At 41.0% G+C, this 288,358-nt stretch overlaps 5 protein-coding genes across 22 annotated transcripts in view; 3 read left to right on the top strand and 2 right to left on the bottom strand.

Moving 5' to 3' along the window:
* The first annotated feature begins 48,059 nt into the window (after positions 1-48,059).
* rcor3 (REST corepressor 3) lies at positions 48,060-115,591 on the top strand. Of its 5 annotated transcripts, none has more exons than XM_059648587.1 (12): positions 48,060-48,449; positions 48,612-48,668; positions 53,040-53,117; positions 64,553-64,605; positions 66,210-66,371; positions 80,077-80,201; positions 82,295-82,373; positions 87,664-87,882; positions 94,045-94,122; positions 106,400-106,457; positions 109,306-109,547; positions 113,543-115,591. In XM_059648587.1, exons 1-12 carry the CDS (start codon positions 48,320-48,322, stop codon positions 113,858-113,860), a joined length of 1,599 nt encoding a protein of 532 aa, XP_059504570.1. In that variant the 5' UTR covers positions 48,060-48,319; the 3' UTR covers positions 113,861-115,591. The 5 variants fall into 5 exon arrangements, with proteins under 5 accessions (XP_059504570.1, XP_059504574.1, XP_059504571.1 ...); XM_059648588.1 differs by having other exon boundaries at positions 48,061-48,446; XM_059648589.1 differs by lacking the exon at positions 94,045-94,122 and having other exon boundaries at positions 48,061-48,449.
* Positions 115,592-135,719: 20,128 nt separating this feature from the next.
* LOC125455057 (TNF receptor-associated factor 5-like) lies at positions 135,720-208,188 on the top strand. Of its 5 annotated transcripts, XM_048536578.2 has the most exons (13): positions 135,936-136,481; positions 150,640-150,722; positions 152,213-152,255; positions 169,343-169,593; positions 170,224-170,281; positions 175,786-175,887; positions 180,183-180,344; positions 181,087-181,164; positions 197,171-197,245; positions 197,331-197,423; positions 203,338-203,478; positions 204,669-204,837; positions 207,443-208,188. In XM_048536578.2, the coding sequence occupies exons 4-13, from the start codon at positions 169,364-169,366 to the stop codon at positions 208,021-208,023; spliced, it is 1,689 nt and encodes a 562-aa protein (XP_048392535.1). In that variant the 5' UTR covers positions 135,936-136,481; positions 150,640-150,722; positions 152,213-152,255; positions 169,343-169,363; the 3' UTR covers positions 208,024-208,188. The 5 variants fall into 5 exon arrangements, with proteins under 5 accessions (XP_059504569.1, XP_059504568.1, XP_048392535.1 ...); XM_048536577.2 differs by lacking the exon at positions 152,213-152,255; XM_059648586.1 differs by lacking the exons at positions 135,936-136,481; positions 150,640-150,722; positions 152,213-152,255 and adding an exon at positions 135,720-135,772.
* Positions 208,189-214,545: 6,357 nt separating this feature from the next.
* On the top strand, positions 214,546-243,536 carry LOC125454866 (creatine kinase M-type-like). 4 transcript variants are annotated; one of them, XM_059648583.1, is made up of 9 exons: positions 214,547-214,779; positions 216,537-216,583; positions 221,260-221,458; positions 225,990-226,144; positions 231,478-231,610; positions 238,260-238,431; positions 239,477-239,600; positions 240,565-240,655; positions 242,998-243,536. In XM_059648583.1, exons 1-9 carry the CDS (start codon positions 214,764-214,766, stop codon positions 243,192-243,194), a joined length of 1,134 nt encoding a protein of 377 aa, XP_059504566.1. In that variant the 5' UTR covers positions 214,547-214,763; the 3' UTR covers positions 243,195-243,536. The 4 variants fall into 4 exon arrangements, with proteins under 4 accessions (XP_059504567.1, XP_059504566.1, XP_059504564.1 ...); XM_059648581.1 differs by having other exon boundaries at positions 214,549-214,779; positions 240,565-240,754; XM_059648584.1 differs by lacking the exon at positions 240,565-240,655 and having other exon boundaries at positions 214,546-214,779; positions 242,998-243,189.
* On the bottom strand, positions 243,350-249,255 carry mrpl57 (mitochondrial ribosomal protein L57). Of its 3 annotated transcripts, none has more exons than XM_048536394.1 (2): positions 249,158-249,255; positions 243,350-244,748 (listed from the first exon to the last, which is right to left on the bottom strand). In XM_048536394.1, the coding sequence occupies exon 2, from the start codon at positions 244,730-244,732 to the stop codon at positions 244,421-244,423; it is 312 nt and encodes a 103-aa protein (XP_048392351.1). In that variant the 5' UTR covers positions 244,733-244,748; positions 249,158-249,255; the 3' UTR covers positions 243,350-244,420. The 3 variants fall into 3 exon arrangements, with proteins under 3 accessions (XP_048392351.1, XP_048392352.1, XP_048392353.1); XM_048536395.1 differs by having other exon boundaries at positions 249,147-249,236; XM_048536396.1 differs by lacking the exon at positions 249,158-249,255 and adding an exon at positions 249,020-249,140.
* A 12,326-nt stretch (positions 249,256-261,581) lies between these two features.
* The window catches only part of mark1 (MAP/microtubule affinity-regulating kinase 1), a 206,800-nt gene continuing 180,023 nt past the window's right edge, over positions 261,582-288,358 (bottom strand). For 2 of the 5 annotated variants that reach the window (XM_048535737.2, XM_048535736.2), the window contains 6 exons: positions 286,541-286,734; positions 283,688-283,785; positions 279,301-279,477; positions 277,919-278,179; positions 267,508-267,552; positions 261,582-263,294 (listed from right to left, as the gene is read on the bottom strand). In XM_048535737.2, the coding sequence (XP_048391694.1) occupies positions 262,940-263,294; positions 267,508-267,552; positions 277,919-278,179; positions 279,301-279,477; positions 283,688-283,785; positions 286,541-286,734 (1,130 nt within the window). In that variant the 3' untranslated portion in view covers positions 261,582-262,939. Of the gene's footprint in view, positions 263,295-267,507; positions 267,553-277,918; positions 278,180-279,300; positions 279,478-283,687; positions 283,786-286,540; positions 286,735-288,358 lie in introns of those variants that run through there. The other 3 variants (XM_048535738.2, XM_048535739.2, XR_007248083.2) reach the window with 3 other exon arrangements.

Here is a 288,358-nt window from a genome sequence, read left to right as displayed (position 1 = left end):
AATTGCCTGAAAGATCAGTGGTCTTCCAATTCTGGCTTCTCAAAAATCCCCATTTTAATTACTCCATCATTGATGGCCCTGCCTTCACAAGTGAAGGATCTAAGATCTGGAATTCCCTCTCGAAATATCTCTGTCTCTACATCTCTTTCTTTCAAATGCTCATTAACCCTACCCTTTAGACCAAGCTTTAGGTCATCTTTCCTAACATATCCTTATGTGACTCAGCATCAAATTTTATTGATGCCTCTACTGTGAAGTTTCTTGAGACGTGATACAATGTTAAAGTTGTTATATAAATGCCAGTTGTTGTTTTTGTATATACCCAATATATTTCCTCACTCTGTTCTAGTAGGTTAAGCCTACTTGCAGACAAAAAAAGAAAATCTAAAGCAATCAGGGCATTCGATGATAATAATCAATAAGTAACACAGGATACCCACTGCAAGATCATAAAAAATTTGCAGACTGTAAAGCCATTCCATAATGTGCTGCATATTGTACATTGGTTCAGTTGTTCATACATCAACATAATGAATCGTCATTCACAACTTGAAACAAAATTTATCCTCTCCATCTCTTGCACCTTGTGCACACAGTAGAAATTACTGAATACCCAGACTGCTTTGGGTTTACTCCTTCATTTGGAAGTAACTATTCTCAGTATGATTCAGCAGCCATGCTTCCCTATCATTGTCTTGGAAGGTTAGCGCACTGGTGGAGAAGGATAGACATTTAGCACAATGGCTGGTTCCTAGATAACAGTGAAGGCTAAGCAAAGAAAATCTGATTAAAGAGGCAAGATTAGTTGGAAGTATATGATAGGCATGATTGGATCAGCAGCCTATTACATTCTGTCTCCAGGTTTTCTTATCACTTTTTGTGATTGTCTCTTTGCTTCTGCAGTACTCTATTTTTTTCATCAAAAAAAATTCACAAGGCACAATTAGACAGCTCCAGGGTGCTGCTAATATCATCACTAATGTCATCATTGAACCTGATATGGATACCTAATGGGCTTTATCTAAGTTTGCAATTTTTAGGTTCCTTATGTTCACCTTTCTACTGTGCTTTATGTTTACAGTGGTTTATGTATTATGTTTACATTGGTTCAATACTCCTACTTCAGCATCTTCTTCCACAACACATTAAATCATCTAACTCTATAACTCCATTACATTTCTGTTCTTCCTATAGATCCAAAAGTTTTTAAAACCCAAAATTGGCAGCACATATTCCTATATGATTTATCTTGATTTCTTTCCTACATTGTTGAAACTTTCCTACATTTTGAGTTTGATCATTCACCTTAGTTTATGAATCATGAAATCCTCTTTAAGTTTATCAAATTATATAAATCTGTAGCTAGGGATCACCTTTCGTAGTGTTTATTATAAATTATTACAGATCAATAAAAAGTGTGGAATTTGCTTTTATGCAGTATTTTTCATGACCTGAGACATCCTAAAGTCTTTCACAACTAATGAAATACATTTAAAGGTAGCAGACAATTTACATATCTCAGCATTTCTTAAATAGCAATGAGATAAAAGACTAAATAATCTGTATTCCTAATGGTGTTTCAAGGGTAAATGCTTTTCAGGGACACTTGATACTCATAATTTATCATTAAATTGTAATTTTTGTTTTACTTTCTATTTTCACATTTACTTGTTGTCATTAATTTATTCAGACTTATGCCAAATTGTAACTGATCTCCATTCACAGAAACTACAGTTCGAGATGCAGATTTTCTAATCAACCTGTTCAACAATGCTATTACATACTCCTGGAGCAGGTAGGACTTGAACCGGTGTTCTGTCAAGTTTCTTGTGCTAATGTGCCATCTGCTGGCTGCTTGAAATGATTGAAAAGGGGAGAAATACTTTACATTGCTGTCAGGTACATTAAATATTGCCACCGCGTGTGTCATTAAATATTGCCACCTAGTGTGTGTTAGCTAGATTGCACCTAATACACATAACTGGCCCCAAGAACAAACAAGATGCTTGCATTTTTGATAGACAGTAATTGCCCGTTTAGTGGTGCTCAAAATTTTTGAAGAAGCCAAAGAGTCCAATATTTCAGGCCATATAATTTGGCATTTCTCATATTTCTGCCAATATGTTGGTTTGAGTCAGTACCAAGGTAAGCCACGTTAGCCTGAACAAACTTACCCTTTTCAGATCCTATAACAGTGTCTCTAAGTCTAAATGGTCAGTCCAGGTGTTGCAATAAATTACTAACTCATCCATGTACTCTGCAAATTGCTGAGTCCAGATGTCCAGCTGGATATATCATTTACCGATAGGTTGCGAGAGCCTTTTTAAGACCAAAGGACATGCCCTTACATTTGCATGGGTCATCTGGGATAAGAAAGACTAAGATTTTTCTCACTTTGGTGGTCATGGGGACTTGCCATTTCCTGGTTATGGAGTCGATTTTGCTGAGGTACGCCAAGAGACCCTTTTGTCTTTAAAAACCTCAGCACACAGAATTAGGTTCTGGTCACTGCAATAGGTTTTCGGTAATAAAGGTAGAGCCATCTTAATTCATTTGTTTCAGAATCAATGCAAAGGTGGAGTCCTAGATCTGACTAGGCTCAAATATATTGACACCCATTAGGTACTATGTTTCCTGCCTGACCTGGAGCAGGTTGTCAGGGCTCAGCTGATAGGAATTTAGGCAAGATAATAAAGTGTGAAGCTGGATGAACACAGCAGGCCAAGCAGCATCTCAGGACCACAAAAGCTAACGTTTTGGGCCTAGACCCTTCATCAGAGAGGGGGATGGGGTGAGGGTTCTGGAATAAATAGGGAGAGAGGGGGAGGCGGACCCAAGATGGAGAGAAAAGAAGATAGGTGGAGAGGAGAGTATAGGTGGGGAGGTAGGGAGGGGATAGGTCAGTCCAGGGAAGACAGACAGGTCAAGGAGGTGGGATGAAGTTAGTAGGTAGGAAATAGAGGTGCGGCTTGGGGTGGGAGGAAGGGATGGGTGAGGGGAAGAACAGGTTAGGGAGGCAGAGACAGGCTGGGCTGGTTTTGGGATGCAGTGGGGGGAGGAGACGAACTGGGCTGGTTTTGGGATGCGGTGGGGGAAGGGGAGATTTTGAAACTGGTGAAGTCCACATTGATACCATTGGGCTGCAGGGTTCCCAAGTGGAATATGAGTTGCTGATCATGCAACCTTCGGGTGGCATCATTGTGGCACTGCAGGAGACCCATGATGGACATGTCATCTAAAGAATGGGAGGGGGAGTTGAAATGGTGCGCGACTGGGAGGTGCAGTTGTTTGTTGCGAACCGAGTGGAGGTGTTCTGCAAAGTGGTCCCCAAGCCTCCGCTTGGTTTCCCCAATGTGGAGGAAGCCACACCGGGTACAATGGATACAGTATACCACATTGGCAGATGAGCAGGTGAACCTCTGCTTAATATGGAAGGTCATCTTGGGGCCTGGGATGGGGGTGAGGGAGGAGATGTGGGGGAAAGTGTAGCACTTCCTGCGGTTGCAGGGGAAGGTGCCGGGTGTGGTGGGGTTGGAGGGCAGTGTGGAGAGAACAAGGGAGTCACGGAGAGAGTGGTCTCTCCGGAAAGCAGACAAGGGTGGGGATGGAAAAATGTCTTGGGTGGTGGGGTCGGATTGTAGATGGTGGAAGTGTTGGAGGATGATGCGTTGTATCCGGAGGATGGTGTGGTGGTGTGTGAGAACGAGGGGGATCCTCTTTGGGCGGTAATGACGGGGGTGGGGTGTGAGGGATGTGTTGCGGAAAATGCAGGAGACGCGGTCAAGGGCGTTCTCGACCACTGTGGGGGGAAAGTTGCGGTCCTTGAAGAACTTGGACATCTGGGATGTGCGGGAGTGGAATGCCTCATCGTGGCAGCAGATGCGGCGGAGGCGGAGAAATTGGGAATAAGGGATGGAATTTTTGCAGGAGGGTGGGTGGGAGGAGGTATATTCTAGGTAGCTGTGGGAGTCGGTGGGCTTGAAATGGACATCAGTTACAAGCTGGTTGCCTGAGATGGAGACTGAGAGGTTCAGGAAGGTGAAGGATGTGCTGGAGATGGCCCAGGTGAACTGAAGGTTGGGGTGGAAGGTGTTGGTGAAGTGGATGAATTGTTCGAGCTCCTCTGGGGAGCAAGAGGCGGCGCCGATACAGTCATCAATGTAACGGAGGAAGACGTGGGGTTTGGGGCTTGTGTAGGTGCGGAAGAGGGACTGTTCCACGTAACCTACAAAGAGGCAGGCATAGCTGGGGCCCATGCGGGTGCCCATGGCCACCCCCTTTGTCTATAGGAAGTGGGAGGAATCGAAAGAGAAGTTGTTGAGGGTGTGGACGAGTTTGGCTAGGCGGATAAGGGTGTCAGTGGAGGGGGACTGGTCGGGCCTGTGGGACAGGAAGAAGCGGAGGGCCTTGAGGCCATCTGCATGCGGAATACAGGTGTATAGGGACTGGACGTCCATGGTGAAAATGAGGTGTTGGGGGCCAGGGAATTGGAAGTTCTGGAGGAGGTGGAGGGTGTGGGTGGTGTCACGGATGTAGGTAGGGAATTCCTGGACCAAAGGGGAGAAAATGGAGTCCAGATAAGTGGAGATGAGTTCGGTGGGTCATAAACAGGCTGAGACAATGGGTCGACCAGGGCAGGCAGGTTTGTGGATTTTGGGAAGGAGATAGAAACGGGCCATGTGGGGTTGGAGAATAATAAGGTTGGAGGCTGTGGGTGGGAGGTCCCCTGAGGTGATCAGGCCATGAATGGTGTTGGAGATGATGGTTTGGTGCTCGGGGGTGGGGTCATGATCAAAGGGGCAGTAGGAGGAGGTGTCGGAGAGTTGGCGTTTGGCCTCGGCAATGTAGAGGTCAGTGCGCCATACTACCACTGTGCCTCCCTTGTCTGCGGGTTTGATGGTGAGGTTGGGGTTGGAGCGGAGGGAGCGGAGGGCTGCCCGTTCTGCAGGGGAGAGGTTGGAGTGGGTGAGAAGGGTGGAGATGTTGAGGCGATTAATGTCTCGACGGCAGTTGGAGATGAAGAGGTTGAGGGAGGGTAGGAGGACTGGGGGTGATGTCCAGGAGGAGGACTTGTGTTGGAAGGGGTTGAAGGGGTCAGTGGAGGGAGGGTTAGGTTCCCGGTTAGAGAAGTAAGCGTGAAGGCAAAGGCGGCAGAAAAACTGCTCTATGTCCAAACGTGACTGGTATTTGTTGATGTGTGGTTGTAGGGTGACAAAGGTGAGCCCCTTGCTTAGGACTGACCGTTCGTCCTCAGTCAGTGGGAGGTCTGGGGGGATGACATCAGTGGGGGTTCTCCAGCTTCAAATCATGCATTGTTAGTGGAGTACACCTAGCTGATTTCTGCAGCTTTCTTTAAATTTCTTGAGGAGGATTGCCACAATTTCCCACAGCTCTTTGGTCAGAGGTATTAGCTGGGCATTAAGTCTTTTACAGTTCCAATGCTTGCCAGTGTTGGGTATTCAATTAGGAGATCTTCCAGTCTCACCTTAAAACACAGAACATAGAACAGTACAGCACAGTATAGGCCCTTGGGCCCACAATGTTGTGCTGAACTTTTACCCGAAACCTAAGCTCCATCTAACCTCCACCACCACCTTATAGCATCATCCATACGCCTATCTAGTAGCCACTTACATGCCCCGAATGAGGCCGACTCCACTACCCTCTCAGGCAATGCATTCTACACTCCTACCACTCTCTGAGTAAAGAACCTACCTCTGATGTCTCCCCGATATCCACCTCCTTTCACTTTAAAACTATGTCCTCTCGTAAAAGCTACCTCCACCCTCGGAAAAAGTCTCCAGCTGTTGACTCTATCTGTATCTCTGATCATTTTGTACACCTCTATCAAGTCACCTCTCATCCTTTGTCGTCTTAAAGAGAAAAGTCCTAGCTCTTTCAAACTTTCCTCGTAAGACATTCCCTTCATTCCAGGCAACATCCTGGTAAATCTCCTCTGCATCTTTCCTAACGCTTCCACATCTTTCCTGTAATGAGGTGACCAGAACTGGACACAATACACCAGATGTGGCCGAACCAGGCTTTTGTACAGCTGGATCATAACTTCACAGCTCTCGAAAACAATCCCTCCATTAATGAAAGCTAAGACACCACACACCTTCTTAACAACTCTATCCACCAGGGTGGCAGCTTTCAGGGAACTGTGAACATGAACACCAAGATCCCTCTCTACCTTCAAGTTTGTCTTTCCAAAATGAATCACCTCATACTTTTCAGGGTTAAACTCTATTTGCCACTTCTCAGCCCAGCTCTGCATTCTATCAATGTCCCTTTGTAACCTAGAACAGCCCTCTGCACTGTACACAACGTGACCTACCTTCGTGTCGTCCGCGGACTTGCTAATCCACCCTTCCACTACTTCATCCAAATCATTTACAAAAATCACAAATAGAAGAGGACCCAGAAGAGATCCTTGTGGTACACCACTCATAACTGAGCACCATGTTGAACATTTTCCATCCACTACCACCCTTTGTCTTTTAAGGGTCAGCCAATTCTGAAACCAATCTGCCACATTTCCCCCATCCCGTGCCTCCTTACCTTCTGCATGAGCTACCATGGGAAACCTTATCGAATGCCTTACTTAAATCCATGTATACCACATCCACCGCTCTACATTCATCCACATGTTTGGTTACCTCTTCAAAGAATTCAGTACGGTTTGTGAGGCATGATCAAAACCCCCACAAATCCATGCTGACTATCACTAATCAAACTGTGCCTTTCAAGAGATCATAAAGCCTGTCTCACAGAGCCCTTTACAATAATTTGCCCACCACTGACGTGAGACTAACTGGTCTGTAATTTCCAGAGTTATCCCGGTTCCCTTTTTTGAACAAGGGAATGACGTTTCCCTCTTTCCAATCTTCCGGCATTATAACTGTGGACAGTGAGGATCAAAAGATCATCGCCAAAGGCCCTGCAATCTTGTCCCTTGCTTCCCATAGAGTCCTTGGATAAATCCCATCAGGCCCGGGAGACTTATCTGACTTCAACTTCCTCAGAATTCCAAGCACATCTTCTTTACTAACATCAACCTCCTCGTCTGTTTCACAACATCCTCCTCTACAACTAGATCCGTCTCAGTTGTGAATACGGAAGAAAAGTATTCATTAAGGACCTCTCCTATCTCTTTAGGCTCTGTGTACAACTTCCCTTTACAATCCTTGATTGGCCCTATCCTTTTGTCTGGTCATTCTTTTGTTCTGCACATATGTGTAAAATGCTTTGGAGTTTTCCTTGATCCTATCTGCCAAGGTTTTCTCATGCCCCGTTATAGCTCTCCTAAGCCCTTTCTTCAGTCCTTCCTGGCTAACTTGTATCCCTCTAGAGCCTTTTCCATTCCTCTTTTCCAAAACCTTACATAAGCCTCCTTCTTCCTCTTAACCAGTCATTCAACGTCTCTCAAGAACCATGTCTCCCTCACTCGACCACATCTTATCTGCCTGCTAGGGACAAAGATATCAAGCACATGCAGTATGCATTCCTTAAACAATCTCCACATTTCTGTGGTGCTCTTCCTTGACAGCATCTGTTCCCAATTTGTTACCCAGTTCTTGCCTAACTGAATTGTAATTACCCTTCCCCCAATTATAAATTTTACCCTGCTGTATGTACCTATCCTTATCCATGACTATCGTGAAAGAGGCAGACTGGGCTTTGTGCTTAATTCTATGTCATTTATACTTGAACTCCACTTGTGCCAGTTACAAATGCAATGGAACTTCAGGAATACCGAGTTTCCCTGTTCTGTTACTTCAGGGATTGATATCCAACCTGTCGAGTATCTCTAGGGACACTACTGCCCTCAGGTGGTATTCCAGCTTCTGCTGTATGGCTCTGTTGTTGTTCAACAGGCTGAGAAATTGCGCTCACTATTTGCACATCTGTTTGAGAACTTCCCTGGTCTTTCTTTAAATTCAGAAAAGTGGCACTGGCTACCCAGATCTCTTGCTCATCCAGCAAGGGTGCAAACTGAGAGTCATAGAATATGCAGGAACAAAGCCTTCGGTCTAACTTGTCCATGTTGACCAGATATTCTAAATAAATCTCGTCTTATTTGCCAGCTTTGGCCCATATTCCTCTAAATTGTTCCCGTTCACATACCCATCCAGATGCCTTTTAAATGTTGTCATTGTACCAACCTTCACCACTTCCTTTGGCAGCTCATTCCATATATGTACCACCCTCTGTGAGAAAAAGTTGCCCCCAAGGTCCCTTCAAAATCTTTCCCCTCTCACCTTAAACCTTTGCCCTCTTGTTTTGGGCTCCTCCAACCCAGGGAAAAGACCTTGTCTTTTTAACCTATCCATGCCCTTCATGATTTTATAAACCTTTGTAAGATCACCCCTCAGCCTCTGACATTCCAGGGAAAGTAGCCCCAGTCTATTCAACCTCTCCCTATTGCTCAAACCCTCCAATCCTGGCAATATCCTCATAAATCTTTTCTGAACCCTTTCAAGTTTTACAACATCCTACTTATAGCAGAGAGACCAGAACTGCACCCAGTATTTCAATCGTGGCCCAATTGATATCCTGTGCAGCCGCAATGTGACCTCCCAACTCCTATACTCAATGCCCTGACCAATAAAAGCAAGCATACCATACACCTTCTTCACTGACCTATCTACCTGCAACTCCACTTTCATGGAATTATGAACCTGCACTCCAAGGACTCTTTGTTCAGCAACACTCCCTTTAAATAGTAGCACCATGTTAGCCAACCTTCAGTCTTCTGGCACCTCACCCATGGCTATCAATGATACAAATATGATCAAGTCCTGGGGATTTATCTGTCTTTATATGTTTTAAGATGAACAGCACACCCTCCTCTGTAATATGGACATTTTTCAAGATGTCGCTCCTTATTTCCTCATGTTCTCTATTTTGCATATCCTTCTCCAAGATGCAGGACAGGAAAAAATTGTGGCTGTAAGAGCTGCTCCAAGGTCAACTGTAAATTTTGCTGCTTGTTATTTTTCTTAGACGAACTCCGATGTCCAGAGGGACTTGAAATCAAACAGCAGAGGCAATAGTTATAAAGGTTTATTGCTAGGTCAGACAACAATGTATGTTTCTTTCTCCATTGATTCACTTCCCACCATGTGGTCACTACCTTTGTCTCCCTTCCTCCATTTTTAAGGCGCCGTTGTTTTTAAATTTTTGTCACAAAGTTCCAAAACAACGCAACAGCTTATAAAACAGTAATTACTGCTCCTAGAATTCGAGGAAATCAGCTCCACCATGGAAATTCCTCAAAAAATGGAGCAGCTCTTACTGCCACAAATTCTTCCCCTCCTCTTGAAATATAGTCTCTGAGTTTGGAATTATCAATTTTTTCAAAATAAGTTTCACTAATGCTCTCGCCTCAAGTCCACATATAAGCCCAAAAGGGGAGATGATGGCCTCGTGCTATTACCACTGGACTGTTAATCCAGATGCACAGATAATGTTGTGGGGACCAGATTTGAATCCTGCCAAGGCAGATGGTGGAATTGGAATTCAATAAATATCTAGAAATAAGAGTCTAATGATGACCATGAAAACCCATCTGGTTCTTTAATGTCCTTTAGGGAAGGAAACTGCCATCCTTACCTGGTCTGGCCTACAAGTGACTCCAGACCCACAGAAATGTAGTTGACTTTTAACTGCTATCTGGGGGGGAGTTAGGGATGGGCAATAAATGCTGCCTAGCCAGTGATGCCCCTCATCCTGTGAATGAATAAAGAAAAAAAGGACTGAATATTTTGGGATGATCCCAATTGCAAACAGCAGCAAGGAATTCCTTTACCCCAAACATTAGGCCATTCTTGACAACAAGCTCCAATCATGTTCTTCAAAATCTGAAGCCATCTTTCCAATGCACCTTGAAACTATGGGCATTAGTCCCTCTGTGTTGTTTTTGGTGCATAGGCCTCTGAAACCAGAAGTCAATATTTTGGCACACCAATTATCACATATGGAATATCGGAGTAGTTGTGCAGACATATAGCCACACAGCTTAGAGGTAACATGGATTGTGGGTGATAAATGGAAAATGTTTTATTCCGAAAAAATTCATCATATCTTTGAGTATTTATGACACAAAATTTGAGCCTTGGTCTGATTTTATTTCTTTGGATAAGCCATATCTTGTGAAAAAGAACTAAACTTACTTTTCCACTAAACATTTTGCAGCAATTTTTCCTGCAGATATTGCTTCAAGGAATCTTGTTGAAACAACGGACATTGTTAAAAGATATTGATTCCAATTTCTGGTTTTGGGTGCGATTTGAACACAATCTAAGACTCTAGAACATAGAACATAGAACAGTACAGCACAGAACAGGCCCTTCAGCCCACAATGTTGTGCCGACCATTGATCCTCATGTATGCACCCTCAAATTTCTGTGACCATATACATGTCCAGCAGTCTCTTAAATGACCCCAATGACCTTGCTTCCACAACTGCTGCTGGCAACGCATTCCATGCTCTCACAACTTCTGCGTAAAGAACCTGCCTCTGACATCCCCTCTATACTTTCCTCCAACCAGCTTAAAACTATGACCCCTCGTGCTAGCCATTTCTGCCCTGGGAAATAGTCTCTGGCTATCAACTCTATCTATGCCTCTCATTATCTTGTATACCTCAATTAGGTCACCTCTCCTCCTCCTTTTCTCCAATGAAAAGAGACCGAGCTCAGTCAACCTCTCTTCATAAGATAAGCCCTCCAGTCCAGGCAGCATCCTGGTAAACCTCCTCTGAACCCTCTCCAAAGCATCCACATCTTTCCTATAATAGGGCGCCCAGAACTGGACGCAGTATTCCAAGTGCGGTCTAACCAAAGTTTTATAGAGCTGCAACAAGATCTCACGACTCTTAAACTCAATCCCCCTGTTAATGAAAGCCAAAACACCATATGCTTTCTTAACAACCCTGTCCACTTGGGTGGCCATTTTAAGGGATCTATGTATCTGCACACCAAGATCCCTCTGTTCCTCCACGCTGCCAAGAATCCTATCCTTAATCCTGTACTCAGCTTTCAAATTCGACCTTCCAAAATGCATCACCTCGCATTTATCCAGGTTGAACTCCATCTGCCACCTCTCAGCCCATCTCTGCATCCTGTAAATGTCCCGCTGCAGCCTACAACAGCCCTCTACACTGTCAACGACACCTCCGACCTTTGTGTTGTCTGCAAACTTGCTGACCCATCCTTCAATTCCCTCGTCCAAGTCATTAATAAAAATTACAAACAGTAGAGGCCCAAGGACAGAGCCCTGTGGAACTCCACTCACCACTGACTTCCAGGCAGAATATTTTCCTTCTACTACCACTCGCTGTCTTCTGTTGGCCAGCTGCTAAATAGTTTTTGAAAGCTGGTATCAGAATTAAAGATGCAGGTTTAATTGTTGGTTGGCACTTCTGGCAAAATGTGACTACATCTCTTGGTATCTCTGGCCAATAAAATCTTTAGTATTTTAGTGTAGGTTTTCCTAATACTGAAGCAGCTGCCATTGGAATTTCATTTGCCAATGGAATTTAATGAGCCTATTGTAAATTATTTTTAGGATACTCTGGTGCAACTACCACCTGACAGACCACTCTTCATTTCTCATTGGCTGGTTTTGAGATGGTCTGCATTTCTTCATTTAAACCTTGTCTTTCAAGTAATAGCACCCAGGTATGGGTTCTGATTCAATTTCTGAACACTGTTTAGCGTAACTCTTTCAGAAGGATCCATTTATCACTCCTCTGTTAAAAATGGTATACTTTTGTCAGCCATATTCCCTTTGCCTTCATCCTTTTCTGCATTTTCTTAACAATTGTATCCAATAACTGAATTTTCAAATCAGCTTCCTTCTTCATAGACTCGTCTTCTTGCTTACTAATTTCATGTGTCTCAGTTCTAAGCACAACACAGTCAGGAAACAATCCAGATGTTCTTCTTTTAGCATTTCAGTTCCTCTTAGCTCTATTGATTGTCCTACCACTCTCAGTGAAGCCAATATTTTTGCACTAGCCAGGTCACTTTCCATGATAAAATTAATTCCTTCCAACATGATTTGTTTCACCGCTCAAACTACAAATTATATACAGAATCCCATGTAGTGCAAGTGCAATAGACATTACATTGGATAAATGGGGAGGACTGATGACCAGGATACATGAACACCCACTGACAGTAAAAAGACACACCCAATATTCACTTGTCTCGATTCACACAGACTGGGTCAAGAAAACAACAAATATGCAAGAGAATTTCTGGAAGCCTGGTTCTCAACACAGGACTCCATTAACAAACACACAGAAATAAGGACTCTGCAACAGATCCCCTGCTGAGAAACAGAACAGGAGGTGACAAGATCCAGCATACCAGAGGATTATACAAATTCGGAATGGAACAGAACACCAACTCTTCGTTAAGAGGCTGCACTGATGATATTGCCTAGAATGGCAACAAAACATCTGCATACCACAGCACAACTGGCTCGGAGAGCAAACGAACAACTGTATCCACAACCTAAGTTACGAATTTTCGTTAAGACCTTACAAATTCTCCACTTGCTACTTACGTCAACTCTTTATAATGGGATTGGCTGGTAACCTCCACTAATATTTCCACCTTTATTATACCCTCTGGAAGACAAATGGTATCATCAGTCAACATTAGTGATTAACTTGCTCCAGTGTCAATCAATATCTTAACTGGTCAACTTCCATGATTTGAAATATGAGGAAATACCTTCCCTCTTGAAATGCTCAGAACCTACAGAATGTTTTCAGTCAGAATATTTTTATCAATATTCAAAGAACTTTCATGATTCTCCCTTCTGAGTGCTTTCTGAGAAAATGAGGTTTCTTTGTACTACTGCTACACTTTTAATACCTAATTCTTTTTCTAAGGTCACTTTTCTGATTGTTTGTTAAATGTTCCTACTACTGCAATCGATCTCCCACTCAACTTGTACCAATGGCCTTTGATGTGTCCAGTCTTATTGTAATGAAAGCATGTTATTTACTTTGTATCAGTTTGATTCTAGCTTTATTACTTGAAATCTTTCTGTCTGACCCCTAAAACAAGTTCTTGTTGCACCTACAGATACTTAATCCTTGAATTTCTTTGCTTTACTCATATGATTACCCCCCCACCTCTAATTGTAAATGGATAATATCATAGGTATTTGTCAGAACTGCTGCTTCTCAGATCTATGATACGTGGTGTTAATTTAAAGAAGATCTTAGATTTGTAGGAATGCTGTTCTGAATTCTTCCATGATCGTAGTTCTCAAAATTTTTCTCTAACTTCAGTGATTGAAACCACAGATTTCATCGCATTTCTTTTTCTCTTGCAAATTCCATAAATGTCAGATTATACTTCTTTATGGTCATTCTAAATTTTAATTAATAATCTTCGAGGACACGCTCATAGCACTGAACTTTTTTTAACAGTTTCATGACCTGAAGGTTGTTCTTTGGACAAACTTGTCATAGTTACTCCTGTCAAAAAATTCTGCAACATAAAGATCCAAATGTCTAACTAATTTGGTGGAATTCTTTGAGGACATTACTTGCATGGTGGACAATGGGGAGACTGTGGATGTGGTATATCTGGATTTCCAAAAGGCATTTGACAAGGTGCCATACCAAAGGCTGCTACATAAGATAAAGTTGCACAGTATCAGAGGTAATGTATTGGCATGGAGAGAGGATTGGTTGACTAGTAGGAAACAAAGAGTAGGGGTAAATGGGTGTATTTCTGGTTGGCGGTCAGTGGCTAGTGGTGTGCCTCAAGGATCAGTTTTGGGACATCAATTGTTTACAATTTACATCGATGATTTGGAGTTGGAGGCTAAGTGTGGTGTGTCAAAATTTGCAGATGACATTAAGGTTAGTGGTAGAGCAAAGTGCGTAGAAGACACTGAAAGTCTGCAGAGGGATATAGTCTGGGTGGGCAAAGGTCTGACAGATGGAGTACAATGTTAATAAGTGCAAGGTCATCCATTTTGATAGGAATAACAGCAAAATGGACCATGTTTTAAATGGTAAAAAATTGTAGCACGCTGCTGTGCAGAGGGATTTGGGTGTTCTTGTGCATGAACCGCTAAAAATAGAAATTACAGGTGCAGCAGATAATTAAAAAGAAAAATGGAATTTTTTCTGTCATTGCTAGAGGGATGGAGTTTAAAAGGAGGGAATCTATGCTGCAGCTGTATAGGGCTTGGTGCGGCCACACCTGGAGTACTGTGTGCAGTTTTGGTCTCCTTACTTGAGAAGGGATATACTAGCACTGGAGGGGCTGTAGTGGAGACTTACTCGGTTGATTCCAGAGTTGAGAGGGTTGGATTATGAGGACAGACTGAGTAGACTGGAATTATACTCATTGGAATTCAGAAGAATGAGGGGAGATCTTATAGAAACATATAAGATTATGAAGGGAATAGATAAGGTCGAGGCAGGGATGTTGTTTTCCTAGCAGGTGAAACTAGGGCTAAGGGACATAGCCTCAAAATAAAGGGAAGCAGATGTAGGAGAGGTCAGGAGGAACTTCTTCACCCAAAGGGTATTGAATCTGCGAAATTCCCTGCCCACTGAAGCAGTTGAAGCTACTTCGATAAATGTTTTTAAGGCAAGGCTAGATAAATTTTTGAACAGTAAAGGAATTAAGGGTTATGGTGAGCGAGCGGGCAAGTGGAGCTAAGTCTCAAAAAGATCAGCCATGATCTTATTAAATGGCCGTGCAGGCTTGAGGGGCCAGATTGCCTTTTCCTGCTTCTAGTTCTTACGTATAAATATCTTGTAACAACTGTGTACTCAGCTACCTTTTCAAATGAAATAAAGTATCTTTCAACTCCATCCTCAGAAAATTTAGGCACTAACATAATTTTTTCATTAAATTAAATCCCTCGTTGGAATCAGAAACTTCCTCCAAGCTACTACCATTTCTTTCCTTCTTTACCCACAGCTTTTCTCTGGTGAATTCCCGTTGTCTTATTTCTCTATCTCTTTTGAGTTCAAGCGTCTTCAAATTTATCTCCTTTTCTATTAGTTTCTATTTTTTTCTTCCCGCCCCTTTTCTATTTCAAGCTTTTTCTTAATGTAATTCTCTTGTTTTTCTCTCTTCCTCTTCCATTTGCCCTTTCTTTAAAAATCTTCCTTTTCCAATTCTCTTTTTCTTCCACTTTCATTTCCCTTTCTCTTTATTTATCCTCTAGGCCAAGTTTATTTTTTTTTAATTCTTAACTGTATCTCAGCTAATTCTAATGAGGACATCTCAATTTCATTTTTCCCATTTCTTAATTCTAAATGTTGAGTTATCATTTACAGCACATTTTCCTTATAAGTCCCTGCTTTCTTTTTCTATTTTCAACTTATTTGCTAATGCTCTCAGATTAGACTGAGTCAAAGATTTCTTGTGCTCCTGAGATGCTGCTTGGCCTGCTATGTTCATCCAGCTTCACACTTTGTCATCTTGGATTCTCCAGCATCTGCAGTTCACATTATCTCTGATCACGTAAGTCACTGTTATATTTTCTTGCTTGCAGAAAACTCATCAGTAACATTGAAAGCCGTCTTGAAAACTGCACCGCAATGTTCCTGTGATACGTTCAGCACCTCCCCGTGCCCATTTTTTAAAAAAAAGTCACATATCGCACTTAAGTTCAATTCTGGTTAAAAGACCTCATTTGTTATGCTCCCTGCCGATGGTACAACTGGACAATTAAAATTCCACAACGAAATCTGGTTTGACAGATCACATTTTCGAAATTTTACTTAAAGTGGTCATTCACTGAAATATAGTCACAGAAGACTGAAAGTTTTCTCTAGTAGCTCAACATGGATTTATTTCACCATTAAGACAAAAATGCTATCTAGATATAGAACACGGTTGTAAAAATGTTTTGCAAACCAAAGCCTCAATTTATTCACCAAAACCATCACTTTACAATGTTTCACTCCAGAGAAATTACACCTCTGTATCAAACCTTTAAGCCAATTTATACCCCTCACCCTCATTCAGTTACTGTTTTGTGCAGTTTTCTTACATGAATGCTCACAAAATTGAGAGCTTAGAATTTCTCAGTTATTAATAACATGCAGATTTCCAACTAAATACTCCTGATTTGGATGTTTCACCAACTAAACTTTTACACCAGGTTAAGCGTGATTTTGTTTAACTGTCATGTACTCCTTTCCAGAAGGGAAACTATATTTGTTTCTGATCTCTTTAAGTCTACTCTGAACTGCTTTTAAAACTGTCAGTTTCTGCGTTTCATATGCTAAGATCAATCCTTAATCAACAAATAAGCTAATAGCTTTTGACGTTTACCCCCACCTGTCATTAACTACCACAGTAATATCAAGCTTCCATTAACTCTCCAGTGCGTCACTGCTTTCTGACATATACTGGATTAGGTTACCATTTGGAAAGCTTGTCAGACCTAGCTAAAAATAACATTTGGACATTGGTCAGCTTTGGATTCTTTGGGTACATTACCTGGGATCTCCCTTTCCCAGCAGCATAGGTAATTCCCCTTTCTTTCATGCTGCTCTGATTTTGAGATTTTAATTTAATCTCTTGCATTTCTTGGTGCAAGTTCTTTTTCGTTCTTCCTGGCTTTTATCTTTCACTTTCTTTCTCCTGAAGTTCCAGCCGTATTTTTAAGATTTGTGAACCTTTTGGCAAGTTGATCAGCTTTAGATTCTAAACCTGTATCTACCTGTTTTAGACTCAGGCCCAAGTGCTTAATCAACACCTTCAGTGTTTCCGTTCTTTTTTTTAAACCTCATTGGGTAGTTTTAATTTGAAATCCTTGGTACAGTTTTCAACTGTTCTATGTTTAAGGATGTTAATGTTTTGCTCGTCTCCTTTCACTATATATATCTTACCTCAAAATTTTCCAACTCTATAGTGCTAGATTAAGGAATATGCTGCACTTGTTTATTTGTTCTAAAGCTTGTTTCAGTTGCTTCTTGACTTTTAATTGGTTTCTTTTAGTATCCAATTCAGATCATTTCTTTTATCTTATGCTGTTTCATCAAATTTGTTTCATTTAGATGTATTCAATCACAGGCTTGAGGCCCCAATTTCGGTTACATGTAGGGGAGAAAGAGACAGGCTGAACTAAGTTATTCTCTTTGCCTTTTGTCTATAAGCGGAGTGGATTAATTTCAAATAGGATGTGATATGTTTCAAGCTTCTTTTTCGGTGATGTCAGTTTAACGTGAACATACAGCAAACTCTTACATTTTAAATAAGGAATATTATTCATTCTAACAATTTAACTCAGGTTGGTCTTCACACTTGGCAAACATATACTAAAGAAATGGGAGACAATCCACAAGTGTAGCTATTAAGTCGCATGAATCACAGACCAATGAATGTTTCTTTAGTCGGGAGACTGGATTTTCAGTGCCTAACCTGGGTTTTGAGTGCATAAGGAATTTGTCTAGCCTTGCAATACAAGAAGTTCTCATTTAAAGCTGACTCAGTTGATGTGTTTTGCTTTAATGTCATTAATAAAATATGAGCATGGGACATTCGTTTAACTTTGTTTCTTTCAGTTTAATGCCATTTGCCACAGACTTCCTGTATCTTGGCCTGCGTGTGCACAAGAATTCATCCTACATTACTGTTCCCACACTCAGTTCTGAAGTTCCTTTGGTCTTTCTATGGCTCCTGCCCTGCTCACAGTTCACCTTTACTAATGACCCCAAGTACTGCTTCTGTTCTTTACTTTAAAGTCTCCGATATCTGTTTCTAATCTGATTCCAGTCTTAACTTGCATAGATATCCGAGAGATCTATTAGTGTCCGAAGTTGACCAGTGCTTCCTGCACCACTCAACATCTGCCACTAGATGGGACCTGGTCAATAAAAGTAAAATTTCATCAGAGACAATAAGAACTGCTGATGCTGGAGTTTGAGATAATAGTGTGGAGCTGGAGGAACACAGCAGGCCAGGCAGCATCAGAGGAGCCTTTCCTGATCCTATCATGCTGCCTGGCCTGCAGTGTTCCTCCAGCTCCAAGCTGTAAAATTTCATCAATTAAGTTTAACATGTATTTATAGTTCTTTAAAAGACAGTAAGAACTGCTGATGCTGGAGTCTGAGATAACACAGTATGGAGCTGAAGGAACACAGCAGGCCAGGCAGCATCAGAGAAGCAGGAAAGCTGGCGTTTCAGGCCAGGACTACTCTTCAGAAATGGACGATGGGAAGGTGGCTTTAAAATAAATAGAGGGGGGTTGGGTTGGTAAAGGTAGGTGGGGTGGTGATAGCAGGTAGGTAGTGGTGGGGATTGGTCAGTCAGGTGGTTGGAACGGATAGGGGGGAGAGAAAACAGCTCAAGGACACGGGGATGAGAAGGAGGGTTGGTCTTGGTTGTTCCTTTCCTTACTTTTATATTGTATCCTTGTAAAAGGATATCCCTAGAAAGGGATACTGACACAACACACATATGCCAATAATTGAGTTTAATACTAAGCAAAGACAACAAAAAATTATAAACAATAATTTAATCACTGAAAAGAAGGCCTGGAAAAACACATGGCAACATACAACTTGGTATGAAAGCAAAATTTTTTTTATAGGTGGGACGCTGGAACCATTCAACTGATAAGAATGATAAAGATTTGTATCACATGAATACCATTAGTAACCAGGGTAAGGCAACACTGATAAAAACTGAGAAATTAAACAGCTCTACTGTTAAACTGTAACATAGAAACATGTTAGAATGAAAGAATAAGAGATAGATGAAAGGAATATGCAGAAATGAAAGTGAAATATTTATTATAAACCTTTATTGAAGGATTCTTTTCAGATTGAAAGATTAAAGAAAAGAAAGGAATATGCAGAAATAAGTATAAAACACCATAAATAAATTAACTGATAAATACTCACACCTTCACAAAGGAAACGTCACTGAATAATTAAGGAATAATGTTAAACAATACAGCATCACAAGAACATGGGAGAAACCTATACAGAGGGTTAACATCCACACTTGTAAAGGACAGGTCCAAATAATACAAAAATAAGACCCTTTCCTTGAAATTTCAGAATATTCATGTAATAATTCTCAAAGGATACTTTTTCCAACCAGGAGAGATATTTTATGTGCTCAGTGCATTAAGCTGAAACTTTATTTTAAAATGTTGATAGATATTCTATTGTACGACATTGGTAGCTGTTTTATTCCTAGTTAATAAATTCCTAGATGTTACTGGATATGCTTGAATAATTATAAATAACATGAAATTTTTTTCCATTAGATTTGGTATTACATCTTTTGATAGTTTTTGGCACAGCAGAATACTTATACACTTAACGTGTATTGCTTGTTAAGCTTTGTTAATAAAACTGTAAAATTAGTATATCATTAGAAAAGAATTGTGGATGCTGGAAATCTAAAGAAGGGCTTCGCTCGGTTCGCAATAAACAACTGCACCTCCCAGTCGCGAACCATTTTAACTCCCCCTCCCATTCCTCAGACAACATGTCTATCCTGGGCCTCCTGCAATGCCATAATGATGCCACCCGAAGGTCGCAGGAACAGCAACTCATATTCTGCTTGGGAACCCTGAAGCCCAATGGTATCAATGTGGACTTCACAAGCTTCAAAATCTCACCTTCCCCTACTGCATCCCAAAATCAGCCCAGCTCATCACCTCCCCCCACCTCATCCCAAAACCAGCCCAGCTCATCCCCGCCTCCCTAACCTGTTATTCCTCTCACCCATCCCCTCCTCCCACCTCAAGCCTCATCTCCATTTCCTACCTACTAACCTCATCCCACCTCCTTGACCTGTCCGTCCTCCCTGGACTGACCTATCCCCTCCCTACCTCCCCACCTATACTCTCCTCTCCACCTATCTTCTCCTCTATCCATCTTCGGTCCGCCTCCCCCTCTGTCCCTATTTATTCCAGAACCCTCTCCCCATCCCCCTCTCTGATGAAGGGTTGAGGCCCGAAACGTCAGCTTTTGTGCTCCTAAGATGCTGCTTGGCCTGCTGTGTTCATCCAGCTTCACGTAATTGTGGAATTGAATAGCTTGACTAGAGATTGGGAGAAGGTACCCTAATAAGGATTTGAGTGATGATCTTCCTAGCGATACAGAGTTGGGAACCTCCTCAGTAGTTCCCATAGTCCACCTTATCTCCTTTCTTGAAGATGGTGGTGATACCAGCGTCCCTGAGATGGCCTGGTATTTCCTCTTTGTGTCAGATTTTCAGGAACAGTTGATGGAAACGCTGGGTAAGTCTGCTCCTCCAAGTTTGAAAATTTCCACAGGAATCCCGTATATCCCTGTGGCTTTTCCATGCTCCATGTAGCTAATGGCAACTTCAACTTCTGCCAGATAAGGTGAGAGTTTGAGATCATGTTTGATAGGGGCTTGGGAGATTTCCTCAAACACATCCTCATTGATGATTGGATTAAGGTTTAGGATTTCTTCGAAGTATTCTCTCTATCGAAGGCTGATATTTTTTCTGTCTCCATAAAGGTTTGTACACTCCAGATTCCAAGATTGAGCTTAACTTTGATTTTCAGATCACAGCTGGATGAGTCCGCTGGATGAGGTTTTCCAACCAGGTTAGTTACAGGACAGACTACTTTTCTAACCGTTCCCCCATGTGGGGTGAGCAGAGTGGATGAAGAGGGCTGCTAAATCATGAAGAAATCTACTTAAATGCTCTCCTGCTCCTATTCCAAGAGTGAAATGGCTGCGTCAAACTTCGCCATCTACATGCCAGTCCAAAGCTAAGAGCTTCCTTTCTTACAATTGTATCCCTATCTACTCTTGCCAATCACTGCAGGACTTCTGTTGTATGCGGGGGGATATGAATTCCTCTGGGTAGATGTGTTGTGTGGGATATCTTTTAACGTGCAAAAGCTGTTGCACATCAGCAGACACACAGCCCTTGACAGAAGGTAGATCCAGTTCCAGTGGCAAGACAATGTCATTGATTGCAACGTCTCTACAGCTGCAGCATTCATTCACCATTGCAGCTATTGATATCACACAAATATCTTCCACCATGATCGCTGTTGAGGACTTGTTTTGGATTGTGCTTTGTCTGGTTCTTCCTTTACAATCTTACCATTTTAGGTGGCTCTGCCAGGAGTTGAAAACTCCTGACTGAGTCACTTTCAAGGTTAGCAGAAAACTGAAATCTCTGCACTGCAACCCACAGAAAGGTACTTCAGCGCAGTTCAATATAAAACACACAAAAATATTGTATAAATTAATGTCCTTTCACTATTTTTTAAAAACATACAACAAAAATGGAACTTCACTGTGTCATGCATATGGCCTGAACTTCCTGAGGAAGTGGTGGATGTGGGCACAGTTACAACGTTTAAAAGACACTTAGATAAATACATGAATAGGAAAGGTTTGGAGGGATATGGGCCAGGAGCAGGCAGGTGGGACGTGTTTAATTTGGGATTGTGTCTGGCATGAACTGGTTAGACCAAAGTGTCTGTTTCCATGCTGTGTGACTCCATAACTCTATTACATTGAGCAACAGATCTGATTTATAATCATGACTCTCCATTGCACATTAAGCTAGTACCCAGCAATGCAAAAACTGGGAATGATTTCTCATCCTTCCCTGCTACCTGGAGATGGCCATGCTAAGTTTTCAAACACTGAAAAGAGAGACAACAGCTAGTCAACTAGTTATATTGGTGAATATTCATTGATGTCAATAATTAATTCTGGAACTAAAAACATGACAAGTGGAAGTTACTGACAATATGGAGCACCGTTAATGATGATTCCCAAAGGATTAAAATCAAAACTAATTGTGTTAATTAATAATATCTGCTAAAGAAAAAGCTTTGTTTAAAAAAACATGTTTTTGTTCCAGCTGGCCTTGTTCTCCCTTCCCCAGTTCATCTTCTAAGGCAACTAATTACTTCTTTACCATAGATAAAGCTGTGTGTACAGGCCACAGGGCAAGAATGAGGCTGGTGAAACCTATTTTGTATCTTTCTTAATCTAGTTATCAATTATGCTAAATCCAAGCAAGTTAGACCCCAGTCTCTTGTATTTGGAGGTGTCACGCCCAAACTTCAGAGGTGCAATTTGACAGGAGAATATGACGTTGTCTAACTGCAAAGCTTGAACTTACTCAATTATTCTTTTGCATTCAAATTAGATATCATTCCAAATTTCTCAATTTAAATTGAGGCTCTGGCACATTATATCTGGAATCGTTGGCTTGACTGTTTCAAGGTTTTTCAGAGATATGCTAAAGTTGTGTAGCTAAATTCTGCTGCATTTTTCCAAGTGGTCTAACTTTTTAAAAAATATTTCCTACTAAACGTTACCATAGTCTTACCAAAACATAGGGCTGATCTCTCATTAGAGAGACACAACTGGTGGTGATGGTCTAACCTGAAGGTCACCATGCTTCAGGAGAAAAGAGAAGTTGAGAAGGATCTCCGCAGCCAGTGTAGGAATTGAACATATATTGTTGGCATCACCTTGTATCACAGATCAGCCAGCCAACTGAGATATTACTGAAGAATGCCATTGAAAATAACACTATGTAATACTGATGATGGGAATTCCTTTGATGGTGGTACTAATACTGCATGACTCAGATAAAGAGGTTTCAGTAAGGGAGTAACAAATATAAATACAACTAAAGCTGAAATGTTTGCTTCCCTCTCTTATTTTAATTCATAATGTGTTAGGAGATACATGTCTTCATTTTAGAAGAGACATACCTGCTACTTCAAGATAAGTACTAACACTCAAGCAGAAATGGTGCTTTTCATAGAAGGTGAAAATGAGCAGTTTGGATTTGATAACACTACATCCTTACAGTTCACTGGAAGAGACTTTCACTGTATCAAAAAAAATGCCCTATACGTCTATTTCAAGAAAATGAAAGTGTAATACAATTATCACAGGGAAGGGAGCTATTATGTGTTACAGTGAGGTTGCAGGTGAGGTTCCCCAATTTGTTACAATTCAAAATGGGATACTCCGAAACATTAAACCCCCGACTGAGGACAAATGAACTAGCTCTCCTTCTTCTATCTCCTGCCCTCTTGGTTTGGTGACAACAAGGATAATTCAACACCTGGTCCCTTCCCTTGTGGATACCCTTCTCCTACACTCAAATGAACTTTTGTTTCAAAGGAAGTCAGTTTAATTAGGGTTTTTGAGTTAACGAAGCATTGGTTTATTAATTACTAAATATAATTAGTAACACCACATATAAGGCACAGACTTAAAATAGACAAAAACTTTCTAAAAAACAGATATATAGATCATTCTCTGAGTTGCTTACAAAGAGTGAATGGTTAACCTTTGCACCCATTGCATTAGAGGTCACTGGTAGCTTTGATCCTGGGAGGTGAACAGCCAACTTTAATGTTCTTACTGTTGCAAATTGGTTGAGATTCTATTCTTGTAATTCTTTTTGACTGTAGCTGAATTCTAGTACACAGGACATGAGACAGTCCTTTTGTTACTCTATTTCCTTTTGCCTTGCTCAGCAGCTAGCTAACTTCTATCACTTGGAATAAGAGACTCCATTTACCTGCAATGCAGGGGTGATAAGGGAATAATACTTTTCACTCTTATCTTCATAGTGCACTGATGTTCAAGTCCAGGCTAATACACACTATTATCTTAGTTGCCTACCACACACAAGTGTGTTCAGTTCCACTAGCAAAATCCAGTACAGTTGAAACTGTTTTTTTGAACCCCTGTCCTCAAAGTGAAAAAAAAATGTGATTGCGATTTGGGACATAATCCACTGGGGGACTGTCAGCCTTTTGTTATCCTTGTAGTCACAACAGGTAACAGTCCAGTCTGTTTTGACTTCCTTTTCCCTCCTTTTAAGGTTGTTGTTTAAAGTTCTCTTCACATTTTTAGGTATGACATTCTAGTCATAACTCTCTCCAGACAATCATGTAATATATCCATAGCCAGTTTTACCCTCTTTTAGAAACACATTTTGGAAATACAAACTCAAAATGCTCCTATTACTCTGGAGTTCTGACTCATGATCATGACACATGAAATATAAATATTGCTAGGATACAACAATCTCAAAATTCAGGGTACATTGGATGGCACTCATTAGTGCATCGCATTGTCAAGTGGCAACACTCTAATTTCTGAGTGAAAAAATTGTGTGATTAAGCCTCAGTCTACAAACTAAATCATAGAATCCAATCTGGCACTTTATTACAGTATTGAGGAAATTCTACACCACTGGATTCACTGTCTTTCTGATGAGATGGGAAAGTGAGGCTTCATGTTTCCTGTCAGGCAGACGTTTTAAAAATGCCATGATACTAACTGAAGAATAGCTGGGAAGTCCTTTACAGTATCCTGGCCAGTACTTCAACATTTCCCGAAGATACAAGAAAGACTACATTTCAAAGTACTTCCTTTGCTATGAAACACTTTGGGAAGTCCTGAGGTTAGAAAAGGTACTGAAAAAGTGCAATTAGTTTCTTTCTTTAGCATGAATCCGGTTGTTAAAATGGACAAAAATATATTTAGCATACAATCAATGATTAAAATCAAATTTCTTCGAGGTATATGCACAACTTCATGCATACCCTTTTACAGAAAGTGTGTCTGTACTGGCTGAGAGACTGTGGCATGCATGAGGATGGTTCCGGGATGCAGGAAGCGGCCTCTTGGAATCTTGGATATGGCACTAGAAATCCTGGTGGGAGAGGTACAGAGATTCTGTTCCTGGATGGGGAAAGAAGTCTGTGGTGTGAGATGAGATCGTGAAGAACGTCACAATCAGCAGTCATGTATCCAGTACAGTGCTCCAGTACTGCAAGAAATAATCGATTTAACATGGAAAATCAAAGGAAGATATCAACTTAAAAACACACTTTTCAATAACTCATTACCATCAGCATCACTTCTATGATAGCATCCAGCCTTTAAAAGAGATCATCTTTAATGTGTTTTGTGTACACATTTTTGCGATGTTGCATAGGCCAATTTTAATCATTTGAGAAAAGCTAGTGATCAGTTGATAAGGAAAACTGGTATGGAATTGTTCAGGGCAAATCATGTTTAACCAGCTTGTTTTTTGTCATTAGTAATGTGGCAGAAAGGGTCGATAAGGGTAATATTTAGATGTGGTGTACATAGACTTTAAAGGGTATTAATGAGGCACAGTATAATAGACTTGTGTGCAAAGTTAAAGCCTGTGGAATAAAGGGGAACAAACGAAGCATGGATATGAAATTGGCTGAATGACAGGAAATGTTTTTTCTGACTTATGAAGTACTGTTGTAGTTTTGCTTGTCCTGTTATGTTTGCGGAGAATATTTTCCATAATGCAGTTAAACTGATGGGCCTGTAGTGCTGGGTTGATGGTTACACTCTTTTTCTGCAAAATGTAGAACATTTGCAACTCTCCAGTTCTCTGGCATCATCCCTGAATTTAAGCAAAGGTAGGAAGCCAAGTGGATAGGGGTGGTGCAGCTTGATAGGGTGTGAAGGTGGGCCAAAAATCCCCATCGGTTAACAAAGTGTAGAGCTGGATGGACACAGCAGGCCAAGCAGCATCTTAGGAGCACAAAAGCTGACGTTGCGGGCCTAGACCTTTCATCAGAAAAGGGGGATGGGGAGAGGGTTCTGAAATAAATAGGGAGGGAGGGAGGTGGATCGAAGGTGGATAGAGGAGAAGATAGGTGGAGAGGAGACAGACAGCTTAAAGGATCGGGGATGGAGCCTGTAGAGGTGACTATAGGTGGGGAGGTAGGGAGGGGATAAGTCAGTCCATGGAGGACGGACAGGTCAAGGGGGTGGGATGAGGTTAGGAGGTAGGAAATGGAGGTGCGGCTTGAGGTGGGAGGAGGGGATAGGTGAGAGGAAGAACAGGTTAGGGAGGCGGGGACGAGCTGGGCTGGTTTTGGGATGCAGTGGGGGCAAGGGAGATTTTGAAGCTTGTGAAATCCACATTGATACCATTGGGCTGCAGGAACAGCAACTCATATTCCGCTTGGGACCTTGTCCACTCCACACTCCCCTCCAACCCAACCACACCCGGCACTTTCCCCTGCAACCGCAGGAAGTGCTACACTTGCCCCCACACCTCCTCCCTCACCCACATCCCATGCCCCAAAATAACTTTCCACATCAAGCAGATGTTCATCTGCACAACTGCGAATGTGGTATACTGCATCTACTGTACCCGTTATGGCTTCCTCTATATTGGGGAAACCAAACGGAGGCTTGGGGACCTCTTTGCAGAACACCTACGCTCGGTTCGGAACAAACAACTGCACTTCCCAGTCGCGAACCATTTCAACTCCCCCTCACATTCCTTAGATGACATGTCCATTGTGGGCCTCCTGCAGTGCCACAACAATGTCACCCAAAGGTTGCAGGAACAGTAACTCATATTCCGTTTGGGAGCCCTGCAGCCCAATGGTATCAATGTGGATTTCACAAGCTTCAACATCTCCCCTCCCCCCACTACATCCCAAAACCAGCCCAGCTCATCCCCGCCTCCCTAACCTGTTCTTCCTCTCACCTAACCCCTCCTCCCACCTCAAGCTGCACCTCCATTTCCTACCGAATAACCTCATCCGCCCCTTTGACCTGTCCGTCTTCCCTGGATTGACCTATCCCCTCCCTAACTCCCCACCTATACTCACATCTACAGGCTCCATCCCTTTAACCTGTCTGTCTCCTCTCCACCGATCTTCTCCTCTATCCACCTTCGATCCGCCTCCCCCTCTCTCCCTATTTATTTCAGAACATTCTCCCCATCCCCCTTTTCTGATGATGTGTCTGGCCTGCTGTGTCCATCCAGCTCCACACTTTGTTATCTTATACGTGAATTATAGTATATTGGATTAAAGCCACTAGGACTCCAAGAACCAGGGGATGCAACTGAGCCAGGAAAAGGTTGGCTGGAATAGACTGAAGAATACACAAGCCCAGGGGCAGATGTCTGGGACAGATGCAAGCTAAGTGAAACTAAAAGGAAAACCTCTCATTCATGCCTCAGCTAAAACAATGCAAGCTAGTCTACAGGAAATAAACAACCTCAACAATTCTAGAACCTTTGGGCAATACACATGTATCAACCCATTCACTTCCAAATCAGTGCTCAGGCACAAAGTTACTGAACATTCCACGCCATTGTGTTACATGAAAACCTGTTTCACCTTGGAACCTTCACACCACGATGTGAACTGAACAAAGGAAATGCCGGACATTCCAAACTCATCAAAACCATTCTTTCCAATAGACAAACAATTATCACTCTATCCAGTACTCAGGAAACCTTTTCAGCCCTGAAAAGAGGAACAATAGCTCACAGATTTGGCAGGAGATATGGGGGGACCTGCAGGGGGATAGAACTGGAGAGCCCGAGCCCAGCACAAGAGAGAGAGTGAAGTGGAAGGTAGAAAGAAATGTGAAAGAAAAGGAGAGAGAAGCAAGAAAAGAGAGTGAGAATCTTGCATGGGCCTCCTGCAGTGCCACAATGATGCCACCCGAAGGTTGCAGGAACAGCAACTCATATTCCGCCTGGGAACCCTGCAGCCTAATAGTATCAATGTGGACTTCACCAGTTTCAAAATCTCCCCTTCCCCCACCGCATCCCTAAACCAGCCCAGTTCGTCCCCTCCCCCCACAGCACCACACAACCAGCCCAGCTCTTCCCCTCCACCCGCTGCATCCCAAAACCAGTCCAACCTGTCTCTGCCTCCCTAACCTGTTCTTCCTCTCACCCATCCCTTCCTCCCACCCCAAGCCGCACCCCCATCTACCTACTAACCTCATTCCACCTCCTTGACCTGTCCGTCTTCCCTGGACTGACCTATACCCTCCCTACCTCCCCACCTATACTGTCTCCACCTATCTTCTTTTCTCTCCATCTTCGGTCCGCCTCCCCTTCTCTCCCTATTTATTCCAGAACCCTCACCCCATCCCCCTCTCTGATGAAGGGTCTAGGCCTGAAACGTCAGCTTTTGTGCTCCTGAGATGCTGCTTGGCCTGCTGTGTTCATCCAGCCTCACATTTTATTATCTGAGAATCTTGCACTGTGAGTGGGGCATCGTGAAACCAGTACAACGAGACCAACTACTGAAACCTAACTATGAACCTCCACTCGACTTCTGGACACGACCGGAGGATTCCAAGATACAACATACCAACCGGGTCAACACCAGCAACATTATCCACCAGCCGCAATAACGACCCACTCGCAAACCACCAGGAGAAGGAGAAAAACCAGGGTACTCACCAGACTGGTCCCACCCATCCAACTGCACCAACAGACACCACCCGTATGACTATTATCAGTACCTTCGGCCCTTTGCAGAGTCCCAGCTAGAGCATGCAACTACGGGCAGAGCCAGTTGAAACTGCGGTTTTCACACCAGGGGTGAGTCTAAGGTCATCGAGACCTTTAACTTAGCTAGGCTAGTCATAGACTGGGAAGGGGGAATTTGGGGTCAACGGTGTAAGGCACCTCTGAGGAAGGGAAATGGATTAGAATAGGTAACTCTCTCTGTCTCTCTTTCTCCTATAGTGTTATAATAGTCACCCATTATATTTATTTTACCCACTGTAGTAATGAACTGGGAGACAGTCTGTCAGAGATGGGGGCGGGGTTCAATTTGATATTCACTTTCTTGCTTTGTAAATATATAAACTTTGCTTGTTTGTTTAATAAAATTAGAGTTTTCTTGGCCTCTGAAACATCTGCCTCCCGTGTTTTTCCACCACACCACATCACACACATAAGCCCAGAGTCATAACCAGCAAGCTGGTAAACTGTGAACCAGACTGCACTCCCTACAGGTGCCAGTTGGAAAACGGTGCCAAGTGAGTTGGATTCCAGGTGGTAGATTCCCAGATTGAAGGTGATGAGGAGGTCATGTATGTGACACAATGTTGGGTGGCACTGTATGCTGTGAGGAGGATGATAAGAGACTGCACAGTGACTTGAACAGACTGGCTGAATGGGCAAATACTTAGCAAATGCAATACAATGGGACGTTATCCACTTTGGTCAGAAAAACAGGAAGGCAGATTATTATCTGAATGATGGCAGTTTGGGAAAAAGTGAGTTGCAATGAGACCTGGTTGTCATGGTGGAACAGTTGCTGAAGATTGGCATGCAGGTGCTGTAAGCAGTGAGGAAAGCTAATGGCATACTGGCCTTCATAGCAAGAGGATTTGAGTTTCGGAGTAAGGATGCCTTGCTGCAGTTATACAGGGCCTTGGTGAGGCCACACCTTTGACTACTATGTGATGTTTTGGTCCGAGTAAGGACATTCTTGCTATTGAGGGAGTCCAGCATAGGTTCACCATACTGATTCCCGGGATGGCAGTACTGACATATGAGGAAAGACTGGAACGATGGGCTTGTATTTTCAGAATTTAGAAGAATAAGGGAGGATCTCATAGGAACATATTAAAAATCCTGATGGGACTGGACAGGCTACATCCAGGAAGAATGTTCCCAGTGTTGGAGAAATGCAGAACTAGGAGTCATAGTCTAAGGATAAGGAGTGAGCCATTCAGGATTGAGATAAGGAAGAATTTCTTCACTCATAGAGAGTTGAGAGTCTGTGGAATTCTTTCCCACAGGAAGCTGTTGGGACCAGTCGTTAGATATATTCAAGATAGAGCTGGATGTGGCTCCTGCAGCTAGAGGGATCAAGCGGTATGGAGACAGGGTGGGAATGGGATACTGAAATTGCATGATCAGCCATAATCGTATTGAATGTTGGTGCAGGCTTGAAGGGCCGAATAATCTACTCCTGCACCTATTTTCTATGTGATACAATATATTGGATCGGTCTGAATGGGTGGGAGGATTGGGTTCATCAGGGCAAGGTTAGCCGTGGGTTAGGTTCGTTCTCAAGTGGGTGTTGGGTCCGAGGGAGCAGCAGGGACAGGGGAGATGATCAGGTCCTGAACAGGGACTGGGTTATGACTCAGTGGTGAATGTGAAGATCAGGTCTATATCAGGTGAAGGGAGAAGCTGGAAAGGGGGAGAAGGTCCAGGGCATGGGAAAAGGGAGTAACAGGTCTGGAGCAGTGCAAGGGTGTTGAGTCCCCGGAGGAGCAAAGGGAGTATCATATCACAATCTGGAGAATTACGTAGTCTGAAGGAGGTGTTGTTAGAGGCGTTTGAACTAACTATGGTGTCCTGTATGTATAGAATAGCTCAGGCTATGTATTTAATAGTTCTAACTATTCCTGGATAATCATTTATTTATTTTGACCAGAACACTCAAATTCTCCGATTTAAATGGTTTCTGTGCAGACAAATTGCCCAACAGAATCTTTAATTTTCCAGGGCAATTCTTTCAGAGATAGGGATTCCACAGGGCCCCCAGGCATAATTCCCATCTCCATTAGAATAAAGCTGTCTGGTCATTGGAAAGTCCGGGCCGACACTTGCAACTTTTGTGATGCTTGTGTAGATTTCAGCATCGGTAGGAAGAATGGCGGTGATTCTAGAGTGTAGATATATGAAAGTATCAACAATCTATCAGACCAATTAAAATAAAACTCCAAGGTCCAGGAGCACAGATCTTCAGTTGCATGAGCAAATGACCAAAAAGTTCAGTCACATGGGACAGAATGTCACTGAAATGCTAAATATACTGAAGAATCACAATACCTCCTTTTGGAGTAGAAGTGTATGTATTCATGTAGGTTTCTTCAAGAGAATACAATATTTCAGGATGAAGACTGGAGAAAATTTAAGCAAGATTTTCCAGAAGTTATTCAAAGGTTTATTTCTCATTTTTTGGCAGAAAAAATAAAATGTCACTGAGGCAACACAATTGAAAGCAGGGTCATCTCACTAGTAACACAACTGACAGACTCATGTTCAAGGCTAGTAACTGTTCCCAGGCCAAGTGGAAAAGCAAAATTGTGTGTGGATGTCACTCAGTTAAGCAAACAATTTAGAAATCTGTCCTTTTTCATCTGTGAACAATATTTTGGCAAAATTGGCATCAAGAAAGTTTTCCACAGAAATGGATATAATCATATTTGGCACATATTTGTCAACCAAGAATCAAGACTGCTAATGATATTTATTACAATGTTTTTGTGTTATTGCTTCAACATTTTACCACTTGAGATTTTCTCTGCATCACAGATTTTTCAAAGGACAACGTCTAGAATCCTGGAAGGGAGACAGAAAACCATTTGCCTTATGAATGTTATCCTAGTGCACTGAAAAATAAAGAAGGAAAATGACCAGAACAATAGTGATATGTTAAAGGCAACGCAGAACACAAGTGTTACACTTAGTGAGAAATGCCAGTTCTCCAATTGCCAGGCTGTATTATCCAAAAACAAGATTTCATGCTGGCTTAAAGGAAGATAATCACCATCAGTGAACTTCTGGTGCTGAACTGCTTAAATGATGTATAATGCCTCTTAGGCACGGTGAATCAAGTGATGACATTTATCCCCAACATAGCCACTATTACTCAACCTGTATGTTTGCATTTGCAAAAAGATCCACAATGGTATTATAGAGTTAAGACTGCAGCTTTTGAATGGATTAAAAAGAAGCTACTTTCTTTGTGGTTTTACATATTACAATCCTGCCTCATCCATGAAAGTAGCTAAGAATGTCCACAAGACTAGAAGTAATACTCATACAAGTGCTAACTGACAGGATATGAAAGCTGGTCTACTTTACGTTGTGAGCTTTAACAGAGACTGAACAGGGTTATGCAACCATAGAGAAGGAAGAATTTTCATTTGGAAAGAGTCACAAATTGCCTCACGTAACTGCAATTTCAAGTTGACATGGACTATAAATCTTTGGTAATGTTATTGGGATTGATAAAAATTTCAAAGATGCCTCTATCTATTCAATGATTTTGGCTTAGTCTGATGAGATATGACAGGGAATAGACTATGTTCCAGCCTAGGCACAAGATGACAGATATACTCTTAAGGGCAGCTGTGGATTGAGCAGAAAAATAAGTCTTATTCTACAGTGGTAAACAACACTTTACCAGCAAGTTAGGTCAAATTCAGATAAACCTGTGCATCTCAAAACTCTGACAAGAAGTGCTGAGTTGTTGGACAAATATCAGACAACATTGTAGTAAATATCAGACAACAAGTAGTAAAATAGAGTCCAGCAGATCAACTGCTGAGAGGGTTCCATGAGCAAAAGCAGTGTTTGCCAATGGTGAAGATTTATTCTTTTTTGGGCATTGAAAAGCTCTTTCAAACTCATGAGAAGAGAAATTCCACAGAAACTCTGTGTGGGAGAGTTATGTGTCAGAAAGTACAGGCCAAGAACACAACAATTAGTGTGTTGGTCAGGAATCTCAAAAGACTTCACAAGATTACCATTTTTTCATGTGAAACGAATACCGTACACAGTTGAGTGCCAAAGAAACCAACTATTTCCTCAAGATTTTCAGAAAGACCATGGGAAAAACTAATATCAGATTTGTTTGATTTTTTTAAAAAAGTATTTGGTCCTAATTGATTATTAATCAAGATGGATTGAAAAAAATGTCAAACTTTATTCAACCACAGCAGACTCAGTAACCAAAACTCTGAAATGGATCTTTGCAATATAAGGTTTCCTGGAAGAATTACTGTCAGAAAGTGGCCTTCAATTTGTGACTAAAGGTTTCCAGAAGATCCCACTGGAGACAGCAATCAACGATGCGACAAGTTCTGCAACAAAAACAGAAGTTGCTGGAAATGCTCAGCAGGTCTGGCAGCATCTGTGAAGAAAAAATCAGAGTTAACGTTTTTGGGTCTGGTGACCCCTCCTCAGAACAGTTCTGAGGAAGTATCACCGGACCCGAAATGTTAACTCTGACTTTTGTTCCTGATTACCAGCATCCGCAGTTCTTTCAGTTTTTATTTGACAAATTCTCCACTCCATCCTCAGTGAAAAGAAAGAAGTGAAAAGAGCAGTCAAGACTGTGAAGTCGCTGATGCATAAGAATCCAAATTGGAATTAGCTCTATGCAGTTACAGAGCAACACCACAGAGTAATGGGTACTCGCTTGTGAATTGTTAATGAGGAGGAGGTTAAAAATAGATTTACCAGTGTTAGAAGACAACCTCAGGCCACGCGTAAGCTCTCAAGACCATGAGAAGGTAAAACAACAGGAGAAATGCCATGAAGAAAGAGCAGCAGAAGTGGTACACTTCTAGACACAGAATGAAAACTCTGTTGACATTAAAGCGAAGGCAGAAAAACTGATAACAACAGAAAATCAAGCCGTGATCATCAGACAAACAGATCAACCAAGATCTCATATGGTCCTAACACCTAAGGACATTTACGAGAGACAGGAAGGCATTTACCTTATTCGAACTATAAAAGAAAACTGAGTATTATTATCAGAGGATTTGGAACAGCTATTGTTATACTATATCAGAATAAGGTTTGATATAACTATGCCAGACACAGCACAACACTGTGACTCTAGTGTGGAACTCAAACTAACAGATTGGAATGGCCAGAGTTCCAGATCATCTCAGTCTGTGAGATTCTGACTTTGTAGGGGTGGGAGGAGATGCTGGTAAAGATGAAAATAGTGATAATAAGGTTACTGTTTACAAAGACAAGTAAATAAAAGTATACTATTAGAATAAATAGACTAAGTAGACAGAAACTTGGGGGATGACAATGTAACTGATGACACGTCTCTGCCATCAGTATGAGAGAAGACATCAGTTTGGAATAAGCAGGTGAAAACAGAAGTCTTAAACACTGCACTAGAGAGCTGTATTTGAGAACTTTCTATGTATACATGTAAATAGTACATGAAGAGTTGAAGAGTCTTACTTAGTGATACTGAGCAAGGAGCCTCTGGGAAGTGTATCTGCAGAAATAAGCTCATTGACTGGTATCTCAATATGCAGGTGGAAATATTGGCTTAAAATATGAAGAAAAGCAGCAGCATCTGTCCATTTGTTGCTGAATGTGTTCCTTCTATGCTATTGCAGATAATCAGCATAAAGCAACTCTCTTTTGAGAATTCAGTGTACCTTTGTGAATTCAGTGTACCTTTGTCTCAGATCACAAGTGAAAAAGGCTGAACAGCTATTTGAGATAATGGGAACTGCAGATGCTGGAGAATTCCAAGATAATAAAATGTGAGGCTGGATGAACACAGCAGGCCAAGCAGCATCTCAGGAGCACAAAAGCTGACGTTTCAGGCCTAGACCCTTCATCAGAGGCTCTCAGCTTTTGTGCTCCTGAGATGCTGCTTGGCCTGCTGTGAACAGCTATTTGTCAGTTTGGCGGTACGTGACAGCAGCAAAGAGAAGAATATGGAAAATAGTGCTGGTGTCAGAACAAACCCTGTTTAGATCCACCATGAATCACAACTGGCTCCAATATTGGCCCATCACAACCATCTTTATTCAACTTGTTGTCATGGATAGAGGAGAACACATTGAGTATTTCCAATGGTCAACCATTGAAAATGGACAGCCTCTGGTCTCAAAGTCAAGTGCCTTGATAAAACCAATGAATACAATATATCACAATCTTCTTTGTTGACAGCATTTCTGTTGTAGTTGCTAGGCTGAGAAGGTCATGTTAATTGTCCAGGTCTGGAACCACACTAGAAATTTGTCTACTTACATTCAGTCAGGATCTTTAGTCTGATAAGGACAACATAGGCAAATACGATTCCCAAAATGCTTAGCAGGGATGTGCCTTAATAGTTGTTGCAGTTACTATGGTTGCCCTTGTTCTTGTAAAAGGTCATGATCTTTATATCTGGCATATCATGGGGTATCTCCTTTGCCAGCTTGTTATTTTCCCCTGCTTGAAAAATTCAGCTGGTACAGTTTCAGCACCTGCAGCTTTGTCTATGTTAAGCAAATCAGTAGCTTTTCTAATCTTGACTGTTGTGTGTTGGATATTCAGCTCTTCCATGTCAAACAGGCCTTCTAATGGCACTTGAAGCTTTCTTGGTGACAGTGCTCTCCTAAGTGTACAACTCAAGGTAGTGGTCCACCCATGTCTCCAACTGCTTACTGCAGTTGGTGATAACCTCTTCTGCCCTTGTTTATAATGAAGCCATTTGTAGATGGACCTGTTACCTTTTGGTCCCCTCATACAAATCCCAAGCATTTCCTGTTTTGAATGTCTTCTGGACTTCTGATGAATTAAAGATTAAAATCAAAACAGAATAAATTTTCCTATCAAAAGTTGTGAAGCAATGGAATTATTTTCCTAAGTTAGTGGTGAAGATATAATTTATATTAATTTATTAGTTTGGATTGAAGGAAAAGAAATATGTGAACCAGTGAGTAAATTTAATTAGGACTTAGTATGCCAATGGAGGATATATATGTCACAATATTGATTTTTTTAAAATTATTACTAACTTTGCTCAATTCCCTAATTCTGTTGAGTAAGACTCCACAACTATAAATATTTCAGGACAGAAATGGATACATTAGGGCCTAAAATGTTGTGCAAAACATATCAATTTCACAATGGACAGGCTACAAGAGGACTTTCCAATAGCCCTTCCCGGTGTGCTCCCGTCAACGCTACAGTTTTTTTGTAAAGACTCACACTCACCATTCCAAATCCTGACTTATTGTCTGATCCAGCTTGTTGTTGGAATTAATTTAAAGCATGCTGCTGATATCTTTGGATTCATTTTTCTCCTCAGGCAAGGGGCTATCAAAACCACAAGTGGCATCAGCAGCTCACTTTCAGCAAACAATTGCAGCAGAAGGTCCAATTTCAGGATAGTCTCATGCCTCTTCATCTGGGTATATGTTGTTTATGTTGCAACCCACTTCAGAAGCAAAATAAGCCCAGGCTAATTTCTACCCCGATTATTTACACCTAACTTCAGTGATGAAGAATTGCTTGTTAGAGGATTGGAAGAAAGCTACTCCTGTGGGATTGGTATTGCAACATTATTACTTTCACTGGAGAAAAGATTAGAGGGGTCTATCTGAGGAAAAGCTAAACGCTAAAAACTTTTTAAGTACCAGGTGGCAGGTAAAGGGGCATTCAGATCCCTAGAGTCTAACTTAGGTCTGTTTGCCTGCTTTCTACACTAATCTTTTGGGAAATTTATAGGTCGTTACCTGTCTAGTGTGTCTGCTTTATCCAATGAACCCATAAATAGGAAAAAAGACTGTCTTTGATACATTAATGAGAAAGTTTGCAAATCCCAAATTTGGTGGCGCCTACCGGCAAGGAAGACTTCATTGTCTGTAGCAGGTCTCTAGTGATTTACATTTAGTCTTTCTCTGTTCTCTCCAGATTTATCATTTATTTATTCTTACATGATGTAATGAGACTAAATGAGATTGAATCTTTGGATTTTGTGTCCGTTTTACGTAATATTCAAATTGTTAGCTAGCATACATGGATTTTAAGCAGAGTTACAAATTTTATCATGTCAAATTTCAGATTTTATTGAATTACAAATTCACCAATGGAAGCACATAGTATTATTGGAACAGACAGCATTTAATTTCTATTGTCATCATCCAATAAACCATTTGGTTTACTTTCAACCAATGGAAAATGTTAGGATATGATTTAGGATTGAAACAGGAAAACAAAACAAGTTGAAAAATTGGCAAATATAAGTATTGCAGCAAACTGGTGTTTAGCAGCAAACTGTATTACAACAAAGAATGAGAAGCAATATATCCCTATGAGTTGGGACACAAAATGGATGCTAATGAATCATTTACATTGCGCTGAATCTAATTTATTTCATGTGTCAGTTTTGTTGAATTTCAAGGAGGGTTTCTCTCTGATGTACATATCAAAATCTCTCGTTACATCTTTCCAAACTTACCCCATCGACAACCTAACCCACCCCGATGGCAGTCTTGCCTGATTCTAGCCAAATCCTATCATCCACTGATCCCAGAAGAACTCACCACTCACCTGATATCTGCAGAAAGACCACCATCCTGGTGTCTAAGACATTCCTAAAAGGACCCATACAACCAGACAAGCTGCTCTGCTTGTTGAAGAACAGTCGTTCCTGTCTAAAATGTCTCTGAAGGGGAAAATGGCGTTGCGATTCTCCAAGATGAAACCAGAGGTCCTTATGCAGTCCAGAGGTTGGGTGTCCTCTTTCTGGGAGTTTGGCAGAAGTTGCTGAGCCACCAAATCCTGACAACCTGGTCAGAAGCCGCCAGCACAGAGTCAGTGCTGTATCTACAATCCAAAGAAATGGCTGGAAATATCCCAATAAGATCAATGGCTTTCTCTGTCCCACCAAGGTAAATGCCCACACTCACTCTATCTCCACTATGTCACCCAACTCCCAACATGGCTCATGCTCTACCATGCTCATTATTGTATGTAATAGTTTTGGCAATCAGTAACTTCATCCTACTGCACAAGGAGGAACAGCAGCAGTAGACAGTGGGTAGCAACGGGCCTCATAGTCCAAAGGTTACAGGAGTGACGCTATACTTTGGAGAATTAGCTGCCTGAACATACAGTTGTTTGGCTGCCTCTTGGAGAGACAGGCCAAAACTCTCAGAGTCTCCTGGAGATGTACGTACACCTGCACTCCAAAGCCCCAGCCATTGTTCATCATGACCAAAGGCACAGCAACAGGGGGGATAGGAAACCTGATGCTCAATCCCATTGCCCTTTCCTCACAAAAGAGATACAGTGGTACCAGGAGGCACTCAGCCAATGGAGTCAGAACAAATCCTCAGAAATCTTTTCTCATGCAACACTAGAGGTGGCTAGTTGTTCCACCTCCATCCTACCTGTGCTCCCCTGACCCTCAGTATTTCTGTGTAGACACAAACACCCCAGGGGTGCCAGACAAAACCACTTGGGCCAACAGTCTCTGCTGTTAAGCAGGCTCTTTCACTCCACTGTAGCTGTGGAGGTTGGGAAAATACTGCGATAATCAGTCCAAAGACGGGATCGAAAATGATCATAAGTTAGCACGCAAGTGTCCTTGAAGCAACTTTTCAATGTTTGCAATGCAGCACCATGCATTCTAAGCATCCTGCAAGTTGCTTGGAGAAGTGCGTGACATTCCTGAGGGGTTGTCTGTTATGAGATTTGTTCTCAATGGATTTCTAGATCAGAGTCAATGGATTTGAAGTTCAGATTTCCAGCTTCCAGAGCTCTTTGTTTTCTTAAAATCATATAGTTTGTTAATTTTTAAGGGCAGAAGCTGGCTATAATGATGATGAAAGATCCTAGATTGGTGTCATATTACTTTTGTATGCTACCTCACTGAGCTTGAAAATGATGAAATGGATTGGAGTTGATCTCATTGAAGGTACAAGTAAAAGAAAACTTGATTCCTTCATGTTATTCCAACGAGGTAAAAGTCCTCTTCAACCCTTTTCTTGTCCTTCAGCGTCATGTTGAAGCAAAGACTTTCAGCTACACACCACCGTGCACAGTCACATTCCAAAGCCATTTACTTTTGTGGTATAGTCTCTTATAATTTAGCAAATGCAGGGCCCAGTCTCCGCGTAGTGAGCTCCCATAAACAACAATTTGATAATAACATAATCTGTTTTTTGTGATGTTGATTCACGGTCAAATATTGGCCAGGCCATCAAGGATAACTCCACTTCTCTTCGAAATAATACTTAGGGCTTTTTTATATACACCCGGGAGAGTAGTCAGATCGGCATCTTAGCTGAAAGATGGCACTTTTCAAAGTATGGCACTCCCTCGGTAAGGTACTGGAGTGTCAGTTTTAATTTTTTTGTTTGGGTCCTGGAGACAGAATTGAACTCACGACAATCTAACTCAGACACAAGACGACTTTCAATTGAACCACTGGTGGCATACCACCAGTTTCACTGCTATGCACAAAAGAATTTATTGTATACCTTATGTCAACACCAATTCCACTTTTTCTTTTGTGTATGAACAGGTACATGCTCAACAATATGTGCTAGAATCTGGGACATCACACAAGAACCCTGACCTTTTGCACAAGCTCCCATATGTCTACATCAAGAGATTCTGATCTAAAGAGTGACAGCATTTTGCTTAGTGAAGCAAGTGCAAGTGAGAAAGAGAAGGCAGCAAAGAATTAGCAACGAATGAAAGGAAAGTGACAGTTTTGGATTAACTGCAATACCCTAACAGATTTGTACACAATTTAGCATGCACAACAGAAATTCTTCATCATGAAAATACTTTATTCAATGTTTTAGGAGTCTGATGAGTTTCTAATATGGTATCATAGATATTTTTCAGGAATACAATTTTGACACTTGTGGAAGCTTGCAAAGAGTTTTCACGACCTTGCATCTGACATGACTAGTGCTACTTTATAGCCATCAACAGGAGAGATCCCAAGAAGAGGTCCGAAGCTAGTATGTTATTTTGCTCACCAATATTGTGAGTTGGGGCTACATAGACGTGAAAGCTCCAGTTTACAGGCAGCTCTGACGGCTGGCTTTAGTAATGGATTCCTAATTCTGTAGGTACTAAAATACATGGTGTAAAATATACCCAATGGCATTCTAAAAATGGTATTATGATAAAAGTGATAAGGTCTTAAAAAATTGCACTTTAATGTCAATTGGAACCACTAGTCCTCCAACACAGCACCAACAGGAGAAAAGAAGTTTCATGCCTAACAGCTAATTCCCTTCTGTGATCAGCAGTAGGTTGTCTTGAACAATGATTTAAGAGCAGACAACAGAAAAGAAGCTAGGAGAGATCTAATCCTTTTCAAGGTTGTCTTACCAGAAGAATTTATCTCTGCATATTCAATTTATAATTAATATGCAAATATGGCTTCTCTCAAGCAATTAACAATTTGCTCATTAAAATTGCTTGCTAAGTTTTTGTCAAAGGACAGTCACGAAATAAAGGCTGGCTTGCCACAAGATATATTATTCTGATTGGTCAATAAAAGATTGAAACAGTGCATGTGAGTATTAAAGGTGGGAAAAGTGTGCCCGTAAGCCCCTCATTGTCTTCAGCACTGATGCTACAACAATGTTGTTATTGGGCTAGAAATACTGAGACAATTTATATTTTAATATAATTACACTGTAATTGCATTAAACACAAATTTTCCAAAATTGTTTTAACAATGCAACTCTAATATAACTCAAAACTCCTATGGTTGTACAAAAAATTAATGTTGTAATGAGCTTTTAGGCTTTCTCTGTGCTAAATCATGACTGTAAATAACACTCCCCTACGAACATGAGAGTAGTAGCTTGTGAAGCAAATTCCACTAAAGATAGACCTCCTAAGGCACAGCCAAGTAGATATGCCTAGATTTGAATGTGAGTTTCAAGCCAAACCACTGGGTCCCCAATGTCACAGGTGCCTCTGATATGCTTTTTCTTTGCATGTTCTTTCTCTAAAAGCATAACAGCTCTTAGAAAGTTCAATGCTAGTAATGGTCCCGTGATCACAAGACTGGAAAAAAAATTATGTCATTCAAAAACGTTCAGCAAAAGTAGAAGAAAGCTAATGCAACAAAGCGAAGGCAAGAATGGTAAGAAGTCAAATTGTCAACCAAATTAGTATGAAACACCCTGGCAGCTGCCATTATCATTATTCTGATATTACTGACTGACAGGACATCCATGTTCCAGGGCAAACAATTAGGAAGCCGGAAAGACTTACTTGTTATGAATGAACAATGCAGTGAGTGAACAGGAATAATAAGGCAGAGCACACAGGGGACATGTGTAAATATGAGTTCATAAAATTATAGGGTGTAAAGAAGTTCCAGTAAGCTCTACACATTACCTCTGAAAGGTTGCCCTGTGATTAGGCCTCAGAAGCCCTTAATAGCCCTTAGGCAATAAATCATTTTTGTAGCAGTGAAGAAGACACAAGTTGCATTCATGTCAGCAAAATGTTGAAATTCCTTTGGCTTGTCTGCCCCACGACTTGTTCTTCATGTCATGGGTGATCCACTTTTTGGTGAGTCTTCCTTTTTTCGCTTCGTGTTCAATAATTCCACCAATCGCAGAAAGTCTTTTGCTTGCAATCAATAAATTTGTTAATATTCTGATAACTTTCATCAAATCAACCTGATGTTTCCTTACAGAATATCCAAGTAACTCTTTGAAGGCATTGACAATATTGAACCTAAGGACATCCAAAGCGGTGTGAATACTTCTGTTCTTGATTGAAATTTGTAAGTTCTTCTCTGAGTCATTGTTTCAATTGGTTTCTTTTGATTGGATCCTTCAGGACTCTGTCATTCATCTAATTTGGACATCTCGTCTATGAAGCAATTCTTTGATAGTCAGTTTGATGGATATGATTGAATGAATTATTCCGTGACTGCTACAGCAATCACCAACAGTCACTGTTCTAATGAAACGGACTTCTTCAGGATTCTGGGAATGGATGTAATCAATGAGGTGTCGGTGTTTGAACTTTGGGTGTTACCATGATGTTTTGTGCTGGTTCTTTTGGTGGTGAGGGGTACTGGTGATTATGAGTCATGTTCTGCACATTTGATGAAGAGAACAATGTTGTCAGAGTTCACATTTCCAATTCCTTCCCTGGTAAAAGCTGTGTTCCAGAGTTTGAACTCTCTTCCAACACCGGTGTTAAAATTTCCAAGAATATGAGTGCCCTCCTTTGGACCCTTTGGTTAGGTTTGCAACACCTTCCTTGATTTCATTAGTGGCATCTGCAGTTGGATATATGGACAAATCACAGTGGTGTAAAGGCTTGGCTTTGCCAGTTTAAGTCATAAGGCACTTTTTGCTTCCAAGAGGGAATTCATGAAGCTAGTTGACAAATTCATTCTTAATGACAAATCCAACTTCATCATTTCTGAATTCTCCTCTTGATTTTCCCTTTGAGAAGAATGCATAGACACTGCATGGTCATTGAGCTGCCCCTCTTCAGCTTGCTGGATCTCTCTCAGAGCAGCAAGGCTGATCTCATTATCACTAGTATTTTCAGGTGATAAATGCAGTGTGATGTCCTGGGCGTTCACTCGTGGATGTGTCCATGAGGACTCTGTTGCACCAGGTTGAAACTTTATTACGGGTGTATTTCCTGTAGTCTGTACCGCAGAAGGTGATTCATCTCTGTTTGGCTAACCAGCTGGGATAAGCAACACTATGCCTACAGCAGCTTTTCTAGACCACTCCCCAATAAGAGGTGAGCAGAGTGAATCCTAAAGAGTCATTCAGTTGCAGTTAAATCTGCAAAAAAGCATCTTAAATGATACTTGATCATCTTGTAACGGCCACCTGCACACTTGATTGTAACCCAAAACTTCAAGACCACACAATCCTGCTACCATCACCACTTGCTAGTCATCACAGGGCTTGGGGGAATCTGCTCGGCAAGGAAGGTGTCTAAAGGAATACTGTTGCACTTCCTGTGTGTCTTGCTAAAATATAATCTTGAATTGAACAGCAAGGAAGCAAAGGTGATTTGGAACTGAAATGGGAGGTTGTTCTGCTATAGCCTTGATTGCCCAGAACAGTTGTAGTGATAGTCCAGATGGCTCATGTTCCTCTGCCTATTCTATAACTGAAGACTGTTTGCAAAGCCTTATCTGCTGAGTACTTCAAGTGTCCTTCACAGGGATTCACAGTTAACAAAGCAGCATAGCTATAAAGAGATAACATGGTGTGAAGCTGGATGAACACAGCAGGCCAAGCAGCATCAGAGGAGCAGGAAAGTTGACGTTTTGGGTCGAGACCCTTCTTTGGAACCATTTCTGAAGAAGGGTCTCAACCCAAAACATCAACGTTCCTGCTCCTCTGATACTGCTTGGCCTGCTGTGTTCATCCAGCTTCACACTGTGTTTTGTCAGATTCTCCAGCATCAGCAGTTCCTACTACCTCTATAGCTATAAAATGCCCCTTCCGGGTCTGATGATTTAGCACCCCCCTCTCACTTACCTATGATGGTCTGAATTGACCTTAACGAGCTTTGAATAGAAATGAATAATTTGGAGAACATGGGTGATTTACTGGAGGTTGTTTAAAGGTGAATAAATACTTTGGATGAGTTGGAGGTGGATTAAAAAGGTGGTTGGCTGTAAGAGCACTTCTGCACATAAAAACAGACATACTTCACCTGACTTTGAACAATCATATTTCACTCATTGCTCAGGCCCCAAGGTGCAGATGAGGGGTTGACTTTGGAAGACACAGACAGAACACAAATAATAATATGTACGACCAGGGTAATCTGATAAATTCAGATTTGAAAGAAATCTTTCTGAACCTGACCAAAAAAAATTCTTCAAAAATCTTTCTTTTGTTTATTAATACATAGGGTCCAGTGGTTACTGACAAGATCAGCATTTAATACTCACCCCAAACTGCCCTCAAAATGGAATTGAACTGCTTCTTGAGCTGTTGCAGTCCATTTGGAGAAAAATCTCCCATCTTCCAGGATTTTGATCTAAAGATAATTAATGAATCTGAATATATATTCAAGTTAGGATGTTGTGAAGCTTGGGCATAAGCTGGAGTCGGTGGTGTTCCCATGAATCTGCTGCCCTTGTTCTCCTGAGTATTTTAGTTTGCAGATTTTGGAAACGGTACAGAAACTTTGATTGAGTCGGTGCACTACAGAATGAAATCGGGGAATTGTGTGTAGGAGTAGGTTAAAGAACTACAGAGATTAATGTATTTCTGAGGGTGGATTTGAATCTTGCTTGTTTCACAGTTATAAGAATCCCCTATTTCTGCTATATATAAGTTGTACAGAAATTAGTTCAGTAGTTTCATCTTATTTCCTAGTCCTTAATGTCCACTCTGGGAGAGATAATTGTTGTGTACCATTTTCCAGGCTGGTGTTATCCAATCTCAAGAAACACAGATGTTACTAAAGTAATAATGGAAAAACAATAAGCAAGCTATTTTGATAATCATAATATTTCTGCAATGGATTTGATGATGAGATAGTAATTTTGCCCTCGCATAACCAGCGCAGAAATGTGAATGCAGGGTCTAAGCCCAAAACGTCAGCTTTTGTGCTCCTGAGATGCTGCTTGGCTGCTGTGTTCATCCAGCCTCACATTTTATTATCTTGGAATTCTCCAGCATCTGCAGTTCCCATTATCTCAGAAATGTGAATGCATTAGTTACCTGATATTTGTGGAGAGGAAGCAAGAGCAACATTTTGGGTCCAGTGAATCTTCTTCAGAATTGATTGTATCTAGGAAAGGCAGGGAATGGGACTTGTGGTAAAGGAGTGACTCATATGTGGAGATGAAGCTCAGATAGAGAGAATGGCCATTAGGCAGACAAAGGAGTGCACAATGGTCAGCCATGAGAAAGAAAAGCTGGCAATAGGAACCATTAGTGGGTGAAATGGGTTGGCTGTGATGAAAGGGCCTAGGGTGTGGGGGTGGGTTAAGGACATGGAAGAAGGTGTTCGGCACCTACAATTATTTGATATTTGGTCCTGAAGGTTGCAGGTCCCCAAGAAAAACAATGAGATGCCACCCTTCCGCTGAGTTTTGCTGCAGCACTGCAGCAGGTCCAAGATAGAAATGCTTGCTAGGGAGCACCGTAACACGTGAAGGCGACAGGGAACTTGGACCATTTTCGTGTTAGAATGTTAATGTTCTGCAAAGCAGTCATCCGGCCTGCATTTTGGCTCCTCGGTGTACAGGAGACCTCACTGCAAGGAGAAAATACAGTAGACTAGATTGAGTGGTGCAGCATTCACCCAGGAGGTGCATCTGGAGCCTTGGATAGTGAGAGGAGGGGGGGAGTAAATGCGCAGGTATTACACCTTCTGAGATTGCATTGTAAGGTGCTGTGGGGACGAGGGAGGGGACATCTTGGAAGTGGAAGAGGAGTGGACTAGGATGGTACATAGAGAACAGTTCTGGCAGAGTGTTTAAGTCATACATCTACACAAGGCAATAGCATTTTCCATTGAGGTTAAATCGTTGACAGATTTCCCCCCCAATCAATTGGTACAAATTAGCTGTAATCAACAACAGTGGCATGGTCTCTTGAGTGTTCAGTACTGCTGCCTCATGCACCTCGTGTGAATTTAGCCTTGGGTGTCTGTGTCTGTGAAGGGTTCCTGCTGGACTGTCTGGTTTCCTTCCACACTTCAAAGATTTGCAAGATAATAAAATGTGAGGCTGGATGAACACAGCAGGCCAAGCAGCATCTCAGGAGCACAAAAGCTGACGTTTCGGGCCTAGACCCTTCATCAGAGAGGGGGATGGGGAGAGGGAACTAGAATAAATAGGGAGAGAGGGGGAGGCGGACCGAAGATGGAGAGTAAAGAAGATAGGTGGAGAGAGTATAGGTGGGGAGGTAGGGAGGGGATAGGTCAGTCCAGGGAAGACGGACAGGTCAAGGAGGTGGGATGAGGTTAGTAGGAATATGGGGGTGCGGCTTGGGGTGGGAGGAAGGGATGGGTGAGAGGAAGAACCGGTTAGGGAGGCAGAGACAGGTTGGACTGGTTTTGGGATGCAGTGGGTGGGGGGGAAGAGCTGGGCTGGTTGTGTGGTGCAGTGGGGGGAGGGGACGAACTGGGCTGGTTTAGGGATGCAGTTGGGGAAGGGGAGATTTTGAAACTGGTGAAGTCCACATTGATACCATTAGGCTGCAGGGTTCCCAGGCGGAATATGAGTTGCTGTTCCTGCAACCTTCGGGTGGCATCATTGTGGCAGTGCAGGAGGCCCATGATGGACATGTCATCTAGAGAATGGGAGGGGGAGTGGAAATGGTTTGCGACTGGGAGGTGCAGTTGTTTGTTGCGAACTGAGCGGAGGTGTTCTGCAAAGCGGTCTCCAAGCCTCCGCTTGGTTTCCCCAATGTAGAGGTAGCCGCACCGGGTACAGTGGATGCAGTATACCACATTGGCAGATGTGCAGGTGAACCTCTGCTTAATGTGGAATGTCATCTTGGGGCCTGGGATAGGGGTGAAGGAGGAGGTGTGGGGGCAAGTGTAGCATTTCCTGCGGTTGCAGGGGAAGGTGCCGGGTGTGGTGGGGTTGGAGGGCAGTGTGGAGCGAACAAGGGAGTCACGGAGAGAGTGGTCTCTCCGGAAAGCAGACAGGGGTGGGGATGGAAAAATGTCTCAGGTGGTGGGGTCGGATTGTAAATGGCGAAAGTGTCGGAGGATGATGCGTTGTATCCGGAGGTTGGTAGGGTGGTGTGTGAGAACGAGGGGGATCCTCTTAGGGCGGTTGTGGCGGGGGCGGGGTGTGAGGGATGTGTTGCGGGAAATACGGGAGACGCGGTCAAAGGCGTTCTCGATCACTGTGGGGGGGAAGTTGCGGTCCTTAAAGAACTTGGACATCTGGGATGTGCGGGAGTGGAATGTCTTATCGTGGGAGCAGATGCGGCGGAGGCGGAGGAATTGGGAATAGGGGATGGAATTTTTGCAGGAGGGTGGGTGGGAGGAGGTGTATTCTAGGTAGCTGTGGGAGTCGGTGGGCTTGAAATGGACATCAGTTACAAGCTGGTTGCCTGAGATGGAGACTGAGAGGTCCAGGAAGGTGTGGGATGTGCTGGAGATGGCCCAGGTGAACTGAAGGTTGGGGTGGAAGGTGTTGGTGAAGTGGATGAACTGTTCGAGCTCCTCTGGGGAGCAAGAGGCGGCGCCGATACAGTCATCAATGTACCGGAGGAAGAGGTGGGGTTTGGGGCCTGTGTAGGTGCGGAAGAGGGACTGTTCCACGTAACCTACAAAGAGGCAGGCATAGCTGGGGCCCATGCGGGTGCCCATGGCCACCCCCTTAGTCTGTAGGAAGTGGGAGGAGTCAAAAGAGAAGTTGTTGAGGGTGAGGACGAGTTCAGCTAGCCGGATGAGAGTGTCAGTGGAGGGGGACTGGTCGGGCCTGCGGGACAGGAAGAAGCGGAGGGCCTTGAGGCCATCTGCATGCGGAATGCAGGTGTATAGGGACTGGACGTCCATGGTGAAGATGAGGTGTTGGGGGCCAGGGAATTGGAAGTCCTGGAGGAGGTGGAGGGCGTGGGTGGTGTCACAGACGTAAGTGGGGAGTTCCTGGACCAAAGGGGAGAAAATGGAGTCCAGATAGGTGGAGATGAGTTCGGTGGGGCAGGAGCAGGCTGAGACGATGGGTCGACCAGGGCAGGCAGGTTTGTGGATTTTGGGAAGGAGATAGAAACGGGCCGTGCGGGGTTGGGGAACAATGAGGTTGGAGGCTGTGGGTGGGAGTTCCGGTGATGAGGTCGTGAATGGTGTTGGAGATGATGGTTTGGTGCTCGGGTGTGGGGTCAGGATCGAGGGGGCGGTAGGAGGTGGTGTCGGAGAGTTGGCGTCTGGCCTCAGCAATGTAGAGGTCAGTGCGCCATACTACCACTGCGCCACCCTTGTTCAAAGACTTGCATATTAGGTGAAGTGGCCATGCTAAATTGCACCAGACTATCGAGGATGTGCAGGCTTAGCCGTGGTAAATTTGGAATATTGGGTGGGCGGTCTAGGTGCAATATTTCCTGGAGAACTGAAAAATAACTTTCTGCGCTGTAGGGATTCTACGAAACGTGCACGATGGAAATTTTTTGTTTCGATAAAACAGATCAATATAAACAGTGGTTGTTAAATTCGTGCAGAAGTGTTACTTTACGGATATCCCAATTGTTTCCCAACAACTCGAAACGGACGAATTTACTCGACTCCAACGCCGTTAATGGTCTCGTAAATTATTAGTCTGCAAGTTTTTCCAAGCTGAATTGGTAACAACAGAACGTCAGGTTCGTCAGCAGCGGGCAAAAGAGCATCCCAAGAATAAAACATTTCGTTGAAATACAAACACTCCACCAACTACCTCTTTGTGTACGTGAGCTCTGTTTTTTAAACGGCCTCTTCACCGCTAATGGGGAGCGGCGACAGCTCGACCTTCCGCGGTCTGGGGCGGGGAGCCGGGGAGAGAAAAGAGTGCATGGGGAGGGATTCGTCGGCGCACGCAGCAGTTGTCCGGTGGCGGTTTATTTCTGAGGGTGGGGTGAAGGGAGCAAGAGGGAAAAGGGGCATGAAGGGGGTCTTCGCTGCAGGCGCGCTGTGTTGGGGAGTCAAAGGTCAACCGCGGGGCGGGGCCAGGTGGGCGGGTGCACGAGGAGCGACCTCCCCCGCCGGCGCCCCCCCCCTCCCACAAAGAACACACGCGGCGCTCAGGCCACCCGCTGCCTGTTGTCAGGCGGTGATCTGCCGCTCCGCCTGTCAATCATCCGCGCCAAAGGAGTTTCGCGGCGGTCCTCAGACCCTCCCCTGCTACTCCTCCCACAACTGATTACCCTCCTCACCCTTCCCCCCCCAACCCCACATCGGCCTCCTTCCATTGTTTCCAACTCTCATCGAGTTGCAGTTTTCTGCCTGTGTGTTATAATCGCTGCATTCGGAACGCTTTTGCAATGCCTGGGATGATGGAGAAAGGGTCGGAATACCTGGGGAAAGGCCGATCCAACGGCACCAAGAGTCCGGCTGGAGCCTCTTCCAATGGACACTATTCTGAAGAGAGTGGCAGCGACGACGAGCACGGTGGTAGCCTCGAACGCTATGCGAAAAATTAAAATCAAACTTTATTCGCAGCCGTTGAATTCTGTGAAAACTGAAATCTTTCGGCGTTGATAGTTGGACGGAGTTTTTTCCCCCCTCAATTTGTATTAGCCTAATGTATTTTGTTATTTTTTCTTGTTGATACAGATGTCGGAATGCGAGTGGGCTCTGACTATCAGGCATCCATTCCAGAATTTAACCCCGGTAAATAATCATCCTCAGACTGACAATACTGTTAGTGAAGTGTCTGTTTATTGATGTGACCCTAGATTGTTCTGGAACTGATCGTGAGGGTTGTTAGCCTCGGCTCCGGTTGTACGTGACCCCCCCTCTTCCCTGAGTGACGGACTGGAAGGGGGTGTAGGGAAGGCGTTCGCCGTTTAAACTTTCCAATGGTTATTCCCGAACGAAGGAATTGAACCGAACGGCTGTTTGCGTCAGTGCAAGGGGTTTTTTTTGTTTTGTTTCAAATGGATGGTGTGTTTAATAACTCGCAGCAGCAGAGAACCGAGCCCAGCGAGGGCAGGAAACCAGCTCTTTAAATAGGCTTGGAACTCTTCGAGCGTGCGCACTGCGGTCTGGTCCTTTCGAGCGTGCGCACTGCGATCTGAGTAGAATGAGGCTGTTCAAATTCATGCTGGGACCCTCGAGCTTCTGGTGGTGCTTGCTTATTGGGCATGTACTGTATGGTGTATGTATTCCCATTGATTTTTTTTAGTTAATTAGCGGATTGTTTTTTTTCCCCCAATTATCAACTATTTGTCCGTTGCAATTTTAGCTAAGCTGGTTATTGTTTTTGCAGTGGTATTTGCATTAGAATGCATTTTCCCCCTATTTGCCTCCTGGCCACAATTGCCAAAAATAGTCTCAGTAGACCAACTATTGGTACTTACATTTATGTATTTATATAAAGTATTAAAAAAGAACAATTTAAATAGCTTAGTAAACTTGTATATGTGAGAGTATGTTTCAAAATACAAAATATAATGTAGTGTGAACTTGAAAATAGGCTTTATGATATGGCCTACAGATAAGCTCATTAGGTTTAAATCTTTAAGCAGCTGTAACTGTCACGATTACATCAAATCGCAGAAGATTTTCAGCACAGACAAAGGACATTTGGTGATCTACATCTATCATGGCATCCCTCAAATGCCTTCTTTCAATTTATCTCAAATATTCACCTGCTCCTTGTTGCAGGTTTCACATTTTCACAACTCTTTGGGTAACTTTTTAATACAAAATTACCAATTAATTTCCTTGAGCACCATCTTCCACTGGTGATTTTTCTTCATTCATGGAAGGTGGGCTTTATTGGTTGGGCCACCTTTTATTGCCTGTCTCCAGTTGCCCTTGAGAAGCTGGTGATGAGCTGCCATTTTGAACTGCTGCAGACTATTTGATGTAAGTACACCCATAATGCTGTTAGGGAGAGTCTTCCAAAGATGTTAACCCAGTAAAAGAAAAGGATCAGTGATTGATTCTAAACCAGGATGGCGTCTAGCTTGGAAGGGAATTTACATGTGGTATTTCAATGTATCTGCTGCCTGCATCCTTCTAGATGGTACTGTATGTGATATGGAAGGTGCTGTTACAGGAATCTTAAGTGAATCTTGGGGATGGTACACATAACAGTGACTATATGGCCTTATGTGACATGCGTTAGTGGTGAAGGGAAAGAAGGTTTGTGAATGTGCCCAGTGAGAAGGGCTGTATTGTCATGGATGGTGTCAAGCTTCTTGAATGTTGTTGTTGCAGTCATTCAAGTAAGTGGAAAATGTTCCAACACGCTCCTGACATGTGCCTGCTGGACAGGCAATTAGGAGGTGAGTCAGTCACTGCAAGTTTCCAAGCCTCTGACCGGTAATTATATGGTTAGTCCAATTCTTATGCTCTTTTCCACAAGTAGAAGCAATTTTTATTCACTTAATTAAAATCTTTGATAATTTAAAAACCTACTATCAGATCACCCATCAGTTGCTATCCGTGAAAGTGGAAACTCAGCCAGTTCCCGAAACGTCAGCTTTTGTGCTCCTGAGATGCTCCTTGGCCTGCTGTGTTCATCCAGCTTCACACTTTGTTATCTCAGTTCATGCCTCCTAATGTGTATTCTCACATTTCTGTTATTATTCCTGTAAATCTTCTCTCCAAGTGCCTCAGTATACTTTTATATAATCACTGCACACCTGAATGTAGTCTAATCAAGGTTCAATATACATGTGGCCAAGCTTCCCTACACTTCAGTATTATCCCCCTAAAATGTAAATCTTGGTTCCTTTTTTATGACCTTGTTAACCTGTTGTGCAACATTTTAGTAATTGTTGTATTTGCACTCTTTAGCGTACTTTGTTTCTTTGCCCAACTGAGACTTCCACCTTCCAAGTTATAAATGACCTCCTTCCTCTTCTTCCATAATGTACCACCTCTCATTTGTCTGTGTTGAACTTCAAGTGCCAACTTATTTACCCATTTTGTGTACTTTATTAATTTGCCTGTGAATTATAGCTATGCTAAATTTTGACTGTCTCTCCCAATTTGGTATCATCTGCAAACTCAGAAACTGGTCTGGATTGCAGCTAGGAAAATCTGAAACATAACTTTTCATTTTCTCTCTGTAAAAATTCCCTTCAGTCCCACTCTCCTGTTCTGGTTTGAAGTCAGCTTCAATCCTTTCTATAATGGTTATGGACTCTTCATTTTTAAACATATACTCATTAGGTTATTTTGGGGTGCCTTATCAAAGGCCTTTTGACAATCTGACTAAATTACATATAATGAATTTCATTAGCAGAATTTCACTGCTTTTTTCTTTAAAGGAATATAGTTATAAATTAGTTTGTCCCAGTGCCGTCTTGTATGTATTAATATTTCTCCCAGTTTAGCATGAACACTTGGACGGTCTTCATTCGCTTATTAGTTTATTCTGTCAGCTGACTTCATTCCAGATGGTATTAGTTGTTCACAATTCACCTCTTTGGGCTTGAGTTTGGGCTTTGGATGAAACAGGCACAGTTAAGGATCGAATAAAAGCAAAATGCTTTGAATGTTGGAAATCTGCGATAAAAACAGAAAATGCTGGAGAAACTCAGGGTGTCTGGCACCACCTGTGCAGGAAGAAACAGTTAATGTTTCTGGTCCGAAGAAAACTTCACTGTTCCAGTGAACTCAAAAATTTTGGACTCCATGTTAGCTTAGTATCTCTTCCCAAGAATGCTGCCACACCTGCCGAGTTTCTCCAGCATTTCTGACTTCGTGAATATGGCTCAAATTTGAGGATCTATACCATGTGCATCAAAGATGTTGGAAAAATGCAGATCCATAAAATAATGCATTGCTTTTCAAGTGGCCCTCGGGCGCTTAAGAGCTTTAGGTCCCTTGGTTACGTAAAACATGCTTGGTGCATGTTATAGGTGTCTTTGTTGTGATTGGTGTACGATGGGATGGGCTATCCCTATTAAAGATTAAACAATTGCTGCAGTAAATGAAATGGCTGCCGACAAAAGGTGAGTTTGTTTTTTATTTAACCACTGTCTGGATCTAGGAGCACAAGAAAAGAAGCCCTTTTGCTGTTTTCCTTATTCCTACCTTTTATCATAGAGATAAGAGAGTTGTACGGCATGGAAACAGATCAGTGGGATTCCTGAGGGGATTCCTTTTTTTGGTATTTCCAAAACACGCACTAATACAGAGATAGTGTATTGGAAGAAATTCGGTTTTGTTTGGTCATGAGAAGGGGAACATCGACTTCATAAGAGGTGCATGAATGCTTTGTACCAGGCTCATCCCAGCCTGCCTAAAACACTGCATGAAAATAGTATGGACTCAAGCAGCAAAGGAAAGTTGTTTTCCCTGCAAAAACCCCAGCATTTTGCAACCCAGTTTGCACCTCTATTGTGAGATTGGAGTATTGCGTACAGTTCTGGTCACCGCATTATAAGAAGGATGTGGAAGCTTTGGAAAGGGTGCAGAAGAGATTTACTAGGATGTTGCCTGGTATGGAGGGAAGGTCTTAGGAGGAAAGGCTGAGGGACTTGAGGTTGTTTTCATCAGAGAGAAGAAGGTTGAGAGGTGACTTAATTGAAACACATAAAATAATGATAGGGTGGATAGGGAGAGCCTTTGTCCTAGGATGGTGACGGCGAGCACGAGGGGTGAAAGATATAGGACAGATGTCAGAGGTAGTTTCTTTACTCAGAGTAGTAAGGGAATGGAACGCTTTGCCTGCGACTGTAGTAGATTCGCCAACTTTAGGTACATTTAAGTCGTCATTGGACAAGCATATGGACGTACATGGAATAGTGTAGGTTAGATGGGCTTGAGATCGGTATGACAGGTCGGCACAACATTGAGGGCTGAAGGGCCTGTACTGTGCAATAATGTTCTATATTCTATGAGTATCTGTTCCATTGTATTTATTTGTATGTCAACAAATAGAAGGCCCATCTTGATTGAATGAAGATGTTGTTACTCAATGATGCCAGTAGTCATACGTGCCCTGTGGAAAACATCGTCTTGATGTCTGAAAACAATTTCTTCTAATCTTAATCTCAAAGTAGTTTATCAATTTTCTTTCAGGTGCTACAAAGTATAGTGATAAAGAAATCGGTGGTATGTTGGTATGGTCCCCTTATCATGTCATTCCAGATGTGAAGTGTAAGTAAATTTAATAATCCTTTATTCTCCTTTCTCAGATGTTATTTCTGCAGGTTTTTTTCAATATATTAAATTCCTCTTTAAATGTATAAATTTTTTCAAGAAATTAATATTTATTTGAACTAAAATCTGGGACTTTTGGAAACTGTAGGCCGAATTCTAACGCCACTTGCCCAGTCTCAGGATTTAGTAAACGTTGCAATACTTGGTTTCTGCAATGTTAGTGGAAATTTTAAATAGCAACCTGTAGAACAGTAGGTAGGGAGCACTACAGAAACATGAGTCCAACAGACATGGACTGTCCAGCCATTCCATGCTGTCACCGCTTTGAACTTAGAATAACAAACTGGTAGATTCCATTGCACAAATTATAATAACTTTTTACTTACAATTATTATGTTTACATAAATTGATTTTATATTTCAATATATCCATATTCTGTTGCAGAGTACTTAAAAACTAAGTCTTGACGTTAGACGAATTCAATATTTTTGCATGTTAGTTACTTGCAACTTTGTATATTTGCCAGTGTAGCGCTCAAAGTAAGCTAAATAATTAGCAAGGTGGGTGTATTAATTGATATGATCCACAATTTAGAAGACGGAGGAGAATTATGCATCTTTAAGGCAACAAAATTTAATTGTTGCTAATTATAAATAAGCATGTTAGCGTTCTTCTGGTGCAGTAGTAATGTGCCTACCTTTGGTCAGAAGGTCCAGTTTCAACTCCCACCTCTGTCACAACAAATTTCAACAAGCTAATCTAAAAACATCAAAGTAAACTCAGATTATGTCCACTAATTGTGTATTTATGGCCCTTGGCATATTTGATCACATTTATCACTTGCAAGCTGCAATGCAGAAAGATGCTGCAGTTGAATGCAAAAGTAATCTTGGCACCCAAATATGCATCTGTGTGTATTAGGTTTGAAGAATTTAATATGTTGCAACACTGCCTCATGCCTCTAAAACATGCATCGACCAGGCTAATTCTCTGCAACCATCTACGTCAGACAAATGACAATAATTGCTTACCATTACCTTTGAATTTGGTTGCCTAGGTAAGATTTAATACATGCAATGGACTGTTTTGGTTAGTGCAATAAACTATTTCTTCAAGGAGTTGAGTATCAAGGAGTAGAATCAAAGCTTGACAATACGTTTCTATGCTTAACTCATTGAGATTCCCTGAAATCTGCCATTTCGACTGCCATATTTGCTAAGAGTGCAAGAAGTTGATTGAGACTTGTTGGAAATTTACACATTTTTAAATAAATGATCATTTGCATTGGGATTGATTTTAATATACTGCAGTGGAACCATCAATTTTAACCAGACTAGGCAGTCTAAGATCATAAGCACTACTAAGTGCAATAGACTTAGCCCCCATCTTGTACAGTGTGAGAATTTATCTTGCAATAACATGCTGCGCGTTGTTGTGGAAACTACAGTATATTTTATTGGCAATCTCATGTCCATTTCCTGTTTCTGACTGTTTGAAGTTGCATTGAAATATCTGTTGCTCGTTTTGTTTCGAAAAATGATTGAAGTGAGTTTCTAAAGCACTGTAGTCCAATGGTTTAGTCACGAGCTGCACACAGTTAATTCATTCAGATACGAAAAATTGGCATTTTTAGAAATGAAAAATGCAGTAATAACCACGCTGGACATGTAACTTCATTACTCATTCTCATGGCATATGTATTTTAATTTTGTTTTGTTTGTTGTATATTACTTCAGCCACAACGGTGGTTCAGCGTTCTTTTGGATAACACATCTTTAAAATACCAACATGGAATGCCCCTCAGTTGTTCTCATCGGTTGTGTTTTTTAGGTCCTGCAGTTTGAATAGCAGTTGTACGCTAAACTATATTTTTGTTTATATAACCCGCAGCGAAATAGACATGTTATCTTAACAGCAAAAAAAATTGGATATTGTATGAAACAGCTTTTTGATCTCTATAAACTTGTCAAGTTGATCACACCATTCAGATATAAAGCAGTCTTTAAATGCTGAAGACTTCTTGGCACACTCCAGTTTCAAGGATTTCTTACCAAGCAATAATTAAAATTAAATGAGATAAGACTTAGTTTCTTTATTTTGCCATTAAATATTCTGGCCTGAGAAGATAACCTAATCTGCTAAATTGTGTGTTATCAATCACACCGTTCTGGTAGAATGATTTCATATCCTAAAAATTCAGCTGAGTAGTGTTACAGAAAATTAATTTAAATGTATTAGAGGACAGTGTACATTTGCTGTCACATGAACTTCTTTAATGAGGCACTTTATTGGAGATTCAAATGAAGACAGCAACCACGCTTAACTTGTAGGAAATGTCCAAAGCAAAAAGCAGTAAGATCGGCTGATCGGTAATCCTCAACTCAACTTCCCTGCCTTTTCCCCCACAAACTTTGATTTCCTATTGTTCAAAACTCTGTCTATCTTAGCTTTGAATATACTTAATGATACAGCCTCCACAGTCCTCTCGTAAAGAATTCCAGAGATTCACTACTTTCTGAGAGAGGAAATTCTTCCTCACCTCTGTCCTAATTGTTTGTCCCCTTACTCTGGGATATACCCTCTGAAGCTAGGCTCTCCCATAAGGGGGAGAATCTCTCAGCATTTATGCTGTCAAGCCCCCTAAGAATCTGGAGACTGTAAGGACTGCAGATGCTGGAAACTAGAATCAATAAATGTGGAGCTCAAAGTACAGTCATTTGGACAGCATCCCAGGAGCAGGAAAGTCAGTGTTTCAGGCTGATGTCCTTCGTCAGGACCCTAAGAATCTTATATCTTCCAATAAATTCATCGCTCATTCTTCTAAACTCCACTGATTACAGGCCAAACTTACCCAGCCCCTCATCAGAAAATTCTTCCATACCCAGGATCAACCCTGTAAACTCTCCCTGACCGCCTCCCACAACAGTATATCTTTCCGTTGACCAGGCAACCAAAACTGTTCATTGTTCTAGGTGTGACCTATCCTTGCATAGTTTTAACAAGGCTTCCCTATTTTTATACTCCCATTTCCTTTGCTACCTTTTTGTGGTTTATAACAGAGGACCCCAAACTTGAGTTTTATGCTGTTTTCTCTAATTAAATAATATTAGCTTCGTTCCTACATCATATTCCGTCTGCCAAGTTTTTGCCTACTCACTTAAGGATATTTTCACCACTTGCCTTCGCACTCATCTTTGTGTCATCAGCAAACTCGGCAATAGTGCATTCAGTTCCCTCATCCGACTCATTAATGTACGTTGTAAATAATTGTGGCCCAAAAATGAGACTGTGGCAGGCTCGTTATAGGTTGCAATCCTAAAAATCCTCTCTTTATCCCATTTCTCTGTCTTCAATTATTTAGCCAATCCTCAATCCATGCTAATGTTTTACCCTCAACATCATGGTCTCTTATTAAGGGGCCTCATGGAATACCTTATTAAGTGCCTGGTAACTCAAACACAGTATTATACATGTACTGATATTCCTTTATTTATCCTTCTTTTCAACACCGCAGAGAAAATCTAATGAATCTATCAGGCATAATATCCTTTTATGTATCTATGCTGACTCTGCTTGGTTATATTATGTATTTGTAAAAGGTTGGCTATGTCATCATTAATAATGGACTGAATATTTTCCCAGTGACAGATGGTAAGCCCCTTGGCCTTTTTGTTACCTGTTTTTTTAATATCTGATGATGCAATCTGTCACGTTCAGGGGGTGTTTCTGCTCACAGTCCCATTAGTTTCCTTCGTAGTTTTTCTCTAGTGATAACTAATGTATTTATTTCCTATCCACTTTTGCCTCTTGATTGTTAAGTACTTTTGGAATACTATTAATATCTTGCACTGTGAAAACTGCTATAAAGTTTTTGTTCAACTCCGATATTCTCAGGTTTTGCATTATTATTTCCTCAGCCTCATTCTCTAAGGGGGCTATGTTCACTTTGGCCTCTTGCTCTTTTTGTTTTTTTAAAGAAGCTCATGCTGTCTATTTTGATATTACTTTCTAGTTGACCATCAAAGTTTAGTTTTCAATTTGTTACTGTCTTAACCGTGTTCGGTTTATCTCCCTTCTGGAATTGTTCATTCCCACTGAGAGTTTTTTTTTTCTTGTGCATCATAAGCCATTTTCTTAAGTCTACCATTGTTCTTCAAATGTCTTTTCTGCTGAGCCCCTCTTCCAGTCCATCCAGTTAACTTCCCTCATTCCTTTGTATTTACATTGTTTAAGTTTAGACAATTGTTTCCAAACCAAATTTCTCACTAACAAACAATATTAAGTTCTACCATGTTATGGTTACTGTTTCTTCAGAGACCATTTTCTGTGAAATCATTTATTAGTACTGTCTCATTTCATGTCACCGAATCCAAAATAACTTGATACATTATTGGATTTACAATGTGTTGTTCTAGGAAACTGTCCCAGATACGCTCTGAATTCTTCTTCATGGTTAATTTAATTTTTCAAATCTACATGAAGATTAAAATCACCCATTATTAATGTACGTCTTTTTATTTTGCATGACCTTACTATCTCCAGATTTTTTTTGTCCTACAGTATGGCTAATGCTAGGAGTCTATGTAAACTTCCCCTTGTTAATTCTTACCTTCACCCAAATAGGTTCTGTATCTTCTGATCCAGACCTACCTCTTGCTGTTTTCACATTTCAAACTAATAATGCTACCCCACCACCCTTTCCTCCTTGACTGACCTTTTGAAAAGTCACAAGCCCTTGAATATTCAATGCTCTGCTCTGATCCACTTGTAATTGTACCCCCATAATGGTTATAAGAGCTGCTGTTAATTCATTTATTTTGGGAAAACTAAAAGTTCAGGTTTCCCCACATGCTGTAGAGTTGTGCATCTTTTGACCCTAACAAGTCCCATACCTGGAGGCCACCTTTGTTTCCTGTTTGCCAGGGCACGCAAGCAGGTCGTTGTAAGACACATCAGATCTCATCCATGACCCTGGAGTGGTTGATCCTATATTTGGCTCTGCAAAAGTATGTGAGTTTTATATGGAAGTAGATTGTTATTGCAGGAGAATTTAGGGGCAGGGCAGATGGTGTGGAGCACTTCACAAGAAGTACTGCATAGGTGTCTTCTCCATGATGCTGTCAATTACTGAGGCCAGAAAAGCCTGGTCACCCCTGTAAAACATGGAATACAGGTAAAACCAGAGGCTGCTGGCTTCGATATGTTCAATTTAATTAAAGTCAAATATTACAGGTAGTGTCATACAGCACTATAATAGACCTTTTGGTCCAACTAGTCCATGCCAACCAATTTTTCCAAACTAGACTAATCCCACTTGCCTGTGTTTGGCCCATATCCCTCTAAACTTTCTTGTTCGCATACCTAACGAAGTGTCTTTTAATGTTATAACTGTACCTGCATCCATCACTACTTCTTGCAGTTCATTCCACATACCGAACCACCCTTTGCATGAAAAAGTTGCCCCTGATGTTAATTTTAAATCTGTCTTCTCTCATCTTAAAAAATATGCCTCCTAGTTTTGAACTAACCCTCCCTAGGGAAAAGACCTCTGCTAGTCACCTTGTCAATGGCCCTCCTGCTTTTATAAACCCCCATTAGGTTTTCCCCCTCCCCAACTTACTATGGTCCATTGGGGGGGGAAAAAATGTGCCAGCCAATCCAGCCTATCCTTCTACCTCAAACCCTCCAGACCTGGCAGCATCCTGGTAAATCTTTTCTGAACCCTGTCCAAGTTAATTACTGGAAATCCTGGGGTGAAACAAAATGCCATTGAAGCTTTGACAGCATCTGAAGAGACAATCAAGAGTTAATGTTTTGAACATGAAGTCTGTTCTCCGGAACTCCGAGAAATTCCTAGTTTAACTTTGTTGAAACAGTGTGGGAGTTCCTGCCTTTTTAAAACAGGTGCTGGAATCCCAGGATTATAGCAATGAAAGCCACAGCCGAGTTTGGCTCTGCAAAAGTATGGGAGTTTTATAATGGAAGTAGATTGTTATTGCAGGAGAATTTAGGGGCAGGGCAGATGGTGTGGAGCACTTCACAAGAAGTACTGCATAGGTATCTTCTCCATGATGCTGTCAATTACTGAAGCCAGAAAAGCCTGGTCACCCCTGTAAAACATGGAATACAGGTAAAACCAGAGGCTGCTGTCTTCGATATGTTCAATTTAATTAAAGTCAAATATTACAGGTAGTGTCATACAGCACTATAATAGACCTTTTGGTCCAACTAGTCCATGCCAACCAAGTTTTCCAAACTAGACTAATCCCAATTGCCTGTGTTTGGCCCATATCCCTCTAATATGGGAGTGGATGGAAATTTCACGAGGAGAGGAATAAGTACATCAACCCCAGCAAAGACAAAATGGTGGGTCTCAGGAGGTCTTCCTCGCTCCCTGGTATCCAGGCGGTAAGAAATATTTGATCAAGGGACACCCTACCCTCTGGAGGTGACAGGCTGGTAGCACGGTTTTTGCTGTCATGCAGGCTGCATAATGACAGGCTTGCCTGCAGCTGAGTTTATAACATCAGTTTCTGGATCTACCCTTAAGTTTTTTTTTTTGGCTACTGAAGAGCCTCATTTGGTGGGAAGGTCAACCATAGACTTTCTCCATAGAACTTATTTCTGACTTCTGGTTCAGTATTCCTACCTAGTTAAATGCCCTTCAACCTCTAAGCTTGCTACCAGAGAGAGCAGAGGATTCCATTTTTGGCCTGCATCTGGAAGAGGCTCTATAAGGTGTGTGCCACATTTTGTCTCATTGAGCCAAGAGAAATTGGAATGCTGGCTGAAGGAAAGATTTCTGTGACTTGAGTGGTTCAAAGTCTGATCTGTGTTGTAAAATTACATGGGAAGGACAATGTAAAAGTTGACTCAGCTAGTTGTGTGTCAAAGAACATGACAACAGGAGTTAAAAGGTTTGTAGACAAGTAATAGGAACAAGAGTAGACCATTTGATCCCTCAAAACTGTTGGCTAATCAAGTAAAACATGTCTCATGTTTACCTCAACACCATTTTATTTTACCATGCTATCTCCAAATCCTTCAACATTTTTAAATTACTGAGAAATCTCTTGGTCTCCATCTTGAACATGCTCAATGACTTGAGCCTCTACACCCTACTGGGTGGATAATTCCAATGATTTACTGCCGTCTGAAGAAATTACCTCTTAAACTCAGTTCAATGTCTAGAACAACGCTCAACCCTCATCCGTACCACCACTCCAGCCATCAGCTCAAAACCTTTCTGTTTCAATGAAATCGCCTCTCATTCAACCAGTCTCCTCAACATCTCATTGAAGGACAAACCCATCATTACAGGAATCAGACTGGTGAACTTTAGTATCATTCGTCCAATGGCAAAAGTATACTCCTTTCACAAGGAGGCCTAAACTGTGCACCTTATACCAGGTATGATGATATTCAAGGCTGTACACAATTAGCGGGAGGAATCTTTATTATGATACTCATGTCCTCTTGCAGTAAAGGCCAATATGTCATTTACCTTCCTAATACCTACAGCTACATTTTAGCTTTAATTGATTCCTGAATAAAGGCACTCGAGCTCTTTTGGACATCAGTTTCTAGTTTCTTGCTATTTAAGAAATACTGTTCTTTCTGCTTTTCCTACTAAGGTAGATAACCTCACATTTATTCACATATATTCCATCTGTCATGTTCTTAGGCATCTATTCATCACGTCCTTTATAATAGATTTTTGTGTTTTTGCTACTACTGATGTCAGGTGAAAATTTGAAATTCTCCATTTTCTTTATTCCAGACTCGTGTGAATGTAATCCTGAAAGTGTGGCAAACATGCTCAAAGATGCAACATTTTTATTTGGATACATTTTTAAAAATGGACCTTTAGCATTGCTCTTGGAAAATCGGCATTTGTTGTATGGTTGTTGAGCTGTAAACTAGCCTGTACCTTTAATACCACATCTTGGGTACACCTTGGGCACGGTGGCTCAGTAATGGCCTCATAGCGCCAGGAACTAGGGTTCGATTCCACCCTTGAGTGACTGTCTGGGTGGAGTTTGCACATTCTCCCTGTGCCTGCATGGGTTTCCTCTGGTTGCTCCAGTTTCCTCCCACTGTCCGAAGATGTGCAACCTAGGTGGATTGGCCATGCTAAATTGCCCATAGTGTTCAGGGATGTGTAGATTAGGGGGATGGGTCTGGGTGGATGTTTTAAGGTTCGATGTGAACTCATTGGGCCGAAGGGTCTGTTTTCACACTCTAAGGATTCAATGATTAGCCATTCTCTTGTCCTGTCATTATCTTAGGACATTTGCTATATAAATGTAAATCTTGGTCACAATTTCATATGATCTGTTTGAGGTAAATAAAATTACTACAAGCTCTGGATCAAGATAACGCAGGTGAAAATTTGAGGTTTTCTTATCCTTATTAAGGTTGTTTTATAGAAATAACACCTTAGGCCTGGATTTGCTAATGGCCAGACAGTTGTTATTCCAGCAGAAATGGGGATCGCACATGGGACTCTGTGGAATCTCCATCATAACAGACTGCGAAAGGGGCACAGAATCAGGTAACCAGCTAGCCTTGCTCTCCAGCTAGGTAATAGCCGAGTGGTACTATCGCCTAGAACATTAATTCAGAGACCTTGGTAATGATCTGGGGATCCAGATTCAAATCCTGCCATGGGAGGTGGTGGAATTCCAATTGGATAAAAATCTGGAATTAAGAATCTAATGATGACCATGAAGCCATTGCCAATAGTCAGAAAACTCATGTGGTTTGCTAATGTCCCAAAGGGAAGGAAACTTCTGTCCTTACCTGGTCTGACCTACATGTGACTGCAGACCCACAGCAATGAGGTTGGTACTTGACTCAGTTTAAATAAGAAATTGCTTGATTAGATTGAAGACTCTGTTCGGCTATTCATCTACACCGCAACCCTTTGAAAGCCTCGCTTTAAATAAGAATGTAGATGGTTCTGATGAAATTAAGTGAAAATTACTCCATAAAAGTTAGATTCTTAAATACATAAGCTTAACTCCTGAGTAACTACTCAATGACCCCGTGCTTAACCTCGCACTCCTCCCAACTGCACTCCTCTCGACTCTGAAGCTGTTCATTTTTCACCCACACCAGACTTAACCCCCACTCCAAACCAAACTGTCCCTGCTCTTGCCCCTGTTGGACATTGTTTCCCACACTTGTTCTAGCCTGCGCTAAATATTGTATGACTTATCTTGCCTCCCTTGCCACCTGATGTGTTACCCATCCAGCACCCTACTTCCCAAGCAGCATATAAACTATTCTCCACATTTAACTTCACAGTTAGCTTATGTACTTATTATTTGACCACAGTTGTGGTTTTAAATTTAAGAATAAGGCAACTGACTGAAAGGGGGCCATGGTTTGTCTTATCCAACCATTCTGTGCTATGAGAGAACTGTCAGAAGTATGGCTCCATGTTTCTGAAGGAGCACTGATCAGAATCTCCTCTCAGAAATGTGGAACTGTATCCTTTCAGTTTAAAAAAAGGCCTGGTTGCCACTCTTCAGAAAATATGGGCCGTAATGTTTGGAATGCTGTGAATCTAATCCAAGTGCTAAAAAAATGTATTCCCCATTGTATTGCTTATGTTGAGTGAATGCTATACATTTTTATCATCTGCAAAATCCATTTCGATGTTAGCATTAACAAAGTCATAAGTTCTTTTCAATTAATCCTAAAACAAAGGAAGCCGTTCTGGTCGAATCAAATGAGTTGCCTGAACTGATGTTTGCTCTCTATCTGTGTGATTTTGCTTATTGACAGGGAAGTGACTTGAAGATTTTCATGGCTGTTAAATATTGAGAGTACCACCATTTGTAGAGATGCTTCATGGGCAGTCTAGATTTGATCAATTTTGCATTTTCTTTGTGTATCAAACAAATTCCACAACAGGGATCTATGTATTGAAGTCTGAAATAAAACTAAAAAACTCCAGCAATTAACATTAGGTCTGTCAGCATCTGGGGGAAAAAAATGAAAATATCCTAACTTTTTGAGCCAACCTTCTTCAGAAATAGCAATATTGAGAACTGATAACTTCTCTCCTCAGATACTGTTGGATCTACTGTAAACTTAATACGTTTATGTTTTATTTCAAGATATTCTGTAACATTTCATAGATTAATAGCTATTGATTACTTTTTTAAAAGAAGTAGTATTGATTCATGTGAGAGTTCAATGGGCCATTTTACAAAATTCAGAATCCATTACTAGTATTAAGTACACTAAGATCTGGTGTAACAGCATTTGGATGCAAAATAAAACTTATTTTCCTCAACAAAGCACCGTAACTTTAGCAATTATTCTTTTCATTTCTCCGACAAGAGGATTTCAATTCTAGAAATACTTTCCCTTTTTGAAAATAAGTTATACCTGCTATTTATACTTCCAGATAAATTAATGTCTTGTTGAGGCTGTATTTAAAAGCAAACCATGATCCTTAGTCAGACTGTTAGAACTGTTGCAACTAGTGACTCTTGGCATTGCACAGATGTTAGCAGAGCACCAATGCTTTAACAAAATGTTACAGTAATGAATTCTCCAGAAAATCATTTGGAAAGTAATTGCGTATCTAGTACAGATTTGGCCAAAGCAAATTTAGAGGAGATGTACAATTACAGAGTTACTATGGAAACACTATACGTTCAGCAAGCAAATTACACCAATTTAAAAAGCACAGATCACTTTGCATTTTTAAAATATGTCTTCGCTTCACTGTAAATTACCAATCACTAAAATTAGCAAGTGATAATAAGATGTAGAGCTGGATGAACAGGAAAGCTGACGTTTTGGATGTAGACCTCTCTTCAGAAGTCGGGTAGGGAAAGGGAATTCTGAAATAAATATGGAGAAAGGGGGAGGCGGTATTTATCTTTTGTTTGCCTCCCCCTTCCTCCCTATTTATTTCAGAATTCCCTTCCCCTCCCCCATTTCTGAAGAAGGGTATAAACCCGAAACGTCAGCTTTCCTGCTCCTCTGATGCTGCTTGGCCTGCTGTGTTCATCCAGCTCTACACCACCTTGTCTCAGATTCTCCAGCATTGGCAGTTTCTACTATCTCTAACACGTAAGTGATGTTTTATACACCAACGTCAAATTGAGTAGAAAATTTACTAGGCCATCTACTCATGAAATTTATATTGTCCTCTCGCACATTGAGAATGTTGGCAGGTTCTTATCCCATCAGTGATTTTTAACAACAATGTACTTCTTTCCTCTGCTAGTTTTTAGTATTTCAGACTAGCTTGAATGTGACTGGAATTGGTGTCTTACTGTACTGCAGTTGGAGGTTAATTTTCCTTTTAAGAGTAACTGATGCTGATGTTGGTATAATGATGATTTTCAACAAAAGTCTATATCGTGTAATAATTATTAAAAATTCTGCATTTATTTTTATTTCTGTAGTGGATGAATATATTGCGGTGGCAAAGGAAAAACATGGCTACAATGTAGAACAGGTTTGTGAAAAAACTATTCCAATAATTAATTTAAAAGACAGATTGCACACTTTGCACTTAGAGTCTGTAACTTTGGTTTTTTTGTTTTAAGGTTTTGTTATAATGTATAACCACATTAAACAGCATTTATTTCATTGGTTTTATTAAAGTGATTAAAATGCCACAGACATTTTCAATTGCCACATCTTTATTTGGGTGCCTGAATTCCATTAATGAAACTATTTCCTCTTCAGATGTATATTTATACTAAGAATTTAACATTGGTGCAAGTTTTCATATTTTGTGCCAGCAATAAACTCATGTTATAAATCCCAACTTAGGACCTGGTCTGCTTCAATGCAAACTAAGGAGACTTGTTCTATTTTTGAGAAAGTATCATTGTGCAAGTGTGAGGTTGGATATTAAATGATGTCACTTTCCACTGAGTTATATCTGCACTATATGTTCATTGTAAAATTAGTTAATGAATAAATTCATTGTGATGTTATTACCATCAGACTGAAAAGCTCCAGCTTCCATTCTGATTTGAGAGTTTAGGTAAAATAAACAAAACTGTCGATTGGGCTGATTAAAATTTCTCTGGAACCACTTGAGTATTGGAAAAAACTCTTAAAATTGCCCATTCCATTTGCTACCTAGTGACCCAGTCTACAGTTTGTGTGAGGACATGGTTGGGGTCAGCTGTTTTACACACTGTTGAATAGACATTCTGTCTACAATATTTGCAGGAGTCACTTCTGGCGACTAGTAAGTGGAGAGATCTTGACAAATATAACATCAGATCGCATTTGAAATCAATTCCTCCATTTCCTACACAGCAACCAACTAAATCAAGAGACTGATCTGATGATTGGGCCTAGCAGGATGAAGTGTCACAGTGCCAGTTGCAGGTTGGCTTGGGTTCTAGTGGGAAGCATTTTTGGGGTTTCTGACCCCACAAGCGATACCAGAAAGGCAGTTACCTGCGAGGGTCTGGCAGATCTTCTGTCCTTGGTCAACTAGGTTTCTTAAATTTCCCAGGTTCCTGGAAACCTAACTTTCAACTAGATGTCACTAAATCCTCATGCTACTAAAATCTGAGGTGCAGATCTTCAATAGCATGTTTCAATTGCTATCCAGCCTTTCATGAGCAAGTTACCCACCTGCTCCCATCCTACCCCAATTAAATTGGAAGTCTGTATATTCATTGCAGGTTGAAGTTGGGTTTCAGACTTCTTTGTTTAACTCTCTTCCAGGGGAAAAAGAGTTGTAGGTAGGTGGTTAAAATCCGATTTACTATATTATTGCAGGAAAGTTGGTATTTCAGGTAAGGGGGTAAAAAGCACAGGGTAAATGGAGGAGAAAATCATTAGCTGTGCAAAGACAAATTCTGATATTCAAGGAACAGAATTGTCATGTGAAAGACCATGAACTTCCTGAGACCCCTCTAATGTGCCTTCATAACGTCATATGGTTGGTGCCCCTCTTTTGTCCAGTGAAATGTGGGAAAGTCCAGCACCTTTTTGGGAGAAAAAGTGTGTCCTTAAGTTTGATACTTGCTTTGACAAATATTGTCTGAATTTGTAGATTTCTAATAATTGTTACTTAATGTATACCCCAAATAGGCTTTGGGAATGTTATTCTGGCACAAGCACAACATAGAGAAGTCATTGGCCGACTTGCCGAACTTCACCCCTTTTCCAGATGAGTGGACGGTGGAAGATAAAGTTCTATTTGAGCAGGCCTTCAGTTTCCATGGAAAGAGCTTTCATAGAATTCAGCAAATGGTAACTACCTTCTGTAGGCTATTTCATCAATTTTACTGTAACCTGCTTTGACACTGAATTCAGTTGAATTGCTGTCTTTTCATCATTATACATCAAAGCAAAATCTTGCTTTTAATAGGATTAATCCTTTTTGATTTTTTTTTATTGATTGTTCTATCCCACCTGCAGAAACTCTGCGTGTGAAGATAGGGGATAGTTGCAGTAATGTTACTGGACTGGTATAACCAGAGACCCAGGCTAATGCTCTGGATAATAATCCTGAGCCCAGGCTAATGTTACAGGAAAACATTCAAATCCTGCTACAGCTTCTGATAGAATTTAAATTTAGCTAATCTGGAATTAAAACCTAGTATCAAGGATGATGTTGTAAATTGAATTGTCATTCACTAATGGTTCATTGTTATCCTTTAGGGAAGTAAATCTCCTGGCCTTGCCTGGTCTGGCGTACATGTGACTTCAAACCAGCAGCAATGTGATTGATTCATAAATGCCCTCTGAAATGGTCTCAGTTGTACCAAACCTCAAGAAATAAAACTAGATGGATCACTGGCATTGACCTAAGCACTGTAAATGGCAATAGCAGCAGGCTATCCAGTTGACTGTGCAAAATCCCCTCAGAGCTGGAGCCAAAATTGGGTGGGCTAGTCAAGCTGTAGCTTGACATTGTCAAACTCCATGAATCATACTTTATGGCCAATGTTCTAAACTCAGCTGTCACCATCCTGGATATATTTTGGCCCACCAGCAGGGCAGACCCACCATAGTTGGCAGCGCAGGTATTCAGGTGGGAGAGAGTTGACGTGGGAATCCTAAACCTTGACTCCAGACTCCATGAAATCACATAGCAGTGGTTCAAAAGTGGGCAAGGAAACCACTTGCTGATTGCCAATTATTATCCTCCTTTAGCAGATGAATTTGTATTCCTGCATGTTGAACATGAGTTGGAAGAAGTACTGTATGTACTCTGGCTGAGGTTTTCAGCATCCATCACTAAGAATGACTGTATTGTACCATTACTAGCTGAACTTGCTGATTCCTGAGCTACTGGACTGAGTTTGGGGTAATGGTGAGGGTAAAACCTATTAGACCCTGACCTCATTAGTATACCTATTGCAGATGCATCTGTCCATGATGGTATAGGTAAGATTGACGTCATACAATTAGCGAGTTTTGAGAAGACTTGTAGCTCAGGTTGAGGTTCTGAATGTGAGTTTGCTCGCTGAGCTAGAAGGTTCGTTTTCAGATGTTTTGTCACCATTCTAGGTAACATCATCAGTGAGCCTCCAGTGAAGTGCTGGTGTTATGTCCCACTTTCTATTTATCTGTTTAGGTTTCCTTGGGTTGCTGATGTCATTTCCTGTGTTGGTGATGTCACCAACCCAAGGAAACCTAAACAGATAAATAGAAAGCGGGACATAACACCAGCGCTTCACCGGAGGCTCACTGATGATGTTACCTAGAATGGTGACGAAACGTTGTACAGTCTTTGTGAATATAAAGTCCTGTATTCAGTTGAGAAAGCCTCCGCTGTGTGGTGTGACAGTACCACAGTACTATTTAGGATAAATTCAAACTGTGTTCATTAGGTGCTGTGGCTGACCAGCAGCAACAGAATTATACGTAATCATAACCTGCAACCTTATTAGCCTGACAGATCCCTCATTCTACCATTAGGCTAAGAAACAACCCTAGTACAATGAGATTCGCAAGAAAGTATGCCAAGACCAGCACCAGACATCTATGTTCCCTGTCATTTTTGTTACTGTTGTACAGACCTCTGGGGTCTATACATAGCAGCAGCTTCTGCTACTGATAGCCAGTGAGCTTGCACGTTGATTGTCATTTGCAAAACCTCTGGTGTGGGTGCAGAGCCAAGAAATTACATTGCCTGGCGTACATAAACATAAATGCCAATCTGGTGAAACTACATCGCAAGATTACATGTGTGTGTAAGGTGATGGAAGCAGCATGAGTAAGACAGCTGAACGGTCCCATAAGCCGGAGGATCACACCAAAGCTCTGCTGTGCTTCCCCATATCTGGTTGCTATTGATTATAATTTAACAAATAACTGCAGGGAGAGGCTTCACTGATATCCCAAACTTTATTACTGGTGGAGCCTACCACATCAGTACAAATGATAAGACCGAAGCATTCGCAGACATCTTCAGCCAGACTGCCAAGTGGATGATCCATCTCCACCACCTCTTGAGATTCCCAGAATTATAGATTAGTCTTCAATCAACTTGTTTGTGATATTCTGGAACAGCTTGGCTAGACTGACTACAATATTTTCAGAGATAGTAGGAACTGCAGATGCTGGAGAATCTGAAATAACAAGACATAGAGCTGGACGAACACAGCAGGCCAAGCCACATCAGAAGAACAGGAAGGCTGACATCTCAGGCCGAGACCCTTCTTCAGAAAAAGGGTTGAGGAAGGGTCTAGGCCGGAAAGATCAGCCTTCCTGCTCTGCTGCTGCTTGGCCTACTGTGTTCATCCAGCTCTACGCCTTGTTATCTCTGATAGCTATCTCCCAGTATGGAGATTTGCCCAGGCAATGACCTGTTATAGAAGGAAGACAAATCCAATCCAACTGATTACCAACCCACCAGCCCACTCGCGATCATCAACGTAGTGTTGAAGGTGATACTGATTTGTGCAGTCTATCAAGCAGCACTTACATACCAATAACTTGATCACTGAGAGTCTGTTTGCATTTGCAGGGCAATTCAGCTTCTAACTTTATTACAGCGTTGGTCCCAGCATGGACAAAATTGTTGGACCTGAACAGTGAAGTGAGAATAGCTTGCTGACATCAAGACAGTACTTGACTGAGTATGACATCAAAGTGAGCCTGCAAATCTCTCCATAAGTTGCAATCATGCTAGCACACAGGAAGATTGTTGGAATCCTGTTGTATCAGCCCCAGGACATTACTGCAGGGTTTCTTCAAGACAGTGTCCTTGGTCCAACCAATTTTATCTGTTTCATCAATAAGCTTTCATCTCTCCTGGGATCAGAAATGAGAATGTTTGCTGATGATTGGACAGTGTTCAGAACTGTTCACTACCTTTAGATAATTGAGCAGTCCATGTCCATGTGCCTAAAGACCTGGATAGCATTCAGTGTTCAGCTGATGTTATAATTTTGTGTGTATTGTAAACCAAATGGCACCCCAAATGAAAACAATTACTGCTCAAGGTTTTGCTTTTTGTTTGACTCCTACTTCAACACAAACTAGAGTCCATTTAAAAAAAAAACTAGCTAGCAAGCCATGCTTAGTCCTAACTGTATATTATATATGGAATAACATATAATAAAGATAGAACAAAGAACAGTATAGGACAGGAACAGCCCTTTGGCCAAATCCATCCATGCTGACAATGATGCCATTCTAAACTAATCTTATTCTGCCTGCACATGGTCCATACACCTCTCTTTCCTGCCTGTTCTTGTGTCTGCCTGAATCCCTCAAAAACATTGCTGTAATCTCTCCCCTCATCATGTTCCAGGCACCTAGTACTCTGTGTGGGAGGATGAAAATTTCTTCGCACTTCTCCTTTAAATTTTGACCCTCTCACCTAAACCTGTACGGTCTCATGACATTTCCATTTCGAGAAAAAGGCTGAATATCCTCTTTGTCCATGTCTCTCACAGTTTTATATATTTCATTAAGATCAATTCAGCCTTGTATTGTCTTTGCTAGAACATCAGTGTTTGTGCAGCCTTTCCTTTATAGCTATTACATTTCCAACCCAGGCAGCATCCTGGTAAACTTCTTTTGTACTATCTCCAAAGCTTCCACTTCCTTCCTATAGTGTGGCTACCAGAACTGTGCACGCGACTGAAGCTTTATATATCTGCAACATGCCTAGCTAACTTCAGTGCTCTAACCAATCAAGGCAAGCATGCTGCATGCCTTCTTTACGGTCTTATCCACTGTGTTGTCACTTTCAGGGAGCTATGGACTTGCACCCCAAGATCCGTCTGTGCATCAATACTTCTAAGAGTCCTTCCATTGTTGTATACTTTCCTCTTGCATTTGACGACCCAAAATGGATCACCTCACAGACTTGTTCGGACCAAACTCTATTTTCAACCAGTCTGTATCCTACTGTATCTTTTGATAACCTTTCTCGCATCCACAACTCCACTAATTTTTATGCTGTTTGCAGACCACCTATATTTTCATCCAGATCACATATATATTACAAACAGTAGAGGTTCTAGAAATGGTCCTTGCGAAACAACTGGTTCTTACCTCCAGTCAGAAAGACACTCCTCTACAGCGACCCTCTCTTCTACAACCAAGCCAATTTTGTATTCAACTTGCCAGTTCATCATGTGTTCCATATTATCTAATATTCAGAATCAGCCTACCATGAGAGACTTTGTCAAATGCTTTAGTAAAGTCCGCATAGATAGCGTCCACTGCCCTATCCTTACCTGTTATTGTTATTACTTCCTCAAAAAAACTCAATCCTGTTTGTGAAACATAGACCTACCTAATAATAAGTCCAAACTTCCCCAAATGTGAGTAAATCCTATCTCTAAGATTTTTCTCCAGTTACGTCCCTCCCACTGATATAATGCTCACCAGCCTATAATTTCCTGGATTATCCCTGTTATCCTTAAACAAAGGAACAACACTGGCTTTCTCCAGTCTTCTGCAACCTCACTTGTGGCTAAAGAGGATGCAAAAATCTCTGTCAAGACCCCAAATATCTCCTCCTTTGCATCCTTCAGTATCCTGTGATATATCCCATCAGGCCCTGGGGTCTTATCCTCCTTAATGATTTTCATGACACCCATCACCACCACTTTCTTAATATTGACATGCCCCAGAATATCAACATACCCCTCCCTAATCTTCCCATCATCCATACCCTTCTCCTACGTAAATACTGATATGAAATACTCAGCAAGTACATCACCCCCTTGCTCTGGATCCATGCATAAATGCCCTCCTTTGTTATTGAGTGAACCTAACTTTCCCTAGCTACCCACTTGCTCCTAATGTACTTATAAAATGCATTGGAATTCTCTTTAATCCTATGTACCAACGACATTTCATGACCTCTCTAGGCCTCCTAATGTCTTGTTTAAGTTTCTTTTGGCATCCTTTATACTCCTAAAGGGCTTTGTTTGATTACGTTTTCCTAAACCTTACATATGCTTCCTGTTGCTTTTTCACTAAACTTTCAATACCTCTTGTTCGCCAAGGTTCCCAAATCTTGCCATCTTTATCTTATCTCACAGGAACATGCGAGTCCTGAACTCTGATAAACTGGCCTTTAAAAGTCTCCCATATGCCAGATGTGGATTGACTGTCAAACAGCCAGTCCCAGTCGGATTTCCCCAGCTCTTGCCTAACCTTATTGTAATTAGCCATCCTGCAGTTTAACACTTTCACCCAAGTACCTTATCCATAACCATCTTAAAACTCTCAGAATTATAATCGCCATTCTCAAAATGCTTTCCCCCACCTTGCTTCCCTCCTGAAACTTCAATCTCCTGGCCAGGCTCATTCCTCAAATTAGGGTCTCACACGGCCCCTTCTCTGTATGGGTTACACATGTTTCAAGAAACCTCATGGATGCACGTAACAAATTCTGCCCCTTCTAAGCCTCTGGCACTTAAGGAGTACCAGATGATATTGGGGATGTTAAAATCACTCACTACATCTCTGTTGTTTTCACATATTTCCATGATCTGCTTACATAACTGTTCCTCTATCTCCCCGAATGTAATCTCACCATAGCGATTGCACTGTTCTTAAAATATCCTCTCTTAGTGCAGCTGTGACGTTCTCCTTAATCAGTCATGCAATTCCTGAACCTCTTTTTATCCACTCTATATCTGACCTGAGTCATCTAAACCCTGGAATATTGAGCTGCATCATAGTCTCGTGTACTAATCCAGGTTCTAAGATGCTGCTTGGCCTGCTGTGTTCGTCCAGTTCCACGCTTTATTATCTCAGATTCGCCAGCATTTGCAGTTCCCATTATCTCTAAATTAATCTACTATGTGTTATACTCATTGCACTATAAAGAATATACATCAAACTACCAATGCCTTCATGTTCATTAATCTAGCCCTCCCTTTTCTTCCCAATAGGCTTACTAGACTTATTCACTTCTTTTAAGGTTTTTGAGTAGATCCACTTATTTCTCCTCAATCACTCCACATGCTGATTTACTACTGTTTCCCAAACCCCTGCTGCATTAATTTAAACCCTTCCAAGGTGTACTAGCAAAACTTGCCAGTTAAGATATTGGTACCCTTCCAGATTAGGTGCAGCCCATCCTTCCTGTCCTGACGGAGATCCCAATGATCCAAACGTCTGAAGTCCTCCTTCCTACACCATCTCTTTAGCCACACATTCAACTGTGTTACCTTCCTATTTCTGGCCTCACTAATACGTTGCACAGGGAGTAATCCTGAGATTACCAACCCAGAGGTCCTGCTTTTCAACTTCCTACTTAACTCCCGCAGTCATCTTTGCAGGACCTTTTCTCTCTCTCTGTCTATCTGTTAGTACCAAAATGGATCACGATCTGTGGCTGCTGACCCTTCCCTTTCAGAATACCTTGTGATGTATTGCAATTGGAGGGATACAGAGTATAAAATACTTACTTTTGCAGTTGAGGTTTGTTAAGGACAGGGATCGAAAGTGAAAAATCTGATTTTGGTGTGTAGTGGGTAGGGTTATGTAATTGGTTTATTGACAGTAGTTGCTAAGGCTCACAATGGCAGGAAGAACTCAGCCTGTACAATGCTTCTGCTTTGGAAAAATCAGAGACACTTGCACTATCCATGATGACCACGTATACAGGAAGCACGTTCAGCTACAGTTCCTCATTTATTGCACTGGAGCTGCGAATGGACTCCCATCCATACCTTGTGCCTACTCAAAAACATCATTGACCCCGGTTTCAAGGAGGCAGTCCCCTATCCTGAAATAATGCTTGCATTCAGAGAAGTGGCTGTCTGTGCCCCTGACTATACAATCTCCTGTTACAATTACTCACCTATACATGGATCTTTCTTGCTGTACAACAGAGCCCACTGTGGTACCACTGATCTGGCTGCTGCTCTTGCTTTTCCAGGAGAGGCCATACCCCCAACCATATCCAAAACAGTACAGCTGCTTGAAAGGGGAATAACCACAGGGTACTCCTGCACTGCCTGTCCATGCTGACTGGTCTTCCTTGTGGTCTCCCAACACTTCTGTCGGTTATACCACCTTGCTTAAATGTGTTACTGATGATATTATTAGCTTCTTAGTTGGTAATCTCAGGATTACACCCTGTGCCACGTGTTAGTGAGGCTAAATACACTCAATCTTTAGACCTGGTTCTCACAGCTTTTCCAATTCGTCTGTTCTGCTGTTTGGCAACAATTTCAGCCATAAAGTTCTTCCCACTTCAGATCTTCCTTAGCTATAATTCCTTTCCTTTGTGAAGTTAGATAGTTCTTTGCAGGTTGGAACTTTCACCCAACCAAAGATTGCCTTTATCACAGTGGCAATCTTCAGAATTTCTCAATCCTCAGCTCCCCTTGGTTATGGCATCACCTTTATTATTTCACAGTGTGGCTGATTCTGGACATTTATTCACTTTAAAGTGAAAGAACCAGCTGCACTGGTTGTAAATATACTTTCTGACTGTTTAGAACTCCAGCTTGCTGACCATCTCTTCATGCTGGTCTTCATCTACCTACCACGAGACCCCTGTTTTTTAAACTTGCTTTCGATTCATATAGCTTCCAGGATTCCCCAACTATTACTGCTTTGGAGTCAAAAGTCATCACACTGATAAATCGTGAGTAACATTTACACCATGCAAAAGCCAGGCAATGACAATGTTCATTTCTGAGAAGATCCATTGAAATTCGGCAACGTTGTCTTTTTCTTATTCTTGTATGAACTTGCTTGTCACTGACAAGGTTTGCATTTATTGTGCACTCCTAGTTGCATCTGGATTGATTCTTGGGGATAGTTAAGCACAAACCATGTTCATATGAGTCTGAAGTCACATTTGGCCAGATCATAAAGCACAACAGATTTCCCTTCCTAAAGCTTGTTAGCAAATAAAATGGGTTTTTATTACAATCAGCAGTGGTTGTATGGTCCCTTCTAGTGAAATTTCAATTCCAGATTTTTAAAAAATTAATTCAAATTACACTACTTGCGATAATGGAATTCAAGGCCTGCCTTAAGAACATTACCCTAGGATCTGAGTTACTAGTCCAGATACATAACCACTATTCCAACATCTCCCCTCATCAATATCCTGGGAGTTACCATTGACCAAAGACCTAATAGGACTAGCCATATGAATTTTGTGGTTAAAAGAGCACCTCAGAGTCTAAGGGTTCTGCAGCAAATAACTGCTCCCTGACTACTTCCAGAAGATGTGTACCATCTTTCGGACGCAGGTCAGAATTGTAATGGAATATTCACCACTTGTTCAATGAGTGGCTTCAAAAATATTTGAAGCTCAAACCATGCATATCAAAGCAGCAGGGTTGATTGCGCCTTATACACCAGATTAAATATTCACTCCCACCCTCACTGATGGTTTGTGGCAGCAGTGTGTACCATATGCAGGATGCACTACAGAAAGTTGCCAAGTCACCTTCAACAATATGTTGCAAACTTAAAACTTCAGCCATCCCTGCTCATCCTGAATGTGCCCTCCATTCCATAACCATAGCCTACTGTAGGTATAGTACACCCCAATTTCTGCTGCTGATTCACTTGGACAACCATAAGATGATGTAAAGCACAAGACTTGGGGCCCGTTAAAAAGGGGGAGGTGATAACCAAGTGGTATTATTGCTAGACTATTAATCCAGAAACTCAGCTAATGTACTGGGGCCCCAGGTTCAAACAGTAGATGGTGGAATTTGTATTCATTAAAAAACAATCTGCAATTGACAATCTACTGATGACCATGAAATCATTATTGATTGTTGGGAAAAACCCACCTGATTCACTAATGCCCTTCAGGGAAGGAAATCTGCCATCCTCATCTGGTCTGGCCTACATTGCTATGGGTCTGGAGTCAATGTGGTTCACTCTTAACTGCCCTCCGAAATGGCCTTGTAAAATTGGACCAATTGCTACAAAGTCTGGAAGAAACAAAACTGGACAGATCATCTAGCATCGATCTAGGCACTGGAAAAGACAATGGTAGAAACAGCCTTCTCAACCTTGAAAAGTCATCCTTGCAACAGCTGGGGGCCAGTGCAGAAATTTGGAGAGCTGTCTCAGGGACTAGTCAAGCAACAGGCTGATACGGTCATACTCATGGAGTCATACCATTGAGACAATGACCCTGATATTACCATCACCATACGTTGATATGCCCCATCCCAACAGCAGGACAGACTCAGAGGTGACAGCACAGTGGTATGCACTCAGGAGGGAGTTGCCCTGGGAGTCCTCGACATTGACTCCAAACATGAAGTGTTGTGGCTTTGGGTAAAACATGGGAAAGGAAACATCCTGCTGATTACTACGCACTGTCCTCCCTCTATGAATGAATCGGTACTTCTCCATGTTGAACTACACTTAAGAGAAAGCAGTGAGGATAAAAAGGGCACAAAATGTACACTGGATGGGGGATTTCAGTGAACCATCGCCGAGAGTAGTTCGGCAGCAGAACTACCGATTGAACTGGTCAGGTTCTAAAGGACATAGCATCAACACTGGTGACCTCATCCTTACCAATCTGCCTACTGCCAATGTGTCTGTCCATGACAGTATTGGTTAGAGTGACCACCACACAATCCTTGAGATGAAGTTCCGGCTCCACATTGAGAATGACCTCCATCGTGTTGTGTGGCTCTGTCACTGTGCTAAATGGGACAGACTTCAACAGGTCTAGCAACCAAGACTGGGCATCCATGAGGTGCTGTGGGCCATGAACTGCAGCAGAATTATCTGTAACACAATCTGTAACCTCATGGCCCCCACTCAACCATTACCATCAAGCTAGGGGATCAACTCTGGCTCAATGGAGAGTGCAGGCCGCCATGCCCGGAGCAGCACCAGGTACACCTGAAGCTGAGGTGTCAACCAGGTGAAGCTACCAAACAGGGTTACCTGCACGCCAAACAATCATCAGCAGCAAGTGATAAACAAAATTAAGTGGTCCTACAACCAGCGGATCACATCTAAGCTCCGCAGTCCTGCCATATCTAGTCGTGCATGGTGGTCAACGATTAAACAACTCAGTAGAGGAGGAGAGTCCACAGATATCCTCATCCTCAATGATGGAAGAGCCCAGAAAGTTAGTGATAAAAGTAAGGCTGAGGCTTTTGGAGTACGCTTCAGGTGGAAGTTTTCCATCTTGGCCTCTTCCAGTGTTGCCCCAGCGTTACAGATACTAGTCTTCAGCCAATTTGATTCACTCTACAAGATATCATGAAGAGTCAGAGACACTGGAAATTGAAAAAACTATGGACCCTGACAACATTCTGGCAACAGTACTGAAGACTTTTGTTCCAGAAGTTGCTGCTGCCCTAGCCAAGCTGTTCCAGTACAATTACAACACTGGCATCTACCCGACCATGAGGATAATTCCCCAAGTATGTCCTGTACATAAAAAGCAGGACAAATTCAACTCAATCATTTACCTTCCCCTCAGTCCACTTTCAATCATCAGTAAAATGATGGAAAGTGTCAATAATAGTGCTAACAAGCAGCACTTGCTCAGCAATAACCTACTTAGTGTCACCCAGTTTGGGTTCCGCCAGAGCCACTCAGGTCCGAACCTCATTGCAGCCTTGGTTCACGTGGACGAAAGAGCCTAATTCCAGGGGTGGGGTGAGAGTGACAGCCCTTGACACTAAGGTTGCATTCAATCAAGTGTGCCATCAAGGAGCCCTAGCAAAACTGGAATCAGTGCGTATCAGGGGGCAAATTCTTCTCTGGTTGGAGTCATACCTGGCAGTGGTTGTGGTTATTGGAGGTCAGTCATCTTAGCTCCAGGACATCTCTGCAGCAGTTCCTCAGAGTAGCGTCCTCGGTCCAACCATCTTCAGCTGCTTCATCAATGACTTTCCCTCCATCATAAGGTCAGAAGTTGGGATGTTCATTGATGATTGTGCAGTGGTCAGCATCATTCACGACTCCTCAGATACTGAAGCAGTCTGTGTTCAAATGCAACAAGATCTGGACAGTAGCCAGGCTTGGACTGACAAGTAGCAAGTAACGTAGGAAATATATCGTCGTTCCTTCACTGTTGCAGGGTCACAATCCTGGAATTCTCTCCCCAGTGGCATTGTGGTCAACCCACAGCAAAAAGACTGCAGCGGTGCAACAAAGCAGCTTATTACCATCTTCGCAAGGGCAACTAAGGATGGGCAATAAATGTTGGCCAGCCAGCAACACCTAAATCCTACAAATGAATTAAAAAATGGATCAGGCCATTCAGCTCTTCCAACTTGCTCTACCATTCAGTAAAATCATGGCTGATCTTCCTGAACTCCATCCTGTCCTGCATTATCTGCATATGCCTTGATTTCCTTAGCATTCACAATCTATCAGGCATTGTCTAGGAAATACACAACAACTGAGCATCTACAGTTCAGGACTCCTCTGTCAGGAGAAACATTCTCCCTGTATCTACGCTTTGAAACTTGAACAACTTAGATATTTCAAGAAATTCAATTCTCGTTTTCATTCTTTTAAACTCTGACAAGACAGGCCTAATCAATGTAATCTCTCTTCAAAGTAGTCCTACAGCCCAGGAATCAGACTTGTTAACCAGTGCTGCATTCCCACTTCAGGCTACAAATAGGTCCTTTGGTTAAGGAGATCAAACTGTACACAGTATTTTGGGAGTGATCCCACTAAGGCTCTGTATAATTGCACTAGGACTTATTGAACCTTATATTTTAATCACTTTTTAATAAAGTCAAATACTCCATTGATTTTCAAAATTATTTGCTATACCTGCATTGTAACTTGTGGTGTATGTGCAGGGATATCCTGGTCCCTCTGAATACCAAAATTTTTTAGTCTCTCGCCATTTTGAAATTTTAATTTTATGATCCAAATGTATAATTTCACACTTGTCCATATTGTACGCCATGGGTCCCATTGTTGACCCACTTACTTAACCTAGCTGCATCCCTGTGTAGCCTCTTCATATCCTCATCACAGCCTACTTTCATGCCTAACTTTGCATCAGCAGCAAACTTGGACATTACTATTTTCAGATGCCTCACCTAAGGCATTGATGTTGATTGGCCAAATACAATCACTTAAAGCCTGCCAATCTGAAAATGACCCATTTGTTCCTATTCACCAACCAATCCTAGTATATTATGCCCATCACTGTGAGGTATAAGTAAGTGTCATAATTTTGTGGCACCTTATTGAATGTTTTTTTTGAAAATCAGATTGCACTACATCAGCTCAATCTCCGTTATCTATGTTAACAGTAACGCTGTTTAAAAAAAACTTAATTGTCAAACACTGTTTCCCTTTCATAAATCCATGTTGACTATCTAAGTCTCATTTTGTTATGTAGTTAGGGAAAATGTTAGAACCTACTCCTACTGATTTCACTCTGAATGGCCTGTAGATCCTGTTTTCTCTCTCTATTTTCTTAAATAGTGAAGTTATATTAGGTAAATCTTTGAATTGTTAAAAGCAAAGATTGCAGTAATTCCGTGAGAGACTTAAATCTGCTGGATTAAAGTACTGAAAGTGAAACAAAATCGAAGTATAATACCATAGAGCTGTCTGAGCGCATATGTATAAGTCTTTGATTCTCTGACATCGGCAAATTAGTTGAATAATCCTCTTTCCCTATAGGCAAAGATTTCCTCAGTTTTCCTGTCTTCTGTTTCTTTCCGCAAGATAGTGATGGTTAGTTAATGGTTTGACACCAAATGTCATACCTCTGAGCAGTACTTATCTCTTTTCCTTTCTCACTCATTTTTCTCCTGTTCCCATTAATCTTTCTCCACTGACCTGGTTTTTTTTAAATCAATTCTTAGCTTGCAAGTTGAACCTCAGTTGAAAATATTGCTTGGAATATTGAAACTATTATATAACGCTGAAAATTTAAGGGAACTAGTCATTGGTATGCTGCAATTGATGTCCAGTCTTGGATTTTTATTGTGAGATAATATTTGAAAACAATATCCACTGATGAAGAGGATAATAATTTTCATAGTTACCAAATATTTGCTGAATGACCATTTGTGATGTCCATCATTCTTGAAATTCTGATGCCATCAAGGATGCGGTGATATAAATTGCCGTTTTACACAAACTTATTGTGAAAGACATAAAAGAAAATTGTTAAATGAAGTAGAGATAACAAAGTGTGGAGCTGAAGCAGCATCAGAGGAACAGGAAAGCTGACATTTCAGGTTGAGATCCTTCTTCAGCTCCACACTTTGCAGATGCTGGAGTCAGAGATGACAGTTCTTGCTAGCTCTGTTAAATGATGTATCTTTTTTAGTCAGATTTTTGAGGAATTATCAATTTAAAATATGGACTCTTCTCTCTCTTCTGTATCTGTCTGTCTCTCATGCTCACACCTCTCCCCCCGCCACCCCCCTCAACAACTCTACATTCTGTTTACTCCACTTCCCTATCCTGTTTTGGTTACTGTTTTCGTGCAATAATCAATATTATGTAGGGTTTTGATTGGGTTCTTCTTGTATCATTGCTTCAGCTACCAGATAAATCAATTGCAAGTCTAGTGAAGTACTACTACTCCTGGAAGAAAACTCGATCCCGAACAAGTTTAATGGATCGGCAAGCTCGAAAATTAGCAAGTAGGAACAATCAAGATGAAAGGTGAGTCAAGTCAGATGGTTATTCCCTTGGCATTTGTGTTTATTAGTAGCAGCAACAATTGTACTGTGTACATTAAATTATGTTTCACATGGAGATCAGGAAAGAACATTGCAGTCCATCTGGTCTTGGAGCTATCAAATTCTGCAGTGCACTTAATACTCTTAGTAAATTTTTCATCAGGTACTTATAAATCTCATTCTTGAATTTACTCACTGGGTCAGTCACTACTGCCTCCTTTGGATGCGTTTATTACTTTTGTAAAGTAATTATATCCAAATGTACTTTTCATCCTCCCTCTTCTAGTTTTGAGGCTGCACCTAATAAAAAGTGCTCTTTAGCATCCTAAATGTACTTTATAAAATTACACTTAACATTTAAAACATACTTTGTACCACTAGGCCTTCAGCCTTTACTCAAGATTTTGGAGTGGTCAGTGTTGACTAGAAAAAAAGTTTGCACAAGCCCATGACTGTCAAAATGGATCTCTTCAAACAATACTTCTCTATAGAGTACCTCTACAGTGGCTTTTGACATGGTAGACCAGTTATTGGCTAACTGTCACAACATGCTGTAGCCATGATAAGGAATATTTGAAAACACTAACTTACAGCGCATTGCTCCTTCATCAGGTGCAGTGAGAGAGGCATCAAGATGCAGAATTTATAAGTACAAGGTCAAAAGATCGTATAACTGATACGAATGTATTAAATAAATCTAAAATGGCTAGCTGACTCCCTCCTGTTAAATCTTTAATCAGTTAGAAAGGATATGCAGGTTTCAATTGATTAAAGTGCAAATCCCAGAATTCCTTTCAAGTCGCTGTCTCAAGATAACAAAAGGTTTTATCAGTGTATGCAAGAGGTGACATCTCAGGTCGGACAGTGCATTTTAGGGCATTCAGCCTCAGATCTTTGGATAAATGCCCTCCAAGGTGGATTTTGGGACATACAACCATGCAAAGATGCTGACCAGAGGCTAATAGCCAAGCTTGGCACCTCTCTCACGCTCTTGCTCTCGCTCTCGCACTCACACTCACACACACGTGTCTATGGGGTGAATTTGCATTTACAGATTTCTATTTGCAGACACATTCTATTTTATTCAAAAAGCGCTCAATTTGTAGGCGCAGTCAGTTAATGGAGCATTTTATATATTCCTCCTTTGGAAATAAAACTGGTGTAACACCACGTTAAAACACAGATTCTAAACAAAGCCTCACACCTAAAATGCATTATCTAACTTGAAATGTCACTTCTTGAATAGACTGATTAAATGTTTAGTTACCTTTGGGCAGTGATTTGAAAAGAAATTCTGGGATTTGCATTTTAATTAGTTGAAACCTGCATCTGCTTTCTAACTTGATAAAAGATTTAACAGGACGGAGCCAGCCAGCCATTTAGATTTATTCAATACATTTGCATCAGTCGTATGATCTTTTACTTATAAATTCTGTCTTGATGCCCCTGTCACTACCTGATGAAGGAGCAACGCTCAGGAAAGTTAGTGCTTTCAAATAAAGCAGTTGGACCTGGTTATAACCTGGTGTTATGTGATTTCTGACCTTGTCCAACCCAGTCCATCACCGGCCCCTCCACAACATGATAAGGAGTGTTTGACCCTGTGAAGCCGAGATCAGGATGTCCTCAAGAGCCTCCTTGATGAAATAAAACACACCCGTCAACTGATCAAAGACCCTGGCTTGTGACCCTGCTGAGGCCATGCTTAGGAGTGGCGGGAGGAAGAAGGAGTTACAATGTTTAAAAGACATGTGGACAGTACATGAAAAGGAAAGGTTTAGAAGGATAGTGGCCAAACACTGACAAATGGGACTAATTTAGTTTGGGAAACTTGTTTGGCATAGACAAGTTGGACCGAATGATCTGTCGCCGTGTTGTATGACCCTATGATTCTATCCCCATATCCATGCTAGATATGAGCATTGCTATGGATAATCAGTGTTTTTTTAATAAGGTTAGACTGCGATTTAATCAATAATATTGGATCAGTTCATAATTTTCTAACATTTATGATTCTTGGCAAAAAAAGTATTTGAATGTCATTTATGATATTTAAACTGGATTCTTGATTTTTAGTGATGATGGGATGGAGGAAGGAGCTGCAAACGATGTTACTGACAGTGATTATGATCCCACTAAAGAAACTAAGAAAGAGGTGAGAATTTGTTGGAATATAAGAGGTGATGGTTTAGTGGTATTATGGCTAGGCTGTTAATCCAGAGACCCAGGAATTGTTCTGGGGACCGGGTTCGAATCCCGCCATGGCAGCTGGTGGAATTTGAATTCAGTGAAAATAAACCTGGAAATGATAGTCTAATGATGACCATGAAATCACGGTTTATGGTCAGGAAAATCCATCTGGTTCACTAATGTCACTTGGTCTGGCAGGTGACTCCAGACCCACAGCAATTAGCGCTGGCCTAGCCAGTGATGCCGTGCCCTATGAATGCATATAAAAAAACAAAGTTAAGTTTTCAGTTGTAGATTCATTCATTGAACTTTGCAAGTTCATGATTTCTACATGTGCCAATTGATTGAAAGTTAAGGTTGTGGAAGTGAAGGTTTGCTGCAATTAGATTTTCAGCATTATGACATGTTAATGTTTTAAGGTTCCACAATGACCTGATCGTTTACATTCTTCTTTACATTTAAATATGTGTATGCAAATAGGTATTCCCGATCAAAAGCTCTGGCTGATCAGAAGCATACAGCACCTCATTGCTTGACAGCAAAAGCGAGCCGAGTGGTGACTGCTCTGCTGATCATAGACTTAAACTAAGTTTTAGAGATTGCTGAGGGACCCTAGCCATGAGTAATGTCAGGAGAGGTGTCAACAGCAAGAGAGTAAGATGGTCGCTGTCTGTTGACTCTTTTTGATGCTATGTTATTCGTTAAGGCAATGAGTGTCTTTGAATGAGACTCACCCCGAAAGACCACAAGTAATTCCAGCAAAATTTTTAGGTTTCCTGCATGGTAAATCCCCTTCATACTGATCAATGAATATCATTGGATGAGGAATGAGATCTTAAGTGGACATTAGTTGCCACTGAAGAGCTGTGGGCCTTTCAGACTTAATCAGTGAAAAGCTGTGTCTTGCCATTTAAGGGACCCACCTCCACTAAACTTGCCATGAAGGTGTGCATTAAATTGCACTTTTGGAGCTTTCAGTAATGCTTGCAAAAGGGTAGTATTTTCATAAACACATTGTATATAAATACAGATTTTTAAAAAAAGCATTTTGTCTATTTTGCTCATCCTTTTGTAAGCATGTGGAGAGTTAGCAAATGGAATCTCTGCTAAGTGCATTATTGATGATTTGTTTTGGAGGCCTTTAAATATGGTGATGACTTTCTATATGTGCCAGGGACATAGCTGACCAAAGAGAAGGAAGGGAGTACGTCCCTTGTTTTGCAAATGAAGCGCCTATCTAGAAACCTGAAAGAGGAGAGAAATATCAATACTTCCCTCCTTCTGATTGTAATCTACTGATCTCAGCTGAAAACATACTTGCAGAGATTGCACAGGGGTAGGGTAACATCGTTATGTTATCCTTCACATTTCAGTGGTTGGGAGACGCACCTTACCTAACTTCACATGAGGAGTAAACACTGTGCAAGGTAGTGTGGAGCTGTGAAAGCGCAAGTCATCATCTTAAGTAGAGATAACAAAGTGTGGAGCTGGATGAACACGGCAGGCTAAGCAGCATCTTAGGAGCACAAAAGCTGACGTTTCGGGCCTCGACTGTTGAAGGCCCGAAACGTCAGCTTTTGTGCTCCTAGGATGTTGCTTAGCCTGCTGTGTTCATCCAGCTCCACACTTTGTTACCTTGGATTCGCCAGCATCTGCAGCTCCCGTTATCTCTGATACAGTCTTAAGTAGAGACAGGTGATTGGAGAAAACCGGTAGTGCGGATATTTGGATGGCTCATAAATGTTCCTGTATATGCTGTATTGAATTACTTGTTTCTTTTTCTAGATTGTATGATTTGTGCAAGAATATTAGACAAAAAAGATTTTGTTGCTGTTGTGGTTTTCTACATCAAGTGAGAGTGAAGTGATTATATAAAGTAGCATTTTGGCACACATGCTTAGCTTTATACCTGGAGCTCAACACTTTTTGAGCACATGCCAATTGACTGAAGTAAAGTCGAGCTTCTCCATAGCTATTGGATGTCTGTATGATCCATCCATTCTGAATCTTGATTTTAAAAGAATACTGCCTGACTTAATGCAAATATGGTGATGCTCCATTTCTTCATTGACTCATGGGCTGCTTTCTGAACTTAGAAATCACTTCTAAATATCTCCTTCTCCCAGATACAAGCTGGTTAGCATTTTTTAGGACCTGATAAAACTGCAGAATTGTTTACACACAAAATAGAATGAAACAAAAAGAAGATGGTACGAATGTGCCACCTCTCAAAATCATATGTTGAATGTTAAACAAAGAGGAGACATTGCCTTGACACAGGGAATGAAGTGAGGAAAATATTAACTGAAATGTTGAATACAAAATGCCAAATATTTAAAGATAAATCTGGAGAAGGATGAAAAAAATGAGTTGCTCTGTTAAGGGATAGGATGGATAACAGCAGTGATCTTAGCATTGGCTTGTATGACAAAAGAAGAGATTCTGCTGGATATCACAACTCGTCATCTAAGAGTTTCTAAATGATTCTGGTAAGAAATCTATTTGCCTGACATTTTAGGCTGCCAAATATGAATACTTGTACACTAGGACCTATTTTGATTGCCTTAACCAAGCAAACCTGGCGTTGTTAAAAAAGATTCAAGACTTGAGGCTCCTTACCCCAAAAGTACACAAAAGTACTGCTGCAGTTCAAATAGCTGTAAAAGCTGCAAGTTTCCAACAGTTGGTATGATTTGGTTTTGCTGTTGTACCACCCAGGAACACCGTAACCGACCGCGTATTGGCTTTTAAGAATATCTGGAGTTGGTGGGAGGAATTCCAATCCCAGTGACAGTACCTGAGGTCACATCTTGAAATGAAATCAGTCAACAGGTGCAAGTATTTGAGAGGTTGAAATCGGAGGCAAGTTATAGAGATCTGCAGACCAAAAAAAGGGTCTTCAGCCCATCATGTCTACCACCAGTCAACAACCAACAACTTTTCTAATCCCATTTTGTTGCACTTGACCCATAGCCTTGTATGCCTTGGCATTGAAAGTGCATATCTAAATACTCCTTAAATGTTACATGGTTTTCTACCTCTACAGGCAGTGAGTTCCACATTCCCATCGCTCTCTGGGTGAAAAGGTTATTCCTCATATCCCCTCAAACCTTCTGCCCTGGTCATTGATTCTGCCATCCAGAGGAAATGTTGCTTTTTCTCTACCCTATCTATGCCCCTCAATTTTATACATCCCAATTCCCCCCCCCCCCCCCCCAATCTCCTTTGTTCTAAGGGAAACATCCCCAGTCTGTCCACTCTCTCTCTTCGTAACTGAAACTCTCCAGCCCAGACAATATCCTGCTAAATCTGTTCTGTGCCCTCTCTGGTATATCTTTGATTTTGTGTCTCTAAAGTCTGCAGGCATAGTTAATACAGTCCTGAATGGAAATCCCCCATCATGGAGATGATAGGGTGGGATATTGTGTTAGAAAGGCAAAACAGGGAAGGTTAAAGTGAGAGGTGGTGGGAGAGGGTTATGGAGATATCTGATAATGCGGGAGGTTGTCTCTGATAGGCACATGAGAGCATCTAAATGTGCTACCTCCTCCCTTGTCCCATTGTAGCCTGTAAAGCAACCCGTTTTCTATGTGTCTTCTCTTGTCACACCTGAAATAGGAACATAGGCAGAATGGGGCCCTTATTGACACAACTCTCAGGGTTGACGGGCTACCTGCCACGTTCCCTGCCACCAGTTATGTAGTAAACAGGTCGGGGCTGGGCAGCAAAGTGATGGTAAGGCTGTGTGTTTATTTTATGAGCCTCCACCTTCAAATATGCAGGTGGTTGATATAACATTCAGCGCCATGAAAATAATGGCACCTATATAGTGTTCAACCTCGAAATGGGACTAAACAGGTTGGGAATACTTTGTATAGATATGCTACCTGTACCCTTATCTCACTGCCTTAAAATATACCTAACCTCCCACCTGCTTTCCCATCGACAAACTGGATGATCACTACTGGTTCGTGAAAATAAAATGCAGGCAGTCCCCAGGTGGCAAACAGGTTCCGTTCTGAAGTTCGTTCACAAGTCAAAGAATAATGCAGGACAGTGGAAAGCTGCTGTATGTAAGTATATGTCAGGTCTTTTAAAAATTAAAAAATGTGTATGGGATTGCTTTCGTAACTACGAACATTCATTGTTCGGGAACCCCCTAGAACTCTGCATGATGCAGTTCAGTGTGTGAAAATAAAGTGCTAGTTACAAACAGGTAATATAACAGAGATAACAAGGTGTAGAGCTGGATGAACACAGCAGGCCAAGCAGCATCAGAGGAGCAGCTGCTCTTGGCCTACTGTGTTCATCCAGCTCTACACCTTGTTATCTCAGATTCTCCAGCATCTGCAGTTCCCACTATCTCTGAGATAATATAACAACTTATTTTAAAGATGACCTAAAATTTGCCAATGAGGAAGTTAAACCATACCTGAAAATGTGAACGTAATTTTTGCTTGCCTTAAGAAAGCATAGTGATCTTCTGTCTTAGCATCATAACTACTGTAAGAAAATTTAAAGCATACAAGCTCAGTTTTTTTTTCGTGATTCACTGACCAGAGTTGTGTGTTTTCAGGGTTTTGTACTAATCACGTGCTGAGTACTATCGCAACAGCTGACTTATGGTGAGTGTAGGGGGAAACATTAAAACTAAGTTCAAACATATGATCACTGGATTTCTGAAAGTCCTATAGTGCAGTCCAGAAGTTCTGTTAATTAGCCTTAACCAACACTTTGGCTACTCCAGATTATAAAAGCCTCCTTTCAAAAAATAGAGAAAGCTTGGATTTGCAGATGATTATGTGTTTCTGGCCCATTCTGAATTCAGTGTTAACCAAGAGATCTGACTTTTAGATGAAGTGATACAGACAGTGGTTATCATTCACACCTAATTTTTAACGTTTGTTTTAGAACCAAATTAACTGATTAAAACAATGAATTTGAAGCGTTTTGAATTAAATTTAGTGTCATTTTTGATGAACTCACATTTTAGTAATTCCTGTAACTTGTTTTCCATTTGTGTTTGAGTATGTTGGTGTCTGAAAGCACTTCACACAGTTAATAATTTTGAAGTGCTGTGTCTATTATCTAGGTTAAAGCTCCTGGTGATGTCCTCAAAATTCATTGGTGTTGACATCACCTAGACTGAATGAATAACATTGTTTAAGAAAAATGAATACAATATTTATAGACTTTTTTTCTTCTAAAGTGCATGTAACATCTGCCTGCATTCTGATGTTCCTTTTCTCTGTTAGGGTAATCCTGATCCGCCCATGCAGGTCAGCAGAGTTGGTTCAGTCAGGCGTGAGCTTCCAAGTTTGCAGCATCGTCACCACCCTCTTCGGTCCAAATGCCGACCACCAAAAGGAATGTATCTTAGCCAAGAAGATGTTGGAGCCATGTCCTGCAGCCCAAATGCAGCAAGTACCATTCTTAGACAGCTTGATATGGAACTAATCTCATTGAAGCGCCAGGTATTTGGATACCTGTAGTGTAGTTTTAAAACTCCCCAGACGTAAATTTTGTTTTCTGTGTACCCTGTATAAAGTAACATGAACTGCAAAACAAGTTTCATAACAAAAGCTATAATCTTATCACTGCTAAATAAAGATGGACTTCATACAATTAATCCAGCAAGTGTTAATTCATACTTGAACAAATGTTTAAATTAAAACTTCAGCACCAGGCTTTTATTTGCTTTGCATGTTTAGTATTTTTGCTTTCTAATCCAATAATGTGTGGCATCCTTGACAATGATGGGTTGAAGCCCCACTCTTGGGACTTGAGCACATAATCTATGCTGACTCATCAGTGCAATACTGAAGGATACAGTACTAATGAGGGCACCATGTATCTGGTGAGAAATTAAAGCAAGGTTACATAATTTATACAGATGGCTTTAAAAAAATCCCATGGCACTGCTCAAAATAGATGTCTCCCAGTGTTTTGATCATACTTTATTCTTCAAACAGCACCATTACATTAACTCAACATTTATCTCTGTCTATGCTATGTGATCTTGCTGTTTATAAATTACCTGCTTATTTACCTATATAGCAACAATAACTACATTCAAATGTAGTTAATTGGCTGTGAAGTATCTTTTGATTTTGAGGTCATAAAAGCTTTTATCTTTCAACTAAAATACCTCCATTTTAGTGAATGTAAATGAGAAAGAAATTGTTTTTACATAGTGCCTTTTACATTCTTGAGGTTCCTTTCTCAAGCAGTATGTCAGTACGCCGACAAGGATGGATCAGTAGCTAGATCTAGTTAGGAATAATTAAATACATCGAAGGGGGTGAGCCTGTTACAACCAGTGATCACAGTATGATCTGATTTGAGATTCAACTTGAAATTGAAAATGATCATTAAAAAAGATTTAGTAAGATAAAGAGCATGCTAGAGTGAAGCTGGCAAGTGAAACTGGCATACAGGAATGTTTAACCATTGGAGATGCTTCCAACAAAGAGATTGCAAAGACATTGAATAATTGATTCCATTTTTAAAAAAAACTTCCAGTAGATCTCGGATGCCTTGGATACGTAGAGGTGAGAAATCAATTCACATTGAAGAGGGTTGTGTACAAGAGCCATAAAACCCAACGAGGGCAGAAATATATAAGCTAATAGATTAAAGGAGTGCTGGAAGAAAAGCAAAGAAGGGATGTAGTAGAGCAATTTCAGAGAATGCCAAATGTCATGGTTCAGTATTTTACAAATATATCCATTAAGGGAATGAAGACTGACACCTGAGAGATTGAGGATGCAGTGAAAACCACAAAAGAACTTGATATAATTTGATGGATTAAATTTTACAAAATAGGATAGACTGGAAGATGTTGCAATTCTGTAGAGTACTCAAACCTTTTAAATAGTGCATTTATTTGCAACCTGCACTATCGTATTATAGGAGTAATAACAAAATAGTTGAAAAGCTGTTTTTGAATTGGTTTTGGAGTGAAGTTTTGCAACTGATGTACATCTGTTATTGACAAGTTTTGGTTTTTCAAAATTAAACCTTAAAAGTTGGAGGTTATATGTAACTTCAATCAAACAATTTCCTGTGATGTGATGTATGAGGCGCAGGCTATTCAATCAGTTGTTGCAGTCCTTTATTGTAAGGAACCATACTTTTTGCTGACTGTTTGTAGTTTGTTATGCAATATGAAAGGATGTAATAACTGCAAGCTGCACTCTTTAGCCTCAATCAGCAACTTTAATATTGCTTGGGTTAATGTGATTAAACTAAAATTATCATCTGTACATCATAGTTTTGTACCATTCTCTGCAATATCTTGATGTATTCCTTTCATAATGGAGGAGATAAAGCTGAAAGCAGCGATGCAGCCTGTCAGATTGGCTCTGATGTTGGAGTTAAAATTTAAGAAATCATTAAATCTTTACTTCAGACATTTTGGTTAAAATGTTTATCCTTTATTTCTTCAGTCTTGTTCCATCTGGCCCCACATTTTAAAAAATCCACTAGACTCTCTGACTTGGCTCCTGTTACTGTTAGGTTAGCCAATTTGAGCATACCACAGTGGCATTCCTGTGTGGTAAAGACAGTTGAGGCCCCAACAACGCTATCTTAGTCTGATTTGCATCATTAAAGTAGCATCTGGCTGATATTCCTCTTGTGTGCTCAGAAGAACACAGTGATCACAAACAATGGGAAGGCAGCTTGATCAGTGTATGTAAGTTGCATTATTCATTTTACCTTATTACCTGCTTGATACATACCAGTTTGGCAGGATTAAAATTCATGTGTTAGTTCTTTATCACAGCAGTTCTGCTGTAGAATGAGATCATTAGGTTCATTGTACCTGTGAAATTACGAGGTGCACTCAAGAGTTAAGTATTTCTAGGCTGTTTCATTGTCCTTACCTCTCATTCATTTAATATTTGTATCCTCCTTTCAAATTTATCCAAAAGATGAGGGAGATATTAAGCAAGATCTCCTTCAAATTGATGTGGGCTTTGAGATGGTATACTCAATGATAGAAATTCGGAATAATATCAAGGCCGCATGGCAAACTAAGCCATCTGATGCCTTAACCATGCAGATGTGTGCACCATCATGCAAATGTTGATGATTAGTGGGCCAATCTGGCTCATAAGTGGAATCTGGAAGGGTAGACCTGTTGGAACTGGGATTTTTCCCACATGCCGTAATTAACCCTGAAAATCAATACACTCTGAACATACAGCAGGTAACTTGCTGGTGGTCTATGCTGCAAGTTAAATGGCAATATATTTACACTTGTGTAGCACATTTAACACAAAAATGCCTCAAGGTATTTGAAAAGACCTGAAGGAAATGAACACGACGACAAAAAGAAGTTAAATAGAAGACAAAAAAAATTGTCAAAGTAGTAGATTTTAAGGAGGAGGTGAATGGTGGAGAGGCAAGAGTCCCAGAGTGAGACAGTTGAAAATACAGCCTTCAGGTTGAAGGAAAGTGGGGATGTACAGGTGCTTTCTGTCATTGAAAATGTATTCCAAGGTGTTGGTCTGAACAACGATAGTGGATGTTGCAGGACCGGACGAGGTTAAAAATAAAACTGAGGCCACGTGTCATTTTGAAGACAACGTCAAGAATTTTTTAACTTAGTGGTGTTAGGCAAATTAGAGCCAAGGTAGGCTACACATGCAAGGGCCTAGTGGATGAGATGGACTTGGTGTGAAACAGAACGTAACAAACAGGATTTTGGCTGAGCTGAGGTGCAAAGCATGAATTGGAATAATCTGGCCTACAGGGAGAAAAAACATATATGATAGTTTTAGAGGCAGAGAGAGAGCAGTAGACAATGCTTTGGAGATTTTGTGATTTAGTACAGATTCATAAACTCATCTCACAGTCAACTTGTACTTTAAGGTTGCAAAGAAGCCGGTTTAGCCTGTGTTGATGGCGACGGGAAGACATGGCAAGGTGTTAGATATTGTAATAAGAGTGAAGGTAATGAATTTGGTTCTAAACTGCAGAAGCATCTTTCACCTTTGGGGTCCTTAAGGCTTAGTTCTGCCAATCTCTCATCATGGTTTCAAAATTGGCACAACTTGCATATAAGGGCTTGTCCATGTGCTATATTAACAAACCAATCTTACGTGTGTTGGAGTTAGTAGTTAAATTCAGAGACTTTTCATATTTCCACCTCTCTCAAATAGGTGGATGTTTTCCCTCAGTTGTTGGTATTCAGTAGACACCATGAGTAATGTATTTCATTTTTGTTATTATTGAAATAAACATTTCTTCCAATCATACATTGCGTGCCTTTGGTACTAGTCCTAAATTTGTGCTCTGAAACTGATTCATTGGCTAGTGCAAATAATTATTTACACTCTCCACATATTGAAAAACTTGTAACACTTTTGTTAGATTCCCTCTCACTTCATCAGCTCTAGTGATTATTGTCATACGCCCTAAAATGATGTGGGGTAATATCACGTGAACAGTTGGTTCTTTTGTCCAAAGATCCTGTTTTCCTACTGATTTTTGCTGATGCATTAACTCTCTTATTTTAAATGAATTAACACTTCCGCTAAAATAACAGAACAATTCCAGAAGAGCATATTAAGCATTCATGCATATCAAATGGTGTAATTTCAGGTCTGCAGCTTTTCAAATGTCTCATCATAACTGTAATCCTCTGATCTCTGGGTACCATCCTCATAAATCAACATTGCAGCTTTTCCATGGCTATAGCGGTTTTCTAAAAACGAACTAAATAATGCAGAATCTTGCTCAATTTCTTTTCATTGATCATTATGTACAAAATACAAACTGTTGAATCTTTAACAACTCTTTCACCTGCCCCGCCCCAAATATTTCACCTGCCCCGCCACAACTTTAAACATTTGCTATCTGTACACCTTCAATTTCTTTCTTTTTCAGCTCCCTTCTTTGCGAAGGCTCTTTAGTTTTTTTTGTAGGAAGTGTTAATTATCAAGATCCCTTTGGAAGTTAACCCAACAATTTGTGGTGAGGCTGAAATTATGTGATGAGGATCTGTACTGTACTGCCATTTGAACTCCTCTCCAGCAGATAACTGTATTTTTCATAGCTCTCGACCATGTTCTACCCTATTGAGGTAAGAAGTGGGGGAAGGTAAATTGACAAGGGAGGCTCTGGTCTTCCAATCCTCAGATGTGGACCTGACTGTTTTTCTACTTTGCCAAAGGATTTCTAATGCCAGCGCACTACTAAACTAAGATTTCCACATTTGTGGCAATTTCAGTATCTAAGGTTAGTATATATATGTATATATAGACAAAATGTTCAAATAGCATCTTGAAAACCTTCAATTTTCTACTCCCTGAAAACACATGGAGTGAAATCATTGGTGAGCATGCAAGTGGAAAGTGATGGTATTCTTCTCGCTAACAATAGAGGGATGGGTGTAGTGTTAAATCAGTGACAATGTAGTCAGAGAATCAAGGATTGAGAATTTTTGAAATAACCTTTTTAAAAAACAAAACTTTGAAAATTGAAGAATCCATTGTAAAGATATTTTGTGTATTATAAATGTGCTATCATAACAAGTCACAGGGACCACTATATCCTAGTTTGGCTAGATATCCAACTTTCTGAGACTACTAATTTTGTTGATTTATGAGCAGAATTTTTCATTTTTGATCAGGATCCTGACTTTGGGTCCTATCACTGCACCATTGGGATCAGTTGCTTAACATGTTCTTCCTCTTGGCCTTGTGGTTACTAACTGGTCAATCACCATCCAATTAAGGATGGCAGGTAGGGGTCTCATGGAGGGGGGTGTGAGATTGGGAATGCCAACACCACCAAAGCATTATAGTCTGCCTTTGCATGTGATGGGGAAAGAGGGCGACTCCAGCTTTAAGATGGTGAAATTACCAAGTGTCTTAGCTATCCACCCACCACAGAGAATGGGAAGTTCCTCCTAAAGAGTGGTGTTGTGGCACGAACTATAACCAGGTGGGTCCAGACAGGGGGAATGGGGTAAGATGAGGGGAACTTGGAGTTTCTCTGGAACGCTGGTGCCTTCAGTTTGCTCCCAGGTGACTGATTTGGGAAGATACCGAACTCTTGAATCAGCAGGTGACCTACAAGCAATTGGAAAATTAGAATATTTCATATGGTCTCTGTTCCTTTTTTAAAACTGACAATTGACCTTTAGTGCCTTAATATCACAACTTACAGCTATGGCTGACCCACCCTCCCCAAACTGACTCAAGGGTGGATTGATGCTTGTGAACCCCGCCTCACTTGGTGATTTGTTGAGTAAATTTTGGCACATCCTTAATGTCTCTATTTTAATTCAGTTGCCACCCGGCTTTAAAAAAAATTGCTTGCATCTTGCAAACAGTCATTTCGCTCTGAGCATAAATGAAACCACAGCTTGTCACCTCACTCCTATTTCAATAATTAGTATGGATTTTCTTAGAAGTAAAAGCTTCTACTTCGCCTCTTCCGGCAACTGTTTTTTGATCCAATGTCTTAATTTTGCAAAATTAAAATCCAGTTATAGCAATATTTTATAAATTGCTTAAATTAACTTTAATTGATAGAGAAAAAAAATGCTGCCTAAAGGAGCAATGTTAATTTCAAAATTGATTATAAACGATAGGTAAAAGTCTAATTTTGAAATGGTTTCCCAGGTACAAAATGCCAAGCAAGTTAACAGTGCTCTGAAGCTGAAATTAGAAGGAGGCATAGAAGAATTCAGACCGTCAGAGGTAAATAATATGGTGCTTATAATTTCACAACCAATGTAATTCTAATGTGTTGTTTTGTGTACAGTTTTAGATCTGTAGTTTTATACATCATATGAAAGTATTCCTCTGTTCATTGACTATGTGTAAAACTAGAAGGATCTGGAGATCTGTGGCAAAAGTGGAATTCTGTATCAAGAAATAACTCTTATCACTTGGCATAAATAATGACATAAATGCATCTGCATTGAATGCAGTGGCATTCCAAATGTGCAGTGACCTTCCTTGATCTTCTGTAAATGTGCTGGTGCAACACCTATCTGTGTTCATATCTGAGGTACATCTGCATTTGCAGCTATACACATTTATGAAGCAATTCTCTTTTTATCATTTTTAGGAATTAAGTATGTGCAGTTTAGACCTGGGGAAACCAGAACAAATGATTCAAAAATTAGACAAGAAGTGAATAGTTTCTGTATCCTTTGCAGATGAGAAAAATCAATAACCCAATAGCTGTTCCAGTTGAATACAGACTTTTTCTTTCAGAGGCATCTGTTCACACAGTTGTTAATAACTGGACAAACACTGTGGAGAAATCAGTTGAATGTTCAAATTTTAGAATGTATCGGGCTTGAAGTGGAAGATTTTATTTTGCTACAAATGTTGATTCTGGTGTGCCTGAGTTTATAGAGGGGAACTTCTTCTTAAACTTTGAAAAAGGAACTTGGAAATTTTACAGAGGGAGTATGTAAAATAAGCATCTTGATGGAAACCAGTTGAATAATAATAACAAGTTGAAAGAGTAAACATTGTCTGTCTTAAGACATTGTTCTGTCGTGGCAAGTAGTAGTAGTACACATCACCCAACTTAAACTGGGTTTGCACTGAAAATATTTGACCAAATTACACACAAAAAAGATTAGGAATGATATAATTTACTCTCTCAAAGAACTTGGCTCAGAAATGGGGTGACAATGATCCAGTTGTACTATCACTGTGTTGTTAATCCAGAAACCCAGATAATGTTCTGGGGACCTAGGTTCTGATCCTGCCAAGGCAGATGGTGAAATTTGAATTCATTAAATATCTGGAATTAAGAATCTAATGATGACCATGAATCCATTGTCCGATTTTTCAGAAAAACCCATCTGGTTCATTAATGACCTTTAGGGAAGGAAACTGCCATCCTTACCTGGCCTGGCCTACATGTGATTCCAGACCCACAGCAATGTGGTTGACTTTAAACTGCGCTCTGGGAATTGGGGATGGGCAGTAAATGCTGCTTAGCCAGCGACTCCCTCATCCCATTAATGAAATTTTAAAAAGTACTGATAAATATTATCAAGCAATGTGACTTTTTTTTTCTGGCAGTGTTCTGATAATAGCAAAATTAATTTCATGCGTTTTTTGCAATAACATACTCATCTGTAGAATTTGCAAATTGACAGATGACCAAGTGGGAGAGTTGTAAAAAAATTCAAGGATTTACAGTATATCAAGGTGTAAATCAACCTGGCTGCTCCAGGATGTAAATCTTGACTGATTGTGATGCCAGTGGTACTCAATTTTCAAAGATCGGGCTTTTGAAATAAGTTCTTAATATCATGATAGTTAATGATGAGACAGCCAATAATTTGATCTTAGAGCATTTATTCATAGAGTTCTAAAATTCACTCATTGCAACTTTGAGTTAGATCTTCAAGAAATCTATTCTGGGTATTGATCACTATGGTAACAAGTACTTAACAATAATAGTTCTGAATTTACTTTACGTTGTTAACCTGCAACTCCTTACCCTCAAGTTATTTTTCCAAATATAATAACTATTCATCCTATTTATAATCTTGTATATTTCCACAGTAGCAGCTCCCAGGCATATCATGGCAGGATTTAAAAAGCACGTGTCTTTTCAGTCTAGGAACAAACCTCCAAACTGGAGAACAGATTTAAGGCTTTTTTCCTGCACAACTCCAATGGGTGAATGTCTCCCTTGCATTTCCTTGACCAGAATTTGGCAAGATCACGAGGCACGTTTTAGACTGACTACAGCATTTTTATCATGATTTATGCTGATTTAGCTTACTGATTGTCACCCCTATGACATATTGAGTTCTAAGTCTGTTAACACCTCCAGATCTTTTTTCAGTTGAAGTACTGTTTGTGGCAGGCATATGTTGTCCAATTTCCTTTGTATTTACACGTGTCTGTTTTAAACTTCATTGCCATTTTCTTACCTACTTTTAAATTTCTTCAACTTAATTCTGTAATAATTGTTCTGCTTCATAAGATTTCACTGATTTCCTCATCAAGTACAATTTTAATTTGCATTCAATTTCTGAGTTCAAATAATTAATGTAAATTAGAGATGGTGTTCATCCCATCAATGATTCCTGAGGCACCACAGTCAGTACTCTCCCCACACCAGCCAAAGACCACATTTTTAATGACTACCTCATTTTTTGTGCTGTCAAGGTAGTAATTTAACTATGTTAGTATTTATCGTTAATTAGATTCGAGTTTGATGATTAGCTAATTTTGTCAGATACCATCTAGAACTAGAGATAACAAGGTGTAGAGCTGGATGAACACAGCAGGCCAAGCAGCATAGGAGCAGGAAAGCTGATATTTTGGGCCTAGACCCAACTACAGAAAATCTTCTGAAGAAAGGTCTAGGCCTGAAACATCAGCTTTCCTGCTCCTGTGATGCTGCTTGGCCTGCTGTGTTCATCCAGCTCTACACCTTGTTTTCTCAGATTCTCCAGCATGTGCAGTTCCTGCCACCTAGAACTAATTCATTTTAGGGATTCTCTCAGTTAACCAGAAGTGCTGCTTTATCGCAGATATCATGGGCATTGGTCAGGCAGTGGTCCTCCCCTTCTGAATCTGTGTTTACTGCTCTGATTGACATTATTATGATACATTTAATCTTTATGTTTGTGGACAAGATTGAATCTCTTTGGTATATTCTTTCATGGGTGTGAAATTGAAACTGATGTGGTTGTCCTTAATTATGTTGATGTCCCTTCTAAACATGGGAACAGTTTTGACAAGTTCCTGATTCTCTGGTATCTCCCCAGCATTCAGTGAAACCTTCATAATGGTTGTCAATACCTTGGAGTCATCCTGTCTACAAGCTTAACTTTAGAAATCATTGGCAACATAGTAAGACATTCCATGGCACTTCACAGGATGACAATCCAATAAAAAATTTAGCACAGTGCCACTGATGAGGTATCAAGATATTTGTATTAAAACTTGGCAAAAGAGGCAGGTTTTGATGAGCATCTTAAGGGAGAAGAGGGGATTGGAAACGGGGTGTTGAGGGAAGGTATTCCAGAACTGGGATTGTGAACAGTTGAAGGCACAGCCAGTGATAAAACAAAAACAAAACTGAGATTGTACAAGGGGCCAAAAATGGAGGTGTGCTGAAATACAGGGCAACTCCTTTTCGACCTTTGCATTGAAAGGGTATCTTATTTGCCATCCTCCTGCCCACACTGATATTTCTGCAGTTTTAGGTAGGCTAGGAATCTGTACACCCCAGCCTTAATTTTGAGCATCACAAGAGGAGTTAATGGGTAGTATAGAAGCTTGGTCATCCATCATCCTCTGGTTTTGGGCATAAAGTGGAAAAAATATCCTACAATGCACCTGTTTCAAGTCGACAAAATAGGTAACAGCCATTTGCTGATTCATTTCTGAAGCCCTGACCAATCGCTCAACCTGCCTAGTTTGAAATCTAAACAAGGTATGGCAGTTAACTGCGAATCACGTATTTTTTGCAAATTTCCCTGATGAGCACAACACAAAAAACTTTAACTAAATATGTCTTTTTCCAGTAATGCACTTTGAATTGCTATAGCAGCAAGAATCTAACGAAACATCAACACCGTTTTATCTGAGCTGTTAACTTTTTTAATATATATATCTTATATATATTTTTCTCTCTGTATAATATCCACTCCAATTTTATATTTGAGGGAAGTATTTCAAGGTAAAACAGCGCATTTGAAGTTAACTGGAGGTATAGTTGATATATCAGCAGGAATTTGTTCTTGTTTTGCCTGAATCGCTGGGATTGAAGCAGTGCTAGCATTTATTGTGGCCTGATTGTATTAGTTTGTACAAATTGTATGAGACAGTTATGAAATTTCTTCTTTTGGATATATAATAATTAAATTAATAATTTGAATAATTAAGGTCAACCACAGCAGTATTACTTCAATTCTACAACCATGAAAGAATAAACCAAAAATTGACAGCAAGTCAACTTTTGATCATATGTTTTTGTTTCTTCTTTTAATACTTGTTTGAGTACAGTCCCTCTTGTGCAACTCAGGGTATTTTAAACCCTGTGCTATACGAAGATAACTGATCTTGATAGGCAGCAACTGGTGGTCCTGGGCTGGGCAAGAAGAGAGTAGACCTGGTTAAGTTTTCAAAGTGATGACCTTGCCATAGAAGACTGTAGACCAGATTTTCCTCTTGGGCTTGTGAAAATTTCAGGCCGGAAGCCACAGTGCAGTTTGGAGGAGTGTGCATGCCAAGATAGGCTAATTAGAATTTTCATCTCAGTTCTCTCGGTCATCACAGCAGAATCTTGTGTTATTCTTATGCTGCCAAACCTCCCCTTTTACCCTGCTGCAACTGCCGATGCTCCCACTTGTATTATCCATTGCCACTCACCCAGTATCGATATGTAAAATCCCCGAGAGTTACGCAATAACAGTGGATAGCAGGAAATTGAATTGAAATCTCAAATTGAAAAAAAAATTGTTTATTCCCCTAAGTGACCATCGAGTTGTGTGAATCAAGCAATCATCTATTCCAGTACTAATCAAATTATGATTCTCATAACAATTTCTTAAAACTGTTATTTCACATCCCTAAGTGGCTATACCAACACTGCAGCCTTTTGGGACTTGGTCAAGCATTCTTAATAACAAAAGCTATCAAAGCAACAGATGGTGTTTCTGCCATATCTAAAGAAGATTACCTGTCAGTCAATGGCATGGAGCTGGTAGTTAGATTTCCTTAACATTTAACAGTAGGGCAATTTTCATCAAAGTAAAAAAAGTTTGCACGTTTTATGGGCGGCACGGTGGCTCAATGGTTAGCACTGCGGCCTCACAGCACCAGGGACCCAGGTTCAGTTCCAACCTGAGGTGACTGTCTGTGTGGAGTTTGCACATTCTCCCCGTGTCTGCGTGGGTCTCCTCCCACAGTCCAAAGATGTGCAGGCTAGGTGGATTGGCCATGCTAAATTGCCCGTAGTGTTCAGGGCTGTGTGTGTTATAAGGGGATGGGTCTGGGTAGGATGCTCCTAGGGGCGGTGTGGACTTGTTGGGCCGAAGGGTCTGTTTCCTCACTGTAGGGAACCTAATCTAATCTAAATTTCAGTCCAAAATATGACTGCAGAGTTCGCGATCACATTCTCCTACAGTTTTGAACGAATCATGGCATTTCACCCAGTGGGAAAGAAAAACGTTCCTTGACACATCTCAGTTCTTACGCAACACACCACATAATAGTCAACTTACCTGTACAGGACAGAGTCCTACGATCAGTCATTCATTTAAAACACATTGTCATTACAATATGACATCTAATAGTGACATTTGAAGGTGCTAAAACACCTAAAGCATAGCTGTCAGAATGTTTCTGATTCTTCAGTCTTTCTTCACTGTCACTAACTGTCTTTAAGTATTTTTTAGTTCCTGGTGCATGAAAAAATAGCGGAGAAGGAAATTTAGTTTTCCATGGCCCTCATGATGGCACCCGTAATCCAAGTAGGAGTTCATGTGTATTTCCAATCCCTGCAAAGGTCAGATGAAAAGAAGGAAGAGGAATTTAGTTTTCCAGCCCAAAAAAAATCAGTTTCTGGTTTTCGACCCTTATTGGCAGCCAGAAATCTAGTCCTGAAAAGTGCTGAGTTTTCCTATGAACAGGATTGGACTGAAATCTCTCTCCTGCAATAAAGTACTGTGGTATACGTGAAGAATACGAGCATTGGCAAAAATACTGGAGCCTGGTGATGCCCTTAGGAAGGAAAAGGGACCAGAGAACCTGCTTGTCACAAAAATTGCTGTCCTTGGCTCTCCATTCTTTTATTATTAATTGAACTAATTTAAAGGGTCTCAAAGTAATTTTGAATTTTAGACATATCGTTTTAATTGTGACAAATTATTCAAAGCAGCTAGGTACAATTTATTATGTAACTGAAAGGTGTAAACTCCATTAAGATAATCTGTTGACCATATGTGACCTTGAGATAAGATATCTTGATTCGCCTTTCTGCAAATTCATTACTGATATAATCTGAGGAGATAGCTGATGCGACTGAAGAACTTAACGGTTACTTTTCATCTCTATTAACAAAATAAATATTTGTTGCCCTAGCCATAGTTAACCATAACTTGCCTTTAATAAATTTCGCTGGCTTGTGCTAACTGATTCAAATTTATCTAAGTGCCTGTTAATTTTGTCCCAGATTATTATCTCTGAGAGTTTTCCACCACTAAGATTAAACTGACTGGCCTACAGTGATCAGGTTTATCCTTGCGGCTTTTTCACTAGGGGTGTAAAATTGGCATTTCCTTAATCCACTGGTATGCTATTCTGTATCCAAAGAGGATTAGAAGAACATGGCCAGTGCCTCTTAATTTCCTCCCTTCTCTCAACATTTTCAAATGCATAACATCCGGTGCTGGTAACTTACTGTCTTTAAGGACAGCCAGACTTTCTAATACTGTCTATAACTTTTCATACTGGACCTCAATGACCTTCTGGCTGAATATGACTAGGTCAAAATATTCTGCTTTTCCTCACGATGACTTAGGCTGGTAGAATGGGCAGATCTGACTTAGAATTGTGAAGTGTTACATTTTTGATAAATACAATGAAGAAAAACAATTGAAAATAAAGGAGGCAAATCTAAACATGAGGCAGAAACAAAGAGCTTTATTCTATTGTGCATAATTTGTTGGGTGGCAAGGCAGGTTGAGGAAGTATTTAAAAATCATGCTGGATTCTGGATTTTACAAATAGAGGCAAAAAGAACAAAAACAAGGAAGTTATGATGAAATTTTATAGAATTCAAATTGACTTCAGTTGAACTACTGTGTCTAATTCTGGGAGCCACAGTATTAGAAGAATGTAAAGGTTTTAGAGAGGGGTGCAGAAATAAGTTACAAAAATGATTCCATAGATGAGGGACAAAAATTGCTAGGAAAACCTAACAGGCAGCATCTGTGGAGAGAAAGCAGAGTTCATGTCTTAGCTTACCCAGCAGTTTCTGTTTTTGTTTCTAATGTCTAGCATCTCCAGTTCTTTGGGGTTTTTATCCAGAGCTGAGGGACTTCGGTTCATAGGTAGATTAGAGAAACTATAATTGATTTCGTTTGGAGAATATTGAGAAGAGCTTTGACAAGTATTCAAAAGTATGAAATCTGGACCAGAATAGATAGAGGGCAACTATTGCTTTTAGCAGAGGGTTCGAGAACCAGATTTAAGATGTTTGTTAAAGGAGCTTTCAGTGCTGTGAGGAATAAGACTTCTACATAGCACGTGTTTAGGGTCTAGAATACACTTCGTGACAGAATAGCAAGGGAAGATGCAAACAGTACTTTCAAAACAGAGTTGGATAAAGACCTTAGCAGAAAATGTTTGCTGGGCTGTGGGGAGGGGCAGGAGAGTGGAACAAGATGGGTTGTTTTTGATAGAGCTGGCACACAGTAGATGAGCCAGTGTCCTCTTGTGCTAAAAGTATTCTCTGATTCTGTGACACTGGATTCCTTATTGCGCAAATCGGACAACAAGCACAATGGGCCTGCAGTACATTTTCCAATTGTTATTGCTTTTGGACAAATGTTTAATTGATTGGATCTTCCCAAAAGTGGCATTGTTGGTCAGATTGCAATGCTGCTTATAAATACTGTATTACTGTCAGGATCATCACATTTCAGTTATCAAAGATTTGCACTGTGCAATGTCCCTTGGAACTCCATTGGGGCTTGCAGGGATGGGGAGGAGACAGGACACATCTGTTTTAATGGCAGTAGCTGCTATGTGGTAAGTTTTTAAAGGTACAGTTTGAATATTAAAGTGGATGGGTGGGTGAAGTGGTACATCAAGAGTAATCATGTTGGTGTGTAAATGATGATGTCTGGGTTGCACAGTTAGCTGGTCATAAATAGTGGTGGAGTCAGGTTGGGAGTGGGTTGGGGAAGCCATCAGTTTGTGACCCGGTCAGATATTTGACTGTGTGGTGTCTGGGCTCGGTCAGATGGTCAGGTATGGTTGAGGGAGTGTTCAGTGATCAGGAGATAGATTGGGCCATGGAGCTCTTGGGTGCTGTGGGGGTTGACTGTGGTAAAAAGTATCTTTACCCAGATGTTATTCCAGATTGTAATCTGTCAAACACTTTCTGACCAGCCACCCAGGTAGATACTGCAAAATTATTCAAAATCTCCACAGAGCGTCAGGGGAGCAGAAAGCAGAGAGTTTAAAAACCTGGGCCATTTCCACAATGTCCACACATCAGAACTTCCACAAGTTCACAAATGGCATCTCCAATCATACGTCTGAATTCCAATGATCCAGAGACTGAAAGATGTCATTCATTGTACTTATGCTAAATTCTTTTGCATGCATTTAAAATACAGTCATGAAGATGTAAGTAGTGAACTAATCACAAGTTTGCTAAATGTTTTGTCTGAGAACTGGATCAGTCAAAAAATGCACAGTATTGCTTTCACTAAAGAAATTTGATGCCAGAGATAAACACAATTCCCCTATTGATCAGACTTGTCAATAGTCTCAAATATGATGTAGGAAAGGTGCAGATTGTCAGATTATTTGACTTAAGGAATTGTTGCAAGCAGATTTCAGCAGCATTTTTATTGAACGTTGTGCATGCATTATTCGCTGCATACAGCGAGTGGCAGTATTTTGTTAGGGTATTATACAGTTGGGGTAAACAAGCCAGGAAGGGGATGGGAAGTACTCCAGAAGTATGTTTGTGAGGTTTGTTGCTGATTGTCTGGATGTTAAGTTCTGGAAGATGTATTATCATTAAACTTTTAAGAAAACAGCCTTAATAGGATGTCTATTTTGACTTCTGTATCTTGACTGCTTATTGTTGAGTTGAAGGGGGTGAATAAAAGAGGAGGGCATCAATTTCAATCATGGAAAATATTTTTATTTTCTAAGATTTTACTGCCAGAATTGGGATGTGTAATCCAAAAGGTAATTTCTGGAGGAAAAAATTGCAGTTTCTGGCAGGAATTTTTGACTAACAAGTTACTCTTTTTAAAGATGATACTCCTATACTTGAATAACTATTCAAATTTAAGGACATCAGTGCTTCCAAGTTGTCTTAAAAGCCTAGAATTAGGGCTATGGATACACCTCCTGAAGACATATTTGAACATTAATAATTTAAACAAAGGTTTTGATCATACATGCTTACTAATACAGACATGTTTTGCTTATTAGCTCTATTAAAGAGGCAGCCAGGCCAGCTTCCAAAAATAATATTTTCATTGAGATTCTTTTTAGTTTTATTTTATTTGTCTTATTAATCCTTTTTTCTGTTTCAGATGACTTTGCTGCCTATGTACATTCCAGCATTTTCTATGACTGTATTGATTTCCAACAAATACCCTGTGTGTATTTCAGATATCAGCATTCTTCCTTGCAAATGGGTGGGAAATGTGTTTTGGCGTTATGCAATAAACCTCAACAAGTATTTAGTACATTTTTTTGAGTTATACACTCTGCTGCCCAGGTACCACACTTTTAAATACAGTCATGAAAATGTAAGTAGTGAACCAATTACAAGTTTGCTAAATGTTTTGTCTGAGAACTGGATCAGGCAAAAAATGCACAGTATTGCTTGCTCTCGCTGAAGAAATTTGATGTCAGAGATAAACACAATTCCCCTATTGATCAGACTTATCTGTAGTCTCAAATATGATGTAGGTAAGTTGCAGATTGTCAGATTATTTGACTTAAGGAATTGTTGAAAGCAGATTTCAGCAACATTTTTATTGAACGTTGTGGATGCATTATTTGCTGCACAAATATCACAGTCCTGAGGTGGGGTGAATAATGGAATCAACAATTGCAAACACATATTTGTAGAGTACAAATAAACTGTCAGTTGATCTGTGATGGAATGGATTTTACGTAATTATTATTAAACTATGTTAGTTAGTATCTAATTTTATTATAAGCCATTACCTGAAAAAGTTTGTTCTCCATTAGTGTGTGGAAATGAAAATTTTTCTGGAAATTTGAATTAATTGCCTGCAATGAACTAATAGAGCAAAACATTCTACTGGCCAGCTGTATTGATTTTTTTTTATCATCCAGCAATATATTATTATATTGATTCTCATGAAGTGCGCGTTTTATGTACTTCCAAATAAATGAAGCACATCGACACCCATGTACAGATGGTGACAAACTTAAAAATTAATTAACGTAGGAGATATGAGAGACCAAGCAAAACCTGGTATGTAACTGTAGCATGTAAATATAAAGACTTTTCATTACTTAAAATTTACAGCACCCAAACAGGGAATTTGCCCTAGCTAACTTATTCCAGTGGTTATCCTGCACATCAGTTTTCTCCCTTGTATCTTCTAACCTCCTACTTAAATACATTGATGCTTTTATAATAATTAGTCCATCTGATAGCAAATCCCATTTTTTAACAACTCCCTGGGTAACTAACTGTCTTCTGAATTCCTTATTTGTTTGGATTTGTAAATCTCTTTCTTACATTATGGCATCTGTTTTTTTAAATCAGTATATGCATACATAAAATAAGATGAAAAGTTTGTTAAGTATGATGAATAAATATGTTTGTCTGCAGGATGATAATGATTTTGGTACAGAATTTTCTATGCTTTGCTTTTATACTGAGTGAATGTATGTTCTTGTTTGAATGTTGCTGGGAATTTACGTTCATTATGTCTATTGATATATCCATGATTTTTTTTCTTCCACTGATGTAATGACTTTGTGGAACACATGCCTTCAGGCCACTCCATACTGCATTTCATTGCTCATCTTTCTACCTGAACCAAGACACTGGCCAAGTTCAACCCTGCCCACCTGGCATAAACCGGACATTTAAAATCACCCAGGAAAGTTATTTGACAATGTCCCTCCTGTTTCACTGATTAGCAAGTGGGATGAAATCAGTTGGGTCATCCTTTAAATATGCAAATCAGCCAGTGATGTCATAATCATATCCAACACCTATTTTACTTATTGGCCTAAGCAGGGAAGCCATTGTGGCTATCCTCCTAGGTGAACATAATAGGGGAAGGAGCCGGAAGAAACGAAAATTGATAATTTTGATTCAGCCTATTTAACTTCCTTATGGGCGCAGGGAAGCAAAAGTACCTTACGAAGTTAGCTATCCATTATCCCAAACTCTCCCAACCATCACTCATGAGTTCCTGCCCACAATACCATTGCCATAACATACCGGGCCCCAGAGACTGTTCACACTGTTGAAGTTCGGATAATTCACTATTCAGCTCATCCTATCTGATCTTGTCATAGTTAGATTCAAGGCTTGAGTGTCGAGTTTGGATGCCATCACAATTCAGCCTAATTTTTTTGGCAACCAATAGGCGTTCATCTATAATAATCCAGGGTCATAACTCTGCCTATTTTTTTTATTTCTCACCTTTATTTCATTAATTCCAATTCCCAGTCTGGTGTTTCCTTAATTGGAAACTTTACAACAACTATGCTCAGTTGAGTTCTCTTAGCCAAAAAATGAAGATCACACTTGTGACTTTACTCTAGAGAACTGCAGAACACTGGACATTAATGCAATCAGAGTTCCTTGATTTCCTTTTCTTTCTTGAAGAAATAATTGATTTGTGAGTTGTGTAACAGTACTAACATTGTCATTGTACTGATATTAGAGGGAAGTCTGTGTTGTCTTTGAACAAAGATACTTCTCTTCAAACAGAATGTTGGAGTAAAAATTGACTGGGCCAGTTTGAGGTTGAATGATTTCGGTGCCCTTGGGGAGAAAATACCATGCTGTTGAATGCTTTTGGGCCGTTTTGTGCATTTGAAGAAGGAATGTAGTGGTGTCCATCTTATTTTGTTCAGTTTCCTTGCTGGTTCCAAATACTGAGTAACGAGAAAGCACACTGCAATTTTTCTGAAGTTCTCACATGACTTTTGACAGATAAGTAATTTCAGGCATTTTAAAGTTTATGGAGGTTTATGCTATACAGTTGACTTTTATTTCCTCATGTTCCATTTACAGACCTCTCAGAAAATCAATGCACGCTGGACAACGGAGGAGCAGCTGCTTGCAGTACAAGGTGAGCTTCATCTGAATCTGGAGATTCACAAATGTCCCTGTTCTTCTGGCATTTAATGGGTACAGTATTAATGAAGCAATCAAACAAAAAACCCAAGGCACCTCAGACATGTTGGATTTTACATAACACTCAGCTGCTTCTAAATGTTCTTTGTCCACCAGCATTGTTACGATAATAACATTTTTTCATTTCTCAGGATAATAACTTGTTTGTTGTATAGTCCGTACTATTTTATTTGCTTTTTAAATTGACATTGGCTATTCAAAAGTTTGAGTTATGCAAATACGAGCATTCTGCTTGAATGATACATCAGGTATTCATTACAACAGTGAACACAGTTACAAGTTTGTAAAAGCATTGGAAGTGGGAGCATGAGTCAGCCACTCGGCCTGCTGAGCCTACCCCGTCACTCAGATAGATCAAAGCGAGTTGTCTACCTCTCCTACATTTTTCCCACTATCCCCTATCCCTTGATGTCCTCGGTGAAATTTTAAATCATAACAAGCAGGAAATCATTAAACACATAACTTTCTTGTGAGGAAGATTTATGAAAATTATCAGAATCTTGAAATACCCACACTTGTTTTTGACAGCAATTTGAAATTTATTTTAATTAAAGAAGTAGTTTGGCAGTGAAATTTGCCTCAAATTGGAGGTGGATTCAAGAACTGTCATTTTTGCTTCATTGCCAGTTCTAGAAAATCTCTCCAGACATCTACTGATGTCAGAATCAGGCTCAGCCATGACCCATTTAAAGATATTCTATGTAGGTTAACTCATGAAAGGTGACCAGTTGTGCCTTAACCTTGACATGAGAAGGCCACCATTTACTCTGCTGCTGTGAGATTTTTCTGTTTCCCACAAGAGCTATCCTGTGGCCTCCGGAGTAAAATTTTTGGTTGCTGAATTATAGGCATTACTGAGCTTGGGAGCCCTCTTCCCACTCTCTACTAGACTAAGATTGTACCACAATAATTTTTCTTCTGAAGTCCTGAGTCACCACAGACCTATTCCAGTTTCTGTTGACTGCTTTTACCAGTTAATGTGAATTGAATTTGAACCAAGAGGTAAAAGCCAGTGTCCAACCTGCAGTTTTCCACCACTTCTTCATCTGTTTTTCCAATGAAATAGTCATTTATAATTTTAATTTACAATGTATTCTATTTCTTTAAAAATAAAATTTCCAAAAATTAACATTAAATTTCTTAACTTTTATTATCTTTGACTTACAATTTTTGCATTCAGCACTATAAGAGATTTGGTGATGCAGCAATTTTGAGTTTAAGAAATTGATTTAGCACTTACATATTCATAAAAGTTTCAAGAAATCCTCTGTTGTAAAATTTTACACATTTGAAGTCCCATTGTAGTAGTCAAGTAGTTTTTTTATTGGGCTTTTGGGGAGCAATGCTGGTCAGTCCAAGCGCTGCTTTGCTAAGGTTCAAATGAGCACAGTTTACATATGTTCCCATTATTAGTTACAACGCAATGGTATTTAGGCAAACGCCACAGAATAATAACCCCTGGTGGGCTGCTAAATGTGTTCCTGTGCAGTAATTGCAATGTAGAGGTATTGTCCTTCCAGGGACTGCAATGAATGTGTGTGTACTCTGCATAAGAGGTTTACAGTAGTGAATTGATATGGTTTGGACCACCAGGTGATGTGACAATGCCTTCTTTATTACATTATTTTGTGCATAGTTTGTGTGCTTTGCATTTCTTAATCAGGCCATCCTGCATTATTGTTTATGTATGCTTTGGTACCCAGCTGCTGATCCTAACTGGCATGTTATATTAAATTCAAATTTTGCACCTTCAGCCACTTCACCTAGAGATGCATTTACTTAAATTTAAGTGTGCCAATTCAGCTCCCTCAAGCTTTATGGCTTAGGAACTCCTCCAAAACTGTTTACCCAATGTTTTTGATTCTTGAACATGTCTCAAAAATTTAAAACCTAATGTTAGAAGTAATATATTAGAATTAATTCTTGGTAGCCAATTACTGTATATGTATAATATACACAGTGCTCAATAATCTAATGTCACTAACTGTCCAACCTGTATTGGCGCAGGAAAATTACAGCATCCTTAAAACTATGGATTCCTCTTTCATTGAGCAGGATGATTTTTAAAAGCAGGTAGAGATAGTCATGTGCTGAATTGTTCAAACACTAGAATGCCCCTTCACTTTAAACGTGGAGTGCTGCAACACAATCTTATAGATCTGTACACTAATAAGGAAATTTACCCAACTTTCACGACTGCAACTATACAGATTTCATACTTGATAATCTCAATGATAAAGATTACTGAGACTATTCTGCCGAGCCAGTCTACATCCTTTTTAGACAAATATCTGTTTCCATTAGCAACCCTGAAGTTTTACTGTTCTTGGCACATATGGTTTATCTCTGCAACAGAAATTACACGCAACTCATTTAAAGTAGGGATTCTTGATTCATTGAATAAAACTTTTTAAACACCATTCCTTCATATTGGTAATCGCATAACATGTTCAGGAGATTATTCATGTGAATTTAATGTGTAAACTGTGCACATAGCACAACTTTTCACATGTGTAAAAATGGGTGTCCTTTCTGTTGACCCCCTCCATCTGCATTACAGGGAGAAGGCAGGAGAATGAGGTTGAGAAACTTATCGGCCGTGATCAAATGACAGAGCAGACTCAGTGAGCTAAATGGCTGAATTCTACTCCTGTACCTTGTGGTCCTAGATTGACTGACTATTTTTCTAATTTTCTATTTAGATGCTTATAAATATTTCCGTCTTGCCTTTTCAGTATTGGGAGAAGAAATCACTATCTTAAAAAGGTCTTGTGTGACTGCAGGTGTCCGTAAATATGGAAAGGACTTTCAAGCCATTGCAGACGTGATTGGAAACAAGACTGTTGGACAAGTGAAGAACTTTTTTGTTAACTACAGACGTCGTTTTAATCTTGAAGAAGTCCTACAGGAATGGGAGGCAGAACAAGGAACACAAGAATCAAATGGAGTGTCTCCCACCTCAGGGGATGAAGGAAAGCCTGCCTTGATTTCTGTTCCAGCAAGAAGTCCAGATGTAGAGGAGGAGGTAGTAAATTTTTCATCTCATCCTTTATTTCCATTGTATGTGTGCTTTAGCATTTAAAAAGAAATAGTTAACGGTTGGGTTTTCACTGCCAAGGCGGGTGGCAGGACCCCTTTGCTGATGGTGCCCCATCAGGCCAAATCTTTGCTGTAGTGGTCGCAGGATATGTGAGAGACAGTCACGCTCACTGCCCTCGAATCGGAACGGAATTGGCAACCAGGGAAGCTGAATGCGAATGCAGGCTGTTTTGAAAAGCCTGATTTGATTCTCTGGAAGTGTGTCTCACTTATTTCTTTATTTTGTTTAGGCTCTCTTGCCACATCACTTACACCCTGATCCTTTCCCATGCTAATTACAACATGCTGCCCTATCCAAACCCAATAGGCCCTCGTCAGCTCAAAACAATTCCCTGCCTAATCACCCAGTATACAGTCTGTGGGGAACTGCTAAAAGTGTGAGCTAGATATTTAAAATATCAGGTAACAGTAAGCATTTGATAGTAATTTACCTTGTGTACATAAACATTCAGCCATTGCAGAAGAGATCACAGATGAAAAATGGCATTATAATGTTTCAGTAGCTGTCAGTCAGGCAGAGGTTTCCCTTCTTCCCAGCTGTGCCACAGAGATAATACTTTTCTGGGAATCTGAACTGTACAGGTAAGCCTTTTTTAATCGATATATAACTGAATCTTTTAGTTTCTCCCTAAAAGACAGGTGGCCTTGATTTGGCATCTTGTATGAAAAACATGAGTCCCTATCCTTAGATAACAAAATGTGAGGCTGGATGAACACAGCAGGCCAAGCAGCATCTCAGGAGCACAAAAGCTGATGTTTCGGGCCTAGACCCTTCATCAGAGAGGGGGATGGGGAGAGGGAACTGGAATAAATAGGGAGAGAGGGGGAGGCGGACCGAAGATGGAGAGTAAAGAAGATAGGTGGAGAGAGTATAGGTGGGGAGGTAGGGAGGGGATAGGTCAGTCCAGGGAAGACGGACAGGTCAAGGCGGTGGGATGAGGTTAGTAGGTAGCTGGGGGTGCGGCTTGGGGTGGGAGGAAGGGATGGGTGAGAGGAAGAACCGGTTAGGGAGGCAGAGACAGGTTGGACTGGTTTTGGGATGCAGTGGGTGGGGGGGAAGAGCTGGGCTGGTTGTGTGGTGCAGTGGGGGGAGGGGACGAACTGGGCTGGTTTAGGGATGCAGTTGGGGAAGGGGAGATTTTGAAACTGGTGAAGTCCACATTGATACCATATGGCTGCAGGGTTCCCAGGCGGAATATGAGTTGCTGTTCCTGCAACCTTCGGGTGGCATCATTGTGGCAGTGCAGGAGGCCCATGATGGACATGTCATCTAGAGAATGGGAGGGGGAGTGGAACTGGTTTGCGACTGGGAGGTGCAGTTGTTTGTTGCGAACTGAGCGGAGGTGTTCTGCAAAGCGGTCCCCAAGCCTCCGCTTGGTTTCACCAATGTCGAGGATGCCGCACCGGGTACAGTGGATGCAGTATACCACATTGGCAGATGTGCAGGTGAACTTCTGCTTAATGTGGAATTTGCAGAATACCTCCGCTCAGTTCGCAACAAACAACTGCACCTCCCAGTCGCAAACCATTTCCACTCCCCCTCCCATTCTCTAGATGACATGTCCATCATGGGCCTCCTGCACTGCCACAATGATGCCACCCGAAGGTTGCAGGAACAGCAACTCATATTCTGCCTGGGAACCCTGCAGCCATATGGTATCAATGTGGACTTCACCAGTTTCAAAATCTCCCCTTCCCCTACTGCATCCCTAAACCAGCCCAGTTCGTCCCCTCCCCCCACTGCACCACACAACCAGCCCAGCTCTTGCCCTCCACCCACTGCATCCCAAAACCAGTCCAACCTGTCTCTGCCTCCCTAACCTGTTCTTCCTCTCACCCATGCCTTCCTCCCACCCCAAGCCGCACCTCCATCTCCTACCTACTAACCTCATCCCACCTCCTTGACCTGTCCGTCTTCCCTGGACTGACCTATCCCCTCCCTACCTCCCCACCTATACTCTCCTCTCCACCTGTCTTCTTTTCTCTCCATCTTCGGTCCGCCTCCCCCTCTCTCCCTATTTATTCCAGAACCCTCACCCCATCCCCCTCTCTGATGAAGGGTCTAGGCCCGAAACGTCAGCTTTTGTGCTCCTGAGATGCTGCTTGGCCTGCTGTGTTAATCCAGTCTCACATTTTGTTATCTTGGAATTCTCCAGCATCTGCAGTTCCCATTATCTCAGTCCCTATCCTTATACTAGTCAGCTTTAATTTTTGTACTCAAGTCCTGAAGCATGTCTTGAACCAACAACATTTTGAGCTATGACTGACACCATTCCAAGGTCAGAAGATGAACTAAAGATTTTTTTACTGGTTACAGTTCAACACTGTAAAAGTAAAAGCACACATAAGGTTCTAATTTGAAATTAGAGATTTCTAGGAAACAATGGAAAACAAAACGTGGACCCTGAGGACAGTGATAATGGGAACTCCTCCCACCCACCCTCCTACAAAAATTCCACCCCCTATTCCCAATTCCTCCGCCTCCGCCGCATCTGCTCCCACGATGAGGCATTCCACTCCCGCACATCCCAGATGTCCAAGTTCTTCAAGGACCGCAACTTGCCCCCCACAGTGGTCGAGAACGCCTTGACCGCGTCTCCCGCATTTCCCGCAACACATCCCTCACACCCCACCCCCGCCACAACCGCCCAAAGAGGATCCCCCTCGTCCTCACACACCACCCCACCAACCTCCGGATACAACGCATCATCCTCCGACACTTCCGCCATTTACAATCCGATCTCACCACCCAAGACATTTTTCCATCCCCACCCCTGTCTGCTTTCCGGAGAGGCCACTCTCTCCGTGACACCCCTGTTCGCTCCACACTGCCCTCCAACCCCACCACACCCGGCACCTTCCCCTGCAACCGCAGGAAATGCTACACTTGTCCCCACACCTCCTCCCTCACCCCTATCCCAGGCCCCAAGATGACATTCCACATTAAGCAGAGGTTCACCTGCACATCTGCCAATGTGGTATATTGCATCCACTGTACCCGGTGTGGCTACCTCTACATTGGGGAAACCAAGCGGAGGCTTGGGGACCGCTTTGCAGAACACCTCCGCTCGGTTCGCAATAAACAACTGCACCTCCCAGTCGCAAACCATTTCCACTCCCCCTCCCATTCTTTAGATGACATGTCCATCATGGGCCTCCTGCAGTGCCACAATGATGCCACCCGAAGGTTGCAGGAACAGCAACTCATATTCCGCTTGGGAACCCTGCAGCCCAATGGTATCAATGTGGACTTCACCAGCTTCAAAATCTCCCCTTCCCCCACTGCATCCCAAAACCAGCCCAGTTCGTCCCCTCCCCCCACTGCACCACACAACCAGCCCAGCTCTTGCCCTCCACCCACTGCATCCCAAAACCAGTCCAACCTGTCTCTGCCTCCCTAACCTGTTCTTCCCCTCACCCATCCCTTCCTCAAGCCACACCTCCATCTCCTACCTACTAACCTCATCCCACCTCCTTGACCTGTCCGTCTTCCCTGGACTGACCTATCCCCTCCCTACCTCCCCACCTATACTCTCCTCTCCACCTATCTTCTTTTCTCTCCATCTTCGGTCTGCCTCCCTCTCTCTCCCTATTTATTCCAGTTCCCTCACCCCATCCCCCTCTCTGATGAAGGGTCTAGGCCCGAAACGTCAGCTTTTGTACTCCTGAAATGCTGCTGTGCCTGCTGTGTTCATCCAGCCTCACATCTTATGACTGAGGACAATTGTTATTTGAGGATTAGTGTAATTTTTATGAATATGTAATATTAGTTTCTTAATATAGTTACATCTCATCATTTATGTGGTACATGTTAATGGCATATTTCCAAATTGTAGGCACAAGTTATTCTAATTTAAATGCCTGAAGGCTACTTGTTTTCCTGTGAGTTACGGCTAGTTCTTCTCCTTATTTCTTTTACAGGTTCAACCTCCTCCAGCTTCTGGCCCACCACCTCCAACTCCAGTTACTGTAGCTGTTACATGCGTTGCTACTTTAAACCAACCTCCACCGTTACTTCGACCAGTGCTTCCTGCAGCTCCTGCTCTTCATCGTCAGCCACCTCCACTCCAGCAACAGACTCGTTTTTTACAGCCAAGACCAACTCTTAACCAACCTCCACCTCCACTAATTCGCCCAAGTAACCCTATTCCACCCCGCTTGAATCCTAGGCCAGTACTGCAGCAGCCTCCATCGCTGATTGGAATCCAATCAGAATCGCAGCCTTCATCTTTACATTGACTTAATTTTTCTTTGTTTAATGACGTATCTAAAACAGAAAAGTTTGCTTGTGTGGCTTTGTTTAATTAAAGATGCTTCACATGGCCCAAAATTCACCAACTAAGATGAATGTTTAACACTAGCTAATTGTATCTTGATATACTGCATCTCTGCAAGTTCTTCATTTTGGGTGAATTGAAATCCTGACAACACAACATTTTAAATTGATGACTTGTATGTCCACTTTTTTTTTGTAAAGAAGATGAAGGTCAATAAGATTGACATCTGAGGAACTTAAGAAAAATGTTTTTAGCACAGTTATTTTTGCAAGCTAGTGCACCACAATCCTTGTTTTATTGCCCTGTACTAATTTATTATATTTCAGAATAGACTATTCAGTAAATAAAGATTAAAACATAAGGAAACATTTAAGATTGTATTGTATGAAATACAGTCTTTTGAAATTGTATTTTTTATGGTTAAAACTTTTTGGATTTGACAGCATTAACTCCTGGTTGTACAAATCGAAAACCTGATCCCGAGAAAGTGCACTTAATTTAGTTCCAAAATAAACCTTTTTGAAACACCAGTAGGACAGAAAATTAAACTTAATTTATTAGATATATTGCATATAATTTGAATTTTGTAAAATATAACATTTCTGAAAGTGAGATAGTTGCTGCATTTTATTGGTTTTCATACCAAAGAGGTGCATTTGGTCTAGGATAACTCCAGATAATCTTCCTGTTGATTAAAATTTCACTAAAGTTAAATACCTGATCTCAGGTAATCAAAACCTGTCATTACTCCTACCTTTTTAAACATGTGTTTATAAAATGATTAATAGTTATTAAAATGTGGCAATTGCTGCATTTGAATAACAAATAGATATTTTAAATTCATGATGTTACATTTCTTTTAAACTGAGGTGATTATCTCCGAAGGTACAAGTACTGCGTCCTCTTCACACACAGATGAACATCACTAAGGGTACATTCATCATGTTATCAAATCGATGTTATTAAAATTATTGAGAATGATGGCCAGGAATAGGTCCTAGAACAGTTATCCCCAAGTCAGGAGATCATGGGTCTGAGTTGTAATGGTATCCATAACTGGATACTACTGAACATCTTTGAGTGTGAACTTTTAGTTTTCAGTCTAGCCAGTAGATTGAATAGTGGAATACGATAGAATACTTACTGTGAGGGGAAAGTGGCCAGGCTCGCCCAGGCACAATTGCCTTACTTTAGAAATGTGCCTCCAGTTGTCTCTTGGCAGAAGGCCATTAACCATGATCATGTACTAGAAGACAGTCCACAGAATAATTCTCTCCCAGCAAAAAGCACATGCAAATTGTGCCATGTAGGGAAATAGTGGGAGCTGGTGTGGGAATTTTTAAATAGTTAATTTTTATTAAAAATGGCTTGAGACTGTGTATTGATATGCATTAATTCTTTTTCAGTGTAAGATGTTTAAAAATACTAAAATGAAATTATACTGTAATTTGTAGAAAATAGCACAAAGAAGAACCTATAAAACCTCAAAGTAGTTTACTGTATATAATGTCATGAATTTTGTCTTATTTTAGTTTTAGTTTGTAGTATGTGTAACAACTGTGCATGTACAGTCAGAGCTTCCTTATTTATCTGTTAAGTCAGACATTCTGCATGTACTTTAAGCAGTATTTTTTAGTGTGAGAAATTGTGTGCTTGCTCCTTTTGCTGTATTAAACTTCTATCTGGAAATACACTTTTTGTATTTTATGAAGTTTTGTTTAATAGGTTGAAGTTAACACATTGTTATAATTATACTTTACTACTTTATATTGAGACCCCTTGTTCTCCGCAAATGGTTAATTCTATAGCTGAAAATTTACAACTGAATATTGCACAGCAAAGTGTTTTCTAGTTCCTGTAGTTATGCTCAAGTCTGTGTAATTTTGTTCTTGGAGTGACAAATCTTTTTGCAAGAAAGACAGAAACTAAGCTTCCAAAATAGAACATAGAACATTACAGCGCAGTACAGGCCCTTCGGCCCTCGATGTTGTGCTGACCTGTCGTACCGATCTCAAGCCCATCTAACCTACACTATTCCATGTACGTCCATATGCTTGTCCAATGACGACTTAAATGTACCTAAAGTTGGCGAATCTACTACCGTTGCAGGCAAAGTGTTCCATTCCCTTACTACTCTCTGAGTAAAGAAACTACCTCTGACATCTGTCCTATATCTTTCACTCCTCAATTTAAAGCTATGCCCCATCGTGCTTGCCGTCACCATCCTAGGAAAAAGTCTCTCCCTATCCACCCTATCTAACCCTCTGATTATTTTATATGTTTCAATTAAGTCACCTCTCAACCTTCTTCTCAGCCTCAAGTCCCTCAACATTTCTTTGTAGGACCTTCCCTCCATACCAGGCAACATCCTAGTAAATCTCCTCTGCACCCTTTCCAAAGCTTCCACATCCTTTTGCGGTGACCAGAACTGTACACAATACTCCAAGTGCAGCCGCACCAGAGTTTTGTACAGCTGCAGCATAACCTCTTGGTTACGGAACTCGATCCCTCTATTAATAAAAGCTAAAACACTGTATGCCTTCTTAACAGCCCTGTCAACCTGGGTGGCAACTTTCAAGGATCTGTGTACATGGACACCGAAACCTCTCTGCTCATCTACACTGCTAAGAATCTTACCATTAGCCCTGTACTTTGCCTTCCGGTTACTCCTACCAAAGTGCGTCACCTCACACTTGTCTACATTAAACTCCATTTGCCACCTCTCAGCCCAGCTCTGCAGCTTATCCATGTCTCTCTGCAACCCACAGCATCCTTCGTCACTATCCACAACTCCACTGACCTTAGTGTTGTCTGCAAATTTACTAACTAATAGGGGCAGGAGTAAGACATTGGACCCACACTGCATTCAAAACAGTTGTGATTGATTCTCTGTCTCGACACTGCTGTCTCATTGTGCACCTTGACACTTCTAGTATTTAGAAATCTTAGCTGTTTCTCACATACATTCAGTGACTTGGCCTCTACAGCCACATGCTGTAGAGAAATCCACAGATCCACCATGCTCTGAAAAAATTTCTCCTGGTCCCAGTCCATCGTAGCCCTTCATATATTATGAGACCATGACCCATCATTCTGAACCCCCTGAGCAGTGGAAACATGCATCAAAATTTTATGTTTCAATGAGATCCCCTCTCATTCATCTAAACTGTAATTAATATACATCGGAAAAATTTTCCTCATAAGACAAACCTACCGTCTTAGATTTGGGAAAGTTTCCCCTTTTGGACATTGTCATTTTCACTGACTGGTTTGTGTGAATGAGGAAACCTATTGATTTAGGTTTGGCAGTATTTTGTCTTCTGATGATTTGGGCTGATCTATGCCTTTATAAAGTTCAGACACTTTATGATAATTGAAAAGATGCCTGGGTGTAACTCGTAAATTGGATGCAAACATATAAAAGATTGCAAGATTTTGGGTATAAGTTACATATTCAATGACAATGTGACAAGGTGCTCTCCACTTTTTAAAAGTTTATGTTCATAATCAACCGATTGAAGCAAATTTCCACTCTCAGTCCCCAATGCTCAAATCTAAGAGCTTTCCCAATGATAGATTAATCTGTTTCTTAGCTTGCATCTATGTGGTAAAATGATTATAACATTAAAAATTGGAAAGCTTTTACATTTGGAGGCTGTCAGTCACACTATATCTGAACTTGCATGAATGAGAGAGACTATTACATTGTTTTGGATTTGACATTTTATTGTTTTCTGATTTTTCAGGCTGCTTTATGCCCAAGTAAAGTTCAGGTGCATTCTGAGATTAGAAGATATTTGGGTGTAACTTGGTATCTACAAATTGGCTGTAATTTTCAATATAATTTGAATTACACCAAAGGAAACTCCAGGTATGGATTGCGTTAAAAAGAAATCAAAGTTGAGTCCCAAAGATGTCAGGGTATGTATAAAATCCAAGAAAACTTAAGAAAAGCAAGCATGAGACCACACTAAAACAAAGGTAGAAATGTTCATAAAGAATTTTTAAGAAAGCAGAAGCTTAGCATTTTTGTCGTGTATAAATCGGCAATCTGCATTTGTTAAATAGGTGGTGATTATGAGACAGATGCACGACTGCAATCCAGATTGAGATGACAATGGTAGATTGATGAAGGGAAGTTGATGAAATGCATGGAAAGCAAAGCATGGATGTGAGAGGTAGTATGGATTTCAGTTAGCATGAATCATCGTGTACTCACATTCCCTTTTGTGGTTAGGCCACTGAAATGCTTCTGTAATTGCATCAAGGAACGGGCACAATCTTGCTGTTCTACATCCCACTACCTGCAGTCATTGTCAATGATAACCAGAGGTTTCTCCTGCTCATTTCTGGGGAATGTATCCGCTTCCTGCTCCTGAATACCTGCAGTAGTAATTTCGGTCATGCATCATTGAACGTAGTTGCTATCCTTGTTTGACAAGCTTTAATTTTCATTGATACATTGTCCCTTGAATACAACTGAGATTGTTTCATGTGGAAGTACATCTCACTTACCGTGAATCTTGGCAATGTAAAACCTAGAAGTTAAAATTGCTTCGCCAGGAACAAAAACATTAGTTGCAGGACAAGCTCAGCAGGTCTGGCAGCATCTGTGAAGAAAAATCAGAGTTAACCTTTTGGGTCAGGTAGCCCTTCTACAGAACTGATGGTATTGGAATGGAAATCCCATTGGAGAGAGGATGTTTCTCTCCGACAGGGTTTCTATAGCAATACCATCAGTCTTGAGGAAGAGTTACTGGACCCAAAATTTTAATTAACTCTGATTTTTCTTCACAGATGCTGCCAGACCTGTTGAGCTTTTCCAGCAACTTCTGTTTTGTTTCTGATTTACAGCATCTGCAGTTCTTCTGATTTTTGTTTCAATTTAGTCCCGATTGTCTATTGAAACTCATTGAATTGATTTCTGGGCTTCACCAACACAGTTCTCCACCACACTGACTGAGAGTCACACATATACTGGTGTTTTGAGCTCAATTAGAACATGGCCAAGACTAACCAGTATAAAAATGGAAGATAAAATTAAAGCAATGGGTCACAGGATATCAATGTCTTTTTTTTAAAAGAAACTCCAGAAGATTCTGTGTTCCTATTTGTTTTTGAAATACATTTTTTTTCATGCTGAGAGGAATAAAAGTAAGCTACTTCAATGAGCTTGCCTTGAATGACATACTAGTCTCATTATACACTTTGGTAAATGGAAAAATTATAGTTGGCAATGTGAAACAGATTCATGTAGAATACAGCGACTTTATTCGGGGAAATTAATAGGCAGATTCAGTAATATTGGCCTTGCTAAGGGCAGTGGAACAACTGGTAGGGGAAAAAAAACAATCGTTACAGGAGGAACATTCTTGGTTGTTTCCTGACAGGGTTGTTACTAGATCTCAGACCCTTAGCATGAGACCAGAACAAAATGATTAGTAAATTCCGTTATCAGATATAATATTCAAAAAGGTGAAAGTAAAAAGAATGAGTTTGATATGCTAAGCTTGCCTTCTTTAACAGTAATGCAACAAACAGATTCTGAACTGAAATTGATGTACCAACAACCCGCTGAGAAATTGAATCAGAAACAATATCTGAATACTATTATGTGAAAAACAAATTATTAATGAGGAAATAGAGACATCTCAAATATCAGCCAATGAAGAATGGGAGGGTGATAGTTGCACACGAGTATTGTAACAAATTCTTAGAAATTTCAATGGCTATTAGGAAACTATGTAATCAAATTTTGCAAGGAATGCCGTTCATGTCAGGCAGAGGGGAAACACCAACCGTCAATTAAGTCAGCACCTTTAATTCTGATGCCAACTTTGAAAAAAGGTTTATCAGGATCTTAATAGATTGTGTAGGATTCCTACTAAAGTCAGGAGAAAGAATTGGTATCTTTTAACGATTATGGATATTTCCTTTTGGGAAAAAAAACTGCAAAAATTCTCGTGGAAAAGTAGCAAGCCAATTTTTTTCTCCATATATGGATTACCCAAAGAAATACAATCTTATCAGATTCAAATTTTAGTTTGCAACTATTCAAGAAACAATAGTTAGTTTGGGAATAAAACAATCTATATCTACTGCTTATCACCCACAATCAAGGTGCTTTAGAAAGATGGCATGATTGGATCTTATTGTCAAGAATGTCCTGATGATTGAGATTTTAAAAATTATTTTCCGTTAGGGATGTTCCTAATATGTCCACAGGATTTAGTCATTTTGAAATAATATATGGACAGGAAGTGAGAGGACCACTTAAATTAATTAAAGATAAATTGATAAATCCAAGTTCAGAGACTTCAGTTCTAGCCAATGTTTCAAATTTCAGAGAAAAACTGAGCGAAACGTGAGTTGACTAAAAAGCATATGAAAAGTGGAAAATACATTGAAAATATAAGGAGATTAAGAAGCTACAGTTCAAAATTTTGATGATAGCAATAAAGTATTAGTGTTGTTACCTGTCTCTGTGGAATCATTCGAGACAAGTTTCGTTGGACCTTATCAAATCAAAAATAAGCTCAATGATACGAATATGCAGTGAGTATTCCTGAACAGGAGAAAAAAATTTGCGAGTGTGTCATGTTAATAAATTTAACAGGATTATCTTAGAGAAGATAGCCAGGGAAGCTATAATTTCAGTAGTGAAAGAAGTAGCAAGCGAAATAGAAATACCAAAACATTTGGAAAATGAATCAGAAATTGAAAATTCAAAAATTGCCCCTTCAGCAATAGGTTGTTTACAAACGTGTTTAAAACATGCATCATTTTTATCTTCTAGAAAACTATCAAAGTGACTTTTAAAGGAAATCACAGAATCATCAATAAATATTGTGGGATTAAGCCAAGATAAACGGTATTGACTGTTCATGGGGTTAATGTGGGAGGCATTACCTTTGAAACGACATCCTTACAGATGCAATTCAGAAGAATGACTCAAGGAAAGGAAGAGGTTGAGTTACTTATGAACAATGGCATTATTGAATTGAGTCATAGCAGTTGGAGTTTATTTAATATGACGATTCTGAAACTGGACAGGTCAGAAAAATCATTATTGATTCCTGCAAAATCAAAGTGATAACAAAAGCAGATCCAAGAACAAGAAAATGTATTGTTATGCATTTTGGCAGGAAGCCTAGAAAAGCTGAATATTATTTAAATGAAGAGAAGCTATGGAAAGCTGCAACACAGAGGTCTGTATGCATGAATTACAAAAGGCCAGCATCCAAGCTCATTGAGTACAGTAATAGGAGCCACACTTATACCTTTGTCCTTTATTTCAAATGAAATGGAGTGTGAAAATAGGGAAGTCTTGCTAAAACTACACTTAATGATGGTCAACATTTTCACACTGGAGGTGGGCGTGGAATGAACCACCAGATGAAGTGGGAAATGCAATTACAAAATTTAAAAGACATTTGGATAGGCACATAAATAGGAAACTTTAGAGGGATATGGGCCAAATGCAGGCAAGTGGGACTAGTTTAGTTTGTGAAACTTGGATGAGTTGGTCCAAAGGTCTGTTTCCATGCCGTATGCATCTATGACCCTGTAAACTCAGCAGCTCTGCCACAATCCATGGATAGAAAGCAGAATCAATGTTTTGGGTCCCATGAGTCATTTTCGGAAATGGTTGGAACCAGGAAAAGGTGGTGTCTGTGCTGAAGACAGAGGGCAGGGGCACAATGTGGTTGAGGAATGATAGATGGAGATGGAGAGAAAGAGAACAGAAGTTAGGTAGACAAAGGGATGGATAATGGTGAGGGGATAGAGAAAGTAAGGCTGCTAATGGGGCCATTAGTGGATGAAAATGGGTTAGCTGTGATGAAATAACATAGTGTGGAGCTGGTTGAACACCAGGCCAGGCAGCATCAGAGGAGCAGGAAAGCTGATGTTTCAGGTTGGGACTGTTCATCAGAAAAGACTGTTTTCTGGATAAGTGTCCTGACCCGAAACATCAGCTTTCCTGCTCCTCGGCTACTGCCTGGCCTGCTGTGTTCCTCCAGCTCTCTGCTATGTTATCTCTAACTCCAGCAACAGCAGTTCGTACTATCTCTGGCTATGATGAAAGCTCATGTCACGACAGTACCTGGGATGTGGCCGTCAATAAAGAAGATAGAAGAAGGCACTCAGTACCAAAGTTATTGAACTTGATATTGAGATGGAAGGCTGCAGGGTCCCCAAATGAGAAATAAGATGCTTTCCTTCCAGCTTGTACTGAGCTTCACTGTAGGCCTACAGCAAGAGGTGTTGGCCAGGAAACTCAGTGGTCTGTTGAAATAACAAGCAGCAGGAAGCTCAGGGTCTTTTCTATGGACAGAAAACAAGTGTTCTGTGCGGCGGTCACCCAGCCTACATTTTGTCTCCCAAGTATAGGGCAGATCACATTGTGAGCAACAAATGCTGTAGACTAAATTGAACAAGGTGCACGTAAAGAACTGCTTCACCTGGAATGTGTGTCTAAGACCAAAAATAGCGAGGAAGGAGGAAGTAAATGAGCAACTATTACACCTTCTGCAATTGCATGAGACTGCCGTGGGCATGGGGCTGTTGAGAGTGGAGGAAGGGTGGGTCGGGATGTCTCAGAGGAAATGATTCCCGCAGAAGGCTGACGAGAGGGATCAGGAAATATGTCTAATGATGGCAGCCAGCTGGAGGTGGTGGAAATAGTGGCTAATAATCCTTTGGATGTGGTTGCTGGTGATGAGATAAGTAAGGACAATGGGTCCTTCTTGATGTTCTAGGTGTGAGTGGAAAGTGAGAAGGCAGAAGTATGGGAGATGGGTCAGACACGGTTGAGGGCCCTGTCAACCACAGTGGTGGGAGTCCTTGGTTGAGGAAGAAGGTGGACATTTCAAAAGCCCCTTGCATCATCAGAACAGATGCAATAGAGACAGAGACACTGAGAGAGTGGAAAAGAGTTTTTACAGGAAGCAAGGTGTGAGAATATATAATTAAGATAATTCTGGCAGTCAGTGAGTTTATACCGGATATTGGTCTGTACTTGATAGAGTTTAGGAGGATGAAGAGGGAATCTCATTGAAACTTACAGAATAACAAGGGGGCAGGATAGAGTTCTTTTTATTCATTTGTAGCATGTGGGTATCACTGGCTGACCAGTATTTATTGCCCATCCCTAGTTACTCTTGAGAAGGTGGTAGTGAGCTGCCTTCTCGAACCGCTGCAATCTACCTGCTGTAGATTGATCCACAATGCCAATAAGGAGGGAATTCCAGGATTTTGACCTAGCAACAGTGAAGGAACAGTGATATATTTCCAATTCAAATGGTGAGTGGCTTGGAGGGGAACTTGAAGGTGGTGGTGTTCCTATATATCTGCTGCCCTTGTCCTTCTGGATGGAAGAGGTAATGGATTTGGAAGGCACTGTCTGAGAATCTTTGGTGAATATCTGTAGTGCATCTTGTAGATAGCACACACTGTTGCTAATGAGCATCAGTGGCAGAGGAACTGGATGTTTGTGGATGCAGTGCCAATCAAGCGGGCTGTGTTATCCTGGATGATGTCAAACTCCTTGAGGTCCTTGTTGTTGAGGCTGCACTCATCCAGGCAAGTGATGAGTATTCCATCACACTCCTGACTTGTGCCTTGTTGATGATAGACAGGCTTTGGGGAGTCAGGAGATGTGTTACTAGCTGTAGTATTCCTCGGCTCTGTTCTGCTCTTGTAGCCATTGTGTTTATGTGGTGAGTCCAGTTGAATTTTGGGTCAATGATAACCCCCAGGATGTTGACAATGGGGCATTCAATGATGGTGACAGCACTAAATGTCAAGGTGGTTCAGAGATAGTAGGAACTGCAGATGCTGGAGAATGAGATAACAAGGTGTAGAGCTGGATGAGCACAGCAGGCCAAGCAGCATCAGAGGAGCAGGAAAGCTGACATTTCGGGCCTAAACCCTTCTACAGAAATTTCTGAAGAAGGGTCTGCGCCCAAAACATCAGAGTTCCTGCTCCTCTGATGCTGCTTGGCGCTGTGTTCATCCAGCTCTACAACGAGTTATCTCAAATGTCAAGGTGTGGTGGTTAGATTGTCTCTTGTTCGCGATGGTCATAGCCTGGCATTTGTGTGGCGTGAATATCACTTAGCACTTGTCAGCTCAAGCCTAGATATTGTTCAGATCTTGTTACATTGGACATGGACTGCTTCACTATCTGAGGCGTTGTGAATGGTGCTGAAAATTGTGCAATCATTGGTGAACACCCCATTTCTGACCTCATGACGGAGGGAAGGTCTTTGATGAGGCATCTGAAGATGGTTGGGCTGAGGATACTACCCTGAGAAACTCCTGCAGAGATGTCCTGGAGCTGAGATGACTGACCTCTATCAATCATAACCACTGCCAGGTATGACTCTAACCAGAGAAAAATTTGCTCCCATTACCCTTGATTCCAGTTTTGCTAAGGTTGCTTGATGCCACACCTAATCGAATGCAGCCTTGGTTTCAAGGGCTGTCACTCTCACCTCACTTCTGGAATTCAGCTTTATTATCCATGTTTGAACCAAGGCTGTCATGACATGAGGAGCTGAGTGGCCCTGGCGGAACCCAAACTGGGTGTCAATGAGCCAGTTATTGTTGAGCAGGTACTGCTTGATAGCAATGTTGATGACACCTTCCACCACTTTACTGATGATTGACAGTAGACTGAAGGGGTGTTAATTGGCTGGGTAAAATCCTGCTTTTTATGTACAGCACATACTAGGGCAATTTTCCATATTGTTGGGTAGATGCCAGTGTTGTAATTGTACTGGAATATGTTGGCTAGAGCAGTGCCATGTTCCGGAACACAAGTCTTCAGTACTATTGCCAGAATTTATCAGGGCCCATTGGCTGGGTAGTAGCCAGTGTCTCCAACCGTTTCTTGATAACACCTGGAGCAAATCAAATTGGGTGAAGACTGGTATCTGTAATGCTGAGGACCAGTGAAGGAGGCTGAGATGGTTCTTCAACTTGGCACTTCTGGCTAAAGATTGCTGCGAAAGCTTCAGATTTATCTTTTGCACTGATGTGCTGGGCTCTTCCATCATCAAGGATAGGGATAATTCCAGAGCCACCCCCTCCAGTGAGTTGTTTAATTGTCCACCACCATTCATGACTGGATGTTGATGTCCATGTAGGAGTACAGAGCTTAGATCTGATCCGTTGGTTGTGGGATCACTTAGCTCTGTATATCACTTGCTGCTTTCACAGTTTGGCATGCAAGTGGTCCTGTTTGAGGCCTCACCAGGTTGACATCTCATCTTCAGATGTGCCTGGTGCTGGGCCTGCCATGCCCTCCATTGAGCTAAGGGTTGATCCCCTGTCTCAATAGTAATGGTTGAGTGGGGGATATGCTGGGCCATGAGGTTTCAGATTGTGATGCAGTCCAGTTCTGCAGCAGTTGATAGCCCACAGCATCTCATGGATGCCCAGTCTTGAGTTGCTAGGTCTGTTCAAAGTCCCATTTGGCATGGTGATAGTGCCACACAACACGATAGAAGTTATTCTCAGTGTGAAGGTGGGACTTTGTCTCCATAAGGACTCTTATCAATACTGTCATGGACAGATGCACGTGCAACTTGTGAGGACAAGTATGCTTTTCCCTCTTGTTGGTTCCCTCGCCATCTGTTGCAGACCCAGTCTAGCAGCTATGCCCTTTAGGACCTGACCACCTTGTTCAGTAGTACTGCTGCCAAGCCACTCTTGGTGCGGACATTGAAATATCCCAGCCAGAGTTTACTTTGTGCCCTTGCCATCCTCAGTGCTTCCTCTAAGTGTTGTTCAACACTGAAGAGTATTGATTCATCAACTGAGGCAGGGCAGTGCGTGGTAGTCAGCAGAAGGTTTCCTTCCCCATGTTTAACCAAAAGTCACAAGACTTCATGGGGTCCACAGACAATGTTGAAGACTCCCAGGCCAACTCCATACTGACTGTATACCACTGTGCTGCCACCTCTGCTGAGCCTGGAGAAGTGGATGTGGAGAAGATGTTTCCACTACTTGGAGTGATGAAGACTCAAGGGCATTGACCCAGAGTGAAGGGATGACCTTCTGTAACTGAGATAAAGCCACAGAGGATGGAAATGTACACTTTGGTCTGACTCGTCCGTGCCGAGCAGGTTTCTCAAACTAAAGTTGACTGCATTTTGCCCATATCCGTCTAAACCTTTCCATTCAGATTCCTGTCGAAATGTCTTTAAAATGTAGTAGCTGTATCTACCACTTCCTCTGACAGTTCATTCCCTATATGCACCACCCTTTAAGTGAAAACGTTTCCCTCAGGTCCCTTTTAAATCATTTTCCTGTCGCCTTAAAAATATGAGGAGGAATTTCTCCTGTCCTATGATAGTGAATAAATGGAATTCATTCCTGCTAAAGACTGTAGTGGCCAAGTCATTGATTGTATTTAAGACAGAGACAGGTAGGTTCTTGGTCAGTAAGGGGATCAAGGGTTCTGGAGAGAAGGCAGGAAAATGGAGTTTAGAAACATATCAGCCATGACATTCGTCAGTAAGGGGATCAAGGGTTCTGGAGAGAAGGCAGGAAAATGGAGTTTGGAAACATATCAGCCATGACATTGGCTGGTCCAGTGCCCCAAATGGCCTAATTCTGCACCTATGTCTTATAATCTAAGATTGGTGTGGAGCAAAGCAGCCTATAAGGTAAGTGAGGTAGAAGAGGGGTGGGGATTTGCTGCAATGGAGTGAGCAGTTTTAAACCTATTAAACAAAATCTTTATCTAACTTCAATCCAAGTGAGGCTTTAAATCATTGAGGTAAATAAATATGGAATCTCTAGTTTGAGGCTGTATAGGCTCAGGAGCTGCGATAGGGTTAGGGATAGCGGAATGGAAGAATGTAGAGAATCCTACTATAATAAGCCTCATCCTGTTCATCCAGCTTCAGACCATGTTATCTGTCGTAAGCACTGTGTTCATTTTCAATTTAATTCTGAGATACAGTAGAAATGGTAGTAACTTCTTGGTTAACAGTGGCACAGTGGCAGTGTCCTTGCTCAGGAGACCAGAATTCAAGTCCCACCTGCTCCAGAGGTTTGTATTAACATCTCTGAACAGCTTAGTGAGAAAAGTAGATTAAATAAAAAGGATGTTCGAACATTGTGCATATATGATGGACATACACCAGTTGTGATCTCACCTGTCTGTGGAATATGTATTTAACCTAACTTTATTTGATGAGTGGAACAGTGTATCAATTATTTTGGGAAAAAACATTGCCACTGTCTCATCTTTATTTTTTCTTTGTTCATACTCTTTATCAGGTTAAACATAGGGTTATCTAGGAAATGAACGCCATGATGTAGAGGTGCCTTCATGCTGAAAGAGCAGTGCTGCAAAAGCTTGTGATTTCAAATAAACCCGTTTGACTGTAGCCTGGACTCATGTGACTTCTTACCTTAGGAAATGATTGGTTTCATTGTGTATTGTGGTTTCAGATCAATACTATTGATTATTACTGAGGATATTGATTGAATTCTTCTATTTCCATATCTGTGTGTCAACATTTGTCAACACGCATACAGAAGGTATTGTTAGTACATGGTTGCAACACCCAAAAATTGAGTTAGTGAGAATAAAAAAGTAGTCCCTGAAAATCAGAAAGTAGCCCTCAAAAGTCTGAAGTGGAGTCTATGAGATAAAATTATTTTGAAATAAAATATTAACTCTATCCATCGTTTATTCCTTACCTGCTCCCTCAAACCTACCTTCTACATATAAACTGACATTTTCCAAGCTACCATCAGTTCTGAGGAAGGGTCACTGGACCCATAACATTAATTCTGATTTCTCACCACTGACACCTCCAGATTTGCTGAGCTTTTCCAGCAATTACTGTTTTTGTTTCTGATTTACAGCATATGCTGTTCCTTCGGCTTTAATTTGAAATTATTTTGACTTTTGGTCATGACAGAAATTGGCTCGTCAAAGTAAATATGTTAACTCATGAGCACAGCCCAGAGCAGGTAGACTGAGACAAAGACCACAGAGGGAAGGAATCTTTCCAAGAGAAGGAAGAATCCACCCTAGAAGATTCATTACAAGCAGAGAAGCAGGGCTGTTGCTTTTATTAGTGGATACTAACTTCAGTACAGGGGATAGACAACACCTTTGTCTGAATAAACCAAAAATCTGCTGTTGCATGGATTAAGTTACTATGAGTTCATCACCAGGAAATTTCAGGCCCCATTGTTTTTGGTGATTTAAGAGAATACTTAAGTCTACTGGTTTCTAACTACCATCTTGGGAACTACAAATTGAAGTGACTTTTTTCTTGAATCTTTACAAAATCTAAGAAAATGCTTCTACTGTTCTAATCACCTTTTTCTTGTGTGTGTCTTAAATGAATAAATGTTGGATGTTGTTGCACTTACACTTCAGGAGTTGAGAAAATAAATATTTATTGTTTCTTTTCAAGAGAGCCTGTATTGTGCCTGTCCTTGAAAGACAGGGAGCTCAAAGGCTTAAAGCATTTTTAACTTAAAATCCATTTCTTGTTGCAGTCAGTTGGAAATTTGAAAAAGCAGAGATTATCTCTGAGATAGTAGGAACTGCAGATGCTGGAGAATCCGAGATAACAAGATGTAGAGCTGGATGAACACAGCAGGCCAAGCAGCATCTTAGGAGCAGGAAAGCTGACGTTTCGGGCCTAGACCCTTCTTCAGAAATGGGGGAGGGGAAGGGGGGTTCGGAAATAAATAGGGAGAGAGAGGGAGGCGGATCAAAGATGGATAGAGGAGAAGATAGGTGGAGAGGAGACAGACAAGTGAAAGATGCGGGTTTGGAGCCAGTAAAGGTGAGTGTAGGTTGGGAGGTAGGGAGGACATAGGACAGTCCACGGAGGTCTGACAGGTCAAGGGGGTGGGATGAGATTAGTAAGTAGGAAATGGGTGTGTGGCTTGAGGTGGGAGCAGGGGATAGGTGAGAAGAAGAACAGGTTAGGGAGACAGGGAAGAGTTGGGCTGGTTTTGGGATGCACTAGGGGGAGAGGAGACTTTGCAGCTTGTGAAATCCACATTGATACCATTGGGCTGCAGGGTTCCCAAGTGGAATATGAGTTGCTGTTCCTGCAACCTTCGGGTGGCATCACTATGGCACTGCAGGAGGCCCAGGATGGACGTCGTCTGAGGAATGGGTGGGGGAGTTGAAATGGTTTGCAACTGGGAGGTGCAGTTTTTTATTGCGAACCGAGCATAAGTGTTCTGCAAAGCGGTCCCCAAGCCTCCACTTGGTTTCACCGATGTAGAGGTAGCCACTACGGGTACAGCGGATGCAGTATACCACGTTAGCAGATGTGCAGGTGAACATCTGCTGGATGTAGAAAGTCTTCTTGGGGCCTGGTTTGGGGGTGAGGATGGAGATGTGGGGGCAGGTGTAGTACTTCCTATGGTGCCGCATGTGGTGGGACTGGAGGGGAGTGTGGAGTGGTCAAGGGAATCACAGAGATAGTGGTCCCTCTGGAAAGCAGACAAGGGTGGGGAGGGATAATGGGAACTGCAGATGCTGGAGAATTCCAAGATAATAAAATGTGAGGCTGGATGAACACAGCAGGCCAAGCAGCATCTCAGGAGCACAAAAGCTGACGTTTCGGGCCTAGACCCTTCATCAGAGAGGGGGATGGGGAGAGGGAACTGGAATAAATAGGGAGAGAGGGGGAGGCGGACTGAAGATGGAGAGTAAAGAAGATAGGTGGAGAGAGTATAGGTGGGGAGGTAGGGAGGGGATAGGTCAGTCCAGGGAAGACGGACAGGTCAAGGAGGTGGGATGAGGTTAGTAGGTAGCTGGGGGTGCGGCTTGGGGTGGGAGGAAGGGATGGGTGAGAGGAAGAACCGGTTAGGGAGGCAGAGACAGGTTGGACTGGTTTTGGGATGCAGTGGGTGGGGGGGAAGAGCTGGACTGGTTGTGTGGTGCAGTGGGGGGAGGGGATGAGCTGGGCTGGTTTAGGGATGCAGTAGGGGAAGGGGAGATTTTGAAACTGATGAAGTCCTCATTGATACCATATGGCTGCAGGGTTCCCAGGCGGAATATGAGTTGCTGTTCCTGCAACCTTCGGGTGGCATCATTGTGGCACTGCAGGAGGCCCATGATGGACATGTCATTAGAGAATGGGAGGGGGAGTGGAAATGGTTTGCGACTGGGAGGTGCAGTTGTTTGTTGCGAACTGAGCGGAGGTGTTCTGCAAAGCGGTCCCCAAGCCTCCGCTTGGTTTCCCCAATGTAGAGGAAGCTGCACCGGGTACAGTGGATGCAGTATACCACATTGGCAGATGTGCAGGTGAACCTCTGCTTAATGTGGAATGTCATCTTGGGGCCTGGGATAGGGGTGAGGGAGGAGGTGTGGGGGCAAGTGTAGCATTTCCTGCGGTTGCAGGGGAAGGTGCCGGGTGTGGTGGGGTTGGAGGGCAGTGTGGAGCGAACAAGGGAGTCACGGAGAGAGTGGTCTCTCCGGAAAGCAGACAGGGATGGGGATGGAAAAATGTCTTGGGTGGTGGGGTCGGATTGTAAATGGCGGAAGTGTCGGAGGATGATGCGTTGTATCCGGAGGTTGGTAGGGTGGTGTGTGAGAACGAGGGGGATCCTCTTAGGGCGGTTGTGGCGGGGGCGGGGTGTGAGGGATGTGTTGCGGGAAATACGGGAGACGCGTTCAAGGGCGTTGTCGATGACTGTGGGGGGAAAGTTGCGGTCCTTAAAGAACTTGGACATCTGGGATGTGCGGGAGTGGAATGTCTTATCGTGGGAGCAGATGCGGCGGAGGCGGAGGAATTGGGAATAGGCGATGGAATTTTTGCAGGAGGGTGGGTGGGAGGAGGTGTATTCTAGGTAGCTGTGGGAGTCGGTGGGCTTGAAATGGACATCAGTTACAAGCTGGTTGCCTGAGATGGAGACTGAGAGGTCCAGGAAGGTGAGGGATGTGCTGGAGATGGCCCAGGTGAACTGAAGGGTGGGGAGGGAAAATGTCTGGTAGTGGGGTCGGATTGCAGATGGCGGAAGTGTCAGACAATGATGCGTTGGATCCAGAGGTTGGTGGGGTGGTATGTGAGGACGAGGGGGATTCTTTTTTGGTCATTATTACGGGGACGGGGTGTGAGGGATGAGTTGCGGGAAATGTGGGAGATACGGTCAAGGGCGTTCTCGACCACTGCAGAGGGGGAAGTTGGGTCCTTGAAAAACGAGGACATCTGAGATTTATGGGAGTGGAATGCCTCATCCTGGGAGCAGATGCGGCAGAGGCAGAGGAATTGGGAATGGGGATGGCATTTTTGCAGGAAGGTGGTTGGGAGGAGGTGTATTCTAGGTAGCTGTGGAATTCGGTGGGCTTGAAATGGATATCGGTTTCTAGGTGGTTGCCCAAGATGTAGACGGAGAGGTCCAGGAAGCTGAGGGAGGTCTTAGAGGTAGTCCAGGTGAACTTAATGTTGGGGTGGAAGGTGTTGGTGAAGTGGATGAACTGTTCAAGTTCCTCGTGGGAGCACGAGGTGGTGCCGATACAGTCATCAATGTTACGGAGGAAGAGATGGGATTTAGGGCCAGTGTAGGTACGGAAGAGGAATTGTTGCCACTTCCTACAGACAAAGGGGGTGGCCATGGGTACCCGCCTGGGCCCAAGCTATGCCTGCCTCTCTGTAGGTTAGCTTTCCTGCTCCTAAGATGCTGCTTGGCCTGCTGTGTTCATCCAGCTCTACATCTTGTTATCAGAGATTATCTCTGTTCCCTTTCATAACATTGGGCATTATTCAACCACGTAGGTTCTTTGGACAATCTAGTTATGTCATGTTCAGTATTACTGAATCTAGCTTTTAATTGCAAATGTGAATATAAATTCCACTGCTTGTCCAAATGTTTAATTACTAATCCAGTAACATTATCACTGGCAATCATGTATTATTTGTTTGAATGGCCAGTCATTTTGTTCTCAATTACTGATTATAACAGCTTCCCACAACAGATGTAGTTGTGACCCCCATTGTTTCCAATCCAATTTGTTCGTCATTCTATGTTTGCAATCCTGTTTGGTGTCTAACCCATTTTTGCTTATTCATAGGACCATAGAAATAGACCATTCAGCCCCTTGAGCCTGTTCCACCATTCAGTGAGATCATAGGTGATGTGTATTCTAACTCTACGTAACTGCTTTTGCCACATATCCCTTAATACCTTTGCATAAATGAAAAATATCTATCACAAATTTAAAACTGATGTAGTATCAACTGCCCATTTGTGGAAGGTAGTTCCAAATCTCTACCACCCTTTGTGTGTAGAAGTGCTTCCTAACATTTCTCCTGAATGGTTGGCCCTAACTTTCACCCTCGTCTCTGTCCTCAGTAAGCACCATTTCATCTTTCGAGCCCTTTTCATTGCTGCCAAATTCCTAACTCCAGCTTTACTTGCATTTGAACTTCTTTTTCCTCATCTCAGCTTCTCCTTTCCACATAGCCCTAGTCAGTCTCTATCTGTCCCAATGTCTTTCCCACTATGAACATCAGTCTCATCTCAGCTATAAACTATGCTGCCACTGTCTATTTTGGTTTTTCACAAAGCTGGAACAAGCAAAGTATTACATCATGTCACACACCTCCTCCATATCTCAAATGGAAGCTAAGTCCATTAAAAAAAAGCAGAAGAGGAAAAAATATAATGAAAAAAGGTGTAATTAGGCAAAGCAACAGCACAGTGACAAATGTCTGGCAGTTCTGATGCACAGTCACCAGACCAAAACATTTAATTCTGCTCTCTCCCCACAGATGCTGCCAGACCTGCTAAGTTTCTCCAGCAATTTGTTTTTGTTTCAGATCTCCAGCAACACCAGTTCTGTGTTTTATTTCAGCACGCTGAAAGAACGCGACAGCAGGAGGAAAGCAAACATATCTTCACAATCAGTGTCGTGTGCAAATTTTAAAAACCCGCCAGTTCATTTTGCTGCTTTCATTCATCTAGACCCGCTCCGTCAGGTTGTACAATTCCTTTTTTTGACTCATCTAGTTTTTCAGGTCTTTGCTCCAACTTTACACTGTCCTTAAAACGGATATCTTAAGTGCTTGGACCCCATTACTAATTTCTTCTGCTTTTGCTAGTTGACCTTTTGTTTCTTATGCCTCTATGTGAAGACCTTTTGGAATTTTTTGCTCTACAGGTGCTATAAAAATGTAAGTTACTTTATTCATTTGTGGGACGTGGGCGTCGCTAGCTCACCAGCATTTATTGCCCATCCCTAGTTGCTCTTTTGAAGGTGGTGGTGAGCTGCCTTTTTGAACAACTGCAGTCCACCTGCTATAGGTTGACCCACGATGACATTAGGGAGGGAATTACAGGATTTTGACACAGCAACAATGAAGGAACGGAGATATATTTCCAAGTCAGGATGGTGAGTGATGTGGAGGGGAACATGAAGGTGGTGGTGTTCCCAAGTATCTGCTGCTCTCGTCCTTCCACATGTAAGTGGTTGTGGGTTTGCAAGGTGCTGATGAAGATCTTTGGTGAATTTCTGCAGTACATCTTGTAGATAGTAAACACAGCTGTTACTGAGCATCGGTCATTGAGGGAATGGATGCTTGTGGATGTACTGCCAGTCAAGCGGGCTGCTTTGTCCTGGATGGTGTCAAGCCTCTTAAGTGTTATTGGAGCTGCAACCATCCAGACAAGTGGGGAGTATTCCATCATATGCCTGACTTGTGCTTCATAGATGGTGTGACAGGCTTTCAGGAGTCAGAAGCTGTGTTATTCACTGTAGTGTTCCTGTCCTCTGACTTGCTTGCATGGCCGCTGTGGTTGTGTGTCAAGTCTAGTTGAATTTCTGGTCAATAGTAACCCTCAGGATGTTGATAGTAGGGGATTCAGTGATGATAACATCAGTGAATGTCAAGGGGCAGTGGTTAGATTGTCTCTTAGTGATGGTCATGGCATAGTGAATGTTACTTGGCACTTGTTGATGCAAGCCTCGATATTGTCCAGTTTTTGTTACATTTGAACTGCTTCAGTATCTGAGAAGTTGCAAATGGTGCTGAACATTGTGCCATCATCAGTGAACATCCCCACTTCTGATTTGAGGATGGGGCAATAGGTCATTGATGAAGCAGTTGAAGATGTTTTGGCTGAGGACACTACACTGAGGAACTCCTGCAGTGATGTCCTGGAGCTGAGATGACTGACCTCCAACAAACACAATCATCTTCCCATCTGCCAGGTATGTCTCTAACCAGCGGAGAGTTTTGCCCCGATATCCATTGATTCCAGTTTTGCTAGGGCTTCTTGATGCCACATTCGGTCAATTGTAGCCTTGATGTCTCACCTCACCTCTGGAATTCAGCTCTTTCGTCTATATTTGAACCTGGCAAAACCCAAACAGGGCATCACTGAGCAGGTAATTGCTGAGCAGATGCTGCTTGATAGTACTGTTGATGACATCTTCCATCACTTTACTGATGATTGAGAGTAGACTGATGGGGCGTTAATTGGCTGGGTTGGATTTGTCCTGCTTTTTAAGTACAGCACATACTTGGGCAATTTTCCACATTGTCCAGTAGATGCCAGAGTTGTAAATGTGTGGAACAGCTTGGCTAGGGCAGCATCATGTTCTGGAGCTCAAGTCTTCAGTACTATCACTGGAGTATTGTCAAGACCCATAGTCTTTGCATTATCCAGCGTCTCCAACTGTATTTTTGATATCGTGTGGAGTGAATCGAATTGGCTGAAGACTAGTAATTGTAATGCTGGTAACCACTTGGGGAGGCTGAGATGGATTATTCAGTTGGCACTTCTAACTAAAGTTTGCTGCAAAAGCGTCAGTCTTATCTTATGCACTGATGCGCTGGGCTCTTCTATCATTGAGGATGGGGATATTTATGGACCCTCCTCCTCCAGTGAGTTGTTTACTGTCCACCACCATTCATGACTGGATGTGGCAGGACTGTTTAGCTTAGATGTGCTGTGTTGGTTGTGGGATCATTCAGCTCTGTCTATCACTTGCTGTTTATGCTGTTTAGCATGCAAGTAGTTTAGTGGCTTCACGAGGTTGATACCTCATCTTCAGGCATGCCTGGTGCTGCTCTGCTCCTGGCATGCCCTCTTCCACACTCCATTGAATGAGGGTTGATCCCCTGGCTTTGATGGTAGTGGTTGAGTAGGAGATATGCCTGGCTGTGAGGTTACAGATTGAGCTGCAGTACAGTTCTACTGCTGTTGATGGCCCATAGCACCTCACGGATGCCCAGTCTTGAGTTGCTACATCTGTGGGAAGTCTGTCCCATTTAGCACGGTGATAGTGCCACACTACACAATGGAGGGTATTTTCAATGTGAAGGCGGGTCTTGGTCTCCACAAGAGACTTATGGAAGTTGCTGTCACTGATACTGTCATGGATAGATGCATTTGCAGCTGGCACATTGGTAAGGATAAGCTTAAATATGTTTTTTTCCCTTTTGTTGGTTCCCTCACTACCTGCCACAGAACCAGTCTGGCAGCACTGTCCTTTAGGACTTGACCAGCTCGATCAGTAGTACTGCTGCTGAGCCACTCTTGGTGGTGGACATTGAAATCCCCCACTAGAGTACATTTTGTATCCTTGCCATCCTCAGTGCTTCCTGCAAGTTCAATATGAAAGAGTACCGTTTCATCAGCTGAGTGGGGGGGGGGGGGGGGGAACAGTACGTGGTGATCAGCAGGAGGTTTCCTCACTCATGTTTAACCTGAAGCTGTGAGACTTTATGGGGTCGGAGTCAATGTTGAGGGCTCCTCGGGGCAACTCCTTCCTGAGTGTATACCAGTGTGCTGCCACTCCTGCTGGTTCTGACCTGGTGGTGAGAGAGAACATATCCAGGGCTGGTGACGTTGATGTCTGGGACATTGTAAGGTATGATTCTGTAAGTATGATTATGTCAGGCCTTTGCTTGACTAGTCTGTGAGACAGCTCTCCCAGTCTAACCCCCAGATTTTAGTGAGGGGAACTTTGCAGTGTTGATAGGGCTGTTGCTGCAGTAGTCTTTTCTGATGCCTGGATTGCTGCCAGGTGATCCGTCCTGTTGATCTCAGACATCGTGCTGCGTCTTTTTCCAGCTGAAGTGAGGTTCGGGGGGTGGCAACCAAATGGACCACAGTGTACTTAACACCATTCTGTGATTCTGTATCAACACATTTTAAATCCCGGATCCAAGCGAGAGTAATTGTGATCTCTCATCAATACTGGAGGTGGAGAACCTCCATTGACATGGGATTGGGATTACAGCGACAAATTTAGATTATGAATGGGGTGAGCTCATCACGCCAATAGTTGACAGTAAATGCAAGTGGAGGTGAAAGCAAAAAAAAGACGCGTGTTGTCCGGGTGACTGAGCTGTGGTGATTCTGAATGGTTAAAACTCTAATGGCCGAGAGTGGAAAGGGCTAACTCGAAATCCAGAGGCTGGCTGTACGTGGGTGACTGCTGTCGCGTTTCCCTTTACTGTCGGTTTCGATTTTACATGTTGCCACTTCCTGAAAGCGCCTGGCTGATGGTGCACTGTGAGCGGAGAGCGCTGCACCGACTGTAATGCGAAGGTTTCCCCCGAGACCAGCTCCGGGAGGTAAGGCGGCTTTGACCGTGATTTATGCGGCCCCTTGCTTGAGCGCTGGCGACCTGACAGAAATCGCAAGAGTGACCTCAGATTCACCGACTGACTTGCAGGGTTGCTGGTTGTTTTGAAGGCTTTTGTTTTAAACGCACGGTTGTAATCACTAACCCGTTATAGCGAAATTCAGGCGTTTTCCTATCTGAGGGCGAAAAGGAGGGAGTGCCTGTCGCCTTTAAAATGGCGCTGAAGTGTACAATCCTAACGTTGTCTGTCTTCTCTCGGTCATTCCCAGTGTTGTGGTGGTCACAGACTGGCTTATTGTTATTGTGATGAGGCCGGGCAGCTGACCCTGCACCCTCGCGGGGAACAGCAGCTGATCCTGAGCCAAACCACTGCACTGTAAACGTTCACAGGAGGAAGTAGCAAAATGTGGAAACTCTAGGTCCTGTGAACTTCTTGTGCGAAAGAATCTTGTTATTTCTCGATTACTTGCTACAGTTTCCTCAGTAGATTTAACTTTATATTACCTGATGGCATCAGTCAAGGGTACATTGTGTCTCTAAATATTCCTGCAACGTACATGGAGAAAATACTGCTGGTGATGTCAGTGGTTAAAAACATTTGCAGACCATTCATTCCTTTTATTATGCAATAATATGGTCATGGATTAAAATAGTAGGGCACTCCTTCATTTTCTAGTAATACAGGCCGTGGATTACCTGGTTTAATATAGAGGACACAGGAATACCACACGAACGCATAAATAGTTCTGCCAATGATAACTACCGAGTTCTGGCGGAAAAAAAGCAGGTTAGTCAGCGTATTTAACCAGCGAGGAGCTGGTACAATTTATCACCCCGTGTTGGAGTCTCTTACCCCCAATCATACCTTCGCCAAGCATAATTTAAAAAGTTTTGAAATCTGGAAACAAACAACAGAAAATTTCTGAGGAGATGGAGGTTCAGCTGTTAATGTTTTAAAACAATGATTCATAACCACTATACAATCTTTGATGCTATAATCAAATTTGCAATTGAAGACTTTAATTAAGGACTCATTGCATATTGCACTCGGGGCATTGATATTTGAAACATTAGCCATTGAAAAATTATCAGAATAACCTTTCTACCAGAATATTTAAAAATAATTTCCCTCTAATGGCACAATGGTAATGTCCTAACCTCTATACCCAGAAACCCAGGCTTTAGTTCCACATGCTCCAGAGGTGTGTAACATAATCTCTGAACAGGTTGATTAGAAAAATGCATTAAATAAAAAAATTCCAGTTGATCAGGATTTTTTAAGTCCTGCCAATATTAAAAGCTACTAGTACAGAACCTATTAAGTCACTGTCAGATAGAAAAAGTTTCCATTATAATCCTTTAATACAAGATTATTAAGAGGCCAAATAAAATTTATTTTACAAAACTTGTTTTACTATAATCCACATTTATTAAAACATTTCATGTATTGATCACATTTTCTATGCACAGTGTTTACTTAAGAATTATACAATTTATACTCACAAAACAGTGTAAAATATTTTATAATGCCATAACCCTATCTCATCATGCCAATGTTTGTAATGGAAACATTGGCCTAGATAGTGTTTACACCCCAGTTCAAATGTGAGTTCAATGATGCTGACAGCACACAGATGCATTCACTGGGTCTCCTTGCATCATCAAGCTGTGAGGGTCTGTCAAGAGAATGAGTGGCACCCCAAGAGCTAAATGCACTGATCTTGATGAAGAGAGGTGTATATAGCAGACTTTCAGTAAATCTGGATATGAAAGAATGCAGCTGAAAGGGAAGTCAAGTATTGCCAGCAGCATCCCACAGTAAAACTACAGATCCAGAAGAATCCCTGTTCCTCCTGGCTCCCTATTCGGATGAATAAAAATGTTGCTAGCGGACCTTGTTCGCTCCACACTGCCCTCCAACCCCATTACACCCGGCACCTTCCCCCTGTTTTGTGAGTATAAATTGTATAATTCTTAAGTAAACACTGTGCGTAGAAAATGTGATCAATACATGAAATGTTTTAATAAATGTGGATTATAGTAAAACAAGTTTTGTAAAATAAATTTTATTTTGCCTCTTAATAATCTTGTATTAAAGGATTATAATGGAAACTTTTTTTATTTGACAGTGACTTAATAGAAAGTGCTACACTTGCCCTCACACATCGTCCCTCACCACTATCCCAGGCCCCAAGATGACATTCCATATTAAGCAGAGGTTCACCTGCACATCTGCCAATGTGGTATACTGTATCCATTGTACCCGGTGTGGCTCCCTCTACATTGGGGAAACCAAGCGGAGGCTTGGGGACTGCTTTGCAGAACACCTCTGCTTGGTTCGCAATAAACAACTGCACCTCCCAGTCGCAAACCATTTCCACTCCCCCTCCCATTCTTTAGATGACATGTCCATCATGGGCCTCCTGCAGTGCCACAATGATGCCACCCGAAGGTTGCAGGAACAGCAACTCATATTCCGCTTGGGAACCCTGCAGCCCAATGGTATCAATGTGGACTTCACCAGCTTCAAAATCTCCCCTTCCCCCACCGCATCCCAAAACCAGCCCAGTTCGTCCCCTCCCCCCACTGCACCGCACAACCAGCCCAGCTCTTCCCCTTCCCCCACTGCATCCCAAAACCAGCCCAGCCTGTCTCTGCCTCCCTAACCTGTTCTTCCTCTCACCCATCCCTTCCTCCCACCCCAAGCCGCACCTCCATCTCCTACTTACTAACCTCGTCCCACCTCCTTGACCTGTCCGTCTTCCCTGGGCTGACCTATCCCCTACCTCCCCACCTATCCTCTCCTCTCCACCTATCTTCTTTTCTCTCCATCTTCGGTCCGCCTCCCTCTCTCTCCCTATTTATTCCAGAACCCTCACCCCCATCCCCCTCTCTGATGAAGGGTCTAGGCCCAAAACATCAGCTTTTGTGCTCCTGAGATGCTGCTGGGCCTGCTGTGTTCATCCAGCCTCACATTTTATTCTCTTGGACTCTTAAGTACTCCTAGTTTGGACTGAGTTAATTGTCAGTGTGAAGGTCTGGATTCAGTCAGTCACAAACTAAAGCAATCTTGCTATATTCATCTACTCCATTTGTAGAAGTGTTAATGACTCCCGTTGTTTTATTAGCAAAACTAAACTTTATTCATAAATTATCTGCGAGTACTTGACAAAACAGTTCCAGTTTGACATAACAGAACAATGAAAAGTGATATTTCTCAGTTGAGCATTTTGCAGTCTTGTATGCCTCAAACCAAATGCAAAACTGAAATTCACTAAATGTAGACCAGAAGCTATGCTCATTTCAATATAAGCCCAGTCCTTGAAAAACCTAAAATGCCATCCCCTATTCACAATTCCTTCGCCTCCGCTGCACCTGCACCAGGATGAGGCATTCCACTCCCGTACATCTCAAATGTCCTCATTTTTCAAGGACTGCAACTTCTCCCCCGCAGTGGTCGAGAACACCCTCGACCGTGTCTCCCACATTTCCCGCAACTCATCCCTCACACCCCTCGTCCTCACGTACCATCCCACCAACCTCCGGAACCAACACATCATCCTCCGACACTTCCGCCATCTGCAATCCAACCCCTCCACCAAAGACATTTTTTTTCTCCCCACCTTGTCTGCTTTCCGGAGGGAACACTCTCTCCATGACTCCCTTGTCCGCTCCACACTCCCCTCCAGCCCCACCACACGCAGCACTTTTCCCTGCAACCTCGGGAAGTGCTACACCTGCTCCCCATACCTCCTCCCTTACCCGCAAACTAGGCCTCCAGGAAAATTTTCCACATCAAGCAGATGTTCACCTGCACAACTGCCAATGTGGTATACTGCATCTGCTGTATCTGTTGTGGCCTCCTGTACATTGGGGAAACCAAGTGGAGACTTGGGGACTGCTTTGCAGAACACCTGCGCTCAGTTTGCAATAAACAACTGCACCTCCCAGTCTCGAACCATTTCAACTCCCCCCTCATGTTCCTAAGATGACATGTCCATCCTGGGCCTCCTGCAGTGCCACAATGATGCCACCCGAAGGTTGCAGGAACAGCAACTCATATTCCGCTTCGGAACCCTGCAGCCCAATGGTATCAATGTGGATTTCACAAGCTTCAAAATCTCCTCTCCCCCTACCGCATCCTAAAACCAGGCCAGCTTGTCCCCGCCTCCCTAACCTGTTCTTCCTCCCACTTATCCCCTCCTCCCACCTCAAGCCCCACACCCATTTCCTACCTACTAACCTCATCCCACCCCCTTGACCTGTCTGACCTCCCTGGACTGACCTATGTCCTCCCTACCTCCCTACCTACACTCACCTTTACTGGCTCCATCCCCACCTCTTTGACTTGTCTGTCTTCTCTCCACCTATCTTCTCCTCTATCCATCTTTGATCCGCCTCCCCCTCTCTCCCTATTTATTTCAGAACCCCCTTCCCTTCCCCATTTCTGATGAAGGGTCTAGGCCTGAAACGTCAGCCTTCCTGCTCCTATGATGATGCTTGGCCTGCTGTGTTCATCCAGCTCTATACCTTGTTATCTCGGATTTTCCAGCATCTGCAGTTCCTAGCATCTCACTCCAGAGGTTCTTTTCAAGGGCACATTCCAGAATAAGATGTGTGCCAGTCTATTCACCACTGCAGCTGTTTCAAAGGCACAAGAGAGTACAGGCTTACATGAAAGATCTAACAGGTAGTGCCTTTCTCTCCACCAGCCAAGCTATGTATTGGTGCTTGTTGGAAAATTCTGCCAATGAGGCATTCTGCCGAATGACTTTGATGGTTCTGCTCAAACAACTATCCAGCAGATCAACCATCTTCTTTTCCTATGATGAAGTTACGTACTGACTGCTGCCTATGGATGTGTGGGTCAAAGATGTTTGCCAGTACACATTTTTCCATGAGGGACCACTGATGCAATGTAGGAAACTACTTTGAGTGTTCCATCCTTCACAACACCAAGGACAAATAGAACCTCAGCATATGGTGACACTAGGTGATTACATACTGAACGTCTAGGTATGGTTTGATACAGTCACACACAAACGTGACCGTCAGGGTGAGGCTGACATTGGCTACATTCTTTCACACTCTATGCAGAGATTTTGACATGGTGACTCTGCCCAGCCGATCCATCTTTGGCTTCCAGAGGAAGTGGAAGATGGCTTAGGTGACAGCTGTGGTGCAGGCTCAGGGAATGGGCCAGACCTGTGCCACATGCATAAACAACAGGAGCAGCTCTCACATGATGATCAAATTTTTATCTACTTTGGAAAGGGGTCTGTACTCTCACATGTCCAGTTTCTGCCTCACCTTGGTGATATGCTCCTCCCCATTTTTAGCCTGGCCCTTCCGAATCATATGCTTAGCGTTTTCAGGTAATCTGATATGATGGTGCAGAAGATAGCAGATCAGTCATCCAGCTCCTTAAGAATTTGATCGCACTATTGGCCCGATCAGCATAGGCTCCTGAGGCCAGACTGAACTGGTTGCTGATGCTAATGAATTCTGTACACCGACAGTGGATCTGAGCAGGGAGCAGTGATGTATCCATATAAAGGAGGCCTCTGCTGCCTGCGATTGTCACCCATCTCGAGCCTGTGTTTGTTCTGATGGACTCAGCGAAAGCCTCTGTGCAACACACAAACAAGGCAAGATAGAGGGCATCCCTGCCTGACTCAAGATCTGATTGGGAAGCTACTGTATTTGTGTAGAGCACTCAGATCCAAATGCAGATCCCCTCCCAAAGTACATCTATCAGATAGGTGTGTAATATTCTGTCCAAGATCTTTTCCTTGCCCAGACAGACAATGCAAGTGTCAATGATGTTGTTGTGCGCCTGGGTGACCACAGTAACACAAGGCTCTCAGAGGTAAATCACCAACCTCTGAACAGACCTCACCTTGTTAAGGAACACTAGACAGAAACTTTTCATATACGTTCAGCAGTCAGATTGGCAACTCCAAATTTCCTGCCAATTGTTATTTCAGGTGTAAGGACTCTTTTTTAATTTGGCAATCTAGATTTGGAGCAAATGTGGTCGATCTGCCATTGGTGACGCTGCATATCATGTCAGTTAGGTTGCCCAGAGTCAACCAGGCAGATTGCCTGGTCACAGAGGTCTGCAGCACAGAAAAATGTTCTTTGACCCATCGTCTCCATACTGGTCATAGAGTCATAGAGGTCTGCAGCACAGATAAATGGCACTGAAAGAGATTTGTTGCAGTCTGGTGGCTGTGTCAGATGGGGAACAGGAGGAACAAAACCCATGCATCACCCAGGCTCCTGGCTCCAGCTTTGATGGGGAGGTTGTGGGGTTGGTGGTGGCCAAGCTTCGTAACCAAGACCTCAGATCCCATTACAGACCCCCAGGAGGCCATTTCAGAGAGTACAGCTAATGTTAAGCAGTGACTGGAGGAGCAGCAGAGGAGTAACAAGAAGAAGAGAGAAAGATGAACTCTATTGCAGTAAGATCTTGCACTTCATTCAGTGTTTCAAGATGGTGCTGCAGTGTGGCAACGTTTTGCATATAACACATGAAAAATCACTAAAAGTTTGTGAAACAATAAATCTAAATCTAAATTGTCTATGTCCAAGTTTATGCTGAAAACCACATGTAAGATCTTTTACTGTTAGATTTGATAATGAATCATTCAAATTCATCTTTTGCTTTGAAAAGATGCAACTGAAATTCAGACGTCCAAAATAAGTTTTTAACCAAATAAGAAACTCAAACCCTTACACTTCACAATTACATTATTAAATTTGTCTACAAGATTAAGTTTCATGCATCTTAATGCATCCATGTAACAAGTTTGGAGTACCTGCTTTATTGCAAAGAATTTTTGTCACATTACTTCAGGAAAGTTGTCATTGTATCAGAGGCAGTTCAGAGGAGGTTCACTAGATTGATTCCAGAGATGAGGGGTTTGTCTTATGAAGAGAGAGTGAGCAGTTTAGGCCTATCCTGTCTGGAGTTTAGAAGAATGAGAGATCTAATTGAGGTACATAAGATACTAATGGGCACTAAGGAAGTAGACATAGAAAGTAGGTTTCCTTAAGTGGGGCAATCTAGAACAAGAAGTGATAGTTGTAGGGATCGCAGGTTTAAAAAAGAGATGAAGAGAAATTATCATGATTCTGTGGGATTCACTCGCGTACGGTAGATCCTGGGACATTGAGTAAATTTAAAGATGTGTAAGACAGATTTTTATTTAGTATTGGGGAGTGGGTAGGAGAATGGAGTTGAGAAGACATTGGCCATGACCATATTAAATGGTGGAACAGGCTCAAAGGACTGAATTGTCTTTTCTAGTTCTTACTTTCTTATGATTCCTGATACCAGACTACAGTTTGCAACCTTCTCCATTTGTTTTACATGACCAAAACCAGATACACACAACATCTTTAAATAATGGATGTGCAGAAAACCGAAACAACTGTGTTTTGTTTCCTCAAGTAGAGTCAAAACTCTGTTTATCTTTTCCAACCATGAATTTTTGTGCAAATTTTTGAAGAAAAACTTACAATATTACATCCATTTATCTTTGAGTCTTACAGCAAGGAAACAGATCCTTCGGTCCAACCAGTCCATGCTGACCATAATCCAGAATTAAACTAGTCCCGCCAGCCTGCACTTAGCCCACATTCTTCCAAACCTTTCCTACTCACGTATTTGCCCAAAGTGTCTTTTAACTGTACCCGCATTCACCGCTTCCTCTGGAAGTTCTTTCCCTACTCTCATCACTCTCTGTATTAAAAAAAAAGTTGCCCCTCATGTCTTTTTTAAAATCTTCTCTCACCTAAAAATATGCCTCCTAGCAAGTTTTATTATGAACAAGAGTCCAAGAAAGAAAGTATTTCCTCCAAAACTGAAGCTACCAATTTGTTTCTTATCCTGTCTTCACTGTTCCATTTTCTCATCTCAAAACAACCTTAGCTCAGTGTTTCCTAACATGGCCATGGAAACATATAAATCATACATCCTATAGTTTCAGCAAACAAAGCACTGTGTCAGCTAAAATTGTACATTGACAAATTGAACCCTGGAGCAACTAGAAATGAATAACTTTGAACCATTGCATTTCTTCTAGTTTCAGTACGAATTTACAAAAAAAAGCTTTACATAATATCAAAACAAATCTTCGTCTCACATTACATACACTGGTAAATTACCTATAGCAACACACTGGATCCTGGTTCAACAGCTCATAAACTTTAAAATTCTCATCCTGGTATTCAGTTCCCTCTAATGCCCACTCTATTCTCTGTAATCTCCTCCAGTCTGACAAACCTTCCAAGGTCTTTGCACTCCATGAATTCTAGCCTCATCAACATCCCTGATTTTAAAGGCATTACTCTTGGTGCCTGTGCCTTCATTTGCTGAGGCTGTAATCTCTGAAACTTCATTCCTAAACCTCTCCACCTTTGCTTGTTTCAGATGCTCCTTAATATTTACTTCTGTCTATGCTTTTGGTCATCTTCCCTATTACGTCATTACATGCTTTGGTTGTCTGATTTTGTCCATGATGATCCTCGAGAATTCCTGTATTTGAGGTGCTATATTAATATAAGTTTATGATTGTTGTACATTTGAAAGTTTCACCCACACCCAAAGACCTAGTCTTGGACTTGACACAGTTGATTTCGATGCTTTTACATGGAATTAATAGATGGCAAGAGGCTGAAAATGAGGTTGGTGGCTAACTGCCCTGTTAACAGTAACAGAGTGGTTGACTCCATTTTAAACGTTGCAATCTCGACTTTAATATGGAAATTGGTTGTCCTATGATACAGTACTGCAAATGGTTTTTTTTTTGGGGCCTTGGTTGGGTCTGCACCATGCAATGTATCATCCGCATCACAGACAAAACAGAAAAGACCTGTTAAAATGAAAACATTGAAGTGGATTGCTTTTCTGGAGCCTAGAGAAATAATTAGGTTGCCAGCACCCAGAAACCCACCCTCCACGTTTACAATCCCCTCTTGCAACTCACCTTTTTATCAACTTCCCAAAGCCTGATTCTGAGGCCTCAGTCAGGCAGGCTGAGTAGTAAGGCCTCAAAATGACAGGGTTCTGGACCTTATCAGTTGCCCAGAATCATTTACCTGAATTAGATGCAGTCCTACAGTTTCTCACTATGCATCAGTCATGTTTAGATACCCAAACAATTGAATGCCATTCTTCGGTGTCTAATCAAAGCTGTGTGCTTTCCAAAAAAGTAATTTGAAGAAATGCTGGGCTGAAGTATTACTATCACTTGATTTTACACGTGATGTGAAATTACCATCAGTTACTTTTTAAAAACCATTGCTACTTGCTAATCTGATGAGAAATTTCTTAGGTTTGAAATTGTCCAGTGAGTAAGATTTGTGACGACAACTTTAAATGAACTGAAACAGATGAAACTACAATTTTTAATGGTGAAATGTGCCTCATTGGATTATTTTTGAAAACTTAAGACTTTTTAAAAAAACTTAATTGTGCGTATAAGGGTATATTGGACAATTTTGATTGTTTTGTGTATATCAAAGTCGTATTCTAAATAGTACCAAGAAAATGAGGCAGGTCTGACATCATAATAGTCTCTTTAATAATCAAATGGCAACAGATGATGTCAAAACAATGATTACTTTGCAAGATTGACTCTGTGGAAGGAAGTTCTTCCAGTTATTTAATTTTATCCTTCTGGAATATTAACTACTCTGACACGTTACTGCACTCTGCTCTGTACTAACTCACATTCACAAGACACTGACATTCTAATCATCTCTTCCAACAGCAGTCAAATATCATAAACATAAACCATAGGAGACCATGAGATTTGTGAATACCACTTTTAATCCAATAGTGACAAAATATCCATATTCCCTATCATTAAGGGGTAGGCCATTTAGAACAGAGTTGAGGAGAAACTTCTTCACCCAGAGAGTGGTGGATATATGGCATACTTTGCCCCAGAAGGCAGTGGAGGCCAAGTCTTGGATACTTTCAAGAAAGAGATGGATAGAGCTCTTAAAGATAGTGGAATCAAGGGTTATGGGGATAAGGCACGAACAGGATACTGATTGTGGATGATCAGCCATGATCATAATGAATGGTGGTGCTGTCTCAAAGAGCCGAATGGCCTTCTCCTGCACCTATTGTCTATCCTAACAATTTATTCCAACCAACAAAATCTTCTAGAATACCCACTACTTTCAAAAACAATGTTGATTGTACAGCACCTTAAATTAAAGCTATCACAGTTATTTTTCAATATGGTGCCCACAAATTAAGCCATGGGACATGCTGTTTCTAGTCTGGACACCAAAACGAGGGATTGCAGTCTCATAATAACGGATCAAAGTCTTTGGAAATCTCTACGCTTAAAAAGCTGTGGTGCTCCACCATTAAATATATTCAGGCCAGAAATGAGAAATCCTTGCAAGCTAAACAGGTCAAGAAATACAGCCATCAGCCGGAAGGCAAAATTGAAGTTGAGAGGCGGCGATTTTATTGGAAATGGAGGAACAGGTCAAAAGAGACAAATGTCCTACTCACGTTCCTGTTTCTTTTTAGGTTCTTAAATATGCTTGGACCTGTGAGAGCTGCTATCATTTAGTGGCACACTTTTGTTTATTAATCTTATTAAGTATGTATTCGTGCGCTGTTTGTCCATATGCCATGCTGGAGTATAGATAAAATGCAGCTGTTAAAATTCATGTGCAACGTTGCTTATTTATTTGCTTGATGCTGATAAGTCCGGTTCGTGTGTACGTGTGCAGCGAAGGTTCGGCTTGGGTGGAGAGCAGCGGATGTGGTGCTGTTGTTGCTGGTACCGCCGTTACTCTCCGGGAGCAGGCGGAAAGTGCGGGGATTTCCAATCATTTACCATTGGCGTCAGTCTGCGGCAGGCAAGAACTTTCTTCTCCCCTCGCTGCCTTCTGTGGATCTGAGCTCGTTTCATTTCATTCTGGCTCTCAAAACAAAAATCAACGGTTTCCAAGGCGAGAACAAACGAAATCGAAAATAATGAAAGTTCTTCTGAGTTAAGTCTGGTGACAAAGAACTAACGCCCCGAATTTCACAACCGACAGCATAGTTTCCCCCTCTTTTAAATAATGGTGCAAGGGGGATGAGAAAGTCTATGCACATTTGTTTAAATGCGTTGCAGTGTTTCACTAGTCAACAAAATAAGGCCGTGGGGGTCGCCCAAAACAGTTTACAACCATTTCAGAGAACAAGATAACAAAGTGTGAGGCTGGATGAACACAGCAGGCCAAGCAGCATCTCGGGAGCACAAAAGCTGACGTTTTGGGCCTAGACCCTTCATCAGAGAGGGGCTCTGCAGTTCCCAATATCTAAGACAACAAGATGTAGAGCTGGATGAACACAGCAGGCCAAGCAGCATCAGAGGAGCAGGAAAGGCTGACAATTTGGTTCTGGACCCTTCTTCAGAAATGGGGAGGATGGGGGGGGGGGGGTCGTGAGGAGAAGATAGGTGGAGAGGAGACAGATTGGTCAAAGAAGTGGGGATGGAGCCGGTAAAGGTGAGTGTAGGTGGGGAGGCAGGGAGCTATTTGAAGTGAGCTCCTCGTTGCAATTTGGGGAAACTCAGCTAATTTGCAGCAAACTCCCTAGCAGCAATGTTGAATCTCCTGTTGATTGAGGGATTGAAAACTGGCCAGGACATTGTAGGAATAAGCCACTTCCTCATTTTCATGTCACGGAATCTTTTGCATCACCACCCGCCCCCACCCCCGTGAAAAGGATTCTAGGGCCTTACTTTAACCTCTCAACATTTTTTTTTAAAAATCACCTCCAGTAACGGAGTACTACTCCCACCTTCAGTACCGCGCTAGAATACCTGCTTTGTGCTCAAGCCCTCCAGTGGGGCTTGAACTCTAGACCTGCCGACTCGGAACCATCAACCGAACCACAGCAGTCTAGGGGTTGGTGGGAAGATTTTTCTGTAATTATTGTTGACATTTAGCAGGATGCAGCAAAAGCCTTTTACACGTCCCACACTTTAATGCAAACTGTATGTGTATATGTATAAATGACTGATACAGAGTCTCTAGAAGGAGGGTATTGGTAAAATGGGCTCCAAATGAGCAGGCACTTTACAGCTTCTAAAAACATGAAGCTATGCTGAGGTCTCTGTGTTAAGAAAACTTGAATGTAAACCATCTCCTATCAATAGCGATAACAAAGTGTGGAGCTGGATGAACACAGCAGGTCAAGAAAAGGCTTTTCTGATGAAGGGTCTAGGCCCAAAACGTCAGCTTTTGTGCTCCTGAGATGCCGCTTGGCCTGCTGTGTTCATCCAGCTCCACACTTTGTTACCTCGGATTCTCCAGCATCTGCAGTTCCCATATTCTCCTATCAATTGGTAGCTTGAATGAGGCTGCCTTCTCCACCACCACGCATGACAAGTGGGATTGTCAATAAATGAAGTATTCTTCAATTTTAAAACTAATTGACCTGCCGTGCTGTTCTGTAGATCAATTGACCAATTTAGTATTCCTAGTTTTCATTTTTGTTTGACTTCAATTGCCCATTGGTCAGGTGGTTGTGGGCAATTTTTCAAATCTGCAATAAGCCACATGGCCCTTCAGCTTAAGCTGTACCATTCAGTAAGATCATGGCTGATTCCTGATCTTTAAACTACGACCCCTAGTTCTAGATTCTCCTCAAAGAGGGAACATTGTCTTTACATCTACCCTGTCAACACTCCTCAGGATCAAGTTGCTTTGTCAAGTTTGCTTCCATCAATTTGAATCTTATTCTTCCAGTGGATATAACCCGACTCTGTCCAACCCATCCTCCTAAGGCAACCTGCCTATTCTTCATATTGGGCTAGTAAACCTCCCTGAACTGTTTCCAACATATCTACATTTGTCCTTAATTATAGAGGCCACTACTGTTCACTGTACCCCAGATGTGGTCTAATTAATGTTCTGTAGTTATTTTAATCAACCTGTTTGGACATGCTGTGACATACCTCCAGGGCAAGTGGGACTTCAACCCAGATCTTGGGACACTACCACTGTGTCACAAGACCCTTTCCAATGCCCTGTACAGTCGAGGCATAACATCTCTGCTTTTTTCATTTCCATTCACAAATAATAGTAACATTCTATTAGCTTTCTTACACAAAGTCAATATAGTCCCAGCAAACTGTAGGGCTAATCTCTCTAAGAGAAACTGGTGGTGAGTTTAACTTGAGGGTCATCACGTCTCGGGTAAGGGATGAGTTTGAGAAGGTAATACCTTCGTGGTAACCTCAGCCAGAGCAGTGATGTTGCTTTGCATAACAAACCAGCTGTCCAGTCAAATGAGCAAACTGACATTAACCGTAGACAAAAGATAATGGGAACTGCAGATGCTGGAGAATCCGAGATAACAAAGTGTGAAGCTGGATGAACGCAGCAGGCCAAGCAGCATCTTAGGAGCACAAAAGCTGACGTTTCAGGCCTCGACCCTTCATCAGAGAGGTCTAGGCCTGAAACATCAGCTTTTGTGCTCCTGAGATGCTTCTTGGCCTGCTGTGTTCATCCAGCTTCACACTTTGTTATCTTAACAGTAGACAAGATATATTGTTATCTCCTAACAGGTGTTTGCTAAGTCTATTCTGCATATTTGTAGTCTGTAGAACTGACTAAAACTAATGTGGAACTGACTAAAACTAATGTAGGACATCCAACTAGCTCCTCTCAGACAATCATATATTTCTCAGTGGGCTGAGCTATTCCAAAGCTTTTGAGTAAACCCTTTCAGGCTTATGCAACAATATTCTCGATAACTTACTTTTCTGCCTACCTTTGTGCTTTCAGCAAATTTAATAACCAAAGGGAGTTTGTGGTCCCTTCATATTTGGATGGAAATCATGCAAACACTCCAGCCTATTGAAGCCTAGGAGTAAAATGTATTTAAGCTGCCTGGTACGGAAATGAATGCAACATCAAAGAAAATACAGAAAATAGAATGATAGGGTATATAAATCATGTTGCACTTAAAGGTTTGTAATCCTGTTATTCAAAGAGTGATGAATCGCAACCTAGAAATTAAAACGCAATTAAGATTGCAAACAGAAACTTCATAATAGCTTTCACAGGGGTGCTCTGTATCCAACCTTGCCTCAAATTAACTCTTTTTTTTGTGACAGCATCTAAGTCAATGAGGAAAGATAGTTGGTGAATCTATGTGCTTTGACTTCATGGAAGGTTTTGGTTCTTCATTTAACATCCAGTAAGTTCATAATACTATCGCGTGTTTCCTTTTAAGGTCTAACTGTTTTATGAATTGGTTGTTTGTCTTTTTCAAAAAAGTTGCCAACAAAATTAAGTCAAAGAGGTAAGCACAGGAGGAAACCACTGCATTTTTATCATAATGGAGAAACCAGCAAAATTCTACAGAAAGAGCAGCTGTGATCATAGCCAGCTCAACAATTCAGAATAATTGTTCCAGGCTGGTGTTCATGTATTCTGACAGCTAGTTTCCATCCTGTACAGCCATCCTAATACATGAACATCAGCTAGCAGCAAAACAGCATGATGAACTCTCCTTAATATTGGTACACTCAGACAATGAAGGCCATCAGTTTAACTGGGACAAAGTAACCATAGTAGCCCAAGCCAAACATAGGCACACACGGAAATTCCTAGAGGCATGGTTCTCCACCTGTAATGCAATCAACAAACACATAGAAGTGGGCCCCATATACAAACCCATACACATCAAAACCAGAAATGACACTATTCCTAATAACAGAATATACAGTATAAATTCCCAGCAGAGTTGAATAACATTGTTTCATTGGTGGTTCCACTATGATGTCATCTAGCATGGTGATGAAACATCTGAACGAGAACAAGCCAGCTCGATGTTAAGATAGCATTTGGTTATCTTCCACAGAAATGTAGAAAATAGGAGCAGGAATAGTACATTTCAAGTCTGCTCCACCATTCAATATAATCATGACTGATCACATAACTCTGCACCTTGTTCCCACTTTCCCTCCGTACCCTGTGATCCCTTTAGCCCTGAGAACTTTATCTAATTTCTTCTTGAAAACATTCAACACTTTGGCCTTGACCACTTTCTGTGGCAAGAGAATTCCACAGGCTCATATCTGTCTGGGTGAAGATGTTTCTTCTCATCTCTTATTAATAACCTACCCCATACCCTTAGACTGTGACTGATTCTGGACTGACTGGTTATTGGGAATACCCTTCTTGCATTTACTTTATTAGGTCTGTTAGAATTTTATTGATTTCTATGAGATATCCCCTTGTTTGTTTAAGCTCCTGTGAATGTAGTCGTAACTGATCCAGTCTCTTCAAATATTAGTCCTGCCATCCCAAGAACCAGTCTGGTAAACTTTTGTTGCTCTCTGTCCATTACCAGAGCATCCTTCCTCAGATAACGAAACCGAAACTGCCTACAATACACCAGGCATAGTCTCAACAAGGCCTTGTACAATTGCAGCAAGACATCCCTGCCCCTGGGCCCAAATCCTCTTGTATTTTGGCCATCATGACGATTTATCTTCCTCAGCGCCTGCTGTATTTGCCTAGTTACTTTCAGTAACTGGTATATGAGGACACCCGGGTTTCATTGTGCTTACCCCTCTCCTATTCTGATACCATTCAGTTAATAATCTGACTTCTTGTATTTGGTATCAAAATCTGAGGAAGGGTCACTGGACCTGAAAAATTAACTCTGATTTCTCTCCACAGATTCTGCTGGACCTTCTGGGCTTATCCAGCAATATCTATTTTTGTAAGCTCACATGTATCACATCATTCTTCATCTGTCATGCATTTACCCACTCATCCAATGTGTTTAAATCATACTGAAGCATCTCTGAATCGTCATCATAGTTCATCCTCCCACCCAGCTTTGTGTTAACTGTAAACTTGAAAATATTACATTGAGCTCCTTCGTCTAAATCATTACCATATGTAATGAACAGCAAGGTCCAAGCATCGATCTCTGTGGTAACTCACTAGTTACTAGCTGCCGTTTGGAAAAAGACCCATTCATTCCTACTGTGATAATGGGAACTGCAGATGCTGGAGAATCCAAGATAATGAAATGTGAGGCTGGATGAACACAGCAGGCCCAGCAGCATCTCAGGAGCACAAAAGCTGACGTTTCGGGCCTGGACCCTTCATCGGGTCTAGGCCCGAAACGTCAGCTTTTGTGCTCCTGAGATGCTGCTGGGCCTGCTGTGTTCATCCAGCCTCACATTTCATTCATTCCTACTGTTTGTTTCCGGTCTGCCAACCAGTTCTTCTTCCATCTTTATTCACAATCCAATGTGCTTTAACTTTCATGCTAATCTCTTAAATGGGACCTTATCAAAAACTTTCTGAAAATCCAAGTAAACCACACCCACTGCTTCCTTGTCTTAAATTCTACTTATTACATCCTTGAATAACTCAGCATTATTTCCCTTTTGTAAATCCATCCTGGCTCTGTCCAATCCTGTCATTGGTTTTAAAGTGCTCTGTAATAAACATTTTATAATAAACTCCAGCATTTTCACCATTACCGATGTCAGACAATGGAGTCTATAATTCTCTGTTTTCTCTCTAGCTCTTTTATAAAGTAGTGGGGTTACATTAGCTACCATCCAATCCAGAGGAACTATTGAATCTTGAAAAATGATCATCAATGCGTCCACTATTTTTAGGGCCACTTCTGTAAGTACAATGAGCTGTGGATGATCAGGCTCAGGGATTTATTGGCTTTAGGTCCCATCAATTTCCCCAAGACAATTTCTCGACTAATACTGATTTCTTTCAGATCGTCCCTCTCTCTAGACCCTGCATTTCTCAACAATTTTTGGGACTTATTTGTATCTTCCCTTGTGAGGACAGAATCAAATCTGTATTTAATTAGTCTGTCATCACCTCATTCTCCATTATAATGTCCCCTGTTTCTGACCGTAAGGGAGGTACATTTTTCTTGACTAATCTTTTTCTCTTCACAATACCTGTGAAAGCTTTACAATCAGCTTGCATGTTCCTCTCATGCTTACGCTCCTACTCTGTTTTGTCCTCGTAATCAATCCTTGGGTTCTCCTTTGCTAAAACATAAGCTATTGCCAGTTCTTAGGTCTGCTGCTTTCCTTGGTCAAGTTTTATGCCCCTTCCTTGGACCTTATGCTGTGCCTGATTTCCCTTGCTGACCATGGTCAGGCCTGCTTTTTTGTTTATTTTGGTGCTAGACATGAATGAACAATTATGGCAGTTTCTGCATGCACTTCCCCGATGTTTGCTGTTGCCAATCCACTATTATCCCTTTGGGTAATGTTCAGCAATTTATCATTGCCATTTCAAGCCTCGTACATTCATGGTTTCTGAATGTAAATAGAGGAAACTTAGTCTCAGAATCAACTATATCATTTTCCATCTTAATGAAGAATTCTATGCTATTATGGTCACTCTTTTCCAGGGGTCCCCATGCAGCTACATTGCTAATAATTTCCTTTCTGATAATAAATTACCCAGTTCAGGATGACCCGTTTTCTCGTTGATTCTTCAATGTATTGATCCAGAAAACCATCCTGCACACACTACACATACGTTTGGACTTGTGATAGAGAAGGAAAGAGAAACGAGATCCTGCACGTAGACATTAGGGAGTTAGGTAAGAAATTGAAAAACAGCATTTCAAAGGTGGTAATCTCCATATTATTCCTGGTGCCAAGCAGTAGTGAGTATAGGAATAGAACAGATAAAGCATGGCTGGCGTGACAATGCTAGAGGAAGGGATTTAGGTTCCAAAAGCATTGGGATAATTGCTGGTGGAGGTGAGGCTTGTACAAGTTGGACAGTTTACATCTGAACAGGAATGGGACCAACACGAGGGGAGGTTTGCTAATGTGTAGCTGTTGTGGTATATTTAAATTAGGCTTAAAGAAGTCTGGGAACCTGACAAGTAATTCAGAGGAGAGAGAGCTGAGTTAAATTAGAAGTTAAAGTGCTGAAAGGCAAAGGAAACTTAAACTAGGTAAGAAACAAGTGAGTTTTGTGAAGATAAATGGGACTTATTTTAATGCAGGTACCTGAGGAATAAGATGGACAAGCTAAGGGCACAGGCATACAGGAGGATGATATCATAGCTGTGATTGAGAACTGTTGAAAGATGGGCAGTTTTGGCAGAAAGAATTCTGAGCGATAGAATATACCTGAACATGGGGAGACATCGATCAATCAGGGATAGTCAATATTGATTTGTTCAGAGAAGATTAGGTTTGACAGATTTGATTGAATTTTTTTGAGAAGGTATGTGGGAATATTGGAATACAAACAAAATTGCTGGAGAGGCTCAGCAGGTCTGGCAGCATCTGTGAAGGAACAAACAGAGTTAATGTTTCGGGTCCGGTGACCCTTCCTCGGGAATATTGATGACAGTAATGCATTTGATGTCATCGACGTGAACGTTACTAAAGGGTTTTGATAAGACCCCTCATGGCAAATTGGTCAAGAAAATCAGAGCTCCTGGGACTCAAGGCAAAATAGCAGGTTAGATCTGAAATTGACTTAAAAGCAGGGAATGGGGGTGATAGTTGAGGGATGCTTCTGTGACTGGAAGTCTGTTTCGAGTGGGATTCCCCAGGAGTTGGTTCAAGGGCTCTTGCTATTTGTGGCATACTGACCATTTGGACTTAAATGTAAGGGGCTTGATCAAGAAGTTTGCAGATAACACTAAAATTGCTAGGCTGGTAAATAGTGAGCAAGATACTCCTAATCTGCAGAAGGATATCAACAGACTGGTCAGGTGGACAGAGTAGTGACAAATGAAATTCAACCTAGTAAAGTGTGAGGTAATTTACTTCAAAATTCTAACCAGGCAGTGGATTACACTGAATCTTAAGGCCCTGGAAATTATTGGAGATCCAGAGGGACCTTGGTGTATATATCCACAAATCCTTGAAAATAGCAGAGTTGGTTGTAACAATGGTTAAGAAGGCATTTGCTCTAATTAGTTGAGGCATAGAATACAAGAGCAGGGACGTCATGCTGGAACTGTATTAGTTGCTGGTTAGGTCACAACTAGAGTATTGTGTGCAGTTCTAGTCACCACATTAGAGGAAAGATGCAATTGAACTAAAGTGAATGCAGAGGAAATTTAACAGGATTCTCTTGGGCTGGATGGCCTGAGCTATGGGGAAAGATTGAATAACCAGGAGTTGTTTTCATTGAAGTATTGATGGTTGAAAGGAGACCTGATTGAGGTATATAAGATTATAAGGGACCTTCTTATGGTGGGTAGGAAGGCACTTATTCCATTTGTAAGTGGATAATAACCAGGGGCATAGATTAGCTAAGAAGTAGAGGACTAAATGGAGATTTGAGGAGAAATTTCTCAACCCAGATGGTGAAGGTGAGTCTGAAACTCACTGCCTGAAAGAGTGCTTAAGTCAGAAATTCTCATAACATTGAAACAACATTTAGATATTCACTTGTGTTGCCATCAGCTACAGGGTTCTGGGCCAGGAGCTGGTAAATAAGACTGCTGTAGTCAGATCGTTGTTCACTAATGTGGACATGATAGACTGAATGGCTTCCTTCTGTGCTGTAAATATGCATCATCTATGAGTTGAACAAAGATGATTAATACTATGGGATGTTACTTAATTGACATAAAATTATGTTGCCAGGCATAACATTAGGAAGCAAATTTGACTTAAATTATTCATATTACCATCCTCTTAATTCCACTTTCTGAAGCTCATTAATATGATATTTACATGAAGCTGTATGATGTTAGGCATTTTATTCTTGTATGTGTAGGGGAAGTATCATGAACAGAATAGTTTAAAACAAAGAATACGTCTGTGACCCTTGTGATTTTATGAAGGCCTGATAAGCTCTAGCTATTAAGTTTTGGGCATAAGCTTGTCAATTTTGAAACTCTATCATCCTCCTTCTGACACCTTCCCAACCCCCATTTTCTTCTGTCTGCATCATTCACACACAATATAATCGTTGATAGAAGCTGATTAAATGGACAGGAAGAATTAATTTATCTGTTTTATGTTTCAAAGACTGAATGGAAAAGCTGGGGCAAAATTAAATGGAATACTTGATTTTGTTATTGCTAATATCGCATTTTTATTAAAGATTACAGTCACTGAATAACTGCTTATTTATACCTATAGACTGGGTGATTCCTAAGTTTTAACAAGAACTCAACAGCTACTGAGAAAGAAGGCTTTGTAGTTTGTTCTTTCCTCAGTAGTTTCCTATAAGTGCTTCAGTGTGGAATTATGCATGTGATGTATGTTCTAGGACTATGTTGCACAATGCAAAAGTCATCTGTTGGAATCGTAATAACAAAACCAAAAGATTTTTGGAGAACTTGGATAATGAAAGTGTTCTTCCTGCAGATTTCAGGACAAATTTCATTTTGAGTTACCTTAGACCGTAAGGTGGAGGAGCAGTATTAGGCCATTTGGCCCACTGGGTCTGCTCTGCTATTCAATCGTGGCTGATATGTTTCGTAACTACATTCTCCTGCCTTCTCCCTGGAATCTTTGATCTCCTTACCAATCAAAACCTATCTACATCTGTTTTAAATATACTCAATGATTTGGCCTCCGCAGTCTTCTGCAACAATGTGTTCTATAACCTGGCTGAAGAAATTCTTCCTCATCTCATATCTAAAGGGTCAACCCTTCATTCTGGGTTTGTGCCCTCAGTTCCTAGTATCTCTTGTTAGTGGAAACATTTTCTCCATGTCCATGCTAGCCAGGGCTCTCAGTATTGTATACGTTTCAATGAGATTTCCCCTCATCTTTCTAAACTCAGAGTATGGACCCAAAGTCCTCAAATGCTGCTCATATGACAATCCCCCAGATCATTGTTGTAAACCTTCTTTGGATCCACTCCAACGCAAGTACACCCTTCCTTAGGTATGGGGCCCAAAACCACTCTTAATAGTTCAAATACAGTCCGACCAGAGCCTTATACAGTCTATCAGCTGTACATACCCACTCTTGTATTCTTGCCCCCTCGAAATGAATGCTAACATTGCATTTGCTTTCCTAACTGTAACAGCTACATGTTAAGCTTAAAGAATTCTGAACCAGGTCTTCTAAGTCCCTTTTTATGCTCCAGATTTCTAAACGGGGAAAGGCTTCTGAAAATAATTTACGTCTCTATATTTGTCCTACCAAAAGTGCATAACCTGAAACTTTACCACATTGTTTTCCATTTGCCACTTCTTTGCCCACTCTCCTGACCTGTCCAAGCCCTTCTGCAGGCTCCCCGTCTTCTCAACAGGACCTGCCCCTCGATCTAATTTTGTATTATCTGTAAACTTAGCAATAATCCTCTGAGTTCCATTGTTCACCTCATTAATGTGTAATGTAAATAGTTTTCGTCCCAACATGGATGCGTGCAGAACTCCACCAGCCACTGGCTGCCATCCTGAGAAAGACCCCTTTGCTCCTACTCTCTGCCGTCTGCCAATCAGCCAGTCCTCTATCCATGCCAGCATCATGCCCCTAACACCATGGGTTTAATTTTATTTCACAGTCTTCTGTGAGACAGCTTGTCAGAGGCCTTCTGGAACTCAATAATTGATCATGTCCACTGGCTGTCTTTTGTCAAAGTTTCTCGTGACCTCTAACCGAATTCTATCAGATTTGTCAGTTGTGACCTCCCCTTGATGAAGCCGTGCTGATTCAGCCCTGCTTTCCCATGCATTTCCAATTACTCCGCAGTCTCACCCTTCACGTATCAAAAAGTCTTAGAAAAGGTTTGTCATGGATGAATAGTCTGTCCAGTCCCAAATTCCAGCCATGTAATATTACATTTTGAAAAGCTAGTGCCAGTTAAGTGCAGTTGGAATGAAAACTATTTGGAGCATTAGAATAAGGACAGAATTAGGCCAATCAGCCCTTCAAGTCTGCCATGTCTTTTGACAAGATCATAGATAATCCAAGATAACAAAGTGTGGAGCTGGATGAACACAGCAGGCCAAGCAGCATCTCAGGAGCACAAAAGCTGACGTTTCGGGCCTAGACCCTTCCAGGCCCGAAACGTCAGTTTTTGTGCTCCTTAGATGCTGCTTGGCCTGCTGTATTCATCCAGCTCCACACTTTGTTATCTTGGATTCTCCAGCATCTGCAGTTCCCATGATCTCATATCATAGATAATCTGACCCAGTTTCAACTCTTCTTTCCTGCTGGCTTATCATAGACCTCAACTCCCCAATGTTTTCAGAATCTGCCAACTTCCTTTTAAATACTTTCAGTGAGGTAGCTTCCACAACACTCAGGAGGAGAGAATTCCAAACATTCACACTACCCTCTGGGTAGTGTTCTTTGCACTCAGTTTTAACTGAGTTTCCCTTTATTCTCTAGCTATATCCCTGGATCAAGACTCCCATACTAGCAGAAATGTCTCAACATCTACCTTGTCAAATCCCTTCAGAATCCTGTATGCTTCAAGAAGATCCTCACACTTCATTCTTCTAAACTTTAATGAATAAAGCCCTAAACCATTTAGCCATTTTTGATAAGTCTACCCCTTCATCCCAGAAATCAGCCCAGTGAATCTCTTTTTTTGAATTTTCTCCAATGCTAATATAGTATTTCTTAAATATAGGGTCTGCAACCACTCATTGTCCTTCAGATGCGGCCTCACCAATACCCTGCTCAATTGTATCAAGACTTGCCTATTTTTAAAACTCCAAACCCGAACAATAAAATATTCCTCCCTTCTTGAAATGGAACATATTAATGATTTTTCAATCTTCTGGAACTCTCCTGGAATCCAGTCAATTTTGAAATATTTTGACCAATGTCTCCATTACCTCTGCAGTAGCTTCCTGTAAAATCATTGGATGCAGGTCATCGGGTCCTGGTGACTAGTCTGCATTTAGTTTGATTAGTTTTTCCAACTGTTTTGTCCTTCACAATAGAGACAAACTCACCTCTTGCGAGTTTGAGAGGTCTGATTATGCTTTTCTGGAAGGGAGTGCTGCTTTTTTAAGCATTCAGTATTGTTGTGTGGAATTTTAAAAATAAAATTTCTGTCAGCCCTGTAAAATTTTTTGCTAAATCAACAACAAGGTACAACAAGCACCATTTTAAAAATAATCATTTTGCAAAGTATTTGAACAACTAAAACACTTGATTTGAAATGGAGATAAATTTAGTTTCTGGAATCATTTGATTAAAGTCATAGACCTCCTTCAAACCTTGACCAATCGTGGACTCTTGAGTTTACTTTTAAGATGGTTGAAGGCACAGTTGTTTCAGTAAAATGGCAAGGGGGAAATTAATACCTGCAAAATCAGCTTAAGAGCTTTATTTTGCATGAAGCAGTAAAATATTTCTTTGATTGGATAATACAATAAGAAAAAAAAAGTACACATGCAGAATAGTAACTGGACCACGACATTTGAGCCTCAAAACAATCGTGATAAAGTTAGACCAAGTAATTCAGCAGTTCTAATTCTGCTTCTAGGTTTTGAATACCAACATATTTGCCAGGATTTTCTTGTTAAAAAAGTGTGGCCAATGATATTGTGTTATTCAGGTGTCCATTAAATTGTGTTTTCTGGAGCAGGCAAGATACTCAGAAATAGCTGTCCAAGCTGTGTCTGTGGCTTCATGAAATTGACATTTCACTGTCCAGTTTGCTATTAAATTGCATTAAATGGTGTCAGATTTTGTTATTCAAACCTCTACTGCTCAATTCTTTCCCAAATTCCATTTACCTGCCACACTTCTGCTTACTGAGTACATTTGCTGCTTTACTGGCAACACCTCATCCTTATTCTCAAATCTTTACATGACCTCATCCCTCCACATCTCTGTAGCCTTGTCCAATCCTAGCACCTTGGAATCTTTCATAATAGATCACCAGTTGCTGTTGTGGATCTCTGCACCCATACAATTCTGGCCTCTTGTTGATCATCGATTGCCTTTTCCCCACCATTGGTGGTTGCACCTTCAAAAGCTTTATCCCTAAGATCAGATACTCCTTCCCTGAAATTTCTATACCCTGTATCACTTGCTTTTTACATTGGCCCTAACACCTACAAGCTTTTGGTTGCCTATCCTAACTTTTCTTTTATATGGCTTGATATCACTCTATGCTTGACAATCTGAAATCCATTTACTATATTATAATATAAATGTGTGTTTTTGTTGCAGTTGATCAGTGGATATAAAATAAACTCATCATAGAAAATAAAACCTTGCCCGTTTTATTCTTAGACATCTTTTTAACACTTGATAAACATTAATTACTAATGACAACCTTGTCAGCCCTGAGAAGTAATTATTATAAGTATAGAATCTCATTCCTTAGGTTTTAATTGTTGGAGGGTTTTAAAAAAAAGTTCTGCGACAAAATGAGACTCATGATCTTTCTCTCTTTCTTTCTTTCTTGATTGATTTTTTTTGTTCTTTCCCATTCTTTATCTTTCTGTATCTGATATGACATTGAATTTAGCCAGCCTAATTTACACTTCCTTTTCTGGTGTTATTTTCACAGTTCTTCAGTCTGATAAGCAGCTGCTTGCCTTATTCATTATGGTCCTTCATGTCCTGTTTCTCCTCCTACAGAATAATGCTATCAGCTCACACTTATAGCAATTTGTCATGCAAAATTGTTAAAATATCTAAACATGCAAGGGTACATTAACTACTAGTAAGCATTGTCACATGCCCTGCTGCAACAAATTGTGTTTTTAATGTGTCAGCTTAACCAGGGTTGACTCTGGTTTAAGAAATTCTAATATTTGGGTACTACAAAAGCATACTGTTGAGAAGTTATTTGGTGTTTTTTGAGGACTGTATCATTGCGTAATTGTTCTGGAAGAGGCTTGTATTTTGTTGGATAGTCCCAGGTACTGAAATTGATTGCAACATCATGAATCATCAATAATTGCAGAAATAAATGTGCTGTTCCTTAATGTATCAGAGAAGATTTTAGCAGGAGATAATCACATATAAACATGTGAGTTAAGAGCAGGAGTAGGCCACATAACCCCTCAAGCCTGGTCCATCATTAAATAAAGTCATGCTGATCTCATTATAACCTCAATTACACGTATCTACCCTGATAATCTTTCACCTCCGTGCTCACGAAGAATCTATCTCACTCTTGCTTCTAAAAAAAATTGAACAATAATTGATTTCCCTTCAAACTGATTTCACTCTAGTCAAGGATTTCAGGTGCAAAGGTAACAGGTCGGTTTGCTAAAATTGCACAATACACTAAAATTTTAGTAGATCTTCTCAGTAAAACATTTTTATTTCTCACTTGTGTGTTTTTGGATATTTATGTATTTATTGAAATGTAAAGCATTAATATTACACAGATTGGACAGCTTCAGAGACAGCAAAGGAATCACTGTGCAGTGCCCATACCATTTTTCTTGAATAGGGTATATGAATATGCAAAACAAAGGAAGATTCAGCTGGTTCACCAGGCCTATTTTGTCACAATCCGATTTATACACATATTGACTTGAATATAGATACAGATAAGTCACATTATTTCCTTCAAGAAACATTGTGACCAAAGTCAATTTAGGGGAACAATTGTACTTTGGGAAATTTGTTTCCAAAGTTCAAAGGCCCCTATACAAGTTCTAGGCATTTTATGGTAATTGAGATGGATTGAGGCTATTAATTGTCACTTAGTCAGTTAAAAGCCTCAATAGGCCTGAAGATAGGTGGTCTGTTGTTTGCCTTACCCCCTGTACCATCCCCATGCTATACCAAAAGAGTTTGGGGTGGACAGGAAGGCATAGTCACCCCAACATACTCTGTATGCCCAATAATTCTGTAAAGGTTACGAAAGGCCTTCAACTGAGTCTTCTCGATATCTTTCTCAAGGGTTGCGTATTCCTGCATCATGTAAGGTGACCCAGATTTGGCATATCATATAAATAACACTGAAACAAGATCATTAATTACGTCAGCTTTTGTGCTCCTGAGATGCTGCTTGGCCTTCTGTGTTCATCCAGCTTCACACTTTATTATCATTAATTGTACTGTTCTCTTTACCTGCCATGCACATTGATTAATGACCATTTCGCAGAACAGACACAGCATTGATCCTTCAAATCAGACCATTCTTTACCCAACCCAACATCGCCACACTAATCTCCCAGCAAACACCTCCCCCATCCAATCTTGTAAAGTAACAAGAATTTCAACCAGTTAGAGCAGAATTGTTTTTGGGAAATGGTGTCACATCGAGGAAGTTAATCTTGAGGAACTTTCAAGACAAGTTTTGTTGCATTTTACAAGAAGGCCAGTCTACCAAATATGTTTGAAATAAGCATCAACCTGCTGAAAGAAGACATTTTTTGTTGGATGTGGGGCTAAAATAACGATAGTTATTGGATATCATGAAAGGAGAGTTAATTGGATATTTTTGGGCTCAGTCAGTGCCAATCGAATTTAGTTTCTTGACAGGGAAACAATTGTTTCTAATTCTGTATGAACTGTCCAGAGATGTGCAAGTTAGGTGGATTAGCCATGTTAAATTGCCCCTAGTGTTCGGGGATGTGTAGGTTAGGTGTGTCAGCCATCGGAAATGCAGGGTTACGGGAATACGGTAGTGGGATGTGTCTAAGTGAGATGCTCTTCAGAGGGCCAGTGTGGACTCATTGGGCTGAATCTCCTGTTTCTCCTCTGTAGGGATTCTATATAAATGCTGACAGAGATTCCTGTCAACGTTGTACATTAATGGTGACGGTGAATATTTAAGTGGACATATGGTTTACAAGATAGAATTAAGGCCACATCAGTGTTGCTATGGCCATTTTAGCAATATCCTGGAACTGTAAGCAAATATTCACAACAACATAAAGCCTTTATAATCCAGTATTTTAAACATTAAATTTGTGAACAAAAATGGACTCTCTCTTGCTTTGCAGTTATCCTGCCAATAAATATGTTTTAATAGAATTGTCCACTATTTTAATGTGCATGTAAATAAGTTTATCTAAATATACATTTATTGCACAGTTATATATGCGGTGCGTGCGGGTAACATTTCTTTGAGATTATTGGTATGCTATACATTTACAAGGAACATTGCATGTTTAATGTCTGAAGCAACTTTTCAGGGACTAGATTAATCTTCACAACTTCACCACCACCACCACCACCACAGCAGAATCCTATCCCCCACCCCCGAACTCTTTGACAATTGTGAGGCAAAGATTTATAACGTGTCATGTTTGAACATGTTACCCAAAACCACACAATCTACAGCATGTCACAAGGTAGTGTTATCAGTCTGCCTTACATTATGTTGGTGGTAACTCACTTGAATTGTATTCTTATAGTCTAAGAAGATAGTCATTCCTTTACTGTCTTGCTGCCTTTGGAAGGCCACTAAATATGAAATTAGTGACGACACCCGGTAGTTTATTGTTGATATAAAATGAAAAAAGTCTATCTTGTTTACAATTCACTGAAAAGTCTTGGCCTGATCAATGTCTAAAAGAAAGGGAAACTAATCAACTTGAGTAACATTTTAGTGCAAACGAATTAAACAGCTTGTTGATAAATCTCACAGGCTGGAGCTGTACTGTGGCTGCTCCTGGGACCAGTAATTATGGCCTGCAATGTGATTCAGACAAAAGTGAAATGATCTGGAGAGAGTCTTGCAATATTTGCTTTTCTGCACACAGAAATCACATCGATATCTGACTCCTGAATTTCATTACCTCTTTTTGCACAGCAATACACCTAAACTGCTTGATGTCACACAAAAACATCAGTATGTGCCTACCCCCTCCTTAATTATCACTATCTTGATTACTTCTCCACAGCATTTTGCAGTAAGAACATCTTTTGACAACTGTCTGAAAAAGCACAAGTTTGTCCTTGAATTAAATGACTAATTTCTCAGATTTGTCAATGCCACTAAAGCAGAAGCCTTTTTTTCACTGCAAGTTTAACAATTAATTTATCAATATTATAATTGGTTCCAAGAAGTTTAATTTCCAAATCTTAAAAGTTATTTGGTCACTGACTGATCATTACTATATCGATTTATTTGAAAAATGGATTACTAGAATTTTAAAATGTGATCGGAACACATACCAAATGTTTGGAGTCACAATGATGTGAAAATACCACAGAGAGTTCTTTTTGAACAGAGTGGTTAAGTTTCAGTGGTTTGGGTAGAAATGTCAGTTTGGAATTTTTCTAAATCTTTAGTTGTTACCTGATTGCCAGGAACATCTGACTAATTTCAATTCATAGGTTGTGAAAGAGAGATGTTTATCATTCTCTTAACTGTTGTTTAGCATTGCTCTTAATGTTACTTTTATTGTTTGTTTTTGCCAAATTGCTGTCCGCCCCTGTTGAATCACTTGTCTCCTTGTTAGTGCGCAGTTCCATGGGTTCTGTGTGCCCACAAATATTTAACCCAAATGCACATTATTCATATCTGAGCCTTGATTTCAAGTTTTAGTAGGTGATTTCAATGTGAGCATATTAATCCTCTGCACATTTGTCACCCACACACGTACTTCTATCAGAAGGCTGTTGGGCTGATTTCGTGACTGTGATGTCCTGGCCAAATACCTGTAGCCTAGCAGCAACGCCATCCACTAATGTAACTGGGCTAGGATATAAATGGTAAGCACAAGAGCGACTCAGAGCTGGGAATTCTGCAGCGAAAAGCTCACCTGATTTCCCAAAGCCTGTCCATCATCTACAAGGCACGAATATCAGGAGTCTACGAGAGTACTCTCACTTGCCTGGATGAATGCAAATCCAACAATATGCAAGAAGCTAGCAACTATCCAGACCGAGAAGACCACTTGATTGATGCCCTATCCACCACCACCAACATTCACTCCTTCCACCATGATGCTTACCTTCATTAGCCTGAGCACAGAATTGGAGCAAAGAATTCTTGTTTCAACTTTCTAAAACATTGGTTAGGCCGCAGATGGAATACTACACGCAGTTCTGGTCACCACATTATTGGAAGGATGTGATTGCATTGAAGAGGCTGTAGGGATTCACCGAGATATTGCCTGGGATGAAAAATCTCAGTTAGGAAGAGAGACTGGACACGCTGGATTTGTTTTCTTTGGAGCAATGGAGGCTGAGGGTGTGTTAAATTGAGGTGTACAAAATTATGAGAGGTATGAATAGAGTGGGTCATGAGAATCTCTTCCTCAGGGGCATAAATCTAAGGTGAAGAGCATGTGGTTTGAGAAGAAATGAGAGAGAATTTTTTCACCTGGAGGGTGGTAGATATATGGAACGTGCTGCCTGGGAGAGTACTCTTGCAACATGTAGGAAGCATTTGGATAAGTACTTTAAATGCCAGGGCATCGGTAGACTATAGACAAAGTGCAAGTAGGTGGCATGAGTGTAGTTTGGCTTTCATTGGTTGGTATTGACATCTGAGCTGAAGGGCCCATTTCAAAGTTATATGACTCTAATTAGGGATGTGCAATAAATGCTCGACTTGCCAGTCATGCTTACATTCCACAAAGGAGTTTCAGAAATTGTACCCGTGTTGCTGACTGAAATCTGGTCGACTCAGCTAGAAACTTTCTTGTTCTGTTTGATGCAGCTGCTTGTGTTTATTCTGATGGTCAGGTTGAGAAGTAAAAGCATACATAGAAACTTTAGCGATAAAGGTGTTGCGATGAAGGATTCTCTCCCAAAATTACAATTGCCGATTTTAACCTGGATCCTGGCAGATCTGCTGTGCCTTTCCCTGATTTTCTGCTTTCATTTCTTAATAATTGAATTGGCTGCTCTTCACATTATGAGGTCGATCAAAACTGAGAATGGCTCATGAAACAACTCCATGAAGTAAAGGTTGTGAATTTACAGTAGGCTGTGACATAGCAACCAACGGTTGTATTGTCTGTGAGATGAAATGAAGAACGTTAATTTTTTTATCAACTAATATTGACAGTCCTTTTTGTTCAGTTACATCAAAAGTAGAGTGTTAAATGATATTGCAGTGTACTGAGATTTAGATGCATATGGGCACTGTTTAAAAATGAGGAGTATCCCACTTAAGGCACAAGAAGAGGAAAGATTTCTTCTCTCTTCCTTAGTGAGCAGTGGTGGTTGGGTCATTGAATATGTTCAAGGCTGGATTATTCAGACTCACTTACACCTGTTCTTTGTGTCCTGATTTATGCATTCTTTGGCCCTTTGAGATATGTATGGATAAATGGGGAAGTAAAATGATGTTACAATATAACCATGCAAAATGGAAGCACTGGCAAATCCAGAACTGAAAATTATATTTAGCTAGTAGCTACTGAGAACAACTGTTTTAATACCCCGCAACTCTCATTATAGATTTTTTGGACCATTTATTGTTTGTCATCAAAGGTGCTCCTTTGAAATCCGCAGAAAGATTAAGAACATAGAAACTTTCAATCTTTCTGTGGTATGTGTTTGTCATTAAATGAAAAGTGGTTCAGTACCTCCCTTCCTGAAGCTGTTGACCTTTTGTTAGCCTCTCAGCTGCCAGATTAGGAAGCACCTTTAAGGAACCAGAGTAGGTGAGAGATCAATTAAAGCAGACAGTAGAGGGTAAAGGTCCAACCTCTGCCCTAACTCAGATCAATCGAACTTTCCAGACTGTGGCTTCAATTAACATAGAACATTACAGCACAGTACAGGCCCTTCGGCTCTCGATGTTGTGCCGACCTGTCATACCAATCTCAAGCCCATCTAACCTACACTATTCCATGTACATCCATATGCTTATCCAATGACGACTTAAATGTACCTAAAGTTGGCGAATCTACTACCGTTGCAGGCAAAGCGTTCCATTCCCTTACTACTCTCTGAGTAAAGAAACTACCTCTGACATCTGTCCTATATCTTTCACCCTCAATTTAAAGCTATGCCCCCTTGTGCTCACCGTCTGTCTCAACTGAATGCATCAGGTCATTGCTTCTCAAAATTTTGAAGGAGCTCTTCAGATGAATCTTGTTTTGTTTTCATCCTCATTTACATAAAAAACAGACAGTGAGACAAACACAGTTACGGGATAAATAAGAGAAAATACAGTCAGGCCCAGGGTTCCGTTCTGGGGTCTGTTTGACAGATGATTTGTTCGAAAGTCAGAACACAATTCAAGACAATGGAGAATAACCATTCATAAGTGTAGGAAATGTTCATCTGTTGCATCTTTAAAACTTGTAATCAAATTCATAAATATGAGCATTTGTAACTCAGACATTTGTAAATCAGGGATTCCTTCGAACAAAGGTGGGCAAATTACTTAAGTGGTTTTTGTGATGCTTTGTTCCACAGCTGCAGATGATGGTTCTTTGGTTGACTTTCTGAAGATGTTGATGCCTCTGGTTTTCCGTTAGTCACCAACATCTTGTAGCACACGTCATGGGTTGCAATCAAAAGCACACTAACTACCTCACCACCGCTACCCCTTCCCCAGTCCAACAGGACATCCGAGTCCCCAAGGTAATGCAGAGTGCCAATTACCCTCCGTCTGACCTGCTGGGATGAATAAAGCATATGGTGCAGAGCAGCTGTGGACTGCCAACACTGTTCTGGCTGCACATATGAGCTTTAAGGATGCTGCCAGGGCCAGGAATTGTGGGAGATCCTGGCAGTGACTTACACCTGCACCTAGTATGACAGGTGGCACTGCCATGGTTAATGGGGCACCGTTAATGAAGCATGTTTGTGGAAATAGCAGGAGAAATCCTGGTAGGGTTAACAGACAGAAAGCCTTTGTGATCTTCACCAAAAACCACACTTAGCCAACATCTCATACAATTCAGCCCAATGTGTCTGCTGCTCATTGCAGAGTCTTTTTTTGCCAGAGCACATATAGAGCAGGGGCCTGGGGAAAACAAGAGAACTGGAGCCTGGGAAAAGTTAACAAGGAGAGAACAGTTATTTTCAGAGAGCTGCATCATGGAGAAAGCATGTTGAGACCAAGAGTACTAAGAAAGCAAAGCAAAAGACATTTAGAGTATTGCCCATCAGTAGCGAGAAAGCAGGAGCCTGTGGAGAGTGGGGCAACAAACAGAACAGGAGCATGGAGGCAAGGACGAAAAAATGAGAGAGAAGGTGCTACAGAAAATATAAGCACAAAAAGCTGGAACCCGAGGAATCAGGATAGAGCAAGCACTGCCAGGGAAAAACTGGAGCACGAAGAAGCTAGGCATGTCTCTGACCACTGCTTAATTAGTTATACAAACGCAAAAAAACCCAGAAAAACCTCAGCAGGTCTGGAAGCATCTGTGGAACGAAATCTGAGTTAATGTTTTGGGTTCAGTGACCCGCCCTCAGAATTCAGTTCTTCAGGTTTTTCAGATATGTTGAGCTTTTCCAGCAATTTCTGTTTTTGTGTCTGATCTCCAGCACAGGCAGTTCATTTGGTTTTGCTTAATAACTTATTTTTGCTCTGAGTAATCACCTAGTTTCCCCCCCCCCCCCCCGCCCCCACCAAATAAGACAGGCCCTACATTGTAAATTCCAAAACGTTTCTGTGGACCCTAGCTTGAGGGTTGCTGCTTTCATCAATCACTGGACCAGATAATGACCCAACATATTACCTGTGACCTAAGTTAGAGTATTCTTTCTGAATCCCACCATCTGTTAATAATAACTCTGAAATTGAAAAAAAAATTCTCGCATTACAAGTATCAGAATATGGTTAGAGGCTCATTACTGGAGAAATGCCATGTCTATTCTGTTCCATAATTAATCTTCTCAATTCATGAAAATTAAAAAACAACATTCCACATGTTAATATTTAAATAATTTAATTGCATAACACGATAATTGATGAATCAAAAGCAGATTGTGTTTAATTTCAACTAATAATTGATTTTTAAACAATCGTTAGGTTTATCAAGCAATATAACTGATGGCCTCCGAAGATAGCTATGGTGTCAAATCAAGCGTATTCATTCGTCAAGATAGTTCCAGCACATCACTCTCTCTAGGCTTTGACCCATATCAAGATGGATTAAATCTTCAGTTTGTTGAACCATTAGAAAATAGGTACAAATGTGTCACTTGTTCATTTGTACTTTGCAATCCATACCAGACTGGATGTGGACATCGATTTTGTGAAAATTGCATTGCAGAATTAATGTAAGTAACAACTTCTAATATTCACTTTCAAAGTTGTTCAATTTTAAATTGTTGATTGACAGTGAAAATGAAATACCCAACTGAGTTGGTTTGTTGTCAGTTTCTTGTACATGTTTATTTCATTAAAGAATTGTAATCATCTGTTAGGCTGATTGTCCCTCACTTATTTGATTTGTAATCAGCAAGATACTGGAGAGAAGGAACTATTATCCTTAAGTTGCCCTAAAGTTTTGCAGATAATTCATAAATGGATATGTTATGACTTCTTCTCTCCTCCAACTCAAGTTTGGAAGTAAAATATTGATTAAACACATTCCTTCGTGAGCTGCCCTTTAGTTACCATGCTTAGCGTAGCAGACCCGTCTAGGAATGCTGATCTTTGATATATTTGTTAATGTTCAGGTACTCAATATAAATAGTTATATAAATGATCTTTGAATTGCATGTCCAGTAAATAATGGAAATTTTATTTGTAGCAAGCATTATATGAGAGCATCCTAATAGATTGGAGTATGCAGTAGAATCATGTACAATAAGATTTGCAAGAATAATTTTCAGTGTTCTGAACAATTGAAACTATTTTAAATCTTTTACCTAATTCTTCTTTTCTGTTTTTAAAATGCCTTCTAGAGAGACTAAACCTATTGCTATTTGTCCCATTGATCATGAAAAGATTATTACAAATTGGGTAAGATAAAAGTTATATCTTATATATGTGTATAAATATATATATTAGACAAAGGTAAAATAGTAAATTTAAAAGAAGTGAAATTCCTCTTAATGAAAAGCAATAGTTGCATATTTTCTCCATAACTATCTTCTGAAGCAACCACACTTGCAAAAATTTTACAATTCAAAGTTATGCATCGTCACAATTTAATCAGCCATTTGTTAATTGTGAAGGTAAAAGTGAAGTTTTTTGTAGCAAAAGGCTTTTAACATTTTAAGGAATACCTGTGTCTTTTAAGAAAACATGAGTTGGATGAAGTAATTATTGTGTACTTACAATGACATATCATATGAATATGTGGGCAACCACTTGGCTTTTACAGTTCCTTGCAGTGAGTTCCTGATCTCAGTTTCTTGGCTACCATAGTTATGCTTTTGGAAGCTAGGAGGGAGAATGGGGTAACACAGTGTGGAGCTGGGGGAACACAGCCGGCTAGGCAAAATCAGAGGAGCAGGAAAGCTGATATTTTGGGTCGGGACCATTCTTCAGAAATGGTGTTACATACCTGTTTTATGATGCTGTTGTATTGAAGGGATCTCAAATTAACTTCATTAAATATAATAATCCAACTTATGCTGGCAATACCTGCCTCGAGCAATAAATTCCAGTGCTTCAAGTTTGAAAAGAAACTGCCATGTCCAATTTGTGTGGCATGTTGAACGCAATGACATTGACTTAGCAGGACAGAAAGAAAATTAAATCCTTTGGAAGTACAGTTACTTTGTAAAGTAGGAAATTCTGAAGAAAATTGTGCCTGGGCATGAAAATGGGCTGGGCTTGAGAAAGTTTCAGATTCTCTTAATGATTAGAGTGCTCTCAAGACAAATTATGACATGTATTTAACATACCTGATTACATAAATCATAAGGGGATCTGTTCACATAGAACATAGAACATAGAACAGTACAGCACAGGACAGGCCCTTCAGCCCACAATGTTGTGCCGACCATTGATCCTCATGTATGCACCCTCAAATTTCTGTGACCATATGCATGTCCAGCAGTCTCTTAAATGACCCCAACGACCTTGCTTCCACAACTGCTGCTGGCAACGCATTCCATGCTCTCACAACTCTCTGTGTAAAGAACCCGCCTCTGACATCCCCTCTATACTTTCCTCCAACCAGCTTAAAACTATGACCTCTCGTGCTAGCCATTTCTGCCCTGGGAAATAGTCTCTGGCTATCAACTCTATCTGTGCCTCTCATTATCTTGTATACCTCAATTAGGTCCCCTCTCCTCCTCCTTTTCTCCAATGAAAAGAGACCGAGCTCAGTCAACCTCTCTTCATAAGATAAGCCCTCCAGTCCAGGCAGCATCCTGGTAAACCTCCTCTGAACCCTCTCCAAAGCATCCACATCTTTCCTATAATAGGGCGCCCAGAACTGGACGCAGTATTCCAAGTGCGGTCTAACCAAAGTTTTATAGAGCTGCAACAAGATCTCACGACTCTTAAACTCAATCCCCCTGTTAATGAAAGCCAAAACTCCATATGCTTTCTTAACAACCCTGTCCACTTGGGTGGCCATTTTCAGGGATCTATGTATCTGCACACCAAGATCCCTCTGTTCCTCCACACTGCCAAGAATCCTATCCTTAATCCTGTACTCAGCTTTCAAATTCGACCTTCCAAAATGCATCACCTCGCATTTATCCAGGTTGAACTCCATCTGCCACCTCTCAGCCCATCTCTGCATCCTGTCAATGTCCCGCTGCAGCCTACAACAGCCCTCTATACTGTCAACAACACCTCCGACCTTTGTGTCGTCTGCAAACTTGCTGACCCATCCTTCAATCCCCTCATCCAAGTCATTAATAAAAATTACAAACAGTAGAGGCCCAAGGACAGAGCCCTGTGGAACCCCACTCACCACTGACTTCCAGGCAGAATATTTTCCTTCTACTACCACTCGCTGTCTTCTGTTGGCCAGCCAATTCTGTATCCAAGCAGCTAAGTTCCCTTGTATCCCATTCCTCCTGACCTTCTGCATGAGCCTACCATGGGGAACCTTATCAAATGCCTTACTGAAGTCCATATACACCACATCCACAGCTCGACCCTCATCAACTTTTCTAGTCACATCCTCAAAAAACTCGATAAGGTTTGTGAGGCATTACCTACCCCTCACAAAGCCGTGTTGACTGTATTTGATCAAGCCATGCTCTTCCAGATGGTCATAAATCCTATCCCTCAGAATCCTTTCTAACACCTTGGAGACGACAGACGTGAGACTTACTGGTCTGTAATTGCTGGAGATTTCCCTATTTCCTTTCTTGAAGAGAGGAATTACATTTGCCTCTCCAGTTCTCAGGTACGACTCCAGTGGAGAGCGAGGATGCAAAGATCTTCGCAAGTGGCGAAGCAATTGCATCTCTCGCTTCCCAAAGCAGCCGAGGACAAATGTGGTCCGGGCCTGGCGACTTGTCAATCTTAATGTTTGACAAGATTTTCAGCACATCAGCTTCCTCTATCTCTATCCATTCCAGCATGCACACCTGCTCTTCAAAGGTTTCATTCACTACAAAGTTTGTTTCTTTCGTAAAGACAGAAGCAAAAAACTCATTTAGGGCTTCCCCTACCTCCTCAGACTCCACACACAAGTTCCCTATGCTATCCCTGATCGGCCCTACTCTTTCTTTGACCGTTCTCTTGTTCCTCACATAAGTGTAAAATGCCTTTGTGTTTTCCCGGATTCCTTCTGCCAAGCCTTTCTCGTGCCCCCTCCTGGCTCTCCTCAGACCATTTTCGAGCTCCTTCCTTGCCTGCATGTAATCCTCTCTAGCTGAACTTGACCCTAGCTTCCTCCACCTAATGTAAGCTACCTTCTTCCTTTTCACAAGAAGCTCCACCGCTCTCGTCATCCAAGATTCCTTTATCTTACCCCTTCTTGCCTGTCTCAGAGGGACATATTTACTCATCACTCGCAACAACTGTTCCTTAAACAGTCTCCACATGTCTATAGTTCCCTTACCATGGAACAACTGCTCCCAGTCCATGCTTCCTAACTCATGTCTAATTGCGTCATAGTTTCCTCTTCCCCAATTAAATATCCTCCCATTTTGCCTAACCCTCTCCTTCTCCATAGCTTTGTAGAATGTGAGGCAGTTATGGTCACTATCACCAAAATGCTCTCCCACCACAAGATCTGATACCTGCCCCGGCTCGTTTCCGAGCACCAAGTCTAGAATGGCCTCTCCCCTCGTCGGCCTGTCAACGTACTGCGTTAGGAAACCCTCCTGAACACACCTTACAAAAACAGCTCCATTCAAATCTTCTGCTCGAAGGAGGTTCCAATCAATATTAGGAAAGTTAAAGTCCCCCATTACAACAACCCTACATGCACATCCTTGATATCAAATTCATGCTGATATGGATTTGACCTTAAATCTGTACTGTGGTAGAAGGATGAATTGAATGAGAGAGACACAGAAAAAAGGCTTAATTATTGTTTTACTAAAGCCTCAAATTTTAAAACTTGATTTTTACATTCTGTTAGACAATCTCATGGGACCTTGACTGATTGTGCTTTGTGCTTTGTGCTTTGTTTAAACTTGTTCCCTGACTGGTGGAGTATTGCTATTTTAATTGTGTTCGATTTGTATTCAATCAGATACAGTGAACATTGTGCAGAGTAATGGCAAGTGACCCCAAACCCAGCATGTTCATTTTTACAGGAGCATTATCACAGTTCAATATTTTTCCTCTATAAATTTTCTTGCCTATTTCTAGATTTTAAAAAAAAGACTTACGTTGACCTAATAGTTTCACATATCTCTCCAAAATGTCTCAGAGCATTTCACATGCAGTGAATTGCTTTGAAGTGCAGGATCTGTTACATTCATTCATGAAAGGCATATGCTAGGGTGGAGGGTCAAGTACCTCCATGAAACTGAACTGCTCATTGTTGATTAAACCTTGACATTGGATACAAACTTTCTTGCCCCCTCCAATCAATTTGTGCCCACATGTATATGGGTGCATTAATTCAAATGAGGGGAACATAACCTTTGCTTGTTTCTCACAATTTGAGTTGTTTGAATCTTCGGCAGGTCTGCCTGTTAGGCTCTCATGCCCAGTGCTCAATGTTCAGAAGACTTCAGGCATTTATTGACAGAGCGACCTCAGACGTTGCTCTCAAAGAATGAATGGACAGTCCCAAAAACTAGTGAGATGGAATCACTGAGAATTTGCAGTATAGAAACAGGCCATTCAGCCCCGAATTTTTGTGCCTTTGTTAATGCTTCTCACAAACAGTTGTGAGAAGTATCACAACTGAGCCCATTCTGGTCCACGTCCAGCATGGTTTCTGAATAGCAATATCAACAGAAAATGGTACTGATTTTTTGTGCTTTGCTTCACTGAAGGCATTCAAGCTCACTTCATTCTGACACCTTCCACTGCATCAGCTCACACAGCACGCACCAGGACTGAAGAAGGAACTTTCTTGGCTTAGTATCACTCAATATGATTAGTTTACCCAATGACACATCAAAAGAATATACCAACTTCAGTGATGCAACAAATTCCTCCTGGATACTAAAAGCTTTATCTATTTTAGATGGGCTAAAGAATGAATAATGTCCGACAGACAACTTATTTTAAACTCTGCTTATGACACACAAAGACAGGTTAAAACCTGCATCACGATTACAAAGATAACAAGGTGTAGAGCTGGATGAACACAGCAGGCCAAGCAACAAACACTGTTTTGAAAGACAGAAGGGCAAATTAATGACTGATAAAGATTTTAAAAAATCAATGAATGATAGAAAGCTGAAAATATTGGAAACTTGAAACAAAAACAGAAATTGCTAGAGAAACTCAGCAGGTCTGGCAGCAGCTGTTGAGGAAAAGCAGAGCCAATGTTTCAGGTCCAGTGACCCTTCTTCAGAACTGATTGTAGCTAGGAAATGGTGGTAGTTATGCTGAAGAAGGGACGTGGGAGGAGGAGTGAGAAATAGGAGGAGATGGCGTCCAGAGAGACAGAATGACAGTTAATGTGGCAAAGGGATTGATAATAGTATGCTCAGGGAAAAAGGAAAACTGATAATGGGGACCATAAGTGTGTGAAGCTGAGTTGGCTGTGATGAACGCAGCGCATGTCATTACAGGCCTGGGATGTGAGGGTTGGTAAAGGACAGAGATGAAGGTGTTCAGGTTTATGATACTGATTCACCAGGGCTGCAATGTCTGCCAAGTGGAAAATGAGATGCTTTGACTCAGATTTCCAGCATCACAGTTTTGTTATTTTATTTAAGTTTTGGAAATACTCAGCTGGCCATTTAAATTCTGAAGGGAAAGTTATGTCATGGTTCTGAGTGAAATCTTTCATTTAAATTCAGGGTTAACCAGCATTTCTTATTCTGACTGCAGAATGAATGACTACTTTTTACAAGTTCCTCTTTATATTGTAGAGTCTACTTTAAGAAAATAATAAGATTTAATATGTGCATTTTTTAAAGATATTTAGAGATAATTGTTGCAAGAGGGAAGTATGGAATTTGATGGTGTACTGTAAAAATTCACCAGCCTGCATTGTAAAAACATCATTTGGACGTTTAGGGGTGAGTACTGTACAACTACTTACACAATATTTGTGTACACTCTTGATTGTGTAAAATCTTGATGATTTTCCTCTTATTTTATATGTATGAACATCTTAGTAACATTTGTTTCAATTGTATTTCAATTGCAAAGAACATAATGATATCCAGCTTTCTCCAAATGAAAAATATTTATCAAATATGTGAACATTAGCATTGTTCTGCATTTCTGACAAAATTTTACGTTTTTTCTTATTTCGTAAAATTTAGGAAAGCAGTTTACAACAATGTTACAATGTCCTTAATTGAAAGCTGAAATTGCTTTTTGGTACTGGATCTTCCAATCACTGTATGACTATAATAATGCAGAATAACAATGTTGTCCTCTTCTACTTACTGTGATGTAGATTTCTCATTATGTCGTTGACATTTCAGTAATTTTTAGCAAATTACATTAATCCAATTCAACATCAATTTCTTATTGACTAGCATCATTGCTGGGGTAGTGTCTCGAAATTTGGACTAACAGCTGCTTTGACTCTTGTGATATTCATCTTTCAACCTTAATTTGTGATTTTCGCACAGCATTAGGCTATGTGATCCATGACCCATGCTGATTAGGCAGATCTTCACACCAATCAGCATGTAAGATTGATTTGATTCTGGCACTGCTATTTTGGATCTTAATAATCCAGATAATGCTTTCTTCTAATTGTACTTGCCTGAGCACTGCTTCAGCGCCCATCACAACTCCTATCCCTTATTTAAAAGGATTGCTAACTACTTTTGGGTGAGTTGCTGCTTGGCTTTTTTTCCTGCCTGTTACTATGATTGCATAAGTCACTGGTGCTTTCTAAAGTTCTTTAAAGATGCTAATGTCTACACACTGATGGCTGAAGGAGTTTGTCAGTGCACAAAGGCTTTTGCAGAGTAGGTCGCTCCCAAACTCATGTGGAGTAGTAGGCATTCCTCATGGAATATAGCATGACTGAGAGAATGAACAGATCTCACACAAACAAGGCAATGCTCGAAGAAGAAAGAGGAGGAATGTGAAAGGAGAAAGGCTGTCAGCAAGAAGTTATATCTGCCCTTGATGTTCAGTAAGCAATTTTCTTTTAACCTGTGCCAAATTTGTGCCAGACTCCTCCTGGGGATGCTTTAATTTTCTCAGATTAAGTATGTGTTATATTTGAACTTTCATTACTCAGTAAACCATTTATGACTTCTCAGCTCTTCTGAGTCGTCTGTAACCTTTGACCAAATTTTATATGCAGTCCAACCACCCACTGTGTAAAGACAGATTTTTAAATCTTTTGTTCTGTGCTTTTTAAAAAAAAAGTTTTGCTTGTTTTTTGCCATCTTACTAACTAGTGAAAACAATCCATAATTATTTAACATAGTTAAACTCTTTATAGTATTTGAATGTTCCAATTATCAAACTAAACATCTTAAATTTATTTTTAAAAATTATTTAAAGCTTCTTTTGATAATTGTAGCTCCTGCTATCAACCAAATAAAGCCATGCTTTAACTTTTCCATTGCGTTTAGATCCTTTCTTAATAACGTTTACAACTGCATGTAATGCTTCAACTGCTACCTAACTAAAACCTCATAAAAGTTTAGCATTACTTTTTCATTTATATGATTTGTTTTCTGTTTTCCTTTTGCATGGCATATCTGCTTGTGCTGACATTTGCAGTTATCTATGAGACTGCACCAACCTCCCTCCGTCTCCCTAATCTACTTAGAATCTTACGTTTAAAGTGAATTCATATTCCATATTCTTGCTTCCAGAATATGCTACTTCACATTTTTACATTTTGAACTATATCTCACAGCCATTGGCTGATTTTCACAGTCTATCTGCATCTTCCTCCCTTGCGTAGTTCTCACTATTGTTTACCATGCACCTAATTTGGTGTCATGGTCAAATTTCATCTTTTTTCCTCAAGTGTTAAGTCTAACCTTGTTAATGTATACTGTAAATAAAAGCAACTCCAGCACATGTCCTGTTGAAACACAGAACATCACTTTGGGCAAGCCTCAAGAAATTTCCTTTTGCTCATAGATAACACGGTTTGGAGCTGAAGGAAGGGTCCCGACCCAAAACGTCACCTTTCCTGTTCCTCTGATGCTGCATGGCCTGCTGTGTTCCTCCATATCCACACTGTATTATCTCTGACTCCAGCATCTACAGTTCTTGAGATCTCTTCCTTTTGCTCATGCTCTTTTGTTTTCTCTCCTCCAACTAAGCTCTATCAATTCCAGGTCCTTAATTTCGTTTGCTATTGCCTTTGCCATAAATCTATTTGGTAGTTGATTTTCAAATACCCATATGCTTTTAATGCTACGTTTATACTTCTGCCTGAATATTACAAATGTTAGCTGATATTATTCTGTTCTGATCTCACCTTGATCACTGAATCTTTGCAACTGGTTTTTTGCTCACTTGTCCACAGGATGTTGGTACTACTAGATAGGTGAATGTTTATTACCTAGCCCTAAATGCCCTGGAGAAGGTGCTGGTGGGCTGCCTTCTCAAACAAATGTCAGTCTGTGTGGAGTGGGTAGCCACTTAATGTTGTTAGGAAGGGAATACCAGGATCTTGACAAAGTGACAGCGTACGAAAGATGATATATTTCCAAGTCAGATTGTATGTAATTTAGAGGGGAACTGCCAAGTGGATGTGTTCCCATGCATCTGCTGACCTTGCCCTTCTAGGTGGTAGAGTTTGTGGGTTTGGAAGGAGCCATCAAAGGGATTTTAGTGAGTTGCTGCCGTGCATCGAGTAGATATGGTGCACTGGCTCTTTGCGTTGGCATTAAAAAGAATGAATATTTGAGGTGGTGAATGGGCTGCCAACCAAGTGCCCTGCTTTGTCTTGCATAGCATCAAGTGTCTTGAGTGTTTGTTGGAGCTGCACTCTTCCTGGCAAATAGAGAGTATTCCATCACACTCCTGATTCCTGTCCTGTAAATGGTGAACAGGTTTGGGGAGCCAGGAGGTGACTTACTGGCATATTAAACTTTGATTCTCAACATAGAAAAGCCTAAAATACATATGTTAAGAAATATTATTCATGTCAATCATTATCAGATGAAGGATAAGTATGAGGAAGAGGTGATCTCATTTTGTTTTGTCTTTGCATCAGTCAGCCAAACTGCCTCCAATGTGAAGAAGTTAATTGACTTGGAAAAATTAACAAACAGCAGACTTCCCTCCAGGCAGCACAGTGGCTCAATAGTTTCCTCCAACAATCCAAAGATGTGCAGGGTAGATGGATTGGCCAGGCTAAATTACCTGTAGTGTTCAGGGATGTGTAGCTTAGGTGGGTTAAAGCAGAAGAGTCTGGGTGGGATGCTTCAAGGGTCAGTGTGGACTTGTTGGGCCAAAGGGCCTGTTTTCACACTGTAGGGATTCTATTCTATGAATTAATTTTCCACAAGGTGCACTATCAAGGTTTCCCCATCAATACTACATTCACTACGGAAAGGTGCTAATTTGGATTACTTCAAGCCTCTATTCAAGGGCGTCTTGCTGCACACCTATGATCTCGCAGAGCTGTGGTGCGCACTGTAACATGTACACAGCTGCTCAAATGCACTGCCAATGTCGAATATAGCAAGACAGTGTGCAACAGGGAATATCCAAACATCCAGTTCATAACTCATTCTCTTCAATACTCCAAAGTTATGTTCCTCACTCTCCATAGAAATCTCAGTTCTTGAAATAAATCACAGTTTGTCACTTTGCTATTCTATCTGCCTTAGTAGAAATGATTGAGATGGAAAGGGGGAAACTACGGACAGCAGTGACTTAACACAATGCCTGACCATATAAGATACCTAAATTTAAGTACAGTCCACAATGCTACGTGATTTGTTGCGCACATTATCAAACTAATTCCTTGAGAGTTTAGGACTACAGCAAATAGACAATGACAATCTGGCTGAATGCACATTTTAATGGGTTACATTTTGAATTACATGCTCACCTGTTCGGAGCCCATGTCAGGAAATTACCCAGATTGTTTTCCATTCAAAACTAGAACATTTCATTTGAATTTGCATTCATGCACAGGACATAAGAAAATGGAAGAATTCAACCTGGTGCAGTAGGTGGTATTTTTCTAAGTTCGGGGCTAAGACAAAGTTCTTTGAACCTTGCTTGTGTTTTATACTGACATTTGGTGTCAAAAGTGAGAAGGGTGTAATTCACTTACAATGACAGCTCTTTTCTTGATGAAGAAATAATACTGACCAAATCAAAATGCAAATTCATGACTTGCTGATAATTTTTTTCTCTATTATTTAAGGATCACCTTAAAAAATGCGAGTTTGAAACTGTAGCGTGTGTCAATGGTTGTGATGCTGTCTTACTTAGAAAAGATTTAACAGGCCATTTACAAACAGTATGTGAATATAGAGAAGAAGCCTGCCAATATTGCAAAGTGAAACTGATCTTTAAAAACATAAAGGTAATACTATGTTCGGTGGGTCATCAACTATTTTGTTGACCAGTTCATGATTGCTACATAATTTTGTGATGTGGAGGTGCCAGTGTTGGACTGGGGTGGACAAAATCAGAAGTCACATGACACCAGGTTGTGGTCCCATTTCACGTGATGAAGGAGCAGCGCTGCAACAGCTTGTGATTTCAAATAAACCTGTTGGACTATAACCTAGTATCGTGTGACTTCTGACATAATTTTGTGCCATCAAAGATAATAATGTTTTTATTGCCTTGGCTTTCTGTATATCAGGCTTTGTTTTCACGTGCTCGTCGAGATTTCTGCGGGCCTACACAAGAGGTTATTTTGTGTCCCTTGACTCATTATCATCATTAACTCAGACAGAAACTCCTGGATTCTAGTCCATGTTTAAGATTTGAACACGTACTGGCGGCCAACATTACAGTGTTATAGTGAGGGAGTGTTACATGCGTCGTCCTTTCAAAGAGACTTTAATACCAAGGCCCCAGTCTGGCCTTTCAGATTTATTGTAGAGATCCCACAGCACAATCGGGGAACTAATATTTATCCCTAATTTTGGAAAGATGTTCCAAAGGGGAATTAGATTTTTTTTCGTGCTGGAAAAATCAGGGTGGAGCTATTCACATGGTGAGCTCCATTCGATAAATCTGTAGGTATAGTTACCTGATTGTTTATGATGCAAATAATTTGATGTTACTTACAGGTCTTGCATTTTTCTTTTTTAAAGGAGCATGAAGCAGTTGCATGTCCAAATTATCCGATCCAATGTACGTACAATTGTGGTGAAAGTTTATTAAGAAATGAGGTGAGCAATACTTAAGTAACAAAATTGCAATATTTGCATAAAGCCAAATTAATTAAATGCCAGTTATAATACTTGATTTTAAAAGTTTTAGTTTCCTTTTTCTCCACCTGTCTTGGTCTATCTCATCAAAATATGTGAAGATGCAGGCTGAATCTTACCAGAAATTACTACGTGTTATTTTTGTGAAGTTTCGGGGAGAGTCTCTCTCACAATGCCTAGTGAGTTTTCTCATGCCAAGGTCCTAACTTCACCTCTTTAACTAGGTGACACGTGCCCCTTGTCTGATCTAGCCCAGTTCTCTGACTCTCAGTAGGTGGAAGCACCCACCTGTTGATGGAATGTCCCAGAATCCCTGGTGTCAAAGCCATCGTAGAACCACAGCTGTGTACCTGGTCAAGCGTTTGCGGTCAGGTTGCCTTCCGCAGACTATTTAGTGGGACACTGCCCACAAACCAGTCCTACTTACGGCAGATAGGTGGTAGATCTGACACTTCCTTACATGTACAACTGCACATTCCTTCCCCTATGGCTGTTTAATCACCAGGGCAGACAAATTACATATCCTTAGCCACATCCCATTGTGTAGTCCTGCTACTGTTTCCCTACTGCTCGACATATCTTATCACTGTCCATACAGGAAAGCTTTCAGTCACTTCAAAACATTCACTTTATTCACTAACACCGAAAACAAACAGAATTCAAATAAAGAGAAATTGCATTTGCCTCTTGAAACAGAAATTGACTGTTTGTGTTGCCAGTGCTGACAATTTTACAGTAAATGAATGATCACTGCACCCAACTCCTCTAGTTCCAGCAGATGTCAATTAAATCCTGTCTGGCTTGTAGTCCCCATGCTGCTGTACTCTGTCAGTGCTGCGGATAATGTTCCTCCTATTCTATGGCCTCACCTTCCTTCTCAGAAGACAGCTGTCCAAGCTCATTGGCCTCCATCGCAACCCCTCTTTTCCTCCTTCATTTGGGCATAGCACAGCTTACTAGGATGATGTAGTACATTCTGTCCAGAGGATACTGTCAGACACACCCAGACCAATCCAAGTAGCTTCTGAAGGCTTGTTGTCCTCTACACCTGGCTCTGGTTGAAGAATGGGCTACATTGTAAGTGTGCTCCACCTCAATCAGGGTGCTGCATCATGGAATCATCAATCGTGGTTGAAAAAGGCAGCCAAAGTTTATCTTTCAAAAGCATTTGGCCCTTGAAACTCAGCAGGATCATGAGTATCTTCGGAGTACGTGGCACACAGTGCTATGAGTGGTACCAATGATCATAAATGTATGTTGATAGAATGGCACTCTTTCCCATTAATGAAATCAGCCATGTTAGAATATGATCTTCTCAATGGAGTATGTGTAGAATCTATCGTGCCCTGCACCTTGGGAAAGCCAGCTACTGCAAGGGATGCAGTACTGACCCTATCGTGAGGAAATTAGATGAATTGGTGTGATCTGGCACAGATGAATCCACTGTTGTTTGTCATTTATATAAATAATTTGGACGAGAATATTGGACGCATTGGTTAGTAAGTTTGTGGATAACACCAAAATTGGTAGAATAGTGGACAGTGAAGAAAGTTATCTAAAGGTACAACGGGGGATCTTAACCAACTGGGCCATGGGCCGAGGAATGGCAGATGGAATTTAACCTGTATGAATGCGAGATGTTACATTTTGGCATAATGCACCAGGGCTGGACTGACACAGTTAGTGGTCAGGCGCTGGGAGTGTTGTCGAACAGAGAGACATGGGGATGCAGATACATAATTCCTTGAAAGTGGTGTCAGAAATCAACAGGGTGGTGGAGAAGGTGTTTGGAGTGCTTGGCTTCAGCGGTCAAAGCATTGCGTACGGGAGTTGGGATATCATGTTATGGCTGAAAAGGCATTGATAAGGCCACATTTGGAGTAGTGCGTACAATTCTGGTCACCCTGCCATTGGAAGGATGTTATTAAACTGAAAAAGGGACAAAAAAGATCTACAAGGATTTTACGGAAACTGCGAAGTTTGAGTTATAAGGAGAGGCTGAATATGCTGGGACTTTTTTCCCTGGAACATTGGAACCTGAGGAGAAACCTTGTAGAGGTTTATAAAGTAATGGGAGGGGCATAGATAAGGTGAGTAGCCAAGGCCTTTTCCCCACGGTAGGGGAGTCCAAAAAGAGAAGGCATATGTATAAGGTGAGAGGGGAAAAAGAAACCTTAGGGGCAGCTTTTCACAGAGCGTGCTACATATCTGGAACAAGCTGCCAGTTGAAGTGATAGAGGTGAGTATAATTACAACATCTAAAAGACATTTGGACAGGTACGTGGATAGGAAATGCTTAGAGGAATATGGGCCAAATGCAGGCAAATGGGACTAGTCCACTTTTGGAAGCCAAGTTGTCACAGAAAAGTTGGACCAAAGGGTCTGTTTCTGTGCTGTGTGCCTCTATGACTGTATGACTTGTGGACCGAATCAAACAGCATGTCATTTCAGTAGTTTGCAATGGGCAGAGTTTTGATTCTACTCAGCCAAACTATATTTGCAGAACTCAGAACATGTTGCCTACCATTAGATATGATTCCACAATTGGCTACACTTCCCAAATAATTTCAATTGTGCTAATATTTACACCAAAAACCAATTTCAGAATACCAAGCTGGTTCTCAATGTGCCTGACCTATAGTCACTTGCTGGAAGCTACATACATTCATATGCAGGGCCTAGTCCAAAGAGAACATCACGATGTATTATGCCTTTTTCAATTAAACAAAGCTGCTAGGCACTCATTCTGGGAGGTATTTCCCAATTGCCATGGCCTGACCAACCAAAGTTGACTTGCCTGATTTGAATTTAAACAAAATCTTGAAGGTTAACTGTTTCCTGTTTCATCTTCCATGCCAACACCTTGACCAAACAGAGTCCATTTGCCAACTCAGTCTATGCTTCCCGCTGCCTTGGGAAAGCAGTCAAAATAATCAAAGAGCCCTCCCACCCCGGTTATACTCTCTTCCGCACACTTCCATTGGGCAGCAGATACAAAACATGTACCAACAGATTTAAGAACAACTTCTACCCCACTGTTATCAGATTTATGAATGGACCTCTCAATGTGTTAGAGTTGATCTTTGTCTGCATTTTCTCTGTAGATGTAACAATGTATTCTGCAATCTGTTCTAATACCCTGATGTAAGACCATAAGACCATGAGACATAGGAGTGGAAGTAAGGCCAATTGGCCCATCGAGTCCACTCTGCCATTTAAATCATGGCTGATGGACATTTCAACTCCACTTCCCTGCATTCTCCCCATAGCCCTTAATTCCTTCTGAGATCAAGAATTTGTCGATCTCTGCCTTGGAAGCATCCAACATCCCGGCCTCCACTGCACTCCATGGCAATGAATTCCATAAACCCACCACTCTCTGGCTGAAGAAATGTCGTCTCAATTCAGTTTTAAATTTACCCCCTCTAATTTTAAGGCTGTGCCCATGGGTCCTAGTCTCTCTGCCTAACGGAAACAACTTCCCAGCGTACACCCCTTCTAAGCCATACATTATCTTGTAAGTTTCTATTAGATCTCCCCTCAACCTCAAACTCTAATGAGTACAATCCCAGGATCCTTAGCCGTTCATCATACGTTAAACCTACCATTCCAGCGATCATCCGTGTGAATCTCTGCTAGACACGCTGCAGGGCTAGTATGTCCTTCCTGAGGTGTGGGGCCCAAAAGTAGACAGTATTCTAAATGGGGCCTAACTAGAGCTTTATAAAGCCTCAGAAGCACATCGCTGCTTTTATATTCCAACCCTCTTGAGATAAACGACAACATTACATTCGCTTTTTTAATCACGGACTCTACCTGCAAGTTAACTTTTAGAGAATCCTGGACCAACACTCCCAGATCCCTTTGTACTTCTGCTTTACGAATTTTCTCACCATTTAGAAAATAGTCCATGCCTGTATTCTTTTTTCCAAAGTGCAAAACCTCACATATGCTCACATTGAATTTCATCAGCCATTTCCTGGACCACTCTCCTAAACTGTCTAAATCTTTCTGCAGCTTCCCCACCTCCCCAGTACTACCTGCCTTTCCACCTATCTTCGTATCATCAGCAAACTTCACCAGAATGCCCCCGGTCCCTTCATCCAGATCATTAATATACAAGGTGAACAGCTACAGCCCCAACACTGAACCCTGCAGGACACCACTCGTCACCGGTTGCCATTACGAAAAAGAGCCTTTTATCCCAACTCTCTGCCTTCTGTCAGACAGCCAATCCTCAATCCAAGCCAGGAGCTCACCTCGAACACCATGGGCCCTCACCTTGCTCAGCAGCCTCCCGTGAGGCACTGTATCAAAGGCCTTTTGGAAGTCTAGATAGATTACATCCACTGGGTTTCCCTGGTCTAATGTACTTGTTACCTCTTCAAAGAATTCTAACAGGTTTGTCAGGCACGACCTTCCCTTACTAAATCCATGCTGACTTGTTCTAATCTGACCCTGCACTTCCAGGAATTTAGAAATCTCATCCTTGACAATGGATTCAAGAATTTTACCAACTACTGAGGTTGGGCTAATCGGCCTATAATTTTCCATCTTTTGCCTTGATCCTTTCTTAAACAAGGGGGTTACAACAGCAATTTTCCAGTCATCTGGGACTTTCCCTGACTCCAGTGACTTTTGAAAGATCACAACCAAAGCCTCTGCTATTTCTTCAGACACCTCCCTCAGAACTCTAGGATGTAGCTCATCGGGGCCAAGAGATTTATCAATTTTTAGACCTTTTAGCTTTTCTAGCACTTCCTCTTTTGTAATGCCTATCATACTCAACTGTGCCCCCTGGCTCTCCCTAATTGTTGGCATATTACTCATGTCTTCCACTGTGAAGACTGATGCAAAGTACTTATTAAGTTCTTCAGCTATTTCTTTATCTCCCATTACTAGCATTCCAGCATTAATTTGGAGCAGCCCAATATCTACTTTTGCCTCTCGTTTGTTTCTTATGTATTGAAAGAAGCTTTTACTATCATTTCTAATATTACTAGCTAGCCTACCTTCATATTTGATCTTCTCCTTCCTTATTGCTCTCTTTGTTATCCTCTGCTTGTTTTTGTAGCCTTCCTAATCTTCTGATTTCAGTGTTCTTGGCCACTTTATAGGCTGTCTCTTTTTCTTTGATATATTTCCTGACTTCCTTTGTCAGCCATGGCTGTCTAATCCCACCCCGGATAATCTTTCTTTTCTTTGGGATGAACCTCTGTACTGTGTCCTCAATTACACCCAGAAACTCTTGCCATTGTTGCTCTACTGTCTTCCCCGCTAGGCTCTGCTTCCAGTCAATTTTCGTCAGTTCCTCTCTCATGCCCCTGTAATTACCTTTATTTAACTGTAACACCATTACATCCGATTTTGCCTTCTCTTTTTCAAACTGCAGACCGAACTCCACCATATTATGATCGCTGCCTCCTAAGTGTTCCCTTACTTTAAGGTCTTTTATAAAGTCTGGCTCATTACATAGCACTAAGTCCAGAATAGCCTGGTCCCTTGTGGGCTCCATCACAAGCTGTTCCAAAAAGCCACCCTGCAGACATTCCATGAATTCCCTTTCTTTGGATCCACCGGCAACATTATTCTCCCAACCCACCTGCATATTGAAGTCCCCCATGATCACCATGACCTTGCCTTTCTGACATGCCCTATCTATTTCTCGGTGCATCCTGCGCCCCTGGTCCTGATCACTGTTAGGAGGTCTGTACATAACTCCCATTATAGTTTTTTTGCCTTTGTGGTTCCTCAACTCCACCCACACAGACTCCACATTCCCTGACCCTATGTCAATCAGTGCTGTAGATTTAATTTCATTCTTAACTAACAAGGCAAACCCACCCCCTGTCTTTTCGATATGTTGTGAATCCTTGGATGTTTAACTGCCAGTCCTAAACTCCCTGCAACCATGTCTCTGTGATGCCTATCACATCATAATCATTCAAGGGGATTTGTGCTGTTAATTCATCTACTTTGTTGCGAATACTACGAGCATTTAGATAAAATGCCTTAATGCTAACTTTCTCATCATTATTAGAGAGATTGGAAATCCTAAGATGTCTTAAGCTATCCTTCATTTTTGCTGTATTCCTGGTCTGCCTCGAGCTTAAACCCACCTGTACGCATGCTATCCTGTTGCTAATCTTTCCATTTAACTCCATACTCCCTGTCTCTTTCACTTTCCCTTCCCCCCCCCGACTCAGAAGTTTAAAGTCCTACTAACCACCCTATTTATCCTTTTCGCTAGAACACTGGCTCCAGATCGGTTCAGGTGGAGACCGTCCCAATGGTACAGATTCACCCCCCCCGCCAGGGTCCAAAACTGATGCCAATGCCCCATGAAATGGAATCCCTCTTTCCCACACCAATCCCTTAGCCACGTGTATACTTCCCTAACTTTCTTTTCCCTATGCCAGTTAGCACGTGGCATGTACTTACATAAAGCATGACTTGCCTGGTTAGCATGCAAAACAACACTTTTCACTGTATCTTGGTACGTGACAATAATAAGTCAAATCAAAACAAATTAGCACCCTCTTCTCATTCAGTATAAATTATTGTTTCCTTGAAATTTGATATTCATGTAGTTATAGAATCAAGAACATAGAACAATACAGTGCAGGAACAGGCCCTTTGGCCTTCCAAGCCTGCGCCAACATATTTTGCCCTTCCACACTAAAACTGTCTTCTCTTACAGGATCTGTATCCCTCTATTCCCCTCCTATTCTTGTATTGGTCCAGGTGCATTTTGAATGTTGCTGTTGCGTCTGCTTTTGCCACCTCCTCTGGCAGCGTGTTCCAGGCACTCACCACCCTTTGTGTGAAAGACTTGTCTCGCACATCTCTTTTAAATGACCCCCACTCTGCACCTTGAACCTGAATCCCCTAGTAATTGACCTCTCCACCCTGGGAAGAAACCTCATACTTTCCCCTCCATCCATGTCATTCCCAATCTTATAAACTTCTATCAGGCCACCCCTTAACTTCCTGCATTCTACTGAAAGCAAACCCAGTCTAGCCAAGCCCCATACCAGGCAACATCCTGGTGAATCTTTTCTGTATATTCTCCAAAGCATCCACATCCTTTTGGTAGCATGGTGACTAGAACTGTCTGCAGTATTCCAAGTGTGGCCTAACTAAAGGTCGACAAAGCTGCAGATTAACTGCCTATCCTTTATACTCAGTACCCCTTCCAGTGAAGGAAAGCATACCGTAAGCCTTTTTTACTACCTTATCTGGCTGCTCTACCACCTTCAGCAATCTGTGGACCTGCATACCCAGATCCCACTGCATATCAGTATTCCTAAGGGCTCTGCCATTCACTGAGCAATTTCCACTTGTACTTGACCTGTCGAAACGCATTACCTCATTGAGGTTGGTCAGCTCGCCGAGCTGGTTTGTTGTTCCGCAGACGTTTCGTTACCATGCTTGGTAACATCCTCAGTGCAGCCTCTGATGAAGCGTCGGTGTGTTTTCCCACCTGGTTTTTAAACTCTGGAATCCGTTGAGCTGGATTGCCTCACTTCCAGTTTTCCTTCATAGAACTCCACCCCACATACACTCTACTATATGTTTGTTAATGGCTTTCTTCGTGGAGTGCCAGGCTTCCAGGCATTCTCGTGCTTGTCTCTGCCTAGCTTGCCCTAGGCTCTTGGTGGTGTCTCAGTCGAAGTGGTGGTTCTCCTTGTCCATGTGGATTGAGATGAGTGAGTATTGGTTGTGACTTTTTGTAGCCAGTTGGTGTTTATGTACTCTTGTTGTTAGTCTCCTTCCTGTTTGTCGGATGTAGTGTTTCTCACAGTCTCTGCAGGGGATCTTATAGATGACATTGGTCCTGTCCATGGTGGGGAGTGGGTCTTTAGTTCGGGTGAGCAATTGTCGTAGGGTTGATGTGAGCTTGTGTGCCCCTCAGTGGTCATAGGAGTCTTGTGGTGAGTTCCAATGTGTTCCCGATATAGGGTGGTGTGATGAATGTGTCGGGACGTGTAGTATCTTCCTGATGTTGTTCATGTAGGCATCTTCTGACCCAGTTTTTTTGGATACTCATTATCCTTGTAAATGTGGACGAGATATTCTTCTTCCTCAAGGCATAGTGCTGTGTTGCTGCAGTGTGTTGTTGCCTGTTTAAATAGTGTGCACATGCATTGCCTCATATTTATAAAATTCATCTGCCACTTTTCTGCTCATATATTCTATATCCTGCAGTATCCTCTGACAATCCTCTTCACTATCTGCAACTTGGCCAATCTTTGTGTTATTCACAAACTTGCTAATTAAACCAGCCATGTTTTCCTCCAAATCATTTATGCAGACTACGAACAGCAGAGATCGCAGCACTGATTCCTATGGAACACCACTAATCACAACTCTCCATTCCAAACAGAATCTTTCCACCAATACTTTCCGCCTCCTATGACTAAGCCAGTTATGTATCCATCTTACCGGCTCACCCCGATACCATGTAACTTCATGTTTTGTACCAGTCTGCCGTGAGGGACTTTGTCAAAGGCTTTACTGAACTCCATGTAGACAACATCAACCACTTTTCCCTCATCAACGATCTTTGTCACTACCTCAAAAAACTTAGAGTCACAGGCCACACAAACAGACCCTTCGGTCTGCATCCACCATTTCCTTTGGCAGTTCATTCATTCATTCGTTTCCTCTTGTGGAAAAAAATGCCCCTCGGGTCCCTTTTAAGTCTTTTTCCTCTCACCTTAAAAAACTATGCGAGATAACAAGGTGTAGAGCTGGATGAACACGGCAGGCCAAGCAGCATCTTGGGAGCAGAAAAGCTGATGTTTCGGGCCGAGAGCCTAGGCCCGAAACTTCAACTTTTCAGCTCCTCTGATGCTGCTTTGCCTGCTGTGTTCATCCAGCTCTACACCTTGTTATCTCAGATTCTCCAGCATCTGCAGTTTCTATTATCTCTTTAAAAAAAATGCCCCTGGTTTTGAACTCCCCCCCCCCCCCCCCCCCCCCCAACCCTACAGAAAAGACCTTGGTTATTCACCTTATCTGTAATCCTGATGATTTTATAAACCTCTTTGAGGTCTCCCCTCAACGTCCTATGCTGCAATGAGAAAGGTCTTAGCCTATCCATAACTCAAAGAGAAAGGTAGAATGGATGGAGTGGGAATGACAGTTGGAGCAATAAGGCTGAACAAATTACCAAACGGTTATACAGAATAAATTTTAAAACAACTTTCATGGAACATGTGTCACTGGTAATATACCTAATTGCTGTTAAACTGATTTAAACTGCCATTTCAGAGAGTAGTGAGGAGTCATTCACATTGGTTGGGTCTGATGTCATATATAGGTGTGACTGGCTAAGGACAGCAAATTTCCTTCCCTAAAGGATATCGGTGAACCAGGTGGATTTTGAGCCAGCAATGTCCAAATCCTGTTCTGTTCTGATGAGTGCAAGACAACAGAATTTGGCGGCATGTCTCTTTTATCAGCAATAATAATATTTGCTTAATTTAAATTAAAGTGATACCCTGTGTTAGTATACTTTTATGTGGTACCAGGCATGCTTTATGAGCTTAATAGTAAGGAGAGTTAAAGCAGAAAATAATTGTCATATCCTTTCATCTCCTTGTTTGGAAATGGCTAACACAGGTCATTGGTTATACTTCTTTTTTATTTAGATTAGATTCCCTACAGTGTGGAAACAGGCCCTTTCGCCCAACAAGTCCACACCGCCCCTTGAAGCATCCCACCCAGACCCATCCTCCTATAACCCACACACCCCTGAGCACTACGGGCATTTTAACATGGCCAATCCACCTAGCTTGTAAATCTTTGGACTGTGGGAGGAAATCAGAGCACCCGGAGGAAACCCACGCAGACACAGGGAGAACGTGCAAACTCCACACAGAGTCGCCCGAGGTGGGAATCGAATCTGGGTCCCTAGTGCTGTGAGGCTGCAGTGCTAACCACTGAGCCACTGTGCCACCCATTTATATATGGCTATGTACTGAAACAATGTCTTTCCAGTGAGATGTCTGATATCTCTTAACCTGTTGTATTCTTCCGTTAAACAGACTAATAGGCCAATTGTCAGGTGAACTAATAGCTGTGTGTGTGTAACTGAAAGAGATGGACTATAACTCTAATCTGTTATCGTTCGAAGGGTATTTCCTGTTTACAACATGTGAATGGTGCCTCAGCATTTAGCTGTTGAATCACCTCACAGGCAAGAATCTCCACAAATGCTATTCAATTGTGAAATTGTTGCTTTGCCAAAGAATGAGAGAGAATTTGAACCTTATTCGAAACATAAGCATAAAGCTCAAGTGATATTATCCAAGTTCCAGGAATATATTTTTCAGTATAAATGTGAAATTGTTCCATTTGTTTGTTTTTCTAATATATGTTGAAATTATTATTCGTACACTTTATGGTTTTTAGTACTCAAATGTTCCTCCTAACATCTAGAATGAGTAAAAGGAAGCTAATTCTTCTTATTCTTAAATTGTGTAATTACGACTAATACAAGATCATCTCCATGAAACGTTATGTTGCACACTTAATCCCTGTTGATAATTGATAAATTTATTACTTGCATTCAGACATATGTATAAAAAAAGGTGTAGAGGAAGGAACATAACACTTAGAAGCAATCACGTCTTTAAATAGGAATATTATTAGGAAATTGCCCAAGTTTTGAAGATAAATACAAATGCTTGCTGATAATGTAGTTGTTGTTAGAAGTTTGCACCACTTTCTAAGGTGCACAGCAAGTTTTCTCTTTGTGCTTATTTCTCTTAACAGTTTACTTATGGGATCATAGAACTGTTCAGTCTAACTTATCAATGTTGACCAGATATCGTAAATTAATCTAGTCCCATTTGCCAGCAGTTGGCCCATATCCCTCCAAACCCTTCCTGTTCATCTACCCATCCAGATGCCTTTTAAATGTTGTAATTGTACCAGTCTCCACCACTTCCTCTGGCACCTCATTCCATACACGCACCACCGTCTGTGTTAAAATGTTGCCCCTTAGGTCCCTTTTAAATTTTTCCCATCTCACCTTAAACCCTTTAGTTTTGGACTCCCCCACCTTTGGGAAATGACCTTGACTATTCACCCTATCCATTCCCCTCATGGTTTAATAAACCTCTATAAGGTCACCCCTCAGCCTCCAATGCTTCAGGAAAAATAGCCCCAGCCTATTCAGCCTCTCCCTGTAGCTCAAACCCTGCAACCCTGGCAGCATCCTTGTATATCTTTTCTGAATCCTATAGCACGGAGACCAGAATCGAACGCAGTATCCTAACCAGTGTTCTGTACAACCACAACATGATCTCGGTAACACACTGCTTTTAGCTAGTTCAGCATTGAACCAATAAAATTTTTGATGCTAATAAAACCACATTGGGCCTACTTTTTTGGGCACTTTCATGGAGGCTGTCTCTCCATGAGCCCTAGCGAATTATCCTACACAATCCTCCACTGCTCATTTCATTACACATGCACATCACTGGTGTTGTGTTCACAGTATTGTACACTCAAGCATAGCAGAAATACTTTTGTAGGATTTGTGCTGTCTGTACCATATTTAAAAGCCGGAGTTGCATCTGATCCATCACTGCCAGCCTGTGGGAGGGAAATAAAAATGGAAAGCTTCTGAGGACACATAGGTAGCATGGATGACAGTGCATTATAACTATTAGCTCACATTCATAAATTGTTATTTTATGTTATTATCTATCTGGCTGTCCTTGTACAGGAGTGAAGCTACATAGGCTACCCATCCTTAGCACTGTACCATTTGTGAACCCTGTCAAAGGGAATGCTACTCTTTTCTCAGTGCCCAGCGTAGCTTTATAACTTCTCGTTGTTCAATGCGACAGTACCACATGCTGGGAAACCTGTTGAAACTGTTCATTTTTATTGAACAACAGCAAAAGTCAATGGATGACTACTGCATCATACTCACATCTCTCGAAAGCTGGTGTCAGTTAAGTCTGATCTGGCTTGTTGTGCCCAACACTGCACCATTCTATCATGGAGAAGGTGATGTTCCTCCTGAACAATGTCCCCATCCTCCTTCTTGGGAGAAGGATGCTGTGTTCTCAGTTGATCAGCATCCCTGATACCCCTACATCGCTTGTTCCAATTGTGCAGAGCACAGCATGCAAGGATAATGCAGCACATTTTGTCTGAACTGTACTATAAGGCTCTGTCACACCAATCTAAGCATCAAAACCTCATTTTCAGGAGGCCTAATAATCTTGATGGAAAAGTAAGCAGCATTGCATCTGCACTCAGCCTCAGTCGTGAGATTTGTGTGAGAATCATTACCACGGTTAACGGAAGGGGATCAGATGCCTTCCACTGGTCACACCATTGGAAGGCATCCGGTCCTCGAAACAAAGCAGAAATCTGAGATCTCAAAAATACAAGCATCATGGCAACTTCCAGAGTCACTGGTGCAGACTTCTAGGCTGTGAGGTGTCATCACAGTTGAATTATATGTTGATGAAATGGAACCCTGTCATGAAAACTGCTGCATAATGATATGGTGTTTTCAACATGACCTATGCACAGTCTCTAGTGCAGTGAACCTGGAGAAAACAATCTACGTTGTATATCGTACAGCTGTCCTTGTCATGGAGAAACAAAGTAAAGCAGTGTGATCTGGCACAAATTGCCTTGGCAATAGGCTTGATACACTCGTGGGTTCAGGATTGAGGAACCCACATGGGTCCCTAATGGATCCTTGGAAGCAGTCAGTTGCATGAATATTTAGTGCAGTCGTTGCTTCGATGATCACTGGGATAGGATGGCCATCATGGAAATGGCATTGAGGATGGTAGACTCTGGGCCTCCTGTACTTCCTCTCCTTTCTGAGGGAACCTTCAGCTGTGACTTTTTCATGTGGAGACTGTTCGGCAGCCACTAGAGGTTGCTACTGGTGCAGAGCTTGCTGGTGTGTTTGATTTGTTCCTGTGCACTTTCACATAATCACAGCAGCATCGACAATAACCCTGGTCTTGGCATGTCACATTGATCACAGTTCCACGGAACCAGTGTGCGAAATATCAGAAACCGAGCAGATCATTATTTAATGTGGGTAGTCAGCATTCACATCTTACACAAATAATAGTTTCTCATAATCCTCGATACAGTGGGGCATGGAAAATTCTGACAGGGAGGGCTATGGAATGTCCTGATAGAGATTTTTGATATAGTGAACCTCATTCCAATGTATGCAGCACAAGACATGACATATAAACAGTAGGAGCTTGTAAATACAGTAGGATTACTGAAAACCTGATACTTCCACCCCACACCGCAGCCTGAGAAAGGCAGTTTGGGTTTTTGAGGAGTGTATTGGCTGATGCTCCCAATTCAAAATGAGAGGAAATTACCTTCATGCCCTTGTGCAGCCTGAGACTTTAGATTGCCTTTGAAAATGGTGGCCCTAATGTGCCATCTTTGGTGCTGGCGGTGATTACTTAGGCTTCGCAGGGATGACTGTGATCAATCTGCAGTTACCAATGACATGGCTAAGGTTGCTTGTGACCTGGATTTGTATCCCACATAGTTGGACATATGCAGGGCACTTTACCCTGTACTGCAGTGCCATCACCTACATGTAGAGTCTGCTGCTCAGACAGAAAGAACAATTATTCCATCTAAGCCAGCTGTGGTCACAACCATTTTCTGTTTCGAATGAGTGTCTGCAATTTAGATGAAGGTGGAAGGAAATCACGTCACACTTCACGCATGAGTTACTGGTTCGGTCTGTTAATCTCACCCTGTCCCTCCACGCGCCCCCCCCCCCCCTTACACACACACACAAAGCTTCATGTTCCTTTCTTCCTTGCACTCCCTGGCACTGCCTCAGTTCTTAGTTTCCATATGATCCTATACAGCTCCTCGAATTATAGCTACATCTTCCAACGTCACCTTCTGTTTCCAGTCCTCAAGCTTAGCTAATCTATAATTGCGGTGCTGCATTGGCTCGCTCATCAAAGTCAGGATCGTGATAATCAGCCCCCCTCCTAATCCCACTGTACCCTAAATCCTGTAATGCACCATCACTTCCCCCCATAGTTGATCCCATAACCATTTTTGTTCCCATTATGTTGGTTCTAATCTACACTTTGGCTTCTCCAGCTTCCCTACCACGACGATTGCCCCGATCTACCCCCTGACTCTGAGTGAGCAGGCCCCCAGGACTAACCAAGGGCCACCCCCTGACCAGATTGGATGGACAGCCCCCACCTAATGGATGACCAGACCCTGACTAAAATGAGGTACACCAACATTTCCACTCCTTGATTGATTGCAGCTGACAAGCTGCCTTGGCTTTGTGCCTCCACTAAATGGTATAAGGCGAGGCAGAAGAATTTTAAGCCTTTATGTTCCAAATGAGGTGACAAAGCCCAAAAAAGGCAAATCAAGGCAGAGCTGACCTGAGCAGGCACATCTTAGGTGAGAGCTAAGAGAGCAAGCCAAGACCTGTGAAATACATCCTGTACCAATGCATGAGATGGGTGCCATCCCTGCACGCACAGCACTTTGATTACAACATTACGATGCAAGGTGGTGGTGAGCTCATAAATGCAGCATTGAAGTGGAGAACTGTACTATTTGTTAGTCAGAAATATGCCATGATATGGTGAGGCTGGTATGTGACCAGTGTCAACCTTCAGGGGGTGCAGAGTCACTGCCCATTGAGCGTACCCTGAGATGTTGGGCACTGTTGGTTGACGTGGAGCCCCAGAATTGCAAACAGTGATCTGGAGCCACGATTGCCTATTCAGTCACTCATGTCAGGAATTGTCACTGTCCAGATTCACGAGTGAAACAACTGCAAACTTTGTATGAATAAGGTGAGATTAGGCATTCATGAAATGTAAATGTTTACAAATAGCCCTCTTGTTGCTCAATGTCATGACTCTCATCTCACCACTGGGTGGAAAGTTAAACGTTTTTTTCTTGACATAGTGACTGTTATTTTTCTGACCTTGCCATTTTTCCCAATTAACTCACCCATTGCTCACACATTTCTAGGGCTGGGAAAATTCAGCTCAATATTGCTTTCTTGATATTAATAATAATGTTCAGCCTGTTGTTAAATTTTGGGTTAAAGAAATTAAAATCATTGTGCATTGCATTAGAGGAAATAGTTATGAAAACAAGTAATACTGCTGTATTCAACATTATTTACTTTAATGTGTTTTCTATAGTTCTTTGGTATTAATTTTCAGTATTAAACATAATTCAGTAGAATTTATCTCCCAAGCATAAAAAACATCACTAATTTTAATAATAGAAGCTTGTGGTATGATGTATATTTCCCTCAGTACTATGGAAATGAGAAAGCCTTCATTAATATGAATAATCATGGCTATACATTAACCTTCAAATAAATGAGTCAACAATTCAACTGCAACAGTTTTGCGAAATCACTGAGGGATTATTCTGTCCTTTTTACTTCTGGGTCTAGACAGGTGAGGTGCTGATCAGTAATAAATGAATCTAATTAATATGCATTTAAAGGGTTGCTATCCATGGTGTATCTCCTTTACACAAAACTGGCTTTACTACAATTATGGAATAATCTCATTCTGCTCAAAGCATGTGAATGGCTGCTTTGAGAAATAGAACTCTCTCATTGAAAGGACAAGAAATGTCATCTGTTCAAAATGTGATTAAATGAGGACGAAGGAAACTTTTTCTGTAGTGCATCTTAAGCTGAGATGTACCAAGGAACGTTTTAAAATGGAACACGCTATAGCTATAAGTTTTTATGGATTTCTGTTTAACCTGATTCCCACAAGAAGACCCAAACCATACTACTTCCCCTCTAAATTGGAAGAACTTGGTTTTGGATGCATATTTGATTTTACCATGGTGTTCCAATAACACATTCAGATGATCACAACTGTTATCATTCTCTCTACTGAGTTGGTGTTTCAAAATGTTTGTGGTGTTTTTGTAGCTTGACACACACTTGATGGAATGTCCAGAAGCTGAAGTGGAATGTAGCTACAAAAAATATGGTTGCCAAGTCAGGGTAAGCAACAATATTAATTTTAAAATCACCAATATTCTGTACTTAAAATCATAAAACAATGCATAATTTTGACATTTTTTTACAGGAAAAGCGGCGGATGATAAGGGAACACGAATATTCTAATTTAAATGAACATTTGTTGCTCGTTGTTAAAATCAATACTAAATTAGAAGAACAGGTAATGCTTCCTGAAAAGCACTTGCATGTTTTTTGCTACCAATTTCTTTTGATGTCAGTAATTTCTGATATTGTCATGCTCTGGCCTGCTTCTAGGCTCCCTCTGCAATCCTTCCAGAGGTTAGGCCTCCTAGAGTTTCCTGAGAACTATGATGCTTAGCTCTTAGGACAATGTTTCAAAAGCTCAAAAACTTACACTTCCTTTTTGACCTGCGCAAACACCCCCAATGTTTGCAGTTCCAGGAATCCTCCACTCAGAGGTCTCTGATCTCAAAACAGCTTTGCTCAAATACAGAGGACAATTCCTTATTAATGAATCCACTGTTCACAGACCTCTGTATTTGTCCCGGCTGTAAAATTTGATCATGTCACAGATTACCCGAAAGGGTTGAAGATCACAGGCAATTTTATTGAGAAAAGACAGTTCAAATACAGTACATAACCAGAATAGAGACAGCAGACGTGTAACCTGTAACCTCTGAGAACAGTTTACCAGTCCAGATTCAGAGGGACTGGGGTGGCAAGGCTGCGGAATTTAATCTGTGCTGTCTGCTATAATACTCTCTTCCTTTTTGGTTGATGTGAGCAGGGTGAGATATTAAACAGAAAAGTAGCATGGATCCATCTCAGGGCTGTGCTGAGCAAGGTGCTGAAGTGAAGTCAACATTGACAAACCTCTGGGAACTCTCCTCCACTTCTTTTGGGAGAGAAATGGCCTTTGTGAGGAAAATGTCACCTATTAACTTTGCTCTGTATCAGCTCAAGCAGACTGCTGAGGAGTTGCCCTCAATTAACTTACAATTGTCTAAGCAGGAACAAAAACAAAGTTGCTGGAAAAGCTCAACAGGTCTGGCAATGTCTGTGAAGGAACAGAGTTAATGTTTCGGGTCTAGTGAGCCTTCCTCAGAACCGGACCCGAAATGTTAACTGTTTTTTTCCTTCACAGATGCTGCCAGACCAGCTTTTCCAGTAAGTTCTGTTTTTGTTCTTGATTTACACCATCCGCGGTTCTTTCAGTTTTTAACTCTCTAAGCAGTATCGTTTTTATGTTACATTTCCAGAAAACCTTTTAGGAGTCATCCCAGAGCTCATGATCATCTAGTGATTTCAGACACCAAATGTCCTTAAAGTATTTCTCTTCTCTGCGTCAATGACACATGGGGCGTTTCTCCTCAATTTGATTCTACTGGAACAGAAAAGCCAGAAGCTATAAACATGAGGGGGCACCGCTCCACATCATGTAAGGCTGATGAGGAGAATCTGCTGCTCCTACTGTCTTCCATTGGTGTACGGGGAGGATTTAAAAGTTGAAAATTAACCTGTTTGACCATGTTTTGAACTCCCTCTTCTGTGCCCATCAGTTCTGGAGTGGAACTTGAACCTGGAGCTTTAGACTCAGAAATAGGAACTTACTTACTGTGCCTCAAAATCTCCTCCTGAGAGCATTCCCAGATCCCCATTTCAGTACCACCATGATCTCCACTGCTTTTCTCATGCTTTCAGAACTTAGGGCCAACATGAATGGAAATAAATTAATGACCCAGCCAATACTACTTGGTAAAGTGAATTATGCGTTCTCATATAGTCTCTGATTAATTGTAAGTAGCAGTATTAAGTACCACTTGGTAAACACGGCTGCGCATTTAGGTGTATGGTGCTCATTTATAGGCACCACTCTTAGAAATCCAAAATGGCATCTGCAGTACTTACACATGTATGGGGTAAGTCAAGCCAAACACCATATTGGCAAAGGCATTGGTGTTTGTGAGGAAAGTTCCCATCAGACTGGGCAGTTCACATCATCAGGCAGCTTGTAACACTGATTTGATATCAGTGTTGCCAGCTTGGAGTTCAGTAATCAAGCTAATGCCTTTTTTTGCTCTTGCACGGTTGAATATGCAATTAGTAACAGGAAGGAAACCTTGCTTCACTAGCAGTGCCGTTTTAAGGCATCATGAACTACTTAAAAATAGTTTCTGGTTTATTTCCATTGGCTGTTGTGATTGTATAAGTGTTGGACACTTTCTAGCTTTTTTAAAGTTGCTAAATTCTACAGGGACCTCTGTGGCAGGTGGTGTCTGTAAAGTTTTGTGAGTTCTGCTGGATGTAAAAATTCTAAACCACAAACCACTTACTCCCACACATGGGTGAACTAGTAGTCATCTTCCTCTGAGGATAAACTGAGGGCATGCAGACCAGAACAGGCTACAATAAGAACCAGAAGAAGGTGAGAAGGGGTCACTACACAACATCCAGTATATTCAGGAAGCAACTTGTCTGGACCTCGGCAAGGAACCATACATGAGATATTAGCAATTGAATGAGGACATCCTCACTGAAATCTATCAATGGCTGTGTCCACATCTGCAGCCTCAGAGCAGGGTGACGGTTGCACAACCAGTGTCTGTGAAGGGGTCCGTGGCCACAATATCTTTGCACTGCGGTCCTTACAAGTATCACGTACCTCCATTCTGAGGCAGCCCACTGTGCTGGCTGCATTTGAATCATCACAACAAACCTACTAGCGAGTAGACAGTGAAGGCTGCCCTTTGACAACATGACTGATGACTCCAGTGTGCAATCCAATCACCCTTGCAGTGTGGAAATCATGAAAGGTTTGCTTTTGTACAAAATGAGATGGAGCAGACCTGGATCCTGCTGAAACAGCGAGCGGACTTAGTGCAACTGATGTGTGTTCAACCGACCACTTGAAGAACCAGTGAACCTGTATTGCTCCTAAGGAGGAAGCCCAACTGAATTTAAATGCCTTTCAAGAATTTAGCTGGCCAATGTCCTGTCTTCCCAGGAATCAGAACTTTGGAGGCAGAAATCAGACCCATTGTTAGCTGCTGGTCAATCTGAGGAGTGCCCTGGACGAGGTCAGTAGTACTCTGCAGAGTGTGTGCCAAATTCTGTGATGGTCTTCTGTGTGTTAAAACATCTCATCATCATGAGGGCTCAGCCCTTCCTGCTGACTATACAGAGAGTAGCTGAGGACCAGAGGAGGCTGTGGAGAAAGATAGAGGAGGTGAACTGCACAACCTCATTTTATCTATGAGCAATCCATCTGACTATGGACTCTCTCACCCTAACCTTAGTTCCTCATTCCCCAAACTCACCGTCTCTCTGTCTGTATCATTGTTGTGTTCACAATGCAAAGCAATAAATCCAAAAGAAACATTCCAAACCAAATTTAGAAATCAAACCATGTCAAAACGGCATACAAACACCTATCAATCATCCCATGCATTCCCTTTGTCTTTGTCTTCTGGATCTATTTTTCCCGTCCTTGAGCTCAACCCAGTGGCCACAGCATGCTGGCTGGGAGCTGCTGAGTTTCAGTGGCGGACACTGCAGAGAGAAGGTGAACAGTTGAGCCCAGAAAGCCTGGTTTCAGACCGCACTGTTTCAGCAGAGCTGACGGGCTGACAGGCAAGGGCTTTGGCAAACAAATGATACTGCCATCCTAAGGGAAGACAGCAAGTCTTTACAGAGACTGTGCCTTACGGAAACATTGCTAGTCCCTGGCAGCACCTCAGCCATTCTGGCATTGTGTCGAAGGACAAAGCTGGACTCCTGCTGAAACGCTCTTGACACAGTAACCCACAGTCACGCTGACAACTATTCAGACTTGTAGGGTAGCAAGCAAACCTTCAGCTTTAGTTAACACACACAAAGGATGGTCTCTTCTTTGGCTGCGGTGAAAGTTGAGGCATCACAGCTACAAGACATTCTGTCATGGTTAGGTCCAGAGGTGTGCTAATGAGTTCACCACCAGTTTCATGCTGCAAGCTCTGTGCTAAGCCTTATGTAACTGGGTCCCTCTGTGTTTTTTTTGTATCCAGCAGCAGGATTTCTGACAGAGGGAGACAGTAAGGACTGCAGATACTGGAAGCTAGAGTCAATAAATGTGGAGCTGGAAAAGCACAGCAGGTCAAACGGCATTTGTGGAGCAAGACCGTCAATGTTTCTGGCCAAAACGTTGACTTTCCTGCTCCTAAGATGCTGTTTGACAAGGCTTTCTGACGGGCCTGTCAAAGCAGCAAGTGTTATATTGTGCACACCATTTAACATTCTTCTGTAGCCCACCCCATCAAAATGTTCATCTCGGTCTCTGTGGTAGACTTCAGGGGAACCCACCCAGTGGTGTAGCGATGCAACATTTACCCTGGCCAATAGAGGCCACTTGTACTCAGTTCCTCTTCAGAACTTTATATTGCATCAATTCTATCTGCCACTTTTACAGGCAATGCCAGTATGTGCTCTATAAATGAAGTTATGGTATTCTTCTCATCATTGTTGCTGTTCCACCTGATATTCCAATGGCTGCACTTCCTGAGTATTCGAAAAGTAAGAAAGCTGAGCATTAAAAGTTGTGGTGAGAGGCAATGTTGGAGAAAGTAAGAATTGCTTACTTACACTCTCTACAGCTTATAATCAGAAGAGAGAGTATTTTTGGATTGGGGTGGGCAGTAGTTGGGGATATAGTAAGGGAGAAGGAGAAGTAGGTGTAATATTACTGTCATCTTCTATAGTTTTGACGACACCCACTCCAAGCACCATCTCCTGCCCGGCAGTAAGGACAGGCCTCTTGTCCACACTTTTTAATTTGCTTTGTTTCCAGTTGTGCACCATTTTTGTCTGCGAGAGAGGGAGAGGATTGTCCGTGAGTGTGGTGCAATCTGCCTGTGTGTTGTGGCTGTCAGCTGTGTAGATGTGATGTGGGTGTGAAGCTTGCAGCAGTGCTAAGTGTTTGAGGGTGCGGGAAGCCGTGATTGTTAGGTACGAGTTCTGTTGTTACAGATTATTAGTAGGTGAGCAGTATGTGAGATTGAGACCCAGTTGGTTGGACGTGGCATTTGAAGACAAATGCACTGGCTTTCACTACTCATGAGAGGTCATTGAACTTTATGCAGCTGTGTACAGGCACTTGGAGTTGACTCCTGGCATTGTCCAGCACTGCTGTCTGGCCCAACTGTCTTCCAATATCTGAGAATCCTCTAGCACACTCTCTTCCCTATGTTATGCCATTATTCAGTCCGTTTTTTATGTCAGGGCGCCTTATGGAAGAACATTTAGCTCTTGTGTTCCAGCACAAGGCACCTTCTTGTCACAAGAAGCGGACCAACTTTACTCGCTGTAGGCTAACTTCAGCCTTGCCCCTCTCAATTTTGGTTCCCTCTGCTGAGGTGTAAAGCAACTCAACAGTGAATTTAGTTTTAGCTGCGCACTACAAGCTTGGTACTAAATGGGCAGCAAAAAACTTGGCATGTTGACTACGTCACATTGATGGCATGAATGGCAATGATGCATTGTGAGTCCCCTGTTATGGGTTTTCCAATTTAGCATGCATGCTATTGTAATAGTGCTTCAGAAAGAAAGGATTTGCATTTATATGACAGCTTTCAGTCCTTTGAAAGTTTCAAAGAACTTAAAGCTGATAAATTATTTTTGGAGTGTAGTTATTGTAGTTACAAAGGCAAATTGCACTCATTAATCTAAAGTATTTTGCCTTAATATTGTCACCTTGATAGTGTAATTTGTATTCATCTTCTAGAATCCATCCATTACACTGTTTGTTTGGAAACAGTATTAAATCTGCAGAGGTATTCCAGAGATGTAAATAGTTGAGGGGATTCACTCAGATCAAAATCTTTCATTTTGGGCAATTTACAGAATCATTTCACACAATGCTCTTATCTGCTGTGTTGTAGAAAATCCTGGAAAATTTATTCCAGGCAAATCGCACATTCTGCATGTACAATCAAAATTGAAATATAGGTAACTACACTAGGTGTGTGTACGTTTACAGAGGGTTGAAAAGAATTTTTGCTCAATTCTACAGTTGGCCCATTTGCAGTATTTCCTGATGTTGTTAAGTTTTATTCAAACTTTCCTTTATTTCTTAATGCTAGATTTTAGATCTAAAAAACATTTTATGTGAAAGGAATCAAGCCATCACTCAATTACAAGAACAGATCAGCAAACTTGACATTGAGATGAAACAATTAAATGGGCACATTTCCAGAAATGATGACGAAGTTGCAAAGACACAGGTAAAAAATTTCTCTGTGTTGAATTGTCATAGATCAGCATCTTTGTAAATAGTGCCGTGTAACCTAAGTTGTTATGTAAGTATCTCTGATTTGGTCATTAGTGACTGATGAGGTCATAGCCTGGGCAATATAGATGTGAACTAACTTGTGGAAAATAAATAAAATTCCACAGACATTCCACATTAAAACCAGGTTCTCCATACTGGATGTTAAAAATGCTTATTTCAATGAATCCGAGTATTGGTAATAAGGGTAACAGTCATTTTTAAATATCCTCTATTACTTCTTTCCTCATTTTACCTTTTTTATTGTTGTCCTTTTAAAATCAACAGCTCTCTGCAAAAGAAAAAGCATGATATTTTACTTGTTTTATTGTTTTTGTTTTACTTTATGAGAGAGAAGAACAGTTCTTTCTAAATAAAACTGTTCAATTAGAATAACAATAACAGAATCAATAATCAGTCATAATGACCTGGTTTTTCCAATGGCCTGACAGTGGTTATTCCAATGTAGATGAAGATTGCAAATGGGGAACCTGTGGAATCCCCATCTTGGCACACCCCAAAAAAAATTACTTGGGAAATTGAAGATTCCCAATGGATAATCCCCATATGCCTGGGACACTCTGAAAAATCTTCATTTAACTCAGACAATTTAGAGAGTTTTGATGAAATTAAGTAAATAGTTCCTCAGGAAATGTTAGACTATTAAATATGTAGTCTAACTGTGAGTAACTATTCAACTGAACCCATACTTACCTCCGACACCCTCAACTACACCTCAGCCAGACCTCTTACACAACCCATGACCTGACCACCACCCCTTCCCCACTTTACCCCAACCCCACTTCCCAGTGGCTGGACACCTCTTCTCTTAGCTCCAAACCTGACCAAACCCTCACCTCTTCTACCCTCACCTTGCAGGACCCAATATCCCCCACCTTCCCACTGTAGACCTGATCTTCCTTACCTTACTCTGCACCTAACCGCACTTTCCCTGCCCAATGGGACTGATCCTCTGTCTTTCTACACCCGACTCCCCCCTCATCCTCCAGTCCCTTGTTCTGGCACCTACCCTGAAATGGTATTACTTGGTTACTGTAAAGTTGTAATACTGCTGTGCTAATTGTCTACTCTTTCTTGATCTATTTTGTTCTAATTGTTATGTCAACACACTGTTGTTTAAAACAGAAAATGCTAGCTGGGCATACTGACAAAATAATAAGCATTGAGCAGCAATCACAACAACTTGGTCGAAGATTCAGTGAAGAAGGGAAAAGTGAAATCTCAGCCCTAAAGGAAATCATCAAAGTATTAAAAGAAAAAGTGGAATGTGCTGAAAATAGCATTGCATCATTAGGTCTGTGTTTCTTCCAACTTTCTTTCCCTTGTCATTTTGTATTTTTTTAAAATTTAATGTGAATTTGGCAAAGTTTAATCAATTTTAAGGACAAAATGGAGCTAAACTACTCCAAAATTTGCTTAAATTGATCCTACTGGAAAATTAAACTCACAATCCACGGGGGTAGACCGTAATGACAAGGAGTGGGTTTTGTACAAAAAGTTTGTTTTTTGCCTCATCACACAGCGGTTCAAAAGCATAAAATGTAATAACAAAAGTTGATTGAGAGAAGATGCTATTTCTGTCCCTTTTAAATATTGCTAATTCCAACGCAGTTAAGGAGATTATGTTACAACAAAAACTTTACAGGTCAATCAGCATCTGCGTAACAAAGTTAAGTTAATGTTGTCAGTGCAGTGACATTTCTCCAGAAGATAGAGTCAGACAGCACAGAAACGGACCCTTTGGTCTGACTCATCCATGCCAACCAAGTTTCCCAAACCAATCCAGCCACAACCTAACAACAACAACCTAGCCACAACAACCTAACCCTCCCTCCACTGACCCCTTCACCCGCTTCCAACACAAGTCCTCCTCCTGGACACCACCCCCAGGCCTCCTACCCTCCCTCGACCTCTTCATCTCTAACTGCCATCGAGACATTAACCGCCTCAACCTTTCCACCCCTCTCACCCACTCCAACCTCTCCCCTGCAGAACGGGCAGCCCTCCGCTCCCTCCGCTCCAACCCCAACCTCACCATCAAACCCGCAGACAAGGGAGGCACAGTGGTAGAATGGTGCACTGACCTCTACATCGCTGAGGCCAAATGCCAACTCTCCGACACCACCTCCTACCGCCCCCTCGATCATGACCCCACACCCGAGCACCAAACCATCATCTCCAACACCATTCATGACCTCATCACCTCAGGGGACCTTCCACCCACAGCCTCCAACCTCATTGTTCCCCAACCCCGCAAGGCCCGTTTCTATCTCCTTCCCAAAATCCACAAACCCTCCTGCCCTGGTCGACCCATCGTCTCAGCCTGTTCCTGCCCCACCGAACTCCTCTCCACCTATCTGGACTCTATTTTCTCCCCTTTGGTCCAGGAACTCCCTACCTACGTCCGTAACACCACCCACGCCCTCGATCTCCTCCAGGACTTCCAATTCCCTGGCCCCCAACACCTCATTTTCACCATGGACGTCCAGTCCCTATAAACCTGCATTCCGCATGCAGATGGCCTCAAAGCCCTCCGCTTCTTCCTGTCCTGCAAGCCCGACCAGTCCACCTCCACCGACACCCTCATCCGCCTAGCCGAACTCATCCTCACCCTCAACAACTTCTCTTTCGATTCCTCCCACTTCCTACAGACTAAGGGGGTGGCCATGGGCACCTGCATGGGCCCCAGCTATGCCTGCCTCTTTGTAGGTTACATGGAACAGTCCCTCTTCCGCACCTACACAGGCCCCAAACCCCACCTCTTCCTCCGTTACATTGATGACTGTATCGGCGCTGCCTCTTGCTCCCCAGAGGAGCTCGAACAGTTCATCCACTTCACCAACACCTCCCACCCCAATCTTCAGTTCACCTGGGCCATCTCCAGCACATCCCTCACCTTCCTGGATCTCTCAGTCTCCATCTCAGGCAACCAGCTTGCAACTGATGTCCATTTCAAGCCCTTTCTCTCCGCAGATGCTGCCAGCCCTGTTGAGTTTCTCCCGCCATTTCTGTTTTTGTTTCAGATTTTCAGCATCTGCAGTTCTTTGTTTTATTTAGGTAGAGTGTGCTTCTTTCTAACTCAAGAGATTACAGCCTATGTAACACATCTAAAATGCAGCAAATGGATTAATTAATGACAAACTTGAGACCCTAAATTTGGTGTTTCAAATTTCAGAGGTCCAAAGAAAACATACATTGTCTGGTATTCCTGGGCTGTTGTGAGATTTTGATCCTGATACATTTGGCTTTTGAAAGGCCCTGAGTTCTCTGTGACTCTGGGTGTGTCAGAACATTCTGTTCTGCCACTGAATTAAATTGTGACTAATCTCTATTCCTATTTTGGTTCCATATTTGATATTCTTATGTAACACCATCTACCATTCTTGGTCTTTAAAATTTCAGTTATCCTAGCATCCAGTCTTTTGGAGGAGATAGTTTAAGATTCTAACATGTGGGAAAAATAAGTTCCTGATTTTTATCCTGAAATCTCTGTCTTTAAATTTAAGATTGAACTCTCAAGTTATGGGTTTATGCATCTGAGGAAGTGATTTAACCATATTTATTGTTTTAGATTCCTTGATTGTTTAAGTGCTGCGATGCAGGATCTTTTGATCCTCTTGGCTTTCTCATTCTTTCATTCCTGTAAACCCTGACAGTGTACTTTCTTGCTTTCTCAGTCCAATTGAATTGCTAATACAGCAACCATTTTTATAACATATTGCAGAAACTGAATCAGTCTGTATTAGAATCTATTTGATTTGTTTTTGAAATTCTGAATATAATTTTGATAGTTATTAATAACCAAAATATATGTAGTATTGCAGCTAATAATACTTTGAAATTTGGCAACATTTTAAAGGTAAAAGTTGGATTGTATTTTGCATTTTTTTTTACTTTAGCCACTTTTGAACCCTGCCTGAAGCAACATGAATCATTACTAAATGCTCATAAGAAGCTTCTGGAGAAGAATAATGAAAGATTTCGAGTTATTGAAGCTACTGGCTACAATGGTAAACTGATTTGGAAGATCAACAATTACAGAGCAAGGAAGCAGGAAGCAGCAGAGGGACGTACTCCTTCTCTTTTCAGCCAGCCCTTTTACACTAGTCGCTGTGGATATAGGTTATGTGCTAGAGCATACTTGAACGGAGATGGCACAGGCAAAGGAACACACTTATCGTTGTTTTTTGTGGTTATGAAAGGTGATTATGACTCTCTCTTGGTGTGGCCATTCAAGCAAAAAGTCACCCTCTTACTGCTTGACCAGGGTCCAAAGAAAAACCATATTGTAGAACTCTTTAAAGCTGATGCCAGCAGCACTAGCTTTCAAAGACCAACTTCTGAAATGAATATTGCATCTGGATGTCCAAAGTTTGTGTCTCACACTATGCTTGAAAGTGGGAAAACCGCAACATTTATCAAAGATGATACATTATTTATCAAAGTTGTTGTAGATTTATCTGATCTTGAAGATCTATAAAAGGATTTCCAAAAATTTATAGCTATTTATGTAATTCAGGGAAGACATTTGCACAATAATTGAAGAAGTTAATCTACATTTTTCACTATTGAGAACTAGGAATGATTAGAAGTTATATTTGTAATTTTTGTGAATATTTCTATTTTTGTATTAAACACTCATTCGTATAAAGACTTATTTTTCGAATAGTGATTAATGCATTACCTTGTTTGTATGAACATTGGGTTCTGTATTTCCACTGGAGCCATAATGCACTCCAGGCCCAGTGAATGGGAATTCAGTGCTTCCATCCATTTCCAGTGTGACCTGTGAACCTCTGTTTCCTGGGAAGTTGTGTCATGCAAGTTCCACAGGCTTCTCAACTGTCAGGCTATAACATTGAACAGTTGTAGAGTTTACAGACTTAAACTGGGCTGCCCCACTCAACATACTGGCTTGTCATTCAGCAGATAATACACTTAAAGCTACAAGAAGGTCACACCCAGACCTGCTCATAAGAGGTTGCAGGCCCTGGGAAAAAGTACTTTATGTCAAGATCCTTGCTTGGGACAAACCGCATTGTGCTTCACACCTGTCCCAGTGGTTCTCCAGATGTTACTTCCATTCCGTGAATGAAGTTTACTGAGTCTGCACGTTGCACTTTGCAAAACAAAACATCAAATGGTTCTACACTCGCTTTTCGAAAGGTCAGCCCCCGACCCTGGTGCCAATGGGGCCCCCAAAAGCTGAGGATTCAGGATGATCACCCTGAATTGCCCAATTCAAAGATTGGTTCTGGTCACACCATTTAAAGGGCCAGCAGTTCAACTTGCAGGTAAGGTAAATTAGTCTAACATCTGTCTTTGCAAAGTTATGGAAGTATTGTGAGGTGGGAATGGTGTTGTGGTGAGATGCTAAATTTGACTGGGAATGTTGCTGCATCTACATTAGGTCAGAAGATTTGGTGACCTTCTCACACAAACGTGGCAACAGATATTGGGATATCTGTCTCCTGCTGGGGCTGTTGTGGCTCTGCAGAAGCTATGGTCACGATGAGTGAAGGGGAGAGCAGGTGCAAATTAAGAGGTTTATGGTCACACAACTTCTAGCATGCACATCATAGAAGAAAGTAGGAGTTGAGTCAAGGGAGATTTCAGAAGCAACATAAGGTAGTAACATTGCACCGTCTGGAATATTCTCTGTGCCATGGTTTCCACAACATAGCTTACCGGTTGTTCCCTCAGGCTCAGTATGAAAGAAACCTGGCCTCTGCTGCAGCTGACTGTGGTTGAGGTGCCTTTATCCTAGTAGAGAGGGGGAGGTGGGTGGGGTGGGGTAGTGTGTTTTGCAGATGCACTTCCCATTGCTGAATAGATATGTGACGGCAGAACTGGGTGTGAGGCTGCTTTCATGGTGGGGTTGGGGGGGTTTGCTGATGCATTAAGTAAGTGTGACAATTTGACAATTGACTCTCATTCTGAATGAGGATTTTGAACATCAATCCCACTGTTACGGATAAAATACAAGCAGAAAGTACTGGAGAGACTCAAAGTCTGGTAGCATCTGTGAAGAGACAAAGTTAATATCCTGTGATCAGAGATAATGGGAACTGCAGATGCTGGAGAATCCGACATAATAAAGTGTGGAGCTGGATGAACACAGCAGGTCAGGGGGCATCTTAGGAGCACAAAAGCTGACGTTTCGGGCCTCGACCCTTCATCAGAGAGGGGGATGGGGAGAGGGTTCTGAAATAAATAGGGAGAGAGGGGGAGGCGGATCAAAGATGAATAGAGGGAAAGATAGGTGGAGAGGAGAGTATAGGTGGGGAGGGAATAGGTCAGTCCGGGGAGGACGGACAGGTCAAGAGGGTGGGATGAGGTTAGTAGGTAGGAAATGGAGGTGCGGCTTGAGTTGGGAGGAGGGGATAGGTGAGAGGAAGAACAGGTTAGGGAGGCGGGGATGAGCTGGACTGGTTGTGGGGGGAAGGGGAGATTTTGAAGCTGGTGAAGTCCACATTGATACCATTGGGCTGCAGGGTTCCCAAGCGGAATATGAGTTGCTGTTCCTGCAACCTTCGGGTGGCATCATTGTGGCACTGCAGGAGGCCCAGGATGGACATGTCATCTAAGGAATGGGAGGAGGAGTTGAAATGGGTTCACAACTGGGAGGTGCAGTTGTTTATTGCGAACCGAGCGGTCCCCAAGCGTCCGAGATAACAAAATGTGGAGCTGGATAAACACGGAAGGCCAAGCAGCATGTGCTCCTAAGATGCTGCTCGGTCTGCTGTGTTCATCCAGCTCCACACTTTGTCATCTCGGATTCTCCAGCGTCTGCAGTTCCCATTATCTCTACTCCTGCTCCTCTGATGCTGCTGGGCTGCTGTGTTCGTCCAGCTCTACACTTTGTTATTTCAAGGATTTGTGGGTGTGTTTTTTTTTTCGGGGTGGGGGGGGTGGGTGTGGTAGTGTGCAATGGTGGGAGTGTTGCTGAGGGCCTGCTGACTAGACCAAGGATCTGAGAGAATTAGAGCAGGTGTCTAGGCTCTCACTGCTGCAGCTTAGCCTCATGCACTATTTTAATATGCTGACTATCCCAGTGAGCACGACATGCAAGCATTCCTACAAGTTGTCATAAATAATCTACATTCCTGGGATTAGCTATTCAGTCCTTAGTAGCGATTACAACATGGAAAATGGTTGGAAGTGGAAACACCTGAGAAGAGACAGCTGCCAGCTCCATGAGGAGCTGAAAGCCTGACGAGTGAAGGTGGATATAAAGGCAAACAGTTATATGTGCTCAGGGGGTGGGTGTTGGTCAGGAGACCCCTCAGGGCAAATCTTCACAAAACAATAGTAACAATCAACCAGGGAATTATTTACCTAGAGACAAGCCCATCATTTGTCCCGCTTCTCTTCACTTCTGAAGAAGTCAAAATGAACACAGGATATTAACTTTGAGGTAACAAAGTCTGGAGCTGGATGAACACAGCAGGCCAAGCAGCATCTCAGGAGCACAAAAGCTGACGTTTTGTGCCTAGACCCTTCATCAGAGAGGGGGATGGGGAGAGGGAACTGGAATAAGTAGGGAGAGAGGGGGAGGAGGATTGAAGATGAATAGAGGAGAAGATAGGTGGAGAGGAGAGTATAGGTAGGGAGGGGATAGGTCAGTCCAGGCAGGACGGACAGGTCAAGAGGGCGGGATGAGGTTAGTAGGTAGGAAATGGAGGTGCGGCTTGAGTCGGGAGGAGGGGATAGGTGAGAGGAAGAACAGGTTAGGGAGACGGGGACAAGCTGGGAAGGTTTGGGATGCATGGGAGGAGGGGAGATTTTGAAGCTTATGAAATCCACATTGATACCATTGGGCTGCAGGGTTCCCAGGCGGAATATGAGTTGCTGTTCCTACAACCTTTGGGTGGCGTCATTGTGGCACTGCAGGAGGCCCAGGATGTACATGTCATCTAAGGAATGGGAGCGGGAGTGGAAATGGTTTGCGACTGGGAGGTGCAGTTGTTTATTGCGAACTGAGCGTAGGTGTTCTGCAAAGTGGTCTCCAAGCCTCTGAGATAACAGTGTGGAGCTGGATGAATACTGCAGGCCAAGCAGCATCTTAAGAGCACAAAAGTTGACGTTTCAGGCCTAGACCCTTCATCAGAAAAAGGGTCTAGACCCAAAACATCAGCTTCTGTGCTCCTAAGATGCTGCTTGGCCTGCTGTGTTCATCCAGCTCCACACTTTGTTATCGAGGAGCAGGAAGGCTAATGTTTCAGCCTACCTCCTCCTCCAGAAATGGGGGAGGGGAAGGGATAAATAGGGAGAGAGGGGGAGGCGGATAGAAGATGGGTAGATGAGAAGATAGGTGGAGAGGAGACAGACAGGTCAATGACTCGAGGATGGAGCCAGTAAGGGTGGGGAATTAGGTCATTCCAGGGAGGACAGACAGGTCAAGGGGGTGGGATGAGTTTAATAGGTAGGAGATGGTGGTGGGGCTTCAGATGGGAGGAGGGGATAGGTGGGAGAAAGGATAGGCTAGCAAGGCAGTGACGAGCTGGGCTGGTTTTGGGATGTGATGGGGTAGGGGAGATTTTGAAGCTTGTGAATTCCACGTTGATACCATTGGGCGGCAGGGTTCCCAAGCAAAATATGTGCTGCTGTTTCTGCATCCTTTGGGTGGCATCGTTGAGGCACTGGAGGAGGCCCAGGATGGACATGTCGTCTGAGGAGTGGGAGGGGGAGTTGAAATTCATATTCTACTTGGGAACCCTGCTACTCAATGGTATCAATGAGGACTTCACAAGCTTCAAAATCTTCCCCCCCCCCCTCCTCCCCACCGCATCCCAGCTTGTCCCTGCCTCCCTAACCTGTCCTTCCTCAGACCTATCCACTGCTCCCAAATTAAGCCCCACCCCGTCACCTAGCAACTAGCCTCGTCCCGCCCCCTTGACCTGTCCATCCTCCCTGGCCCGGCCTATCTCTTCCCGAACTGCCCACCTACACTCACCTTTACTCCATCCCCACCTCTTTGACCTGTCTATCTCCTCTCCACCTATCTTCATCTCTATCCATCTTCTATCTGCCTCCCCCTCTCCCTATTTATTTCACAACCCTCTCCCCACCCCCATTTCTGAGGAAGGGTCTAGGCCCGAACGGTTAGCTTTCCTGCTCCTCTGATGCTGCTTGGCCTGCTGTGTTCATCCAGCTCTACACCTTGTTTTGAGTCTGCTATGTTTCGCCTTCAGTCTGAACCGTTCACAGGGCCCGTCTCCGTATCTCTCTCCCGGCATTGACTCTAGGCCCCGCACTCGATGTCACTGTGGAACTTCCCAAAACCGGGAAGCGGGAACAAGGAAGATGAAAATAACTAAAACAAACAGGAAAGGACCTTTATTTCCTTTAACATAGCACAGTGGGAAATGGGCTAGAGAGAGAGAGAACGGCAGGATCTTCTTTAAAAAACTGGATTCCCATAAATTGACCTCAAAATTTGGTTTGCAAATGTTAGACGTAGGCGACAGAAATATCAGTGATGCTTAAACTATGTAAACTATGAAGTGAACTGAACTTTGGTGAATTCCCTTTGTGATGATCGGAATGGAAATGTTATGAAGCAAGTGAGCAAACATAATGGTTTAAAGGGGAAGCAGAAATAAGCAGTGAGGAACTCAGAGCTAGTAGGAACTGCAGATGCTGGAGAATCTGAGATAACAAGGTGTAGAGCTGGCAGAACACTGCAGGCCAAGCAGCAGCAGAGGCGCAGGAAGGGTGACATTTCGGGACTAGACCCTTCTAGCCAATCCTGGGAACACCTATTCCACCTTAGGACACCAGCGAGCAGAACCGAACTGCATTTTGAGACAATATATACACACAAAGATAGTTTTTATGGATAAAGTATATTTTGAAAGACAAAAAACCCAGCTAGGACAACCCAGCCAGGAGCTAGTTTTCCCTTTTGACAGACCTTTGTGTTATATTCATGACTCATTTCGGGGTTTACTCCACCAGCTCTTGCCTCGTTTGTTTCAATAGGCAAGTAGTTTTAATAGCTCCCGTTTCCCGGTATTCTCAGGGTTACAGAGTCAATGCCGGGGGAGAGATAGAGAAACGACCCCTGTGAACTGTTCAGACTGAAGAAGTCATCACCAGACTCAAAACGCTAACTCTGTTTCTCTCTCCACACGTGCTGCCAGACCTGCTGAGTTTCTCCAGGATTCTCTCTCTGTACTTGTTTCAGATTTCCAACCGCAGTGTGGCTCACTGCAGATAAAGGCAAAATGCTGCAGGATGCTAGAAATCTGAAACAAACACAGGTCATCGACCTCTCCTCGGTCTCTGAGATAATGGGAACTGCAGATGCTGGAGATTCCAAGATAATAAAATGTGAGGCTGGATGAACACAGCAGGCCAAGCAGCATCTCAGGAGCACAAAAGCTGACGTTTCGGGCCTAGACCCTTCATCAGAGAGCTCTGATAATATAGGCCCGAAACGTCAGCTTTTGTGCTCCTGAGATGCTGCTTGGCCTGCTGTGTTCATCCAGCCTCACATTTTATTATCTCCCTCGGTCTCTGTTGTTCCCCCTCCCCAGCCCCCTACTTCTCCGGGTTGCCTCTTTAACAGCAGACAGTCTGCAGCCGATGTTTCCATTTATAAAGTGACTAATGGCAGTGGAAATATTTCCGTCAGATTCTTTCCTTAGCCAGGTTTGGGTGCGGATTGCCGTTTCCCTTCAGCCAATGCTATCAGTCTTGTATCATGATAACGGGAACTGCAGATGCTGGAGAATCCAAGATAATAAAGTGTGAAGCTGGATGAACACAGCAGGCCCAGCAGCATCTCAGGAGCACAGTATTGTACCTGTGTTATCCTGGGGACGGGGTGCAGGAAGAGAATATGTCTATCCCTGCTGTTGTCAGACATTGAACCCAGTTGCTGCTCACACACTGTACACCTTGTCCCCCCCATCGCGACCCCCGGTGGGCTCAGGCTGAAGCGACAGGGTCAGACCCCCGCCCACCGAACTGCTGCCGGAGCTCCCAGTCTGCGAGCAGCCCTGCAGTTTAAAGAGCCTCCCAACCCTCCCCCACAACCCAGTTGGAAGCGGTGAATTCCCAGCTGCCGAACCATCAAGGTCACATTTGAAGTGGAATCAGTTCGAACTGACTGACTTTCCCCAACTGCAGTTTTAAACACAGTGAGCGGCCTCGACCACCAGTAAAGTGCTCCATAACACAAAACCCCAGCGAGTGTTCCCCAACGCTGCAGCCATGTGGAAACTCAAACGTAAGTTTATGCTTCATTTCATCGCGAGTCGCGCTTCTGCAGAAATAGTTTGACAGAGCAGACAGGGCGAAACCTTTTCCTACCTGGGAAAGGCTAGAGAACTTAGATGGTATTGGTTTTGAACACGGTTTGGGAAAGAAGCAACTAGAGGTGAGAGAGGGGAAAAAAGCCACACAGCCAGTGGTCTTTGTTTGGAATGCACTGTCCCTGGAGAGGGTGAACAGACAGGATCAAATCAGAATGGGTGTTCCCAATGACTGGGGAATCTATAACCAGGGGTCACAATCTCAGGAGGTCATTTAGGAGCTGAGATGGGGAGAAATGTGATCCTGTGGAATTCTCTGTCATAGAAAGCCGTTGAGACCAAAACATTGAGTGTTATCAAAACGTGTTAGACTTTGTTCTCAGGGCTAAAGGGATCAAAGGAAATGGGGAGAAATGGGAGCAGGGTATTGTCTTGGAGCCGTGATCATATTGAAGGTGGAGCAGGCTTGAAGGGCTGAGGGCCCCCTATTTTCAATGTTTCTATGGAAGAATGGAGAAGGTAAATTCAATTGAGATGTTCAAGAGAACACTGAAATTTGTTTAAAAAGAAATTATGATGTGGGGAAATGGCAGGAACTTGGCACTAGGCCAAAATATTCAGGGAACTACAGTGGGCTGAATAGCCTCCTGAACACTGTATTGGTTTTGTGATGTTTACCAGTAACTGCTTATTTATAGGGACAATGGGTTGAAAAAAGACCAGGACTATTTAATTCACGTTCTGCTAGTAACACAAAACAAGCATAATGGAGTTGCTTAATGGTGGATATTGATCAATCAACTCAGCTACAATAGACATAGACATTTCTCATTTTTATTATGACCTAGTCATAGAATTATAGAGTCATACAGCCCTAAGTAGACCCTTCAGTCCAGCTCATCCATGCCGATCAAATTTCCCCAAGTAAGTTGGTCCTATTTGCCTGCATTTGGCCCATATCCTTCCAAACCTTTCCTATACATCTACCCATCCAAAAGTCTCATAAGTGTTGTAACTGTACCTGCAGCTATTACTTTCTCTGGCAGTTCATTCCACATTCGAACCAGCCCCTATGTGAAAAAGTTGCCCCTCACGTCCCTTTTAACCCTTTCTCCTCTTACCTTAAAATTTTGACTCCCAACCCTAGGGAAAAGATCTTTACTCTTCACCTTATCTGTGTCCCTCATGATTTTATAAACCACAATAAGGTCACCCCTCAACTTTACACATTTCAGTGAAAAAAATGCTGATCCAGTCTTTCTTTGTAACTCAAACCTTCCGATCCCAGTAACATTCTTGTGAATCTTTTCGGTACCCTCTCCAATTTAATAATATCCTTCCTAGAGTGGGTTGACTAGAACTGTACTCAGTAATCCAAAATTGGCCTCACTAACATCCTGTATAATCACAACATGACCTCCCAACTCCGAAACTCAATGGTCTGAACAATGAGGTTAAGCATTCCAAATATCTTCTTTACCACTTTGTCTACCTGTGATGCAACTTTCAATGAACTGTGCACCTGAACCCTTAGGTCTCTCCATTCTTCAGCATCACCCAGTGCCCTGCCATTTACCGTGGAAGTCTTGCCGTTGCTCATCTTACCAAAATTCGTTCTTACTATGTTTTCGTTATGGTTTTGCTTTGATAAAGAGCTCATTATTTAGTTGACTTTGTGTTCTGAGGACATTTCTGCACATGTCACATCTTATCTATTTGTTGTTTCTCACAGCCCCACTGGAAATGCCACTCAGTCTCAAATACAAGCACATTTTGGAGGTTTGTATTCTGGAATAAAAAAAACATTAACATTCTGTTATCGCATTGCAGACATGGAAGGAGTGTGCATCAGAAATATATGTGTATTTGGCCACTAGCAATAAACAATAATCATCTCTTTCTTTATTTATTTTCCTTGTTAGGATTGTTGGTGAGTATTTGTTGCCCATCTCTGAGTGGCTTGCTCAAGCATTTCAGAAGTAAACCACATTGTGTGGATCTGGAGTCACATTTAGATAGGACCAAGTAAGGATGGCAGATTTCCTTCATTAAATGAAATCAGTGACCCAAATTGATTATTCTAACAGCCAAAAAAAAAGTCATGCTCACCATTACTGCCACTAGCCTCAATTCCAGGTTTTTTTTAATGCATTGAATTTAAATTCAAGCTGCTGTGGTGAGATTTGAACCTATGCCCCCTCAGGCTGGACTCTCGGTTACTAGTCCAGTGACATTAACATTTCCCTATAATACTAAATAATTCACCGTGAGTTTCAAATCTTTATAGTGTGAGCACAGTCTGTGCTCTATCAGCTGATGCTGCTTGCAATAAGGTAGCTTTGAGACTTCAGCGGAGAGTCCCATCCATAACAAGAAAGTGACCCATAATATAATGGGCCAGTAATTTCCTGATGCCATAAAGATTCTGAATTTAAAGTGAATACAATTCAAAGCCAGTGGAAAATACTTAGATACAGATACAGAATCCCTTCAGTCCAACAAGTCCACACTGAACCTCAGAGCATCCCACCTCGACCTATGCCCCTATAAACCACCTGATCTACACCTCCCTGAACACTATTGGGAATTTAGCATGGCCAGTCCACCTACCCTGCACACCTTTGGACTGTGGGAAGAAACTGGAGCACCTGGAGGAAACCCACACAGACACAGGGAGAATGTGCAAACTCCACACAGATAGTTGCCTGAGGCTGGAATTGAACCTGGGTCCTTGGTGCTGTAAGGCTGCAGTGCTAACCACTGAGCCACTGCATATTAATTACAGTTCCATATAATTTGTTATAGACAACATCCTTGTCAAACTCCTCATATTGACACATGTATTGTCATCTTCATAACATTGGATTTGCACTTTGGAAATCTTCTTGTATTTAGAAAAATAAGCAGTGGATGCTGGAAATCTGAAAATAAAAAATCACAGTGTTGGACCTGGCATTATCTGTGACAAGAGAAACAGTCAAATATTTAGAGTCACATCTCTTCTATGGTACTGAGGGAGGTAGGAGTGTGATGAGTTTTATGTGATTGAAAGGAGGAAGGATGGGACAAGAAATGGGGTGGTCTGGGATAGAATGGGACCAATTAAATGACAAAAATATTGTCTTGGGACAAAATGCAAAAGGAGTGGTAATGGCTCTTGTTAAAAAAATGCATTTATCCAGACCGAGTGTAAAAGACAACATAATGAACGGCAAAACATGAAAACTAGAATAAGGCCACACATAGAAAAAAAAAAAAAAATGGGGCAAAAGTCCACGGTCTGAAATTGTTGAATTTAGTGTTGAGTTCAGCAGGTTAATGAGAGCTTCAGTGAACTACTGCAGTATGCCGAAATTGTAAAGACAGCATGAGAGCAAGACAGTGAAATTCAAATAGAAAGCAACTGGATGCTCAGGGTTATGCTTTGGGATTGAGTGACAGGGTTTCTCAAAGCGATAATTCAGTCTGAATTTGTTTCCCCAAAATGTAGAGGACATTGAATTGACAGCAATGAATACAATGTAATAAATAGAAAGAAATACGCTACTTTACCTGGAAGAATTTACCCCGAACAATGAGGAGAGAGGAGCTAAAAGGGCAAGTATTAAAACTCCTGCAATTGCAATGGCAAGGAGAGATGCCATGGGAAGGGGACTGAAGGCTGTGGTGTTTGAGAAGTATGTAGGACTTGGAGTGGGAATGTGAACTGAGTATTTGGGAGGAGGTGATGGGGCTTTTGGATTTGAGGGTCCGACATTATTCATTACAACTACACCAATGCCCCAGTGAATGGAAGTGTGTGTTCCAGCCTGCCGACTTTGTCACCTTCCTGTTGCCGATGCCACTTCGGGCCCATCTTCCCAGCAAAAAATCAAGCTGGGTAGAACTCCCTAATGGGAATGGATGTGGAGTTGGGGAATTATTGATACGAATAGTCATTTTCTCATGATCGTCTATTGTGCGGGCTAAAGATTTTCCACTTGCAGCCTAATTGCAGTTGCTGTGACCACTGATTTTGCATTCCCACCAACAAGAAAGCTTGCTGCATCAAGCTGCAATCAGGTTGATAAATGCTTTGCAGTGAATTGCTGGTCTTGATTTTGAAGTCCCATATCAAAAGAAGCCGCTGGCCATCGGAGGCAGATAGCTTTTGTGTCCTAGATATTGTCAATTGGGGCCAATGGAGGCATTGCCCTAAGCCCGAAGATGGATATCCCTGGTTTCCGAGTTGGGATAGAAGCCACTTTCTTTCATCTGCTGGGGAGCTTGGTGAATTGGGCTGGGAGCTGTTAAAATGTTAGCTGTTACATAAAGGCCTTAATTGATAGAGAATTGAGAAGATCCCCAATGATCCTCACTTGATTACTGAGGTGGTAAATGAGTGGCCAAGTTCCAAATCACCCAATTACCCTGCTTGCCATTTCCAGCTACCTCCAGGGTGGGGAGGTTTGTGCTCTCAGAAACTAAACCAAACAAAAATATTCACATGAAATAATTAAATGAGAGGTACATGGTATAAAGCAGTGAATGATAGATGCGGCTATTCTTCCAATTACTTTTTTTCTAAACATAGCCTTTAGGACAAGAGTTTACTCACTATAGCTTCATTCTGTTCTTTGTTGTAGAAATGAAACCAGGAACTCATCCACTGCTGATTAACAGCTGAAACTGGTACACTTGTGTAAAACTGGTTCATCACAAAAATATAACATCAATTCCATTGAAACATATAGAAACAAAAATCAGCTGACATTTGAGACTGATAACTAAGGTAGCTTGGCAGCCATCCACACATAGCTGTACGACTGTTGACAAAATCAGAACTGTGAACTAACTTTTGATTATGCCAAAGTATGCTGCAGTTCAAACAGTTAACCAGTTAGACACCCTGAATTGGCTTCTTTAGCAACTACAGCTTTGCGAAACTTACTGCAGCCAATGTGCTCGGTCCCATTAGACTACTTAAAAGAACATGTGGGGCTAGAGGTCTGATATTGACACGGATAGAGGATTGGTTAACGAGTAGAAGACAGTGAGTTGGAATGGGGGTCATTTTCAGAAGCAACCTGAAACTGGTGGAGTACCACAAGCACAGCCACTACAATCATTTGCAAAATATATTAATGACTTTGAAGAGGAAAGTGAATACAGTGTTGCCAAGTTTGTGGATGACACAAAGACAGGTAAGTGATGGGAGGCAAGTAGTGAAGATGACAGAAAGTGTCAATACAGAACAATACAGATGGCTTAAGTGAGTGGATGAAAATATAATGTGGTAAAATATGAGGTTGTGCACTTTGACAGGAGGAATAGAGGATCCCAATATTGTTTAAATGGAGAAAAGCTGCAAAAAGCTACAAAACTGAGGGATTTGTGAGTCCTCATGCATAAGTCACAAAAAACTATCAGCGAAGTTTAGTGATCAATAGGGAAGACAAGTGGAATATTAATCTTTATTTCAAAAGGAATGCAAATATTAAACTAGGGAGGTATTGCTAAAACCATACAAAGGACGACTCAGAACAAGCTGGACTCAGTGAACAGTTTTGGGCCCCTTGTCTAACAAAAGATGTACTGGCATTGGGCATTGGAAGTAGTCCTGGGAAAGTACTCGAAGCTGATCCTGGGTATGGAGGCACTGTCTTATGAGAAAGAGGGTGAATAGATTGGGCATGTATTTGTTGGAATGTAGAAGCAACCCTATTGAAACATACAAGATTCTCAGGAAATTTGACAGGATGGATGTGGAAAGGTTGTTTTCTCGTGTGAGTCTTCGAAGAGATGGCATAATCTCAGGATAAGGGATTACACATTTAAGGCAAAAATGAGGAGGAACGTTTCTTGCAAAAGGTAGTTAATTTGTGAAATTCTTTACCAGTGGACTGTTGAGACTGGACCATTAAATATATTCAAGGCTCGGATAGATTTTTAATCAGTTAGGGAAGGATGAGTTATGGGGAAAGGCAGGAAAGTGGAGCTGAGATTTATCAGACTGGCCACAATCTCTTTGAATGGTGAAGCAGATTCAATGTCACCTTCTGCTCCTATGTTTTATGGTCTTTGCAAACGAAATACGTGCGAGAAAGCTTTCTTGTCATTGATGGGTTTTAAATACATTGTCCTGCCGTTAGCAAAACAAAATACAGGTTAAAAGTTCTTCACAAACAATCATCCACTTTTGTTATAACCACATGCTGTTAAATATGTGCTGTCTGACATTCACTGTGTCATACTATATTCCTCATCTATTTATTTTTGATTGTTACCTCACAGTGTAGGTGATCTAAGTTGTTTGGATCTAATGATTTTACATTGCAATGATGTACATATGAGCAGTCCAGTTATGTATAATGGCACACAGACTTAATTTCCTCTTCATGTTTCTTATTTCATATTTTTAAAAAGTGTTATTTAATCCACCAGATTAATGCTGATTTGATTGTTTATAATTTTAGCAATTAATGCCAACTGAACCCTCAATTTCACTTAATCTTAAAAAATTGTCGGCTGAAGAAGAATTTCCAAACTTGGCCAAAAATCAGACTTGTATGGCAAAAGTTCTTACAATTCAAATGTACAAGAGACTGAGGGCCAGAGCAACCCAAAGTGGCTTCACACTGGATGATATCATCCAACCTGGTGTTGATAAATCTGGTAAGTCTCATTTTAATTAAAAAAAACTCCTTTAGTTTTCAGTTAAAAGCTAATAATGTCACATTTTACAGCAATGTAAATTGAAACATTTGTAAATGATACAATTACGATACCATATGCTGTATGAAATATGAACCATCCATCCTTCAATATCTCGGGGTATTCCAATTCTGCAAGTCTAGTTTGACATAGTCCTGGGGATTTGCTAAGGTGACATTTGATCCCATGATACTTTAACCACTGATTACAACTGTTCCATTTTCACTGGGTGAGTGTTTCACTGTCATCATCAAACCCTGATCTGACCTCTGTTTTACAGGAGGATGAATGATAAAAGTTGTAAAGAAAGAAAATAAAAGAACAGAAAAATTTAAAGATGTGTAATGTTTAAATAAAAATGTGTTTTGTGATGTTTTTACTTTTATTGGCCTTGAGAAACACAAACATAAAATTATTGATTCAATCAAATTAATTGAGAAAAGTGAATTCTAAGCAATATTTTCATAAATTTTACAACTTGAAACAATGAATAGCAAATTATAGAAATGATAAATAAAACAGGAATTAAGTTGAATTCACTGACTCCCATTCCTCAGCACAAATGCACAATTTCAGGGAGCTAAAGCCCATCCGCAGGAAGCATTAAGGGTGCTCAGCTTTCATCATAAAATGAATTATAGAACAATGCCACAGGCCACCTACAATCTCCTTCCCTTCCCTAGTTTGTGTTGATTTCCGCATTTTGGGTTGACCTCCCCCCCACCTTGTTTCCTAAGTTTATATTTGCCCTCTGTCCTGAAAGATGAGTGTAAAGTGCTTTCACAGCTTTAAATGTCACTGATAGGTGCTGTCATATAATGCAAATGTGGATTTAATGCAGTGATTCATCATCGGTGTCAATCCTTTAAAGTTAAGTTGACCCTTTCATTGGCCAGCCTTGTGTATTTGTTTGTGTGCTTTTTCAATGGATAAAGCACAATAATACAATGAAAAATGAATTAAAATCTCCTGTTACCTTTTGCTGTCATTTTTGCACTGTGATTAAAATTACTACAGTGGATTTAAACTAAAATATCTGTTTTCCACACCTGAAAAGAATCTATCCATCTACTCCCCAAGATTGATTGACAAGTGATCTGATTTGAAATTATCTGTTAGGTTATCTGTTCTTGTCCTTCCTGGAGAGCAACCTGTTGTTTGTACATCAGTGGACATTATCAATGTTTGGCTGAGTTTCAAGTGCTAATGTTGTCAGCATAGTGGATGTTCTGTTCATCTGAGAACGATTGATAGTTTCAAATTGTTGTATTTAGAGCTGTGAACGTCTAAGCTCTAGTGTATAATAATTTCAAGTGCAATGTACCCTGTAATTCCAGTCTATGAATTAAAGTCACAAGTGACTTATGATGATGTTTAGGTCTGAATTGCTTAAGATTCAGATAATATTCTTCAGATAAGATTCAGGTAATAAGATAAGCAGCCCCTGCTTTGTGGACTTGTAGATTTTGTTATTTTTGCAGTCCTTGACTTTTTCTGCTCCTGAATAAATGTCTCCTTATACATATGATTATACAGTTAAATTATATAAGTTACATGTCCTAATGACTGTTAGGGAAAAAGCAGCAGTGAGTGGATGAACTGATATCACATAGCCCAAATGATTAGATAGCTGTTCACCCTGCCGTTGGATTGTTATTTCTGAATGTTGTGTAGTGAAGCCTGTCATGATAGCCAGCAGGTTGTGAGGCACATCCTTTTTGCATGTTAAATCATCAGCAATCCTTCAATATTTCAGAGTGCCTGTAGATTGAAACATTACCTGAAATGCTTCAGTATCTTGTTGACAGCATTAAAACATTGCCCTCTGCAAATTTGTACAGGTTTTCTCAATACACCACTGAGCAATGATGGAGAGTGGACATGTGAACTTCCCTTGTAAATGTCCCAGCATTAGCAGGCAATGTGCTCCCTTGAAAAGCTGATAGACAAAAAGAACCTTTCACTCCAGAGCTGTGTGGAATTATCATTAATTCACACTGTCACTGACAAGGTGGGTTTAAGTGTGAGACATGTATGGCCCCAGCACAATCTCTATACATTGGGTTTCAGCTCAGTGCTATGGCGTTTGGTGAGCTCAGTTAGCTGGACAGCTGGTTTGCAATGCAGATAACAGCAGAGTTAAATTTTCCTACACTGGGGTCTGAGGTTACCATGAAGGATTCTTCTTCCCAACTTCTCCCCACTCCTGAGGTGTAGTGTGTCCTAGGTTAAACCACCACCAGTTGTCTCTCTGTATTGAGAGAACAGTCCTATAGTCTGATACAGCTAAGGCAACTTCACCTTTACCTGTCCACATTAAAGTGCAAGACCTCAGTTTCAGTCATCAACATGGCAGCTGTGTAGCCTTGATCAGTGAAGGCTTGAGGCTACTTGTGGTGAAAGAGTTAGTTGCTTGTGAGAGAATGAGCAATACTTCGTCATTACAACTTCATGAAGCCTTAGAATATCTATAATACTGCTCATCTCTCACATGCGCATGACTTCATTCAGCCTGACAGAGAAAATGATACTAAAGTTTAAGAATGCAAGTAAGGATATGAGGATATTTTTACAAAAGTGCAAGATTATATACAATTATGTGTCACCAATGTGCCCTCAGAATATTATTTTATCCTCTCCATCCCACTGTGTCTAAGTTCAGTCCTGGATTTCACAGGCAGGGTGGGAGGGATCCTACTCAATCGTTGACCATATTGGCAGATCATCCCTGGCGAGTGCTTGGGCCCAATTCTGCTGAGGGAGCCCTGTCTAGATGCAGGTTCATTCTTCTCAGCTTGAACCTTTGCAAGCTTTGGCATCACAGTCAATGGAGTTGGTGGTGGTAAGGGGATTAGGGTGTGTAATGGGGCTCTGGGCTCCTCTGCAAGTCCTGACAAGAAGCTTCTGGGTAGCCTGCTAGTGCACCTTTTCCCCCTGAGAGAAAGGGGCACCTGGAATGAGGTTGCGGTCCCTCATCCTACCTTACCTTACAGCACTTATGGCTCTGCAGACTGTGCACACATCTGATAGAAACTGTGTACTGGAACTATCATTCCAGGTAATGGCCAAAGTCTCCACGGAGACAGTTTGGCTCATGCGAGCCAGAGCTACCATGGCACTGATAATGTTATGGACTCTTCCATTCTTTAATCCAGTTCACTAACTGTGTCAGACAAACCCACTTGTTGTTCCTATGCCTGTTTGAGCATTTGACAGCGATTAATAGCTGACATCATGGGATCCTCTTCTGTGTGGAGCTGAGCAGGTGCCTGGTCTCCAGGAGTCCTGCAAGTGGCAGAAACCTGGGATTTCCTTCCTTGACCAGCTGCAGAGACACATCAGTGACATGCTGCTGAGTCAAATCTATGTGAGAGCCCACCAAGCCAAATGTTTCTGAGTCCTGCAGATACGAGTGAAAGCCTTGCCAGTGCATCCTGTGATGGTTCAGTGGTTTCCTCCTCAGAGATGGAAGAGGGGCTGAGGGCTGCCTGTGCTGGATTTGTCGGGGTGGAAGTTTACTGGGTGCCACTGGTGCCTGCATAAGGGAGAGAATTAGTCGTGCAGGAAGGATAAAAGTTTGTCCAGATTCAGAATGGGTTAGTGTGATGGTGCTAGCTCAGCACCATGAATCTCACGGCTGCTTGTCCAAGGAATTGTCCATGGCAGTCTCGTGCTCTCCGACTGAATTGAAAGGATTGAGGAAACTGATATCCACCAGTACCCCCAGGCCAGACTTGGCCCAGTTCTAAGCCAATCTGTCCTGCAGTGAGAAAAAAGGAGCCCTTTGTGAGATGTATGTGCAGTTTCTGAGTTGGTGACTGAAGGCTGTGTGAGTGTGAGGTAGCAGAGAGAGGAGGGTGGCACTTAATATTCCAGAGTACAGAAGATCATCTGTTTTCTTCCCGCACTGCTATGCTTGCCATTTAACTTGGGACACTGTGCTGACCTGGGCCATTTCCTGTGTCCAGGCTGACGGTCTCTGGTGGTGTGGCTTCCTTTGGTGTTCTACAGTGTAAAGGATGGTCCTCCTCTCCACCAACCAGCCCACCAGCACTTCCAGCTCCCTTTCCCAAAGTGGGAAGCTAACACACTTTTGTGGGCCACTTCCTCAGAGATAATGGTGCAGGGCCACAGGATGTGGCTCAGTTCCTGAGTTGCAGAATGCGAAGAATCAAAAGGGCTTTAAATATGGTGCCTTAGTGTGTACTCTGGAAGGTGCTGGCAGGGGAACACTTAAGCCTCTTTTGCCATGTGATTTGACAGGAAGGCTGTTAGTTAGCCCAGTGACCAGCTAATAAGATGAAGAGCAGAAGATTGCATGAAAAGATTTGCTCTGAGCAACGAAGCTAATGAACCAGGCACTACAAATCTCGCTTGATAGAGCTTTTAAATTGAAAATCAGAAAATTTAGACCAATGTTACTCATTTACAGCATTGTTATGGAACCACAGATTTAATTGGCACCACTTTATTTGTTTGCTTGCCCATATAGAACATTCTTCCATTAGAATTGTGGGTTGTGTGGCTGGAGACGCAGAATCATACACTGTATTCATGGAGTTCTTTGATCCTCTTATTGAACTGTATCATCATGATTATCAGCCAAACAGAATGCACAGGAGCAACTTGAATCCAGAAAACCTAAAGGTAGCTTTATAAAGTTCATTTTGTAATTTCGACATGTTACACTTGGAAGGAATAATATGTAGAACAAGATAAGACCATTTTAGCCTGTTCCAGAGACAGTTACACAAAGTTCCTTCTTAATGTTTCCAGTTTACCTTTCAGTCATGGGTGCAGCCACTCACAAAAGCAATAAAGCAAAGCTCACCAATTCCTATCAACACATGTCTATATGCTTCAACTTTCACCAATATTGTCAACAGATCATGTGGTCCCTGGCACAGCCAACCCCACTGTACCACGATATGCCTTCCACTCCCAACAGACATTGCCAGTCTTGAGTGGTAGTAAGACCATTGTCTCCCTGATGTACTTGAACATCTTACGCTTTTGTTTTCCCTACGGGTTTTAATCCATTAAAAATCACACAGTTTTTTTTAATGAAAAAGATAAGTCCTGATGAAGAGTGTAGGTCTGAAATGTTGACACTCCTGCTCCTCCCATGCTGCCTGGTCTGCTGCGTACCTTCAGCTCCACACAGTTTTGACTTTACCAGAAGTCTACTCACATATTTTGAGGCTGTGTTGAAATAAAAATTCTGATGTCAAGCCTTACAAAATCATGAAATAAACCAGGAAAAGACAGGCTGCTTCACCACCCCACTGTACATTGGTGGAAAGTTTTCATTTTCAAATCTCTGTATAACTTTGCATTCTTCCTCTAGGCACACTTTATCCTCCCACCTCTGTTCTTGCAGCTCTGATCAACTGTATGTTTCCCTCTTCCACCCATTCCACTATTGATGGAAAACCCATCATGCTCCAACAGTTCAAAATTTCTTTCCTAAACCATTCATTGTCTCTTATTATCTTCAAAAACTTCCTTAAAAGTACCAGCGGCTCTGTCAACACCCTTTGTTCACCTCCTATTTCTGAGTCCCAGTTGTGAAGTGGCCTGAGACACATTACATGTTTAGATTTACGGTAGCAGACTTCAGACTTCATCTTTGTTCCAGTAAAAAAAATTCAATTTAAGTTTCTAGTGACATTTTCAAAAACTATTCGTTAACCATTCTAATTCTCCTTTTTCAAGTTAATAATACGTTATTTCTTACCTAATCCTTTCTCTACATTAGTCTGTTTTCAAACTTTAGCACCTGTCTATTCTATTTAGAGAATATTTTACCATTTGGCTTAGAAGCACAGGTAATATTATTTTTAGTCTTTTAATATTGATTTCAAATGGCAGTACAGAAGTTCCATTTTACTCACGGTATTGTGGCATATATGTCTAGGGTCAGTCAGACCCACCAGAGCTGATTTACTTCCAACACTATAAGCTGTTCTCTATTTCATAATGTCAAAAGCTTCTGCTCCCATTTAAAAGGTTAGAAAATCAATTTTTTATTTCACAGAAAGTCCAGTTTCTAACGTTGCTTCTCATGTTGCAATCATAGGTAAAGGAGTGCCCAAATTCCTTCTGGAGGTATCCAATTGCTTCTCTAAATGGCTATCATCTGCCTTGCATTAAAGCAAGCCCAAATAGTATCTAGTCAAAGTAAAATTTGTACTGTTATAATCACAGCTGATGTTATTACTAGACAAGTCAGATTCCAGACTGAAACCTGGCATAATAGATGATGTTTTGTTTTCTTTTGATTTTAATGAAGTGATCTCTTGCTGAAACATTAGCACACGATGCTGCAGATTTTAAAAAAAACAGAAGTTTATTAAAAGACATAAACATAAAATAGAATAAACAAACTGTCTCTATTTGAATATTTTTAAATAGACAGCAAAAGTACAATCTAACGATTCCCAAAACATACATTCATAAATTGAAAAGACAAACAACTGCTTTTGTAAAGCATCCAAAACACACTCCTGGTAGAGTACCCAAAAACACTCCATGTATAGAACCCCAAAACATAGCTTATACCAGCTTTGAGTAACCTCTTCAGCATTTTATCCCAATTCTTTAGGTCTGGGAGTATCACTATAGAACATAGAACATAGAACAGTACAGCACAGAACAGGCCCTTCAGCCCACAATGTTGTGCCGACCATTGATCCTCATGTATGCACCCTCAAATTTCTGTGACCATATACATGTCCAGCAGTCTCTTAAATGACCCCAATGACCTTGCTTCCACAACTGCTGCTGGCAACGCATTCCATGCTCTCACAACTCTCTGCGTAAAGAACCTGCCTCTGACATCCCCTCTATACTTTCCACCAACCGGCTTAAAACTATGACTCCTCGTGCTAGCCATTTCTGCCCTGGGAAATAGTCTCTGGCTATCAACTCTATCTATGCCTCTCATTATCTTGTATACCTCAATTAGGTCCCCTCTCCTCCTCCTTTTCTCCACTGAAAAGAGACCGAGCTCAGTCAACCTCTCTTCATAAGATAAGCCCTCCAGTCCAGGCAGCATCCTGGTAAACCTCCTCTGAACCCTCTCCAAAGCATCCACATCTTTCCTATAATAGGGCGCCCAGAACTGAACGCAGTATTCCAAGTGCGGTCTAACCAAAGTTTTATAGAGCTGCAACAAGATCTCACGACTCTTAAACTCAATCCCCCTGTTAATGAAAGCCAAAACACCATATGCTTTCTTAACAACCCTGTCCACTTGGGTGGCCATTTTAAGGGATCTATGTATCTGCACACCAAGATCCCTCTGTTCCTCCACGCTGCCAAGAATCCTATCCTTAATCCTGTACTCAGCTTTCAAATTCGACCTTCCAAAATGCATCACCTCGCATTTATCCAGGTTGAACTCCATCTGCCACCTCTCAGCCCATCTCTGCATCCTGTCAATGTCCCGCTGCAGCCTACAACAGCCCTCTACACTGTCAACGACACCTCCGACCTTTGTGTCGTCTGCAAACTTGCTGACCCATCCTTCAATCCCCTCATCCAAGTCATTAATAAAAATTACAAACAGTAGAGGCCCAAGGACAGAGCCCTGTGGAACCCCACTCACCACTGACTTCCAGGCAGAATATTTTCCTTCTACTACCACTCGCTGTCTTCTGTTGGCCAGCCAATTCTGTATCCAAGCAGCTAAGTTCCCCTGTATCCCATTCCTCCTGACCTTCTGAATGAGCCTACCATGGGGAACCTTATCAAATGCCTTACTGAAGTCCATATACACCACATCCACAGCTCGACCCTCATCAACTTTTCTAGTCACATCCTCAAAAAACTCGATAAGGTTTGTAAGGCATGACCTACCCCTCACAAAGCCGTGTTGACTGTATTTGATCAAGCCATGCTCTTCCAGATGGTCATAAATCTTATCCCTCAGAATCCTTTCTAACACCTTGGAGACGACAGACGTGAGACTTACTGGTCTGTAATTGCCGGGGATTTCCCTATTTCCTTTCTTGAAGAGAGGAATTACATTTGCCTCTCTCTAGTCCTCAGGTACGACTCCAGTGGAGAGCGAGGATGCAAAGATCTTCGCAAGTGGCGAAGCAATTGCATCTCTCGCTTCCCAAAGCAGCCGAGGACAAATCTGGTCCGGGCTTGGCGACTTGTCAATCTTAATGTTTGACAAAATTTTCAGCACATCAGCTTCCTCTATCTCTATCCATTCCAGCATGCACACCTGCTCTTCAAAGGTTTCATTCACTACAAAGTTCGTTTCTTTCGTAAAGACAGAAGCAAAAAACTCATTTAGGGCTTCCCCTACCTCCTCAGGCTCTACACACAAGTTCCCTATACTATCCCTGATCGGCCCTACTCTTTCTTTGATCATTCTCTTATTCCTCACGTAAGTGTAAAATGCCTTTGTGTTTTCCCGGATTCCTTCTGCCAAGCCTTTCTCGTGCCCCCTCCTGGCTCTCCTCAGACCATTTTTGAGCTCCTTCCTTGCCTGCGTGTAATCCTCTCTAGCTGAACTCGACCCTAGCTTCCTCCACCTTATGTAAGCTACCTTCTTCCTTTTCACAAGAAGCTCCACCGCTCTCGTCATCCAAGGTTCCTTTATCTTACCCCTTCTTGCCTGTCTCAGAGGGACATATTTACTCATCACTCCCAACAACTGTTCCTTAAACAGTCTCCACATGTCTATAGTTCCCTTACCATGGAACAATTGCTCCCAGTCCATGCTTCCTAACTCATGTCTAATCGCGTCATAGTTTCCTCTTCCCCAATTAAATATCCTCCCATTTTGCCTAATCCTCTCCTTCTCCATAGCTATGTAGAATGTGAGGCAGTTATGGTCACTATTACCAAAATGCTCTCCCACCACAAGATCTGATACCTGCCCCGGCTCGTTTCCGAGCACCAAGTCTAGAATGGCCTCTCCCCTCGTCGGCCTGTCAACATACTGCGTTAGGAAACCCTCCTGAACACATCTTACAAAAACAGCTCCATTCAAATCTTCTGCTCGAAGGAAGTTCCAATCAATATTAGGCAAGTTAAAGTCACCCATTACAACAACCCTACTGCGTGCACACTTTTCCAAAATCTGTCGACCTATGCTTTCTTCAATCTCCCTGCTGCTATTGGGGGGCCTGTAGTAAACCCCTAACGAGGTGACTACTCCCTTGCTGTTCCTAATTTCCACCCATACTGACTCGGTAGGCAGATCTTCCTCGACAATGGAAGCTTCTGTAGCTGTGATACCCTCTCTGATTAGTAGTGCTACACCCCCTCCTCTTTTTCCCCCCTCCCTATTCTTTTTAAATGTTCTAAACCCTGGAAGATCCAGCAACCATTCCTGCCCATGAGAAACCCATGTCTCTGTTATGGCCACAACATCATAGCACCAGGTACTGATCCATGCTCCATATCTTTTCCCATTTGCAATCTAGTTTAACTATATCTTTCAATTCTCACAAGCACTGGTCTATAAAAGCAGCTTCATCGACAGACTTCACAGGAAGTCAAAGTGAAACTAGAAAAGCATCCCTCTCTAAGTTTAAAAAGCCTTTCATGATATTCTGAACTGGAGCTGGTGTATCTTGTTCAGTTGTAAAATCCCACCAATGTGTATTAAAAAAATTAAAGCTTGTAAATTATATAGGCCTCAAAAATTCTTTTGAAATAAAACACAACAGCTACAGAAAAAGTTGTTAGTTATGACCTTTGGACACACAGAAGGCCAACATGTTACTAATCAAAAACCCAAACATATAATAAATTATAATAAAATCATACAGTCTACATTACATTAACTAACCATGCAATAGGACTGGTAATGCACACTGACAGGAGTTCCGCAAACCTTGAATTGAGTCTACAGATTAAAATCCTTATATTTATGCTGCTAGTATCCATTAATTAATAACAATTGAATGGCTAGTTAATAAAAGGCCTGTAATTATTTGTTACCCTTCTCCCTGCAGGGTGGAACTAATTTAGATGAACTCTATGTGTTGACCTGTCAAGTGAGCACAGGACGTAATGTGGATGATTTTTGTTTCCCACCTCACTGCAGTCGTGGAGAGAGACGTGCACTGGAAAAACTTGCAATAGGAGGTGATTTGTTTATTCAACACTGAAGAAACTGGAAATAACAGACAAGTTAACATCAAGCTCCAGCATTATCCATGTTTGAATCCCTCCAATCAGGTTTTCGTTCCTGCCATTATAGAAACATAGAAAATAGGTACGGGAGTGGGGACACCCAGCACTTTGAGCCTACACCACCATTCAATATGATCATAGCTGACCATGCAACTTCAGCATCACATTCCCGCTTTCTCTCCATATCCATTGATCCCTTTAGCTACAAAGGCCATGTCAAGCTCCCTCTTAAATATATCGAACAAACAGGCCCCAACAGCTTCCTGTGGGAGGGAATTCAAAGGTTCACAACTCACTCAGTGAAGAAGTTCTTCCTCATCTCAGTCCTGCATGGTTTACCCCTTACTCTTAGATGCTGTTCCCTAGTTTACATAGGTTACATGATATCAATGTTACAAATGGCTTCTCGTGTTACTGTGACAAATCCTTTTTCATTTGCCTTTGTATGCAGTCTTTGATGAGGGTGACCGCACCATCCTCCTTTGAAACTTCCCTCTGTTGTCCTGTGCCCGGGACTACTCCCCGTCCACCTCCACCTCCATAACATTCCCTGACATTTGTCTCAGATCATCTGTTGCTGAAACCCTCATTGAGCCTTTTTAAAAAACTCTCTAGTGTGGATTATTCCAACACATTCCTGTTGGTCAGCCAAATTTCACCTTCCATAAACTCAAGATCATCCAAACCTCTAGTGCTTGTGTCTTAACTCAATAGAGCTCCATTCTCCTATCACCAAGAGGCTTACATTGACTCCTGGTAAAGCAGAATTTTAAAATTCTCTTGGAGATAGTGGGAACTGCAGATGCTGGAGAATCCAACATAATAAAATGTGAGGCTGGATGAACACAGCAGGCCAAGCAGCATCTCAGGAGCACAAAAGCTGACGTTTCGGGCCTAGACCCTTCATCAGAGAGGGGGATGGGGTGAGGGTTCTGGAATAAATAGGGAGAGAGGGGAGGCGGACCGAAGATGGAGAGAAAAGAAGATAGGTGGAGAGAGTATAGGTGGGGAGGTAGGGAGGGGATAGGTCAGTCCTGCAGCCTAATGGTATCAATGTGGACTTCACCAGTTTCAAAATCATCCCTTCCCCCACCGCATCCCTAAGCCAGCCCAGCTTGTCCCCTCCACCCACTGCATCCCAAAACCAGTCCAACCTGTCTCTGCCTCCCCAACCTGTTCTTCCTCTCACCCATCCCTTCCTCCCACCCCAAGCCGCACCCCCATCTACGTACTAACCTCATCCCACCTCCTTGACCTGTCCGTCTTCCCTGGACTGACCTATCCCCTCCCTACCTCCCCACCTATCTTCTTTTCTCTCCATCTTCGGTCCGCCTCCCCCTCTCTCCCTATTTGTTCCAGAACCCTCACCCCATCCCCCTCTCTGATGAAGAGTCTAGGCCCGAAACGTCAGCTTTTGTGCTCCTGAGATGCTGTTTGGCCTGCTGTGTTCATCCAGCCTCACATTTTATTATTTAAAATTCTCTTGCTCATTTTTAAATCTTGCTCTGATTTTTCACCTCCATAACACCAATATCTCCATCATCCCCACAGCCCTCTAAAGGGTATAGAGTCATAGAGACATACAGCATAGAAACAGACCCTTCGGTCCAACCAGTCCATGCTGACCATAATCCCAAACTAAGCTAGTCCCACTTGCCTGCACTTGGCTTATATCCCTCCAAACATTTCTTATTTGTGTACTTACCTAAATGTCTTTTAAACATTGTAACTCTACCTGCATCCACAACTTCCTCAAGAAGTTCATTTCACACACGAACCACTGTCTGTGTAAAAGAAAAATTGCCCCTCATGTCTTTTTTAAATCTTTCTCCTCTCACCTTAAAAATATACTCTCTAGTTTTGAAATCCCCCACCTTAGGGGAAAGGCACCTGCCATTCACCTTATCTATACATCTCACAATTTTATAAACCTCTATAAGGTCACCCCTCAACCTCCTATGCTCAGTGAAAGAAGTCCCAGCTATCCAGCCTCTTCTTATAACTCAAACTCTCCATTCCCAGCAACATCTTGGTAAATCTCTTTTGAACCCTCTCCAGCTTAATAATATCCTTCCTATAATAGGGCTGATATCTCCACTGACATCTTCAGTATCAGAGTTTAAACATTCCACCATGAGTGACTCTGTCCTGGGCTCTGGAATTCCCTCTGTAAACCTCTGATCTCTACTCACTTTCCTTGTCCTTTGATCACCCGAATGCATATTTCCTCATGTCATGTCCAGTTTTATTTCTTGAAGTTCCTATGGTGTGTTGTATAAATGCCATAAATCACAGTGTATAGGGTGACCCCATTTACCTGGCTCACAAAAGTTTTTTTGCAAAATTTGACATTAATGTCAAACCACTTTTTCAGCCATGACATTACTCACGTTAGCAGTCAGCCTCAATTTTCCTCCCAGCAGAGATATGTTTTATTTACTGATATCTTATGACTGGCTAAAAGGGATCAAGCAAGTAATATGCGCTCTTCGTGCATGGAAGTTGAAAACACATTGACTTTTTGCATTGGATGCCATGCAAATTTCAAAATAGCAACCAGTCACTCTCACTTACTCATTCAGTGCATAAGTCAACCACAGTTTTTAGAGGGAATTTTCAATGGATCAAATGTTGACTCAGGCACCAACATCTACAGTATAACAAAGTGTGAAGCTGGATGAACACAGCAGGCCAAGCAGCAGCATAGGAGCACAAAAGCTGACGTTTCGGGCTTAGACCATTCATCAGAGAGAGCTGATGAAACGTCAGCTTTTGTGCTCCTAAGATGCTGCTTGGCATGCTGTGTTCATCCAGCTTCACACTTTGTTATCTCAGATTCTCCAGCATCTGCAGTTCCCATTAACTGTGATCACAATTTTAACATCTACTGTATAATCTGTTGTTGTTCCTCTCCTTCATTAGCATTTTCTAAATCATTGGGTGAATTGAATGTTACCACCATCTAGTGGTATCTATTGATAAAACACTACAGCCGTTTTAAATGTCATCAAACAGTACATGCAGCTTTTGATGATCCATCAACAGTAGCATCTGAAAATAACTAACAGCTTTATGCTATTTTTATCAGTTTCCCATTCAAAGAATATTTAAGATGCTGATGAAGCATTCACTCCCACTTCTTCATCCATTTGTCTGTCTATGATCTCAAGTAACCATGCAAGCTTAAAACTAACAGACTACCGTACACAGAATTCGATAATTGCTCATTTAAAGTGAAAATTGCCAGCATTTTTACATTGCAATAAAGGGCTACTTCTGAAAATAGAACAAAATGATCTTCAGATAAAACCTCTTGTCTTACATTTACACCCTCTCTAAACTCATCAGCTGTTGTTTTATAGAAAATCTGTAAGTGGGCTAGCATTGTGTTGTGTTGGAATATTCATTGTTTATAAATTACTACCTACCCCACCATTGAACCTAACTCAGATCCCCACAATTTGTCAGCTTCATCTGACATGACATGATTTAGCTAGTCAGTATTTTTTATTGAATTTGGAGTGAGTAAAATTCACTTAAATGCAAATACTTTGTTAGAATTCATGTGATATAAGATTAATTTGAGATGATTCATTGCAATCCCATTCTTGTCTTGTATGCATCTACATCTTTACAAGCTCTATTAAATACGAATGAAGATCCTATTCATAACATTTAGCTATCGTGTTAACTTTCTCATTTGTTACAAAGATTCCTATGGCCAAATAACGTCAGTCCAATTGGAGGTAAAACATTCTATGATTCAATTTAATACAAAAAGAAGAAAATTCTCTCTTTATCCCATACAATGTTCTTCCTCCACCAATGTGGAAACCTATGTGGAAACTTCTTGCAGGCAGTTTGATTACCAAGTTGTGTATATATCAACTGTGACCATAGACCAACTGATTGGCTCATGGTGATATAAGGTGTTTTATATTCATCAGTTTATTCTTTTTTTCTTAGTTCACCTCTGCTTATCCACTTAAGAGGAAGAAATAAGTCATGGTCTTAAGATTGCTTGCCCAATAGTTTTAATTTTTAGCTTTCTTTCTATTCTGCTTTCTCCCCATTGCTCACACTGACTGCCCATCCAATCAGACTCCATTTCCTGATACCATTCAAGGAGCTGTACATATTGTTTTGAACTGAAGGTCACATCCGAAGCCATACCTTTCTGTTCCAATAATTGACCTCCCCCTATGATTACTTGTCTCCAACGCTCACTTGTAACCAGGTAGTGGATGCTTCAATGTTTTGTGATTAATGTGGTTTCAATCAGTCCTCGGAAAATGTCTCCAGAAACTGAGTTTTAATCAACAACCTTACATCCTAAATCAGAGAAGGATTCAACCTAATTGGCCATGCTCCTTTCTCTTTAATTGATTTCAGGCCTTCCCCTCCTTACCTTCTGCCCATAAGCAGAATCAATATACTTGTTGAAATTACAATATAGAATCAGTCCATTTGCCTGACCCGACTAGACTGGTGTTCATTCTTTTTCAAAGCAGTCATCTCAATCCCATATTGTCCACTTCGTCTGCATATTCACTTATCATTCTTTTCTTCAATCTAGCAGATTTGTAAATGATTACTGCTTCAGTCAGTAATTCCAACTTCCACAGCCTCATAAGCTTTTGTGTGAAAATACATTTCCTTGCTTTGTCCTATATCACTCACATTTAAATATATATCTTTATTCTTCTCCATTATAAACCCTACAATTAATTTAAACTGTACTCGTAACTTTAAATACCTATTTTGCCCTGTTCTCAAAATAATATTGCCAATTTTGAAAGTCTTCCTAGCAACATTTTGACTACTCTGTGCTGCACCATCTCTATTATCCCAATATGCTTCCTATAAAAAATAACCCAAAATGGGATACTCTACTGTACCTGTGGTCTTACCAATGTTTTATGCAGATTCACCACTATGCCCTCAAATATGCCACTCTAAACAATGTTTCTAAAAAGATAAATTTGTTACTTTCTGTTCCTACCTCACTCCATTACAAACTCACATCACATATGCTTTCTGCTCAAACTGTCCAAAATATCTATCTGAACAGCCCATCTTTTATGACAGAATGCCAAAGCAGACCAAATAGATCAATATAAAACAGTAGATAGTAATGGATGGATGCCTGTATGAGAGAACTGAGCATATGGCAATTTCCATTGAAGAATATGACAATTGTTCAAGTGCATCAATAAACTTGCTATCTTTTATTCCTAATTGTGAAATGGATGTCTACTATTATTCGCCATCAATTATCTCAACAGCTGCTGTAAATCAACTGTTATTGTCTGCTGTGATATTTTACAGTGCAGCCTTCCTTAATGTCATAACTTCTGATTTTAGTCAAGAGATTGGCACCACTGACAAATAACTAAGGTGCTGTAAGTTAAGGATTTCTTATTTTAGCAGATTTCTTCGCCAAAATACTAATTACTAAATGCTATTTAAAATTGCATCTTTTATTATTCTTTTCCTGTTTTCATATTTACTTTTAACATCTGACAAAAAAATTGTCATAACTGAATAGCATTCATTTCCACGTCATTGCTGATATTTTTGACCATTTCTTCTCGTCTCTTTGTGATTTTCCTAAGGAGACCTCTAAAAATGAGTTTAAGAAAGGAACAACCTGGAAACTGGCCAGTTTCCCTGTGGTGCATAGAGCATACACTGAATAGCAGTATCAAGCATTCCTATAACAAAGACTGATATTTGCTATAGCTGCTAAGTTAACATCAGCAGAGCATGGACTGCATGCTTTAGAGCTATAATGGACTCTTTGATTTTTCAACGGCTAGGCAGTTGGTTTACACCTTTTGGTGTGTGATTGAGGAGAATGAACTATGGAGAATTTTGTATTATATTGCTGAGATGAATATACAAGGGTATCCTAAATTATGCTAACATATTTAATCAACGTGTGAATATCTTATAGCTATGGAATATGATAATTTCCCTAAAAGTGATTAGACATTTTCAATTGCACCGATTGTAAAGTTTAAAAGAAAATTAAAGAAAGATTCACATTTATATCGTGTCTTTCACAAGTATGGGCCAAATGAGGGCAGGTAGTACTAGTTTAGTTTGGAAACATGGTCAGTGTGAACTAGTTGAACTGAAAGGCCTGTTTTGATGCACTATGACTGTATAAATGTGTTATGACCAATAAAGTGCTTTTGGAGTGTAGTGTTGTAATGTTAGAACTACAAAAACTATTTGCGCACAGCACACTCCCACAAACAGCAATGTAATAATGAACAGATAATCTGTTTTCCTGTAACACTGAGGGATAAATATCGGCCAGAATAGGAGAAGTGCCCACTTGAGAGTATAAACAGGGCCTGTTTACAATCTCATCTGAAAGGTAGCATTTCCACATGCACAATACTCCATCAGTACTGCACCTAGTGGTAACCTTAACTTTTGTGCCAGAATGCAAGTAATTAAGACCTCTTTTTTGAAAATGATTTTATGAAGCAAAAGGCTCATCAAATCATGAGCTGTTGTTCCAATATGATCTATGCAAGAATTAACTATGTGTTTTCATTTACTTTCTCCTAACAAAAACTATAAACTACAGCCCTCAATGCATTAGATGGTGAATTTAAGGGAACATATCAGTCGCTGAAGAACTTAAGTGAGGAAGAACATCAGAGACTGTCTGCTGCTGGAATCCTTTCTGAGAACCTTATTTCTCCATTAATGCTTTCATCTGGTATGGCTAGAGATTGGCCAGATTCACGGGGAGTCTGGTAAGCTTTTCCCTTTAATATAAAATGTTTATCAAAGGCAATGGAACTGCATATTGCAACCATGAATGATGAATCCCGGACTTGGCTTTTCCATATTATTGACATTGTAATCTTGATTGTTTTGAGGCACTGGAATCATATGCCAATTACAAGTAGACTTACGTCACCTTGTTTCTCCTACTGCAAATGTGAAGTAGCATCAAGAGAGGGGTGAGCATTTGTGAGCAAAATAGTTGTTTACAAAATACTTGTCATCTGGAAAGAAGTGTATAGCAAGAGGAAAGAAAGGAATCAGTAGAGATCTGGCCTAAGATTTGTTTCATCCAGTCATTCAGGTGATATTGGAGAAACTGTGAGAAGTTTGTTTGGCTATCACCTTGGCCATAGGAGGAGAGAATAATAAACTTATGTTTATTTAGAAAAATGAAATAAGACATTTTGTACAGATTGGATTGTCCTGAAAAAGTGCATAAATTTGTGTGCTTTTGTAAAACTGTTAAATCTTCAACATAATTTGATTATTTTTGTTTATCTACTTGATTTTCAAAATTCAACATTATTGCTTTATGCTACTTAACAAAATATACGGAAACTTCTATGACTTTACCAAAACTGAGTTCTGTCAAAACAATAATTGTATATTAAATGAAAACAAAATGTTTAAAATACTCAGTTAGGTAGTCAAGTGTAGAGAAAGAGCTAATGGACAGAATTTAATGACCACATCTGGTATGGATGTTGGGAAATGGCTGGAAAACTGGTTGAACCCCACTGTGGCCAGTCTAAATCTGGCACATAACTGCTCACTGTTGGGATTCCTGGTTTTGTGGCAGAAATTCCACCATTTTGCAGACTTCCTGCTGCTGTGTTGAGAACTGCTGGCTGATTAAGGCACTGCAGCAGTACTGCAGTGCGACCTACATCAGAGATTGATGATGGAGCCCAAGTAAAAAAGAGAGAAGCAGGTCTATTAGGGCCTGAAGGGGATATTGAATTTCAAAGAAACTTGGCATCAAAAACATAATTGTAAATTTACTTTCCACAGGCACAATGATATGAAGAATTTTATTGTCTGGGTCAATAAAGAGGACCATCTTCGCATTACTTCCATTCAGGATGGTGGAAATGTGAAACAAGTCTTTACACGTTATTGTTTGGGTCTTAAAAAGGTGTGCAGTTGCTTTCATTTTCTCATTACATTCATTTTCATAAAAGACCAAATGAATGTAAAATAATCACGAGATACTGCAGATGCTGGAAAACTGAAATAAAATTGAATGTGCATAATTTGTCAACATTAGGATACAAGAAATTTCCTATGATGTTTCCAATTTCATCTTTTCCATCTGGCAGAAAGCCTGCAATGTCATATGTTTACTCTCTGGAATGGTTAGGCAAATTATGTCAGTGTGGTCTTCTTCAGTTTCCAAGAATTGGCTAGATACTTACTGGATCAAGCTTCAGTATTCTCCATGTGGATTGGTGTATGTGATATGAAAAAAAGTTAAAATTGAAATAAAATTCAGAACGCAAATGAGGGGAGATACAAAGCTACATTGCTTTATTCCCTTCCTTTTGATTGTGCACATGTAGCACATTATTTGGTATTTCCTAGTAGAACACAAGGGAGACTCTTTGCCAGGCTGTAGTTTCTATTATGTAGCAGCTATGTGAGAGATGTTGGTAGAATCTGGGAAGCCAGTCTCATCAGCAAGGAGGGATTAGTGGTAAAAGATTAGAAGACATACCCTCAAAAAATGACACGAGAGTGCCTGCATTTGTGATGATGTACAGCCTGATTGCCATTACTCAGCTGGATTTAAGCATTAGTCTAGTATTTGAAGAGAAGACTCTCTAGAGAGACCTGTCAAAGTGTGGAGCTGGAGGAACACAACAGACCAGGCAGTATCAAGAAGAACAGGAAAGCTGATGTTTTGAGTTGGGAAGGGTCCCAGCCTGAAACATCAGCTTTCCTGTTCCTGATGCTGCCTGGCCTGCTGTGTTCCTCCAGCTCTGACTTCAGCATCTGCAGTTCTTCGTATCCTAGAGAGAGCTGTGTTTTTTTTTGTTGATGACTAACATTGAACCATACATCTTTGGAAAATGGAGAACTAACTCTAGTTCTTGATTTAGCTTGAAGAAATATACCACCGGAAAAAACACCCTTTCATCTGGAAGGATAATTTAGGATATGTGTCAACCTGTCCTTCAGATCTTGGCACTGGTATGTGTGCAAGTGTCCATATTAGACTGAAATACATCAGTAAACATCAGAAGTTCGACGAGATCTTGCAGAGACTACGTTTAGAAAAGAAGCTTACTGGTATTGTATTACAACAAAACACTTCAATACAATATCCCTAATGTAAATAATCAACGGAGTTCAAAAAGTGTGCAATACCAAAGTCTGAATAAATTGACAATAAACAAACACATAATAGCTAACACTTCTGCACCTCGTGACAAGTTCATGCTATATCATCATAACACACTAATTTCTGACTTTATTTTGTTTCAAGAAAATGCATTTCCTGAAAGTTATACATTTCTAAGGCTGATGTCTTGTTTGTGTACCATTTTTGCTTGCTCAACATACCTATTTGCATATTGGGCTTATCTGTGCACATATACAAAGCTGGGATACATATGTTTTATTCTCCAAGCAAATTGTTTCTTTTTATTTCTCCAGTATAACAATTTTACCCATCTTATAACTTGACTGGAATACTTTTATCTTTTAGAACCAACTGTTGAGAAACAGTTACGTCTATGTGATTAAGTCTTGTGACCTCTATTGTTGTATTTCAATACCTATCAGCATTCTTTCCTTGCAAAAGCATTAACAAGCCCCTCAAAGTCACAAAGAACAACCAGGAAGTATATTTCCTATACACCTCTGGTAAAATTCTCATGCTTATGTTTAAATGATTTCATGGCCAATTTCTATCTTTGTAATTTCTAATTCCAGAAACTTCATTTTGTTTCAACTTTGGCATCTTAAGACACCCCAACTGCCTTTACCTCACCTTTAGTCCTTCTATCTTATCCTAAGTTCTGAAACGTGTTCGCTAAGCTGCCCTCGAACTTTAAACGTGACCACTCTTTAGTCAAGCTTTTAGTCATCCATCATAGTAGTTTTCCCTTAATTTATTTAAAAAAAAATCTGTATTTCATTATAGTTGCACTTCCTCAGACTATGTAAGACAGTGTCAGTAGTTTCCGGCTAGCCCTCAGTCCACTCTGCTAATATTCACCTCATCTTCAGATATCTACGTCCTCCAATATTCACTGGAAAGCCAGTCCTACTGTTGGCCATTCCAACTGGGATATTAAACTATTAAAATTGCTTTCTAGACTGTGACCCCAAATGTTATTGCTCTGCTCCACTCCCACGAGACAGAATGTTTTAAATTCTCCCACTCTCTTTCCATCCACATGACCACTTTTGAATTCTGTTCTTACACTTCAGGATCAAGCAACAACTCTAAATGCTTTTGTGCTGCTCCTCAGCAAATCTTTTAGCTCTAAACCAGGGCACCAACTATGAACAACACAATATTTTTGAAGTGCTGAAATAAATTACAATAAATATTCCAGAAATAGTATACTATAGGAAAGAATTTGAGCTTATTTGGATTTAGCAAGTTTATGTTTTGTTCCATAACAGTGCATTTTTAGGTCTACTAAATTCTTAGAAATTAACTCCAGAAGTCCCTGTACTGAAAAAAGAAGTGCTTGACCAAATCTTCTAATAGTCCATTGTCTTACAGCAAAAACTGATTAGATGATAAATGGGGCCGTTACTTGCTGCAGTAGAACAACACGTTTGATCACAGTGATGTGAAAGGCTACACGTTGCTGGAAGTGCTGGTCAATAATTGCACTGAGGGAAAGCTAGGCTCCTGAGACCAAGCAAAAAGAGCAAGCAAACTAATCAAATTGAAGAATTGTGAAATGAACACAATGAGGACTGCAAAGGAAGTTTAAATTAGAATGGACAAACACAATGCTGAATCAGTACAGAAACAGCACATGGAAAAGGGAGGATGAAAGTACACAATGGCAAAGTAAAAAAAACTTAAATCCCCAACAACTAAAACCTGAATGAATAAAACACTGTACTTGTCATTGTTATTATGCCAGTGTCAGAGGTTGATTAGGAGTAATTAACAATAAGTACTCTTAAAAATGTAAGATACAGTCAAGATTTTCAGAGACAAGTAGTTTGTATCTACTGCTTAAGTAAACCAACTTAATATATTTCAGTTTTGAGATACTGATATGCCATTTTCATTAAATTAATTGTGCATTTTGGAGGGGAACTTCTCACTTTTGCATTTAAATGTACATCTGCTTCTCGCTTGAAGTTGCTGTTAAACTCAGCATAAATTGAGTTCTATTAGCCTCATTGTTATCTTAACAGCAAATTAAGTTCCAACATTTCTAATTATGACATCAATATTTATAGAATTAATTTCAACTTGCTGTTCACTCTATAGACTCTATTACAATCATTGAAATTGTAGCTGTATTTACTAATTGCTCCTGTGTCACTGTGTACTGTAGGTGCTGCGGATGCTTCTGCTGGAACTGAAGTTTGGGACATTTCCAATGCTGACAGAATTGGTTTCTCAGAAGTAGAATTGGTGCAATTGCTAGTCGATGGAATTAAACTGCTGATCCACATGGATAAATATATAGAACAAGGAAGTCCTATTGAAGATCTCTTTCCCACTCAGAAGCAGATGGATATACATGAATAATTATTTACAACATATATAACAAATATTAATCTACCTGGCATGGAAATTAATACTTCACTCAAAGGAAGGGTTCCCACAAAAACTTAAGAGCACGCCCTAAAATATGTGTGACCCAAAGAAACAAGATTGAAAATAACCAGATGATGCAAAAAAAACTTCTGAAATAAAATTTTAATTTACAAATGATAACTGTTACACATTATTTGTAAATTTTTTAAGATTTCAGTACTTTTGAATGTAATTTTCTATACTATGATCAACATCCAGTAATAGGAATAGTGAATTGTACACCTGATGCAGATCACAGTGAGCCAGAGAATAAACTGATGCATATTGATAAAATTAAGCTTTGGGAACACTGAGGTGATCTCCATAAAATTAATACTTGCTTTTCAGAATGACTTTTGAAAGAAACATCATCATTGTAAAGGCACAATTCCACGGATCCTGACCGCCCTTAAGAACCTTGGCATTATTCATTTGTGCCTTGACAATTAAATCCAGCAAACTGTTCTCTGCTGAACGCTGACACCTGCAACAGAGGTTGCTGTATAATCATCAAAAGCAGAAACTCCTACCAGTGTTCTATATAGCAGACACATGGAAGACATTTGTTGTACTCCGAGTACAGCTTGGACTAAGCATATCTTAGCACAGACTGCAGATTCAAACCACGATACTCTTCATTTGTATCAGTTTGATGAGCTGCAAGTGGGAATTTAATATAAAAAAGTCTATTGCATTCTTGGGTAGATTGAGGAACAGGAAGAAGATCTTCAAATCTCCCTGTTCTTCATATAACAAGTCTTAAGGAATAAATGCCAACAAGATCTGTACTTGAAATGCAGGTCAAAAGCTGAACTCCTGCCATTTCCAGGAAATGAGTGTAAGCATGAAAGTATGAATGAAGAAAATAGAAGTGGCACTTTTAGAATTAATCTCATTCTTTAATAAAAGTTTTCTGGCCTACTGAAATAGGGTGGTCATGAATAGATGTATAAGGTCCAGAAGGGACAGTGGAAATAGTGGAAATCTTTACATCAATTATCAAGTCATAAAATTACCCAACTGCTCTGAATACAACAGGCAATTTCCAAAATTAAATAATTAGACATAACACACAACTTTATTGCTAGTTGAGTTCACAATAATTACCAGGAGGCACTTTTAAAATCCCATCAGTGGATTTGGTAACATAATTAAAAAAGATACCTCTGCCAAATTTTTCACATGCCCCACTTTTTGGTTACATTCAAGTGATTTAAATGTTCTTCAATATATTTGGATTCAGGGAAGTTTGCAGATTTGGCATTCTTGAAAGCCTCCCAACGTTCAGCTCTGCGTTGTGCTGCATGACCCCTTTCCTGCTCTACAGTCATCCAGGGGCGGCTCAGCCAGTACTCTGTCTCCCTTTCGATTTCCAGCCTTTTAATTACATTACGCTTCATTTGCCAGGTAATTTGTCTAGGGCGTCTGTATTTTCCTATCCACTGTTTGCCTGGAATTCCTTTCCGAAGCAGAAATGCCGTAAGAAACATTCTGCCACAGTTTTACCTTGAAATAAATAGCAACCATCAAAACTGGAACATAACTTGTAGTAAAACATTTAAAATTAAACTGATTCTTGCACACAAGGGGAGTTTAAAAATTATTGAAAAAAGACTGGAACATGACAGTATTGAGGTTTAGCAGTGAACCTGTCAAAAACACAGTCAACTTGTCTAATATGAACAGCTGGAAAAAAAAACCTGAACATAAGCAAACTGTCACAAGGAAAGATCAATCTTGCTATCAAATTGTGCCTTTCCCATTTCCAGGACCTCAAAAAGTATTTTGCAACTCAATTAATTCCTTTTGGTAGCAAGGTTATAACACATGTAACCTTCTCCTGGCAGGGAGAACTATTCATTTGAATAAAAATTGGCTCCAAGATAGGAAACAGAGGGTAGTGGTGGAGGGTTGCTTTTCAGACTGGAGGTCTGTGACCGATGGTGTGCCACAAGGATCAGTGGTGGGCCCCACTGCTTTTTGCCATTTATATTAATGACTTAGATGTGAATATATAGGAGGTATGGTTACTGAACTTGCAGGTGACACCAAAATTAGTGGCACAGTGGATAGCGAGGAAGGTTATCTTAGAGTACAATGGGACCTTGATCAGATGAGCAAATGGGCCAAGGAATAGCAAATAGAGTTTAATTCAGATAAATGAGGTGCTGTATTTTGGTAGGGAAGTTCAGGGCAGGACTTAAACATTGATGATAAGGTCCTGGGGAGTGTTGCCAAACTAAGTGACCTTAGAATGCAGGTTCAGCGTTCATTAGAGTTGCAGGTAGACACGATAGTAAAGAAGGCATTTGGTGTGCTTGCCTTTATTGGTTAGTGCATTGAGTATAGGAGTTGGGAGGTCATGTTGTGGCTGTACCGGACATTGGTTAGCCCACTATTGGAATACTGCATTCAATTTTCGTCTCCCTGCTATAGGAAAAATGTTGTTAAACTTGAAAGGGTTCAGAAAAGATTTACAAGGATGTTGCCAAGGTTGCAAGGTTGGAGCTATAGGGAGAGGCTGAATTGGCTGGGTCTATTTTTCATGCAGTGTCAGAGGCTGAAGGGTAACCTTATCCAAGTTTATAAAATCATGAAGGGCATGGATAGGGTGAATAGCCAAGGGCAGGGGAGTCCAAAACTAGAAGACATAGGTTAAAGGTGAAAGGGAAAAGATTTAAAAAGGCACCTAGGTGGCAAATTTTTCATGCAGAGTGATGCATGTAAGGAATGAACTGCCAGAGGTGGTGGTGGAGGCTGGTAAAATTACAACATTTAAAAGGCATCTGGATGAATATATGAATAGGATGGGTTTAAAGGGGGGGCCAAACGCTGGCAAATGGGATTAGGTTAATTTAGAACATCTAGTCGGCATGGATAAGTTGGATCGAAGGTTGTTTCCATGCCATGCAACTTTGGTTGTAAAGTGAAAACTAATATTCATGCCACATGAGCGTCAGGCAATGACCATCTTCAATAAAGGATAATCCAACCACTGCTCCTTGATATTCAATGGCATTATGTTGAATCCCACAGTATCAACACTCTGGTAGGTTACCATTGATCATATACTAAAATACTGCGGCTTTAAGAGCAGTTCAGTAGTCGGTAATTCTGAGACAGTTGACTCAGCTCTTGATTCTGCAAAGTCTTCCATCTACAAGGCACCAATCAGGGGTGGGATGGAACGCTCATCACTTACCTGGATGAGTGCAGATTCTGCAGCCTACAAGAAACTTAGCACCATTCAGGCCACAGCACCCTATCTAACACCTTCAACATGAATTCCCTCCGCCTTTAATGCAATGGCAGTTACCTGAACCACCCACAAATTGTACTGTAACACTTCACCCAGTGTCTTGACGCAACACCTTCCAACATGATCTCCACCATATGGAAGGCCCAAGGCAGCAAATACATGAGAACACCGTCACTTACAAGGTCACCTTCAAGCTCCAAACTCTTAATTTGGAACTGTATCACTTTCACTAGGTCAAAATGCTAGAACTCCCTTCACTGTAAGCATAATATACTCTAAGGAATCCGGTGGCTCATGAAGGCAGCTCACCACCACCTTCTTTAGGCAATTATGCCAATAAATGCTACCATAGCCAGTGATGCCCACATCTTGTGACTGAATTCACAGTAGTAGGCAAATCGGACAGTCAATTTCTATCACACAAACAGCAACAAAATTAAATGGTAACCAGATTATCTGCTTTTGAAAATATGAGGGAAGTAAGAAATGCTACACTGATACTGGAAAAACACTGCTTTTGTTGGGATCTTTTACATACACTCATTTTTTTTACCAACAAGGCAACCTTGGTCTCTCTGCCCATTCTTTTAATAGAAAGCGTATGCTTGAATGTATAGTTGCCATCCTAGTGATTAAATTGGTCGTATTTCATATTTGTGTTGACTCGTGAGTAATGGGGCTTTATTTCCAGGACACATCCCATCGGAAGAGTGACAATTTATTAGTGATTACCATGTACATTATGACATTCAGCCTTGCAAAGAACTTGAGTCCTGTGTGCACGATTTGCACTGACTCCACCCTCACATTAAGCCTTTTCATTTCAAGCTTGATCTTTTCTAGGGTTATCTTGTTTAGAATGCAAGATGATAAGGGAAGATTTGATTGAGAAACAATTTTCTGAAATGCTTAGATGAAGGAGAGAAGAATCTAATTCCATTAGAGAAGTAAATTACTTGGAGAAAAATCAAAATTAAGAAATTGGCAGAAAGGTGAAAGAGAAGCAAAACTGCCCACTGCATTTAAATTACTTGAACATGCAGTTGATGCTCCATAGTCTACAGGTCTATAGACCAAGAGCTAGATACCTGGACTTGGCTGTTTACTCTTGATTGAGACATTACAAGATTAGCTGAACGGCCTCCCTCTGTGCATTATATTTTCAGTTTCCAGATCTCTTAATTAAATATTTGAGTAAAGGTTCCATTGCTTTTCCTATCTTCAGCATTAGACTGACCTTTGGCTTCTCACACTTGCTCCAAGTGTATTTAAAAATATAAAAATTTGAGCTGGCTCCAATCCTCCGGCAATAATCCCTTTTCTAATGAAGACATTGTAGAAAGAAGTGCCTTTTCCTTATTTTGTATTCTATGATGAGATTTTTAATCCAAGTTTGATTAGTTTATCACCTTTCTCTCTCTCTCTCTTCCCATTTAAATATTATTATCATTTCTCTAATTCATCCACTCCATTAGTCTCATTCGTCAAACAAGAGAGGAAAAGTTTGTAATGCAATGTTTGTACCATTTCAAATTATATTTTACACAGCTGTTTTGGCTTTCTCAATTTTCTCATTATTGATGTGCCTGCGGAATATTTTGTACATCACTTTCTGGAACTGCTGGCCAATCCAATTGGTCAGAAGCTCAAGTAGCACCAAGAATGCTGCCAGAATAAGCCCTAGGATAAAGGACCCAATGGATTCTGGACCCAGGTGAGTCAGGAGCATTAGGCCACCAATCTGGAACACCATGTGGATGGGGAATTTAAAGCGCAGGAAGGGAAGAAGGTCTTTCAGGAGTGTTTCCCATGCACAACAGGCACCTACTCCACCAAGAATAGAATCTAATTTCTTTCCCACTCTTACAGTATATTAAATACAGGTTGCCCAAACTAACTGCTCACAAAGTTCAACTGATTCAATTATTCAGTGCCTGTCAACACACCATCTCCCCCTTCCAAATTATGGGGGAGAGCCATGAGTTGGGTAGCAACATGGAGAGCTGGAAACCAATCCAAAGTAACGTGCATTCAACAAAACACAGCAAATATATGAAACATCAATTCAGCCCTACATCTGTCCTGTTACTTATCCCCAAAACACCCTTACTGGAAATTTAGTTCTGTTCTTCGATCCCCAGTTTATTCCTGCCACCCATTCCCTTAAAAATGTCCAGTGAAAGCAGAGGGGGAAGACATACAAGAGAAACATAGAAACAGCAGGCCATTCATCCCCTCAACCATTTAAGGCAATCATGGATGATTTGAGGGCTTAATTTCATATTCCTGCCCTTTGACCCATTTCCTTTAATACCTTTACTTAACAAAATTTATCTTAGTTTTAAGAATAACAATTGATCCTGCATCCACTGCTGTTTCTTAAGTTCAAAACCTCCAACACCCATTGTGTGTAGAGATATTTCTTAACATCTCTCCTGTACGATCTGGCCCTAATTCTCAGATTATGTCCCTTCGCTCTAAAATGCCCAACCAGCGAAAACAATTTATCTTTATCTACCTTGTCTTGAAAACTTCAATCAGATCGCCCAAAAACCTTCTAAATTCCACGCAAACGGGCCTAATTTTTATAACTTCCCCCATAACAACCCCTGATAATTTACAACTGCTTCTGTAAAAGGAGTCACCTTTCACTCACCAGGCTCCCGCTCCAGCCGTTACTCTCTGCCACACCGAAAGCACCTCGGAACAACCCATCATCCTATTGGACCACGCCGCCAGAAGGGGACACACACCAGCAAACAGGGCTATAACTAGCTGTTGCTAGCGGCTTTAGTAACGAGCATTCCGATTAGCGGCCCGGCGCGTTAGGGTTGCTATGGGTAACGCCGAAGGCTCCCCGGAAAATGGGAAGAGACGGAGATGAGAGGGGAGGCGGGTCTGGGAGATGGCTGTTGTCGAGCCTCAAGTCATCGCCGGGATGGCTGCCCCCCCATAAACTCCGAAATACACTCATACATCCTCCCCAACCTTGCTCTTATTCTCTCCCCATTCAACATTGCACCCACCACTTTAATCATTCCCTTCACTGCGGAAGAAGGCAATGGCTCTGAAATGGTTCATGTTGAAGATTGCATTAACGTCCTCCAAATTTGATAATGCTATGCAATCTTGGAAAGGGAAGTGAAGAGAGAGATAATGGGAACTGCAGATGCTGGAGAATCCAAGATAACGAAGCGTGAAGCTGGATGAACACAGCAGGCCAAGCAGCATCTCAGGAGCACAAAAGCTGACATTTCGGGCCTAGACCCTTCATCAGAGAGGGGGATGGGGAGAGGGAACTGGAATAAATAGGGAGAGAGGGGGAGGCAGACCGAAGATGGAGAGAAAAGAAGATAGGTGGAGAGGACAGTTTAGGTGGGGAGGTAGGGAGGGGATAGGTCAGTCTGGGGAGGACGGACAGGTCAAGGAGGCGGAATGAGGTTAGTAGGTAGGAAATGGAGGTGCAGCTTGAGGTGGGAGGAGGGGATGGGTGAGAGGAAGAACAGGTTAGGGAGGCAGGAACGAGCTGGGTTGGTTTTGGGATGCAGTGGGGGGAGGGAACCAGCTTGGTTCGTTTTAGGATGCAGTGGGGGATGGGGAGATTTTGAAGCTGGTGAAGTCCACATTGACACCATTGGGCTGCAGGGTTCCCAAGCGGAATATGAGTTGCTGTTCCTGCAACCTTCGGGTGGCATCATTGTGGCACTGCAGGAGGCCCATGATGGACACGTTGTCTAAGGAATGGGAGGGGTAGTTAAAATGGTTTGCGACTGGGAGGTGCAGTTGTTTATTGCGAACCGAGCGGAGGTGTTCTGCAAAGCGGTCCCCAAGCCTCCGCTTGGTTTCCCCAATGTAGAGGAAGCCACACCGGGTACAGTGGATACAGTATACTACATTGACAGATGTGCCAATGAACATCTGCTTAATATGGAAAGTCATCTTGGGGCCTAGGATGGGGGTGAGGAAGGAGGTGTGGGGGCAAGTGTAGCACTTCCTGCGGTTGCTGGGGCAGGTGCCGGGTGTGGTGGGGTTGGAGGGGAGTGTGGAGTGGACAAGGGAGTCATGGAGAGAGTGGTCTCTCCGGAAAGCAGACAAGGGTGGGGATGGATAAATGTCTTGGGTGGTGGGGTCGGATTGTAGATGGCGGAAGTGTTGGAGGATGATGTGTTGTATCCAGAGGTTGGTGAGGTGGTATGTGTTGGGACTAGACGTCCATGGTGAAAATGAGGTGTTGGCGGCCAGGGAATTGGAAGTTCTGGAGGAGTTGGAGGGCGTGGGTGACTGGACATCCATGGTGAAAATAAGGTGTTGGGGCCAGGGAATTGGAAGTTCTGGAGGAGGTGGAGGGCGTGGGTGTCTTCACAAGCTTCAAAATCTCCCCGTCCCACACTGCATCCTAAAGCCAGCCCGGCTCGTCCCTGCCTCACTATCCTGTTCTTCCTCTCACCTATCCCCTCCTCCCACCTCAAGTCGCACCTCCATTTCCCACCTACCAACCTCATCCCGCCTCCTTGACCTGTCCATCCTCCCCAGACCGACCTATCCCCTCCCCACCTATCTTCTCCTCTATACATCTTCAGTCCGCCTCCCCCTCCCTATTTATTTCAGAACCCTCTCCCCATCCCCCTCTCTGATGAAGTGCAAGCGAAGTGAAGAATCCAGTTTTGTATCACCATAGGGCTGGAGATATCGTCCTTGGCTGCTGATAGTCTTTGTAACCATGACTACTTAGTCAATGCAACTTGTACCTGATATTAACATACAACGTTGTGCATCGTGAGTACCTCTCCTTGACTCGTGAATGGTTCATCCTTGACCACTGTCAATCATAAAGCTCCATCTAAACAGGACTTATATACTTAATGGTAAGGTCCTGGGAAGTGTTGCCAAACAAAGAGACCCATAGTTCCTTGAAAGTAGAACCACAAATAGATAGGGCAAGTAAAGAACGTGTTTGGTATGCTTGCCTTTATTCGTCAGGGCATTGAGGACAGGAGTTAGGACATCACGATGCAGCTACACAGGATATGGGTTAGCTTACTATTAGAATGCTGCATTAATTCTGGTCTCCCTGCTATAGGAATGTCGTTAAACTTGAAAGGGTTCAGAAAAGATCTACAAGGATGTTGTTAGGGTTGCATGATTTGAGCAGGTTGGAGGTTATTTTCCCTAGAGCATCAGAGGCTGAGCAATGACCTTATGGAATTTTATAAAATCATGAGGGCTTGCAGAGGACGAATAGTTAAAGTCGTTTCTGCAGGGTAGGGGATTTCAAAACTAGAGGGCATAGGTTTAAGGTGAGAGGGGGAACATGTAAAAGGGACCTCAGGGTCCACATTTATTTACAATTAGTGACTTGGATGAAGGAACATACGATAGTTAAGTTTGTGTGTGGATGACAAACAAAAATAGAAAGGCAAGTGGTGAAGAAGGTTGTGGACAGGTTAAGTGAGCAAAAATTTGGTGGATGGAATGCAATGTGGGAAAATGAGAGATCATGCATTTTGGCAGGAAGGAAATTCAGTATGTCTACAATGACTCTTTACCAATTTTTATAGCTGCACCATAGAAAGTAACCTATCTGGATTTTTCACAGCTTGATATGGCAACTGCTCTGTCCAAGACTGCAAGAAATTACAGAGTTGTGAATGCAGCCCAGCGCCAGAAAAAACAGCCTTCCTCCTGTTGACTCCATCTATACTTTACATTACTTCAGGAAAGCAGCTGACCTCTCACCCCAGTTATACTCTTTTCCACCTTCTTCCATAGGGCAGAAGATACAAAAGCTTGAAAACACATACCGAGAGATTCAAGAACAGCTTCTTCCCTGCTGTTACCAGAGTTATGAACAGACCTCTCATATATCAGAGTTGATCTTTCTTTGCACCTTCTCTGTAGCTGTAACATTGTATTCTGCATTCTACTCTATTACCGTGATGTACTTACATAGGGTATGATTTGTTGGATCAGCACGCAAAACAATACTTTTCATGGTATCTTGGTACATGTGACAATAATGAATCAAATCAGAAGAATAGCTTTGAATATTATTTCAATGAAGGAAGACTAGAGAAAGCTACAGCACCAAGAGATTTGGGAGTCCTAGTGCAAGAATGTCAAAAAGTTCAGCAGGTAATAGGCAAGACAAATGGAATGTTCGGCTTTTTTTGAAAGGGAATGGAGCATAACGATAGTAGCTTTGCCAAAACTATATGAGGCACCAGCCAGATTACAGCTGGAATACAGTGAATAGTTTTGAGCCCTTTAAGAAAAAAAATGGAGGCACTCAAAGGAAGGTTCACTGGGCATGGAGGGGCTATCTGAAGAGCACACACTCTTCTTAGATGTAATGTATCTGTCGCTCAGATGGCATGGCTAATTCACCAAGTTGATGCACACGTTGAGGCTAAAGCTGAATGAATAATGGATACAAGGCCCTCATTATCTGGGTGCAGCATATTATACAGTACAGGCATTTCTGCTACAACATGTGGGGTCTGCAGGTGGACCAGTGTTTTTGGACAAGACTCCATTTCCTGGGAAAGGAGCAGAGTCAGTCCAGGCTCTCCATATCCCAGGACACTGTGATGGAACAATGTCAGCTGGTACAGCAGGACCTGAAAGCTGCAGGAATGGAAAGCCATCTTCTCCTAATAGTTGTGAAAGTGAAAACTATTTTGAACTTCTATGCTGTTTCCACCTTCCAAGGAACAACTGCTGACCTGCATGGAATCTCCCGGTCATCGGCCATCTGTGCACTATCACACCAGATCATTTTGTTTCCCAGAATCAAAGTCAGGCCATATCACAATGCTGCAGAATTTGTCAAACAGAAGGGGTTTCTTCTATTAACATTCAGGTCATTTGTGATCACTTTACCACTTCCTGGAGGTGCATGCCTGCGACCTTAGCTATGACTCCTATACTGTAGAGCAGGCTTGTGTACCTGTGCATTGATCGTCACAAGGCTGGTTACTGGATGACAAGGGCTACCCACTACAATCGAGCCTCAGAACAGAGGAGTTCTGAGGAAGGGTCACCAGACCTGAAACATTAACTCTGATTTTTTTCTTCACACATGCTGCCAGACCTGCTGCGTTTACAGCAACTTCTGTTTTGGTTCCTGATTTACAACATCTGTAGTTCTTCTGGTTTTCACCCACTATGATCACACTTCATGACACCATTGTGCAACCTGATGACTGTACTTTGACTTCAATTGTAGTTGAACAGATGATAGACCTTCTGAAAATATGATACTGCTGCTTTGATTGATTGGGGGCCATTCATTATAGTCTGGATAGGATGTGCTATAGCATCCTGGCATCCTTCTACAATTTCAGCAGGCAGCTGGGTGATGTGCTGGATACTGAAGAACTGGGGGAATGGGAACAATTTTCTAAGGAACAAGATGAGGACACTTGAGAGGAAGCTGTCCTTCTGCATGACAGAGGTCAGCAGCAGTACATGCTATGTGCCAGGCAGGACCAGATTGACATTCAACTCTAGATGATAACTAGGTATGGCTAAGCATTATGACATGTTCAATTTAATTCATATTATAGGGCAGCTTACAGCTTCCACTCCCTTCATGTTCACTTTTGGAATTGATGGAATGCTTGCCTGCATGTGATGTTCACTGATTGGATAATTACAAGATATGGGTCTACAGTGGGTCTCAGAATCAGAAAAAGAGGGTCCTGACCTGAAACACCAACTTTCCTGCTCCGCTGATGTTGCCTGGCCTGCTGTGTTCCTCCAGCTCCATACTGTGTTGTCTACAAAAATATATAGTTGGGTTAAGTGAATGGGCAAATAAGATATGGCAAATGAAATATATTGTGAGAAAATGCAAAATTGTCCTCTCTGATAAGAAGAATAAAAATAATCTAGTCATTTAAGTGGTGAGAGATTGCAGAGATCTGAGATGCAGAGGAATTAGTGTTCTCATGCATGAAACGCAAAAGGTTAGTATGCAGGAACATTACCAATTATGAAAGCTAATAGAATGTTCATTTATTGAAGGGGAATTGAATTCAAAAGTAGAGAAGTTATGCTTCAGTTATACGGGACACTGGGTAAACAGCAGCTGAGTACTGTGCTCAGTACTGATGACCTTATTTAATGTGTTGGAGGCCGTTCAGAAAAGGTAGGTCAGGCTTCACTTATATCTGGTGGAGTTGTTCAGAAGAGTAACAGACAACTTAATTGAAATATACAAAATCCTGAGAGGTCTTGGCAGGAAAGGATGTTTCTCTTATTGGAGGATCTAAAACTAGGGATTACTGTTTAAAAAAAAACAGGGGTCACACTTTGTGAAACAGATGAATGAAATTCTCTTTCTCAAAGGTTGAATATCTTTTGAATTCTCTTCCTGAAAAGGTGGTGGAAACAGTACTTAAATATTTTTAAGGAAGGGGTAGATAGATTCTCATCAAGCAAGGAGCTGAAAGGTTGTTAGGGACAGGAAGCAAGAACAGATTTTAAGTTACAATCAGATTTTAAGTAACAATCAGAACGTCCGTGATCTTCTTGAAAAACAGAGTAGGCTTAAGGGGCTGAATGATCTACTCTTAAGAAATAATAGGACCTGCAGATGCTGGAAAATCCAAGATAACAAGGTGTAGAGCTGGATGAACAGAGCAGGCCAAGCAGCATCATAGGCGCAGAAAAGGTGACGTTTTGGGCCTGGACCCTTCTTCAGACCGCAATGTGAGCATTCCTGCTCCTATGATGCTGCTTGGCCTGCTGTCTTCATCCTGATCTACTCTTAATCCTGATTTATATATTCTTAAATGCCCCCTTCCCACCTCAGTGCGCCAAACACTTCATTTCCAGGCAATGCAGTGATTTACTTGTATCTTCAAATTTAGTATATTGAAATCACTGTTCATGATGTGATCTCTTTTACACTGTGGAGACCAAATACAAATTGGATGATGACTTTGTAGAATCCCTGTTCGCAATTGACTTCAAGCTTCCAGTCATGTTATTGTACCTCTAAAACCCATTTTAATCTCTTTGACATTGTACACTTGCCAAAGGAAACTCTGCAGAAGTTTCAGTAATTTCAGATCGTATCCAACCAAAATAGGCAGCAGTTAACTGTTGTTGGTAACAATGCTGCACTTCCCAGTTACACTTCTACGAGGCTCACCATTTGTTCTTTTAGTTATCCAGTCAATTCATTGTGCCTTGTACCATTACACTTTCAAATCATATAATCACTCCCAACTTGCACTCCTTTCATAAAACTTCTCTTTCATTCTTTCCTCCCAATCTCTGTACTTTCTTTACCTAATTCAGTTCAAATGACATAACGTTTAACTTTGCTTCTCTCTGTGCAGGTGCTTCATGATTTGGAGTATTTCTAAAATTTTCTCTTCATATTACATTTGAAATTCTTCACCTAGTCCACCTATAATTCCTGGATCTTTATAGGAGAACTTGATACATCTGTTAAGTCATTGACCACGGAAACAGATCCTTCGGTCCAACTCGTCTATGCCGACTAGATGTTCAAAATTAATCTAGTCCCATTTGCCAGGATTTAGCCCATATCCCTCTAAACCCTTCCTATTCATATACCCATCCAGATGCCTCTTAAATGTCGTAATTGTACCAGACTCCACCACTTTCTTTGGCATCTTAATTCCATGAACGCAGGAGAGGGAAAAGACTTTGTCTATTTACCCTATCAATGCCCCTCGTGATTTTATAATCTTCTATAAAAGGTCATCCCTCAACCTCCCACACTCCAGGGCAAATAGTCCCAGTCTATTCAACCTCCCTCTATGGCACAAATCCTCCAAGCCTAGCAACATCCTCATAAATCTTTGCTGAACACTTTAAAGTTTCACAATATTTTTTCTATAGCAAGGAGACCAGAAATGAATGCAGTTTTCCAAACATGGCCTAATCAATGTCCTATGCCACCACAATGTGACCTCCCAGCTCCTATACTTATTAGACATAAGCAAAAGACTGCAAATACAAGACATTTGAAATTAAAAATAGAAAATGGTGGGAAAACACAGCAAGTCAACAACCTCGGTTGGCATTTGTTCAGAGAAAGATTTAAGATTTTAGGTCAATAATTTTTCATCAGAACTGTGAAAAGACAGAACTTTTGAGACATTGGAAGAGGGAGGGAGCAAGTAGGAAGAACAAAAAAGGAAGGTTTATGATAGGATGAAGGGCAATCAAGATTATACAGCAGAAGGTCTTGTGTACAAAATCCAAAGAAAGAGGTACTCTGATAAAGAAGCAAAAACGATGTGGCCAGATGAGACTGCATAGTAGCATAGTACATGTGAAGGAATACAGATAAAAAAAACAGAATGCAATGGATGCAGAGCTTATGATCCAAAACTGTTGAATTCAACTTGAATCCAGAAGTCTGTCGATTGCCGACACAAAAGATAAGGTGCTGTTCCCCAAACTTGTGTCAAGCTTGACTGGAACACCATAGCAGGCCAAGAACAGAAAGGTCAGAGTGAACGCAAAGCGGAGAATTAAAATGACAAATGATAGGAAGCTGTGGACTGAGCAGAAGCGTTTCACAAATGATTCACCTCATGTGTGTTTTGTCTCCTCGGTGATGCAGGGATCACTGCATAAACAAATATAGTATACTACATTAAAGTAGTAAGAGTAAATTGCCACTTTACTAGTAAGGAGAATTTGAGGCTGTGAAATTTTCAAGGGAGAGAGAGGGAAGAGAGAGGGGATATGGGGGGCTATTGGAGAGTGATAGGAAGATGAGATTAATGAATGATTTCATAGTGAAGCCACTCGAAGTTTCAACAATCATAATGATTCAATTTTAATTTAGTTCCAGGGAGCGAGAATTGGGTTCAGGACCAATATAAATAAGGGCAGGAAAGCAGAACTTGCTAAAGTGAACTGGCAAATTGGATTAAAGGTTGTTGGAGACATTTTAGGGATATCGCAGAACGCACAGAATTGATTCCCAAAGCAAGGGTGACAGTCTAAGCATATAAGATAGGCCATTCTGGACTGCAGTGTCAAGAAATTTCTTCACCCAAAGAATGGTGAGCCTGTGGAATTCTCTGCCACAGAAACCAGTTGAGGCTAAAACTCTTTATATTTTCAAGCAGTTACATATAATCCTTAGGGCTAAAAGGATCAAAGGGTATGGGAGGCAAGAGGTAAAAGGGGTTACTGAGTTGGATGCTCATATTGAATGGCACAGGAGGCTCAAGAGTCAAATGGCTTACTCCTACTCCTATTCCTTTTCGATGGATCTACTCCAAACAGGAAGGAAAATTCCAAAGGGTGAAATAAAAAAAGTGAAAGATGATATCAAACGTAAAGAAAAAGCACAAAATTGTATAAGATGATGACGCAGGTCAGAAGATTAGTCAAAATATTTTAATAAAAAACAAACAATAACATTAGGTAATGGTAATGACATGGGTAAAAAAAAGGCACTAGACAATAATATTCATTTGAAGAGCTAGTGGTGGCACTCTGGGCCTAATGACCTCCAGCAATGTAACAACTGTGTAACTAGAATGACAAAAAATAAAAGTGTAAGCTAACTAGAAACATAAAAATTGACAGTAGAAGTTTCTACTGGTATTTAAAAAGGAAAATAGCTAATAAAATGAACACCTGGCCTTGTAGAAAGGGATTCTCCTGCATTACTAATGGAAAATAAGGAGATAAAAGATGAATTAAACAAGTATTCTATATCAGCCTTCACTGTAGAGGATACAAGCAATACCCCAAAAATAGCTGTCATTCAGGAAATGGATGGGAGGCAGAAACTAAAGAAAACTACAAACAGGGAACAAGTACTGACCAAATTGTTCGAGTTGTGGGCTGACCAGCGCATGGATCTTAACAGACTTCATCCCAGGCTCCAAAAAGAAGTGGCTAGTAAGATAGCTGATTGGTTGGTTCTCATTTTTCAGATTTCCCTAGATTCTGCAAGGTTCCATTGGGTTACAAGAGAGGGAGTATTACTTTTTTTCAGAGAGAATGAGACAGAAAGCAGAAAGTTATAGCACTATTAGCTGAACATCTGTCACAGGAGAAACATTTCACATTTTTATCACAAAGGCAGTATAGCACGGCACTTAGAAAAATTCAAGGTAACTAGGCAGAGACAACATGGTTTTAGTGAAAGGGAAATCATGCTTAACCAATGTGAGTTAGTAGCACGTGTTATGGATATAGGTGGACAAGTACATACACTGTACTCAGATTTACAGACAGCATTTGATAAGATGCCACGTCAAAGATTGCATGAGAGACAGAAGCTCATTGTATAGTGGGTAACATATTGGAACAGCAAGAAAATTTGGAAGCCAATACAGGAGAGTAGGCATGAATAAGTCTTTTTCTGGTTGGAAGTATGTACCAAATGCTCGACCACATAATTAGAACGGGGGCCTCAACTTTTTATAATTTATCCAAATGATTTGGATGAAGGGACCAAAGTTATGGCTGCTAAATTTGCTGATGACGCAAAGATGGTTAGAAAAGTAAGTTATTAAGAGGACATAAGGAAACTGTAAAGGATATACATAGATTATAAGCAAAGATTAGGCAATAGAACGTCATGTGGGAAAATGTGAAAATTTGGCGGGTAGAATAAAATAGCATTATATAAATGGTGAAATATTGCAAAGCTCTGAGACGCAGAGGAATCTGGGTGTCCGTGTTTGAGAATTGCAAAAAGTTGGATTGCAGGTACAGCAATTGATTAGCAAAGTTAGTAGGATGTTGTCATATAATGCAAAGGGAATTGAATACAAAAGTAGGGATGTCATGCTCCAGGTATACAGGGCACCAGTGAGACCACATCTGGAGTACTCTATATGGTATTGTCTTCTATTTAAGGAAGATTGTGAATGAGTAGCAGTCCAACGACATTTCATTTGATTAATACCTGGTAGGTAGGTTTCTCTTACAAGAAAAGGTTAGGCAGGCTATTTGCTGGAATTTAGAAGAGTAAGAGGCAACTTGATTGAAATTTCTAAAATCCTGAGGGCATACGACAAGTGGTTGAGAAGATGATTTCTTCTGAGGGAGAAATGGTTTACTGTTTCAAAATTAAAACAGGCCATCCATTTAAAAAAAGAGTTGAGCATAACTACTTTCTCTCTGAGGCTTGTTTTTGGTACACATATCCTCAAAAGGCAGAAGAAGCAGAAGTGGATAGACTCTCAGCATGCAAAGCAGTGATAGGTTATCTGGGACAGACGGGAATGTGGAGGTGAGATTACAATCATGGTGGAGCAGGCTCCTGCTCTTATGCTGTAAGCACAGGTTAAGGAGAAATTATTGTATTCAGAATTCTGAAAAGGGAGGGCAGAAAAAGATTTGTTTTACAATAGCATTAGTGGAGGTAGCAGTTAATAATCCATTGAAGACAGAAGCTAGTGGATGCATGTCATGACAAGAGAAATTGTCATGGTTCTGCAAGGGAAAGGGTGAAAATGGAATAAAGGTGTTACCAGAGGGTTGACAGGGCAGAGTTTAGTGAACACAGCTATGGGAGTCTGTGTGCTAGAGGCGAACAGCAGAAGGAAGGGAAGGAAAAATTAATTTCCCCGTATGGATAATAATATTCATCTAACAATTGAAAATAGGACTGGTGTAGATAACTTGTGGGACTACTGTGAAACTCAGAAAAAGTTATTGTAAAACTTCTTTGTAGAACAATGCAACAATAGTTTGCATTTTGTATCAACAAAAGTGATGTAGCTTGCAACATATAACTGCATTTTCATAGCCTCTTTAACATAGTAAAGTGTATCGAGGCTTTCCGCAGAAGTGCTGTCAAACAGAATTTGACACTGAGCCACAAGATATTAGGATAAATGACCATAATGGGTCATAATATTTCATTTTCAGGACTGTCTAAAAAGATAAGAGGGCTGGAAATGAAGTGCCTTCAGGAAGTTATTATTGGCAATAACTCCATGACACCCCAAGGCATGACCACCAATAGTCACATTTAAGGAAATTTGAGATGCAAATGAATCCAGATTTGGAAGAACACATAATTACAAAGGAGAAGTGTTTTGAGGTTACAGAAGGATTTGAACAAAGTATTAAAATGCTTTAAAATTCATGTTTCTGTGAACTGGGTTCCAATATAGGTCAACAAGCACAGACCTGCACTGGTGAACTGGACTTACAGTGAGTTAACATGCAGGAAACTTAGTTTTGCAATTTATGAAGTGTGGCAGACGGAGTTCAGTCGGGAAAGCACTAATTTCTTGTGACTATGCAGTGACATGGATGAGAGTTTTAGAAGTAGACAGTCTGAGGCAAGGATGAAACTGGGTGATATTGCAGAGCAGAAAGTAAATAATATTGGCAATGAAAAGTATGTAGGTTTGGTCAATTCAGCAAGGTTGTAAACAGAGTGTTTCAGCCGAGGTAAAGCAAGCAGGAATGGAATTTCCTATGACTAATAGGAAATAAAATATGGTGTGTGGTCAATTTCGAAGTATGGTTTTATTTTCCATCTTTATGTTAGTAACAAGAGACAGCGTCTTTAACTGGGATCATTTGAAATTCTTCCATTTCAATTTAAAGCAATCATGTTTTTAAAATTTAAGATCTGTTGCATATTACACAACCTAGGTGACAAGAGTCCACATTACCTGTTTAAAAAGGAAAACAGTTCTTATCCCAATTCTTTTCGTTCTTTCAGGATTGCTGGTATCTTGTAGCATGAGGTGCAAGTGGTACACTGCACAATTGTTTTGACTCATAATGGTGACATTGTATTAGGATGGTGTATTTTACATCTACAGTCACATCTGTTGCTTACTGTTATAATTTGCTTATATGGGTCAGATCAAAGATGTAGAACATTTCTTTCTCAGGACTTTTTCACAAACCAAGTATAAACACATTTCCACATCTTTTGTATAGCAAAACAGGTTGCAAAGAAGAAAGAAGTGGCAGAAACAAAGTAACAGGAAATGTCAGAATTATACAAGAACAGATTTATGCTATTTTATCTCACATCCAATTGATCTGAAAAGGTATTTCCTCTAAAGAATTAAAAATGAAAAAACTTGTGCCATGTTCAGATCATTTCAAGTTTCTTTTAATATTGTGCACCAGTGAAATGTACTCCTGCATATTGCGCTGAACTCCTCTCAATGAACATCAAAGGGGAGGTGCAAGTACAACTTTGCCAGCATCTTCTAAGGCAACAAAATCAATGTCATTCTGAAATACAACCGCCAAAGGAATGAAGCTACAGCACAGAATATTTACAATCCAAAGCTTCAATCAGATGCTGCTGTATATTTATGCAACCGTACAAAGATTTAGTTCACCTTATAATCAGGGTTCCAGATCTGATCACAGTTGTACATTGACAGATTTTCATTATTTTTCTAAATCTCCACAAGAGTGCAGGCAGGATCAAATGCTAATATTACAGTAATTACAACATAAAATACAACTGCACAATTAACCTACATGGTTAATTTAGTACAAAACAAGTATTAAATGTACGAGTGCTAGTGGTTTTACATAGTACCTCACTAGTTATAAAGGGAAAAAAACCTTTAATTGGTGGAGGCCTAATATAATTAAAATGCCACACATCACAGGTATACTGTCCTGGAATAAATACATGAAATCTGGTAAACGTTTCAGCACAAATGATTACAGTGGGATAGGAAATCATACATTTAACATATGAGCAGTACCATTTAATTGTAGAAATTGGAAAATGAACTTGATAGATGCTTGTAGCTCCATACAGCACAAAAGGAAAAGAGGAGGACCATCTTCCTCAAAGATGAATATCAATTCCTGAGACAATATTCCCCAAAAGCTGTTTTGTGCTATCAGTTGAAATAATCATGTGGAGGGATGAGCACTGGGCACGTAGGTAACACAAGTAAAAGATCATAATGGCTGTTCTTTTTTTGGTGGGTTTACTGAGAAAGGGGACGTTCTAATTCCCATTTCAATGAAGTCAAAAATCTCATCTGACATCTGGAAATATGGTTCGTGTTAAAGGACTACAAAAGCCTAAATACACTTCTAGTCACATTAATGTGGGCATTTCTGTACATAAATCAGGACACTACTATACAATACCTGTAGATGCTAGGTATTACTCTTTATTGTACAACTATATGAACATAAGCTGTGACAATGCTCAATATACTTACCTGTACATGTGGAAATAAGATCACAATTATTTAAAGCTAATTCACAACAAGCCATACAGACCTGGGTTTTACAATTCAGAATCACAATGTATATAACTTTATTGCGACGGAAATTTCTAACCGTTTAATTTATTTGGGTATGAGGAAATGGGGTCAGTGACCAAACTCACGCACATCAGCAATAATACCAGTACATTTGAGAGTGAACTGTACATCACACAAAAAAACTTCCCTGATCCCATAATTACAATTTCTCTTTACAACTTCAACTCATTTGCAATTTTGGATGCAATGTTCTTGAATGCTATAGATGTTCCAGATATTCGCTTAAAGCGAACACCATTTAGAGATAAACGCGGCAGCTTGCAGACCTCCATTTCCCACTGAACCAAGTTGTCCTGCCGAGCATCCCCATGAACGCAGAACAAAAGGAACCTTTCCCTTTGCTCGTAGTCACAGTTATTAGCGTCCAGCACCTTCCGAATCTCTCGCATCATATCATTGGGATCCATTGAGCTGGTCGTCTTCATGCTCCATGTGAACCGCAAAGATCTTGGTTTTGCATCTTTGTTGTCATCCCTTTCTCTATCCCTTGCTTCTCCTGCCATACTTCTGAAAATAAAAATAGACCATGCAGTCATTCAAGATTAGAGAAACTCCAGTTTCTTTGCCTCTTTTTGTGGACATGAATCCATCATATTTCAAAATTCACTTAAGTTGCTGCAAATACAATGCAAATCTCAGAAACTACTTGTGATTTCTAAATGAAGTATTTTTGCATTGTTTATCCTACAGCATAGACAATCAGCAATTTCTAGCTAAAGGAAAAGTTTTAATTTAAGTAATTTCTAGCTTACACATTAGTGATTGTTCAGCTGCCTTCTAAAATTCTTTCTCCACACTTCTCAAAATAATTGAAATCAGATAGCTTGGACAAAAATACTGAATGGTTCTGCAATTTACCTATTGATAGACTAAAGATGGTGCAATTAATATTTGAACATTTCCATAACTTGCAGTAGATGGATTCAAATGTTAGTTTTTGAAAACTAGTACTGCTATTAGTGGTTTTTGCTAGACTAAAGGAAATTTAACATCAAATTTAGATTTGGTTGAGGATACACTTCTGTAGCATATTTAAGAATACACTAAAATTAATCTAGCACTGCAGAGACATAAGACTGATAGAATAGTTTTACTGAAATCTTGTATTTCAGCTACTAGCAGTTACTTTTCAAATTTACTTTTAAAACAATAGTTCATAATTTTGGTCAAATAATGATGTTAAATAACAAATAATTTCAATGGCTTCCCGCTTCAGGACGCGTAGAAGGAGCAATTAACAACCAAAAATATTTTCAACAATCTGTTTTTCATTTTTTCTTTTAAAATTCATTCCCAAAACTTTCTGTACTTTATCCACACAATCCTTCCTGAGAGGGAACGTGCAAGAAACGGGGACACATTCTTAAGTGATGAAATATTGAAATCAGCACGGCCCTCCTAACCAGGGACATTATAACTGCTTTAGTAGCATTTTCTGGGCTAAGATAATTTTAACTCACCTTCTATCATCTGGGTGAATTGCATCACTCTATGAAAATGGAAGCATTGACTAATCATAACAACCAATCTCAATTAATCTACAGACTCAGGAAAACTGAAGTGGAGTGAATGCTGGGCACCATTAATCCAAAGTCATTATTATCCACTCAAACTTGCTGTAATGTTATGTATCCACTTTTTTGTATGCTGTATTTCAAAACGTTATTGAAAAAGACAACTTTCCATTTCCTAGTACTAGACCTCATGAAAATAATTCATTGGCAACATTTACAGGAATGTGGACAGAATGTCTAGTGTACAATAGATGGAAATGATTTAAAATGTATCTATGAACAATTTACGACTGAAGAGAGGGGAAGAAAGAGACAGAGCGAGACTTCATAGCTTCACTATTCCAATTCTAGGTCTCCAAGTTGAGTGCCATGTCAGGAATACACATCATATAACTAACTGCTCCTTATGACAAAAATTATAGGCCTTTAGTGCGATTACATTTGCATTGTAAATGCAGCAGGAAACCTCAATGGAAAAGCTGACAGCAAAGTTACAAACTTTTCAGTTTTCTCAAGGCATATGGCCGAGTGCTGCAAATCATCTAACAATCTGTGGAGAAACAAAATTAACTGCATATTCTCTTCCTCACAATAAATTTCAGGATTTTTTAAAACAGCAATTAAAGGAGAGTGCCATAAACTTCCCACTATGTTTCCAGCAGATTCTGCATCAAAGTAATGAGAATATCTCCAAACTACTTAAGGGTTTTATGGAAGAATCCATCATATTTTAAAAATTAATGTTTCCATCCTCCAAACATATTTAAGCATTGTGTGTAGATGAAAAGTTCTGTATTATGTAACCTTCCCATATCTGCTCAAAGCCAATCATAAAAGTAAACATTATTCCAGGCAACAAGTGTGTCCTTTGTTGAATTCTGTGAGCCAGAAAGGAGGAAACACGATTTACTTTGAAGCTGAAATGAACTGTAGACCAATCCAATTGCTGGAAACGCGTGTAAACCATTAATAGTTTTCATTAGGGAGTCCATCTAATTGTAAATTGACATTAGCAAGAGCAGAAGTAGTTTCTTCTTGGACTAAAGATAATACTTTGTTCCAATGAGAAGTCTGTAACAAGAACTACAAAAAGGTTTTTCAATATTCCACCTGACTAAAATCATGAGATAGTGCTATCTGAATGACAAAAGAAAATCAGTGAACAGCCTAGAGAATTTATGATGAAAATTAAGGTTGCAAGACAATATCTGACATTGTAATGGGGGTAAAAACAAAGTGTGACCTAGTGCAACCAGACCACAGGCTGGTGTTTCTCATTAGAGAGTGATGATTGGTGGTGGTTTAATGTAAGGATTGCTTCAGGCAAGGAGAGAAGTTGAGAAGGACACAGTCTTTCATGGTAACCTCAGAGCGCACCAAAGATCTAACTCACATATTTAAGGAGTCTTAAGCTTTGTTTTGTACTTCAATTGAGGATACTCCCAAGTGATATCTACTGCTGTACTTTACATGGAATTCCTCCTATTGGAGGTAAAATCTATTCACCTGCATAAAAATACAGCAAGCTCCAAAATTAACTGCAGCAATTTGAAGCTAAGACAGACACGTGGCAGTCATCTAGCCACTCACCTGGTGTCATTCTTAACTATCTAGCCTTGCCTGACAATTGCCTGCAGTGGCATATCTTCTTAGTCCCTCTGGCATATTTCCAAGGAACTACACTTGACTCTGTAACATTTCCCACCTACAGTCAGCCTCTTAGTGATATCATATGATGAAGTCACATTCCACTCATAAGCTGAGGATATCCAGCTCTCCTTACTACCACCTTTCCTGACACCTTCACTGTCTCTAAACTGTCTGACTGCTCATTTGGCACCCTGTATTGGATCAGCAGAAATTTCTTCCAATATCAGAAACAGCAGAGTGAGCCACTGTCTTCAGGCACTGCCAGAAGCTCCATCTCCTAACCAGTGATTTAATTTCTCACCCAATTCTGTGGCTGAACAAGACTCTGCAACTTTGGTTTGATGTTTAACCCTGAGGTGAGTTCCCAATCACATAGACATTTTGCCATTAAGACTACATACTTGCATCTCCATAACATCACCCAACTCCACCTGTCTCAGAACAACTACAGCTGAACTCTTTGCATTAGCCTGAAACTTGTCCATATTAATGCAAAACTACTCACCTTTCCGGTTCGAAACTCCATCAAATTTGGTTCATTTGAAACTTTGCTGTCCATATGAGCACTTACACCAAGCCCGGTTTACTTTTCACCCATGTGTTCTCTGACTTATAGTGACTCTGGGTTAAACAATACCTCTATTTGAAAGAGATAGTAAGAACTGCTGATGCTGGAGTCAGAGATAATAACGTGTGGAGCTGGAGGAGCACAGCAGGCCAGGCAGCATCAGAGGAGCAGGAAAGTTGACGTTTCGGGTCAGGCCCCTTCTTCATAAGTGTCTGAAGAAGGGTCCTGACCCAAAATGTCAACTTCACTGCTCCTCTGATGCTGCCTGTCCTGCTGTGCTCCTCCAGCTCCACACGTTATTACCTCTATTTTAAACGGGTCATTCATATTTTGAAATGATCTTATGCTTTCCTATCTTTGTCAACTCCATCATTCCTAGAATCCTCCGATATATTTACACTCTTGGTGATATCAATTGTAGTCATGTTTTCCAAGCTGCCAAGGTCCTCAGATCCAGATTCCCACCACAAACTCTCTCCTTCTCTTTTTAATCCCCCCAGTACAATCTTGAACACACTGCTTTGACCAAGCCTTTGATCATCTACCTTAATATCTCTTTATATACTTAATGTCAAATTTTGTATGACATGACACCTGCGACAAGCTTTGGGCTTTTAACACATGATAGGTGTAATACAAGTACAAACTGTGGTTTTTGATGCATAGGGAGATGAAGATAACCTATATTTTCATCCTTTAAATTTATCTTCAAGTTTATGTTCGATCTGCATGAACAGCACATGTGTTTGCACATTGTTACTTAATTCTGAACATCATAACTTGAATGACCTATTACTTCACTGATGTGATTTCTTTTCAACATGACTAAATGCAGTTTCTATGAATATTTTCCAGATTGGGTAGGAAAAACAGTTGAATGATAGATTTTCTCTTAAGCTTTTCTGCATTATACCAATTGCCATTTAAAATATTAACAATCATAGTTATACACATAAACATCAACACAATATTACCAGCAGCACCTCACCTTGCAGTGTCAGCTCTGCCACTGCCTTCAACTTCACTTAGGCCCCTCAAAAGCAATCAGAATTAAGGTTCAGCGCAAACAGAGGAAACAAGATAACAAGTTAGAAATACAAAAAATGAAGAGGTTAAGAGAACCCAGACTTTCATTAAATGACAGCAGAACAACTGTACAACCTTAAAAACACAAACAGCATAAATAGTTCTGAATCAGGTCAAGTTACAGATGGTTTTGTTAGGAACTCAACGTTATAAACTCTTATTTTATAACAGAGTTCAAAATAAATGCAGGAATAAAGGTGCAAATTATATATCCAGCTTTTCAATTTAACACAAATCTGATAATGTAACTAGGCAACTTAATCTTGGCCTTTGTGGGTTTAGGAACAAAATAACGTCGTAAAATACACTTTATTCCAAGAAGCAAAATGCATCATAAATACAAAAAAAACAAACAATATGACTTCTCAGATGCCTTACTGAAACTTGTCAGGGTATTTTACCGGTACCCAATTACTGACATGTCAGATGTGAATTATCCAGAGACCCAGGTAATGTTCTGGGGACCCAGGTTCAAATCCTGCAGCAGCAGATGGTGGAATCTGAATTCAATAACTATCTGGTTTTATCTTAATTAAGGGTCAAATGATGACCATGAATCTGTTGCTGATTGTCGGAAAAACCCATCCAGTTCACTAATGTTCTTGAGGGAAGGAAATTGCCATCCTTACTTGATCTGGCTTACATTTGACTCCAGACCCACAGCAATGTGGTTGACTCTTAATTGCCCTTGGAGCAATTAGGGATGGGCAATAAATGCTGACCTAGCCAGCAACTCTCTCCACTCTTGAATGAATAAAAAAAGCTTGCAATCTGGAGTAAACTCTCTATAATTTTGGCTAATTTTCCTTCTGATTTCCGTTCTTCCTTCCAAAATCACAGATTAACTATTCTTTCCTGTGGTGCATTTGTGAAGCACAATCACTGCTACTTTACCATAAAAATCGGATACTTCACTCCAAAACAACTCACTTGAGGTTTACAATATGTTAATATTGTCAAAAAAAGGCATGTCAATGGACTTTGAATTACTACTAATATGGGCCAAATACTTGGTCATAGTGATCAATCTGAGTAAGGTTGAAAGCAGTGAAAATGAAAACAGAAAATGTAAAGGTTGGGACAGCAGAGGGTGTAAGGAGATTTGCTCATTCACATTTTCCCAACCTAATTCAGTCACATCATACCGTAATTATCCCGACACTTTTTTAATGGTAGTGTTTGTGGAAAAGGTTTGTTGAATAAAGCAAAGCTGGATCATCTGACCGCTTTCATTTGCAGAGATTTGTCTTTTTTGCAAAACAAAAAAAAAGAGATTCACGTGACTGAATTTTGTAAGGAAAGAAAAACCAAGTATGTCGGATAATTCAAAGAAAACGATGCTGCCAACTGGTCAGTACAGGCCCTGCCCCCTCCAACAAATAAAACAGAAATAAGACAAAACAAGGTCCTGAAAACAGTTATTATTAGAACATAGAACATAGAAAAGTACAGCACAGCACAGGCCCTTCAACCCACGATATTGTGCCGTGGAATATTCCTAATCCAAAACTAAAATAACCTGACCTTTATTCTGTGATTATTTTTGGCTCACAGATCAAAATATACATCTGCTCTATTCCACTATAATTCTTATGTATTTGCGTATGGAAGGTTGGGGGTCACCAGTAAGACCAGCATTTATTACTCATCTCTAATTGCTCAAGAAGTTGGTGCTGAGCTGTCTTCTTGATCTGCTGTAGCTCATGTGGTGTAGACACACCCACAGACCTGTTACACAGGGAGCTGCAGGATTTTCAACCAGCTATTAACCACTGACTATTGAGAAAATGTCCACTTTTGGAGGGTATCCAGTTTATAAATTATTCAGGTCTTGGTCAGCAAATGATTTAACTTCAGTTAGCAATTCACCTTTTATAAACAGCTGTTGGAAAGATTTCCCGTCTACAATACTCATAGAAAATTTTGACATATTAAATAACCCCTTCCAGGATGCATTTAAACATGCAATCATCTAGACGGATTATAAATTTCTCATCTTTCTGATTGGTCATGACCTCCTCACTGGAACAAGTCTTTTGGTCAGTCACACTATTGCTGTTTCTGAGTCAGAAAGTGCAGATTTCATAACATCCCAAAGAGAGTCCGAGACAGTGGAGACCAAAGCTCTGGCTCTAGACTTTGGATGAACATTCCATGGGGCACTTACATCCGGAACGGTGGGGGTGGGGGGTGCTAGTGGGTAGGTACCCATTCCCCTATCATATCATTCAGGTTGAGAGACACTGTAAATCCCTCCTGCTTTAGAAGAATAACTATGTTATTGATTGGTATAAAGCTACGGCAGGAATATTTATCTTGGCTTGCCAACTATCAGTTAGCCTGAGCGAAAAATGATGGAAGGATTCTAAGAGTTTGAACATATGGCAACAACCACACTTCCAACCTCTTTTAACCTTTGAACAATGAACCATGAACATTCTACTTCAGGTCAAAGAAAACGATCAAAGTTTGTTCTTGCTTTGTACGGACAAGTTAAAGGTTCAACTATTAGACAAACCAGTTGGTAGACACCGGAACAAACTGACAAACATTGGTCATTTGCACTCTCAGCTTGTGTTAATGTCAGGAGAAACAAGGATGCAAGAACAACTTTATTAGCCAAAAAGAAGGAAGAGGAAAACATAATGCTGTGCACAAAATAAGACACTCACTTAAACCCCAAAATATGTAAGAGGTCTTCCAAATATGCAAGTTTGACTATTACACCCACATTGACAAGACATTTGGATATTTTCTTTTCATTTTAAAGTAACACTCCTTCTAAATCTGATCTTTTGATTGGTAAATCAAATAGTTTCATCCATTCTCAGTCAAAAGACTGAAATAGTTTGTGGAAATGCAAACAAAGGAATGATCTTGAAAGGGATAAAATGAAAGAACTCAACATAGGCTATGACACTGAATGGAATCTACAAAGTATCTTTGACCTGATGCATAGTGTACAAAGACAGAATAAGGGGGTGATTCTGTTCTTGGTTGTTTGGAACCAACTCAGTCAAGGGAAAAATTGCAACATCATAACAAGCATGGTAAGTAATGAACTGAAATCGCAGAATTCATTCAACTGTGAAGATGTGTTCCAGTCTTCGTCTACATTTTATTCTGTACATCAGATTTTTAAAAAGATTCATAGATGTTTCAAGTCTTTTTAGCAATACCCTTGTATATTTGCTTTATAGAATTCAAAGATGATAACATTATGGAAAGATGTACATCAAAATGTATCTCCTATTTCCCTCAATAAGCTACTCTTCAACAAGATCATGTTGCTGTAATATGGAATTTTATTTCTCATAACTCTTCCACTTTTGCAAAATTATCAGACTGATGATATGACATCTAACTTGGGTAACCAATAACTTATTCCAATGATGAGCAGACTGAAAATATTGTCTTCAGTTTCATTACAAACACTGTTCCATAGCAATCAATTGTATTCCTTTCTCTGAACGTCTGTCTTAGGTTTATTGACTTTTTTTGTAAATTGGCGTCATGTTTAACTCTGGGATGAGCTTGCAATTGCAGAGATACCCTGTGCCATCTCTGAAAGTGCCCAATTGCACCTCTTGTAGCATTGTCAGAATGCACCGTGCCTCAGGTCATCTACTGCCGAAGCTCTCATCCATGCCTTTGCTAACCCTACATTTGACTACTTTAATGCATTCTATTGCATATGCATGTGCTTTCTATTATTAAAAAAAACTGAAAAATGTGATTCATGTACTATGCCACCAATTCAAATCTTTGAAATCACTAATGAACGGCAAATAAACATAATGCAATAGAAGGTTCTAACCAAGCACAAAGTAAGGCACACTGAATAGAGGCAAGCAATATTTGGTATAGACTCCCTGACAATGGCAGTGGCTTAGTGGTACTATCGCCAGACTATTAACCCAGAAACTCAGCTAATATTCTGTAACTCAATAAAAATATGTGGAATTAAGGACCTACAAATGATCACTGTCGATTATTGGGAAAACCTATTTGGTTCATTAGTGCCCCTCAGTGAAGGAAATCTGCCATCCACACCTGGTCTGGCCTTCAGGCCCACAGCAATGTAGTTAACTCTGACATGGCCTAGCAAGTCAAACAATTGTATCAATCACAATGAAGTCTCAACACAGAAATGAAACTGGATAGACCACCCGGCATTTGACCCAGGCACCTACGAGATAATAGGAGAAATAGCCCTGATGATCTTGCAAAGTTCTATTTACTAAGATCTGGAGGCTAATGGGGAGAGAGCAGACTCACAGGCTTGTCAAGCAACAGCCTGACATAGTCATAGTTGTGGCTCAGTGGTAGCAGTGTGTATTATCTACAGAATGCACTGCAGAGATTCATAATGGCTCCTGATAGAGCACCTTCCAAACTCTCAGCTACTTTCATCAAAGAGGACAAGGGCAGCAGGTAAAGGGAATACCACCAACTGCAAATTCTCCTCCAAGCCAAATGACCATCCTGACTTGGACGTATAGCATGTCCCAGAGGTGAAAGAAAAAAAAAGGCCAGAATCCATTATAATAGAAATTGCTATCTTGCAAACAGTAGTAACATGTGTTTTTTTGTAAACAGGGGGTGGCGTTTCTGTGAAGGTTGAGTTTCCTTACTTGAAAATGAGTATTTGGTAAATTCCTAATTCTCCTAATTTTATTCCACAGTCATTGATAAAATGGAAGCAAGCAACTTTTTCTACCCTCTGGAAAGCCAGAAACAGAGTGTTACAAATGGGAAAAATAAGAAAAATCCAATCAAAATTTCAAACTAAACGGTTAACTCATCATCAGCTTTACAAGAAACATATCTGGAAAAGCCGACAAATATATGAGCAAGGAGTGGGATTAGACCGTTCAATCCCTCAAGGCACTCCACGATTTAGTAAAGGTCATGTCTGATTTGATTGTCACCTATCCCAGATAACCTTTCAACCCCTTGTGTCATAAGAATCTATCTTTGCCTTAAAGATATTCAAAGACAATGATTTTCAGGAAGCAGAATTACAAAGACTCCGACCCAAGAGAGAAAAACATGTGCTATCACTGGTTTAAATGGGAAGCCTCTTATTTTAAACAGAGGCCCCCAGTTTTAGATTTTCCCATAAAGAGGGAGCATCCTCCCCAGATCTATCCTCTCAGAGTCCCTCTGGAAGTTACACATTTCAATCAAGTTCCTTGTACATTTCTAAACTTGGTAGATACAACCTAACCTGTCCAACCTTTCTTTATAAGATGACTCATCTAATCCAGATGATATTAGTCTGGTAAGCCTTCTCAGAGCTGTTTCCAATGGCATTTGCATCCCACCTTAATTAGGATAACAAATACAATACACAGGAGACCAGTTTTGGTCACCACATATTGTGCTCTGCATAGCTGAAACGTAACTGCCCTATGTTGGGATTCAATTTCCCACAAAATGCAGGATTAAGTTCTATTGGCCTCCACCAATATACGGTGTACGTACATGCTAGCCTTTTGCTTCTTATGCACTAGGACATGCAGAACCTTCTGCATTTTCCCGCATGTCTGACAAATCTTTTAGAGTTTTTCAAAGAGGTAACCAAGCTGATGGATGGGGGTAGGGCAGTGGACGTTGTCAAAGGCCTTACTAAAGTCCATAAAGACATGGTCCAGCACAGCAGGCTAATCATGAAAGTTAGGTTGCATGGGATCAAGGGAAAGCTAGCTAATTGGATTCAAAACTGGCTTGATGGTAGGAAGCAGAGGGTGATGGTTGAAGGGATAACAATGTGCAGAGCTGGATGAACACAGCAGGTCAAGCAGCAGAGGAGCAGGAAGACTAATGTTTCAGGCCTATACCCTTCTTCATAGGTGATGGTTGAAGGCTGTTTCTCAGACTGGAGGCCTGTGACTAGTAGTGTGCGACAGGGGTCGGTGCTGGGACTGTTGTTATTTGTTATTTACATCAATGATTTGGATGTGAATGTACAAAGCATGATGAGTAAGTTTGCAGATGATACAAAATTAGGAGGTATCACTGATAGCAAAGAAGGTTATCAAAAAATTACAGAGGGATCTTGATCAGATGGGGAAGTGGGCTGAGGATTGGCAAATGCAATTCAATACAGATAACTGTGAGGTGTTGCATTTTGGAAAGTCAAACTAAGGCACGACTTATACAGTAAATGGTGAGGTTCTGAGGAGTGTTGTGGAACAGAGGGACTTAGGAGTACAAGTACATAGTTTGTTGAAAGTGACGTCACAGGCGGACATGGTGGTAAAGAAGGTATTTGGCATACTGGCCTTCAATTGGTCAAGGCATTGAGTTTAAGAGTTGGGACGTTACGTTACAGTTGTATAAGTCATGGTGAGGCTGCATTTGGAGTATTGTATGCAGTTTTGGTCAACCTGTTATAGGAAGGACATGGTTAAACTGGAAAGTGTGCAAAGAAGATTTACGAGGACGTTGCCAGAACCAGTAGGCCTGAATTATAGGGAGAGGCTGGCCAGGGTAGGACTTTGTTCCATGGCACATAGGAGAATAAGGGGCAACCTTATTGAGGTATGTAAAATAATGAGGGGCATAAATAGGATGAATGCATATAGGCTATTTCCCAGGGATGGGTAAATTGAAAACTAGAGGGCATAGGTTCAAGTGAGAGGGTAAGATTTAAGAAGGACCGGAGGGGCAACTTTTTCGCATAGAGAGTGGTGCGGATATGGAATGGGCTGCCGGAGAAAGTGGTTGGGGCAGGTACAATAGCAACTTTTAAAAACCATTCGGACAGGTACACGGATGGGAAGGGTTTACACAGATATGGATCAAAGAGCCTGTTTCTATGCTGTATTACTTAGACTCTATCTCAGAGTTCCGTAATCTCTCACCATTTAGATAATGTACTTTTTTTGGATTATTCCTGTGAAAAATGGACAACTTCACATTTTCTCCCATTTGCTAGACTTTTGTCCGCTCATGTAATCTATCTACATCCCTTTGTAATATTCATAAGTTCTCTTTACAACTTACTTTTTAATCTGTCTTTGTGTTATCAACACATTTTGCAACCCAACCTTCTGTTTCTTTATTTAGATAAACTGTAAGCAATTGAGGCCTCAACACTGATTCCAGTGACACACCACATATTTCAGCAGATCAATCTGAAAAAGATCCATTGACTCCCATTCACCACTTCCTGTCAACCAGCTATTCTTCTATCCACACAATATGGATGCTCCCATGAGCTTTTAACTTCTGCAATAATCTTTGAAGGCACTTTGTCATATGCCTTTTGGAAATCTAAGTATAATAGATCCACCGGTTCCCCTTTAATTACAAATAATGTTATTTCTTCAAAAGAAGTACAACAGATTAGTTAAACATGATTTCCTCTTTGACAAAATTGTGTTGACTCTGCCAGATTTCCTTCAACTTAATAGCGTTGGACAAGAATGAGAGGTCACAGGTGGCAAATTTAAAACAGAGATAAGGAAGCGTTACTTCTCTCAAAGAGTGGTGTATCTGTGGCATTCACTAACTCAGTGCAGCAGACAGCAGGAAGCTGAAGAAATTTAAGGAGGAGATAGGCAAGGCTTTTAATGAGTGACAGATTAAAAGGTTACAGGGAGTGGACAGAAAGTGGAGTTGAGGCTGAGACGTGATCAGGCTTGATTGTAACAAAAAGACAAAGCAGGCTCGAAGCGCTGAATTACCTACTCCCCTGCTTTTTTCTTATTCATGTGCACTGCTAGAACCTTTTAATAATGGCATCTAACATTTTCTCCACATCTGATGCTAAATTAACTGGCCTGTAGTTTTCTGCTTTCTGACTCCCCTCCCTATGTGAATACAGAAGTTATGCTTGCTACCTTCCAAGCTAATGGGACCTTGCCTGAATCGAGGGAGTGCTGGAAAAAGTAGCAGCCAAAGTTCATACATGCAGCACTGCTGGTTGCAAACTCATTGTTCGCATGTACTTGTTTGAGGTTAAGTTTTTTCCACTCCATTATGACAGATGCAGTTTTTTAAAAACTGCAAGTATAAAATACTGAATGGTTGAAATAATTTTAAAAATCTTTACATTACAGCCCAAAGTTTAGTACTGTGTTCATAAATATCATAAAGTCATGAAGGACAGGATTTTGCATTTGGGTTAGGGTATGCACATCAGGTGAAATGCAAACTCTAACTCCCATACTCTTGTTGGGAGCAGTCAACAGCATGTAACTGTATCTGAATTAGCTGGTGGTAATCACAAGGTGCCATCATGGTTCCATGAGACATGGTGAGTGGTGCTCTTGAAGCTGGAAGGGTGATGAGAGGTCATTCAGTCTGCAACAAGCTGAATCCCATTGGTGCAGTTAAGGGAAAGGGGACTGCCTTATCTTGAGGAACCCTCCCAGTTTCTAACATTTTCCAAAGTGGAAAAAATGGCCACCACAGTACAGCAATCATTCGGAGTACAATTCCCTCCACAGGACTGGTTGATTCCAGCAAACCATCAGGCTAGCTTCAGAATCATGTACAAATCACACTTTAGGAAGGACACGAATGTACTGGAGATAATGTACAAAATGTTTTAGAAGAGTGGTTCTAGGATGAGAAATGGAGAAGTTGGGACTGTTTTCCTTGGAGCAAAAAAGGCAAAAAGGAGATGTAATAGAAGATTTCAAAATCATGGAGGGGATAAGACAGAATAGATGGGAACTAATTGCAAAAGCAGCAAATGTGATATGAGAAAAAATTCTGTCATATTGCAAATAGTTAGGGTCTGGAAGGCGCTGCCTGAAAGAATGATGGGTGCAGGATCAAATTGAAGCATTCAAGATGGCAACAGATGTTTATTTAAATAGAGAAGCAGTATCCAGGGTTATAAGTTAAAGGCAGGAGGCAGCATTTAATCATAATATTCTTTATGAGAAAGACAAACACAATGAGCTACATTGTACACACTACAACAATTCTGTGATTTCATTCTCATCCACATTTACAGCAGCATATACTCAAGTACTTTGGCCCATGTAACTGATGCCATTCTTCTGGGCCATACTGGATGCTGAAGCAGGCTGATGCTTTAATCCTACTCCTGTTTTTTTAGGTTCTAATTAACATTAAGCATGAGTTCAGCAAGGCTGCCCACAAGCATGAACTTTCTGGCAACTCTGGACAATTAATATTTTGATAACCTAAAGTATCTGTAGGCTTCCTACTGCCATCCTAGTCATGGTTACCTAACTCAGAATGAGAATCAAATCAAGGAATATTTTGGTTTGCATGGCTCAGTTATACACTGGATACTCAGTCATCATGGCAGCTTTGTGAAAATAGGCTTCAAAAGCTACCTTACATTTTAATCAATATACATTATGAATTTTACAAAATTAGTAAGTTTTCATCAGCACTGCCTTGATGACAGTGTGGCAGATTGGATGATTATTTAGCGTTGAGCCTGCAAATATCAGTTTTCCTGCAATGACAGTGTGATCTGCTCTATCAGATTATCATACAAATTCATGGCTCCCTCACGCTGTAAAAAGTTTCTGATGAAATAATGAAGTTGAGAGAGCTTGCTATGCAGACCTCACAAGCTTATTAAAGCAGACTCTGTAAATGCATAATAACATAGAAATGCAAATGAGTGAGATGTTTTAGTTCCTAAAAGTTGAGAAGCAGAGGATATAAAAGCAAGCACAAGCTTAATGTCAGCTTGATGCTAAGCCTTAGTTGGAGCTTTGTTTGAAGTTTGGGTATTCCATTTTAGGAAGGTCATAGAGCAAAGGTAAACTGCAGAATAAATTCATCATGACATCTCTAAACATGGGAAAATCATTTTACAAATATAGATATGAAAAGTCTGTGGTTTGTCCGCTAAAGTTCAGAAAGCGACAGAGTATTGTCCTGGAAGGGCTGTGAAAAGGGTAATAGTAGTAGATATTCCACTGGAGAATGAAATGCTAACTGTAGTGACAAATAGGAGAAGAAAACTGAAGCAGAGGCCAGAAAAAGAAACATTTTGTACTGCTCAGTGTGTTTACCAGAATGCATTTTTCTAGTTATATGAAACAAAACAGATGTTCGACAAGAAGGAGGAATGAAACAACAATTCTACATTCACTCAGCCTCAAGTATAATGATAGATGAACAGTTCAAGTACCATGAGTTACCATCAAAGGATTTATTGTTAACAGTTTATAGCTAAGAGAGTGAACTTGTTTTAAAATATTCTTTATGTAAATTGGAGAAGGGCATTTGGGTTGTGGGGTTTTTGTTTTCTGCACTTTAAAAAGCAAAAAGATCATCAAACATTTAGAATCAATCATTCAGTAACTTACCTGCGGGCAAATTTGGATGTGATCTTGCTTATTATACCAGTAGAAGTTCCTCTTCGAGCTTGTGAGAGGGCACCAGTATCATGTGACAATGTTGGTGAAGCTGGTGGTCCATTGTATGTGGCAGTTCGTCGTTCCCGTAACTGTCCACCATGAAAAGTGCTTCGGCTAGAGCTTCCTCGAGGGAAGTGGGTTCGATCTGGAGTAGTGGTGCTAATACTGTGTGCAGAAGGAGAAGCAGCAGGTACTCTTTGGGCTGCAGTGCTGAGTACAGAAGGAAAAGTTGAGATGTAAATTGTAATTCACTGCAAATTCCAAAGAACTTGTCTCAGTTTCTGTGATGTGAGATGAGAATAGTCTTGAATACGTAGATTTTAACTACAATCTTCATGGTAAGGCTAAAAATGATTACAATGTTATTTGGATTAAATCTATACAGAGAGACGCAATTTACAATATAACCTAAGAGACACTAAAAAGTGCATGAGATAGGGATTATTGCTCAACTGAACTAAGTAAAATGAAATTTCTTTCTATAATGAAAATACAAATACAGACAAATAAAGCCTCATCTGTATTAATATCAAGTGAAACTGAATTGAGAGAATAAACATGTGTTAATCTATTGTCTTTTCACTCTTTCCCATGATGAAAACATACTTGCGTGCACAAATATCTACAGAGATCGTAGAAACTGCCGACGCTGGAGAATCTGAGATAACACGGTGCAAAGCTGGATGAACACAGCAGGCCAAGCAGCATCAGAGGTGCAGGAAAGTTTGACGTTTCAGGTCGATATACTTCTTCAGAAAAATCTGAAGAAGGGTCTCAACCCGAAACATCAAACTTGCCTGCTCCTCTAACGCTGCTTGGCCTGCTGTGTTCAGCCAGCTTCGCACTGTGTTACTGCACAAAGATCTGGTTGCTTTCGTTCAGTTTATGTACACAAGGTACCGAAATTTGCATAATTTCCATCATTGAGAATAGCAGACTCTAGATTCTCCATAGCAGGAACTTTACAAGAGTACCATATATTGCAGAGAAACAAAAATCAATTCAGTTGAAATGTAACCCCATCTGTGAACATGACTCTGGATTTGAGTTTTCTTCATCATTATAATACCAATGAAGATTTTCATTTTTCATATTGTTTTCCGCTTCACTTCAATTTGGAGTGCAGGGAACTTTAGAAAAAGATGGTTTTTGCAGTACATTTCTAGTAAAGAAAACAAAAATGAGACAAATGTGGCATAACGAGGAATTGCGTCAGACAGAATTTTTCGTCGGGACTTGGAAATTCTGTGTGTCAAGCACAATGTTGTTCCGTGACTCAACACTGCCACTTTGTTGAAACACTCCATATCTGGAACCTTGTAAATACTTACCTGGGCCGGTAACTTTCACTGCCATCTTCAATGGAAGGGAGCATGACCTTGATTGGATGCCCAGAGGCTGACATGGATTTCTGGTGTCGAGGACGAGCTGATGGTACTCCAGAAGACACTGCAGGGCTTGCGACAGATGTGGAAGTACTGCTTGCACAAGCAGACATTTCAGTTAGGCTTATGGGTTGAGGCAAAGAGAAAGATAGAAGCCAAAATGTAACACAAAATACCTGATCAAACAAAGTGGCACTTTGTAATTGGGGCTCTTCATATGTAAATGTTAGGTTTCACATGATTGGCATGACAGCAATAACAGGCAGACTAAGTCTGGTTTTGCTCAATAATCCACAGGCTAAACTTTATATTCCACTGTAATCAAGGTTTATGGGGGAAAGGCAGGAAACTGGAGTTGATGTTTATCGTATCAGCCATGATTTCATTAAATGGCAGAACAGATTTGAAGGGCTGAATAGTCTACATCTGCTCCTGCATTTTACCAGCATATAGCTACATTTTGTTTTCATAAAGAGGAACAGTGTTATGGGATGTGGGTATTACTGGCAAAGCCAGTATCTGTTGCTCATCCCTAACTGTCCTTGCACTAACTGGCCAGATAGACTTTTTCACAGGGCAGTTAAGATTCAATTACATTTCTGGTGACCCAGGCTCATTGCAATGGTCTGGATTTACATCTATTCCAGATCTAGTAAAGATGGCAAATTTCTTTCCTTCAATGACACAAGTAAACCAGATGGGTTTTTACGGCAATTATCGATAGTTTCACAGTCACTACCATGGAGACAAGCTTTCAGTTCCTGATACATTAATTGAATTCACCAGCTGCCACAGTAAAACTTGAAGCTGCGTCCCCAGAACATGAATCTCTGGGCTACCAATCACGTGATATTACACTAATCCACTAACTCCACCACACTGTAGTAGATTGTAGGCCACTCACCCACATCTGGGAGAATATATATTATACGTGTGTGCAATAGGAGTGGCCTATTTCAGCATATTATGCATCCAGACATTTCCAGTTAAGCCAACCACTTTTCCACACGAAAGCTAACCAAGCTGTTCTAAATCAGCTTGAATAGTGGCACTTAATAGAAACAGATGCTATTGCACAATTTCAAAAACTGAATATTGAGGGTGCTAGAAATATGAAAATGCCGGAAAAACTTAAAATAGGTCAAGCAACATTTGTGGAGTGACGACAATGCCTTCTTCAGAATTATCCTGGTTTCCGAATTTCACATTGGGAAACAGGCATTAATTCCATCGGCAGAGGTACATTGCCAAAAACAAAACAAACCATTGGAATTTATTTCTATTATCGGTTTCACTAATTGATTTAAGACCTAACATGTTTGGCAATCAAAATGATTGAAAAAAAAATTATGTGACCTGAATGGAACAGACATGCAATACCTTAAAACATATACTCACTGCGCATACCAATGTAGCTTTTAGTCCTTTCTATTCTGTCACTATCCTGCATAACTTAGTTGAAACAACAGGTAGCAGTGTTTCAAGTTTGAAGTCAAATGCTTTATTTCGTCCAGGACAGAGGTCACACACCCTCCCCGTCCTGCAGCAGTGTTACAGATCCTTTAAAAATATTGCCAGATATATTACAATGTAGTATTGTTTCAAATTGTTTTAGTTAATTCTTTTTTTTTTAAAATCAGCACCCAAATCCCAGCAATTGTCTCTGCCAATTTTGTTTTTACATTGCAACTTACCTTTTGATGTTCTTGATGAGCACTTTAGAAGCATTTTAACAGCATTAGTAATATCTGTTGTGTAAATTGCTTTTCTTACTTTATTTAGTGTTTTTATGAATGGTACTTGCGCATATGGAATCAATTCATGGCTCATGACTTCAGTTCCAAGACTCCCAAACCAAGACACAAGTAGAAGAAAATTGGTCTAACATGACCTTAAGAATAACCGAACTGCGCACATACAAAATTAAAAGTGATGATCTACAAATACTTCCTCGCTCATTGGCATCCCTAAACCTACTACTAGACAACAAAGTAGACTAACAGTAGGTGAACATTAATTAGAAACAGCTAAGGATCATATCGTTTTAGACTAAATAAAATAGTGTTTTCCTGATCCACTGAAAATAGAATTTCAGATCCACTGAAGACCGAATTTTACAGTACAGGAAGTAGTTATTTGGCATCATATGTCCATAGCTACACTCCAAGGAGACAGAGTTACTTAGTCCCATTCCCCTGGTAATGGTTGCTTCATAATCGCCTAGATTTTTCTTCTTGAAATTTTCTTGATCTTCCTTTGTAAAATGATTATAGATTCTACTTCCACCACCAGGTCCAGACATTCTACGTTAAGATTCTCATTCTGCATCATGTGATATGAGCCTTTAATTGGCCATTTTAACGGCCATGACATCCTCAACAACGTGAGGCATATAAAACTAGACACAATGTGAAGAAACTCTGAATTGTTTACTCTAAGTTGTTGGAACAGCCAAGGAGCAAAAGCAAAACTCGAAAATTGTGTTAGTATTATTTATGCTCCGAGGGTTTCTCTGGTTTTTGTTTTAAAGATACGGCAAGTGGGTGGGAGAATATCACGACCAACTGGAGCAGGTGACATAATAACTCTTGAAACCTTAATGTTTCCACTCTGTTTTTGTACATAATTCTCCTATTCACAAAATCCAGGATCACACATTGCATTTAAAACCAAACAAAAAGCACAACATTCAGCATGTTTCCTTTATCAACCCACTGCTACTTTCAAAAATGAACTCCAAATATTTGCTAAGCATAACAAAACTTTTGAATTGTGAGGAGGAAGTAAAATGCTTTAAGATGATTTAGACATGATGAATAATTAGACATTGTTACGCAGCATCTACCATCATCGATAAGTGTGAAGGTATCTTCAGTAGGAAGAAAAGAATGGCAGAGTATTTTATTTCACTGGTGATAGATTGGGAAATATTGATGTAAAACAGGACTTAGGTGTTTTTATACATCAATCGTTGAAAGCAAGGACACAGGTGCAGCAAGCAGTTCGAAAGGTAAATGGTACTTGGTCTTTGTTATAAGAGGGCTTGAGTACACAAGTAAGGATCCTTTGCTGCAGCTGAATGGAGATTTGGTGAGATGATATCTTGAGTATTGTGTGTAGTTTTGGTCTCCTTACCTAAGGAAATACATTCTTGTCATAAACGGAATACAGGGAAGGTTCGCTAGACAGTTTTCCAATAATGACATGCTTGTTTCATGAGGAGAAATTTGTCGAACTAGGCCCATTGATATTCCCAGAGTTTAGAAAAACAAGTGAGGATCTCATTGAAAAATTCTGATTGGGCTGGGCACACTGGATGCAGGGATGGTTTTAAGTGTGTGGAGCTGGATGAACACAGCAGGCCAAGCAGCATCTTAGGAGCAGGAAAGCTGATGTTTCAGGCCAAGACCCTTCTCTCTGTACTTATTTGGGGCGTGGGTCGTTTGTGAAGAGACAATGGTCGACCATTTATTTCCAAATTTCTTCACTCAAAACGGTGGTGAAGCCGCAGAATTCTCTACCATACACTGAAGTCACTAAATATATTTAACAAAAAATGTGTGATTTTCTGTCAGGAATGGCATCAAGAGGTATGGGGGAAAAGAGGAGGATTGTCGTAATCCTGCAGGATGTGTTTACTCAGCTTCTTTACATCTTCTGTCTGCTGATTCCTCTTTAAACAAATTGGATGGCAATCCAGCTAACCTGCTTTGTTCTACAGTATCACACACCTTTTGCATTGCACAATGTTGTTAAAATTCATTCCATGAGCAAACGTGAATAGGAATATAACTTTTCCCCCTTTACACTCCAGTTTACAAATGAAAAGAATGGAAAATTACCCTCTCATTTTACAATATGATTAGGAAACCATGGTCTTCAGATTTATAGGGAGTTGACACAACTAACACTTAAATATTTAATGAGGATGGAAAATGAGAATCAAGTCTACTTCTCAGAGCAAGCATTTTTAATCATAATGCTTCTAATTGTGTATAGAAATAGTTTGCTCTTGAACACATTTCATTTACCTGCAAACACAAAAGCAAAACACATTTCTACTTATTTAATCAACCATCATTCTTTTCAAACCCCTCTCTTTCTAATGCTTTAATTTTTACTCATCTTGTGCGTTCCCATAATCGTGTCATTCAGTTAAACGGACCTGGCTTTCTCTCAACGGTACGGCTCTTTACTCTCCTTTGTTTTTGATGAATCCATATCTGCTGCACCTCATTATAGCTTTTCATTACCTCCTGCATCACTGCTACTCATCCGGCTTAAGAAATAAAACAGAAGCATTAGACAATAATGTAACGCTATGGATTCTCACCTGCTGTCTTTTCCATTCTGCATGGAAGAATATCGATCAATGGTAGAGCGTTCACACACATAGGTGTTTCTTCTTGTCATACCAGGGAGCATGTTATTCTGAAATATTAAATCAATTTATGTCAGCTAGCTATGGGTTTGTAATAAAACTATTAATTATGTTGGATCTGTTTGTATTTGTATCTTTTAAGTTCTGGAAGGGCACTCTGACAATTTCAAACCTATCATAAATGTTACTATTTCCATGCACAGCCAGTTATACATCATGGGTTAAACATGCAGCTTCACAGCCACAATTATATATGCCATTGATGACGTGACTGTCATTCAGATGATTTGAGGGCCTTATTGCTGAGGTAATTTTTCACAATTACCATGCATTTAATCAAAGATCATTAAATCCGTAAGATTACAACAATCGCGTTTAAGCTATACACAATGGCTCAGGAAGCCTGACTGGAAAGGAACATAATTTATGTTGAACGTTCAAACAGAGCCACTACTCGTGGTAGAACTCAAAAGTAAAACTGGTAGAACTCACACTCAACAAGCTGTAGAAGGAGATTAATTAGCGATTCTCCATGGGTCTTGAAGGGGTTATCACACCATATAACATTTACAACTTGGGAACAAACAAAATGTGATTTTTGTACCAATATTCAAGGAAGCCACATTCTAATTAAGCAGGACATTATCAAGATACAAGTGGAAAGCACATGTATCCTACAATTACAACAGAAGTTTGAAAGTTAGAGCTCTAACACATGCACAAAAAACTAAACCATCATGGAAGACTGATGCAAATTTTTAAAGACAATAAATCTTGAGGATCACGGGTTCTCTGGCATGGAAGGTGAAATGATGTCTTTTTTCGAAGGGGTTTCCCCTTACCAGATGGAATTTGCTGCATTTTGGCAAAACATGACAAAACATTTCTCCAGTATTCCATACTGTCTCAATTTCCATAAGGCATTTTGGCCAACACGATCATCCATTCAATCGACAGTTACACAATTATATATTATGCAGTTATACAGTCAATGTAAGATCTGTTTGTTCGAAAACCAGCCTGCTTGTCTCTTAACCATTTGTCAATTTCTGTCTTTGGTTTCTCAGGTGCAGTTCCATTTAAGGCATTCACTGGCAATGACTACAGTATGATGCTACTCACATTCTTGCAATGTTTGGTAACTTCAAATCCATGCTTGCAATTATGCTATTTTTCTTTAAAGTTTCCTTAAATCCTGGGAAAGAATTTTCTACATGTGATGAATGGGTTGGAGTGGGGCAATTTAGCATCTCATTTAAGTTCTGCCTATCTTTTGAACTAGCCTTCATTTCTTGTTTGCGAGTATTGCCTTGTTTTTGTTCTTTATGGTTTTATTTATTGTTATACTCAAATTTCAATGAACATTCTCTTTTCACCATTAGTGTTCCTTTTTGATATTTTGTCAACCTCTAGATACTGATCTTGTGCTTTCAACATGGAACTTTCTGGTTTATAGCACAGATACAGGTCATTTAGCTCAACTGGTTTATGCTGGTGTTTATGTTTCACATAAGACTCTTATCCTACTTTACCTGGGTCCAATTGCAAGTCTTTTTATTCTTTTCCTTTCATGTACATGTTTTGCCTCCTCTTAAAAACATCTTCTGAACTACATTGTGTATTTTTGTATATCAGCCCATTCCACATTCCAATCACTTTCCATGGGGGAAAAACAGTCCAGTTAAATTTCGAAATTAGGTTTATTAGCGATCAACTTCTATTTTTGCCCCTTGCTTTGGATTCCTACAATCATCAACTCAATTAAACGCCTTCTTAATAATAAAGATTTCTGTTGGGATGGTGCCCAGACTCTTTCTTTCCACGAGTAAAGAATCTCAGATCTGGCCTTATTGTAAATCCTTTTAATATCTTACCCAGCAGTGCTGTATTATTTTTAATGACATGAAGCCGGAGAACTGAAAGTGTTAGTTGTTCAACAATGAGCGAAGGCTTTCTTTTTCTGCTCTTCCATTTTCAATTTATCCCCACGCTTTTGCAGTCATCAAGTCTCTTAATCTTCCTAATGTTTGCCTCACCTTTCTCTCCAGGTCTTCTTCATTTGGTGCTGAGTTCATTTGAGGGCTGGTTCCTCTCTGTTAGAGGTTTTTAAGACTTACCTACTTATTGAGAGGGTTAACTGAAAATTGGCTGTCATTTTGCTATCTTGAAACTGTTTCACAACAACTATCAGCAGTTTTGCTTCTATTGGTATTAACTCTCCAAAAGTTTAAATCTAAACGTATCCACATGGGTATGATATTGTACTATGTTGAAATTTACTTTGAACTCTTAATATCTAATACTGATTTCATAAACATGTACTGATGCATCATCCAGATGTTCTAAAGGTCACTATTTGACATCAAACCCGAAGGAACGACCCACAACTCAAGCACAAAACATCTCTTTCATAAAGGTTCGTTACTTTTACACTGAACATGCATTTTATTTCAGAGCTACATGATTAAGGGACCATTCAACTGCCTATCAACAGTGACAGGGTTTTAGCCGGGTCACTAATTATAACATGGAAGGAGTCATCAGTTCAGACAGATTATCAGCAGCCAGATAATATGAATTATGCAATGTGGTATGTACGATAAAAATCTCAGAACTTCTGTCAATGGTTGCATTGTTGCCAAAACATAAAACGGACATGCAAAAAGCACTTTAGCTTGCATTTCAAATTGAGGGATCAAGCTTGCTTAAATCTTGCATGAGATCTCCTCATTAAAAACATAGAAAAGCATTTCTGGCCTGAACACTTAGAATCAAAACAAACAGGTGCATCAAGTTGCTGCTTACACTTGGTCCAGTGGTGGATTTCTTTCTGTCTAGACCTGCCAGTGGACTTGCGGGGACATCTCCTTTGGAACTTACAGTGGTGCTACTTAATTTGCGAGCTATGTCTTTGTCCCAGTCTTCTCTCTGCTCGCTTTCCACACTATTTGCTTGAGCTCGCTTCGTATATGAGACAGCAGGTGGGATCGATGGACCAGCTGCATGACGGAAAAATAAAGGGACAAAATCAAACAAACTCATTTGACCTCAGTTGTGCAGAATTTCATGTCCTTTGCAGCAGAATATATCTTTCCTTGTTAGTCAAACATATTTAAAAGTGCATGTAATTCACCACAGCCACACACTTGATGGCATAATTATCAGAAGCATGCAACAGAAGATAAACTTGATTTGATCTCTTCACAGCATCTTGGATAAGAAAGGACGATTTAAAATAGTTGACGGGCAGATTAAAATACTACATTGCTACACTGTGATAAGAGTATTTAATTCTTGATAACCTTACGAAACTTACAAATCGTATAATTAACTAAAACTGTGCTCATCAATTATCACTGTCGAGCTTCTCTTTTTACATAGCTATCCCTCTCTGTTGTCAACTGACACTCTATGCATGAGTCAGAGGTAACAGGGAAGAATAAAATATATATCCATATATTAAAGCTGAGTTCAATCATCTGACAAAACTAAAAATAGGACAAAAACCAGCTGAGAAAGAAATTTCACATATCACACCAATAAACATATCTTTGAGGAATTGGTTATTGGCTTTCTATTTCCAAGAGCTGTTTTCTTGCCCCATTTAATATTTTCAGGGTTTGATCTTTTAAAAAAAAATCCTGGTACTCAGTACTTATCTCATTCAATTAATATCAACTCTAACATACTAAGTTCTAGGATTAAATTAGGCTGTTACTTCTGGGAATAAACTTTTTCCTTAATTTCATGAAATTCAGAAAAAAATAATTAAAAACATTTTGGGAGAAATCAAAGTGTTTCTTTTATTGACAAAATGATCTGAGATAAAATTCACAATTAGAAAGGAAGGGAGGAAGGAAGCAAATGTACTGCAGCCAAATTTGCAGATGACACAAAAATAGGTGGAAAGGAAGCTGCGAGAGGGATACAACTTGTTCATCTTGGAAGGGAGAACAGAAGAACAGCATTATTTAAATACAGAAAACTGTGAGACAAAGAGACCTGGGCGCACTTGTGTAGAGATAGCAGTTCTGGTCCCTTATTTCGGGAAAAACTATTGGAGGCAGTTCTGTGAAGGTTCACTAGGATCTTTCTAAACAAGCTCTGGAATGGAGGGGTTGTCTTATGAGCAAAAGTTAAACAGGTTGGGACTCTACTCATTAGTATTTAAAAGAATTAGAAGTGAACTGACCTCACTGACACAGAGGATTCTTAAGGGGCTTGACAAAGCAAATGCTGAGAGGTTGTTTCCTACCATGGGAGAGTCTAGGACCAGAATGCATAGTCTCAGAATAAAGGGGTTCCAATTTAAGACTGAAATGAAGAGGAATTGTGTCTCTAAGAGGGTTGAGAATCTTTGGACTCCTTGCCACATACAGCTATGGAGGCTGAGTCCTTGTGTATATTGAAGGCTGAGATAGATTCTTAATCATTAGGGGAAATCAAGGGTTAAAGGGAAAGGGCAAGAAAGTGGGCATGAGGATTGTCAAATCAGACATGATCCAACTGAATGGCAGAGCAGGTTCAAGGGCCTCAACAGTCTAGTCCTGTTCTTTTTTCTTATGGTCTTTGGCAAAGGAGATGAGACACCACTGACAAGGATTGCCTTCTTTTAAAATTTAA

Source organism: Stegostoma tigrinum, chromosome 9 (assembly GCF_030684315.1).
Source record: "Stegostoma tigrinum isolate sSteTig4 chromosome 9, sSteTig4.hap1, whole genome shotgun sequence".
Classification (NCBI taxonomy): Eukaryota; Metazoa; Chordata; class Chondrichthyes; order Orectolobiformes; family Stegostomatidae; genus Stegostoma; species Stegostoma tigrinum.
The sequence above is the reverse complement of the archived record's forward strand: the minus strand, read 5'-3'. Positions and strand labels throughout refer to the sequence as shown.

Excerpts from the sequence above, each read along its gene's own strand:
- mrpl57 (XM_048536394.1), bottom strand. The coding sequence starts at position 244,732 with ATGTTTCTTACGGCATTTCTGCTTCGGAAAGGAATTCCAGGCAAACAG.
- LOC125454866 (XM_059648581.1), top strand. Across the intron at positions 216,584-221,259 it reads AATACAAGCACATTTTGGAG|CAATTAATGCCAACTGAACC; the intron begins GTTTGTATTCTG and ends TTATAATTTTAG. Across the intron at positions 221,459-225,989 it reads ACCTGGTGTTGATAAATCTG|AACATTCTTCCATTAGAATT; the intron begins GTAAGTCTCATT and ends TTGCCCATATAG.
- rcor3 (XM_059648587.1), top strand. The coding sequence starts at position 48,320 with ATGCCTGGGATGATGGAGAAAGGGTCGGAATACCTGGGGAAAGGCCGA. Across the intron at positions 94,123-106,399 it reads AAGAATTCAGACCGTCAGAG|ACCTCTCAGAAAATCAATGC; the intron begins GTAAATAATATG and ends TTCCATTTACAG. Across the intron at positions 106,458-109,305 it reads GCAGCTGCTTGCAGTACAAG|GTGTCCGTAAATATGGAAAG; the intron begins GTGAGCTTCATC and ends GTGTGACTGCAG.
- LOC125455057 (XM_059648586.1), top strand. The coding sequence starts at position 169,364 with ATGGCCTCCGAAGATAGCTATGGTGTCAAATCAAGCGTATTCATTCGT. Across the intron at positions 180,345-181,086 it reads TGATCTTTAAAAACATAAAG|GAGCATGAAGCAGTTGCATG; the intron begins GTAATACTATGT and ends TCTTTTTTAAAG. Across the intron at positions 203,479-204,668 it reads ACGAAGTTGCAAAGACACAG|AAAATGCTAGCTGGGCATAC; the intron begins GTAAAAAATTTC and ends TGTTTAAAACAG.